General features: G+C 44.3%; 1 protein-coding gene and 1 long non-coding RNA gene across 14 annotated transcripts in view; one reads left to right on the top strand and one right to left on the bottom strand.

Annotated features, from left to right (window-relative positions):
- Positions 1-5800, bottom strand: part of DAB2 (DAB adaptor protein 2) — a 32730-nt gene extending 26930 nt beyond the window's left edge. The window contains exon 1 of one of the 4 annotated variants that reach the window (XR_009461154.1): positions 5646-5800. The gene's annotated coding sequence lies outside the window, so the exon portion shown is untranslated. The remainder of the gene's footprint in view (positions 1-5645) is intronic. The other 3 variants (XM_019496085.2, XM_019496084.2, XM_019496086.2) reach the window with 3 other exon arrangements.
- An 18983-nt stretch (positions 5801-24783) lies between these two features.
- Positions 24784-255205, top strand: LOC109285320 (uncharacterized). 10 transcript variants are annotated; one of them, XR_002093075.2, is made up of 9 exons: positions 45528-45743; positions 101133-101242; positions 104025-104196; positions 129395-129448; positions 129759-131585; positions 134744-134859; positions 135636-135761; positions 170545-170680; positions 253487-255205. It is a non-coding gene; the product is annotated as an uncharacterized LOC109285320 (long non-coding RNA). The 10 variants fall into 10 exon arrangements; XR_009461151.1 differs by lacking the exons at positions 170545-170680; positions 253487-255205 and adding exons at positions 109170-109340; positions 137135-139473 and having other exon boundaries at positions 129398-129448; XR_009461148.1 differs by lacking the exons at positions 170545-170680; positions 253487-255205 and adding exons at positions 109170-109340; positions 137135-139473.
- The last annotated feature ends 5473 nt before the right edge of the window (positions 255206-260678 follow it).

Raw genomic sequence — 260678 nt, 5'->3', positions numbered from 1 at the left:
TTGTTGGCTTCCACCAAAATCTAATTTTCACTTCAGAATTTAGAGCTGTGCTCAAAGCCAGTGTTGAGAGCACTGCCACCCAAAATATTGCTTAGAACAGTCAGCAACCTTCTCTGGACTGCAAGGTCCTGACCTAGCAAGATGGAGATGGGCAGGCACTATGACCCAGCCACTGCTGCCACTCAGTCTACCTCCTGCAAACAAAGAGAACACCCAGTACTGAAGCCCCCATGTGGGCCTGAGTGGCTCCATGGGCTGCCAATCCCCATCTTAAAAAGCTTAGTTTTTCCAGGGTTTTGTTCCCCCTATTATTTTGAAGTGCAGAAACAACCTCAACCAAGAGCTCATAGCTTTCATCCTTCCTCCTCAAGAAGGCCAAACCTACCCTCCCCTTACCAAGGGGTTAAGGCAACTTTCTGGGTACTGCAGTCTTTTGTCCAGGAAGAGTAGCTTGGCTGCTATCTATGCATTTTGTCCAATGGGCTAGGGACATAAAATTATACAGACTAGGATAAGCAGTTGGAAGCCAGTTGAAGTCTGCAATACAACAGAAGCTCAGTGCACATAAGCCTGGATGGATGTAGTATCAAAACTAAACTTAAACCATTTTCAAAAAGGCCGAAGCCAGTTTAACTGATTTAGGTTTCAATTGGTTTATTGAACTTCTGCCCCAGATCTAGCACCTCCTTCCAGCCCCCCCCCCCCCCAACTTCTAGCCTGCAGTTAGCCATTGACAAAAAAAAAAAAAAAAAAAAAAGTGTGAAGATGCTCACTTGATTATTCATTCAATCTACAGTTTAGACCAGCCTGCAAAAAGTTGAATCTCTTCAGCCTGTGGCTGTTTGTACTTAGCCATGAAGACTTTAGTTATCAAAGTTTCTCCAATACTTGTTTTTGTAGCCATACCAGAACTCCCTAGAGCTCCAAATATTTCCAAGTATTTTAGAAATGTGGTGCTAGTGTTTTGCCTGTCTGGCCTCAAAGTCAAGACCACGTATAGAAAGCTTACTAAATAGATTACAGCATTGTTATTGGCAGTATTATGGATTCAGATTAATTCATGGACCACAGATTTCTGCTAACCTTGATTACAGAGATGCCAATATCCAACCTTTGGCCATAGAACAGTGTCCTGCTTTCTGGGCACTGGCTTTAGAAGTTGCCGACTAGCAGCTTTCTAGTATTCCTGGACTAGAGAGAATTATTTAAGCATGAGCAGCAATTGCCATTTTGATTACTTGCTGGTCTTATTCAGAAAGCTTTCAGCTTACATGTATCCCTTGAGTAATGACTAGAGATGGATATATTCGTAACTTAATGGCACCACTGCCCCAGCCAAGGCAGAAGGACCAGAAGCATCATTCCCCCCCCCCCCCCATTCCTTCTTCTGCAACTCCTTTTCTCTACATATTAAGTCAAAGGCCAAAGATAACCAAAGGAACTAAATAGGTTATTTGAAATTGAACACTGTTTTGGTAGTGACCAACTAGTCAATATTTTAGATACCTGAAGTTACCTGTAACAGGTAATAGCAGTTATACCAAGTGGAACTGCACTATGACAAATTGAGTTCTTGACACCCCATCAAAGGCTCTAGTTTTAGTATTGACCAGGTCTCCTTTATTGCCTTTTACCCACATAAGTGTGAAGGTGGCAGGCCAACTGTTCTTTAGGAAAAAGGTATGGATTGCAGTCAGTGGCTAGTTCTCCTTAAAACCCTCTCCTCCTACAGGAACAGGCTAGATTTTTTCTGGCTGAAATCCCCATTTCTAGACACCCTAGAAAAAACAAAACAACCCCCCCAAAAAAAAAAAACAAAGGACTTCCTACTTTTAATGGTTGCCCTTTCAGGATTGTACCTGAAGCCAAGTAATCCCACCCCCAATCTCAAGGTGAAGCAGCTATTATGGTGCTACTAGATGGGAGTGCTGTATTGTCTTATTAATGTTTGATAAAACAGTTTATCTACCATACCAGTGTTGTTGCCTCAGTGGTTCCATTCATTCTGTCCTATAAAGGGAAAGGCTAGTTTTCCTTTGGTAAGTTGTTATGCAAAATGAATATCCCATAACAGCAAAGGGATGCTATTAAGTCTGCATGTCAATTACCTAGAACATGCAAAGTAAGTAGTAGTTAAAGTAGTTCAAGCTGAGCAGTCAGACTGCATGGGTTTTTAGCTTGATTCATGAGCTCAGATACTGAAGGGGCAGGGGGGTCAGTATACCAACTTACAAAAAAAAAAAAAAAAAAAAGAGTCATCTTCATCCTACAAGTCATTCAGCAAGTATTGTCTTATTGTGCAAGGATAAGACAAACTGGCAGACATGCAAGAAATTCAAATTCAAGGACAGTATCCTGTCCTTAACTGGCCTCTGGTGTTCCAAGTGCATTATGATTTAACATGACGTGCACCAACTACAAATCTTTGTTTTTTTGGGAAGGCGTGAAGGTCTACGCAGCATTTCAACGGATGCTTTTCAGCAAGGCACCACCTCAAAGTTACATTCTGAAGGGTAGAAGTTTAACATCAAGTCTGGAGATGGATTTCAAGTATGGGACTAAGTCAAATTAAGCATTAAACAAATGCCAGGGCTGTGTGCATGGGGTGGAGGGGAAGTGGGTAATTGCAGAAGCTTTCCATGCCACTTGGGTGGCATGTATTATGCCATATAGCACAACAGCAGATTGGTTTCTTTTCCTTGTCCTGAGGGGCATTTGAGGAAGCTTCAGGGTTGATTTGTGGCACTTCTGCCAAGAAGTTCAGCCCCTACTGGTCTAGAGGTATATTCTACCACTAAAACAAAAAACAAGCAAACAAACTAACTACACACTGCAAGAGACCCTGCTTTGACCTAAAGTAAGCAAGTGCTAAAGATATTTTTGCAAGGCCTTATAAACTCATGTACTGCAGAGAAGGAACCTAATGGGGCCATAAGCTCAGAAGGCCTTAGCATCCATCCCTGCAAGATGAATCAAACTTGTATATCAATCCAATTCATTGGAATTTAGAGGTTTAATGGAAAGTAAGTCTTGTTCTCCACTTCAGCACATGCCATCCCCCATCAGCCAGCTGCCAAGATCAGGCTAGAACAAGGCTATTCTGCCTCTTATCTGACACTTCAACGTTAGTACAAAGATGGCTTCCACTTAGCATAGCAGAGGAAGAGAAGTTGACAATTTCCAAGTCAACAAGCTCTTCCTCTATACAGAGATGGAGACCTGGATTTTGTACTGCATCTCCTTTTGGGGGGGGGGGGGGGGTTGGAATAAGGGGGAAGAAGAGAGGAGAAACAGTTGGCAAGAATACTAGCAGCTTCCCACACCAAGCAAGCTTGCTTTCACCGGCTGCCAGAACTTGCCAGTTACTGTGGCATCCAAGTGATAAGAGCTTAACTTGCTTCAGGTTCTTTCCATGCTAGCAGAGTGCCACTCAACTCACTGGTCATGCCCCCTAGAATGAAGGTATAAGGATTGCAGATAGCCTGCTGGGTTGATCAGGGTGCTCAAGCCTCTGAAGTATACAACCCAAAGAGGCAGGCAAGTGGCAACTATACTCGGTACAGCAGCATTGTTTTATACACCAGCCCATTCCCCCTCATAGTATAGCCTCCCACTACTTGGGAGCAACCTGCCCAGGTAGTGCCACAACTTGTCCCATCTTGCAGCCAAGTCCATTTACTTTAAAATTCCCCCACAGCCCAGGCTTAAGATGGCAGATTCCAAGCCCCCTACCCTACATTTAGGGTACACATTATATTAGCATATGCCCATCTTTAAAGTAATGCCCTCAGGACAAGTGCTCTTACCTCACATAGTAAGATCACACTATGTCCAAGGATCAGATACTGCAGTCTAGGACCCAATTAGGCTACTACCCTAAACTAAAGCTTCACTAATACATCTCTTCCTTTCTTCCAAGAGGCAGAACAACAAACACCCCACATCCTGGAATCAAAGATAGAATTTGCATAGCAAGTATATGGGCCCCATGCCCACTACATTTGATATTTCCTTATTACCATATCTTCCTGCTCCTATGAGGACTTAGGCCAAATAGTTAATGTTAAAAAAGTCACTTGCCAGAAAAGAATTTCTATTGTTATAATGTGACCCAGGTCCTTTCAGGGTGGTACTGTGCCCAGCTTTTCATGTCCCAATAGCTAAGCAGCAGTAGTACAGTCAGGGTTTAAGTTACACTTTGGCTCTCAAGCATCTGCCAAAAGTTGGCCTGCCCATCATAGTGTCCTAATAAATAAAAATAAATAAAGACTACCCCAGGTTAGAATTTGAGTCTTATAGAGGGGTATCGGGGGAGAAACTTAGCCACCCCAGCTCCCTTGTAATCCAAACCCCTGACTACAGTTGTGTTCGCCATCACCGCTCAACTACAAAAATGTAGCAACTGGTATCTGCAATCAAACTGGTGATCTGGAGGGCCTCTACAGTTCCACCTACTCTTCATATCACCATCTACTCCTTGGCTGAGGTCTCTAGCTGTAATCAATCTTTAAGAGTTAGGACTGTGCTCACATTGATCACCCATTTTTCCATTCAATTTAGCCTCCCACAAGAGTGAAGAGGCATTTCTTTTCTATGTCTGAAGTACTTTCCTATTTCAAGGACAGACTGATGGGGGGGGGGGGGGGGGGGGGGGGAGAAAAAACAACTTAGCCAAGTACTCAAGAAACACTTGGTATCTTGCAACATGTTTGACAATAAAGAACTATTTTGCATTGGGGTTTGCAAAATGCTAACTACTCAAATACCACATCTTTAAGTTTTAGACTAGATTTTGAACTAGGAAGTTCAGGAAGAATTCACCACTGGAGCATGCAGTCTTTTGGCCTAGAGACAAGAATTTCTCAGTGTCATTTTTCCAGCACATCCAATTCATCTGTGAAAATCAACTACCCTCTGCTCCATCCCAGCCTCACTGGGAGCTTCCAGCATTCATCAGGAGGCAAATAACCCTACAAACATAGGTTCTGGGGTAAGGACTGGCATTATTCTCCATCAAGAGGATGGCAGCAGCAGGCCCTGGCCCTTTGAACTCTGAGCATCTACCACCCAAGGAAGGGGGAGTCTTTCTTCCCTTATTAACCTAATCACTTCAGCTGCTGACATTTAGATTTTATCCAGTATCAGTACCCAGCCTTCCCTCCACCACCCGTGGGAGCTGGAGTACTATAGCAGAGAGGGCAGTACTGATGGCTTTTTATATAGAAAACACATACCCCCCCCCTCCCCCCCAAACAACTCGATGATCCTCCAGGGTCCCTTCCAGCCCGGATATCCATGAGAAACCCACCGCATTGATACTTCCATCCTTGATCATTCCCACCAGCTCCACAGCGCTCTTGGGGAAGAGCTGACTATTGTTTGCTTCTCCAAACAACCCTCCTGCCTATCTCGCCTTGCCCAGAGAGAGAGCTCCACACAAGGCACCCCCTCCGGAGGGCAGCGAGAGGAGCGCTCGGCAGCCCCGAGCCTCCCGCTCCCCTGCCGGCCCCGGCCCCGGCCCCGGTCCCGGTCCCGGTCCCAGCCCGCGGGCCCCGCCGCGCCGCGCCACGCCACGCCACGCCGGGGGCTCTTTGTTCGCGGCCCGCCCCGCGCCCGGCCCCGGGACTCACGGGCTAGATCCTCACCTCATGCACAACCCGGGGCTGTAGCTGACGAGCTCCCTACCCCCGCGGCCCAGCTTAAATAGGCGGCGCCCCTTCGCCGGCCGCCTCGTTAGCCACTCAGGGCGGGCGGCAGCGCTGGTTTCAATCAGCTGCTGGCAGCTGAGGACTAGCCCAGGAATGCGCCGGGATGTTTGTGCAGCTCGACTCGCTGGGCGACTCCCCCGCTGCCGGGGCTCCCGCCCCTAACCCTTTGCGCGCCGCGCCGCCCCTGCCCGGAGCCCAGGGCTGCGCGGGGGCGAGCTCGGACTCCTCCCGGGGGTGGGCTTGAACCCCACGGAAGCACCCGCCGGCTCGAGAGACCCTGTGAAGCCAGACGAGATGTGATCAGAAAAGGATCACATGAGACCCTCCCCGCGGTGGCTGCTTGAGGCCGGGGGTCTGGCACAGAAGTTGGGTGCTCCGGGCTCAACTCACTGGGCTCAGTTTGAGTGCACATCGGTCCAGAGCGCTCTTAGACTGGCTCCTGTCACATCCAGTCCCTATGAGGCACCCTGAACTTCTGTAGGGGTATGGGCTTGGTTTGCATTCCCATCACTTGGTGCGGATGATGTGTAAGGTCTGCACCCAGCTTGAGAGGGAACTGATGCCAAGTTAGCCCCCCTTAACCCGCGACTGCTGCGGGCTTACATGCTGCTGCCACGTTTGTGAGGTAACCTGTGAGGAAACCCCTCTGTGTTTGGACATCCGCATCTTGTAGGCAGCCCATCCCAAAGCATGGTTTGGTTCCCCGTGGGGTCCAAGCACCTCTGATCCCCTTTGAGGCTTCCAGTTATAACAACTAGTGATCAGTGGGTTACATCTCCCACGAACAGCCATAACCTTGCTGGCTGGGTGAAGAGGCTGCAGCTCGCCTAAAAACGAACATCATGGCCATTGTAGCTGTAGCATAAACACGGGGTTTAGTTGTACAAAGGTGGAGGAAGTGAGGATGCGGGGAGCCTGTGGAGAGCCGGAGTTTAAGCATGAGTGGAATCAGCCCTGAGCACACAAATATCCCATCACTTGATGGTTTTCAGACTAAAAAGTGGCCTAGGCCTGGAGCACTAAGGGTGCTTCAGGTCTCCTGATTTGGATGAATGAACACGCCTGTGGGAAGAATGATGCCTCTCACCTGTCTACCCTCTGCTTGATTGAAAATGGTACTCTCGGACCCAAAGCTCACCCTAAATCCATTCATTAAGGGAAAACTTTTGATGTGCCCAGTCTTCAAATGCATTCTACTCTGGTGTAGCAGTATTTGCCATAAATGCCACACTGCTCATTATACGTGCTTATTTACTGGCAAGATTCAACCTTACTCATGCTTTTTTGCTATTGCATTGGGATTAAAAATGTGGGTCTTTTTGTAAAGCACCTACTATTAAGAAACTAATCAGGACCAGGATAGCTTCTCAGTGATACTTCAGTGCTCTTAGCCATAGTTCCTCAGTGTATTTTTAAGCAGCATTTTCTAATACAAACTTGTGGGAGATAGTGTCTGTCACTCAAATCTTGAGAAGTAATAGAGTGACTTGTATAAAGCATGAGGCACGTGTCAGAGGGAGGATTAGACCTCATGGCCTTCTAAGCACACACCTTAGTTACAGTCCTCTAGGCTATACTTTTTAAACTACCAGCTCTTTCTGACAACAGTAATTTACTCTATTGACTCTAAGAAAAGGTAGCCAAACACTTCTTTCATCTGCCAAGCTATATAGATAGACCTTCAATAGCTCTATTAGTCTAGTTTTCATTCTTTACTACAGAAACATCAAAATGCCCTTTGCAATCCACTAGTACACAGGCCATTATTAATAAACTCATAGCAAAATTGCTATGTTTCAAAATACTTAATGAGTAACTGGAAAACCTGCAGCTTATATACATGTCTTAAATATCAAGGAGTCTACTAAGGTGTTTTTTTCTTTTCATTAACCTCTAAATAAAACTCTTGATGTTTCAGATTGTTGAGTTAAAAGCTGGAATTCAGGAATGTTACATTAAACATGTGTAATAGGATTGTTTTTTAAGCAAAGGAAAAATCTGGCAGAAATCCCCACAGGAATACAATTATTTTATCTATACTACACTGTAGGATTTCAAGAGCATGCTTGATGCTTTATGAAGAGCAAAAGTGTTTTTTTATTTTAATGTAGTAAAAAAAAAAGAAAGTGTGAAATCTACAATGCCTGATGCATTTTAAAACCAATTAAAAGAGTGAGCAGTATATGAATGCTGTGTTTTCCAGGATGGAGATTTTAAAAAATATTTGTTATATCTGATGTTACTGTTACTGGCATATGTTAGTGCCCTGCTCAAGGCTTTGTTATTTTTTAAATTTAACCCTTTGCTGTACAGAACAATGTCAGTCTCAGTGTTTCACAGATGCAAGTCATTTTTCAGCAGGTCTAAAATTATCTTGCTGTTGCAGCTGGAAAGTTTCACCACTGCTAGTTTTTCTGTTGATTTTCCAGACATGAACTCTATCTAAAGCACAATCATTTCTATTCAGTAGGATTTTGGTTTGGATATGAATGCAGCTAGCATGATTAAATAAAAACATTGAAGTGAAAAGTCTTTTGCAAAACATCAGTTTTAGTTTTAGAAACGTGGCGCTTTAAAAATGATATCAATAACAATTTGTGAAAAATCTGCTTGCAGAGAAACAAAGTGGTAGCTAATCCCGCTATGGCTTGCTCAAGAATGCATGGTTTATTATTAAAGTAATCTTTTAAGATTTTATTGGAATGTGCCTCCACAGCGGTGTTGCTGCCTTTGTGGGCTTTACTACGTGTGTGTCATCTCGTCCATAATTAAACTTTTCACCCACAGACCTAGGACATTTTTTTTAAACCTCCCACTTCGAATACTGGAGTTTCATTTGAACTTTAAATGCTGCCTTGGAATTTGCCATAAGGTAAACTGTCTGCTCCTGGAAGTTTCAGTACTCAGTTACAGATGTTACATTCATACAATACGTAGCTGACAGGTATAAAACCTGCACATTTTTCCATCTCATACACTGTCATAAATGCCACTGCCTTGCCAGTGGAAGTTTCACTGATGTTAAACTGAGAGACTCTGGAGTGTGACAAGAAATGTAGAGGGAGAATTTGTACTTCAACCTTTGGACTGCTTAGCAGAGTTCCTCATGTAACTTTGGCCTGCTGATCATTCCTTTTTATGAATACAGTTAGTTAAAAAATACCAACTTCATGTCTGAATTAATCAGCATCCTTCCTAAATAATTAAAAAAAACACTCCCTTTTTTATTTCTTTCAGGACACTTCATTGCTTGTGAAAAGTGCTGACTGTAATGTTCTGGAGAATGAAATCTACAATCTACAGAGCATATAAAGCAAAAATCCAATATATCCTGGCATTGAAATGGCCTGAATCATCAGTGAATCTCAAATCTGACCTGAAAATAGCACTTTTAGATTCAAGAACATGCTTCAGACTCTGCACATATTTAATCTGTTTGCTGAAATTGCTGACAAAGGTACCAGTCAGTGGTATCTGTAGTAACAGCTAATTCCAGTCCACTTGAAAGTAGACTGGGTTTACCTCCACATTATGTAAATCTGAGACAGTAATCCAATACTAGTGGCCAGAGCTGGATTTGTGAATAACAAATAAGGGCCAAATTTGGCTTTCATTTTTAAATGGTATATTCGGGGTCTTACTGATCCACTTACATAAGTAAAAATATAATTTGTCCCCAAGAGGAGGAAAGCTCTGTGCTGAAACCCATTATATTAGCCTTTTCTTCTTCCAGTCTCTGTTTCAGGTCCTTTTATTGGTTTGTGTCCCATGGTTTTTTAAGGTGGCTACACTGCGTCTACTCCAGCATGGGACACATGGAGTTGGCATGCTGTGTGTCACTGAGGCAGTCACTAGGGCAATCCAGAGGTAGAAGAAATATGCTTGTAATGAACTAGATTTAAAAAAATAGATTTGGTCTTTTAAAACAATCTGAATTGAGACAGACTTTAATCCAAAACTGAGATCCAGAAAAACCTCTGCTCAGTAGCCACCTAACCTTGCCAGGCATATGCAGTTCTGTCTTCTGTGAATGCCCAGAAATGCCTTGGTCTGAACAGCTAGGGGCCTGGTGCTTGCCTACCCCACATCAGCCTTCAAAAATGAGGTAGAGCCATGCCAGAGTTCCCTCTCTGGTAAGTGTGCTCTGAGCTTGCTTCCACTACAGCACCGAGGTCAATATAAGACACATCAGTCATGGCCACTTCTGTTCAAAAGCATAGCTGGCAGTGTTGCAACTGCCTTCCTCACTCCTTGTACATAATAACTTAGTGGTTAGCACACTTGCCCACAAAGTAGGTTTTAGGCCCTCCTCAGCCTGAGGGAAATTAAAACACACAGCTGTCTAACCACCAGACTATAGGCTATTCTTAAGTGGGGATGTTCTCCACCCTTTCTAGTGAAGCAGGGCCACTGAGTGGCGCAGAATGCAAGTTTAATAGCATGCAAGAAAGAGCATGAGTCTAGCTCATGCTGGAAGGATGCATTCCTTGCTTCTGGTCCATGTGCCAGGCCCTGTTTATATACTTTAAATTAACAGTCTATGCATAAAATCAAAAGTCATCCCCAAAAACTAGCCTGCTTTGGTAACATCCATTCTGTGTTCATATATTTTTATGCATAGGTACAGACACTTCCTCAGCTGGAACTTTGTGTGGTGCAAGCTGCCTATATAAACTCATCCCTTCTGGGCTGCTACATGTTAGGACATATTAATTTATTCCACTAAGGGCCAACCTTAGACTTTCAGGTGTGTGAAAACTATTCCAAGTGAAACATGGGTATATTCAAACAGTCATTTCTGTGCAAAATGTTCATACACATTTTTGATAAAACTGTTCAGGGTCCTGGCCCCTCACTTCCGACTAAATCAGGAGCAATGTGGCTCTGTGCAGTGACCAGTGAGTCTGGTTGGTTGTTTCAAAGTACTGCAATCCTGGTCCTCCCTTTCTGTTAATTGTATTTAACACATCATTTATAATTTGTATTCAGGGTCTCATAAAAGGGACAGATGACTTCTATTGTCTGTATTTTAGAGACAGGAAAACATCCGATCTCACATAGTGAATTCTCACTAGAACCAGATTAGAATGTAGGGTGCTTTTACATGTGTCTGGGGGAGGGGGAGCAGGGTGCTTTAATTATAGCAGCTCCGAGAGCCCCTCTAATTAAAGCTTTCACAGTGTCTTGTATATCAGTGTCCCTGTGCTTCAAAATGGTGATTGGGGTGCTTTATCTAAAGCTCATCAAACGAGCTTTACATAAAGTGCTCCCACTGCCAATTTAAATTGTGGGGACACTGATACACGAGACGTGGAGACTAGTGGAGTGCGATAATTACCATGCTCCAGCAGACTTGTTTAATCGAGCCTGCTCTGACATGCCATATTACAGTGCATTGGAACAGACTCTGCACTTGTGTACAAGCAACCAGATGTCTTTAATTCAGGCCCCAACAGAGCAGGGCATTCACCCTTTTATTTCATATGGACCTCTAAACAGAGAGAATGTCCTGATCTATCTCCTGCTCATGATAGCACTAATATCTCTGTGGTAAAAAGGGCAATCTCTTACATAGAAAACTAATATTAGGAAACAGCTTAACGGGCATGCCTGCACATGCATTTGTGCTGGCTTAAATGTATTGTGCACTAAGTTACTGCACAGTAAGCGGGAATAGGCCAGCATCTACACATGCAGGTGTTAAAGCTCATTAGCACTGTGTGTGGACTGATGTAGGACTAAAGTTAGTCCCATGTCAGTCCACACACAGTGCTACTGCTCAGTAAAAAATCTTGTGTAAATGTGATACCTGTATCATGCAGGTATCAAATTTATGCTGAAGTCAGTGTAAGTCTCCACATTTACTGTGCAGTATGCGTGTGCATGTGTAGATGCATGCCCATCCTGTGCAGCCATTTCAGTTACTGTGCAGTAAATGTGCACATGCCCAATGTGTCTTTTAAAGGTCTCTAATGTAATATATACTTTGAAAAAAATAAAATCTTAATTTATCTAGTCTTTATCTAGTCTTTGCTTTCCATCTCTGCTGCTCTTACTTCTACTAATATAAGGTCAACCCTTCATCAAGACTCATGCCAGAGGCTTCTTTCATTGACCAGCTTCAAATAGACCTGACCTGTTGTTTGAAGGAAGTCTGCTGCTTTCCCACAGCCCAGATCCAAGATGCAGCAAAGGAACTACTGAGACTCATCCAGCCCTCTGACTACTACCCTATGCTGCTCATCCATGTGGGTACCAATGATAGCACCAGGGGAGACCCTGAGCATATCAAAAGTGACTACAGGGCTCTGGGTGCAAAGGTGAGGAGGTCTGTGGCTCAGCTTGTGTTCTTATTGATCCTTCCAGTCAAAGGAAAGGGCCCAGCCAGGAGCAGGTGCATCCTGGAGATCAACACTGAGCTGTGCAGGAGGTATCGCCAGCAGTGATTTGACTCTTTGACCATGGGATGCTCTTCCAAGAAGAAGGACTGTTTGGAAGAGATGGGATCTACCTGATGCAGAGAGGAAAGAGCATCTTCGCAGACAGGCTTGCTACCTAGCGAGGAGGGCTTTAAACTAGGTTTGCCAGGGGATGGAGACCAAAGCCCTCAGGTAAGTGGGGTAGCAGGAGACCTGGAGGAAGAGCAAGCAGGAAACGGCAACAAAGGACATGTTCTCATATTTCCTACACATTTCTCATATTTCCCTGATACATCAGGGCAATTGATTGCCTTCTATGATGAGGTCACTGGCTCTGTGGATGCAGGGAGACCAGTGGCTGTGGTGTGCCTTGATTTTAGCTAGGCTTTTTATACGGTCTCTCACAACATTCTCACAGGCAAGCTAAGGAAGTGCAGGCTAGATGAATGGACTATAAGGTGGATAGAAAACTGGCAGGAGCATCAGTAATAATCAATGGCTTAATGCCTAGTTGGCAGCCAAGTGGAGTAGCCCAGGGGTTGGTCCTGGGGTCAGTTTTGTTCAATGTCTTCATCAGTGACCTGGAAGATGGCATAGAGTGCACCCTCAGCAAGTATGCAGATGACACCAAACTGGGGGGAGTAGTAGATATGCTGGAGGGTAGATCTAGGATTCAGTGTGACCTAGACAAATTGGGGGATTGGACCAAAAGAAATCTCATGAGGTTCAACACAGACAAGTGTAAAGTCCTGCACTTAGGGGATGGGAACAATCCCATTCACCAGTACAGGCTGGGGCTGACTGGCTGGGCAGCAGCTCTGAAGAAAAAGACCTGGGGGTTACAGTTGACAACTGAATATGAGCCAGCAGTGTGCTTTTGTTGCCAAGAAGGCTAATGGCATAGTCGGCTGCATTGTTAGGCGTGTTGCCAGTAGGTTCAGGGAAGTGATTATTCCCCTTTATTCAGTACTGGTGAGGTCACATCTGAAGTAGTGTGTTTAGTTTTGGGCCCCCCACTACAGAAAGAATGTGGAGAAATTGGATAGAGTCCAGCAGAGGGCAACAAAATGGTGAGAGGGCTGGAAGACATGACTTATGAGAAGAGGCTGAGGGAACTGGGCTTGTTTAGTCTGGAGAAGAAGACTGAGAGGGGATTTAATTGCAGCCTTCAACTACCTGAAGGGGGGTTCAGAAGTGAATGGAGCTAATCTGTTCTCAGTGGTGGCAAATGACTGAACAAGGAGCAACTGTCTCAAGTTTCAGCAAGGGAAGTTTTGGTTAGATATTAGGAAGAATTTTCTCACTAGGAGGACAGTTAAACACTGGAACAGGTTACCCAGAGGGGCGGAATCCCCATCCCTGGAGGTTTTTAAGACCCTGGTAGACAAAGCTTTGGTTGGGATGATCTAGTTGGGGATTGTCCTGCTTTGAGCAGGGGATTGGACTAGATGGCCTCCTGAGGTCCCTTCCAAGCCTAATTTTCTATGATTCTATGATGATACCTGGCAATTTGGTCTGAGGAATCATAGGCAATTGAGTGCCATGCTAGCCACTATCTTATGTGTAGCTGGCTATAGAAAGTGGAGCATGTAATTAAGCTAGCTCAATAGGCCCTTATAATTAGGTAGGCTTGGCAGGATTCAACTTTTATTGGTAAACATTGATAAATGTTGATTTCATCTTATACTCACAGACCAACCATTTCCATCATTAATAATCAAAATTTATAGAAAGGGGACTGAAGAAAAATGATAGCTAATGGGTCTGTGACAACAGGGGCTGTAGTCTTACAGAACTGTGCTGACTGTAGTTTGGATTGCAACTCCCAGAAACCCCAGGGAACTGGGAACAAAGCAGACGAGGGAGCTATGAGTAACTTATAGCACCTCTACTGCCTCTGCTGCTCAGCTGGTGGTAGTCCTACAGTAGTTATATCTGTTGTGGCAGGAGGTCACACTACTATAATAATAGTATACTGTCATTAATAAATTGCCTGTCCCTCACATCTCTAATTTTGTGCAATCCTGAAAATTTAAATCAATAAAAATCAAACCAAATGCTTTAAAGGAAACATAAATATTCTCCATCAAAATTATTAAAAAATAAAAATCGAATTCTGCCACTTATAATTAAGTGACCTTTTGCTATGAGATGCTGATGGAACTGGTAACACCAGCCCATTTAGTAGCTTTATCTCCTGTGGGAAGTTCTTCCTCCCTTTTTGTGTAGCTGCAGGCTTTATTGAAGGCAGCTAGTCTTGCTCCTTCCCCTTTTTTCTTCATATTTTGACCTAAATTAGTCACACATAAAGTCTGCTGGAAGGATGTGGAAGACTAACCTGTCCTCCATGACTTGACAGCTTTCCACAAGTAAGCAGAAGTGTGTGCCTACTACAACCTGAGAATTGCCGCACCGGGCCACAGCTGGGGGCCACTTTGTTTTTCTGACTCTAAAATCTGAAATCTGTAAAATAAATTAATAATCTTTTATTTACTGATTGACTTGTCCTTGCCACAACTGTAAGTTTCTATATTTTATGAAGTAAATATCTTGATTTCTTTTCATAGAAGAGGGCATAAAATGATGATCAGAACCAGGATTGCAACATGGACTTTCTGGCCTATATCCACAAGATTGTAAAACTTCAAATAAGATATTAATTCTTGTTAGTCTCAAATTCTCTTAGCTGCAAAGCACAGGGGAATGATAATACATTAAATTAATGTGTATTTTTCAACAATATTCAGAAGCCTCCATGAAGATATCCAGGCTCCAAGGTACTGGGATGTAATCGGACATACTCCCAATTTACTGTTTGTAGGAAAATTCTCAAAAGCATAAAATTTAAGATCCCAAAGGCCACATTTTAGTAGGTCACACATTTAACTTCATTTTATATTTGTATTACCTGTATGACTTGTCTTGGGTGCAGTGCGCTTTACTGGCATAGACACGTACCTGGGATTTATTTTAGGAGACCTTTGTTCTTAGAATGGCATTGACACTAACATTTGACTTCGCATAATTTTCTCTAAGAGGGAAATTGGGAAAGAGCCATGTTTTGAAATCTGACTAAATAAAGTTTGTAAAATATTAGTAAGACCAGTCAGTGGCAGGATATGACTCCTTCTCAGTTTGTGCTTATTCCTTTGGTCTTCCTGTTTTCTAAAGTTTTTCATAAAAATCTGTCTCTTGAAGCTCTCTGGAAGTTTGTTTCTTTGTTTTTTTTAAAGAAAAAGCTATTTTTAATAATTTCCCCCTAACCCCTCTAAAGGAGTGAAGATATTTGCTTTAATGTATTGTAAATAAATTACACAGTCATAAAAAGATGACAATTTAACAAATCTGATAATATGAACATCTTATCAGCTTTCCCCAGCTCTACTTTTCTAACAGTATGAAAGGTAAGGTGGCACTGTGTAAGGGTACATTGATGTTTTTACAAGGTGGGTTGCCCATGGAAAGTAATTTTCTCAGTATACTGAAGTCACAAAACTATTGCCTTACAGGACATATGCTCTAATCCCATAACAGAAATTGAAAATATGGAACAAATTCACTTATACAAATTGGGACATGGTAAATTTAATATGATTATTCATGTATGAGGAAAGGGAGACTGTTATATACCTCAGCTTATACTGGGATACCTAGGCTATAGATATTTTACAGTAACAAATATTCTCCAGAGTGTATTCCACTAAAAGCTCAGAGGATAGCTTCTTTTTCTCTAACTTGGCCTTGAGGTAAATACAAAATCTTGGGTAGACTTATTTACTGTTTAATAGCCACTGAATTCCTCAGAAAAAGGTTTGTTGGCAAGAAATCTCCTTTCACGTACTCCTCTCATTCTGGGTTGACAGACATTTTATTTCTAAAGAGAGCTCCAAGTTCTATTTCCTCCCTTTATTCAACACCATCTAAGCTGTTTTTGCTAGCTTTCTCTTTCTTTTTTCAGATCATCTTTGCCAAATAGACTAATATAGCAGAGAAAATACCCACATTAGACGGCATCAATAAAAATATCAGGATGAGTCTTCTTTTGAATTTTGTTTTCTCAGCGAATGTTTCTTTAAGAGTTACTATAGCAATGCAAGCTGCTCTTGAAACTGTAAACATTAATGATGACTTGGAAGTTGACACCCTGCAAAAACATTTCAGTCATTTGGAGCAAGGCTTCGAACAGCATTGCCATAATATGCAACCCCTACTGAGAACAGCGGGATTCAGAGGTTTTTTAGAAAATAGTCGACATGCAAGATAGCAAAACTGGAGCGCAGGGAAAATAATATACTCTAATTTTGCACAAACCAAAGTTCCTATTTCAGCAGATTCTGATGCCATTTTCCTTATATTTTGGGAGGTCTCTCAGGCCACTTTTAAAACACCAGCTGCCTGCCAAGTCCAAATTGACTCTATGTCTCCCTGGAACCAAGCACTTTTTTTTTTTGCCTTTTGCGAATGCAGTAAAAATACACTCTAAGTTATATGTGACCATGGTTAACATTTCTGGTGTAAGAAACACACAGACAAACCAACTGCCAAACCAACCAAATGTTCACTTGATACTTTAAGGGCAAAACTACCCTCATTCCAGAAATGGGAACTTTAAAATAGAAAAGGAAAATCACAGGTTAATGTCTCTGCCGTGCACTTTTACTGATTTATTATAACAAAGAAACAGTGCAGTGTTTGTTGAATGCGTCTATCTTCAGCTGCTATTCATCACTTAAATGTAAGGCATAAGCTAATTCTTTTACAATAATGTTGTTCACTTACATCAGTGTTTCATAGCCACAGAATATGCAACTCCTACAGAGCACAGCAGGAGTCAGAGTTTTTTTTTTTTTTTAAATAGCTTACATACTAGATAGCAAAACAGAGGTTAAAGGAAAATAGTTCCAGGACCACAACACTGCTTGATTCTTCTTTCCTACAGCTAACAAATAATATTGGTATTTACGTTTGTATTTTATGTTAAGATGTTAAGCTAAGATGAACTTAAAAGGCAATGTGGTCCAGTGGATAGGACACAAGCAGGGGCAGATCCCAGGGCGTGCAGTGGCACAGTCACTCCCCCACTTTTCACAGGGTGCTCAGTCAGTGGCAATGGTAGGTTTGAGCCCCTTCTTTCTACGCATCCACTGCATATCCCCTGCAGCCAGGGGTCCACCAGCCAGGAGCATCTGGTCAGAGTGCTGGGCAGGGCTGGAAGGGCGGTGTCACTGGGCGATCCCCTCCTTTCCCAGGGGAAGCACAGTGCAGGGAGAAGGAGCAGGGACTTAACCTTGCCAGTGCTGTGGATCCTGGCACCCTCTGCAGCCCTTCCCACCAGACCTCAGCTGGAGTCGGGGAGGGGTGGCCTTGGGGCTTCCCCCACTCCTGTCAACTGGAGAGAGCAGCAGCAGTGGGCTTCCAGGTGCTCCTGCTTCCTGCCCACCTCTGGGTGTTCCCCATGGTCCTTGAGCAGGCACTGAAGAGGAGATTTGGCCCGACTGCCCCTGTCCCTGACCAGGCCACTAGTCTGTGCTGCCACTTACAGAAGCCCCCAGGTAGAGCATCCCTAGATAGCAATGACAGCCAGCACACTCCCCTTTGTTATGCCCAAAGGTAATCCCAAGGGAATTCCTGCTAGGGAAGCTGTGATGGGAGGGGAGGTGCCTGCACTGGAGGGACGAGTTGTCCAAAGCTGTGAGGAACCATCTGATTTACTTCAGAGACTGCAAAAAAGGCTCGGACAGCAGCTGCCCCAGCACTGCCTACATGCAGGCGAACAGGGAGGGGGAGCTGCAACCTCCCCTGTTGCATGTCCTGCACTCCCTTTTCACATTCCTGGATCCACCTGTGGACTGGGACTCAGGAAACCTTGCTTTATTTTCTGACCAAATTAATGCTCATGGGCTAGATTCTGTTTCCCAGCTGACGCTCCTTTATGCCACCTGCAGTATAATGTAGAGGCCATTAATGTTCTGCACTGGGCCAGGGGGCACTTACTCCAATGCAGGCCCAGGTTAGATTTGCTGTAAGTGGCCTAGCCCATCCCCTCACAGGTTAAGGGGCACGCTGGAGGCAGTGCCGTGAGGGTTGCTGGGCAGGTGGTGGCAGAAGGCTATGTGCAGGGACTGGTCTAACTTGTGACAGGAACCATTTTAGCCTTCTGAGCTTCCCAGAATCTGAAGGCACAACCTGCCATACATGCCATAACCATGGCAACAGGCATAACCATGACATAACCAACACTTCCTGTGGAGATTTGGGATTGAAAATGTAAGGGATTTGGATTTTTATTTCTTTCCTGCCCATTTTCTTTCCTTTTTCTAGTGACAAAGTGACAAAGCAGAAGACAGGGAAGTCCATATACCAGATATAAACAATTAAAAAAAAAAAAAGACTTTGAAAATGACAGGTTATTTTTCACTGACGTTTTCAACCATTTCTCTTTATTTATTTGTACTACTGTATCATCTGGAAGTCATATATATGTATATATATATGTATATACAGGTTTCCCTCGCTTTATGCCAGTTCTGTATGCAAATTCACTCTTACGCAATGGCCCTTTTGATACCAAAAAACCATTATATGCGAAGTAAATTCACTCTTATGCGATCGGTGTGGTAGAAGCCTGCAGTCAGCTGCTTTGTGAGGTGCGTTGTGGGAGTGACGTGCACCAAAATATATTCTTGTGTGTGGATCTGTGCTCCTTGCTCGTTGTCTGTGACACGTGTTTCTGTAGTTGCCATCCCCATTATGGTAACATTCACCCCCACCCCGGGCTTGTGTGCACTGTCTGTTGTTGGTGAGTACCAAAAATGTCTTGTAAAAACATCGGAGAAATGGGCCTGAGGGTCAGTACCGTCGAGGTCTTGGAACAGATCCCTAGTTGTTACTTTGTAAAGTGGGTTGCTTTTATGCGAATTCGAGTTATGCACCATTTTCCAGGAACTCATGTGTAGCATAAAGAGAGGGAAACCTGTATATAGAAACAAAATAAGACAAAGTCCCTGGTCAAAACAGTTTGCAATCTATACTAGACTAGAGACAAAGCATGAGAGGGAACAAAGAGGCATAACTAATGTTGTAGGACTAGCACTTGTCTCATATGAGTGCCAGCCCAGTGTCCCATCCACCAGACCAGGGATGTCAAATTTACAGCCTGCAGGCTGTATCTGGCCACATCATATGGCCCACAGGGCTTGGAGAAGGGCCAGGAATTTGGGGTTGATGTAAGCAGGGATGGAGACTGCCACTAAAATTCAGGGTCTGGTGTTGGAGGTGAGGAGCAAGTGATAGCTTTGGTAACCGCCTTAGTCATCACCACCTCTTGCCCTCCTGCTGTTGCTCACCCTGCAACTGCATCCAGATCCAGGCTATGAGTCCCTTGGCCCAGAGGCCTATCTGGCGTAGAGGCAGGGTAAGTTTGGCACCACTGCCTTAGGTCAGAGAGTTCCTCAAGACAGATGCTTGACAGTTATAGTGTGTACATGGGAATTTAGGATGAGAGCTTTCTCTCATACTTTGGCTTTGCATTTACAGAAATAGGAAGCTAATATGAAACATAGCTGAAGGGATTATGGGATTTAGGAAGTTCTCCAGACACATGTTGATGTAATACTGTTTCTTATAGTCCTTTGAGAGGTTTCAGTGGCAAGGTTCTTGAGGGCTCTGTTGACTGACTAATATGGAAGAGGAAGGTTTTTTGGTGATATATTTTATTGGAACAGATATCCATTTTGGGGTAGGCTAGGTGAAGCAAATGGTCTCTTCTTCAGAGGTCCTCCTGCATGGTTGTGTTGCATATGTGGAGTCATGTGTTAGCGAAAGGGTGCAAATGATAAGTCCCCAGAGTTAACATTATGATTCTTGCACAAATGTAGGAAGCGGATTTCATTATGCATTCTGGTTTCTTTTTTCTCCATGTTGTGGATTTTTCCATTACAGAGAATTTTAATTGTTGTAGTAGGATTGAGGTGTTGTATCCATGATGGTGCAGGAAATATGAGAAGCGAAATGGAGAAGATATAGCTCATATCTACATCAGCTGATCACACTTCTGCCTGGTGGTATCAAGCATAAGCCAGTATGATCTCTGCCAAAATGAGATTCTCTCTGGCTTCCATTTTGAGAAACATTTTCCATTTCTACTTTTTTTTTTGGCAGGGACTGTACTCTAGCCTTTGCCTATTGTCATCTTCCTGTCTCTCCAACTCTCCCATGACTCTCCTTATTTCTCCCAGCTTCAGTGAGTGCATCCCTTTAAGTCCCTATGGGCTTATTGCTTTGTTATTCTCTCTAGTCCCTTCTGCCTCTCTCAGAACTGTTCTTTCTGTTTTCATAGATTCATAGATTCATAGATGTTAGGGTTGGAAGGGACCTCAATAGATCACTGAGTCCGACCCCCTGCATAGGCAGGAAAGAGTGCTGGGTCTAGATAACCCCAGCTAGATGCATATCCAACCTCCTCTTGAAGACCCCCAGGGTAGGGGAGAGCACCACCTCCCTTGGGACCCCGTTCCAGACCTTGGCCACTCGAACTGTGAAGAAGTTCTTCCTAATGTCTAGTCTAAATCTGCTCTCTGCTATCTTGTGGCCATTATTTCTTGTAACCCCTGGGGGCGCCTTGGTGAATAAAACCTCACCAATTCCCTTCTGTGCTCCCGTGATGAACTTATAGGCAGCCACAAGGTTGCCTCTCAACCGCCTCTTGCAGAGGCTGAAAAGGTCCAGGTTCTCTACTCTTTCCTCCTAGGGCTTGGTTTTCAAGTCCTTAACCATACGAGTGGCCCTTCTCTGGACCCTCTCCAGGTTATCCGCATCCCTCTTGAAGTGCGGTGCCCAGAATTGCACGCAGTACTCCAACTGCGGTCTGACCAGCACCCAATAGAGGGGAAGTATCACCTTCTTGGATCTATTCGTCATGCATCTGCTGATGCATGATAAAGTGCCATTAGCTTTTCCGATGGCTTCGTCACACTGCCGACTCATGTTCATCTTGGAGTCCACTAGGACTCCAAGATCCCTTTCCACTTCCGTGCCACCAAGCAGGTCATTTCCTAGGCTGTAGGTGTGCTGGACATTTTTCCTCCCTAGGTGCAGCACTTTGCATTTCTCCTTGTTGAATTGCATTCTGTTGTTTTTTGCCCACTTGTCCAACCTGTTCAGGTCTGCTTGCAGCTGTTCCCTGCCCTCCAGCATGTCTACTTCTCCCCACAGTTTTGTGTCATCCGCAAACTTGGACAGAATACACTTCACTCCCTTGTCCAAGTCGCTGATGAAGACATTGAAGAGTATCGGTCCAAGGACCGAGCCCTGCGGGACCCCACTGCCCACACCTTTCCAAGTTGAAACCGACCCATCCACCACGACTCTCTGGGTGCGACCCTCTAGCCAATTCGCCACCCACCGGACTGTGTAGTCATCCAAGTCACAGCCTCTTAACTTGTTCACCAGTATGGGGTGGGATACCGTATCGAAGGCCTTCCTGAAGTCTAAGTATACGACATCCACCCCTACTCCTGTGTCCAGGCATTTTGTAACCTGGTCATAAAAAGAGACTAGATTAGTCAGGCACGATCTGCCTGCTACGAACCCGTGCTGGTTTCCTGTCAGCATAATTTGTCCTGCCAGGCTCTCGCAAATGTGAGCCTTGATAATTTTTTCAAAGACTTTGCCAAGAATGGAGGTGAGACTGACTGGCCTATAGTTGCCCGTCCTCCTTCCTCCCCTTCTTGAAAATGGGGACCACATTGGCCCTTTTCCAGTCCTCCGGGACTTGGCCCGTGCGCCACGAGTGTTCAAATATTCCTGCCAGTGGCTGTGCAATGATGTCGGCCAGTGCCTTCAGTACCCTCGGACAGAACTCATCCGGGCCTGCTGACTTAAAGGCATCCAGTTCTTCCAAGTGACTCTGCACCATCTCAGGGTCTACGCATGGAAGTCTGGCACCTTGTTGCTGCCTCTCTACAATCCCAGTGAGAGACTTGTCTTGCCCCTCTTTTAGGAACACTGAGGCAAAGAACTCATTGGGGAGTTCAGCCTTGTCCCCCCTGTCCATCACCAATTGCTTCTGCCCATTTAGTAGGGGTCCTATTCCTCCCTGGGCCTTCCTTTTACTCCCTATATAACTAAAAACCAATTTCTTGTTATCCTTTACTTGGGATGCCATCCTCAGCTCCATGGTAGCTTTGGCCCGTCTAACTGCCTCCCTACAAGCGCGAGCAGAGGAGGTATACTCCTCTTTGGTGATCTCTCCCTGCTTTCACTTTTTATGTGCTCCCCTTTTGGCCCATAGGCTGCCCTGGATTTCTTTTCCCATTCCCCCTTCTTTGGCTTTTATATTTAAATCTCTCCTTCTAATTTGACAGCCTGCTTTCTGCATGTCCTTTCATAGCATCTCATGAAGTGAGCTGTTGCTCATGAAAGCTGATCTCTGATTCAGTTAATCTATAAAGTGCATCTCTACCCTCCCTTCTGCATTCCTCTCCCCTTATCACTTGATACAAAGTTGCCAAATATATGTTTGAACAGTTTTAGTATAGTTAAACACCAGGTTTGAAAAGCTTCCTGGGCCCCCAACTTTCTTCTGTAAGCTTTGAGATAGGGAGGCAAATGGCTGCAAATGGATGTCTTCCCAAAATTTTGAAAATACTGATCTTAACTTCTTTGTGCTTCAATATTCGCAAATATATAATAGAGAAAATTGATTTTCACTTTTTTTGTAAAGTGCCAAAGATGTGAATAAAAATTGCTGCATAAGTGTTGAGTTTTGGTATGTTCATGCTTTTTATTTTGGCTTTCCATTGCAATCTGCTCTGTGGTGCAGGTGGCATAGGATAGGGGATAGGAATGATTGAATATGACTTTCATACAAATAAGTTGCCAGAGTAAATAATAATATGGTACTACTATAATCAGGGAAGCTAAGCATTTTCTTTTCTTTAGGGGAGGTGTTTTGAATGAATGATCACCATCAGAAGAGATAAAAGACCACAAAAATACGTATTACAGACAGCATGTCTGATTATTTTGTCTATGTGGACACAAAGATAGTTTGTGACTCCAACTCACCAGCCTGGGCCATAACAGTCAGCCACACTCTGGTTCTGCTTTGCTTTTCTTGCAAAATGTATTCTCATAACACAATGAAATTATTAAATCATAAAGAAACAAAATCATGAATCAAGTGTCTCTTCTCCTTCCTAATCTTGGGGTAAGATGGACCCTAGGGCTTTTGTCACCCCAATCAACTTTCTGAAGCACCTTTCAATGCAGAACCTCCATAGACTCCCCCTGCTTCTCCATCATCAAGGTTTTACAGGGGTGGACAGTGTTATGTTGGGAACTGTGAGGGAGTTGTGAGGTGAGGGAATTGAATGAGCATGATTATGGATTGAACTCTATTTTGGTAGGGCCTAGAGACGCACAAAGGATTGGAGTGTCATCATGTTAGGTAATATAAAAACACTTAATATGAAAACCAATACCAATGTAACTTGATTTTTCATAGTGCTCTCAAACATCTCGAAACATGGAGACAAATTGTACAAGACAACAGAAAGTATGTGGTATGAATTACAGAAAACAATGGTGTATGAATGTTGTTCAGGCATAAAATAAAATATTCAGTCATCAGAAGGCCACCAGCAGAGGGAGAGAAAAATTAAGAGGTCCAGGTGAGGGCGAAAACCTAAATATTAAGGTGAAATATGAAAAGAGATCGAAAATGGATAAGGCAGAGTGATACGTGATGCCTATTGTAGGAGCTGTTGTAAAGAAAGTTCTCTTTCTTCCAGTGCAAAACATAAAGGACCAGTCTGGCCTATTATCAGTTTGCAGAATTCTTCAAAGCAGACATGCAGTCCAATGCATTTGCTATTTCAAAGGGACAAAGAGAGCTGCCTTCACATGCTCAGTCTTTAAATACCACTGCACTGATGTGCTCTGGGGTGAGGGCTTGAGAAAAAAAAAATCTCAAGTCTGGTTGAGAAAAAAAATCTCTGTCAAAAGCTGTAATGACTGCTGCATAATTGGAAGCCACTGAACTCATCAGACAGGTTTTCAAAAGTAGTTTTGGGTACTTAAAAGGCAGGATTGCCAGAAAGTGAGTCTCCGTGTTCTTTACTCACCCGTAGTTGCCTGAGAAGTGGAGACCCAAGAGCTTGTCTGTTGTTGGAGCACATATCAGTTTGCCATATAGTCTCTGAACTGTGCTTCTGGGCTGAACCTATCCCCCAGCCAAGAACTACACAGGGTAGTGGCAAAAAGTTGTACAGTAGATGCCTTTTTGAGCTCTGCTGCAGTTTCTAATCTGTTCTTCTTAAGAGTGTGACCCTGTTGAAGAGTATGGACAATTTGGCATATTCACAAAATGAAACACTCCTGTCAACATCCTGGTTCTGCTGACTTCAACAAGTGTTTTACTGTTAACTTAATTCATGCCAAGGTTTTACCTTGGTGTAACAGGGAACCCTAGTCCTGTCACCAGAAGACAGGTTGGCTCCTTTAAGGCCAGAACATTCTGGGCACAGAGTGCTGGTAAGGAGGGGGTTAAATGCTGAGCCTGGCCAGCGGGTCAGCTGACCAGAGAGGGCAGGTCAGGACTATATAAAAACCCTGGGCAGAGCAGCAGAGCAGCACATCCTAGAGCTCCATGGAGAGGCTTGGTGAGTGGTCCCAAGGCTGGAGGAGGGGAACTACAGAATCCTCCGGAGAGATGGCAGCAACCCCAGAAGAGAGACTGTAGCCGACAGTGGGGAGCCGAAGCACGAATCGTGCGTAAATGTAAGCTGGCATGCTGCCTCCTTTAATCAATCACATTTTTTTTTGGTGGCAGTTATTACCCATGGACAGGACTGTTCACATTTCTTTTTTGTTATTGAATAACACTGGTGGTTGGGGTGAGGTTATTTGGGGAAGGAGGATGCCTCATTTGGGACCCCATGACAGCGTGGGGACCTGGTGCCAGTGTGGGTGCAGGATTTGGGGTGCATTGACCCCGGCACCAGAAAAGGCTGAGTGTTAGGGGTACATAGGCCCTGGTGCCAGTGTGAGCGCAGGATTTTGGGGTACACTGACCCTGGCACCAGAAGGCATGATCTTAAATGGCTGGGGTGGTCTGGTGTACCTGAGGTGCAAACTTTTTTTTTTTTTTTTGGACTGAGACACTGTGAGTTCAAGGCCATTCCCAGAGTCAAACCCTGTTTGGTGGGTTTAGATGGGGAGGCCTAGCTAGAGAAAGACCGGGGTCAAGGCCTGTGGAGGTGAAAGACCCCATCATATGAAATACAATAGGCAGTCTCCGACTTACAAGAACATCAGCATAATAATTTCCATCAAGACGTGGCAGGAGAGTAGAGAGTGGGACATAAGAACCTTAAAGGGGACTCCAAGGGCGCCCCACGTAAGGCGCAGATTAACAGGGAAGATGGAGCTGGGGAGAGAAACCTGTTACATTTGCTTGCGTTTCTTTATTCCATACAAAGGATGGAATGCTATGGCACTTTCTGGGCTTTAATGGTAGTTTCCTACCTGTGGTCTAGCATATGTATGGCTATAAATGTGTGCCCATTCTGGATACATAAGTGGATGTAAGTCACGAAAATGTAGCCAGGCAGAAACCCATGATTAATGGGTGTTAAACTGGTGGAGGGGGTCCTTGCATGTTTTAGCATGAGTAGCTGAGTGATCAATGCACTGGTGTGCACAGCTAAAGAGCTGGGTTCTAGCTCCCCCTTAGCAAAAACAGGAAGGAATTTGTATTTCTTTGACTAAGCATAGTACATGGGTGTAGTTACATGATAAAATTAGCACACGATAACCCAAAGTAATGTTAGACAGCACTAAAGTTAGCACATGCTGTGAGCAGTGGCTCATTGAGGGTTAATGCTTCTCTAACACGCACAGTGCAGACCTGTGGCCAGTGAGCTGGTGAACAGGGGTGTGGCTAGGACCTGCCAAGTCTGCCTCATGGCTGCCTGGTTAATCAGCTTTCTAGTGTAGTATAGGTTCCAGAATCAGGCCCATGTCACCCTCCACCAGACTGGATCTGGCTCCTGCCAGCCCCCATGGGCCCAGAGTGGAATCAACTGGGCCTGCTCTACCCCTGTCAGGCCTGGCAGCACCTTGACCCCTGCCTCCCTGGGCTGCCTAACAGCTCTCTGGCCACCTGTCCCCCTTCTGCCTTCTCTCCTGCCCCCAGCTGTGGCAGATGACAGGACAAGGAGCAATGATCTCAAGTTGCAGCAAGGGAAGTTTAGGTTAAATATTAAGAAAAACTTTTTCACTAGGAAGGTAGTAAAACACTGGAACAGGCTACCCAGAGAGGCTGTGGAATTTCTATCCTCAGAGGTTTTTAAGACCTGGCTAGACAAAGCTTTGGCTAGGAAGATCTAGTTGGGACTGGTCCTGCTTTGAGCAGGAGTTTGGACTAGATGACCTCCTGAGGTCCCTTCCAACCCTAATTTTTATGATTCTATGATATTGGAAGACTGCAAATTACTGGTATTAACTTCATAGAGCAGACTGATGTTACTGGACCCAGGCTGCCTAACACCACGTGGTGATAACCTTTTCCTGAAAAGGATAATTTCTGAGATGCTCAGAGGCTTCTTACCTAGTCTTTTCCTGCTTTAACATATGTGTACTCGCATCTTAAGAGCACTTAACATGTTTGAAATGTAACATATAATAACACCCTATCATGCTATAGGACAGGTATTATCTAATGTCCCCTCCAACTGCTCTTTGGGCAGACAACAGAGGGAGCTATGTGCGGTCAGGAGAAAGGGAGCAAGCCAAACAGTGTGTGGCTTAGCACAGTCAGATGTCCCCTTCCCTGGAAGTACTGGACTCTAGCCTGAGCCCTTATTCCCAATATAACAGAAACTTACCCATTGTACTGCTCTCCACTTATCCAATGACTATAAAATTCAAGGGGCAGTGGCTCAGTTTGAAAAGGAGTTCTGGATAATGTTTAACCTGTGGTGTGGTAGTTTGAGCCCTCAGCCAAGGAGTCAGAATCCCTTTCTTCCATTGTCTAGCCCATATTGCCTGGCCTCATTCAGTGTTTCCCAAACTTTCCCAATCATTGTTCCTCAAAATTTCTGGTGGACACTATGCACCCTGACCATCAAAGTCCTATTGAACAGAGGATAAAAGTAGGTTAAATTAAAATATTCATTTGGAAAGCACTTGCTGTGTACCACAGCTGGGAAACCATTAACTCAGAAGGATATGCACAGACGTAGCACTGGATTCTAATAGGTACTCACTGGCTGTGTCTACACAAGACACTGACTGTGCAGTAGCATGTGACTACTGTGCAGAAGTGTCACATGGCAGGAAGCGTGATACGACACTACTGCACAGTAGTCATGAGCTACTGCACAGTCAAGAATCACAAAAAAGCTGTTCCTCAGTGCTACTGCACAGTAACTCTGGTTACTGAACAGCAGGGACCTGGGTTTTCCATTTCCCATGGGAAAACGAAGAAAAATGCGGATTTCTCCCTTCACCAAAGGAAAACATAGATTTCTCATTTAGCAGAGAAACCAACAGATTTTGCAGTTCTGCAGTGAGTCCTCTGCAGGCTGGCAGAGTTCCAGCCTACAGGGGGCTGGGAGGGAGCAGGAGGAGGGTGGTCAGGCAGGGGCGCCATGTGCATGTACTGTATATGCACATGGCTGCCAGGCAGCCTGGAGAACAGCTGCTGCAGGTAAGTGGTGGTGGGGGATTGAGGCCCCCAGAGGCAGGGAGGGAGTTGGGCAGGGCTGGGACTGTGGATGCTGCCCAGCCAGGCAGTGCATGGGGCTTGGGGCCCAGGGCCACAATGCGTGGCTGCAGGGCACTGGCAGGGAGTGGGATGGGGCTTTGGGAGGCTAGTCCGAAGGGCAGGGGGGCCTGGCTCCCCACTGCTGTGTGCATTCCTGGAGGTCAGGGAGGACCTGTGCCCCCCAGATTTGTGCATGGCATGGGGGCAGGCATAGTATGCCCACTATGGACTCGAGCTTCCACCCTGCTGCCCTCCCTGGGGCCTCTGCAGCCCAGTGGGTGTGACCTAGTGCTGCAAGGGAGTGCAGGGCAGCCTTGGCGAGGCACCCCCTGTGCTCACGGCAGCAGTGAGGGGAACAACCCCACGCCACTGACCCTGCTGCTGCTTTGTGTGCAGAGGGTATGTCACCAGGGCAGTGCACAGCTTGTAGTGGCAAGGAGATCACCATGTGGCCCTGCTCTGCCCTGCAGCATGAGGTCACACCTGCTGGGCTATGGAGGCCCCAGGGAGAGCATGAGGGCAGAAGCCCTAGCCCACAGCAGGCAGCCTGTACCCACCCCTGCTCTGCATACAGATCTGGGGGGCACAGGTCCCCTCTGCCCACCCAGGAGTATATGCAGTGCTGGGGTGGGGCCTCTCCCCCACTTGGCCACCCCGCAAGCCCGCAGCAGGCAGCCAGCAGGCAGCAGGGGGTAAGGCTGGGCTCCATTCCGCTGCAGCAGCCCCTGCCTGGCAGCTGGGGACCCTCTCCAGTAGGGCTGGGGGGAGCAAGGGGTTGTGGATCAGGGCGAGGGGCACCAGTAGGGTTGCGGGGGGGGGGGGGACTATGGGGGAAGTGAGGGGCACCAGCAGGGCTGGGGGACTGTTGTAAGAGAGTTGGGGACATGAGCAGGCCAGGGGGCTGTGGGGGGAAGGGGAGTGAGGGGAACCAGCAGGGCCAGGGTGAGTTCATAGAATCATAGAAGTAGGGTCAGAAGGGACCTTGTAGATCAAGTCTGACCCCCTGCCTGGGCAGGAGGAAAACTGGGCTCAAATGACCCCAGCCAGGTAGGCATCAAGCCTCTTCTTAAAGACCCCCAGGGTAGGAGCCAGCACCACTTCCCTTGGAAGTTGGTTCCAGATCCTAGCCGCCCTAACTGTGAAGTAGTTCTTACGGATGTCTAATCTAAACCTAGTCTCCAACAACTTGTGGCCGTTATTCCTTGTTATCTCGGGGGGTGCTAGGGGAAACAAGGTTGCCCCCAAACCCTTATGGTCCCCCCTAGTGAGTTTATAGATGGTCACCAGGTCCCCCCTGAGCCTTCTCTTGTGAAGGCTGAACAGGTTCAAGTCCTGTAGCCTCTCATTGTAGGGTTTGCCCTGCTGTCCCTGGATCATGCGGGTGGTCCTCCTCTGGACCCTCTCAATGTTGTCCACATCCCTTTTGAATTGGGGTGCCCAGAACTGGACACAGTACTCCAGCTGTGGCCTGACCAGTTGTGGGAGGGAGTGATGGGCTTTTCTTTTTCATCATGGATTTTGGTTTTTTTATCAGAGAATTTCCAAATTTGTTTTCATCTGGAAAACCAGGATTCTTGCTGAGCAGAATCCTGCACAGCACGACTGCACGGTCAGTGTTTTGTATAGACACAGCCAGTGCTTTCCTATTTGGCCCTGGGTGAGTCATTTAATCTATTTTACCTCTATGTGAATTGGAAAATGACAATATGTATGGAGGGCTGTGAGTATTGGTTGCCGTGCAAAGTATTATTTTTATTCAAGGAATATTTATAGTAAACAAAACAGAAGCAGTACATAAATCCTCTTTGACCCATCCATATGTGTGAATACACTTATATCTATCTATCTATCTATCTATCTATCTATCTATCTATCTATCTATCTATACACACACACACATATGTGTATGTGTATATATATATATATATATATATATATATACACATACACATATGTTGAGAGAGAGTGTGAGTGTATTGGGTCTTTTACATTTTCATTGAAGTGTATACGAAAGAGAGATCCCAAATGGTAAAGCAAAGGAGATCTACAAAGGAAGTTAATCATTGCCCAAGCCAATGCTCAGAGCAAATGTTAGTGCAGCAGAGGGCACTCAGCTAAGGGGCCAGAGCCCATTCCTTCTAGAGACAATGGAAAATCTCTCGTTATCTTTAGCAGGAGAAGGATTGTGCCCAAAATCTGGGTCTCCCTTTAGGTATTATACCTGATAGGTTTATTATTTTTTCCACTTACGAATCAGTTTCCTTAGTGACCAAAGGTGATTGTCTAATAGTTGTTATGTCTTTTTTTCTAAAGAAGTTAGATGTTCTCAATTCAATTCCTAGTGTCCAGGTATTCACACAGAAAAAAATGTTCACTCAAGTTATCACTAATTACTTTCTATTCTCATATAAGAAACCAAGGGATGACCATGGAGACAGACCTCTCCTGTATAAGGAGTCCCTGAAACCCAAAGATGAAGTATACTAGCAGAGTAAGCTGAGAGAACTCTCTGTGTATCTGCTCTACAGTTAAAGCAGTCTTTGTCATCTGCTACAGTCAATGTGGTACCATATGTGAACACTAAATCCAGAAAAAAAAAGTATTTTTGAAAGAGTATTCGAAAACTCTAGTTTTATTTGTTGCCTTCCCACATAACTGAGAGGTACACTGATACCATTCAAACTTTCCAAAAATAATTTCCAAGTTTTTGTCCAGTAAAAAATCTTGGAATCAAGGACTCAGCTTCTAAAAACAGAGGGTTTCTTTTTACTCAAATGGTTGGAGAAATCACAATAAAAGTTTACAGGGACTATAGATGGGGGTTTCCTGTATGCATATAGTCAATGCAGTGTCCAGACAGATGAACATGCAGAAAGAGAGATATGCATTAGTGCCTTGCTTAAGACTACATTGCAACATTTCATAGCTTCACTGCTGCAGAAACAGCCCAGAAATTAATCTTCACCAGCCCCTAACCCTGCCTTGATTTTCTTGCACTAGTGACAGGGTGGGGAGAGAAAATTACTTCATTTACTCAAGCCAGTAACTGTGGAGAGGGAATGGGGAGTGGAAACAGAGCCAGGACTCAGTCCTTTTCCCACCTTCTTAACTCCCATCCTGTTTACTTGCCTGAAGAAAGCAACCTGGCTCTCCCTCTAAAGCCCAGGTTGCTATATGCTGACTGCCAAACAAGTGGCATGGTTGGAACAGTGAGAGTCTAGCTTGTCTACATAGGCAGATAAAACTAGTAGCAGGTGGGCCCCTTATAGTTTGTAGAATAAAATAAGTCTCCAAATCTCAGAATCTGGTCTGCAGTTAGTTATACCCCAGTACTGTAAATATTTGTATATGTGGGTGATTTTAGACATGTGAATAACCATGCTGAGCTCAGTAGGGTGACTCACATGCTTCAAGTTTACATATCCACAAGAATTCCAGGATTGGGGCCACAGTTGATTATTTAGAAAAAAATCATGTCAAGGATAGCATATGTTTTAAGTTCAACATTAGGGCACAGTAATGCTGGGACTTGAGCATATGTATCTCCTGATTTATCAGGCCTATAAATTCTTGCCAGAAGGCTTGACTTAAATATAATTGATTATAGGGTGGATATTTTCAGTATTGTGCAATTCTCATTAGCATTGTTGTTTTTCTGTATAGCAAGTAATGGATTACCAACAGGAGGATATAACTTATGAAAAGATAGTAATGTAAATTAAGTTGCATTGTAGTGAGGTGATTAAATGGAGTGGATCTCAACAAATAATAGAAAAGAATTAATATAGGGGTAGAAAGTGATTTTAAAATAGCTAGTAGAATTAATATGAAGAATAATGATCTCAAATGGAAAAGTTATAGTTACATAATAGAAAAACAGTTCTTCATAGATATAATTAGTCATTGAAATAAAATGTCTGGTGAGATGAAGTAAATAAATCATGTTCATTTTAATTTCCTATATCCCTATATCAACCTGTATAACAACCTATATCCCTGATTTTTAATTTGGTATTTTATAGTAATCTGTTAACTAAGGACTATGTGCTAAATCCTTCATGTAGTCTCCTAGGGTGAGATTTTAATTTGATTGGTGATGAAAGTCCAATGTGTGTGATCAAAACAAAAACAAAATGAAAAAGTAATTGGAAATTCTGAATGGGAATCCTACTGAAATCTAGCATGATTTAATAACCAATAATTGCATTAATTGAAGAAACTGATTTTGTAAATAGGCTGCATATGGATATGAACTCATGTCTAACACAGCACTTTAGGATAAAAAGAAATAAGATGTCAATTAAAAGTGAATGGGATTTGTACTGAGTTGAAGTCTAAGCTGAAAAGATTTGCTAGTATAGTGATGTCAGGTAGGAGTATGAAAACACCTACACCTCCTAGTATCATAGCTATGTTGAAAACCCTTAACTGCCCTGTGTAGATTCAACTTATGGGTGTGTACACATGTACTAACTTTCTGACAGTTAAGTAAACTTAACTGTAAGAGCAGACACACATATGTGGAGCAGAGTAAATTTTAATATGGTGCAAGATAACATCTCTAAGGTCACAGTAGTTAAGATGACTTGACAGGGCTTCTGCAGGGAAGTGTTCACAAGATGGCTGCCATCATGTCAAGGAACTGTAGATACTACAATGTGGCTTAATTTATGTCTACTTAGTTTAGTCGACTTAGTTAAGTCACTTTATTTTAAGTCGACTTAGATGGGTGTATACTACCTATATTAGCAAATAAGTCCTTTTGCAGGTATAATTTATGTTGTTACAGGAGGTGGTGTAACTATCCCCTTACAAAGTCTTTGTGGTGTAGAATAGTCACCTTCTAAAAATCAAAGGCCTATAGTTAGGAGTGCGGCTAAACTAGCTAGTAACATGAGCCTGGAAAAAAAAGGAAAGACATGTTGGATTCTGGTAGCTCTATACTAACCATGTCACACAGAGGAAAAGATAGAACCATTTATTCTTCACAAGAGCTGTAGAGCAGTAATATTGCCGTGGCTATTTATCTCTGGTCTCTGATCCCTGAATGCAACCTGCACAAATAGCTGTGTGCAGAACTTCTATGTGCAAAGTTGAGGAACTTTTTGCCTAGGCTGTGGACCTTTGCAACAGTTTGTATTACAGTCACAAAGAGCACAGCAAAGTGCTGTGTTTTAGAACATGTGCTTGCTTTCTGCCTTTTGGAGCAGATCGGTTCGCCAGAGAGGTCACTTTTCCCAGCAGCCACAGTAGCTGTCTATGTTACCTTAGGTGGACCCCTGTGTAGTGCCATTGTTCAGTGAAAACTTTATATGTGGCCTACCTGCATATTACCCCATTTTCTGCAGTAAAACCACACTGTTACTGACAGTACTACTTGCTATGCTTGCCTGTGTGATTACACAGTGGTAGAAAACATTTGTGATTCATCTGCATGTACACATATGAGTACAAGTGCAGAATTACCTGTAATTAATAATAGGTAAGCACATTTCCAATTACAGGATGCAAGTCTACAAATGCAACTGTTCTTTATAGTATTGATAGCAGGCCTAAATTGAAGATAATACTGACTCATGCTCTTGAGGAAGACGTTGTAGGAAAGTAGCTAATACAGGTGACAACCCATACATTTAGTTATGGGCACATCTGAAATATTATCAAAGAATTATCTGTAGGTGGCATGTGAGTGAAATGATACCAGATGAGTGGACTTCAAAAACAAATGAGAGAAAATCCTGATGACATAAGCACTGAGAAAGATAAGAGCGGGTAAATTGCTGTGTATCATTTTGTCATCTATGGTTCTACTAAATAAAGGCTCAGCATCCAGTATGTGGTATATATGCAGAATGAATAATTCTGGGTTTGTCGTAAATCTGTATTCATTTTAATATTATGTGTCATTACTGGGCTGAACAATTTAGCTTTATTGCCAGTTGCCTGATGGGAAGATATAATATCTATTTTAAGAATAGTATATTTATTACTAAATGGTATTTTAAAAGTAGATAGGACTGCATAGTTCAGCTCTAAGAATGGGTGAAGACTCAAAGAAGTGGAATGTAAAGAGGGCAGAACGAGAGGCGAAAGGAATTCATGAAACTGGAAATAGGCCTGTTAAATATCTCTGGGTTAGGGTCAGAGGGGAGAGCAACAATGGTGATGTTGTGGTGGGGGTCTGCTATAAATAACCAGACTAGAAGGAAGAGGTAGATGAGGCTTTCTTTAGATAACTAGCAGGAGTTTCCAAGCCCTAGTTCTCATGGGGGACTTCAGTCACCCTGACAGCTACTGGGAGGGCAATACAGCAGCGCACAGGCAATCTAGGAAGTTTTTAGGGAGTGTTGGAGACAACTTCACAACTTTACAAGAAATAATGGCCATAAGCTAGCAGAGAGCAGATTTAGATTGGACATTAGGAAGAACTTCTTCACAGTTAGAGTGGCCAGGGTCTGGAACGGGCTCCCAAGGGAGGTGGTGCTCTCCCCTACCCTGGGGGTCTTCAAGAGGAGGTTAGATGAGCATCTAGCTGGGGTCATCTAGACCCAGCACTCTTTCCTGCTAATGCAGGGGGTTGGACTCGATGATCTATTGAGGTCCCTTCTGACACTAACATCTATGAATCTATGAACTTCCTGGTGCAAGTATTGGAGAGACCAACTAGAAGTCATGCTCTTCTTGCCCTGCTGCTCACAAACAGGGAAGAATTGGTGGGGGATGTAGAAGTGGATGGCAACTTGAGCTGCAGTGACCATGAGATGATCGAATTCAGGATCCTGACAAAAGGAAGAAAGGAGAGCAGTCGAGTATGGACCCTGGACTTCAGAAATGCAGACTTTGGGTGTTTTTTATATGTGTTCCAGGGGTGGGAGGGGTGTTCATTAATTCTTAAGTAGAACAGCTCTGAGAGCCGCTGTGATTCAAGCGCCCAGAGTGTCTTATGTATCAGCATCTCCACACTTCAAAATGGTGGTGGGGCTGCTTTATCTAAAGCTCATCGAATGAGCTTCAGTTAAAGTGCCACCACAACCATTTTAAAGTGTGGGGATGCTGATAGATGTGATGCAGAGGTTGGCTGGAAGCATGCTAACCAGCACACTCCAGCAGACTTGATTAATTGAGTTGGCTCCAATGTGCTGTAATTACAGTGCATGTGAGCAGCCTCCTAGCTCATGTACAGGCATCCTTTGACTTCAGGGAAGTGATGGGCAGGATCTCCTGGGAGGCTAGCTTGAAGGGGAAAGGAGTCCAGGAGAGCTGGTTGCATTTTAAAGAACCCGTACTGAGTGCACAGGAACAATTCATCTCGATGTACAGGAAGAATACAGCAAATATGACAGGTGACCCGCTTGACTTAGCAAAGAACTCTTCGGTGAACTTAAACACAAAAAAGGAAGCTTACAAGAAGTGGAAGCTTGGACAGATGACTAGGAAGGAGTATAAGAATATTGCTCGGGTATTCAGGGATGGAATCAGGAAGGCCAAAGCGTAATTGGAATTGCAGCTAGCAAGGGAAATGAAGGGTAACAAGAAGGGTTTCTATAATTATGTTAGCAACAAGAGGAAGGTCTGGGAAAGTGCGGGTTCCTTACTGAACGGGGAGGCAACCTAATGACAGATGATGAGGAAAAGGCTGACGAATTCAATGCCTTTTTAACCTCCAATTCCCATACTAATGCACCAGGCAGCACAGTTTTGGGAGAAGGTGAGCAGCCAGCAGTAGTGAAGAAGAGGCTAGGGTCTATTTAGAAAAGCCTGATGTGTATAAGTCCATGAGGTCAGATGCAATGCATCTGAGGGCATGGGCGACTGATGCTGCCTTAGTCAGTGACTGCCATCTGTGACCAGTCCTGCCAATGGGGGGCGGAGGGGAGTCTCCCTGTGGCCGATCCTGCTGACCAGGCCACCCCCTACATGTTGCCACTGTCTGAAGGTGCTCAGGGAGTTGGCTGATATGATTGCAGAGCCACTGGCCATTATCTCTGAAAACTCATGGCAATCAGGAGTGTTTCCAGATGATTGGAAAAGGGCAAATATAGTGTCCATCTTAAAGAAAAGGAAGAACCAGGGAACTACAAAATAGTCAGCTGTACCCGAGTTCCAGGAAAAATCACAGAGCAGGTCTTCAAGGACTCTACTTCTAAGCACTTGGAGATGAAGAAGATGATTAGGAACAGATAGCATGGATTCATCAAGAGCAAGTCATGCCTGACCAATCTGATTGCCTTCTATGATGAGACAACTGGCTCTGTAGATGCGGAGAAAGAAGTAGACATGACATACCTTGACTTTAGGAAGGTTTTGATATCGTTTCCAACAGCATTCTTGCAAGCAAGTTAAGGAAGTATGGGTTGGATGAATGGACAATAAAGCAGATAGAGAGCTGACTGGCTTATTGGGCTCAACGAGTAGTGATAAATGGCTTGAGATCTAGTTGGCAGCCAGTATCAAGTGGAGTGCCCCAGGGGTTCGTCCTGGGGCTGGTTTTGTTCAATAACTTCATTAATGATGTGGAAGATAGGATGGAGTGCATCCTCAGCCAGTTTGCAGATGACAACAAGCTGGGGGTAGTAGTAGATATGCTGGAGGGTAGATCTAGGATTCAGAGTGACCTAGACAAATTGAGGGATTGGGCCAAATTAAATTGTATGGGCTGGATACAGACATGCAGGCACACATGGTCTGTGGTGCCCCAAAGCTCTTTGCAGTGCCACAAACAGCATGTGTTGCATGTTAAACTTTGTGCATCACTGCTAATTTGCAGTGTTGGCACAAAATTTGCTATCGGGACTTCTTGGTAGCAAAAGAGAAGTACTGGAATGGGCTACTTAAAGAAGTGGTGGAATCTCCATCCTTGGAAGTTTTTAAGCCCCCACTCGACAAAGCCCTGACTGGAATGATCTAGTTGGGGCTGGTCCTGCTTTGAGCAGGGGGTTGAACTAAATGACCTTCTGAGGTCCCTTCCAAGCCTAATTTTCTATGACTGTATTATACTAATTATTTTCTCCAAGAAACAGATGAAGATTCAATTGCCAGGATGAAAATTCCTGTTTACAAAGATGTAGCATCTTCTCAGTATTTAAGAACATGCCTATCAGATTGCTTCCATGAAAATGATGACCAGAATGCTTATTTTTCAGATTTTTTACCACAGGAAAGTCTGGTACACTTCTGTGGTAAAATAATTAGAGGTGTTCGGATTTGGCTTGATAATTTAATTTTTAAGTATTGCCCTTACCAAGGCAAATGTGGTATTCTGCAATAGGAATAAAACTACCACAAGTCAGTGTTCTTTTTAATGGGGAACTGTGTATCCCTCATGGGTTTTGATATATACACTTTTGGGCAAGGAAAGTCCTAAATCCTAATCAGCAACTTACAATGCAGAATGGTGGCTTGAAGAGTCTATTTGAGTGTTACAGGGCACTTCTGCATGAACTCTGGGGTGGATGGGGCAGTGCTTTAATTAGAGCGTCTCTGAGAGGTGCTGTAATTAAATCACTGTCATGTCTCCTTGTATCAGTGTCTCCACACTTGAAGATGGCAACGGGTCTGCTTGAAATGAAGCTCATTTGATGAGTTTTAGCTCAAGTGCCCCCACTGCCATTTTTAAGCATGGGGACACTGATACACGAGACGCAGGAGGCTGCTGGACTGCTGCAATTGCCACACTCCAACAGATTCAATTAATTAAGTGTGCTCCAACATGCTGGAATTCCAGTGCATTGGAGCAGCCTGCGCACTTGTGTATAGGTGCCCATAAATGGCAAGATCAAAGCCTTAGAGAGAAAAGAAAGATGGGAAGAAAAAAACCTTGAGCTTGTGCCCTTCCTTTGCTTACTATGATCTATAAAGATGTCTGTAGTGGGATCCAGGCTGAAAGGCCACACCAGGGTAGGGCCTGGGTGCCTCACTCTCAATGGGTGTCTTATCCTCTGTTCTCTATATCCCTGGCACAACTTGATTTTAATACAAAGAATATCAGGAAGTGATACCTGACTGTATGGAGTTCATTGAATGGGCACAGCTCTCAGCATCTGGGCATCTTCTGTGGGGCTCCACCTTCCCTACACTCTACACTTTTCCATATCATAGAAGTAAGGTTGGAAGGGACCTTGTAGATCTTCAAGTCCGACCCCCTGCCTGGGCAGGAGGAAAACTGGGCTCAAATGACCCCAGCCAGGTAGGCATCAAGCCTCTTCTTAAAGACCCCCAGGGTAGGAGCCAGCACCACTTCCCTTGGAAGTTGGTTCCAGATCCTAGCTGCCCTAACTGTGAAGTAGTTCTTAGGGATGTCTAATCTAAACCTACTCTCCAACAACTTGTGGCCGTTATTCCTTGTTATCTCGGGGGGCGCTAGGGGAAACAAGGTCCCCCCTAGTGAGTTTATATGGTGACCAGGTCCCCCCTCAGCCTTCTCTTGTGAAGGCTGAACAGGTTCAGGTCCTGTAGCCTCTCATTGTAGGGTCTGCCCTGCTGCCCCCGGATCATGTGGGTGGCCCTCCTCTGGACCCTCTCAATGTTGTCCACATCCCTCTTGAAATGGGGTGCCCAGAACTGGACACAGTACTCTAGCTGTGGCCTGACCAGTGTCACGTAGAGGGGGAGGATCACCTCCTTGGACCTACTTGAGATGCACCTGTGGATGCACGATAAGGTCTGGTTAGCCCTGCCGACTGTGACCTCGCATTGTCGGCTCATGTTCATCTTGGAGTCAATGATGACTCCAAGAGCCCTTTCTGCCTCCGTGCTCTCAAGAAGGGAGTTTCCCATCTTATAAGTGTGCTGCCGGTTACTACTGCCCAAGTGCAGCACCCTGCACTTGTCAGTATTGAAACGCATCCTGTTTTTGTTAGTTCATCCCTGCAACCTATCCAGGTCTTTCTGCAGTCTTTCCCTCCCTACTAGCGTGCCCACCTCACCCCAAATTTTGGTATCATCAGCAAATTTGAACAGGTTGCTTTTCACCCCATCGTCCAAATCGCTGATAAAAAAATTGAACAGTGCGGGCCCAAGGACTGAGCCCTGGGGGACTCCACTGCCCACTTCCCCCAGGTCGAATATGACCCATCCACCACCACCCTCTGAGTACAACCCTTCAGCCAATTTGCAATCCATCTGACCATGTAGGCATCAATGCCATAGTCGCCTAGTTTTTTAATGAGGATGGGGTGGTCGACAGTGTCAAAGGCCTTGATGAAGTCCAGAAAGATTACATCCATGACAACACCTGCATCCAATGCTTTTGTGACCTGATCATAAAAGGCAATCAGGTTGGTCTGACATGAACTGCCCCTAATGAAACCATGTTGGTAGCCCTTGAGCATCATCCCTGATGCCAGCCTATCACAGATGTGCTCCTTGATGATCTTCTCAAAGAGTTTCCCCAGGATTGAGGTAAGAGTGACGGGTCTATAGTTGCCCGGGTCCTCCCTCCTCCCTTTTTTAAAGATGGGGACCACATTGGCTATCTTCCAATCATCTGGCACCTGGCCCGAGCACTACAAGAGCTCGTAAAGCTGTGCCAAGGGCCCTGCAATAACCCCTGCTAGCTCCCTCAACACCCTGGGGTGGAGAGCATCTGGACCTGCTGACTTGAACACATCCAGCCCCTCCAGAAGCACTCTAACCCGGTCCTCCTCAACCTTAGGTCTGGAGGCGTTCCCCTCAAGTCCGTCTTGAATCCCGGTGGGGGAGTTCTGGTTCCTGCACAAGAAAATGGAGGTGAAGAATTTGTTAAAGAGGTCTGCCTTCTCCTCTAGCGCAACCACCAGATTGCCCAGCATATCTTGCAGGGGGCCCACATTTCCCGGTGCCGCCTTCATCCTCCCTATATATTTGAAAAAGGACTTTTTATTATCTTTGATCTTGGACACTAGTCCTAGCTCTATGTCCACCTTAGCTTTCCTAACAGCCCCCCTACAGGCCCGAGCGGTGGAGGTATACTTTTCTTTGGAGATCGCCCCCCCTTTCCACCGGGTGTATGCCGCCTTTTTGGCAACCAGGCATTCCCAGACGTCCTTGGTGAGCCAGGGAGGCTTTTGTGCACTCTTGCCCCCCTTGCTTCTTGTTGGGATCGTCACCCCTTGGGCCCTGAGTATCATCTCCTTAAGGAACGACCACTCATGTTGGGCACTGAGTTCCCCTGCCCTCGAGAACCCCAGCGCCTCTCCCACCAATCTCAACTCGTTGAAGTTGGCCCTCTTGAAGTCTGGGGCTACCGCCTTGCTGCAGGCCCTTGTCACCCTGCACTGGATGATGAATTCCAGCAAGTGATGATCGCTATCATCCTGGTGGTCAAGGACCTGGAGCCCCCTTACCAGATCATTACCTGTGGCCAGGACCAGGTCCAACAGGGCATTTCCTCTGGTGGGACTGTGCACCTCCTGGGTTAAGTGGAGGTTAAGTGAAGGTTCTGTATCTCGGCCACAAACCTCCTGGAATGGTCTGACCTGGCTGACTGCTCCTCCCAGCAGATGTCCAGGTAATTTAGATCACCCATGACAACTACATCCCTTGCCTTAAGTGCCTCTGCAAGCTGTCCCGAAAATTCCCGAAAGCTGGCCCAAAATTTGGGTGTTCAGGTGATGGTCAAGACAGGTGCCTGGCCTTCCCAGGCTCCTGTTTTCAAGTGATGGAAGAAAAACCCCGAAGTAAGATGAAAAGAACAAAGCAGTCTGGGACTGATGTGAGCTGGCTGAGCCCTGTGACTCTAGTAAGGGTCTGCCACCAATGATACCTATCCCACGTAGAAATTAATGAAGCAATATAACATAACTAATCATCTCTATCACCTACTTATGGGCCTAGCTTCTCCTCAGGCAGCTGAGGCTCTTTGGGGTTCACCCCCAGTCTCAAGCCTAATTCACAGGGCAGGCCTGTAGAGAGCCAACCTCTGTGGGTAGTTTTGGGCCATATATACTATAAACCCCCATGAGGCCCTTGCAGGAACCTGGTATCCGGCATCTGCAGGGTGGTCAGGTTCCTGCCATGGGAACCAGGGTTGGGCTGATGTCTGATGAGACATCCTCTGCTCTGGTGGACCCAGTGCCTACACCAGTGCCACCTCCCCTCTGGGGCTGTCACTGCTCTGTAAGGGAAGTTTTGGGTTGGTCTGAGCCAGCTTGGACCCCTGAGTGTCCCCGCATGCCCTGCAGCTGCTGCCAGGTACTGAGAGCCCCTGTGGGGCTCATTATTGGCTACAACTCCAGCCTCTCAGTTCTAGGTGGTGCAGGGTATGCCAGTGGCTTATTCTCCATTTCATCCAGGCTCTGGGTCTAGGTGTAGCCTAGCTTTCAGCCGTGCCCAGGAGATGGGCGCACAGGGAGTGCATCTCCCGCTGCTTCCCTGCCCTGACTGGGGGGCAAGCAAGCAGGGGGCATGAAGCCTGTCTGTGGGCTCATTGCCCACTGCTGGGACAGCTTGGGTTGCCACATACTGCGGAGTTCCCTGGCTGTCATTGCTTTGGTGAGTGCAGGGCTGGGCCAAGTCCCTGCTACAATGTCCCGAAGATTTTTGTTTTGTTTTATTTTTATCTATCTTTTCCCTTATGGTTTTTGATGATGGGGAACTTAGGGGATGTCACTTGAGGAGACTCTCTGGTATGACTGGAGGGCTGCTGAAGTTAGGCTGTCACAAGAACCAAAATACTGGAAGCCTGTAATTGAGAGAGGGCAGGATTTTTAGTTAGGTAACTTAAAATACTTACACAATTTAATTCCTCCTTCAAGTACAGTATGAATCAAACCTAAGTATTACTGGGCACGTTTACATGTACATTAATGCACTGTAATTATGGCACATTAAGTTTAGTACTTGTAATAACAGGTACTAACTTAATGTGCCCTAATCGGCGCTACTGCGCAGTAGCACCAGCACATGTTTTTTATGTGACATTAATGTGTGATAGACTAATTCTACTGAATGCCAGTGCATTAGCATGGCTTTTGCTGTGACACACTAATACACAGTAGAATTAGTCTACTGCTTTTCTAGTGTCTTGTGTAGATGTGTCCACTGAGTAGAACCTCCAGTAGAATCAGACCAAAGAGCAGAGTAGTCATTTCTATTTCTGAAAAGAAAACAAGAAAAAGTGAAAACAAATCAGTCAAAACACAGCCAATCTGTCTTTGCTTATAGAAGAGGTGCACAAATGATGTAAGCCCAATTTCTTAAATCCAATGCAGTCATTTTTCATTGCTATTTACAAAGTGTAGAAATAAAGTGAAAGATCTGTAGAAAGATTAAGTCAATTGTTAACCTCAGGTGCAACTGTGGAATCCTTGCAGTTTTGTTAGTGTAACATAGAATCACAGAAAGTTACGGTTGGAAGGGACCACGATGAAGTTCAAAGAGAAGGACCTAAAAGATTGCTGGGACCAAGCACATTTATAGCACCAGTTTAAAGTCAGTCAATGTAAAAACCTCACAGGAGTTGAAATGAGATCACAGTTACTCAAATCAGAGAGCAAACTACTGAATGTTAAGCAAACTGTTAATGATGAATGAGCCCAGCTACAAAACTTAACCTTTGGGGCAGAATGGCATGCTTTATTGTTTTGAGGAGGAACAAAGTACAGCTTGGCAAAATGCACAAATGAAAAGCATATTTTTACTTCATGAATATCTCAGGGCTAGATAATGGACCAAATAACAAGCATACTGAGCCTGGAAGAACTGTTCACTTTTCATGCAACCAGGTTAAGGTTTTAACCTTGGATAGTCTGGAGGATGCCTTGATATACTTGCAGCTGAAACATCCTAAAACAAAATCATGGGAGTTAAGCAAAACACCTATAAAAAATCCAAACTAGCTGGAAATAGGGCATTCAGAAGTGAAAGGTCAATGCATCAATTCTCTTGCAACAAAATGCATAATGCAAAAATCGTGGGTTATAATGTGAGATGTCACTCTACTCACAGCCTGTAAACCTTCTTGCACAAGCAGCATGTTTCTGCTAGTCTCCCTTATGTTTGTGTGGTTTCAAGCACTGGAGTACTTAAGTTTTTCCCAAAGTCTACAAAGCAAGGGCCAAAGTGTCCCTCAGAATTCATTTGTTCTTCCCACTTCTGGGGATGTTCTGCTTGGCACACGTGTTTATTTTTTCTTTCCTTTTCCACTGTCTGAAATCTGATTATCATGATGAAGGTTTTCAATGAGGAGTGTTTTGTCATGTCTTTATAGTGATGAGATTCCTAATTAGTCTGACCTGTATTCATTTTTCTCTTGATTCTTTTAACCAAGAATGATTTGTCTCAGACACACATTCATCTGTGATGTTGTAATAAGTGTGCACCCCCCACCAATATTTATATATTTATTTGTTGTGCGGTAATATGGCTGTTCTATCACTTGTGGATTCCTCTGCTGGCAACACACCCAAAATAGGAAATGGATATAACGTGTGAAGTGGGTCACTGCCCTAACACAAATGTTAATTACACATGTGCAGAAATGCAGGGTTGGGAATGGAAAGGGAGGAATTTACTGAACTAATCCAAGAATAGCTTGCCCAGCATCAGAGGAAGATGATAACATGAGACAGATTTTTCACATTTCCTTATCTGCTACTGTGCAAAAATAACTGTGTATGATATCCCATTATGTACTGACCCCAAAAATCTGGAGGCTCTTGAGGGAGGGGGCAGGTCAGGAAAAAAGATTTCCATTCATTCTTTTTTCACAAGGTATCTGGATTGTAGATATTGGCTTAGAAACCTATGTAATGTGCACAAAAAGCCTTAGGCTTTTATTCAATTAAATGTTATTTTCTGAGAAAGTAAAGGTGGCATGGATAATTATACCATGAAACAGTTATGTGAAAGGTACAATCATTCTGTTGAAAGTTTCATAATACAAACATTGAAAAACAAATGAGGTAGGGTAGTGTTTGGTAAGTATACCAATGAGTTAAGTTTTTAGCTGAGTTATACACTCCAAATCACCATAGGCACCAAATCTCAGGTAGAGGTTAGATTCATAGAGGAGCTTTTATAATAAGGAGATTTCAAGTTTATTTTCTCATATGAAGAAGTAACCATTGACAGATACAGTACATTGGACTTAATGATGGACTATTGGTTTGTCACCAGGTCAGAATGTATGCTCCTGTTTTGCAAACATTTTAATCCTATTTCTCTAAATCCTTATGCTTTCGCTTCTTTATTATTTTATTTTTAAGCAGGATGCAACGTTATACATTTTCTGTATTCAGAACAAAACACAAGCAAACAAATAAAAAAAGGCTTGGAAACCACAGTAGAGTGGTTTACAGCCAACACTATGATCCATAAAAATTGGCCTAAAGACTCTTTCTTTCTGCTTTCAGTGCCATGGAATTTAAAGGAAATAGCTGAATGGCAGCTGCAAATAATTATCAAACTTTTAATGGGACTCTGAAATGTTATAAATTTGATCTGTTGCTTCAGAAGTGCTGATCTTTTTATTTATTTTTTTTTATTCTTCAGCTCTTCTATGTAAATCTTGTGTGCCTGGTGCAATTCAAAGACCAAATTCACACTTCAACTTTCCTGTTACTCTCAAAGTTTTCAGAAAATGATTGTGCAGTTAGATTTTGTCTTGTGGGGAGGGGGAAGATTCCTTTGTATTAGGGGTTTTCAACCTTTTTGGATCATCGTACTCCTGGCTGCTGGATGCAGAGCAGTATACCCCCAGCAGCCAGATGCGGAGCTGGGGGAGGTGCGGGGGGGCGGGGGGGTGGCGTGCGGCCAAATGTAGAGTGGCGGCAGCCGCCATGTGTGAGATCCTCCTCCCCCTCTGCCCCCCAATCCAGCCAGGCAGGTGGCACCTGCGCGGCAATGCGGGATCATGCGTGGTGGCGCTCCATCCCCGCCTACCCACATGTACCCCCTAGGGCCTTCTCAAGTACCCCCAGGGGTATGTGTACCTCTGGTTGACAACCCCTGCTTTATATGTTTTAGTGTTTACTCTCTAGAGCATATTTCCTATTTTTTCCCTTTTGCTTCAGTGAGCAGCATTTCAAAACAGTGGAAACTGGCTGCTGGAGAGCAAGGGAATTTAGCTTTGTACTTTCAAGTAGGAAAATTTATTTTCTGACCTGCAACACAGTCCTTTCCAATTGAAATAAACAGATGGAGAAATATTGTCCTTATGACCTTTCCTGATTATTAAACTAGGAAATATAAGGGTTTGAGTGAATTTACAAAATTGTTCGCTGAAATAATTTAACCTCTTTATAATGATATATGAAACCTACAAGTAGGGAGACTGATCAGGGAATAACCTATCAAAATCAAATATAAAGATACCAAATAAACTGATGGCAAAGGAGATATAACTGTTCTGGTGAACATGAACAGTGGTGGTTTGATTCCTAATAGTACCATTAATGACTTTGTGTAAGAGAGGAGAGTAACTTGCTGCATTCCAGACATGTCTGTAAATATTACACCAGTCTATTTATTACCGAGTGGCCTAAAGTCACATAGACTATTGAAGGTCAGCAATTATAGAGATGCCTAGTCTCTTGTTAACTATTTGTTTTTCTTTCATTGCTACAGTAAAACAATAACTTGGACTACTGATTAAACCACACTCTGTATAAGTCTGATATACCAGAAATGACCACATCACTAGGGATAGTGAATTGCAAAATGTAGGATGATTATAGAACAGGGGGTGGAAAAAAATATGGCAGCAGTTTAGCAGCTGCTTTCTCTCTCATCTCTCAGGCTTTCTTAAAGAGCTGGACTGAAAATCTCTTGAACTGCTTCCTTTAAGCTCAGTTGTCCTAAATCCTTTCTTTCTCAGAAGGAAGGAAAGCTGCATCCCTGATAGCTGGTATGCAATGAAGGGACCAGAAGGTATGTCACATTATGTTGAGTTTTGTCTCCCAGAATATATCAAAAGTATTTTTGCTATCACTCACAAGCAGTCTGGGGAGGGGAGAAAAAACCCCAAGAATCTATTCATTTGACTGTCTTCAACATCCTGCCGATTTTGAACTTGGTTGTATGTGGCTCTTAACTGAGAAACCAAGATGCAGAATTACAAAGAAGTGAAAAGGTAAATCTCAAGACTTTCAAAATATTTTGTAGTGATGTAGTGATTATATAAGGTGCCTCTTTGGCTGATGAATACAATTAGATTTGCCAACTGTCCATATATTTATGGACACTATAAAAAACAAGGCTAAAAACACCTGTCTGTAAAATCCATATGAAAAGATGCAGACATCCATTAAACCCCCCCCAAACCGAGCAATAGGACCTTGACTGAAGCTATGTCATTTGAAAGAAGCTTGAGGCAGTGTTGAAGGACAGACAAAGCAGAACAGTCCAAACTGGTATTTGAGCAGGAACATAGCACCCTGTATGGAGTTCATTTCAGGGCTTTGTGGTTCACAGAAGTCTCTAGCTCCCTCTACCCACCTCAGCTCTTAGCAGCTGCTGCTGCATCCTGTCTCCAGTGCTGGGTCACAGGTAGGCAGACAGTAGTTTTTGTCTGGGGGTCTGTGCCAGGCCAGAGAAGCAGGGCTAAGGCTTGGGGAGTGGGGGTATATGTGTGTGGGGAGGGGGGTGCAGCATGATACAGGATGGTGCTCAGGGGTATCAGGGTGTGGGAGTGAGTAGGGGACTCCTGTGGGGTGGGGAAGCATTTTTTAAAACCACTGCTATAGTCAAGTAGAGTTGCCAACATAAGAAATATTTTTTACTGACAATGGGCAAACTTCTTACTGACAACCAAATATTTTTATTATGGTGCTTTTAAACCTCCAAATTTGAACCTGTCCTTGCCCAGGGTCTGGTCTACAATTACATTATGTAAAATATATGTCAGTAAAAACATATGTCAATAGCAAACTTTGGTTGTAAATCAAAATTGGCAGGTTGCCAATAAAAAAAGGTTGTCTTGGGTTGGCAACCCTGGACAATGTAAGTTTTACCCACTGTGTGCCTCAGCACTGAACTAGAAAGAGGTTAGGTCTGGAAGTTTCAGCATCTGCTGAGACAGCCAACATCGGGTTCAATAAATTGTGGGATGTGAAATCAGGCCTTACAGTTTCAGGAAGCATAGGTCTTTATCCCCTGAGCAAAGAACAACCTTAGCAGGCAGCAGTAGACTAGCAGCTAGAAACAACACACTACAAATAGTCAGAAATCTTTTGATACCATTTTTTTTTCTTTTTAATAACAAAATATTGATTTGGCAAAGCCAGAACTTTTTGGAGAAATGAACTGGTTTCCATGAAACTTTAGGCTACAAGGCTGCTGGAGTACAGGAGCCAATTTTTGGCCAAACCATCTAAGAGAGTGAGACAAACCCTTGAAGAGCCAGTATCAAGAGAGGAGACCCAGGTTCAAGTTACTTGAATTTTTTTCATTCCAGGAGAGTACCCTAACTTCAGGGACTTTCTATAATAGGTTGCATGTTTGTCTATACAAAGCGTAGCATCTCTAAGAACAGTGGCTGACTCTATAGTTTACTGATATTGGCATAATGCATCAAGCCTCAGCAGGCAGAAGGTTCAACTAGATGACGTCTCAAGGTCCTTTCCAGCCTTATTTCTCTATAACTGTAAATTGGGCAAGCAGATTCTTGAATCTGGGTCTTGCACATCTCATGCAAATCTTTAAACCAGGGCTATGCAACTTCACTGTGGCCAGGGGCCACAGGCAGTGCCAGTATGCAAATCTAGTGCTGTACATCGCATAGCGTCTCTCTAGGATTCCCTCCACCTTGTGGGATGTACTGGTGGCACACGGACCTCTGTCCCCCACAATGATGTGTGGATTGTCTCCCACCACTGTGTGGTGTACAGACACCTGGACTACCACATGGTAGAAGGACAAGTGGTTGCCAGTGCCACATGTTCAGTACTCACAAGCCATGAGCATCCTACAGTCCACATGCTGGCCCCTCATGGGCTGTGTTTGTCCTGTGGGCCATCAGTTGGATTGCCCTGCCTTAAAACAGTGAGGTATTGGACATTATGAGGTCTTGTAAGTTTTCTATCTAGTTTTAAGTCCACTGCAGAACAAAAGCAGAGGGCAAAACCTTAAAATCTTTTCATGAATAATTTCTGGCCATTTCTACAGCACAAACCAACCAGCCAAATGTGTGAACCTACAGAACAGGGTTGTCCAGCCTTTAAGTGGCTCAGAGCCACAGGCCCCTTAGCCACATAACAAGAGGGCTCCTGACCCCCAGGCTGCATGCTGTGTGGGTCACATGCCAGGGCCTGCTATTCCCCACAACACACTGCATGGCTTCTGATGTATCATTGAGCTCTCTTCCGACTACTGTATCACGTAGGCCCCTGCCATGCAAGCTGCTTTTTTATGCCGAGCCTGGCTCCTGATGTGTCATGCAAGCTCCTGACATGCCATGTGGCCCTGATGTGTGAATGTTCAGGCATCCTTTGTGTGCAGATGTGACATGCAATACAGTCCTGCTGCATGGGCCCTCCACCAGCGTGAGTCATAGTGCACCAGCTCACATGCCACATGGGATCCTTGGGCCCCCTTAACCTTCCAGCTGTGGACTCAGTCAGATCCATGGGTTACACTAATCTGCCCCACCCCATCGGGGGAGAAAGGCAACAGAAGCTGGGGGAGGTAGGGGCAGCCCAGGGACTCCAGTGGCAGCAAAAACTGAAGAGGGCAGTGGTGCCTGGAGCAGGAGCCACAGTTCAACCCCTCAGAGGCTACACAAAGCATGCAGGTTGCCAGGTGGATAGCCCTGCTATAGAAAATAGATTGAGAGCACCATATGTATGCCCTCAATGTATGCCATCATGAAAGCATCGGATAGATAGTAAATGGAAACACACATGTGAAAGGCTGTCCTACCAATCACCTAAACCCATTGAGTTTCCTTTGTGTAACAAGAGAACAAAACTGCTTTTAAGAAACTGAAACTTGGCTATTATACTTAAAAAAATAACTTGAAATAGAGTTGCCTCAGATTTGGGAATAAGAAATCCAAGTTATAATTTTCAGGGGGATTGATTCATCTGGATAATTTTTTTAACCTGGAATACTTTCATTGCTAGTAGTAATTCTAATAAATTAGCTGGGAAGTTGCTATCTTCAAGGACACCGCCATCTGCAAAGAGACTGTGCTGATGGCATTGCAAGCTTGAGAGAACTTTGGTTATTTCTTGAACAGCGAGATGCACAAACAAAACTGATTTGAAAGTATTTATGTTCTACTTAATTTGAAGTGTGTTTGGAGGTATTTCTTTACCTGACATTCCCATAGTCTTAGAAGGAATTATTAAAAAAAAAAACCAAGCATTTTTAATGATTGGTATTAAAAACATGAGTGGTCTAGCTCTGTTTAGTTTAATGGGATCTTGCTGATTTATGGTAGGAACATCTGACCCTAAGAGTTTTCATACAAATGAGGTCTCAAACTAGTGCAATGCCATGGATTTGGTAATTACTTTCTGAACATTTACAAGGAAATGGTTAAATTACAAGCGGACATTTTCAAAGGTTTATTAAAGATTTTTCTCATTATGGAACTTTCCTCATCAACAATCCCTACATCTTTAGTCATTAAAAACTGACATTAGACTTGTCAGCCTAAGTAACCAGGCCTCAGTCTAGAAGCCAGGTCAGGCCTAAAAGGGACCCCTTCTTTTACTAATTACCATGGAAGAAGTGTGCAACCCATCACTACATAAACTCATATGACAAACTGGGTAGTTTACTGGCCATCAACCTGTATGCATGAATGGCTTATATGTGTGGCAGTGTGTGCAGAGTGGTGGATTTTAGGTGGATTTGATGTACTGAAAACATATCTCACTACTTTTGTTCCAAACAGCCAACAAGAATGCAAGAGGATGTTCAAAGAAGAGAATCTAACTTAATTATAAAAAAGGTTTTAGGATTATTGACTAGCATGCAAAAGTCTCTTTTCAGACAGAATAGTCTGCTTATGATGAGTCTGTTTGGCCTCTTTGATCTATAGTCCCTTCCAGAAAACTGGGATTGTGCATATCCGTGTTGCCCCGAGACAAGGCTGAGCTGAGCCATGAGGGCTAAATCAGAGCTAGATTTGGCAAACCTTGAGTCATGTGAGTAAACTATACTCCCGCTACCTATGTGAATTAAACTAAATCATCAAGTGCTGGTGGGATTCAGACTGTTATAAGTGGATGCCATTCAACAGTACCAGCACTTCTATGATAAAACGTGTTAAACTCGGCATTACTTGTGTGGCCTAAGAGAATGTTGTTACAGGATTACTGTCTCCTGCTTTGAATATAAACTTGTCAGCCTTTCCCCAACATATATTTTCCATACATGCCACAGTTTTGCCTGATCTGCATTCATGTAGCAGCAGGAGCCTATTATCATGGAATAAATAACAAATACATCCCCTAAACATTTTCTTTTAATTATAGTTCACAGAGTGTGGGTGTCACTTCCAACAAGTTATGTGACAAAACTTTTAAAGAAAAGAACAAGAGAAAACTAAAAGCCCTTTTTATTTCTTCCATGCACAGGCATAAGAAATGTTTTGAATTATGGATTTTTTTTTTTTTTCAAAATATGTATTTGTTTTTCTCACATATAGAGCAAGGAATAATGAGCAAGGAATAATAGATTTGGGGCTTGACTTGATTTATACCAAGGACACTTTTTACCACTTTGACAGTGGAAAGAGGCATAAATTGCATTTGCACTCATTATAGGGCTTCTTTGACCTACAGTAATGGCATTAAAAGGCCTTAGGCCTGGTCTTTACACAGGTATTGCAGCAGTTTGCCTAACTTAAAATACTTTCTGAATCAGTTGTTTCACCTCTGAGGTAGATATGTACAATGGCTTTAGGGTTGCTACGCTAAACTGATTTTAGCTACTGTGAAACAATTTATTCATGTTTCCCTACAAAGGAATGGCATCATCTTCACTTGATTGGTTTGGAAATGGATTTAATTTGGTAGGTATAATTTTTACTCACTCTAAATTGAATTCAACCCAGAATGTAGAAAAGCAAACTAAATGGAGGCAATATGTTACTTGGCTGGTCTAATGGCTAAAGAAAATACCTAGGAGTCAGCATCTCTGGTTTATAGTCCATGCTGTGTTTTTGTTTTGTCACTGATGGGATTCAACCCACTTTTCCTATTTCCAGGAATGTGCCCTAACCACCAAGCTGGAGGCTATTTAGGGTGGGGTGTGATAAATTCTAATCCTTCTTGTGGAAGCTATTTCACTTTGCATAGAATTATTAGACATATGTATCTGGGAGGGCAAAAGAGTGAGAGAGAGAGCAAGTACGGCTCTCTCTCTTTTAGTGGTTAAGGCACTTGGGCATTTGATAGATGTGCAGCTCCCTGCTGTAATTCATGGCACTTTACAGAAAGTGCCATGAGTTAGAGTGACCTCCCCAATCCAACAGACATTTGCTGTTGGGTTTGGGGTGGGGAGGGGGTAGAGGATTGAGCTCCACTTTGGAGCCAATCCAGAAAGAGCTGCCTGTTTGTAGCCTTCCTCCGCTAGCCCCACCCCTCTCCCCCAGCTCCGGTGCTGTCTGCAGGATGGGAAGAGGGGGAAGAGAGGGAAACAAGCTCCAGGCTGGGGTTTGCCCAGCCTTAGGTGGAGGGTAGGCTGGCAGTTTGGAGCCATTAGATACCTACATTCAGGAATTGAAGAATCTAAATCCTTTAGTGCATTGGTGCTGAACCTCCAACCCACAGGCCAGATCTGGCCCTCAGGGCTTCCCATGGATCTAGAAATTTGGTGGTGGGGAGTTGGTTGCAATTGATGCTGGTTCTGCAGAATTTCTAGGCCCTGTGGTCAGATGCCATGGCCCCATGTACCAGATCAGACCAGTGTACAGAGCCAGGGCAGTGGGCCTGATCTGGCATGTGGGGCCAGAGCCAGAGCATGATCCAGTGCATGCAGGGCCAGAGCTGGGGCAGGGCAGCAGGCCTGATCTGCCATGCATGGAGCCCAGTGCAGTGCATGTGGGCCAGGGGGGGTGGACCTGGTCTACCATGCAGGGCTAGGGCCAGGGCTAGGGCCAGGGCCAGGGCCAGGGCCAGGGCCAGGGCCAGGGCTAGGTCCTGATATGGGGATGTATAGGGCCAGGACCAAGGTGGTGGGTCTGATCTAGTGTGTGGTGCTTGGGCCACGCACTGGATTGTACCAGTGAGATGTCCCCATGCTGGACTGGGCCCAAAGGTGAATCCCATGCATTGGATCCAGCCCACAGACTGACCCTAAACCACTTGTCTTGCTCACAGCCCAGAAAGGTTGGCCACAACTGCTTTAGCAGATCTAGTCCTTAGCCCTTTTGAGCCCAGCTTTCAGCAAATTCAGCTACCTTTGAGGTTTGTTGTGCGTAATCCTTTTGAAATACCAGGTTTCAGTTTATCCATTTGTAAAAAAGAAATGTTATATTATGTTATATGCCCAAGTAGTGGCAGTGATTTATTACATTAGGTAAGGTTTATTTTGGATAGGAGCAATGGAAGGGCAAGTGTTTAGGTTTGTATTGTGGGCATTCTCTTTGTCTGCAGATAATCAAGATAATCATCCTGTTCAACTGAAATGCCTCATAAATTGAAAGCTATTTTACCAATGAAAAAACCCTAAGTTTACTTCAGTGCATAGTTCAGTGCTATTCTCCATTCCAAGTTCTTTCCTAGCCAGATATAGTACAGAGTTACTCTGGAACTGGCTGCAAAGTTTCTAAAAGTATTAAAGAATAAATGTTGAACAGTATATGATGTAGCTCATTCTTTTCAGTTCAGACTGTCTTTACAAGAACTCTATTTATTTACTTTGGGATGGAGTCTATGGCCCTTAATTGAAGCACATTCCCACTGAAAATAAAAGGGCAGCTGGAAGTCAGCTTGAAATATTTCAGTCCTATTGTCCTGTTAGGAAGAATGACCATTTCATTTAAGGATACATGGAAGCATGTACCAAACTGGCAAAGTCTTTATTTACAATACATGCTATTCCAACTCTAGATCTAAAGGCACTTCTTCAGTATCACTTACTATTTTACATGCATACTTGTCAGAAGCAGTTTTTCCTGATTCAGCTAAAAGAGACAAGGGAGCAGCTCATCTAACAATGAGCAGACCAGTAAACAACTCGTTTACATTGGAAAGCTTCTATTTCCAGAAAAATGCCTTAAGGGAGCTGTTCCAAGAGAAAATGTATTCTTCCAAAAGGAAACGGCAAAAGCATCCTGTCTTTCTCTGCAGTTCAGCAGTACTCAGTGCCAACACCAACATCATATACTTTCAAAGATGTATTTTTCTTATTTTACACTCTGCATTTTGAGGTTACATCAGGCGAGTCAGCTTGGTATCAAAGTCCCCCATACACGTGGGTGATATGAATTTGGACAGTTGTTCTTTCTCGTTTATGCTTGGAAAAGCAATTGTGAAATCTTTTATCTATCTAGCTATCCATATTCCATCTAAGGAAGAGGACATGATAAACCATTTTTTTTCTTTTTCAGGAATTAGGGATAACCCCATGACATTCTGAATGTTCGAGTGGTCAGAGTTAGAAATCATTTACAAAAGTGCTTGCTATTATCTGAGACGTGACAATAAAATGCTTCTTCCATGTTTGTGTTTTGTTATGTTTGAAACATCTTTTGAAACACACTTAAAAACCAGTGTGGATTTATCTTTGATGTTGCAAGAATCCTCCTGCACTTTGCATTTGAACCTGATGTATAATGCTGGATGGGAAATCCTTGACCTGCAAGTGTTGTGAGGACATCCAGTGTGTTTGTGATTTTTTTGTTTGTTTGTTCTGTGAAATCAGGTTTTAGTTAAATGAAGCAGTTTATTATTAGACTATGGAAACAAAGGATTTTGTACTAAGAGGGACTGTCATAAAAATGAAGGACTTTATCAACCACTGGACATGTCTACACATCTATTAATGTGCCTTTTCTAATCCACATTAAATTTAGTACTTCCAGTGTGAGGTACTAAATTAATGCACAGTAGGCTGTACTAATGAGCAGTAGCGCATTTACATGCTTTTTTAGTGACACTTAATGTGCAGTAGACTATTTTACTGTGAATTGGCATAATGTCATGGTTTTTTTTATGTGATGCTTTAATGCTCAGTAAAATAGTGTACTGTGCATTAAAGCACATGTGTAGATGTACCCACTGTTACTTTACTTTTATGCTGGCTTGACTTCATTCACCAGTATACAATTGGAATAATGCAGTAGTGATTCAGACTAGACCTTCATACAAAATCAGGATGAACCTATATTGTATGCCAGAAAAAAATCTGACCAATGACTGTGTGATAACGTAGTGAGGAAATAGGGACTAAATTGTGAACCTCTTTGTGATAGGGCTAGCTTTGCCATGGGGTAGCAGCATGCTGTGGCTATTTAGCCTGCCCCCAGTCCAGCTCTTCCATACCACCATCTGGTATCTCACCTGCTATGCCTTGATGGAATAACTAATCCTTCAGGAGGTGTCCTGAGCCTTGGAGCAGTATTTTTCCCTTTGGGCCACCTGGCTACACCTTTAGGTTTTGTCTAAACCTCAGTACCTTTGGTCTTTGCCTACTTACTCTGGCTGCCACCTTCAGCTGTAGGCCCCTTTATTCAGCAGCAGCAGCTGCTCAGTTGGGGTTTTAAGTCCCACAGTGTAAGTTCTGGAGCCCGCCCTGGCCCTCTGGCCTCAAAGGGTGTCATTACATATGCTCCAGGGTGGAGTGGGGTGGGGGAAAACTTTAATTAGAGCAGTTCCAAGAGCTGTTCTAATTAAAGTGCCAGTAGCATCACATGTATTCAGCATCCTGCACTTCAAAATGGTGGCGGGAGTGCTTTAACTAAAAGTCATTTGAAGCACCCCTGCCACCAGGGGTGGCTGACAAAGCAAACCAAGCATGCATCTATCAGCACATCACAAATAAGACTAAGGATGTCATCCCCCCGCTTTACTCGGTCTGAGTGAGGCCACAGCTGGACACAACTGGATGCAACTGTATTCAGTTCTTGGCACCACACGTAGGAAGGTTGTGGAGAGGCTTGAGAGAGTCCAAAGGAGGGCTACATATATTGTTAGAAGTATGGAGAGAAGGCTATGTGACAAGAGGCTGAGAGACATGGGGCTGTTCAGCCTGGAAAAGAGAAAACCCAGAGGGGACTTGGTGGCAGCCTATAAATATATAAAGGGTGCATATCAGGGATTGGGAGAATGTCTGTTCACTAGGGCTCCCCAGGGGAAGACTAGGACTAATGGTCATAAATTGCAAGAAGACCACTTTAGATTAGACATACTTGACACAAGAGGTCTATGGGCCAACTAGGGGAGAAGCACTGCTCGATCTGATTCTGGCCAAAGGGGATGATCTGGTGAGTGATCTGAGGAGCGAGGGCAAGCTTGGTGACAGCAACCATAATCTGATTACTTTCTCTGTCCAACGCAGGGTGGGAAAATCCCTCAGCACAACAGAAATCCTGAACTTTGGGAAGGCTGACTTCCACAAAGTCAGGAGACCAGTCAGCCAGGCACTAAGGGGCCATGGCCCCCTAGGAAGTGGAGTCCATGAGGAATGGTTGTTCCTAACAAACTCAATCCTCAAAGCGCAAGGGAAGTCCATCCCATCCCATAGGAAATGCAGTCAGAGGGCAGGGAATCCCCCTTGGCTCAATAGGGAACTTCTGGATGTCCTGAAACAAAAAAGAGAAGCCTACACTAGATGGAAAAACTGGAATCATTACCAAGGAGGACTACTCAGCACTAGCTCATACCTGTAGGCAGCAGTCCAGACAAGCCAAGGCAGCAACTGAACTCAGGCTAGCCTCTGGAATCAAGGATAACAAAAAGTCATTTTTCAGATATGTGGGAAGTTGGAGGAAGAACAAAAGCAACATTGGCCCCTGCGACATCATATCGGGCAGCTGACATCTGATGCCCAAGAAAAGGCCCATCTCCTAAATGATTACTTTGTGTCAGTTTTCCACCCGCCCAAAGTGGTCACGCTGTCAGATAGGATACAAAGCATCCAGGGCTTGGGAGGTGGGCCCACAATTGACGTAGATCACCTTGAGAGGCTTGACATCCATAAGTCCATGGTCCTGGACAGATTATACCCAAGAGTCTTAAAAGAGCTGTCGGACAGCATAGCGTGCCCTATGGCCAAGATATTTGAAAGCTTGTGGTGCTTGAGTGATGTACTGGAAGACTGGAAAAGAGCCAACGTGGTCCCAATCTTCAAGAAAGGGAGGAAGGAAGATCCAGGGAATTACAGACATATCAGTCTGATGTCCATCCCTGGAAAGATCTTGGAGAAAATTGTCAAGGGATCCATCTGCAACAGGCTAAGGGAAGGCAACCTACTGAATGCCAGCCAACATGGTTTTATTACTGAAAGATTTTGCCTGATCAACCTCATCTCCTTCTGTGGTCAGGTGATGCTTTGCCTGGACAAGGGAAATGAGGTTGATGTTATTTATCTGGATTTCAAGAAGACCTTTGACTTGGTCTCCCATGATGTCCTCATGACCAAGCTGGGGAACTGTGGCCTCGACCGTCTCACAGTCTGATGGCTGGGAAACTGGTTCCGGGTTCGGACCCAAAGGGTATTAGTTGATGGGAACAAATCAATGTGACGCAAGGTTACCAGTGGAGTCCCCCAGGGCTCAGTGCTCAGGCCGGTACTCTTCAATATCTTCATTAATGATCTGGATTCGGGTATCAGATGCGGACTGGCAAAGTTCGCAGGTGACACTAAACTATGGGGGAAGATGGTCATGCTGGAGGACAGGCTGGGGAGACAGGCTGACCTGGACACGCTTGCAAAGTGGGTGGACCAAAACCTGATGACATTCAATGTAGAGAAATGCAGGGTACTACACCTTGGGAGAAAAAAACAGCATCATATTTATAGGCTTGGTGGTACTATGCTCGCTAGCACTGCAACCAGAAGAGACTTAGGGGTCTTGGTTGACCACAAGATGAACATGAGCCACCAATGCGATGCCATGGCTGGCAAAGCTACCAAACTCTGGCATGCATCCACAGATGCATCTCAAGCAAAAGCAGGGATGTTATCCTTCCACTTTACTCAGTCTTAGTGAGGCTGCAGCTGGAGTACTGCATCCAGTTTTCGGTCCTTCACTTCAGGAGGGTTGTGGATAAGCTCAAGAGAGTCCAGAGATGAGCCATCCATATGATCAATTGGCAAGAGAGCAAGCCTTATGAGAAGAGGCTGAGGGACATGGGACTCTTCAGCCTGGCGAAAAGAAGGCTCATGGGGGATTTGGTGGCTGCCTATAAGAGGGGTGCATCAGGATCTGGGAGAACAGTCGTTTACTAGGGCTTCCCAAGGGATAACTAGGTCTAACAGCCACAAACTTCTAGAAGGCCAGTTCAGACTCAATATAAGCAAAAACTCAGCCCTGGCCTGTCCCACAGTGCTGGGGGACTGCAGACCCAGCTGCATGACACCTGCCAGGTGGTGGGCTGGGTCAGGGCCAGGGCTACTTTCATCTCAGTGGTGCTTGTGTCCCCTGGCTCATCCTGGATGTGCCAAGGAGGCTGGGCAGGCCCAGCTGCAGGCCCCGGGCAGACACAGAGGGAACCTACCCTTGCCTTGTGGGGGGCCTCCAATTTTCTGTTTACCCCGGGCCCCAATAAATCTTAATCCACAACTACTCTGAGCCACACCTTGTGCTGCTGCTACTTGTCCCCAGGCAAACAAATGTTCCCACATGTCTGGATGCACCCAATGGTGATATTTCAAGATAGATTTTTTCCTTAGGACCAAAAAAAGGTAAAGTTACTTTTACTGAGGATAATTCCACTCACACCAGTTTCAAGCTGGGAGACTACACTGACTCTGGTAGAATTACTCCTGGTATATGCCAATGTAAATGAAAGCATAGTCAAGGAATTTGATTGACCTCAGGTTTTGCTGTTCATCAGAGTTCACTTTCCCTCCAGGAAAATACTGACTTTAATTTTACCTTCTTTTAATATTTACATCTCAGATCAATAAATCTTGATGTATAATTCTCTCCGTAAATTCTGCTTAGTGTCACATATTCTATATCCTTATTGCCAAGAGTAAATTCAAAATCACCCTATTGATACCCTGTGGTAAGATAGCTTTCAATGAGATAAACAAATATCTGTAGAGCTTATTGACTCTTGCAGTAAATGTCTATGATAACATCCGTATTACTTTGGAAATGGCTTTTTTTAGTCAGTGTCTGTTTTACCAGAATTGGCAGGACATGGTGGACAGATAGATAATCTAGGACTGTTCTGCCCTGATTTGAGGATTGTCAGAAATGAGAGACGTAGCTGATGTCTGAATATTTTTCTGTATCATAGCTATGAATTTTGGGCAAACCCCCACAGTTTGCTAAGCCCTATTCAGAAGTACAGTTCATGTCTCAAACCACTGACAGACTAAGATTCTAATACTTAGCTCTAATACTCTGTTTTATAAATAATACTTGCATATACACATTATTTCATTTATATGAGCAGCCCCATTCAACCAACATCCAGGTTTTCTTTGTGCTATCATCAGTACAAACAATAGGAGTACAAAGAGATCGCTGTCCCAGAGCACTTAGCCTAAGTTTGTGAGAAAACAAAACTGTTGAATGAAACAGAGTGATAAGTAAGTGGATAAAATTGTAAATGTAACAGGGAATTGGACTGGGAGTTGCATATAAAAGTAAATGTAAACTAACTGTTTAAGTCCTCTCTGCTTTAACTACTGATCTCCTTTGAAATATGCTTACTATTAAATAAGCAATGGGTCCAAGAAACCTCACTAGATTTTGTCTCTTTTTGCCTTTTTATAAAGGCCCTCTGTTCAGTAATTAGCAGACAGTAAAGAAGAAACTGTCCACATCAAATGTACTTTAACTTATTCAATATGTCAACATAGGCTGAAAATCTATTTCCCTTTGTGTGTCTATGTGGCAGCACTCTAGGTGTGTGGGAGATATTTTTGGCACTTACATTCTACTTCCCCTGCAGCATGGAGGTGTGAGCCTGTGTTTAGTAAAGCTACACACTGGCAGGGCAGGAAGGTGGCTATGTCTGTACACCCTTTCGGGATCTACCCATGCATCTAACATAATGGACAAGGATTTCTTACAGTAATATCTTTTATTGGACCAACTCTGTAGTTGGGATAAAGTTAGACAAGCTTTCAAATGCAAGGCATTCTTCCTCAGGCCTGAGTCATGCATGTAAGTCAGAAAAATGTAGCTGACCAGAAACTAGCAGGTGATAGACAGTGACAGCCCTGCCATGTTTTAGCCCCAGTAGCTGAGCAGTTAGGATGCTTACAAAGGAAGCCAAAGACCCCTGTTGTAGCTCTCCCAACCTTGCCCAGAGAAGGTTTAAACTTGCTTCCCTTTGACCTCCCAGCACACTGCTCTAGCCATCATATAGCAGGTTAGGCTGTATGTTCCTTTCCAGTGCTCCTTTTGAAGCTGGTTTCCTGAACCAGCCAAATGTGGGGCCAGAAGAAAAACATGCTGTAGGGTGGCCAGTGAGATGACTGCTGTTCTGGAAGGGAGGGAGCTTGGGGTTTTAGCCAGTCTCTTTGCTCCCAATGGGCCAAAAAACCTATGCACTCATTTGTCTGTTTTATCCAATGACTATTAAATACACATGACAGTGGCTCTGCTTCAAAAAGAGCAACATAAATGAAGTTCTTTAGCACCAGGTGGCTGAATTGGAGACAAATTCTTATTGCATTTCATTTACCAGATGAGTGAAAGGATCCTGTTTGTTTGGATTGCCCGAGAATTAAAATATTTTTGGCCATGTACACGATATCAATTCAGAAAATATTGGTATTAATAGTTAGGGTATACAGGTTAGGTTGATTCCCTGTATTACAGATGAAAAGATTTTGTCTCCCTCTGTGTTTTATAAATATTATTTTGGAGAAATGGCAGACAATTTCCTGAGATTCCTGTTTAAGACAAACCACGTACTCATTGTTGGTACCTAGTATAATCTGCATATCCCTAACAGGTACATAGTTAGTAAGATATGGGATGACCTGATAGTGAAGGAAAACTGAAAAACAATAAGAACTTCCAGTGCTATCCAATAAGACCTATTATACAGTAGGTGTGTCTACACATGCAATTATTGGTTACTGCACAGTAAAATAAGGTACAGTAGGATATGTCTGGGAGCATGTCTACACGTGCACCCTTTTGGAACCAGATTTACACCCAACAGGAACAGCCCAATCTAAATGCACAGATCCAAAATATGGAATGACTGGCTGCAGTACTACAGGAAAAGGACCTGGGTATTATAGGAGATCAGAAGCTGAATAAGCTGAATAAGAGCCAGGAGGAGTATAATACTATATTGCAAAAAAAGCTAATGACATAAAATTATTTATTTATAGGAATATCACCTACAAGTCAGGAGAAGGGATTCTTCCATACACTTAGCTCTGGTAACGTTTTCTCTGGAATATTGTGCCCAATTCTGGCCACTGAACTTTAGGAAATGTGTAGATAAATTGGAGAGTCCAAAGGAGAGCAATAAAGCATTACGTGAGGAAAGATTGGAAGAGTTATTTAGTTGGGGTTATTAGTCTGGAGAAAAGAGGACTAAAGAAGGATCTGAAAAGTCTCAAATACAAATAAATGTTGCTATAAATAGGTCAATGGTCAATTGTTTTAGCGCCCACAGTGGGAAGGATCAGAAGTAATGAGTTTACCTTGCAGTAAGGGAGACTTAGATTATATACTAGGAAGAGTTTTCTAGTTGCAAATCATCTGGCCAGGAGACAGAATCTATATCAGAGTACTGCTTTATTTAGGACCCTCAAGAGTCATTTATCTTATCATTTTTGGACATTAGGTTTTTCTGATTCTTTATGCATACATGTGCCCATAGGCAGATTAACACACAGGCCAGCTGGGCCTGGGCCCAGGGTCCACTGCCAAACAGGGGCTGCTGGATGCCTGGAGAGTGGGCATGGGGGGAGAGGAGGCAGCTCGGCGTGGACGACACCATTGGCTGGGCTGGGCCAGGCATATGTCACAGGGTGGGCTGTGGCTGCAACTGCTGAGTACCAGACAGGGTATGAGGTCTGACCATGCTGGAGCCCTGGGAGCAGCTGGAGCAGGGAGCAGAGCTGGGCACATCCAGGTCCTGGCCCAGCCTGGCTGCAGTCCTGTGCATTTGCTGGGCAGTGCTGCAGCCAGACTGAGTCATGGTGGGGCAAGGGGCTGCCCCTGGAGCTTGGTCCGCGTTGCATGTGTCTGGTGGGCAGCAGCTCCACATACCCAGCACTGTCCAGTTGCGGGATAATGTTGTTCATGGTCCTGTGTGACCACTCCCAGACTCTTGCTCCAGCACAAAGCTGAGTGTGGGGGCAGCTGCAGCTGCGGCTCCTGCCCTGGACCTGCGGGGCAGCGTTGGCTGTTGCTCTCACTGTGCTGGCTGGGGATGGAGCCCATGGCTGCAGGGCAGGGCACAGGTTGGGGGAGGGGCCGTGCAGAGGGCCCCAATAAACCTTAATCTGCTTCTGTATGTGCCTCAGTTTACTATCTGATCTGCAGAATCACCATAATTAAAAGTGTACTAGTATTCAACTACAGCAGAATAGAACACTACAGATACCGCAGAGCTTTAGCCTAGAGCAACTTGTGTTGTTTTGGCATGCTTTTTAGTTGGGGCAGATTAATAGGATATATTCTTAGACTCATGAACAAGGGGAGCCTAAGGAGTTTGAAAATAATTGAAAGAGTCCCAAATGAGGGGCGGTTTGCTCTCCAGCGAAGAGTAAAACTAAAATTCACGGACTTTCATGCCTTTATATGGGTTATTCCCATGCAGAGGATAATGAGACCCTCGTAAGCATTATTATTATTACTCACTAGCACTCACAAGTCTAGGGAAAATACTTTAAATATTTAAAGGGGAATAAGTGGTGCTATGGCACTAAAAAAATATTAGAATTTTATAAAGTATTCTTGTTTTTTTCATCTCCACAAAACTATGTGAATACATAAACCAAGCAGGCTTCTTATTGGAGTGATTAAGTAATTGTCATTGGAACTAAATATATGTCTGCTTCCACTAGTATAGCAGGTGAACTCCAGTAGGGAGGTCCAGTAACGAGTATGCATCTTTAGACTCCAAAAGTAGAGCAGCATTATTAGATTCATTTTACTGGTGGGGAAACTGGAGTTCAGAAAGGACAAGTGTCTTGCCCAAAACCTCAGATTAAGTCTTTAACAGAGTTTCCTCATTACCAGGTCTTTCAGTACCTTAGTACTAGAATAACCACTCTGCCTCATTCCAGCCAGTAATTGAAGGATCAAACTTTATTTTCTAAGTTCTTTGACTGGCTTCCCTAACATTTTAAAATTATGAGAGCCCAGATGCCAGTGAGCTGGGTCCCAAAAGCCTCTTTCACCAACAAGTTTGTGAAAAATAGTTTGAAATGGAAGCAGACTCTTGCCTTTGGATAATATGAAAAGCAGCCAAGGTTTTCTTACAGCAGGCCAGTATAGGTACAGCTGTTAAAAATAATACAAGGTTTGTTTTGCTAAGTATTTAAACAGGGATTCCTTCCAGTCAACAGGAGGAAGAACACTGCCCATGGGGCCCATCATGCCAGTCTTCCAAAGACATTCCTTGTGATTTTTCTTCAGCAGTCAGCTGAATGTGCTTGAACAACATTACATGAAGTGAGCTGATAAATGCAACTATCCTGGAAGGCTCCTGGCTGTATCACAGAATCCTTTCAAGGCCATGAAAAGGCCTTTTGAGAAAATTATTTTTAATATTCTAAAGTAGTAGGGGAGGCAGGTGATTGGTACTATTAACTACCTTTAACTGAGGCAGGCGTTTGTCCCTTAACTGCTCAATTAGACACACTGGAGAAAGTTAAAAGATGTCATGAAAACTACAGTGACTGTCCCACAGTCAAGAAGTGGCTGCAGAGGTACATGTAAAAGTGTTATATGTCTAGAATATGAGTCTGGACGCAGTGTTGCTTATTTGAATATCTATGAACTTGATCGGGACTGCCTACGGATTTTATTCAAGTATAAACTGAGTTCAGTGAAGCTAATGTAGTGCAGCAGAACAAAATAAATCCTTGTGAATATTTTTTAAGGATGTGGGGCTCGATTGTTTCTTTCTGAGCCTAATCAACATGTTCATTTTTTACAGAGCACTCACTTTTAACTTATATGGAGTTAATCCTGAGTTAAGTGCTGATTCAGCAGATACTTAAGGATTTGTCTAGCTTCAAACCCTTGGCTATTCCTATTGACTTCAGTGTTTAATGCTTTGCTGAATTAGGGCTTTCCACTGACCTAATTGAATCTTTGAGGATGATATCATATCAGGGGTAAAGAATAGAAAAATACTAGTCCTTCCTCTTTATGCTTTTGCAGACCATTGTGAAAGTATTGTTTGTCTCTTTGCCCAGGTGTTGACACGCTGGCCAGCTCTCAGTTATTACATGAAACTTATCCAGTTATTGAACTGCTTTCACTCTTTGGGCAGCGGCCAGGAAATGAAAGTGTCTCACCTTTTTTCTCCTGTCTGCATGACAACACATTCAACTCCAGAGTCTATTTTCACTATCACCAAAGGTAGAAACTCTGTCTCCCAGGTCTTATGAGGCTACTGGATAATTTCTCAGAAATTTTAACCCTACAGTACTGATATTTTTATAGGAATATGAAAAAAATTCCTTTGACTTTAATGGGAGAATGTGGCAGGCCTGCATCCTACTTACTGTGCTGCTGGCATCAAGGTAGGGAGCTCACTGGCTGCATCAGGGGGAAGAGAGAAAGAGGGAGCACCCACTATGCCTCTGGAAGCTCTCCCCACAGCTGGCACTGACCCAGTGCAATCATACGGAGACCAGCTTCTGGGTAGCATGGCAGCTCAGACCATGGCTGGGACACCCCCCGACCTGAGCAATTACATACCAGCATCAGGGAAGCCAGAGACCCATCCTGGGGTAGGGTGCCCCAGTAAGTTGGACAATGCCACACATGACTAGATGCCTGGGAAAGAGAACCCAGGTATCAGTGTGGGAGCAGCCACAGATGGACAAAAGGGACCAGACCTAACCATGACTTCACCCATGTGGGACTTTGCCAGCAGGTACACCCAGGGCAGCCAGGGTGGGATGAAGGCAGCCCAGGTGGTATCAGTGGGACCCACAGAAGGAAAGAACCCGCCTGAGAGCTCAGAGGAGCTGTCTACCACATTTGAATGGTTCCAGACTCAAAAATCCCTGGCTGGCCAGTATCAGGATCCTAAGGGTCACATGCACATGAGGAGACACCCCATGGGATGCTATAAGACATGGCCAGGTGCCAAGTGACCCGAGGCATTGTATTGCCACCGTGAGATCATTGGGATTATGTTCCAATGATCTCATAGCAGCCATACAAAGCTCACCACACATAGGTGGGAGTGCTAAGAAGAGGCACCAGATGCAGTGAACATCATTGCCCTGTTCGCTTGGGTCACTCAAATGATTTCAGTTCATATTTTATAACATTGCTAGGATTTTTCAGTCTGAGACCAGGGCAATGGTCCTGTCAAGAGCCATGAAGGCAGCCCTTCTGGGGGCACAGATGCTGCCTGCAGCACACTCAGGTCCTACCAAGACCAAACCAAATCACTTGGGTCTAAAGGGGTGGGGTGCAGGGGAGGAGGAGCTCCACAGAAGAAGTATGAGTCAAGTCACCCAGGATCATAGAGAAACACTGAACAACATCTTCTGGTGAAACCTCAGGTAACATCAAGTCACGGCAGGTGAGCAGACCGTGGTATGTCATGCTTAGGCAGGCAGGGCATGCTGGCAGCAGCACTGCGAGCATGGGCCAGCTAGGAAAAGTTTTAAGCATAAAGTTTCTTTGTCTTCTGTTTCATTATTTGAACTGTTGCAGACAGGAGTATGCTTCCAATACCCTGTTATTTTTTCTAAATACATACATATCATAGCCCTAGGATATCATCTTTAAAACCCCTTCTTAATAGAATCAGCCCCTGCTGCTGTCTTAAATGATTATTGAATAACAGCAATGGTGGAACTGGGATGTCTGTTCCTTTCATCTTCATCCTTCCCTTAGGGAATCATTATAATACCAAGTCCCAGAAGTCTTGTAGTCATGTCAGCAAAACTAAAGACCTTGCATCTGCTGTTGCTGCTCTGCTGGCAATATAAATCCATTCCGTGTTGTTTGCCAATGGAGGAGTGGGCTGAGAGATATTAGTGACTCAGAATCAGGGGGTGGGTTAAATGGCGGAAGTGGTAAGGGAATGAGAATGATGACTGTGGCTGAAGCACTGGGTCTGTTATGGAAGTGAATGTTATTAAGCTATAATTAATGTCAGTGGGGTAGAATTGGACAATATTCCCCTTCTTTGCAGATTATGAGTTTTTTCCAGAGCCCCAGAATCCTGCAGAATTTCAGTATCAATGTCTGCAATACATCTGCACATGGCAATGTATGTCTCCAAAACAAACAAAAGAGGAGTCAAGGCTGGGAGAGAGAGGGTGGATAAAACAAGATGGGTGAGAGAACTAAATATCATTGCCAATTTTTAATAAAACTCAGTGGCTGGCTTTGATTTATGAGTCCCAGGGCACTTACTAGGTAAGTGCAGCATACTAAAGAGGTTGTAACTATTACCGAAGAAATACGGTGCTGGATGGTTAAGTGGTAAATATAAACTCAAGCCACTATGACATCAATAGCTCTATTTTTGTCACTGCTGGATCATATGTCAACATGTCATGTTTTGTTGGAATTAGAGGTGAGGGGCATTCAAGATAGAGAGAGAGAAACCTTTGAATATGTTGGGGGTCTTGCCCAACAGATCTGGGATCCAAATTTGAATTAAGATGAAATGAAAGCCCTGCCTAGCCACAGCATTGTTATGCAATGTAGCTTTTGGAACACGGACATCATCATATCGTAATACAAAACTGGTAGAGTCTCTGCACAGATAACTACCAGTCTGAGTCTCCCTCCTGTGTTCTGGAATCCTGAGCCCACTGATTTTCCTGGTTGGATGCATCCTCAGTTTGTAAAGCTTCTTTCTGGACTCCTGGGTTCTGAAATGAGTTCCTGTGCAGGGGCTTTTCTTGGTTGATGTCGCAGAATGATTGTGCATTTGGCACTGATGACCAGGGATCCTGGTTTTCTCTGATAAAGAAAAAATCCCCAGTTTTTGGTTTAAAAAAAGTAACCCAAAATCCACATTTTTCCTTGATTAAAATGAAACACCACTATATGTATATCTATATATTAGTGGTGCTTCATTTTAATCATGGGGAAATGTGAATTTTGTGTTATTTTTCAAATCCATAAATTGGGGATTTTTTATCAGAGAAAACCAGGATCCCTGCTGATGATTTGGCTTACTTCCTGTCTGGGTTGCTATGTTGCTGTGTCTTGACGAGTGTGTATTTGTAACCTGAAACTAGGGATATTAGGTTGGCCTCAGGCAGTGCTTTTTTGGGATAGGTTCAGTACTTTTCTTACTGATAGGAAACTATTTTTTGCTGCATTCTGATCTCCTTTCATTCTTGCAGCAGGATTTATATTCTACAAACCCTTCAGAGTGATAGACTGGAAAGCTGCCTGATGCTGAGAGCACAATCTTAGGGTTAGCCACTATTCTGATTAGGGGAGGCATGGACTCCATGGGTGCATCCAGATGAGCGTGCACATGCATCTTGCAGCATCTCAAAGCTCTTTGAGACACTGCAAGAGGCACGTGTGGGAATGAGAAAACCTGCAAATATCTAGGGGTCAAAAAAACCTGTGGCGGAAAAAAGTGGGGCAGGTTATAGCCAGGCAACAGCCCCCGCTGCCAGACTGCTGCAGTGGGTAAAGGGTGCAGGGAACTATCAGGGCTGCTTCAGCAGTCCAGCTGGCACAAGGGGTAGTGTCCCCAGGTATCAATTGGCTGGGCCTCAGAAGCTCCTGAGAGCGAGTACCCCTGAGCTATTTGACAGGGGCCAGGACAAGGCAGCTTATTATATGGGCAGGGACAGCACAGGTGCTGGCCCCAGGCTCTAGCTCCCTGTGGTGGCAGATCCAAGAGGAGCCAGGCAGGGTTATTTTGCCCCAAGTGGCACAATTTGTCCCACACCAAAGTGCATGTCCGGGCACATGCGCTAAGGCAAAAAGCCCTGGCTCAAATTTGCACCGCTTCTATTTGAGCTGCTGCAAGCACACATACTTGCATGTGTGGATGCGCCCCATGGAATACTATAACATAGTAAGGGATAATCACAGGGGCTATAGCCACCCCAACATGGGCTTCAGCCTCCCTACAGGGGTTACAGCCCCTCCACAGGGGCTACAGCCCCCCAACAGGGGCCATAGACCCCACACAGGGGCCAATTGGCCCGTGTAGGGGCTACCACCCCCCCTGCAGGGCCCACATGCCCCACCCCTGCTTACTCCCCCAGCCCCCTGGATTGCTGTCCTGCCCAGCCACATCCCCCTCTAGCTCCTGCATCCCCCCACATGGCTGCTTCACACAGCCCCACCCTCAACCCACTCCCCCAGACCCTGCAATGGATGCCCTGCCCAGCCCCATCCCCTGCTTGCACCTCTAGCCCCCAATGGCTACCCCCCCACAGCCTCTGGCACTTAAAAAAAAAAAGAACACCTCTACTCACCGCAGTAGCAGGGACCGTGGGGGCTCTGGGGCCTCCTAGCAGAGTCGCCCCACACAGCATGGGCAGCAGGGGGCAGTGTGGCCCAGGTTGGGGCTGCTGGGGGTGTCACCTGGCCCCATGCTTTGCGGGGGGGAGGGGGGGGGCTTGCTCCAGTGACCCTGACAGCATCTGCTACTGCCAGTGAGTACAGGCTTTTTGGAGTTTTTTTACTTGCCAGGATGCTGGAGCCTGGAGGGGCAGTGATGGGGTGGCTTGGGGGGGCAGGTGGGGAATGGGGCTGGACAGGGCAGGGATTGCGGGGACTGAGGGGGCTGGGTGGGGCAGTGATCGAGGGGGCTGGGGGAGTGGGTGGAGCCAGCTGGGATCCCCCTCATGGTCCCCTCCCCCCTCCTCCAACCCCTTACTTACTGGCACTGGAGTTCAGGTCCAGCTCCTAAATGGGCAGGCAGCGTGCTTCAGCGCTAGGGCAAGGGCCAGCCATAGAGATGCTCTGGCTGCTACCAGAGTGTCTCTGTGGTGAACCCAGCCTTCGGTTGCCTCCCTGCTTTTTTTTTCTGCATTTTTTTTTTGACCCCATATCCAGGGGTCTAACATTTTCTCATTCCTGCACATGCCTCTTGCAGCATCTCAAAGGGCTTTGAGATGCTGTAAGATGCACATGCGTGTTCATCTGGATGCGCCCCATGTCACTGGGTAGCTCCAGAAGGGATTGTGCAACAGCATGGTACAAATTCCGCCCTGCAGAGTGCCTCATTTGTTCTGGTGAACACTAGGTAGTGCATCGAGGGAATCAGTTCTGGTCTGTCCCTTGTCCTGAGTGAGGGAGTAAAGCCTCCCAGCTGAGAACATGAATGCTGCTTGTTCTACCTTCAGCCACACCTGAACCCAGCAGAGCAGATAGCTCAGAGGAGTTTTGAAGGTGCACCTTGGTGCTGTTTTCAGAGGGTAAAGTCACACATTACACATAGACCATTCTAAGGACATTTAAAGAGTGAGCATCCATATGTTAAAGCTCATTAACTCATTGCTAAGTACCCTCTGAGCATCTCAAAGTTACACCACTTCAGTTGTGGGTTAACTCTGAGCCATGCTACCTTGCTCATGTTAGGGTGACTTCAATCTGCTCCAGAGATAAAATGAACAATTTGTAGCCCTCCAGCATCCCAGAATGCACCGCTTTCAGCCCTCCTCTCACCCAGAGCAGGGTAGAATGCAGGTATCCTGGCTCCTACCCACATGCCTTCTTGCTAGCCTTCTAAGGGCAAGTCAGAGCTGTACGGGCAAGAAACAGTATTAACCCTTAATGTACAACCGCTCACAGCACGTTCTAACTTACCATTGCTTAACATTCTACATATTTAGTAAGGCCTGAGTGTAATGTGTAACTTTACCCAGCAATAGACTGCCTGAGGGTGGCTCTGAAGCACCTACATTCCTTTACACCCACAGTAAGGTCATAGACAAAGGACTTGAACTTGAGCAGCTGTGGTTAACAAACTAACTCAGACAAATCAAACAAAGTTCAAACAACTGGCCTTTGCATGTGAACCTTAATGGGGTAAGGTCACCCTTTTACTAGATGCTGCAACATCACCTAGCCACAGCTGTAATTTACTAGCCAAATGGCTGGAAGAACCATGTCACTTTTTTTCCAAGTTCCCAATTTAAGATTTAGGGCTATGACATCTGCATGGATGCTTCCATTCAGATATTAAAATGTGTCTCTGGACCATCCTGTTTTATCACTTCCATGACCATTCTAGCCATGTCTCCCTTGTATAAGCACCCTTGTAAGACATAGGTGTGCAAGGTACCTTGCACTTCAGTTTTCTGCCCTGGAAAAAATAGGCTCCTGTTGCAACATATTTGTCTACACACCCACTGTGTGCACCTCTTCTATTACTGAGATGATTTCTAGGCCAAATAAGCCAAAGAAACAACTATATTGAATAGCTGCTTTGATAGGTTGATGCTGCTAGGCAGTAATATATGTATAGTTTTCCTCAGTGACCTGATCACTTGATAGTTCTCTTTCCCTTCTTACTGCTGATTAAGCAAAAACACTTAGAGCTGCCAGCAAGAGGAAGCCACCTTTATTTACATTAAATGTTCACCAAGTGAACGCCCTGATAAACTAGCCCATGAAGGACACAGATCCTGTTTGGTTTCTCTTACATGTCCATGTGTTGTGTGAAGGACATATACCAACCATTAACTATGAAAGCTGATCTCTCTGGACAAAAGTGGACTTTTTAAAAACTGACTCAGTTCAAATAATTGCTAATTCAGGCAGCTCTCTGTCTTTCAACAACAGGAATTGAGGAAGCTTAGCCTGGTACTTTTGAAGCAGGTGGGGTTTTTTTAAAACTCTTAATACAAGTAGTAGGAATAATAACAAATGTATGACAAAGTATCTGATGGAGCTTAATGTCCAGACCAGCAAAGGCATTTGATAAAGGAATGGCAGACAGAGAAGTGGTATAATTAAACCTAGCTATGAATGGTGTCACTGTAATATAGCAAACACTTTACCCTCACCCTATCACCACAAGGTGTGCCTCAGCATTAGGACTGTGCAAAGCTTCAGTCCCTGATTTGATTTGGTGGAGATTTGGCCCCATTCTGTGGCTGATTCTCCAAATCTGAATCGAATCAGAGGACCCTTTAATTTCTCTGAATCGATTTGGAATGATTCAGAGATATGGACATGGACACAGCTTTAAATGTTTTTTCTACAAACCTCTAGGTAGCAGGGGCTCATGAGTGCTGTGATGCTGGGGTGCATGGAGTGTCCCACAGAAGCATGGGGGGCTCCGCAGCGTGCTTGGCAGCAGACCCAGAAGTGGACTAGAAGCACTTCTGGTCCGCTTCTGGGTCCAATGGGGAGCACGCAGGGGAACCCCCGTGCCTCCTGGGTCTGGGGGGTGCATCTGGGGTCCCCCTGATTGCCGAGCCAGGGGAGTGCGGGGCACCCCCAGCATGCTCCCTGATGGACCTGGAAGTGGACCGGAAGTACTACTTCTGGTCCACTTCTGGGTTCACCACCGAACACATGTAGGGCCCCCCCACCCACTCTTGTGGGATGCTCCATGCACCCCAGCATTGCAGCAATCATGAGTTGCACCTGTTACCTCAAGGCATGTAGAAAAAACTTTTAAAGCTGTGTCTATGTCCGAATCACTGATTCTCCAAATCAGCATCGAATCTTCAGATTCGGCTGAATCAAATCAGGGACAGTGGTCCGAATCAACGAATTGAAGCACTGTCCCTAATTCGGGCTGAATCCTAATTGAACAGGGCTTACTTCAAATACCTCTACTAAGCATATTTTCTCTCCGCTACATTACTCCATAGAAGCACTGTGTTAACATCAGAATGTTTTCTTTCAATCCTGCGTATGTTTTTATAAAAATATCAGTAACCTCCTTTTCTCCCTATAAAATGTTTGTATTATACTAGGTGCCCAGATTCTTAGCCTCTACTGTGCACAACCTTGTGGAAGGGGCAAAGAGGTTTGGCCTCTTGATCAGGAACTGCTTCAACTCCAAACCCAGTCATGATCAGAAAAGCCTAAAGGCTGCACCAATTTATGGATCCATAGGGCCAACCAACTATGGAGCCATAAAGCCAGGGATTGCAGAAGGAACATCATACTTTCTTGCCAGCCCCTAAAGAGGTGCTGTGTATTATTTCTAAGGACTTTCCGATGTAGCAGTAATTTCTGACTGGGGAGATCTGCAAATCTGTGGGCCCTTTGTAAAGTGAGATCACTTTTTAAAAATTGGATGGCTTTAATCATTCAATCCCTTTAAAAGTGAAACATCAGCCAAAACTATATGCAGTGGTTTGAAAATCAAGGGTTCTCTATACACTGTCTATTTGCATGAACCCTAAGAAAGAAAGAAATCAGTCTTTTCTCCATTTTAGATGAGGTTTACATTAGTTTGGTCTTCTATCCAAACAGCCAGTGTGCCAAAGGAGCCTCCAAAAGATTACTGCACACATGTGAGTACACAGTAGGGCTAAAAATAGGTGATAGCTTCTGCCCTTTGGTTACTTCTCTTTGTTTTGAAAAGCAAATCAATAGCATAGTCTATGGGTACCTAGGCTACAGTCCTCTTACATTCCTCTCCTTCCTGTATCTTAATTTTTTGCTGAATTTCAGTCGATAGTTGTATGTTTCAGGGTTTATTAGAAAGCATTACATAGGATTAAACCCCTGGGCTACTATACTATGTAAATCTCTTTTAAGTAGGTGTTAATAATAGTCTCTAGTCAACTTTCAAGGGGAGAGTACTGTTTGGTTTCTCAGGAAAACAAACATTTAATGCATACAGAAAATACAGTAAATAGTAGAAGACTTTTTAAATAGGTTTCTGAATGCTATGAATAAGCTTTAAAAAAAGCTATTGGCCCATGAATTTACTGGTATTCCTCATACACCCTTGTCCAGTTTGTTGTTTTGTACTTGCATATGTATGGTTTTGATACCACATTTATACTTCTGTATTTTGCCACCTAATCTTGACTATAATGTACAATGTGAGCATAATATCTGGTATATGTCACTTTGGATTCTTCTGAGCTTGGGTATATCAGCAGTATCTCCATCCTTTCCAAATACTTCAAACCCTTTCTGCAAATAGCCAGCATCACTCCGCATCTTGGGTTAATAGTTGACTACTTATGAAACAGAGATCTGTAGATTACATCCAAAGCAATACAGGAATTAGCATTAACATATAAAGTATCCATTTCCAGAACCCCTATGAGCCTCTCAATGTTGAAGATACTGGTTACATCTACATGTGCATTAATGCGCCTTTTCTAATGTGCATTAAATTTATTACCTTCAATGTGAAGTACTACATTACTGCACGTTACACTGTAGGGTCACCCATAGCGGTAGCGTAGTGGTAAGGTTAAAAGAGGTACCAGATGAAGAGCAATCCAACATAATGTAAAGGGCCAAAGAGTGGAACAGGTGGATGAAGAAGACATACTTCTCAATGGCTGTGAAGGTGGATGAAGGCTGCAGTGGAAGAGTAACCCCTGTCATCTTGCATCTCTTTGCCACTGGACACAGGTTTCTCCTCCACCAAGATCCATGTGGTTGCTAATGTGCAATGGCCTCCTCATGTAAAACAAGTCACGTGCACTAGATCCACTATCTACTACAATAATCAATCATTTACAACACTTTACTTGACCCATGGAAGTGATCATCCTCTAGTATGAGGGATAGCTGCAGCTGACAAATTCCGTAGGCTGTGTAGTCTCCATAGATGACATACGCTTCCCACTCAGTTCTCCTACTAAGTCCATATAATATTGTGGGCAAAACACTTTCTTCATAGGTCTTACCTAATAAGTGGAGCTGAAATGGTACTGTTTTATCCTTGAAGCGGCACAGGTGTGGGAACTCAGTCCTTACAGAAGACAAATTTGTTGGCCCTGAGTTGTCAAGGTTAGGTAGACATCACCTTCTCATCTGCACTCTGCTTGGGTCAGTTCTTGGAGGTGTGTGACCTTTCAGAGGGCTTTTCCATGTTACAAACTTCCTATGCAGCCTTGGAAGTGGATTCTGAGCATGTCCACTATTTCTGGATCTTGTGGGGCCCTTCTGTCCCTGCCATCCCCGCTACCTGTTTTGAGAGAATATTCCAACTAAAATCTAAGTTTTTCCTCCCCACTTCTTCCGTATTTCTGTTTGGGCTAAAGTCAAATGCTGCAGAATAAAAGCATGTAGGTTACACATTCAGTACAACTATGTTAGTTCAAGACATTTCCTACTGCTACTAAACAAATACATCATAATACTGTTCTTTTCATGGATAAAGTGGGCTATATTTAACTTCAAGAGAGCTGCATCATGGGGCTACAGACTTTCACTCTCTATCATTTAAGTTGATCTCTTCTTTCCCAAATCAGTCAGGTGTCCTGCTGGTCCAGTCTCTGCTTGCCTCTAAAGAAAGGAAATAATAGAATGACACTGGCTTGCCAGCATATTTGTTCTGAGGTTATGACTCATATAAATGAACAAATCCCTATTAAAGAAATTGGACAGGAAAGCAAAACAAGGAATAAAGTGTTTTACAATATCTGGACATGTTCTTAACCAAATAGAAATGTACTAGGACATTTTCTTTCCAATCCCTGATGCACAGAATGTGTATAGTTTAATTACAGGCATACCATATTCACTATGTTTCTCCTAAGTATTCCACTGTTCTAGGAATTAATCTGCTTACAGCTGTAAAAAAAAAAGGCACTTCACTTCAAACTTGACATTCATCCGCACCAAGCCCAGCACATGCCCAGAAGAAGCATCGTGTTAATTGGACCCGGCTCACCCAAAGTCTGTATAGATCGGACGCTTCAGCAGGGCTTTTTTGGTGCTTTTATCTAACACCTGCTTAAATCATTTTTAGACAAAAGTGCCAAAACGTCCCACTAAAGCACACAATCTATACAGATGCTGTGGAGTCTGGTCAAACTAATATGCTGCTCCAGTAAAGCACCATTTTTTTCCAAGTCTGTCAGTGGCCTAAGTGCCTAATTCTGCATTGTGTTGATCTTCCCATTAGGTTTCACTGGGCATATGTAAATCTTTCTGAACTCCATGGGTGTCAGGGTACCCAACCTTTAAGTGTTTTTTGTACCTTAGAAGATGGCATCCTACATTCCTGCCTTAGATGAAATGTTTAGGCTGCTTTGCTGTTTTTTTCATGCTTTCTTTCCTTCAGTCTGCTTAGGTGTCGATTCAATTCCCACACACACGTTACGTGCAAATGACCAAATCAACAAAGAAATGTTCAAATTTCAAACATGTTTTAGTGCAGCACAAATTGTTTTCTTTCTTTCTTACTTTCTTTCTTGCTAGTTAGTGCAGCGTTAGGTAGGTCACTCTGGCTACAGTCCCAGAATTTAACAGTGGGGGCCTTGTGAAATGCTAAACGATGTGTATAACAGTATTCAGGCACTCCGTGAGCCAATCCATCAAAACATTTGCTGCTTTGAAAATGTGGTCTTCAAAAAAAAAAAAAGAAAAAGAAAACCATATGGAACTTATTAGTGTATTTGGTGGAGTTCAGGCAGCAGAGCCCAAGATAAACATAAAAACATTTGAGGACACAATCTTACCTTAAGGTAACAAGGCTTCTAAAACTTCTTTTGCAACCAAAAATACATGTACAAAATATGTGAGAGAAACATCACAAATATAGAGGCTTATCTTGCAACATACAGTCTCCAAACTTTATATAAAGAGTTACAGTACTTGTGAAAAGACCTTCACAATGGTTGGTACCTCTGACCCTTTTCTTCAGGCTTCCCTTTGTGTAGTCCATTGATCTTTGTGGTGTAAGTGAAAGTTATTTGTAGGAGGCCTGATGTGGGATTTTACTGCAGTGGGTTTCTGCACCTCTAGAGTATTGATAGTGAGGAACAATCAGTTTTCTTGGAGATGGAAAAGACATTGCTGCAGAAGCAAGGAACAAATAAACTGCAGTTATCTAGCACCTGCTTGTACCTTCTTCCAACTAATTCCCATCTCACATCTATCCCTGGGGACACAGAGCAATGTATCTTTTCTGCAGACTTAAGAAGAAAAGTAAGGAATGTGTATGGGAAGCTGCAAATGAACTGAATTATGGCTTTGGCAGAAGGCCTGAGCCAGGGATAGCACAGGGTTGTGCTGCTCCAAGAGCAGACCAAGGGCCAGAATATGACTCTGAGTCATGCTTCAGACTCCGAGGGGTGGAGAGATGGAATGCGTACCAGCCCTGTATCTGGCTCTTCCTCCCCTTCTGGCTGAGCGTAAAGCTGTCAGGCCCTGTGGCAACTGCGAGTCCAAGGATAGCCAGCACAAGGGAATAAAGAGCCCTGTGTGGGCACACCAAGTAACCTTAATCTGCCTCTTTTCTTATTATTCCTTTGGAAAAACATAAGACCAAATTGGTTCTGGAAGGAATATGAACTGTAAAGGAATTTGACTTATTTTACCAGTCACTTAAAAAGCAGCAACATCTAAAGTGACTCTTCCTTATACCACTGCAATTCCTTTGTAGTGGGACTGCCAGAGTGAGACAGAAATGGGGCCTGGAACAATTAGGTCTAAAAGTTGATTGCTTCTTCCTTTATTCATAACTAAGTATATTGCAGTATTCCTAATAAGTCTATTGAGTGCATAGAGTGAGTGTTGTTAATGTAGGTTATCCCAAATAATAATGCTATAAGTCATCTTACAAGCTGTTGTTAGCAACTTTTTAGTGTTGGAAGAAATGCTACATTGTTGTGACTCGGTAATGCAGTGCTTGTTTGAGAAATCAGCAGAAATTTGGAGTAAGTCATGGGACAAAATTGCTTCTTCAGATCGGAGCACTTGTATGTAACCAGAGATTGCTGCAAAAGAAGACATCTCAGTTGTGTGTATTACCTGTTTCTGTGCCAGAACTGGTACATATGTGTAAATAAATTAAATTACACTTAGGATATACTCAGACATGATGTCACTTATTTCTCCCACATGAGGAAATCAGTCTGCAAGACCTCAGAATTCTGTCACAGACAGCTGGGAGTGGGAAGATGGCATTGGGAGATGGAGTAATAGTATTTGCCTTATTATTTTGTCAAAGGGGAAAGTAGTTTCAAAACTCCATTCATGGAGTATATTCAAATTTACATGACTGGTTTGCTGCGAATCCCCTTCAAGTCAGTGGTTTTTAGTGTTAACTTTAATCACTGAAGATTTAGGTCAATGTTGAACTTCCTTTAGAAATTTCACGCACAGTTCTCAATGTATGTGGCCACCAGGCAGGAGGGGTTTGATACAGGTAAGTATTTTGCTCTTAAAACTCCAAGACCCACAAAGAGCAGTGTAGACACCTGGCTCTGGCTTTCTGGATACTGCAGACTGGACGCTCTCTCCATGCTGTTCCTGGCTGTTCTCGCTGGGAACACAACATACCAAAGCGTTTTGCTGCTGTTGATTCCTTACATGTGTCTATTTCTCCTCTTACCTTGAAGTGCGTGAGGCAGAACATGTGGAGGAGACGTGACTATTGATAGTCATTAACTCCCACCAGGTTTGCTGGCTGTGCTTTTCCTGGGGTTAGTGGGTGGTATGTCATGTAGAACAGCTGCTGTCTTTGGATTCCTCTTCCTCTCTGATCTAAGACATCCCTCCTCCAACATGAGGAACCCCAGCCTGTGTAGTGGTCCCAGGAATGAGGTCTCACTGAAAGGTAAATCACACAAGATTGGCTCTGTTTCTTTTTTGTAGCTTCAAGAACTATGCAACTCCTTTTGCTCCCCCCACCGTATGGCAGAACGGAGCATGTGGCCTAGGTCACGGCTTTGTGATTATTGTTGTTTTTTTGTTAAACTAACTGTAGGCTTGTGTTATGGAGGCTTCAACTAACACATGTCAAGTTATAGTTTCTTTTTCTATCTTTATGAAGCCTTTAAATTGAAATGGGCTTTCTTCAGCCTTGCTGGTTTGGTATTTAAAATTCAGTCCTGGAGTAACAAAATCAATGCAGCATTTGAGACTGGAATCTCTCTGGTCAATTCTCTGTTGTGGTTTATATCCATTGAGCCATTAAGCTTTGCTTTGCTCAAGTTATTTTATTTACATAATTGTAATTTATTTTACTTCGGTAATCTGCAATCAGTTCCTAAGGGATTTGTGCCTGGAAAAATTAGAAGAATGAGCCATGTAAGTCCATGAGAGAGGTTATAAAATAAACATTATACCACATGTGGGGTAACTTTTTTTACTGCAAGTGGCTGCTCTCGCTTTCTGGCATTTACACACACAGCCATCTGTTTGAGGGCTGTTTGAAGGGGCTGGTTTCCAGCATTTATGTAACTAGCCAGTTAAAAGGAAATGACATAACTTTGTTTCCTGAAGAATATTAGAAATGCCAAAACTGGAAAAATATTAACAATAAATAGAAAATGTATTTTTAGATGTCATTTTCCTTTTGCAGTAGGTTACTTTTCCATATCGGTCTGATTCTTATTTCACTATAGTGTTAAACCCAGGAAACTCCATTCATGTCACTGGCATTATACACAAACTATAAATGAGAGTGGAACCTGCGCCACTGCCAGACAAGCGTTTCTTGTATCAAAATGAATAAGGCAGGCGGAACTGACCTCAAAGAACAGTAAAACCCTATTATAGGTGTTGTTGCAAGTGCCTCCAAGTTGGTGAGTTCCCTAAAACGTATTGTCATACAACCCAGAAACACAGTAACTTCATAAATTAAAAAGGTAAAGCACCAGTGTATTCAAATGGCCAGTAACTTACAACTCCATTCATATGAATTAAACCTAATCATTTTAGTTCAAACCTATATTATGACTTGGTAGAATCACAGAATTATAGAGAAGTAGTACTGGAAGGGACCTTCAGAGGTCATCTAGACCACCCCCCTGCCTGAGACAGGATCATCCCTATCCAAACAATCCCATACAAACCATCATCTAAACTCTTTGTAAAGCTACTCTCAGCCCTGACAACAGCATAGACGAAACACCCCAGCATAGACCTAACGCTCTAAAAAGAAGATTTATTTTATTAGGATCACATGAAGTCTGTGTTTAGGTGTATTTTGCGATACTTGTTCTTAGTCCCAACCAAGCTCGAAAGGTTCCCAGTGGTGATTTCAGTTGAGTTATGCCTATACATGAGGAGGGTTTCCTCAGATTACTCATTTGCTTCTTAAGTTTTGAACTTTCATGTCAGGTACCAGCTACGCTCCTACTTTTCCCTTAGCTTTTTTGCCTATCTTGTCAAAGGAAATAATTTATAGAAAAAAATTAAGGACAATGAGAGCATCCAATCAGAATTGATTTGATTCAGTAAATTTCTACAGAATAGCAATGTCATTTTCATATTTATGAGGGATTTTTGGCTGGAATTTGTATTTAATTTTCTACAGTTCAAAAACAATATAAAAAGGGCAAAATATGCCTCCAAGCAGCAAATTGTATTGGAGGTTTTGCCATATTGATGTATTGCTTTGTATTAATTGCTCTATCTTGCTTAGAGGTTTGTTCAGATGCCCAAATCTTTATAAATGATTATTTTAATAGGGGTAGGCATATTGCAGGTTTAAGCATTTATTCTTATGAGTGACTCTCTCCTTTGGTCAGTAGAGTAACTAGGGATGGGCAAGTGGGGCACCAGTCCTGGATTCTGATTTAGAGAAGGATTAAATAATAGCAGAGTCCTCTGCTGCTAGTCTGGCTGCCTTCCCCACAGACTCAGCCACTGCTACTTCCCTGGCTCTTGCCACCTAGGATTAAAAAATGGCTTATTTCTCTGCCCATGTGAGCTGTTGATTATTTAGATGCCAGAAAATCTGGTAAGTAAAATGCTTGTTGCTTTGCTTATGACTTTCTGCTGGGATTATTGATACAACATTTTCATTCATCAAGAAGGTTTTCGCTGCTTTCTTTTCAAGAGTTTTATTGTACAGGGAAACCTTTTTATACAGCAAACCAAACACTGCCATCAAGCTGATTTAGATAAATGGAGAAAGGGGCTTGCTAATGGTGACCTGCAAGAGCTTAGGTAATCCATGCAAGAGTTTAGGTAATCCATGCAGTGTTCTACATATGCATTACTTTTTATTCCTCATAGGCCTGGTGATCCTCTTTAGAAAATGTTGAAACCTGAGAAGCAATCTCCTGCATTTTCAAATAGTTTTGAACCAAGATACTGCTGCCAAAGGGAAAAAAGCTCACCTGTTATTAATTTGCAATACTGCACTGCTGCTACTACTCCAGGTTCTTTTGTACAGAAAGGTTCTTTTAGAATAATGATAGGGAAGCCTCAAGGAGGAAGAGTAAGGCAACAGCAAAAATGTGGCACTTGACTCATTTACATTCTGAAAATAGTAGAGGCTCTCTTTGTCTGTACCATGCTTGGCCCCTTTATGAAGGGATGAGAATTAAGACACATTTTTAGTAGCTTACACGGTATGGATATCAGTCTACTGGGGACCAGGGCCCAGATTTATGAACATCTTCACATAAATCTCACTTTCTTCCATGGAACTGAAATACGTGATTAAAGTGTGTGCATATGTGCTTTCTAGAGTGTGACTACCTTTCTGAAATGAGGGCCTTACTAATATCTCCTAATATGCCACTGAATCGACAGGAATAGTAATGATAGGCATCACTAACCTGGCCAAAATTCAGATGAATGCACTTAAAGTGAAAGGTTGCATATCCATTGGCTAGACCTAACATAAACATGTAATCAATACTTCAGGGTTTGCAGAATTGTACACTAATCATGGGGTGGGCATTAAAGCAAATTTATCTGTATTTTCATAAGTTAGGTGTATTTTTGGCTAGGGACAGGCATTAGAAAAGCCTGAACCTGAATTGATTCTATCTTTGCAGGTTAGTCTAACCTACCTAGGTTGAACCAGTTTGCATGTCCACAGACATTTCCTCTGGACTAGGAAATGCTAGCAAATGCCTGCAGTGGCTCAGGCTAGAAGTTGGGGGAGCCCTAGAGCAGCCCTCCCTCCCTTCTACAGTGTTGAGCTGATGTGGGGCATGGCCAGGCCCCAGCAGGACACTCTGATTAGGGAGGGGTTTAAACCCCCACCCTGGCCTGTACAGTCCCAGACTTTTCCCCACTCACTGCTCAAGGGGCAGGAGTATTGCCAGCCCCTGGCTAGCACTCTGAGGCAAAGGGGAAGGGGGGAGTGCATGAATCTATTGATGATACTGAGCTTTTCAATCCCTCTCTCCCTGCTTCTTTATAATGTTTGCAAACCTGACAGGCAAGGGAGTCAGCAAGGAGCTGATAATACAGCATTTAGCAGCCCATCAAGTAAACAAAAGCCTCTCTCATTAGTTCAAGCTCTTCTTAAATAACTTTTTCTAAGGAAGGAATGAAGGAACATTACCAGCTGACCTGTTGATTAGCTCCAAAAAGCCCTAAGTGGACACTGTTCTGTCTGCCTTTGTCTAGCCCCAGGGCAATTGGAGACACATGTGCACCTCTCTGCATTAGCTAGCACAGTGGTTCTCAAACTTTTTTCTACCAGGAGCCAGTTGAAAACTTCAGTGGCCAGTCTCAACCCAGTGTCCCTCACTCCCAACCTGCTGCCCCCTACCCCAAGGCCTCAGCCCCCTTGTGTGAGGTACAGGGGTGGTGGTTTGTGGGGCATGGGGGGTGGGGCAAGCAACCCCTTGCAGGCTAGAACTTTGCCAACCTGCAACAGAAAAATCAAAGTTTTCCACATTTTTTGCCTTTAAAGGAGAATCTATTTTTAAAGTTTGTTTGTGACCCTTTGGATATATTCTTGTGACCCACTTTTGGGTCATGACCCATGGGTTGAAAATGCCAGTCTATGGGCCTGGTGTCCATGCTGTGGGAGATGGGAGGGAGGAGGGTGAAATCCCTGCTTGAGCAATGAGTGGAGGGGGGGGGGGTGGAAACCAGGCAGGCCCTGCTGTGTCTTCAGTCTCCTCCAGAGCTCTGGCTAGGGAGCAGAGGCATGGGACCAGCCCTGCTTTTTGGGGCAGAGAGCACAGCCTAGCCGAGGCTGGGATGCGGGGGGACTTTGATTTAACTTAAACTCTGGTTTAACTGAAACCAGGAAGGGGTCTGGGACAGACACTGCATAAACTGGTTTGACCCAAATCGGTTAAGTCTGATACTATATTTAACCAGGTTTATCTTAAAAAATGGTTTCCAGCCATTTTGAAACTGGTTTATGTGCACTGAACTTATGTTCTGTTACAGGTTTAAACCAGTTTCTGATCACTTAAACTCAGGGCCTGTCCAAGGGTAATTGGCACCTTAGGCAAACTATGTACCTTGGCGCCCCCACCACTTCCAATATATAGGTAAATAAGAAGTCTAGAATGAGCTTTTACAGCTTGGTGGGGAGAGCAGCCCAGAGACTAGCCCCTGCAGTCCCAGCGCTGGCTCTGGCTTCGGCCCCGGCCCTGCAGAGTGAGTGCGCTGGGCAGGAGCGAGGGGCACCAGTGGCCTGGGGGCAGGGGCTGCAGGCAAGGAGTAAGGGCCACTAGCAGGGCTGGGTCCAGGGTCGGTCCAAGGTGGAGCCATAGCCAGCTGGGGCTGTTATTTAGAATGATGTTCCTGTTATTTTGTTCTGCATATAATTTTGACTCCCCCCCACAAATTTTGGCAGCCTAGGTGACTGCCTAGTTTGCTTAATGGTTGGACTGGCCCTGCTTAAACTGGTTTATGTATATTGTCTGTCCCTAACTGTTATGAAATGTAACCAGCCCCTTGAGCCATTCAGCCTTTAATAGTGAAATCATAATGGATCATGTGGAATGCCCATAAATGTGGATTCTGGTTTGACTAACCCCCCCAAAAGTAAGGTTTGGCCAAACACAAGTTTCTCTTGCTTGTTTCTTAGGTGAAAAATGTTTGTGGTTCTGCCTAGTAGCCTGAGCAACACAGGCATAATATCTGAATAAAAAATTAAGACCTTTTTAATGTCTTCATTCCAATTGATACCAACTAATGACTTCCAGATATCTTTCCTTTCTACTTTGTTCATGCCTGATTAAGATCCCTATTTTGAGTTAACTAATCATCACAGTCCGACAGGACAAGGTCCAAAAGATCTTCAGTTGCTGTAATTATCTGGCCACTCAATAACTATAGGAATACACACATGTACACACACACACACACACACACATGGATTCACATACCACATGCACCATTTCCCCAGAAAATGATTCTTCCATAATTAGGGTGCATGTGTTAATTGGAAAAGCTGATTTGTCTGTCCAAAATGGAAGCACCCCACTTCGATTCCTTTTCCACCCAAAGTTTAAAACCAAATGTCTGGCAGCCCCAGTGACATTTCTATTCAGACAGCTGAAGAAGTCAAATGACTTAATGGCTTATTTTTCTTCATTTTACAGTGTGAACAACTGTCTCTCCTTTTTATTGTCTTGACATTTTATTAATCAACCAAACCTTTCCTTTGACAATTTTGCTGTCTGCTAGCTATTCCTAGCCTCTCTTTTCCTATTTCACCATCCTACAGACTGTTATTAGCAGATTTCAAAATTGGTGATCTGCCCATGAAAACCAGTTACAGTTTGAGCATCTGGATAAGCAGGAAAGGGAGAGTGAGCAAGTTGAAGATTAGGCTCTGTCTCTGGTCTATGCAGCTATGATTCTGAAAAATCTTTTCTTCTTCATTCTGCCTTCCTAAAGACAAGATTCATGTTTTATTTAGGGACATGTGGTATGTGAGAAAATACAGTGTGTGAGTGTGTTACACTGCACACACACACACACACATGCTCACTCAGTCAAATTATGTGCTGCTATAAGATAATAAAAATAGTTTTTTAATTAAAAATTTGGGGAGTGAAAAAGTAAGCTAGACACTTTATGTGTAGCATTTGTGTTTTTTTCAGATTTCTTAAAAGCCCAATTTATGTTAGAATTCATCAAACAAAAGCAAGAAAAAGTCATTTATAAATGAACTGTTTATTCATTGGTATTTAAATATATATAAATCAATTTGTAGGTAATATAATAAATAATAGTCCCAACAGAAAATTCAGTTAAATTATTAGGAGAATTCATCCCACATCAATTATGCACACAGCTTGGGGTTGTCCCTCCTTCTTATCTGTGATCAATTGTGACCCCTTTGTTTAATATAAGAGGTCCTGCTTGTCCTGTGAGCTGGTGCCTCTACTCTAAATGTTTCCTGTTTTGTTTTTTTCTTTTTTACTTTACCCCTTTTGTGGAGTGTTCATCCTCTGGACTTTGGCACGAGGGTTTCCCTGTGTCTTCTTTTGGGTCTTTCATCTTTGGGCATCTGGACATGGGCTTCTAAGCAGAATTTTCTGCTCCCTTGTCCTGCACCATCAGATGGCCGGGGAGCCAGCATGACTGCTTACTCTGCTCCCTGCTGCAGAGAGTGATGCAGGCATATTGCCCACTCTCCCCCAGCTAACCGATGGCCCTGGTCTTTTAAGCTCCAGTAGTGGGTGTGGGTTTGTAACATCACAACCTGCCTGCTTCTTAATCCTCAGTGTGGATGTACTCACAAACAGTGGCATCAATGCTGTGCATTGCTCCACTTGCTCCAGCTTCATGCCTCTTGGTAAAAACTGGCCCTTTTCAGCCCCTGCCAGGCAAAACAATTAGGTGGTTGGTGCTTCTGCTGAACTGCCTAGCTCCACATCACCACAGGGGCTATACATGAGTTTTGTTGCGTAGTGACAATACCCTAATCCAAAATTAGCAAGAGTGAGAGACGAAGAGACCTTATGCTTCCTCCCTTCCCACCCCTCCCCTGACCAAGTGTGTCATAAATCTGAAAGGTTACCTGCATTGAAATGCATTATCCAGTATAACTGTATTATGACTAACCAACAGGAGCATCACTGGGGAGGGTGGGGCTGGTGCTCGGGGAAGCCTCCCCAGACACTGACTTCGGTAAAATGGTGCAGAAATATCTACCGCCACCACTACAGCTGGCAACTGAGTGTGCTGCTATCGCCAGCAGCACAGCAGCTGGGAGTACCTGGTGTGCTGACACCAGCCAGGGCACAGAATTGTCCTGTTATGCCTCTGCTAACCAATGCCAATTTTTGACTTTTTGAAGACAGTAGGACAAAATTGGATGCCCTAATTTTTGGCTGATTGATGGGCTTGCTTTTCAATGTTCAGTTTCAGTGTTTCAGTGTTTCAGTGCGCATAGCATGTTAGTTGAAATTGGTGGGGGCTGATGGTTCTTGGCATCTATAACACCAAATATTGAAGCACCCACTTAACAAAATCCTGGCTCATAGTTACCATTTCTGCCTGGGGAGGCGTGGTACCATGGCTCACTGGCCTTGAGCAGGATTTTCATCCTGATGGAAGTGCCAACATATTGGCAACATTTTCATTCCAGTTCTGAACAAAACTGAGCCATTTTAAAACTTGCTGTGGAAAGGAACTTCCAGACGTTTTTTACTGAGAAAAAATGGAAACACTTATGTTCTAAACAGCAGTATCCCCCAGTGTCTAAGAGACTTGTTATACTTCCTTTAGTTCCCTAAGATGTCCCCTAAGAAGACCAGGAGCCCTGGAAGTCTTGAGAACTCTGGCTGAGACCCAACATTTTGGCAGAAGTTAATTGAAACTGACCCATTTCCACAAAACATTTCGGTTTTGACAAACTGGTATTTTCAAACAATATTCTGTTTCCTCAGAATATTCCCAACTGGCTCTAACAGGGATAATGGCTATTTCAAAGCATGATGAAGTAAGCTGCTGCTTATGAAACTTGTGCATCTTTGATTTCTTTAATCTATAAAGTGCAAATCTACTCTGCCTTCTTCTTGACTTCAGACTAACATAGCTGACTACCCTTCTCTGCGAGATTAAAAAAAAAACAGGATTCCAAAGTACAGTTGGATATTTGTCCCCAAATTAGTAGCCTGTTCTGAGAGAGCTAAACATTCATGGAATTCCTACCAGGTAATCTCTGCTTGCTACTGTGCCTCTCCTCTCAATCTGAGCAGAGCCCAGGTTCACCTGAGGTAACTGTGCAAAGTGGGGGTAGTGATTCCATATGATTTGATATTCAAAATAGAGCAAAATGCATTTATAGAGCAACTATAAATGTAGCTTTATTTAATAGTAGCTGTAAAGAAATGGTATGGTAAATGGATGGGTATCTAAAGCTGGGTGGATCAAGGTAATTCATATAGGATTTAAATATTTTGAACAAACACAAACAAATATGAAATACTTAGTGCAAGGACTTGATGTCCTCAAGGAGACTTTAAAGTAGTCTGCCTAGTTGGCTGTGCCATTAGTGGGGACTCTGGAAACCCTTCAACTCTTTGTCCTAAGATGTGTGGCAGTCTGTCCTGAAGCATGGGCCCTGAAAGCACTAAGGTCTCTGACTCTGAAACATGGAAGGCTGCGCTTGTCATGTAGACTGCAAACCAGGACAATAGAGGAGGAGCTCCAAGCCTGGGCTCTCAGAACTCCCATGCTTCTCAGCTGCATGTGAGTCCGCCAAGGGGATTACTGAAGATCCTGGAAACCTGAGACAGGCGTATGAGTGTCAGGAAACCAGGCAGATTTCAAAACCAGCCTTCTTGCAGGGTTTCTTCAAAACCCTGAGTGGGTGCATCCGGATGAATGGGAACATGCAACTTCTGTGGCACTGCACACTGTATGCACTGCACATGCAGGTGCTCCCTGTATTACTAATTTGCAACATGGAGGTTTTTTGACACTGAGAGATCCCGGTGTCAAAAAACACCTCCCAAAAGTGGGGCAATGCGCATGGTGGCAGAGCACACCTCCCAAACCCGGAGCCTGGCCAGCTGGAACCTTGCTTTGGCTGCTGATCAGGCTCCTTGCTACCGGATCGCCATGGCTGCCACCGCAGGAGGCCCCCAGGACCCAGGTAAGGCTGCTGGGGCCAGCCCAGGTGCTGGCTCCAGCCTACCTCAGGGCAACATGCTGCATGCCAGGGCATGTATATGGCATTGCCCAGGGACAAGGAGCACTGACACATATTGTGCTGCTGCTGTTTGTCCCAGGGGAAATACATGTTCCCACTCATGGAAACATGCCCACTGAGCTCAACTGAAAACAGTAAAAACTGAACTGTTTTTATTCAACACGTAAGTACATTTCAGCAACAAATAAGGCTCATTGAAAAAAAAATCAGATCGATGATTATCTTTCTCCTTCATCTCCTGTTCTCTGTTTCTCTGAGCCTTTCAGAACAGGGTGGGATATAAATCTTACTTACTATTAGTAGTAATTTAATGGCCATTTGGGTAAAGATAACAGAGGATAAAGTAATAAAGGATAGAGAGTGAAGGGCTCCAGGATCCTGTGGGTAAGAAATTCAGAAAACATTAAAAAAATCTTCCCAAGATCTATAAGCAGTCAGCTTAAAATTTTCTTAAAATAGGTACATTCTTACTCAACAGATTTGCTCTTATCATGACTAATTTTATCTGTTAATTGTATTTGCTGGCAAAACATTTCCTTGCATTTTACTCAGCTTTGTAGCCAATGCTGTTGAGAGATGAATGCTATCCTTTCTTGTGCAACATCTAGAAACTCGTTTCTTTAATTCTACTTGGAGGACCAAGCCATTTCACCTTTGCAAAATCATTGAAGGCAATTAAATTCCATTGAAAGACAGTAGCCTTGCATGGGTACTATTTACAGCATATTTTTTAAACAGACTCTCTGATGATGTGTAAGAGCTGAATGTAATGAGTGGTCCCTAATCTTGTTACAGGGAGAATATAGGAGAGAGAGGGAGGAAGAGAGTTGTGCCTCTGAGGCAAGATAGCTCAGGCCAGAGCTACTGCCCTTGCAGAGCTACAAAAGCTGAACCGCTGGGAGTGGTGGGGAGAGTTCCTGTGGGCTACATGCAGTTGGTAAAACTGGATCCCATAACCTGTGAGTGTGTAGGGCCAGAGCTGGGTGAAGCTCAGCTGTGGTTAGACAGGCCCAGTAAGAGGCCAAGATAGAAAAACATTTATATGAATAGGGACCTACTTAATTTATGATTTCATGGATTTTGCTGAAACTGCAAAATCTGCAATTGTCCATGAAATCAACTTAACAAAAAAATGTAATAAAAATAAAATGCTGGCTCCCAGCCAGAGCCTGCGGTGCTTGCTGCCTCACAGCCCACCTGGTAGGGGAAGGCGCTGGCTGGTGGGGCAGCACAAAGGCAGTCAGCAGCCAAGATGGCAACTGCTCCCTTGTCCCTCCTGTCTGGTGCCTCTCTGCCAATCAGTGGCGAGGAGCGGGGCTGCTGGGAAATGCCTGTGAAATTGGCTCTTCATGCTGTGATTATGCTGCAAAAATTCCTTTGCTTGGCTGCAAAGTATGTAGGTCCCTATATATGAGGAATGAATTGATTGAGAGGCAACTTGGTAACAGGAGCCTAAGCTGAGAGGCACAGGGAAGCTATGAGGGGAGCTGGGAAGCCGCAACAAGGAGACCCCACAGGAGTGCCACAGTGACCACTGCCAGCTGACAGGCCCTGTGGACTGATGAGCTACTTGGACTATTTGAGGCAGGCAGGCCCCTAGGACTGGGTGCCTTCCCTTCCTTGCATCACAAACCCCCGCCCTTTCTGGGCTCTCATGGTATCCTGACTTCGTGAACATCCATTCCATTCATCCAAACAGTCTAAAGGGCTTGATTACCTAAATCAATCCCACCAGCCAGTAATTAAACCCTTTAGACTATCTGGATGGATGGAATGGACATTCACAAAGACAGGATACCATGAGAGCCCCGAAAGGGGAGGACTTGTGATGCAAGTAAGGAAAGGCACCCTTTGACCAGATTTGGCTGGTGAATGAATCAGGTAGGAGGGGGCTGATCTCTAAGGAGAGCAGGTAGCTCTTGTGCCTCTGAGGAGCCTACTACAGTGAAAAATCAAGTTTCATTCTGATGTCTCTGGTGAAAATTGTAGTTAGAAAAATATTCTCTTCTTTTGTAAACTAAGCAAGTTTGATCATGACATATTTGAGATACAATGGAGGTGGGACCTGTGATTACAGAATTGCTTAGGACTGAATTACATTTCAGGTATTCCATAGCAACCCTTGTCTGCATACTGTATATGGCTTTGTTAATATAGAATTGAAATTGGTTTGCAGAGATATGATGCTGGGAGTTTATTCATTTGGTGCCATAGTTTACTGACATCTGCCAATATAGTCACTGCTGGCAGAAGCTTTAGCGATACTAACTTACATGATCAGTCCATTAGCAAGCCCTCTGTCCTTCCACGAAAAATAGCCTTAAATGTTTGTGTAAACTATTTTTACTTTAATTACACTGCCAGGGTAATATAAAGGGGCCTTAGTTTGAATTGATTCTGGCCCACACATTTTAGTCCTCACAACTAGCTTTTATAATTTACATGCGCAGGGTAAGCTTTGCTTCTTCTCCACTGGGCATTTCCGAATGTTTGGTGGAGTAATATGAGTTCCGGGTTCTCCTATCACTCTCATGCCCTGAGATTGTTAAGTGCTTGTGCACTAAGCTCCTGGGCTTCGTAATGCAGCACAGGGGAGTATTCCTATGTAGATTTTCCAAAACAGGAAGTGATATTTCAAGTAATTACAGATTTACAGTGAATACGTGGCGGATCCTTCTGCATTGTCCTGGCTTTCCTGTCTCAGCCTGAAGGAAGTGGCCAGAGTGATGGGGGAGGAAAGTTGCACTTTTCTGACTATATATTATATGACTTAGTGCAAGAGTGATGAAAACACATTCAAGCCTTTGCCAAAATCTCACTAGAAATATTTGACATCTCACCTACTTCAACAAGCAGGAGTTAAAGGTTAAATCACACACAACCCATGCACTTGGGAAAAGGATGTTTATGTCATCACCTTTTTTGTGTGTATGTACTAAAATAACAGTGCATCCACAGTCAAATAAGGTCCTAGACTTAGGAAAATTAAATTTCAGCCATATGCAGCTATTCATGAATTGTTAGATTCATAGAGAAAATCTATTCAGTATGTTTACATTTTCAGATCTAACTGATGATGTCTTGTTCTGCTCCTTACGGCATGCATATATTTAAACATAGTGGTCAAAGGGAGCCATGCTTGTGAAGGGTGGATATCCTCCTTACTTACCAACATGTGGACAGTGGTGATCATAAACATTTCTGGCTTTTCTTGCAACAGTATTTCATGGCATCTATATTGCTGCAGGATTATATCATCACCAACCACTGTTTTCTTTTTTGCTCTTTGCTCTTATGTGGTTCCTGGCAGTAGCATTGGCCTTTGGATTTAGTAGTAGCCTGGTCTGGACTGATGCTTCATAGGCTTCTGTTGAGTCAAGGAACTACTATCAAGTTAAATGTGCCAACTCTTAAAGAAGGCTCCATATATAACAGCGGAAATGATACTTGGACCAGGCCTGTCTCTCCTGTACTTGCTAAGTGCCAAGTCTACTGCAGATATCTCTACAATGTGCATAGTAATAATATCTTAGTGAACATATTTCAGGAAGTAGTGATTCTCCTGTCGATTTTTCTTCTCTTTTTTACTGAGCAACTAGAATAAATGCTGGGAAAGAATTCGAGCTTCAACCTGGGTTACAAGATGCCTTTTTCTCTCCTGGATCAATGCCTGCACATTGTCAGAAGTATAACAGGCAGATCTATGCCCTGGGTAGCAGCAGTACATGGGACAGGAATGGCTGCCAGCTGCAGTGGCATGGCCAGGCCAGCAGCAGCTATTATATTTGAATGTCCCCTTTCCCCTAAATTGGCACCTGGACCTGCTGCCCCAGTCACCCTCCTCTTCTCCCTTAATTAACATTGCTGCATATTGTATGTTGCTACAAGTTTCATCCTGCGGACCTGGCTGACCTGTCACAAGGAGCTCAAATTGCCATTTGCTGTAAAATAAAGATCAAAATTCAAAAAAATAAAGACAAATATTAATTCTCTGCTAATCTGTTCTGTTCATTGATGGATGCTACACGTGAGAAATGATGCATCAGTACTTGATAAATTACAGTGCTTGATACCCCACATTAGCCAAGTTCTAACATGAATGTAAGCTCGGTGCTGGCAGGAGAAGAATGCCTTTTGGAAACTTTCCTTTAGGAACAGTTAAATCTGCCAACTGCACCTGCAGAAAACAAAATAAAGTAGAACAATACGGCAATTAGTGCTGTAGTCCAGTCATGTATTCTTTGATTCTGCTGTGGTATTAACCATGGTTCAGTGTTCCAGGAGACTGGAGGTTATCAAAGTTTATTCAGTAGCGTATATATCAGACAATGTACGTTGAAGCCTACAACTTGTGCCAGAAGTCATTATTTATAAAAACTAAAGATTCTGAAAGTTATTTTAGGAGGCTTGGTTATTCTATTTTTAGACAGTCTTTATTTGTTGCCTGTGTAGTGTTCCTTATTTCATTTAAAAATATATGGCATCCTAATAACTCTCCCTCTCTTATGTTTAAGCAATTCTGATTAAAAATGGGCCTGAATCATAAAATTCAGATCCAGAGTCAGATCTACATCTGAATACAAGGAAGGTATTCAGATGATGAAGCTCTCTGGTTCAGGCAGTTTTTCAGACAGGGTGAATCAGGAAGCGTGGTTTCAGATCTGTATCCCAGTCCTTCATTTTTGTCATCACTCCCTACCATTTTGCACTCAGCTGGCATGTCCAGATAAGCACTCACATGTTTTTCCCCAGAGACAAATAGCAGTGATACATAGTTGTCCCCAGAGAGTGCCCGTGCAAGTGCGCTCTGGTGTATGGCATGTTGCCTAGGGTGGGGGAGGGGAGGTTGGGACCAGCAACTGGGCTGACCCCAACAGCCTTATTAGGGTCCTGGGGTTCTCCCAGGTGCTCCCTGGGGCTTCAGCAGTGGTGATCCAACAGCAGGGAGCCTGGCCAGCATCTGGAATCAGGCTGTGTGCCCATGGTTGCCCTAGTGCTGCTGCTTTCCCTGCCACAGCAGTGCAGGAAGAAAAAATTTAAGTAACCGTTCAATAATTAGATTTCATACATAGAAAATAATAACAAATTTATCATTTTCTTTGTATAGATTCTAAATTTTAAGGAGTTGTCTTAAATTCAAAGTCATCTTGGATTTGGGTAAATATGTTAAGAGTAATTCTATGGTACATTTCAGGTGACATTACTAAATCTCTCAAGAAGCTGATGATGTCTGTAGAATACCTTTTGGAGACTTCAAGCTTCATTATAGAATTCTGAATGAAGCTCTATCAAGGGGATATATATTAAATGCTTAAACTCCATAGGCTACACAGAGTGTAAAACATTAACCAAAATGTTTCCAGGCAAGTTCCCCAAACAGCTGCAGCTATTTAAAAATTGTTGGGGTTTTTTTAAAGTTTTAGTATATATATATATCTCACTTATCACCTCAGAATGATTTCCTTAACATGCCTCATTGTGACTTCATGATAAGTGTGAATTTTCTTACTTGTTTAATGCTGTCACAATGCAATTTAATAATGTTACTCCATGTATGTATTAATGCACTCATGAATATTATGTCTCATGTTAAAACTTGAAGCCCTTGCTTAGAACACCCTGAGCTGCTTTTAAGAAAAACTCTGACTTGACATTTAAGAGCTGCTTTTCATATCCTTGTGACAAAAGTGTGCAGTGACACCTAGTTATTATTCTTACCTCACATGCTCAATACAAGTATTATTTTGATGGGATTCTGGCTGAATTTTATAAGCATGGTCATCAACTGTTCTATCCCTTGAACTGTGACCTTAAACAACCAGTCTTTTTCCTTCCTCTTGGGACTCATGTGATTGCATTCTCAGCAAATCATTTTTCCTGGATCCCTTTTAGAGTTATTTCCTACATAGGAAAACCATCCTGTTATCTCACTCTAAAAGCTTACTAATGAGTCTTTTCATATTTTTTGTTAAAACAAAAAATTCAAGTGTCTTCCTCTTCGTTTTTAATCTGAGAGTCCATTTGTTTTAAAAGCAGTGAGAGAGGATCAGCAGTGCAAGCTTTTCTCACAGAGTAGAAATTTAGTTGTGGAACATGAGATGGCAAAAGAGCAAATCAAATTAATTCAGGGAAAAAAAGGAAGAAGCGAAGAATGTGCCACTGGCATTTTTCATTCTAGTTTAAAGAAACCACAGTTTACAGTAGTCATAGAAAACCATTCCAGTGTTACACATGACAGCCCTCAATAGCGAATTACAGTAAGGAACATTTTTTTTCAAAACAGCTCATGTCCCTTTGTTTGTACAAACCATTACGCTGTAAGACTTGATATGCTTTCATGCACTCTCATCTTTGCCTCACTCTGAGCAGTGGCCAAAGTGGCATGTACTTTGTAGAGCAAACTAAACACCGTATAAGCCATGGCATGAGTTCGCTGGTTGTAACATTTGTTCTAATGACTGGTAAGAATTTTTGGCCACATTTTTTATCAAAGTTACTTTTATGAATAGTTTATAATAAAATATATAAGTATTATAAGCCTGTTATAAATAGAAGTACTGTGTGTTGTATTCTTGTAAATGCAGCTTTATATAATATATAAGGTTATAAGCTGTAGGTAAAAGCAATCTATTGACCTGTTGGCCTTTATAACAGTTGATTAATCATTTATTAAAACATATATGTTATTACTTTTTAGAAAGTTGCCTATGCATTTATCCTAATTATACAGAATGGCTATTTCTTCTTCATCAGGATTTTCATTAACACATTTCTAGATAAAGGTGGTTATTCAGGTTAGTCTAAAGTTAAGCAGAAGGCATGGTAGTGTGGCACCTTAGGGCATTTTGACACATGTTCCAGGGGTGGGGGGTGGCAGGCGTGGCTGGTGAACTCAGACTGATGGGGCGGTGGAGCATCCCACAGGAGCAGGGGTGGGGGGGAGGTTTGCAGCCAGCTGGAGGGGGGTGGTGGTGTTTGTAGCTGGCCGGGCACTCCAGCCAGTAGCATGGCGGCTGCAAACCCCCCTGCTTCTGGCTGGCTCCAACTCCCCACTCTCCACCCTGCTGCTGGCTGGCTGCAATCCCCCCCTCCCCTGCTCCCATGGGATGCTCTACCACCCCACCAGTCTGAGTCTGAGTTCACCAACAGCGCCTTGCGGGTGGCACTTTAATCACAGTGGCTCTAAGGACCACTCTAATTGAAGCACCCACAGCATCTTCTGTATCAGTGTCCCCATGCTTCAAAATGGCAGTTGGGGTGCTTTAACTATAGCTTGTCAAACGAGCTTTAGTTAAAGCCCCCCTCCCCCCAATTTGAAGCATGGGGATGGTGATATACGAGACACAAAGGCTGCTGGAATGTGCTAATTAGCATGTTCTAGTAGACAGGATTGAGTGTGTTACAGCACATTGGAGCAGCCTCCCCGCGTGTCTACAGGCACCCTTATAGACTAACTCATTCAGAAAGGTATGAACAGTCTTAGGACCTTGTTGTTTGGTAATTTTGGGTGGCTCCAAGAGCTCTTAATCCCTGGACCGTCTGCACATTAACACTTCAAAGTGGCTTTAAGCACTCATCATTTGGCTCAAAGTTATGCCACTCTGGGGTAGAATTACCTCTGATCCTCACTACCCAGCTCCCGTTCCATTAAAGTGTGGCACACTCCCTACAATTGTGCCCAAATTGAAGTCCTCCAGTATCCCAGGATCTCTCATACCCCTTCTGATAAAGCAGGGATAGCTGCTATCTGATTAAGTAGGCCATAGCCTAAGAAAGGTCATACCTCTCCAAATGAGTTAATCTATAAGGTGCCACATTGCCCTGACTTGTATGTTTTTAGATAACTGCTATAATCACACTAACTACATTGGTGCCCGTTGTACTTTGTATTTCTTTCATGTCTCATTTAAAGTGAATTCAGATACCACACAATCCAATTTGCTTCACAAATACAAGAATTATAACATAAGAACATAAGACTTGGCCCTGAGCTTGCTCCCTGTTACACTGTCCCTTTTTGAACCCACCTATGCTATCTGTCTCCATCACCTCAGATAGCAATGAATTCCATCAGTTTAATTACATGTTGTGGTTTAAAAAAAAAAAAGTACTACCTTTTGTTAGTTTAAAACTTGTCACCTACTAATTACAGCTGGTGACCCCTACTAGTGTCAGTATTTTGACTGGGTGACACACAGGTCCCTGTTCACTCAATTCAGTAATTCCCTTTATGATTTTATAAACTTGTATTGTATTCCTTCCCCCCCACCCTGCTTTTTCCTTTCTAAACTGAAGAGTCCTAGCCTGTGAAGATTGTGAGCAAATCCTCATAGCAACCTTGTAAGATAGGGGTTTACATTTTATGCCCAGAGAAAGAAAGTAACCTGTTCATGGTCACAGGAAAGGTTGGAGGCACAGGAAGAAAAAGAATCTAGGACTTAGAGCTGTAGTTCTGTACATCAGTGTATTGCTTTTTCCTAAGCTGTTAGCAGATAATATTAGCTATGCCAAGATACTTTTCAATAGCTATCTCTTTTTAATACAACCTTATCTTTTGGTGTTCAGAGGATCCTGAATCATTTCTACCCTCAGAAGTGCAAAAGCATTAAGCTAAATTCTGGTCTTTGCTATCCTGATTTAAATCCAGAGTTGCTCTGTATATAAATCAGTATACATGGATCAGAATTTGTATAATATCACCTCCTTAAGTTCTGCTTGTTTTCTATGCTGGTGTCAGCTTGTATAGTTACCTTTCAAACCTGTCTCTCTGTGAGTGGTGGTCTCAATGACACTGGGATTCCTCAAAGTTCACAGAATTCAGTTTGCTCGGAGGATCATTAGGTTCCCTGGTGCAAAGCAGGATGGTTGGTGCAATGTGAATGCTGATCCATTGCCAGCTACCTTCTCTGTGGACTGGTGTTACTGACTTTGTTTCCATAACCCTGGAAACACTTTGTCTTATTAACATACCAGATAATTTTTGTACACCTTGATATGGCCTGTTTAACACTAGTTATGTTACAATGCATATGCTTACACAGATGTATATTAAAGCCTGTGTGACCTTTAATTATTTTTGAGTCAACTCTTAATACATTTGAATAGCAGAGAGCCTGACTTAAAACAACTGTCTAGCCCGGGGGTGTCCAACCTTTTTGAATGTGGGGCTGGATCATGAACTTTTTATCACTCAGTGGGCCAGCGAGCCATAGTCGAACACCCTCTGTCCTGGGCCAGAGAGACCCTGCCTGTGTAGCTCTACTGCACCTGCCAGTTACTGCAAGGTTCATGGTAGCTGCTGGTGGGCAGGGGCAGGAGGGACCCATTCTGCACCCAGCCAGCTACTGGCCCAGAGACTGAAGAGGAGAAATAAATAGCTCCACATCTCCATCTCCTGAGCAGCGCAGCCCCATGAGCCGACACTGCCTGAGGGGGGCTGGAGCGAGGCAGTTGTTGCACCACAGCCCCTCACCTGCCCGTCTGCATGGCCCTGCTCACTGTGGTGCCTGGTCGCCCATGCATGCAGCCCCAGCAGCCTCAGCGCTGTGAGCCCGGAGCGTGGGGTTGGGCAGACACCGGCTCCCGCCGCCTTGCCCCGCAGCGGTCATGCCAGGACCCCGCCTGCTGAGGCCCCCCAGTGCTGGCTTCCCACCTGCTAGTGGGGAGGGGAGGAGGCTGGCCAGGTTGGCACCAGCCAGCAGAAGTGGCAGCGGAGCCATGTGCCACTCGGGACTGACCGGTGCAGGCAGGGGGAAAATGCAGCTGAGTCACTGCTGCTCCGGCCAGGCTCATCCCATCCTGAGCAGCACATGGCTCCACTGTCTCTTCTGCTGGCCAGTGCAGACTCGGCCAGTCTCCTCCTGTCCCCAGCAGCTTGTGGGAAGCCAGCTTCAGCCGGATGGGACGGACTCAGCCGGGTCAGCATGGGCCGGAAAAGTGGCGTGCAGCTGAAGTCGCCTTCTCATGTGCTGCTGGGGATGGGGGGAGGCTGGCTGTGTCTGCACCAGCCAGCAGAGGTGGCGGTGGAGTCATGTGCCACTCGGGACTGACCGGCGCAGGTAGGGGGAAAGTGCAGCCGAGCCCCTGCTGCTCCGGCTGGGCTCATCCTGTCCCGAGAGGCACGGCTACTCCTCTTCCCACACATACCGCGTCGGCAACATCAAGCTGACGCGGTGCTTGTGGGAACCTTGTTCCGTCCCCAGCCCTTCAGCAGCCATTAGGAAGCTGCTGAGGTGCTGGGGAAGAGACAAGGGATGGGAATGAAAGTAAACTTTCGTTTCCCGTCGCAGCACCTCGGGCCTCAGAAAATGCCTTGGCGGGCCGTATGTTGGACAAGCCTGGTCTGGCCTGGTCCAAATTGCAGTCTGAGAAGTTTTCATTGGTTGTTGCTGAAAGGGTTGTTCTGTGACCAGCTGCAGGTATATTGTATATATGCAACTTGGAGTTCTTCATTTCTGAATTTCTCTCTCAGAAACCACTGATGGGGAAAGATCCCTTAAGGAAGCTATTTTTAAAAAGCTGTCTTGAAGAGTCCACAAAGAACTTGCTACTCTTATACATTCCTCACATGGATAATTGTTTCTTATGTTACCAACTATCTTACTGCCCCCACTCCCACAAGATGCTGAAGCATTTTTCCAAATTCTAAAATAGACAACTGAATGTTGCTGCTGCATATACATTTCACTCATTCATTTTAGCCATCCCTTTTAATTTGTCTGAGCGTCTACAGAAAATTAAGAGGACAAAAACTGAAGTAGATTTGCCTTGTCAAATCTTCATGACAGAAACAATGTTGATATAATGATATGCTGACTTTGACTGCTACAGAGATCAGAGTCAGCAAAAAAAGTTCATCAGCTACTATAATGTTCTGATTCAGTGCATGTAATTGTCTCCTTCTAGTGGCTAGACCTGAGTAATCAAAATAGCTAACTACTAATGGCTAGTTCTCCTTTAACTCAAGTAGTAGACTTCTGTGGTTTTAGTGTTGAAGGTCCTAGGTCTGAGGGGTGACCATGATGCTTGTACACTTTGCTAGTGTGGTCTATAATTTACATGCCATACACGCAGAGCGGTTCACCAAGGTTCTCTGTTAACTATCCATATGTGTAACAAGAAACTTCTCATGTGAAGTGAACTTGGTGATATTTGCTATATTTTTTTTTTATAGTTGTGGTAAAAGAGGGAAAAAATACTTTTCACTTTAGATCTCCTTTTGTCTTTTTCTGTTGAGTTGAAAAGTCACACCTAGCATAATACATACCTCAGGTAGGTATTTGTTGACTGTGGTCAAGCTGCCTGTTTATTAGAACAAGTTGCAAAATGTCCCACCTGTCCCCACACCCAGGAGCTTTTACTTTATTTGACATAATTATTTTTGGCATAAATTTAAAAAAATGAAAGGATTTGGAAAGACTGCTCTAATAACTCCTAAAAGGTCTTGATCAAGAAGCAAGTGCCTTCCACAGATCAGGCTTTCTGGTCAGATTTCATCTTGTGTGATGCACCACAGAGTCTCTCATGTGAGTACATGACCAAGTTGGAAAACAGTTGGATGGAAAGTTACGAACCATAATCTTCTCTTAGACAAACTAAATAGACTGAGTGTCTTTACTCTCTTATTTTAATGCTCTGAATCATTCGTGTAACTTTTTTTTTGCCATGTTTACATTTTTCATTCTTTTCTTTAAAAATAGACAAGCAAACAAAACCGACTATTTCAATAAGAATTCCAGTAATTCCACACACACACAGGTGCCTGCCTATGAGTACATTCTGCCAATATGGCTGAAGATTGACTTTGCCCACATAGTAGAAGTGCTCTGGGCTATGCATAGCTTATGGCCTGGTGGTTAGAACACTTTGCTGGGTGAACCTGGGTCATCTTCCCATATTTAACCCAATAACCTATTGTTTGGCTCTGCAGGATGTGCATGGCACAGATCGACCTGGCTTTGGTGCTGGTGGTAGCGGGGTGAATATAATTACAATATAATTATCATATTTGCCTAATCAGTTGCTAACTATCGATCAACCGATTAATTGTAATATTATAATATGCCTAATGCATTTAAATAAGGTTTGAGTGGGATGCTGGTACACTTTGAGAATTTATAGAACGGTGCCTTGAGTTTAAAATGGTTGAGAACTTGCTTGAGATTTAACGTATCCTTAATGTCAACTGCCCTTCCCACAGTCCTTCTGCTCTTTCTTCCTTAAGTAAAAGGTAAAATCAGTAATGTTTTTACATTTTAGTCATGTGAATCATACTATTGTGTTTGAGTAATGTGAGCAACATCAAATATATTTTCATAAATGTAATATGCCTAATTGCCTGTGCACCAAATCTTCTAATGCTGGTAAATAAGAAACTGAAGACCTTTTTCTGTTCCATCCCTGAATAATCATATCATCATGGAAAAATGTCTAAAAGGGACCACAAGAGGTCATCTAGTTGACCCAGTGCTCTAGGCAGGATCATCCCTGCATAAACCCTGCCTCAGTTCTTCACATTCAAGCTACCTTGAGCCTGGATTTTGCATATGAGCGTATGCATTGGGTTTATCCCCCTTTCACTTTGCTGGGAAACCCTTAGTTTAAAGACTGTTTGGCAACTCAGAAGGGAGATGGGTTTCCCTTTCAGTAAGATGGAGGTGGTCCAAAATATACGCATTCTCCTCTCCCCATAGAAAGCATCCCAATGTTCCATAAAACTACAACTTAAACTATGCTTTTCTTTTAGTGTTTTACAATATCTTCTCTTATGCATGGAAGAGAGATACTATATGACTAACTGATCCTTTCTTCTCCTTTGGCTTTATTCTGAAAGTGTTTGATCTGTACAATGCCTTGTGAGGTGGTCATTCATGGCAATGGATACCTTACAGTCCTTGGGATCCTTGTTCCACTTTAACTCTTGCTTCAAGCCTTCACCTTCTTTATTGACAGGAGTTAAATGTTACCACTTCATGGGAAGTTAGTTGTAAGCTTTTTCCATGGGATGTTGAAAGAAACAACATGGAAGGACCTATGGTCCCGAGTTTTTCTCTGGATCCTCAGACTTTACACAACTAATTCTCTCTGGGCCCATCTCCATGAGACATTTACTGCAGAGTTGCTTGATTAGCTCTTCAGTAAAACTTTACCATCCACACATGTGGTGCTATTAGGAAGGAGTAAACTAATTAACTCTACTGTAGGATAGTACTGCCAAACACAAGTACTATCCTATAATGAAGTTATATACTCCACTGCAATGCATGTGTAGATACTGATGAGACTGGCTGGGGCATGAGTATGCAGCTCTAATATATTAGCTTATATTATCTAACTGAACTTAATAGTTATACAAATAAAATATCAACACTAGCAAAATCCCAAATAGGAAGGCACCATGTAACTGAAACAGATCAGAACTTCTAAAATTAAATGAAAAATAGGCAAAACTGATTTTAGTTAGAGAAAATTGCAGTGGAGCAGAAAAAAAATCAAAATTGATCTCTCAGCCAATTCAGCCATGCAAGGCCTAAATGAAGTGGTCTCTTCATTTAGAAGCTGGATTCTAGCCTCAGTTATGTCATTTAAGAGCTGTGTGACTGATTTGTATCACCTCTGGGGGCCTCTGTTCATCTCTCTTTTATTTGTATACTGTATCCTGTTTATATTAAGAGCTCGCTCTCCGTTTGTGTACAGCATTTAGAACAATGAGGCCCTCAAACTTCACTGAAGTTTTTGGGTGCTATTGTATAGAAATAATGGTCTCTATCTCCCAAGTGGTAGAATATGTCAAGACTTTCCAGGTCAGCTTCCCACTGGAAGAGAGAATTGAGACAGACTGGGCATATCTACATGTGTTATTAATGTGCTGTAAGCTTACAAGGTTCTTTGGGTAAATTCAATATCTTTTTATTAGACTAATACAAATAGTTGGAAAAATTCTTCTTTGCAAGCTGTGAAAGGACAGAAAAGCCTACAAATGTCACTCTATCAACCTACTGGATACAAAAAATCATGGACTAATTATAGACATTGGATTTATGATACATTATAATCTGCCTAACATCGGACTCCCCATGCAACCTCTCTACTATTTAGCAGCTATTCTGCACCCACGCCCCCCCCCCCCCCCAGCACCTGTCTCTTACCCATTGACTACCTCAATTTACATTTTTACTGACTGGTTTTCTCGCATGCATATTGGCTCTTCTGGCTTCTTTACTATTCCATCCAGGAAGAGGACAGATCAACTGCAGATGCTTCTTCAGCTTGATGAAGGGTATTGGTAACTGGACGTTTGTAAAGAAGAATTTTTCCAACTATTTGAGTTGGTCTAATAAAAGATCTCAAATTTACCCAAAGAATCTTGTCTGCCTATGTCCTTAGACCAAAACAGCTACAACCTATACCTGTGTAAGATTACTGCATTGTAAAATAATGTGCAGTAAGCTTTCCCTGGGAGCATGTGTAACATATGCCCACTGGGAGCAAATTTGTTCCCGAAGGGAGCAGTTCAGTGCAGGGCTACTCCTGCCCTGCTCTTCCCCACCACCCCACAGCAGCCAGGGGGAGCTCTGGGCTGGCAGGGGGCACTGAGGTTAGGCCTGGGCTCTGGGGGGTGTGGGGGACCTGTCCTGCCTCTAGAGCAGCTGCCTCCTGGCCTTGCAACCTGATCTGCTGATTGCGGGGGGTGGGGCTGGGTGGCAGTTCTCCCACTCCCTGCTGCCTGGGCTGACTCAAAGCTATTTGCTCCCTGTCAGCTGTCTACACGTGCTACTGCATGGCTAATCTAATACCTGTATCTATAGGTAGTAGCCAACCACACGGTAGACTAATCTACTGTGCAGTAAATGCAGTGCATTTGTAGATGGTGATGCTTTACTGCACAGATTAGTCTACCATGCAGTAAGTTGTTTCATGTAGATGCGCCCATTGGATGTATTTAGTGCAATCTCTTTATACTATATATATAATATATTCCTGGCACAAAAGGCATGCAGGAGTTCCCTTCTTGTAGATCTCCATTCAAATGTTAATGTTCACTTTCCAGGAAAGTACTTTGCTTCAAGAAAGGACTGTGGTAGTAATGATCAAGATGATGCTTGCCACAAACTTTCTAAAAAACCACCATTCACAAGACCATAGCAGTTTCTTCTGAAAGTAAGTACTTGGACATTTGCCAAGAAAAAATAACTTGTAAGGGTGAAGTTATACATTACATTTAACATTCCACAGATGTAGTATAGTCTAAGTCGCTTTAAAATTAGAATGTGCTGCAAGTAGTGGCACATTAAGTGTTAATACTATAGGGTTAATGTTGTTTCTTGCATTTATAATTCTGACTTGACACTAAAGGGCTGGTGAGCAGAGGTGTGGCAAGGAGTCAGGACACCTGGGGCACTTATACAGGTATGTTTTAGTTCTTGGATGCGCTGGAGATACGCTGATTCAGAGCAGACTTGATTGAGTCTGCTCCACATGGGAGCTGATGTACACTGCACTTTCCTGCGTGCGGTTGTATAAATGGTGAAATGCATGTCAGTACTGAGAAAATGGTGGCAGTGCACTGCGTGTTTAAACTAAAGCACCTCTGAGGTGTGTTAGTTCAGAAGTGCACTGCTCCCATTTTCTTTACGCTTTTCTTGATGCACATTTTGCTGCTTATACAACTGCAAGTGTCACAGCTCTGGGAGGTTTTCATGTAGTGCTTGAATGTTTAAAAATACCCCTGGGCTGTATCCCTGCTTTGACTTGGGGAATGCGGGGCTGAGAGGTGGAAGTGGTACATCCTGGGTTGCAGGAGGGTTGCACATTGCTGCTTTTATCTCTGTGGAGCAGACTGAAGTTACCCTAGCATGAGCTGGGTAGCATGGCCCAGAGCTAACACTTGTTTCAAGTGGCATAATTTTGAGATTTTCAGAGTGCACTTAGCACAAGCTAATGATATTTAATCATAGAAAATTAGGGTTACAAGAGACCTCAGGAGCTCATCTCGTCCAACTCCCTGCTCAAAGCAGGATCATCCCAGCCAAAGCTTTGTCCAGCCAAGTCTTAAAAATTTCCAAGGACAGAGATTCCTCTACCTCTCTGGGTAACCTGTTTCAGTGTTTTACTACTCTCCTAGTGGGAAAATTCCTCATAATATCTAACCTAAGCTTCCCTTGCTGCAATTTGAGACAGTTGCTCCTTGTTCTGTCATTTGCTACCACTGAGAACAGTTTAGCTCTATCCTCTTTTTGAATCCCCCTCCGGGTAGTTGAAGACTGCTAATAAATCCCCTCTCATCTTGTTTCCTCTAGACTAAATAAGCCCAATTCTCTCAGCCTCTCCTCAGAAGTCATGTGTCCCAGCTGTCTCACCATTTTTTGTTGTCTTTTGCTGGACTCTCCCCAATATAGCCACTTTCTTTCTGTAGTGGGTATCCCAAAACTGAACCCAGTACTCCTCAGCGCTGAATAGAGGGGAATAGTCACTTCCCTTTGACCTGCTGGCAACACTCCTGCCAATATAGCTTGGTATGCTGCTGGTAGCTTTCTTGGCAACAAGGACACACACTGTTGGCTTATTCACCTTATTGTCCACTGTAACCCCTTGGTCCTTTTCTGCAGAGCGCCCAGCCAGTCCGCCCCCAGCCTGACTGATGCATGGGATTATTCTGTCCTAAATTCAGGAGTTTGCACTTGTTCTTGTTGAACCTTATGGCTTAATCTTCCAATTTGTCTAGGTCATTTTGGATCCTAGCCCTACTCTCCAGCATATTTACTACTGCTCCCAGCTTGTCATTTGCAAACTTGCTGAGGGTGCTCTCTATGTCATCTTCTAGGTCATTGATGAAACCACTGAATAAAACAGATCCTGGGACTGACCCCTGGGGCACTCCACTTGATAACAGCTGCCAACTAGACATCAATCCATTGGTTATTCCCCTCTGAGCTCAAGGCTCCAGTCAGTTTTCTATCCACCATACACTCCATTCATCCAGCCCGTACTTCCTTAGCTTGCCTGTGAGAATGTTGTGGGAGACCATATGAAAAGCCTTGTTAAAAGCAAGGTAGACCACATCCACTGGTTTCCCTGCACCCACATAGCCAGTCATCTCATGATAGAAGGCAACCAGGTTGGTCAGGCATGACTTGCCCTTGGTGAATCCATACTATCTGTTCCTAATCGCCACCTTTTCCTCCAAGTTCATAGAAATGGATTCCTTAAGGATCTGCTCCATAATTTTTCCAGGGACTGAGGTGAAGCTGACTGGTCTGTAGTTCCCTGGATCCTCCTTTTCCCCTTTCTTAAATATGGGCACCATGTTTGCCCTTTTTCAGTCACCCAGGACCTCTCCTGAGAGCCATGAGTTTTCAAAGATGATGACCCACAGCTCTTCAATCACATCACATCAAATAGTCCTTAACCTGTTCTTTTGCCCCTGTTGGCTGTTCACCTCCTCCCCAGACTGTGCTGCCAGGCACAGTAGTCTGGGATCTGACTTTGCCTTTGAAGATTGAGGTGAAAAAGGCATTGAGTACTTTAGCCTTCTTTTGTCACTAGGTTGCCTTCCCCATTCAGTTAGGGGCCCATGCAGTAATGTATACACACTCATTTTTAAATGCCCTTAGTGTGGTCTAAGTGTAATATATAACTTCACCCTAACACTGTGTACAAAAGTGCTCTCTGACCTCTTACTATACCTTTAGCACTGCTCATTCTGTTGCCTGCTCTCTCAATCTCAGGAAAAGGCCCCAAACTGCATGCTGTGGAATGATCTTGGACTTGTCTTAACTTCAGTGGGGTTAAATAGGATATTCATTAGGGCCACATTTAGCCTACTCTACTAAGCAAATCAAAAGCTTGGATGTAGCTGTTGCTTACCCCAGTGATTAACTGTCTCATTGTCAATGCAGTATTTTCTATACTTAAAAATAACTGAGCATAATTTGTTTTTCAGACACTAATCCACAGATATCCATGGCAGGCTAAGAGGTTAAGAGACGCATCTAGAGAACTGGAAAAAATTATGAACAAGTCCTTTGTCTTGACCCTCAGTGTACTATTTGGATTCTTTATTATAGCATTCACCTGGAACAAGGAACTGCAGCTTCTCTCCTGGATACGGTCAGGTAGTAATAGGCATTCAGAAGTCATGGGTGGATGGCATATGTGAACTGGAGCCAACTGACAAGGATATCATAGTAGCAGAGAGAAAAATATCCCTTATTGCTGACAGATTGATAAAATAGGGATTAATAATATTCTTTTCCCATATGACTTTCAGGAAAAATGCAACTTAGAGGTAGCCACCTGGCCTGATCAGCCATGTGCCAAACTTCCTGCCTATTTAATTTATATTTTCAAAGCCTGTTCTAAACCAGATACAATGATCAGAGCTCAAACAATGGAGCAAACTAGAGCAGGAGAAAAGCTTCCATCTGCATAGGAACCTGAGGGAGGATGCAGACTGCTGATATTCCTGGGAAACCTGATGTGCCAATAGTTTATCAACTCCTGGACAGTAATAAGTTATTTTAATTACTTCTCTGCTGTAGTGCACGTTTCTTTTGTGCCTTACATTTTTAATTATTATGGAAGAATTTGATGCTTCCCTAGCAATGAGGTTCCATATACTGTCATTCCTTTGAGGTGAGGGTGCCAAGACTGGACACACCAAGTGGAAGTCTGAAGGAGCAGTGGTTGTGACCATCATGGTATTGCCACCTTCACACATTCCCTAGCCTCTCAGTCGGTATGTCTACATGTGCCCTTGACTGTGCAGTTATTATTATGGAGTCATTTACTACTTGCTTTAGTAGTAGCAAGTACTAAATGACTGTGTAGTAACCACCATTATTGCACTATCCTGGTTGCTCATGGGTCATTTCTGACCCTACTGCACAGTAGCAACAAGCTATTGTGCAGTAGTATCAGCATCACAGTGTGTGCCTGTCGATGCTATGTCACTGGAGCAACAAGCTACGTCATAGATCTACGTCTTGTGTAGATGCACCCAGTGTTGATAAGCCAACCTTATAAGACCACCTGCTTTACTTAGCTGCTTCTGCTAGTCTATAAACTTACCCTGTAGCCTCAGCAGATGTAATCAGAACTTAATTATGAAAGAACTGTGCTGTCTTGGGTTTGGAGCAGGGGACAGGTAGACATGTAGGACTTACGTGGATCTAGGGAGACTCTATGGAGCAGGAGGAATGATCCAGGTAAGGGTATCCCTGTTTTTCCTGATGGAAAATAATCAGTGAGAACTCACTTTTTTTTTTCTTTTTTTCCAGCCCTCTCAGTAAGTTTTCCTTATGTAGGGAATGATTTAGAACATTGTGAATATTATTTAGATGCATTACAGTTGTTGCTTTGGATGGAAAGCCCAAATTCTCCTTGGTAAGAGAGTCCCTTACACTTTATGCAGTTGTTCATATTTGGAGCAATGTGTATAAAGCTGACCTGTTTGAAAGGCTTCCTTTCAATTTCTTTTTTTTTTTCCATCTCTCTTTTTAAAGTTTTGTTTTCTGCTTTGTTTTCCCATCTGATTTAATATCCCCGTTACTTAGATGTACCTGTTTGTAGGAACATGAACTATTCTTTAACAAGACCTCTTTCTTTTAGTCTGAACAAACAATTCCTAGGAATATTTTGATTTCAGATCTACCCTTTAATTTAGTTGAATAATGGTTGCATTTGACCAAAAATAAACTAGGCTATGATAAGCCAAAACTTTATATGCTTCACTGGATTTAATTGAGCTCTGTTCTTCCTCTATATGACTATTATTGAAACAGAGATCACATGAGACCTGTTTTTTCCTCGGTCTTTGTTCTTTATAAGGAATCACTAGGCACAAACAGCGATGAATAGGGTATTTAAAAACTGGGTACAAGATTCTCATACCTTTATTCATGCTAAATATTTAAAGTCCATGATTATCCCTATTTAAATCAATGGGATTGCTTGGAGTACCATAGTGGTAAAGTTAAATAAAGGTATCAGAACAGGGCCCAATGACCTTATTCAGGTAAGGTGCATGCATCTTGGAGAAAGAAATAAAACACAAATCCCTGAAAGCAAGTACCCAAGGTCTCTTTCTAGCCCTGTATTAGATTATCTGTATGATCTGGGGATAATTACTTAGGTCCAAATTTACAGACATGGCTTTTGATCTCAGTTGCATCAGTCTTCAGGTGCCTGCCTGCAAGAAAGGTTTATGGAATCAGGCACTAATTCTTTAGGTGATAATTGGATAGAAGCCTAATGGAGACAAGAACCTCATTACTACTAGGTAGCCAAAATATAAAGACAAAACGTCTGCATGAATGTAACAAGGCCAAATGCTATGTGTCACGTGTGATCAGACCACCTCCAAAAAGCTGATGGACCTCCCCAACTCTCCTGTCAGGTCTAACCTAGGAAAGCAATATTTTTTTGTTGCAACATTTGCAGCAACCTTAAGGAACTTCAAACCTGAATGGTGAGTTTGCTTTGGTTTTAGAGGATTCTGCGTTTAAAGGGAATTAAGAGGAGATTAAATTTCTTTGTTAATCGGTTGGTTGAACTTTGTCCCTTTTACTTTGATGCCAAAGCAGTCAGCAAGACTTCCATTTTGGCTTAAATAATGTACTTTGTGTTTAGGTTTCACTAGGTCAGATGTTAGTTTTACATATAATTCAGTTATATTGTTTCATAATGTTAGTAAATATATTTATTTTAGTAAGCTGCTTATTTTTTTTGGAATATTAGCTGTTTGCAAATCAAGCATTATTGTATTCAATTGTTCAATGTAGACACAAGTGAGTACTCTGAGGTGGGGTGACTGGTACATGGGATTGTTCCATCCTAAGTGCAGGACTTTGCACTTGCCCTTGTTGACCCTCATGAGATTCTTTTTGGTACAATCCTCCAATGTGACACTCTGAATCCTAGCCCTACTCTCCTCCAGCTTGGTGTCATCTGCAAACTTGCTGAGGTTGCACTCTGTGGCAACTCCCATGTTGTGTGGCAGTGCACCTTTGGATGCTTGCCACTTTAATGGCTGGAGCAGCCAGCTGGCAGATGCCTGATTAAGGTGGCCATTTTCAAACAAAGGCCAGGCAGATAGTCAACAGTGAGCAGCCTGTTGCTACTTTGGCTACACTACCTGGCTGAGCAACTGCTTGGAACACCTTGAAGGTAAGGGTAGGAGCTATGGGGATGGAAGGAGGCTTCTGGTCCTGGGCATGACCTGAAACTGCACCCTGCTGGGGTAGGAAGGCCTGGAGGGACTGCCTGTGGTGGAGCAGTATCATTCAAATGCTAGGACCACAAAGCTCCGCAGTGAAAGGTGAGGGGAGCCTTAAAAACTCAGCCCCAACAACCGCATGGGTAACCCTGTAGTAGGGCCCAAGAAGGCAGACCCATATAAGAGACTAGGCTAGCTACTCAGGAGCCAGTCTTGAGGCACCCTCAAATAATCAATGCTGGGGCCAGGACCAGAAGGGTCAAAAGGGCCAGAGCACCCACTGTGAGGGATGCCTAGAGCCAGGGGGCCTGGGGTTCTGACTGGCCTAGAGGCAAGGCCAGGGCCTGTGTGGCCAAAGGTCCCAGAGAGGGGGCCAGAGTGGGAGGGATCTTGGCAGCCCAGAATGAGGGTGGAGTAGGCCACCTGATTAGGAGGGATCTAGTTGCGGTCCAGACTAAAATGTTATGGGGCCCAGTGTGGAGCCAGAACTGTTAAGACCTTATGATGCCATCTGTGAGGAATGGGCCATGGTATAGGGAAGGTGCGGAGCCATGGCTAGTGCCCCTCTGGCATCTGGGCATAGAATGGGCAGCCTGGCACATTTTACCACCAGTTACAGAAACAGCAAAATAACGGCAGGCGAGACTAGGTGGACTGCCCTATGCAGACAGGTGGGTTTGGGGTTGAGCTTGAGACCTGGCCTCAAGCTTGCCCCCTGTCACATCCACTGGTTTCCCCTTATCCACAGAACCAGTTATCTCATCATCAGTCAGGTTGGTCAGGTATGACTTGCCCTTGGTGAATCCATGCTGACTGTTCCTAATCACCTTCTTTACCTCCAAATGGTTCGAGATGAATTTCTTGAGGATCTTCTCTATGATTTTTCCAGGGACTGAGAAGAACCTGACTGGTCTGTTGTTCCCTGGATCCTCCGCATTGGGATTTAATCCTCAAATAAAGCTCAGAGAGGGATTTGGAGAAAGAAAATGAAATGAGAGCAACAGTTTATTAAAATCTTTTATGCAGATTAATAACATGCATTAAATGTGCACAGAGGCACAAGGATATCATTGTTGTGTTTGTCAAAGATATACTACATTGCTGTCAGGTATCTGTATAAAATCCATGTAGATGCACCTATGTGCAAGCTAAACTTGAGTCTTGCCTTCTACATGAAGAATGCTCTCTCTAATTCCGTTCTGGTCTATCTGCTTAAGGAATGGTGGATGCAGAGGAAAGGGACATAACAGGATCTCTTTAAGGAAACAAAAGGTGGCAGGCAAATAAGCTGGAGAATGGAGTCCAGGTGGTAATCATATTGCTATCTTCTGCACAGGATAAAAGCTAGTTGATTTTCACCTTCAGGGAGAAAAGGGATTCCAGGGAGAATAGGGAAACTTAAGGGCTTGCTGGTGAAGGGCTCAGGGGAAGAGTGGGGAGCTCTATGCCAAGACATTCTTCCTGCATCCCTGGTAGATGGCCAGAGGGCTTAAGCTTTCAGGTGCTGCTAGGAAAAATCAGAAAAAAACACCTCAGCAGAGAGAGGATTAAGATCTTTGCATCAAAGGTTGTGCACCAGTCAGGAAGCTAGAGGAGGCTACTTTGCTAGCCCTTAGAAAGGGAACAGTATCATTAAATACTTCTATTAGAAAAATCTGGTAGGAAACTGAGAGGCAGAACCATGCTGTGCTGTGAGGGAATGTGTTCTGGTATGGCACTGGGTTGTTAACAGAAAATGCCAATTAAATTACTTTCTTGCTATTTACATGGCATGAAAAAATGTCATTAATATGTGCAATACAAAAACACCCCTTCAACAAAATGAATGTTTTCTGTTGGGCATGACACACCACATTAATGGTGTAATTCCAGCTACAGATGTGATGCCCATTTCTACATGTATGGAACAGTACTCGAAGCAGTCCTCATTAGACTGAAGACACCTCTTGGAAAATGCCAGCTCCTAGTTTCACTTGATTTTCAACTGAGAAAAATAATGGAGCAATTCTTCTATTGCAAAGAACTCAGAAAGACCCCCAACAGGTCAGAATACTTTTAACATTCTGAATTCCGTTTAGAAGTCTCTTGATTTATCTTGTGAACCATGTTTGAATGCCAACAGTGCTAGCATTGTCTGGCACTCCGGAATACCCTTAAAAGAATCTCATAGCACCCCAGGGTGTTGCAGTACCCTGGTGGAGAATCACTGGTACGGAGTGTCAATATAAGCAAAGTATTTATTATCTGTGACTGTATGACCAAAAGCTTTTAAGACTTCTTATACTTTTAAAGCTCAGCAATCTCATCCTCCATTGAATTCATTGGGATATGAGAGCACTGTACTGGTCAGGACCCAACTCAGTTGTCACCAAAGACATAAGATTATGAAGCAGCTAGCCAGTGAAAAAATCTTGGCAAATCAATAATTAATGGTTTGGGGAACTTATTTATACCTCATACATCCAGTTATTTTATTAACTTAAGATACAACTCTAGTCCTCAGGGTTACTAAATTGGCCATTCATTGACAGGATCAGGACACCTGTTACACACCTTGTCTGGAAGCAGCCATGGAGCTGTTAATAGGCAATGGATTTGCCTTTGCAACACCACAGCTGTGCTTTGAAGATTGGCCATATGCATCACCAAGTGCTGGTACTTCCAGGCTGTGTGCAGAGTGGGAGATCAGGGAGCGGGGACATTAAGGGAATGGAGACGTTTAAAGGGACATTTTTATCTAGGAGGTTTTTTGACTGCTGAATTTGAGCATGCTAAGGAGTACTTGATGCAGCAGTAGAGAACCTCATGTGTGCAGGAGAAGAGGTGGGTTTGGTGACTCTACAAGAACTGCTTAAAGCACAAATTCTGAGTTGCAAGGAAATACTGTTGGGCCAAGATTTTGCATGAAGGCTTGGGGATTTCTTTTGTTGTTGGTATGAAGAAATGTTTGAAGAAACACCAAGAATGTGGAGTTAACATTTTGCTCTTCCATGTAGAATACTTAGCATCTGCATACACATAGAACCGTTTTTTTTTTTTTAAACGGGACAGCATGAATAGTGTTAGTACTATTAACAGTAATTATATTTACTCTGCCATTGCTAATTGCTGTGCATATCATAGTTATCAAAGTGCACCACCTAGGGGTTTAATTTGATACAGTAAGATGCTACATTGCAAATAATTTCACTGCTTGTAGCTAAAACCTAATTACAAACTAACTTCAGCTGGAAAATATGACTCCAGAAAGTCAAATGAAATCCCCAGGAAAGGACAGTGGGCCAAACTTTGCTTTATTCTGTGGTTAGTCATTTACAAGCCTATTTGCCAAGTAGCAAAGCTGCAGGTTAGAGCTGGAAATAAGGTGGTAATACGCTACAGTGAAGACTAGTTATCAATGCTCAGGTAGAAGACACCTGAGTGGGTTTTGGTTTGCTGCCTGTGTGGCAGGGATGGAAAAGTTTCAAGTTAAGATCAGTTTGGATTATTGTATGAATAAGCAGACTATCTTGAGCCAGCACAATTAAACAAGTTTGACAAGAACAGACTCTCATGAACTATTTTGAATTTTTCCTCCTTGTATTTCCTAGAAATACCTGCAGAACAGTTTGTTCAGAACTGTAAAATGCATTAAAGAAATTGAGAGAAACTCCCTTAGGACCTAAGAACCATCATAAAACTTACCACCTTCTACTCTAAGTGCAAAGTGTAATACTTCATTCTGTCTTCCCACATAAAAATACTTGAGGGAAGATTCCCTACTAAAACAAAATGCTGCATCGTACACCAAATTGTCCCCTGGAAGAGAAGCTTAAAGTGGGAATGAACTGTATGTGCAAGATGTTAGTCATGTTGCTTAACTCATGACTGAAGGGTATTCAGTCAGATGCACAGTGGTGAAGCTGATGTCAGAACTTCCATAGAAAATAATTCCCCCACTTGGAAACACATGCACACATGCAGATGCAAAGACAGATGCTAGAATATTTCAGAACCTGAAACTAAATGTAGAGGCTTTAAGGATTGTGGGTAGACAGCCTCTCTAGGGACACACACGCCTCAATTCCTATCCTTGCTGTGCATTCATTTTCCTGACAAACTCTTATCAACTATTTGCCTTCAGGATCTTCCTGTGCTCTGTTAATCTCTGTGAACCCCGATGTTTAGGGGAATATCCGCAGCTCCGTTCCACCCCTACACTGTGGCCTAAGCCTCACAGATGGCATCCCAGGAAGCTAAACTCAGCCATTCCCTTTGCCCATTAGCTGTGGTCCCCTCTCTGTGATCTTTGGCTCCCCAACAGACCCCGGCCCCATCTCAGGCCGGTTGGGACCCTGAGCTTCTTTGCTCTGTGGGCATCCCTCACAGTGGGCCCCTGACCCTTTTGACCCCTCTCTGGGTCCTGGCCCCAGCATGGACCGGTCGGGTACCTTGGGTCAGGTCTAAGCTGCTTGCCTCCAAGGTGTTCCTGGCAGAATTCAATAGAGAGGTGTTTCTTCTCTGCTGGCTGATCATGAGCTGCCCTCAGCTCGGGGAACTGGGCCTTAAAATGGCCACCCTCATCAAGCATCTGCCCCTCCCTGGCCCAGTCCTTAAAGTGGTAGATGCTACCAGTGCCCTGCCACAATGTTCTTTTCACCTGTTCGTCTTTTCCTCTTCTGCCTGTTGATGAGCTGTTTCAAAGCATTGAGGTTCCTCCCAAAGAGCATTTCTCCAGTTTGGTCGGTCCTGAGCAAGGGTTTCCCAAATGTTGATGTCTATGTTACACCTCTTCATATTTGCCTTCAAGGTGTCTTTCAAGTGCGTTATTTGCCCTCTGCTACTTCACTGACCTTCTTTCAGCTGTGAGAAAAAGATTCTCTTTGGAAGGCAGGAGTCGGACATGTGAGCACCATGACCTGTCCAGCGAAGTTGGTTTTGGATGATCCTCTATTCCTCAGTGCTGTTGGAATGTGCTTTGGCCAAGACGCTGATGTTTGTGTATCTATCCTCACAAGATCCTTTGGATTAGCTGGGAAGGCACCGGTGGTGGTACTTTTCCAAGGTCTTAAGATGTCTTCTCTACGTGGTCCACATTTCTGAGCCATACAGCAGAGTTGGAATGACAATAGCTTGATAAAACAAAAGCTTCGTTTCAGCAAGGATGTCATGATTTAAGAAGACTCTCTTACTCGGATGTCCAAAGGCTGCACTTTCACATTTCAAAGTGGTGTTGTATTTCCACTTCAGTGTCTGCCTTTGAAAGATGGCTTCCAAGATGGGTGAAGTGATCCATGTTCTCCAGCAATTCTCCATTGATTTGAAGGGGGGCGGGGTGGTTCTCCATTTGGAGAAGGTTGGTAAAGAACTTGCATTCTCCTGATGTTTAGAGTTAGGCCAATACTCTAGTAGACTTATGAGAATACATTAAAAATAGTTTGGAGGTCCATTTCAGATGAGCAATGACAGCATTGTCATGCACATACTGTAGTTCCATTATGGATGTTGTCGTGGTCTTTGTTTTCAACTTGAGTCTGTTGAGGTTGAAGTCTTCCATCCTTCCTATACACAATTTCAAATCGAGGTGGGAGCTTTCTGTCAACCAGGTGCCTTATGGTGGAGATGAAGATGGAAAATAAAGTTGGAGCAGTGACGCAACCTTGCTTCACTCTAGTTTTCATCTCAAGTGGTTCTGTTTGATTCCCATTGCTGAGAACTCTTGCTGACATGTTGTCGTGGAGAAGTCAGAACACTGATGAACTTGTTTGGGCAGCCAATTTTGGACAAGATTTTCTACAGGGCTTTGTAGTTTACAAAATCGAATACTTTAGAGAGGTTGATTTTTTTTTTTTTTTTTGCTCATGACACTTCTGGATTTGATGTACTATAAAGATCATATCCGCAGTTCCTCAAGATGTCCAGAAAGCAGTTTCAGACCAAGTTTCTTCTGCAAGTGGGAGAAGGCGGTTAGCAAGGATATGGGCAATGACTTTCCCAGCAGTGGCCAACAAAGAGATGCCTTGGTAGTTTCCACTGGAGTCATTGGTGCAACTTGCCAGGAAGACTGGTGGGGCCATGGTCACTTGACCAGGAGTTGGCAGGGCTGGGATGGAATATAAGTGAGGGCCTGAGCCAGATCACTCGGTTTGGCCCAGGAGGCTGAAGGTGAAGGAGCACTGTTGCAGGAATGCTGGTAGGGAAGCATGGCTGAAGATAAGCTGGAAAGCCTGGGAGATGTTGAAGCCTTGCTAGCAGAGAGAATAAGACCTCAGGCAAGAAAAGGTATGGTACGCAGCTGGTAGGCTGAGAGTTTGTTGTAGATAGAGGGCATATGCTTTTCATTAGAGTGAAATCCAGAGGACTAGAGCCATTGGTCTCTGGGGAGGAGGAGGCCCTGATTCAGGGTGCTTGGGGACCTGGTGTTGGAGACAGATTCTTCATTATGCATCTGAGGGGGGTTAATCCTCTAATAATCTATCCCAGTAAAAGGGGATGGTCTCCTAATACCTGTAACCCAAATCTGCAGCCTGGCTTTGGCTAGCAAATGGACAAGTTTCTCTCACCAACCACGGTTTTGCCAGCCATGGTTTTGAACATCCGTGCTTAATATTCTACATACCATTTTGGCTACCATGGTACACAGTTTTGAGTAACCCCAGTTTTCCATGGCCACGCATCAGCCCACCACGTACCATTTTTCCCATAAGCCTTTTGTCTTGCCAACCATGGGAACTTTCAGAAACCTAACCCCAGCAGTTGGTGAGGGGAATCTGTAATCACAGTCTTCAGTCAGAATTGAACAGCATAAAGATATGTTATTAACAACTAACAGGAACTGATAAACATAGTACCACACACGCACGGAAACCTGTAATGAATGTATGTATGCAAGCAAGCTTACAGAGGGAAAACAAATACCAACAAGGAACAAAAGGGAAATAGAGATCAAATATATCCTGTCTCTCTCCCCCTTATGTAGCAAGAAACCCTTTTGTCTGCCCCCCTCTCAAATGTGAAGCTCCTCCATATGGCAGAAGCCCCTCTTTTAGTATTTGCCCCCTTTTGGGGATGCTTTCTCTTTTCTACCTTTTCTTCCTTCCTTTCTTTTTCTTTTATCATATCATTATTATTTCTATATAAGGTATATTTGTAGTGAAAATAGAGCTTGTAGATGCTTTTACAAATGTACTTTAAGTTTAAAAGTTAGTTGTATCGTGTAACAATGTTAGCAAGAGCAGGAATCTCTGTATGGAGCAGGTCCCTGAATGAATCATGGTTGATCGTGTAACGCAGTAGCTAATCTGGATAAGTATGTTAATGAGTGGCAATTAACACTTACAAAATCAGAGACCAAGGAGAAGAAAGAATCAATAAAGAGCCAGGAATTCCTGGAAACTTCATTGTTAAAGGTACAGAAGCCCCCGTTTGCACTAATAAATGCTGGAAACAGACCCTTGGGGCTGAAATACTCCCTGATCAACCACTTCCAGAGCTCTGTTCATCATGGCAGTGAATCGATCAAAATTCATCAACGGACTCCTGAGACTGCATGTACAAGCAGATGTGACCCCTGGGGCTGACAGCTGCCATCCAGCAGCTACCAAGAGGGACATCCCTCAAGGTCAATGACCCCTGGATTGGGTAAGCCCAAGAACTGGGAGTCACCAAGTCTGCCAGAGAAGGATAAAAGGCAGCAAAGAATGACACCCCCCCCCCCCATGGTGCCCTCTTTGACCTGACCAGTACACTGCCTGTCCAGCCAGAAGGACCAGCCGGTGCCTCCCTTCTGCAGCAATGTCATACTGAAAGAAGCCTCGACTGGCCATCAACAGTGGACTCCAGCACTTGCGGCTAGGTATATGTTGACACCAGTGCTTAGCGTTCAGAGCTAGCTACTGTGTGAGTGTGTGAGTGGATCAGCACCAAGTTTATGGTCTGACTTTTGCATCCGTCCAGTAAACTAGAATTTTATGATGATCTTGTGAGTTGGTGCTTTGTAGCCAACACTTACTTGCAGTAACTTTGCAGCCACAGTTTAACTTCAAGCAAACTCACTCAATACTGGAGTGAGGTACCCTGTTTCACTCTCCCACCTCCCTCCAGGAATTCTTTTCTTACTCAGGGACTCAATTGCTCAAATTAGGGGTGGGGTAATATGTTACCCTCATTTGCTTTCCTTCGACTGTGCTATAGTCTTGGTCATCTGGGCAGGGTTCTGGGTCAGGCGGCACCTGGGGAGTCTTGCTCCACACCTAGAGGAAAACTCTCTTCTCAGAGCTCCACACCAAACACCGTTGACTCAGACACAGACAGATTCAGGCATCAGCAGTCATAAACCTTACATGAGCACACAATAATGAACAATTGAACTCCCACAATATCAGACACCAACTGAGCCCAACTCTCTTACCCATGCATCAATCTTGCAAAATCCCACTCGCACACCAAACCTTTTTATACACTCCAAATCACACCACTTCTACAAACCAATCAAATACTCTGGGGCTGGCTACATCAATCATTTTCCTATCCAATCCATTCAGGAGATGCTCTTGTTGCTCAAAACTGTGGATACATACTTATCACAGAGGGTCATTTATATACTTTTGGCACCAACATTGCTCCTAACTGAACTCTACTGAACGTGCTCAAGACTAGAAGAAGGGGTCATGGTTCAGGAATTCAATGTTTTTAGAGCTCTCCTGACCCAACCTTTACTGAGCATGCATGACTTTAACTAACTTACTTAACTTATGAAAACTTAACTTACAACAAATTGCTAGCTAGTAGACCTGTGCGAAGCAGCAAGTATTTGGTTTGGATTTGGACTTGGCAGATTTGGAGGGACAATAATTCAATTCAGTGATTTGACTCACTATCCTGATTCAATTCAGCTGATTTGGACCGGGAGATTTGGCACCAATTTGGAGATTTAGCCATGGACTATACAGGCAGCAGTCCTTGATGACGCTGGACATAGCTGTCTCCAGCTGGTAAGTCTGTTGTGGTGGGTAGAGGGGCAGGTAGATCAATGCCCCTACAGTGAGGGAGGGATTGGGGCTGGGGCTTGGATAAGCTGCCCAGCCAGGATGGGGGGAGGGGGGAGATGGCACAGGACTCGAGGAGGGGGCTCCCACCACTGTGTGCCACCAGTCCAGGAGCTGTTCTTCCAGTGGCCCTCACTGCTGGTCTGGGAGGGTGTGGGAGTAGGCATGTGACCCCAGATCTGGGTGGGCAGGCTGGGCTAGATTGCGTGGGGTGGGCTGTGGCTCTAGGAAGCTAGCCTCAGCTGCTCACTGGCAGGCTATGCTCCATGGAGCGGGTGCAGCCAAGGCTGTGCTCTGGGCAGCTAGCCCCAGCCACTGCCTGGAGCGCAGCCCTGGCTCTGCCCTCCCCTCAGAGCACAGTGGAGCAGGGGCTATTGGGGGGCTGTGGCCACCCTAAAATTCCCCATAGCCTCTCCTGCTGGCCCTCCCCTGATCTAGGTGCACGCACCCACTCCCCTTCCCTGCCACTGCTCACCCAGCTGGGGCAAAGCTGGCTTGTCCGGGAGGAGTGGGGAGGCTGGAGTGGCTTCTGCCGCTGTGTGCTGCTTGTCTGAAGCAGCGCAGCGGCACTGTCCCGTGTCTCCCTGCCCCAGCCTTCCACCACCCATCTGGAGCACAACCCAGGCCAGTCCACTCTGTAGATCTGGGGGTGCATGCTTGCTCCCTTGCCGGTGAGAGCCACTGGAGGAGTGAGAGCCACCAGAAGAGCATCTCCTGGACCAGCAGCATGCAACGGGAGCACAGTGGTGAGAGCCCTCCTCCCCAAATCCTGCATCCTCCTGCCGCGGCTTGGCAGCTTGTCCCAGCCCCAGCCACAATCCCTCCCTCACTGTGGGGGCTTTGATCTGCCCTCCCCATGGCTGAATCTCCGAATTCATTTGGACGCTTCAGAAATTATTCAAACCTTTTAATGGGTTGCCTGATTCTCCTCTGCTGAATCTCCTCTGAATTGAATTGGCTACTGAAGCTTTGCACAACCCTACTAGCTAGGCCAGGGACACTGCAGCTGGTGACCTAACCTAGGGATGTTGGAGAACCCCAGGGAACATACCTGGGTGGAAGAAGAAACCTACCTACAATTGACCAGAGCAGCTGGTTGAGCTGCAGGAGACTGAGGCTGATGGGAGCCCCTTTACAGACTGTGAATTCAGGTGGTCTGGGTCTAGCTTTTCTGGGCTCTTAAAGGTGCAGAATCTAGATGATGGCTGGTGTAGCAAGTTACAATCTTCAGGGGTGTCTGCAAACCTCCTGGAGACTAAAAATTATAGTTTCTTTTTACCCTGCTCACTCTCTAGGGCTAGTCACCCCTTCAGTTGTCTGCCATGCCTTTCTGCATTTTATGCTTATAAACAGGAGGCTGCCCAAGGACATCCCATACCTGATCTCCTTTTAATGATGACCAATTCCTATTGTCCTTGCCCTAATGACCACAAGGTGCTTACAGTCATTGCCTGCATGGCTCCTTTCTATGTCTACACCACACCCCAAGCCTCACAGGTGTTATCACTCTCAGCTGAGAGAATATACAGGGAAAACAACCCTTTCTCTGGGCTCTTAGACCCCTGGGCACTCAGCCTTTTCTCTCTCTCGGCCCTTGCATCTTCTGATCCCACTCCCAGTCCCACGTGGACTTTGGGCTCATAGATACTTTGATCCCCTTCTCTCTCTGGGTCCCTCCAAGTGCTTTTATATCGGGGTGTGCTCTCTGAGCCTTCCTTCTCCTTAATGCTACAGAATTCTGAACCCCCTGACCTGGCTCAAACTTGACCCTCTTGGGCTACCATGTTCTGGCATAGCCTGGCTGTGGCCCCTTCTGGACCTTTTAGCCCTTCCTGGGCCTTGGCCTCACCTCAGGCTAGTTGAGAGCTCAGGATCCCCTTGGCTTGACTTGTGGGCTCTGTCTCTGGCTGTGGCCTCTCCTGGGCCCTGGCCCTGCTTCAGCCAGCTGAGATTTAAGGCTCCCCTTGGCCCAACTTGCCCTCCTGGACTCTGTCTCCAGCAGTGGCCCTCCTGGCCCTGCAACCTTCTCTGGTTCCAGTCCTAAATCCATGCTCACTTGCCTGCCTGCACAACTCTGTCTTTGCCCCAGTGCTACTCCCCTGTTCCTCAGGGTTGCTTATCCCAGCATGTCAAGAGCCCAGCTGCTGTCCTGTTGCCTGGAGCTCCTTCCTTTTGTGGCTCTCAAGGCCAGGAGCAAAAGTCATCTTGCTAGCCTTCCTGACCTACTGCTGGCTCAACTGAAAAGCTTCCCTGGCCTACTGCTGGCTCAACTCAGGGCCTGGGTTTATACCCTGTCTAAGCCCAGCCCCTTCCTTGGCCTGTCCACATTTGCAGTCTGTCTAATGGTGTTCTTTCAGCAGCCTCCAGGATCTTGCTGTCTGTTCTGTTCATAGTCTGGATTTATCTCCCAGCTAAACCCAGTCCTTCTTGGCCTCTAAGATGGGCTTATCTCCCAGCTAAGCCCAGTCAGTTCCCTGTCTGATGAGGCTCTTCTTGTCCCTCTCACCACTTGTAGGCTGCTGTGGGGGTCAGGATCAGATGCACTAAGTGCACTGCCACAACTGGCTATAGGACTGGAACTGTGGGCCCACTAGATTGGTCAACTGATTCACAGATTGAGATGGAGACTATGGACCAAGGGCCCCACAGAAGGTTAATTGGCAACACCTGTGGGGCATAGGCATGGAGGTTGGAGATGCAAAACAGACCCCTAAGGTCCTGTGTTGCCAGTGCATTAATTGGTGGTGAGATAGCAATTGTCTGGGAGACTGGGCAGCTTCCTGTTCTCCAGTGTACAATATGAACAAGGTGTGGCAGGAAAGCAGGCAGAGGAGTGACCAGGAGTCTCAGGGAGAGCATTAGACAGCCACCAAGGGGCACTACTGTGAATCCTGGAATCTAGGCCAGTTACAGCCAGGTACAGACAGTACACTTTTACTAGTATAAATGATTGGAAACCAGTCTATACCTGTAACAGAACACAGGTTCAGCACATACAGACTGGTGTTTGGGAGGCTGTTCCAAAAACATCACTCCTCTGATGGTTAGAAACCACCTTTTGATCTCTCAGGCTAATTTGTTTTTTCATGGCCATTTCTTCTTCTTCCCTATTAGTTACTTAAGATAAGGAGCATTCTTCCTCCCTGGTATTTACTGCCCTTCATGTAGCCCTTCTCTGCCTTCAACTTATAATTCTAAACAAGTCAGATTTTTCTGGTTTACCCTTACAAGACTCTCCATTGCCCTAAACATCCAAGTATGCCTTCAGTAGCATGTGTTCCAGTTTAAAATGAGCTTTCTTAAACTTTCTTAATAGGATTATATGCGTTATTTCAGATGAAATTTTACCAGGAACTTGAACAGTGGCATGAACCCTTGCTTACCTGGAAATACTTAGATGCATGCATCCTAGGACTGCATTTCTCTTTATCATGACATCATCATATTGGTAGCTTATAATCATTCTGTGGTTGACCAGTGAATCTGCATACTGTTACTCCACCACCTCTGTCATTCTAACAAATGAGTCTCCAAATTTTAACAAAATGTTTGTTTAATTTCTAAATTCATGACTTGAACTTTGTATTATATCCCACCTCATTTCTGTTGTTCCAGTCTTCAAGATAGGATATTCCAGGCTCTCCCTGTGTTGATTATACCACCTTTGTGTCATTTCATTTAGCTAGAGTTGTCAGCTGCCAATAAATGTATTGACTGTCAAGGAAAAAAAAATCAGGCTAAAAGTCCGTAAAAACACTAAGCAGCCACAGCTACATTGTTCTGACAGACAGAACACAGCAGTGCCATCTGGTGTCTGAGCAGGAGTGCAGTTCCCTGCAGGGACTGTTCTCTCAGCCATATGCTGGTGCTGGTACTACTGCGTCTCCAGCTGGCTGTAATACTGCCAGGTCCCAGATAGGCTTTTCTGGGGATCCATGCTGGGACAAAGGGATCAAGGCTGGCAGAGGTAAATATGAGGGGTTGGCTGGGGGGGGGGGTGCAGCATGGTATAGTTGGGGGCATCAGGGAGTGAGATGTAAATTGGCAACCCCTGGGGGGGGGGGGGGGCATATAATGTAAAACCATTGCCAACCCAAGAATTTTTTTAATGAAAATATTTTACTGACATCCAAACTAGTTGGTGTTAAACACAGAAACCCAGCCTTTCTAACTGGGATCTGGCAGCAGGGCCGTGCCTCGTAGAGTTGCATTATATAAAAGATATACCAGTATAAACATGTCATTAAAACAGTTTGGCTGTGAGTAAAAGGCTTGTAGATTGTCAGTATTTCTTTTTCTTGGGTTGGCAACCATGCACTGAGTATACTACTCCGTTTGGGTAAATGACACTGTTGACTTTAAGATTGACCTTTGAGGAGTTTACACCTCTAATCTGATCATTCTTCTGATAGGTCTCCCTTCTAACCATTTTCTTATCCATAATTCTTGTATCAGTCTCCATCTTCAACTGTACTATTAATTCCCTATATGGCAGTGTATCAAATACTTTAGTTCGGATGGATTAAATCTACCACATTCTTCTTGTCTAGCAAATTAGCTATTTTATGGGAGAAAAGTTTCAGATTAATCTGACTTGATCTGTTTTTAGTAAACCTCTTGTTGAATGTTGTCTTGTCTTCTATTTACTTCTGGGTTTTTAACTTTTTTCCTTTCTTTGAAAAAATGTTATAACACCTTATGTCCTTTTTTGATTTAATATGGGCATTCTGCTTATGTAAGACATGATGTCACTGGTAGGTGTTGCAAGCCTTTGGCCTTCTCTTGCTGGGCGCCTTGCCCCCAAGCGATGTCAGGGTAAGGCTTAAGCTGGGTGCCATGACTTCAAAGTTTTTTGTTGGGGAGGCAGTTCCCTTCAGGTGGCCCCCAAGGATGAAGACGCCTCAATCCCTATTCTTTCTTTGCAGGACTCCAAACCTCCCCTTTACCCCACCCTTATCACTTCCATAGCCCAGAGGAACACTACGTTCTGCAGGCCTCCCCTTGGATGATTTTTCCTCTTTGCCCAGCTCACCCACTTCAGAATAGTTTGGGCCTTCCTGGTCAGTTCACCCTTCACTGTAGCTGGTTCCTTGACTTCAGGCCAGCTACAGCATATAAGCCTGCCCTGTCATTGAGGTAGTTAGGGCTTCTGATGAACTCAACTGAAACCATCATTCAGACCTCTGCCGAAGGGCCCCCTGGGATCTCGTCTCCCAGTGCCCCTTTTATAGCTCAAAGAAATAAAGAAAACTGAAGGAAAGGATGAGAGACCCATTTGTCCCTGTGCCCTGGGTGACTATGGGGGCGGGCCGCTGTCCCGTGCCCCACCCTGGTCCGGCTCCTCAGTTTGGCCAGCTTGGGCCCCCAGCTGACCTGGAGTCACTCCCCATCTTCCCTGTCTTGGAAGGGTGCGTGGTTCCCATGCCGGGTTGTTTGTGCCTCCTCGTCGTGCCCCTCGTGTGGGGTAACTGCTCCCTGCTGGTTCCTCCCACCACCATACCTTGATTCTCTGAAGAGGCTGTGGTGTTGTTCCTAGGAGATGCCTGTCTCCCCTGGTTAGAGTTTCCTCCCTGCTGTGTCAGAGCCCCCTGCTCTCCCTCTCTTGCCTTTAGCTGGGCAATCTTCCTCCTCACCGCCGGTGTCTCCAGGTCAGCGTCATCTTCTCCTGCCTCTGGTGTCTCTGGGTCAGCATCCTTTTCTCCTGCCGCCAGCGTCTCCCCAGCTATTTTCCCAGCTGCTATTTGAGCAGCCCACGGTTTTTGAAGGCTGCACCCATGTCCCTTGCTGATCCACAGCTGCAGGCAGCTCTGGAACCGCAGGGCCAATGTCTGCAATTCCTCCCAGCTGCCGCTCATCAGGATCCCCGTGGTAAGTACTGGGGCGCGTGGGGTGGGGGTCCAGGAATACTTAGAGGGGCTTTCACTGCCCCTCTCACACATGGATTCAGAAAGTAATCTTTTGCTTTGGAGAGTGGCCAGCATGTGACTGGAATCGAAATTCAGACTCTCAATATACTCAATACATATAAGTCGCTCCTCACAGAGATGGCCTGCACATGTGCTTTCAATGGAACAACATCTGGCATTATATGTTGGTGACTTCAGTTCTCATTATACTTTATGGAAATATTCCACAAACTATGAAAATGGCATTCAGCTGATGGACTGCATTACAGCTAATGGACATGAGTTCATCCATGGTGAAAAACTTAAGAGCATTATTCTATTCAGCACAATGGAAACAATCTTGTAGTCCTGACCTCTGTTTTATCTCTATAGATGATAACAATACCCCTTTACTGGCTGCAGAAGAAATACTTAATATTTTCTTAATAGCCAGCATTGTCTTATTATAACTGAAATTAGTATTACTATCCTGGTTACTAATAGCCATCCCCTCTCATGCTGGAATACTGATCAAGATGATTGGACAACCTTATGTAATATTATAAAAACTGATGTCAATCAGATTCTGACAATCCCCCCAAATATTTTAGATTTATCAAATTAGTTTTCTTTGCAGTTGATATAGTTATCCCGGAGATTAGTGGGGAATCATTATTGATTATTCTAATTGATTACACTAATTATACTCGGAGCATAAATTTTGGAGTCCACCTTGACTGTAATCTCATCAATAGGCATCCTTTACAAATAATTAAGAATAAACTCACCACATGTAATAACATCATCTCAAAACTGGATGGTACGAGTTGGAGAAGTGATGCTGAAGTTCTTGGAACATCAGTGCTGGCCCTTGTTTATTCAGTGCCTGAGTATTGTGCCCCAGTTTGGGGCAAGAGTGCCCAAATCAGCCTGATTGACTCTCAGATGAATGAAACAGTAAGACTCATAAAAGGTATTTGCAGATCTTCTCTTGTTTCTTGACTGTCTGTTCTATCTCATATTCCCTTCTTCTAATATTCAAAGTAAAAAAGCTACTTCAAGTCTACAAAAACTGCTTACATTCAATTCACTACCATTTTTTGAGGAACTTAATGAGCCCCCTAGGCCAAGGCTTAAGATGAGAAGGCCGTTTTGGAGTATGGGGAAAAAACTGGATGACAAACTTTTACATCAAGGAAAAATAGATCCAGCAATGGAACTCATTTGACATAATAAATTTCTTATCATGGACCACACACCTAAATCTCCTGGCTTTACTTTACCAAGGTGGAGCTGGAGAACACTGAACAGGGTTTGTAATGGACAAGGTGTGTGTAACTACAAACTACACAAATGGAATTTTATGTGAGTGTGTGGTGAAATCCAAGCTATAGCACATGTTGGGGAGGAATATCCTGTGTATCATTTTAACAGTTGCACTGAAGACCTGCACCAGGCTACTGATGATACCTTGCAATGGGTATCAAATCTGTCACTAAAGTGCTGTTATCTATAGGTTGTTTATAGCTTGTTCTGTCATTCAATTGCTGTATTCTATGCAAATAAACTTTTATTTATTCATTTAGTTATGTTCAACCAAGTGAGGCCTGCTATCTGGTGTCAAAAGTTATGCAGAAATTTAATTTTTAATTTTTCTAGCCATCTCAAAAGTTCTTGAAAGTTGCATAAATTTTGCGTACCAAATGTTTGATTTAGGAAGTTTTGTGCTGTGCTGTGCTGTGCTAGTAGTGCAATACTTTCCAGTGCAATGCTCAGGCAAGTTTGGCTTTGTTAAGATTTGCAGGTGTCTGCATAGCAGAACCAAGAGTATGAGACCAAATGAGTGAGGAATAAACACCACAGACTAAATGGACAGGGAGGATGAGGATGGTGCTTCAGATTTTCCCTTTGCTACGTTTTGAATAGATTCCTCTAATGATTTTATTTGGGACTGAAACTGTGCTGCTTTTTGATTCCACTAGATGGTACCATAGTTTTTGAAAACTTTTGACAGTAACAGTTCATGCTGTAGTTTTAGTTGAGTTGTACACTCGCTCTTAATAAAAATGTAATGAATAAATAATGTCTTGGACCCTGAAGAGTAAGTGTTTTGGGGAACAAATGGGCATGTGAAGTTTATTGCGCAGTAGACTAATTAGCTGCACAGTAAACGTCTCAGTGTCCACATGTACACCCCTATTAGGCTGGAGTAAACTAATTTATCCTGCAGCAGGATAGTACTTGTAAATACAAATACTGTCCTGCTGTGGAGTTGTTTTACTCCACAGCAGTGCAAGTGTAGAGGCTGCCAGGCTGGCTGTGCCATGAGGGCACTTCAGTGCAGGAGCTGCCTGCTGGTTAGCCCCATGTTGAAGCACTCCTGTGCCCCAGCCAGTCCTTTTGCAGCATGCTGAAGCAGCCACAGGCTAGCAGGCTGACCCCGTGGGCCCCCTGCCAGAAGGGCTGCTGTGACCCAGTTCAGTGTGCTGTGATCCCAGGTACACATGAAGACATGGTGCTCAGGAGCAATGAGATCTGGAGTTTATTGATGTACATTTAATAGGCAAATGTAGACATGCCCAGTGAAGAAGAAATGCAAAACTCTAGAATTCTTGGTTCAGAGATGATACCTTTTATTAAACCAATTAAGAAATTGCAAAAAAATATTATCTTTTTCTGAAGCTTCCAGGCGCACACGCACGTGCACACACATGCACACACTTCCTCAGGCTCAGGGTAAATTAAAGATGGCAAAAAGGCTCCATAGGTAGAAAATAAACTTAATTTTTGCACAGAGGCAGCTGAAGGTGAAAGTCTGTTCCTCTGTGTGTGTCTCTGTAAGTTACTCTTTGATGTGCAGATAAGGCAGGATTCTTTCCCGGGAGGTGTCAGATGACTGAAAGGCAGGCAGGTGTAGAAATCTTTCTTGTTGTTCAGCAATGAAGTCTAAATCCAAAATTGTCTAAAATGTGGCCTCTTTCATGTTTCAGGGATATATTTGGTAGCCATGTTGGGAGAGAAATTATCTTTTTTTGCAAGCTTTCAATGGGGATTTTTTACCATCATTTTCCTGTGTGCAAAAATGAAGTTTATTTTCTACCCATGGGGACTTTTTACCATCTTTAATTCTCCCTGAGCCCGAGGAAAGGTGTGTGTTCCTGAAAGCTTGCAGAAAAAGATAATATTTTTGTGATTTTTTTTTTTTAGTTGGTCTAATAAAAGTTATATCTGAACCAACCATTTTCAAGTTTTACATTTCTCTTTCTCAGATCGCCATGGCTACCAAAGGCATGCCTAGTGGGTATTTTGAATTAATTATATACCAACCCCTGAAGACTTGACATATGTTTATATTATGCTCTGAGTATAAAATCCTATTAAATTCAGTGAGAGTTGGCCACTGGGGCTGTATGAAATTTTTCTGGCTGTTTTGTTTCAACACTGTTTTGACTTGCTTTGAACTCGAAACAGCAAAATCAAAATGAAATGAAAGGCTTCAAAACAGCCTTGAAACAAAATGAGGGCAGTTGAAACAATTCAAATGTTTTTAAACGTTTCAAGTTTTGAAGGTGGTCTTGCTTGCAGCTAAAGAGAAACTAAGGAGAGGGAGGGGGAAGAGCAGGAAAGGACTGCTGTCATATTGACTGTGTAGCTGGCCAGTGACTGTGATCCTTTTCTGAGGTCCCTTCCACTCCCAGTGCTCTGGGGGAGGGGTGGAAAAACAGCATAAAAAGCATTGTTTGAACTGAGCTTTCTCTGTGTCTTCACACTTACAAGTGACACAAGCTTTGCTCTGAACAGTTTGAGATGCAGTTTCCGAGAAAACCCTACACCTATCTCCTTGAAAGCTGGCAGGCTTTGTGGCCTCAGCAGGGGCTACCATCCCTGCAGTTTTCACCCCTCTGTGCCTTTAACACATACACGTGACATGAGTTTTGCTTTCAAGACTTCAAGGTCCAGTTTCCCAGAAATCCCTGCACCTATCTCCCTGAACCTTGACAGGCTTTTTGGCCCCAGAAGGCAATACCATCCCTGCAAGTGTCCTCCACATCAGGAAAGAAATGACTAAGTTATAGGCAGCTTCATGCTTCCCCATTATAGCCTATGAGCAAAACGTCAAAACAGCGTGGAAACAGTGAAACAGTTTCAATGAGATGAAATGGAACAGTGGTTTTGAAATGAAACTAAACACTGTCATTGTGAAATGGAAGGTGAAATGAAACGGTGTTGTTTCGCACAGCCCTATTGGCCGCTAACTTCAGTCAGGCCAAGATCTCACCCAAGAATAGTTCCATTGAAATGGGTGGTGCCGCTGTCAATATATGAAATTAAGCATATGCAAATGTTTGCAGGTTTAAACCCAAATATTGATCTATCTTTCTGAAGCTTTAAATCAAACAAAGCATCTATAAAACCTTTATCCATAACTAAAAGCTTCTGTTCCGTTCTGAGGACAAACATGGGAACTCCCCAAAAGCACACATCACTGTTAAAGAAACAACTCTTAGGACACTGAAAAAGCTAAACGTTGTCTTGTTCATGATAACACATCTTTCTGACTGGTGCTTACTGATAATACTACATTCGCTAGTGAAGAATGGTTGCCTAAGAAAACACACGTGCAAAGAGCTTGTGATTGTGGAATGAGAAATGGGAATTACTGAACTGCTCCTTAAGTTCCAGAATTTACCGTGATCCCATTGTTTGGTTTTCTGGGTTTGATCCTTGTAAGCGGTTTTATGAATGAAACTGTATGCACGCAAAAAGTAAGTCTAGTTGCAGAATCAGTCTAGAATAGTCAACTGATCCAGGAGAAGTGGTTCAGTAAGCTTCCATGCTAGAAGTTTGGGAGAAGGGTGAACTTGAATGGAATTTGATCCACTATTGCAATTATTTGGGGTTGGCATAATAACCTTAATGATTTTGGGCATATGTAATGTTCCTTTTCCAAAACAAACTGCTTCAAAATACTCTTCCTTACCTTATTAGGAGCTAAAGTCTCTGCCATATTTCTTATTTTAAAATCAATATAGTTTTGAGTTTGATGCATAATATAGGAAGTACTTCTTTTAGGATTACATAAAAAATGACTAGACACAGAGACCGAACACATGCACTGTGTAGATAGATTAAATGAGGGAAATAGCATCCTGAAAATACTTTTTTTTCTTGTTTGATAACATTACTTATCAGCCTTCAGTCAATACCTCTCTCTTTCTTCATACAATTTCCCATTGCTTTTGCAATCTGAACTTCACAAATATGACTTTTTCATAATAGCATTTATTTTAAAATATAACGTGTTCCTCCACCAGTAGTGTACACTGCACTTTGTTTTACACCACCTGCTAGCTAAATGCTAGTTTTTTTGTTTCTTCTGAAATGAGGCAAATCTTAGGTTCTATATAAATACTCCAAATAACTACCCAGTATTCTCCCATTCAAACAGAATTCAAACATGCTTGGAGGGTTTGAGCCTACATCATTCAGCCTTGAATGGAAGTAGGATCAATTCCTAATTATCTGTATGAGACATGCTTGTACAGTATCCCTGCCGTGTTCAGACTGTCCAAAGACTTTTCTTCACAGTTTGTCTCTTCAATATGTCTAAAATTAATAATGACCATGTTGATCTGTTGAAAAAATACGTGTTGCCTTTCTTTGTTACACATTCTTGTCTGTTGATTGGATTTAAATTATGTTGGAGTGGGACTATATTTCATTCTGGATACAGAGTGCTTATCATAATGGAGCCTTCAGGCACTACTGTAATGCATGTAATAAGTTAATAAAATAGATGTTGTAAAGAATATTTGGGGAAGAAAGGACATGAAACTGTGAGCAGAATTGGACTGTGTGGCTACAGAGCAACAGTTTTTGAGGCAGTGGGGAGACATACTGTCCATCCCTATACAATTCAGTCAGCCCCAATAGTGAGTTGTAGAGTTTAACAGTGTGAGTTTATTTGGGTATGAATAGGAGTCATTCTAAAGCACTGAGAGTCTAAGGCCCTGGCATATGTTATACTTAGATGTGATTAACCAGTTAATCACATCTTCAGTAGTAACCTGTCAGCAAATTCATGTAATTAATGGTGTGATAGATAAATAAACTATAGAATGATTACACAATATATGCAACGTCATTTTATGGCTGGTTCCCATCATGCCTTACATTAACATGTTGTCAGTGCATTCCTGGGCTGGGAGCATGAAGCAGCTGACTGGTGCTCCTAGCTGCAGGTGCACTGGCTACCCACATGGCTTGCTGATTGCCAGTGTAGGGGGAGCCTGGGATCATGATTCCAGGGTCCCTCTGAATAGGCAATAGGGTATGGTAAGATCTAATCCCTGAACCCACAATTTCACCTCGTGCTATGCACATGTGGTATGACAGGAGGTGTGATTGCTAGGATTGGGGATTTGATCCTATCATACCTCTAACTGAATGGATGTTAGCAGACTAAGGGCATAACTAAACATATGCCCTTAACCTGGGTTAGCCCACCTCAATGAGCTAAGCCACTTTAGCCTATTGTAGAGCTTGGGGTTGAACTTGGGCTTCTATCCAGAGTTTAAAAACCCATGATGCTGCATCTTCACTGCTGTTATAACTCAAGTTAGGTAACTCATGATGATTTTTGGTGGTGTAGAGAGAGCCTGAGTTGTAGTGAGACTTGATGTAACAAGCAGTATTTCTGCATTTTCCATCATTAGTTTATGAAAGACCGGACTTAGTGACTTTACCTCTGTTAAAGGCTTCTGGGACAGGTGGGGATTCCATACATGTATCTATACTCAATCTGTACTCCTTCCTATGTTGCCATGTAACCATCTATACTCGATTGTGGCAGAAGATGGACATGCCATTACATGTCTTGCCTAATTTATTGGGACTGGGCAAAAAACAAACTAGATATACATAACCAGGAAAAAAATTATAGATAGCCATATGTAACCATATTTTTTGTGATTAAATGTAACTATCTTAAAATAACATATTACCAGAAATTTACATTGTTTTTATGATTTAATAATTTACAAGGCTAGAAAAGGTAAAATTTCTGTTACATGGGAAAAATTGCCAGTAACGGCATTTCAGTTTCATGGGAAAATAATCTTGTGTTTAACCCTGTTTTCTCTGCCTTGAGATTTACAAGATGCACTTTATCTCTGTCTGATTTTAGCAGGAATTATAGATGAAAGACAGACTCTTGCAAATGATTTAAGTTGTCTCTGGAGTATCCTTTGTTTAGATATAGAGCTGTTTTAAAAAGATGATGTATGAAATTTTGCAGAACAAATGAACGTTTTATCAAATTTCTTCTTGTTCAAATAGCTCTTAGTAAATAATTTTTTCATGTAGTATTCAGCTTCTTTATGTTACTGAAACTGATCTGTGTTGAAAAGAAGCCTTTGCTTAATCAGTCCATTGATTAGAACGGCACATGATATATTAAATTTACGTTGCCCCAGTTAAGATGCTGAAAAGATGTATAATAGTGTATCTAATTTATTTTGTATTATGATTCTTTGACTTATCTGATCCAGCTCACACCTGCAGCCCAGATCCATCCTCTGCATCCAGTTTCTGCATTGTCCAATTAAGCACCAGGTCCCAGCATTGTAAAGTCCTCCAGAGTGGGAGGATGTACTTTCCATGGCAATCTGCTAACTCCAACTACAAGAGGGTCTATTGCTGTTGCCCCAAAGTGGGCAATGTTTGTCAGGAACGGATATGATGAGGGCAAGCGAAGCATGTTCTGATTCAGCACAGCTCCTATGCACAACTTATCCATGTCACAACCCTGCTTGGAAACTCCCAAGACTGATGTTTGTGCCTCCTCCACCAGATGCTAGATGAATCTGAGCAGACTGAAGTGTTGTCTCTTTACTTGGCATCTCATTACATTTTTGGGGCACAGACTGTCTGTGTGTAATCCCTTTACAGAAATGTACGTTTAAGTCTAGCTGCCCAGGACCACCATTTGGGTGCTTGTGGTTAAGTTCATGACCCAACAAAGTCCATCCCCTCTAGGACGGAAAGTGATAGTAACAGTGTTGTTACTCATCACCTTGGGATAGAAGGGGAAGAAGAGATTTGTTTCTACCTGAAATTAGAGAGAAACAAAATAAAATTGTCGTACTTGGAATCTGGCCAGAAATTGGTACCAAGTCCCCAGTCCTTCTTTCTCACAAGTTCAGTGTATATGTGTTGCACAGAAATAAAGCTTCATGTCAGCAATTAATTACTGGTGGGACAAGGAATTGAAAAAAGACTTGAACTGACCTCAGATACAGCTTCCTTATTCATCTCAGCTGTTTTCAGATTTTGCATTGTAGTCTAACTGGACTAAGCACAGCAAGTTGTTAGTCACGCAAATCAAAAAATATTCAGGTTTTTTCTTCTTTTACAGGCTTTCTAGTTGTGGCAGATGGATTTTGAATTTAAGAGAGTATGGAAAAGTTAAGAACTTTAATCAGTAAGAGAAGTGCCTGTGATCAAGAAAGTTTGAGCCTTGATCAGGATCTACAATGACCAAATTTCAGCCATGACAGGTTGTTAACAAACCTGTTTGGCCTAACATTAGTTATCAGTCAAATATCTTGTTTCTATAGGCAGACATGTTCTTTGGGTAAATCTGATATCTTTTATTCTGTTTCTATAAACACTTGCTCTGTTTCTATAAACGCTTGCTCAATGGTGCAATAATTCAGTGGTTTGTCATGCACCTATTCATCTTCCTGGACTTGTTAATGTTTATGGAACCGTTCACTTTCAACTGGCTTATAAATTTATTTTCCAGTCTCCCCAAAAGATAAAACTTGAGAGAAATTTCATTTGGTTCTTATCATAACCCAATGATTTTTAGTGCCTCGGCACATTGGAATTTTCCTGCCACATGGAGCTTTCTTTGCACGGTGGATTTCTCAGCTGCAAAGAGAAAACCCGGTGCAAAGAGTTCCCGCCACACACATGCAAATTCGTACCCCATTATTGGCTGATTCTAAATTATTCCTATGTGGTGGCTAGCAATTGGCTCGCTAGCCGTATAAAAGGTCAGAGCAGTTTCCGCCCAAGCTGGAGGACTCCACAACCATCTCGTGGGGAACTCTGAGCGCGCTATGGAGCCTAGCAAACTCCGCGTGTGTCTTGGAGGAGGACAGAGAGGCCTGATCAGCTCTTAGCCACTCCCGGTCATAGTGTAAATTTGATGTATCCCCCGTGTGAAGCGCTCGTGGAGTTGTATATCGACGACTCATCTCGGTTCGGCGCGTTTCGGAAGAGATCTCATTTGTGTTTGTTTGTGTGCAACTGCAACTCAACTCAACTGCAACTCAAGCAAGTTTCCTTCCTGCACTGTGACCATTGGCAGTGTAAGTAAAGCTTTCTTTATAAAACCAATACGCTTCCGTGCCTAACTCTACTCCGTCGTGGAAAAACCCCACCTGATGGTCTAGGCTACGGGCCTCAGACCGACCCTCGGTCCCGACAGTTCTAAAGATTTATTTTTGTTTAGTTAGAACTTCTGCTGTCTTGACCTTCAAATGAAATGCTTACCTTGATGGTCATGTTTTCCCATTGTGAATAATGTAGAAAAAAAATTAATATGTTAGTTAATTATCCTCTTCAGTGTCAAGTATCTCTCACCTCCTTTCCCATCCAGAATTGACTTTATTTCATGACCACGAAAGGTGGAAAAAGTGAAACTAGTTTAGTATAAAAACTAGATATTTATACTAGTTACTACAATACTAGATAAAATGGACAGTTTGAATATAGTATATCTCTCTATTATAATGCAAACATTTATTGTCAATACATTTACAGAGGGTACTGATATGAGTAACCACAAGTCCTCATAGCAACTGCTGTTTTAAGTCTGCTTCATCCACTGGTTTCAATTGCTTGTAAGTTTGTCAGGCTTTTAACTGTTCAGAGGGAAATCTGGTCTCTGCCTCAAGTTGAATAATTTTGAAAGTTCTAATGAAAAGACCTCTAGGGCTAAGGACAGAAGTTGCACGTAAACCAGTTTAAGTGATAAGAAACTGGTTTAAACCTGTAACAGAACAGATGTTCAGTGCACATAAACTAGTTTCAAAATGGCCACAACTGGTTTAAGAAAAATTTGGTTCAGTGTAGTATCAGACTTAACTGATTGAGGTTAAATTGGTTTATGGAACTTCTGATCCAGATCCCTTCCTAGTTTAAGTTAAATCGAAGTCTCTCAGCATCCCAGAATGCTTTTCATCCCTGGGTTGGGCTGTGCTGTCTGCTCCAGAGAGCAGGGCTGTCCCTGCCCCTCTGCATTTTAGCAAGAGATGGGGTGGTGGTGTGGCCAGACGCTGGCCATCATGGCTCCCTGAGGCAAAGTGGGCAGGGAGGGGGTTTATCCATCAGGGGATCCCATCCAGGGTCTGCCTGGCCAGGGGCGAGCAGCAGAGGCAGTGGCTGGGGTTGGAAGACCCCAGCTGTGGTCCCCCAGTGGGAGAGGGGACAGAGAGGGAAATAAATCCCTCCCTGCCCCTTTCACTTTAGGGCACCATGCCAGCTGGTGTCTGGCCATGCCCCCACCCCAGAGCAGGGAGGGATCCTGACAGAGGCTGCTGTGCCCTGGCCAGGCAGACCCCGATTGGGGTCTTGGGGGGGACAGGGGAGGGAGATGGGAATAAAGCACTTCCTCTCCCTACCCCTTTGCCTTAGAGGGGCATGCCAGGCTGGCATCAGGTTAGAGGCCAGGACCTGGTCCCACTCTTTCACCTTCCTCCCCCAAATCCTGGCAAGGGCTGCTTCCCCCCTTCCCCTCCAGGCACACCCCAGCTGGGGTCCCTGCAGGCCAGGGTTGGGGTTTAAACCCCTTCCCAATCATACTCAGGCCTACAGGGGGCTGGCTGCCCCCCTTCCCTCAGCTCAGCTTCCCCTGGCCCAGCTATGGAGGAAGGGTAGGGAGGGCTCACTCTAGCACCCCTCAGCTTCTGGCTTAGGCCACTGCAGGCATGTGGCTGCATTTCCAGAATCAAAAGTGAATGTCTATTCACTTGCTTCTCGGTTCAATCTACGCAGGTTAGACTAACCTGCAAAGATTGAATCAATTTAGACTTGGGCTTTTTGAATGTCTGTACTTAGCCTAGTTGGTGATGGTTGTTGTTTGTTCTTTTTTTAAGAGAGAAATAGGTAGTTTTCCCAATGCTAATGATTTTTATCAGAAGAACTGTAGCACTTTATAGAACCAGATAAGAATAGATCTTACTCTGATTATGTTTAGTTTAAGGGAGGAATGCATGTTTGGTCAACTAACAGAAGACCGAGTGTCTCATTTTCACTGTTTCAGCATGTAACACGCCCCTCCCTGCACTCCCAGTGCTTGGTCTGCAGAGGTCAACAATCTATTTGAGAGAGCAACCAGTGCAGTTACTATTGATCTCAAGTGGTGAGGGTATATGCTGAACTGCTGAATATCTTGGGTTCAAAGAATGCAGATTGTCAACCCTGGAGGCCCACTGATCTGCATTTACCCAAATCCAAGACAATATAAAATCTAAGATGACTTCCCCCAATAACTGGATTCCAGACATGGACAATTATAAATCTGTCATAATTTTCCACATCTAGAATCTAATATTGGGTGGCATGGTTGTCTTAAATTCATCCTCCCCACTGATGTGGTGGGAAAGCAGCAGCAGGGGAGCAAGCAATGAGGGAGCAGGTGGTGGGGAGGCAAGTGGTGTGGCTTGACCCCTGCTGCTTTCCCTCTCCTACTTATTCCCCCCTGCCTGCCCCCTCATTTGTTTCTGTGCATGCCCCACCTTTTGCTTCCTGCTCCAGCCTTCTGCTGCTGTTTCCAGCTGATCTGCCCCACAGCTGCTCCTGACCTGCACTTGCTCTTGCTGCATGGAGCAGCTGTATAAGGCATCTGGCTCAGGTGGGAGTAATGTGAGTGGTGTGCAGGTTCCTCCTTCCCTGTCTGGCTGTCCTTTCCCTCCACCCCGCTTCTGACCAGGAGTAAGCTGGAAGGAGGAGTCTGCGCATCTACCTCAGCTGCTTTGTCCAATGTGGTGTAGGAGCAGGTGAGGAGCAGCTCTGGGGATCCTCCCATGCCTATATCAGCTGGGAGTTGGACTGCTCCAACTGGGAGCTATGGGGAGTGGCTGTGCAGGGAGTTCAGCTCTTCTTGGGAACAACAACAACGGCATGCAGATTCATCCTTCCAGCATCTGCTCCCTGCCAGCCAGGGAAATGGGGGAGAGGAGCTGGGCAGGGACCAGATACCGGAAGCTGTCTCTGACCAACCTGGGCTATCAAAACTGCCTCTCCCCACAGCTCCCAGCTTGGGTGGTCTGATACTTGATTCTAAGACAGCACTTTGTTTTCTCCATGATGAATGGGAGGGGGAGGGGGAGGAGGAGAGAGGGAGCTTGTCCTGGAATTGAATAAATACGGTACTTGACTGTTAGGATAGGCAACCTGAATTGTGTCCTCTTACATGCAGAAAGTTAATTTTTATTACATAATTGCAAACTACTTTTTCCACAAGGCCCTGATTTGATTCAGTGCATCAGATGGGTGGTGCTTATGGAAAAAAATCAAAGGTGCATCGGGAAAGATACCATCATTTCTAGACTTCTTCCTCATTACTGAAGGAATTGGAAGGTGAGTGGTGAATGAAACAGGTGAGTGAAGGCAGAGAAAGGATTGTCTTCTACTTTAAAATAGTGGGCCTTGACCTTCAAAACCTGAGTTCTACTTATGGTTTTTTTTATACCATCTTCACTTTTATACCTGAGCTTCTACCAAGTATGCCTTAATTGATGTGATGAGCATCTTGTTCTTTCTCTTGTCCTCTTCAGAGGGAGAATTATGAGTAGGATAAGGTAGACTGAGTTTTGGTAGGGTTTTGCTTCTGGGTTCTGGTTATGTATGTGTATGTATGTTGATCAATAAGTATATCTGACAGGGCAGGTCAAAGAGTGCCTTTTGCATTTGGAGCAGAAATTGGTGAGCTTTGGGGATTCTGCTAGTTATGGGAGTGCCACATTTTTGGACTAGCCATAAAATAGCTCTCACTCCCACACAGAACAACTTGACCCATATAAGAGAGTATTTGGCACAGGTCCTGCATGGTACTGGCCAGGTAAGTTATAAACATAAATTTATGCATGCTTGTGGCACTATCAGTGTTTCAATCAGAGGAAAGTGCATGTGGAAATGAATCATTTATTATTCAGTGCAGGGTTTGGAAACAGCAATAAATAAGGCCTAGAGTCATACATTAATGGGCAAATAAATATTTGACATGTTTTAGTCATAGAGTACCATTCATACTTTAGAATGAATACAAGTCCTGTGGAAAGAAAAAAGCCTGGGTGTAATTTTGACTCCACTAAAGTTGTAAAAGCAATTTTAATGCTTGTTTTCTTATCTACTAGGTTCTTGATTGCAAAGATCACTTCTCACTTCTGGGTTGGAAGGTGTCACCCTCAGTCTACAAACCACTTGCTGTAGGTCAGGATACAAAGTGAAGAAAAGCCTATTCAAAGGAAAAATGAAGTTTAGTAAGTAGAAGGTTATTAATTTATCAGAGTTAGCAAGGTTACTAGAGCTAACAACTCCGCTTCTGTGAAAATTTCTATGGGACTTTTGTTGAACTTGAATAGGGAGGAATCTGGCTTCTCATCTTATTTGAAACATTGCACCACCACCACCAGCCTGGTGTGTCCTGCATTCCATTTCTCTAGTGTACACTAACCTGTCTACATCAGGGGTTGGCAATCTATGGCCCATGGGCTAGATCTGGCCTACAGAGCCTGTGGACCCAGTTCATAGAGTTGTGACTTTGGCAGTGGCAAGCTGTCTCTGCTCCATGTCACAGTCAGCTGCCGGGGGCTTTGGTGAATGGGGAGCTTTGCCTGTGTCTTGACACAGTTAGGTAATAGGCATCCCATGCCCTGCTGCAACTGAGAAATGGGGAGAAGGGGTGGTGGCACATGGGTCCTAGTGCCTTCCTTCCATCAACCTGAGACGGGTCATTCTAGCTTCTGTACTGGAAAACCTGAATCTCCCAGTACTGGAAAATATTTAATGCTTCCAGTGAAGTCATGGGCTGTGACTTACAGTCGCAAAGTGAGGGGCAAACTTCCAGTTAGCTGGGGACCATACCATGGAGGGCTTTAACTATCAGGAGAGATTTTGAATTTAGGTTTTCTTTGTATCCAGAGTCAATGCAGGGAACAGAGCTCAGTGACAGAATGAGTAACAGAAATCATAACATTTGATTGCTTTTGTTTTTTCGGACTGTAATGTGATTTTAATGAGGCTTCATTGTATTTTGTTTTTTCAGTTTGCCTGGTTATATAATAGAGAAAACAGAATAAAGGACAGTAGTTTCATCACTGCCTCTCTTGTGTTTCCGGGCACTATCCTTGTGTTATGGAGTCCCTTCTTGGGAGGGGTGTGGGAGAGCATTGCTTGCTGCCCTGGTATGGTCTCTGAGAGTACCCCTTGAAGCCAGGACAGGTATAGGTTTTAGAGCAAGGGAGAAGCCTGAGCTCCTTCCTACTCTGAGACCCCAGCTTTTTGGTCTCTTGCCTTCCCTATTTCTCTGTGGTCTTGAGTCAAGGACCAAGCATCTAGCTCTACTTCTGAGAGAGGAACTTCACCTCATCTTGAGGTGACTCAGTGCAACCCTCAGTTCTAAGCAGCTGAGCCAATGGTCTCCTTGGTAAAGGCAGAAGGTGTATAAACTCTTAAGGTAGCTAAACTCCAGGGTTATGTGACAGAGTGGGGAATTTTGAGGACTTAAATTTCAGGTGTGGGTACCTAACTACCACTGTAGCCCCAAACTCCTTCTGAGGATGGACTGTTATTGTCAATCGTTGTGGGTGTATAATTGTTCCTGTCTCTCATCCTCGCCACCTCTCTCTAACAGGCCAAGAGTCAATGCTGTGTCTTGGTCTTGGACTTGGGACTGGCCTTGATAACCACCGGTTTCCAACAAGACAGAACTGATATAAAGTGGGATCTTAATGTGACTCTTTATATTGCCTTTGTGTTTCTTAAACATAGTATATACCAATACTATAGTATTACACTATGCTATGAAAATATCTGACAAATACTTAAAAATGCAGGGGTTTAAGTCTAAAGGCTATTAAAAGAGTACTAATTTTGCCCATTATTTTTTTTCAATATTGTTCTCTGAACCATTGAAGCCTGAGAAAGTGTTTTTATTTGTATGGTTAACATCATTCTGTATCCAAAGAGCACGGCAATATTTTCAAATAAAAAAATCTGTGGGAACCTTATTAGAAAAAACTTCAGGGCTACACAGGACTCTGGTCAGTGTTCTTTGACAAAATTAAAAAAATAAAAAGTAGGTTCCAAAAAACTTGAAAAAGCAGCAGTATTGAACCAAAAGGGGATTGTCAGGTGATTATTTAACTGTAAAAGAAGGAAATATAGTATGGAATTAACAAGAACCTGGTTAGACAGAAAGTAATACATTTTTCACCAACATATTAAAATAAAAAGCAGCTTTGTTTCTTTAACAGAACATTACATTTATTTGGAAGGGAAAACATACTTTTCTCTAAACATTTCCATAGTCCAAATACTGACTCTGTGGTATGACAATCCTGTAGAAAGACAGACTTCCAGAAGGGGAGATTTTATCTCATAACTGTACTTTCTTTTAGGATTTTCTGCCCTAACTCAAGCTGTAATAGAGAGGAATTAAGTCGTGAAAGATACTGAGAGACTCACTTTGGCAGAGAGGTCATGATGCCTTGAGTTAGAGGAGTTATTTGTAGACATGGGTAAATCTTATTTTAGTGAATAGTTTACTTACAACAAATGTAGTTTCAGACACTATTCATGACTTTAGATGCAGCTTAGCAAATACTTTTGGCTAATAAAAAGAATGACAACAAAATTTAGAAAAGTTGGAACAACGTGTTTGTTTTAATAGTGGGACTTGGCCCATGTGCTCAAAACTACCAAAGATCACCACCCAGGCCCCGGTGCACCCTGTACCCCAGTGGTTCCCTGGAGAGATAGGATACCTGAATTCATATCCCCTTTCTGCCCAATTTGAAACGTATCCCACTTTTCAAACTCCTAACCACTGGACTATAAACAAGCACTCTGCACCTCCTTTCTTTCTGCACTGGGTTTGTGAATGGTGTTATTACAGTCTCCCTGTAAATGTAATTATTTCATTTTGTTCAACTGCAAATTAACTATTTGTAATTTTCCAAAATGTTTGGAGAAAATAAGTGTTTTTTTCTTTTGCTTCCTTTTCTTTTCCTTCCATCTCTGAAAACAGAGAAAAATCAGTTATTCACACAGCTTTACATAGCCTCACTTCTAACTTTGTCTGCCTTGTTTACCATGGATCATATCCTGACTGGATCCCTATACCGTGTAGAGATATGTCTGAATAATAATTGTAATTTAAACATATAATTACATTGGTTTATCCATGGGGTTTCTTGGAAAAAAAGAGCAAAAAATCCATCTTCCTTCCTTCCTGGGAGCACATTCCTTTATTCTGTATATGATTATAAATGGCTAATGGACAAGGACAATGTTTAAGGTTAATGTTTTATACTTAATGTGAATAGGTTTTTAGGAAAGGTCATGACAATCTAAACTAGGAGGTGAACCTACAGAAAATTAGCTAAGTCATATAATAAATTAATGTTGTTTTTCAGGGTGTTCACAAGCAATTGTGACATCACAATACAAATGTATCATTCTCATGGACAATTTCAAGGTGAAGGAAACAAAAACATTAAACAGAAATGTATCTGTAGGCTCAATTTATCTTGGAGTAAATATCAAAGTGAAAATATATATTATGTGTCAAATGCAGTTGAAGACCTCAATAAATGTGTGTGTGAAGTGTTTTGAAAAAAGTTAAATTATAAACAAAATAAGGTCATCAATAGGTAATAGAAAGCCATCATGTTCGAAACGATACAAAACCAAACAAAAATCAACATGCCAAATACCAGTCTGTGTCATAAGAGCACTTACGGGATTTTCTAGCTATTGACTGGAAAGCACTGAACAAGTCTCTTCTCAGACATTCCTAACTTCCCCGTGTAATTAGTCAAATTCTACTCTCCGCTGTTATACCCAATGGGACTTTATGGTGTAATGGAAGCAGAATTTGGCAGTACATATTAGCAACGTCAATAACACTAAACCTATAAGAGTTGTGTGTCAGTTTGCAATATAATTTATAATAAAGGTTCTGTCAGCTGTGTATTCTGGCACTGGTTGCGTGATTTGGGCTTACTTACACCCTAATCATTACCAGGGGAAGGAAGGAAGTTTTCAAAATATGTCCCGGCACCTCAGCAGGACATCCAAACAAGTTACTGAGAGACTCAGAGGAGTATTTAGTCACCCGAATTCCCATTTTAGTCTCCTGCACTTTGATTCTATCAGGCAAATGCAGGACATAATTGACCTATTAAGCTACTCCTGATTGAAGTGTTTGTTTCTCTTCCTTCTATCCACAATTGAAATAGCTTGTGACATGTCTTTCTCCAGGTTTACTTGTTGATGTGGGGTAGGTTTCTATTTCCAACTCTGCATTTAGCATGCCCTTAGGCTTTCTTAATAGCATTAATCTGGTGTGAGCAGTACGATTTCTGTATGGTTAAGATGTAATTGGCCAACTCACCCTACATATTTGACTGGCTAAATAAATTAAATAGGGATTTAATATGTAACCATTACAGTCTATGTGGCTCCAGTGTCCTCCTAGCAGCAGGAAGTTAGCTTTGTGAATCAGTGTTCTAACCATAAAGTAGGGCGGATTTGTTACAATGCTAATCTCAAATACTTTTGACATGATATAAATGACACAAAGTTAGGGCTTCTATTTTTTTGTTGTGCCTTTACCAGCCCAATCTAATGGCAGCTGAAGTCCAATAAGAGTCTTTCCCCTGGCATCAGTGTAATTTAGGTTTTTAGGAAAGGTCATGACAATCGTAGTTTAGGGTGTCTTACGGCTCTGTCTTACTCTACAAACTCCTAATGTCAAGGTATCCTACTGTAACACATTAACCTTCACACATTTTTACTTTTTCCAAAGACAAACTCCCTACCTTTGTGAATAAGTCTCACATACACAATTCCCATAGATTCAGTAACATCTACACAGTTTAATCATGCTTTAATAAAAAACTTTAATGATGAATGCCTTCAAAAATGTAAATCAGACACACACATGATATAGTGAAATGGCTTGACTTTATTTCCATACATGCTGCCTAATTCTAATAGACTATTACCTGAGTGGCAGGTGTAATGGAACTTGCTAGTGGCATTAGAAATTAATGAAGTTGCTGCGGAAGTTTGGCTAGCTTATGATAACAATTGCTATTTAACTGTCAGGATATCAGCGGAAACAGTGGGTAAAGAGAAAGCAAACCCTTCATAATTACTTCATCTGGAGAGGCAGCTCAAGTTGTGGTTTTATGTTCTGTTGCTATTTAAGCTACAGTAAAGTTAATGCCAAGGAAGTGGGTAAGTATGTGTGTGCCCACCTGGACTGGCTCAGTGTGGAACATGGTGGGAATTCTGCCTGTTCACAAGATTTGTTTTGGTGGAAGATGCTGGATTCATCTAATTGGTTTCAGAAAGGTCTGTCATAATGAGCTGGCTCATACATAGAACTATCCCATCCAGATCAAGGGAGGGGAGGTGGAGTAGTATTTTACAAACATGGCTTCCCTCTGATGTATTAATTCTCAAGCACATTTTATTTGAGATGTTCCTAGCAACATATTTATTTGAAGAAATAGAACATTTTTCTTTGACTTCCAGTGCTGTCATCAACTATGAATTTTCCCCATTTTGGCATTGATAGATGTTACGAGAACCAAAGCTACAGTCAAGGCTCACATGCCATCTGGGCTATAGCTTTGAAGTAATCATGAGTTGTGCATTTTCTCTAGTACTTGTTGGAATTGTATGGTACTTACTGGCTTTATAAAAGCCAGTAGGTTGAAAGGGGTTCTAATCCTCAAAGGGAACTTACAAAACACCTTTCGTAGATGAGCCTATGAGCTTCACTTCATAAATCCACCGGATACAAAAAATCATGGACTCAATGTAGACTTTATCTTTCTAATTTCCAGCTATTTCCTTTTTTTTTTTTTTTTTTTTTACAGACAGCCTCTTTTCCACCGTGAATTACTACCACTGTAGAGTCTCTCTTACTCACATTTGGCTTTTTTCCCCTCTTCTTTTTTCAGCCCTCCCTCCCTTGCTTTCCCTTTTTGTTTTCCTAATTTCTACCTATTTGCTTTCTCATTGACATCCTGTCACGCTTTTGACTCTGCCCATTCCTTGGAGTCTCAGAAAAGCAGACACTTCTTATGCCTGAAGAAGGGTAATTGTGCCCAAAAAATTACTAAGAATTTTTTTACAGCTACTCAGTTGGTCTAATGAAAGATACCACATCTACTCAAAGTACCTTGCCTCCCAGTAGGTTGAAATGCACCCTATGCATCTATCAGGCTCCATTTGAGCCCCCATATATGAAATTCTTGCACCAAGATTCTCCTTACAGTTTATTCTTAATTCAGGAAATGAGGTCATGCCTTTTAATCCTTAGGTGTCCTCATATCTGTGTGGTCCTCCACAGGCGTTAAAACAAAGGCATCTGTAAGGCTAGCCTATGTGAACTTGGTAAGGCTCAGTCAGACTCCTGCCCTGTGGCTTTTATTAAATGTGGATGATCCAGTTACAAGTAATCAAGGTCAGCCAGTTCCCAGCTCCTTCCTTCTGAGGCTGCTTTTAAGGAACTGCTCCAACATCTAAGCCTTGTTGCACAACCTACTGGTCTATGGTCTCTGAGCTGCTCCTTTCCTAGCAATGTCTCTGGCTTTCCTGCTTTCTGACTCTGCTTTTGGTTTGTTCCTGGACATTGGCTTTGGATTTCTCAGTAGATCTGCTTCCAGGTTCTTGACTCTGGTTTGGCTGTGTTCTTGGACCTCACCCTGTGCATTGTACCTTGGGTTTGGTAACTGAGCTCCTGATTCATGGATCTTAACCTTGGCTTGGTATTTGACTCCTGACTCATGGCTTTTGATCCTACCCCTGCAATTCCTGGTTCCACTCCTGGCTCTATCCCCTAGGCTGGCCAGCCTAGTGGACTGTGACAGCATCCATATGAATAACACAGTCCATCTCTGCCCCAACTCCTTAAGGCTAGAGACAGACATTCAGAAAGCCTGAGCCTGAATTGATTCAATCTTTGCAGGTTAGTCTAACCTGCCTAGGTTGAACTGGTTTGCAACTGCATAGTCATTCCCTCTGGACTGAGGAAATGCAGGCATATGCCTGCAGTGGCTCAGACTAGAAGCTGGGGGGCATTAGAGCAGCTCTCCCTTCTCTTCCAGGGTGCTGACCTGATGGGGGCATGGCCCCAGAAGGATGATCTGATTAGGGAGGGGTGTAAACCCCAACCCTGACTGCACCATCCTAGGCTTTTCCCCGCTCACTGCTGTAGGGGCAAGAGTGTTGCCAGACCTCAGACCCTGGCTAGCACTCTGAGGCAAAACGGGGGTGTGCAGTGCATGCATCTGTTGATGATACTAAGCTTTTCAGTCACCCTCTCCCTGCTTCTTTATACTGTATGCAAACCTGACAGGGGAGGGAGCCAGAAGGGGGATGATTACACAGCACTTATCAACCTATCAACAAAACAAAAGCCTCTCACATTAGTTCAAGCTTTTCTTAAACAGTTTTTTTTCTGAGGAATTACCAGCTGACCTGTTGATGAGCTCTAAAAAGTCCTAAGTGGATGCTGTTCTGTCTGCCTGTCCCCGTGAAATTAGACACACACACACACACACACACACCTTTCAGCATACCACATGGGGCTGGGGGTGCATGCTTCATAGATTTCATAGATTTCATAGACATTAGGGCTGGAAGGAACCTCGGAAGATCATCGAGTCCAGCCCCCCGCTCAAAGGGCAGGAAGTCAGCTGGGGTCATAGGATCCCAGCAAGATAAGCATCCAGTTTCATCTTGAAGGTGTTCAATGAAGGCGCTTGAACAACCTCCGGTGGCAGGCTGTTCCAGACCTTGGGGGCTCGGACAGTAAAGAAATTCTTCCTTATGTCCAGCCTGAAACGATCTTGTAGTAGTTTGTGACCATTCGACCTCGTCATCCCTTGGGGCGCTCTGGTGAACAAACGTTCCCCCAGATACTGGTGGTCACCCCTGATAAACTTGTAGGTGGCCATCAGATCACCCCTGAGCCTGCGCTTTTCCAGGCTAAAGAGCCCCAGGGCTTTCAGCCTGTCATCGTAGGGTCTTCTTCCCTGACCTCTGATCATGCACGTGGCTCTTCTCTGGACTCTCTCAAGCTTCTCCACATCCTTTTTGAATTGTGGAGCCCAAAACTGGACGCAGTACTCCAGCTGCGGCCTCGCTAAGGCCGAGTACAGGGGGAGAATGACGTCCCGGGATTTGCTTGAGAAGCATCTATGGATGCAAGCCAGTGTTTTGGTCGCTTTACTAGCCGCAGCATCGCATTGCAGGCTCATGTTCATCTTGTGGTCAATGATGACCCCCAAGTCTCTTTCTTCCATAGTGCTAGCCAACATAGCACTGCCGAGCCTATAACGATGCTGCGGGTTTTTTTTCCCAAGGTGGAGAACCTTGCATTTATCGGCGTTGAACACCATCAGATTCTCATCCGCCCACTTGCTGAGCCTGTCCAGGTCAGCCTGGATCATCCGCCTGTCTTCTGGTGTGGATGCTTTGCCCCAAAGTTTGGTGTCATCTGCGAACTTGGCCAGTCCGCTTCTGACTCCAGTGTCCACATCATTAATGAAGATGTTGAACAGTATGGGTCCAAGGACAGAGCCCTGGGGGACCCCACTGGTCACAGGACACCACGATGAATGACTTCCATCAATTACTACCCTCTGGGTCCGAGCCCGGAGCCAATTTTCCAGCCAGTGGATCGTGGAGGACCCAAGGCGACAATTGGCCAGTTTCTCCAAGAGGCGATCATGGGACACCAGATCGAAGGCTTTTTTGAAGTCAAGATATATGACATCAATCTCATCTCCCTTGTCCAGGTGATAGGTCACCTGGTCGTAGAAGGAAATGAGATTGGTCAAGCAAGACCTACCCGCAACAAACCCGTGCTGGCTATCCCTTAAGATGTTGGCGTCGGCCAGTCCATTAAGGATGGCCTCCTTAATAAACTTTTCTAATATCTTCCCTGGGATAGAAGTCAGGCTAATGGGCCTATAGTTAGTCGGATCCACTTTCCTCCCTTTCTTGAAGATAGGCACCACATTGGCCTTCTTCCAGTCTTCGGGCACTACACCAGAGCGCCAAGAGTTTTCAAAGATCCGCGCTAGAGGCTGGGCTATGATGCTCACCAGCTCCTTGAGTACCCTGGGGTGAAGATTGTCAGGGCCGGCTGACTTGAAGGTATCCAGCTTCTCAAGATGTTACTTCATGAAGTCAGCATTAATGGAGGGCAGGGGATCACCCTCACCTGGACTTCCCGGCCCTGTAGCGCGCATGGGCGTCTCATGGGGCTGATGAAAGACTGACGCAAAGTACCTATTTAATAGGTTGGCTTTTTCCTGGGCGTCAGTTGTCAGTTGCCCCATCTGGTTCAGCAGGGGTCCAACGTTGCCCCTGCTTTTCCTCCAGCTCTCCACATATCTGAAAAAGGACTTTTTATTGTACTTGATGCTCAAAGCTAGCTGGAGTTCAGTTGCAGCCTTGGCTTTCCTGGTCAGCTCCCTACAGGACCGGACCAGTGCAGAATAATCCTCCTTGGAGGTGACTCCCATCCTCCATCCTTTGTAGGCCTTTCTTTTTAGCCTCAGGAGGTCTGCTAGGTCCCTGGAGAGCCAGGGGGGCTGCTGTGCCCTCTTGCTGCCTTTCCTCCGAGATGGAATAGACTTAGTTTGTGCATTGAGGATCGCTCCCTTGAGGAGCAACCACTCTTCTTGAACTCCCCTCTCCCTGTGGTCACAGTCCCTTAGGGCCTCACTGACAAGCCTCCTGAGCTTGTCAAAGTCGGCTTTCCTGAAGTCAAGGACTTCCGTGTTGCTGACTGACTTGCCAGCTTTTCGGCGGATGGTGAAGGTGATTAGCTCGTGGTCGCTGTCACCCAGCTTCCCATCGATCACTAGGTCGCCGACTAGGTCATCCCCAGTAGCCAGTACCAGGTCGAGCAGCGCTTTGCCTCTCGTTGGCCCATAGACATCTTGAGTCAGGTAGAGGTCATCCACGCATGAGAGGAAGCTCTGCGACCGCTCAGATTTTGCTGAGCGATCCTCCCACGAGATGTCTGGGTAATTGAAGTCACCCATGACAACCATGGTCCTGGAGCAAGCTGCCTCAGCCAGTTCCTGGGCAAACTCCTGGTCAAGCTCAGGACTTTGGGTGGGAGGTCTGTAATAGACTCCCACCATTGTGTCCCCTGTGCCGTGTTCCCCACGGATTTTAACCCAGAGGGTCTCCAGCCGTCCACCCTGGTCGCCAATATTGGCTTGCAGGGACGCGTAGCTTTCCTTAACATAGAGAGCTACACCCCCGCCCCTTTTCTCTACACGATCCCTCCTGTACAGGGTATAGCCATCTATCCCCGTGGTCCAGTCATGGGTGGAGTCCCACCAGGTCTCCGTTATCCCTATGACATCGTAATTGTTTGCACTGAGCAGGAGGATGAGCTCCTCCTGCTTATTCCCCAAGCTCCTGGCATTAGTGTACAGGCAGGCAAGTGCCCCCTGGGGGGCTCCTTCCTTGCCCACAGATTTTACCAGGGCTGGGGCTGGGGTGGGCTCCCTTGAGTGCCGTGATCCGCTGGCTTTGCAAGGATTGCTCAGTGGGCCAGCAGTGGCGGTAGTCCCCCTGTCCCCCAACGGGCTTAGTTTAAAGCCCAGTGGAGCAGGTCAGCCAGTCTGGCTGAGAAGAGCCTCCTCCCTAGGGGAGAGAGGTGGAGACCATCTCTTCCCAGCAGCTCGCTGCCTCTCTTTCCAAAGAGCGGGCTGTGGTCATGAAAGCCAAAGCCTTCCTGACGACACCAGCGCTGCAGTCTTTGGTTGACCACATAGATCCTCCTGTCCCTTCTCAGCCCATAGCCTGAGACTGGGAGGATCGATGAGAACACCACCTGTGCCCCCAGACCCTTAAGCCCCGCTCCCAAATCCCTGTAGCGCCTCATGACCTGGCTGGGAGTGCTCCGAGCCGTGTCATTGGTGCCCACATGAATAAGGAGCATGGGATAGTGGTCTGTGGGTTTGAGGAGCTCCCTGGGGGGCTGGGTGAAGTAGGGGCCTGGGCGGGGCTTGACCTGACCCGGCTCCACTCAGCCGGCTCCTCCCACACACACACTAAGGGGTTAGCCCCCTCTCTCCATGGGCCCCGCTTACCCCGGCTGTGCTGGGGGTCGGCGGGGGGCTCCGCGGCTGCTGGAGGGTTTCTGGGGGGCTTCGGGGGAGCAGGGGCGCAGCGAGCTATCACCCGCGCGTCTCTCTCCGCTTCTGAGCCTAACATGCTGTGGGAGAAGAGTGAATCCCTACTTGAGCAGCAAGGAAGGGGGGGGGGGGTGCTCTCTAGAGAACAGCACAGCTAGCCCAGGGCTGCAGTTTCAGCCATTTTGAAACTGTTTTATGTGCACTGAACTTACGTTTTGTTACAGGTTTAAACCAGTTTCTGATCAGTTAAACTGGTTGATGTGTAACTTCTATCCCTAGCCTAAGAGTGTAGCACTGTGCATTCTTAGAAGTGTGCTGGGATAGCCACCTGGGCTGACACCATCCCTTTCAAAAGAATTCCCCAGAGCAGGGGGAACTCCAGGGGAAAGCTTGTATGATTTGATGCCAGTAAAACAGGAACCATCACTTTCCCTGTTCTTATTTGTGTTCTAAAAGTAGGAAAATAATGTGTTGCCATTCCAAACAGAGCAAAGTGAATACTGCCTTGACTGTTTCCATCACCCTCTCCCACCACTGTTGCTTACCCCCCATATTGCTTGTGGAGCAACATTCATTCACAGCAATTAATAGAAGTAAGCAAACCAGCCAAGTACAAGTCTGGGGAGCTATCTGGTGCCTTATTATTCCTAGTTAATCTTAATAACTACAAACAACATTTTTGCTGTTATATCTACCCCTTTTCTAATATGAGAGCCTCTATTGCTTTATATCTATGCACACACTGACTCCTAAACAGTTTTTGGGAAACTTGTGATCCATGGTTGTGAAAAACTGCAGGGGAAAGTTAGGAGAAACATCTGGGTTGAAATGCGCTAGAAAACTCTTCCTCTTTAGGCAACAGTCTGAAAGAAGCTCACTTCTTCCATCTAACATAAATGTTTTCCAAGAAATCAGAGGAGCAGGACAGCTTTCAAACAGATGTGGAGCTTTTATGCATAAATAAAAATTAAGTGTTTCCATTGTGTAGGTCCAAATTGTTTGTATATTTATTTCTGACTGCTTTTAACAAGTCATATTGAAAAGGACTGCTGTTTATAGATTTTGCAAGGCTACAGAATAGGCTAACATAGGAGGACAGTAAATCTCATACAATCAAGTATTGTTTAAGACACATGCTTCCTTTTAGGCTTTGGAGTATCCTATATCTGTTTACTCAAAATATTTCTGTAATTCTTGCTCCATATCTCAAGGATAATGAATGATTTGTGCTTAAATATTCTAGTTAGGAGGAAATTCATCTCTTTCTCTGTACTTCCAGTTCCAAGGGCACACCTAGACAAGAGCACTTGTTCATTTTCCCAGGGACAAATATCAGTGACACATAATTGTGCCACTGCTGCTTGTACCCTGGGGAATGCCCACGCATCCATGCTCTGGCATGCAGCAAGTTGCCCTGGGTGGGAGGCTGAGGCCAGCACCTGGTTGGCCCTACCAGCTCAGGTTTTTTTGACACTGGGATTCCCCCAGTGTCAAATCCTCCCCTTGCCCACCTGCAAATTAGCAGCCTGGGGAATGTCTGCAGGTGTGGTATGTGCAGTGCTGCAGACAGGTCTATGGCACCACATGTACGCTTGTCTGGATGTGCCTCAAGTGTTCAAAATCTTGAGTCAGGCCTCTCACAGGCCTTAAAAATCACATGACTTAAAAAACAATTCTAGGTTTTTTGAGCCTGTAGTGTGCCTTCTGGTCATGAGGGTGAGAAACCAGATTCATTTAAAGCAAATACTGAGAGTTTCACAATTCCATGACTCTGGGAGCAGTGACTTTGAGACAAAAATCTGATACAGTCAGAATTGGCACCGTTGTAGTGCAGAGCCCCATTCAAGGTTTTTTGTGCCTTCTGTATAGGCTACCTGTACAGAAGTGCTCTGTACATGTTTTACAGCACTATAATTTAGAGCACTTTTTATAGCACTATAAACTTACAGCACTCTTAAACATGACAGAAGTATAGTGTTTGGTTGGGGCAACCTCTGAGCCTCCCTGCACTTTTCAGGATAGGAGGCAGAGTATGCTCTGCAGCCTCCTGGGGCTTCTCCACTGGTCAGAAATTTGACCAGTATACAGAAATTGCTTAAAGCACTGTAGGTTGCTAAAGTGCTGTAAAACACAGCACTTCAAATTTAATGCCTCATTTAACAAGGTTAATTTAAAGCACTGTACCATTTTAAAGTGTTGTAAAGCTATGTACTTCTGTTAAGTCAAGGCCATAAAGCACTTTGTGGTGGAAAAAAAGCAAGTTCTGTACATATCCGGATCTTGAGCACTAGTATGTAATACATAATCAAACCAAATGTGAAGCTTTCATTTTCTTTTGTTTTAGTCTGTGGGACCCATGCAGAGTACTCCTGTGTATAGCTGCTGGGATACCAAACCCTGATTCAAGATCCAACACATTTTCCACAGTGCATGAAGAGCTGGGAATTAGGACTATGGAAATGCTCCTTCCTGCCAGCACAGACCATGAAATCATACCCCTCCTCATGCTCCTTGTGCTCTAAAGACAGTGCATGATGCCAGTGATACTTAGTACCAACTGTGCATCAGTCAGAGAGAGAACATTGATGTTGACAGGCAGGGAAAGGAATCTCAACAAAATGACTATCTTCCCTATGAAGTGTGTCTCCAAAGGAAAGCCAAAACTTCTCCTCTGTTCCTCCAAATTGATGATGACTCATAAGGATCTCAACTTGCTGCTAATTAGGGACTTATTTAGACTCTGAAAAAATGATGTAGCTGAAAAGCATTCTTAACTTTTTTAACATGTTCACTTACAGGACAGATGTTTCTGTTAAGATATGTTGGGCATGTCCCATTTTGAGTCCTCTGACCTAACCTTTGCAGCTCTAGCAGCTTTTCTTTCCTTTTTTCCTGCCTTCATTTTTCTCAGCTCACTTGCTGACACTGCTGTGATGCTCAGAGCCCAGCTGGAGTCAGGGATGTATTGCAGTGGGGGGCCATGTTAGCAGAGCTTAGCTTAAAGTGAAAGCCATGCTTAGCTAGACTGGTCCACTGCTGCTGGGCTAGGGACAGACATTCAAAAAGCCTGAGCCTGAATTGATTTAATCTTTGTAGGTTAGTCTAACCTGACTAGGCTGAACTGGTTTGGAACTGAACAGATATCCTCTCTGGACTTCTCAGCTAGAAGCTGGGGGATGCTAGAGCAGCCCTCCTTCCCTTCTGCAGGGAGTTGAGCTGAGGCCCTGGCAGGACTCTCTCATAAGGGATGTCTGCCTGCATGGTCCCAGGCATAGGCGACTGGTAGAGGGAGCACGGGGGTTCACATGCCCCCCTGATGGGACTGGTGCCCCCCAACGGCCGACACTGATGCTGTCGGTAGGGCAGGTGGCCCCCCCGACAAGGCAGCTGCTATTGGCAGCTTCTGCGGGTGTCTTTCCAGATTCAGGAGGCACCAGTCACTCATGGTCCTAGGCTTTTCCCCACTGGCTGCTCAACGGGTGAGAGTGTTGGTCATGGCTCTTTCCGAGGAAAGAGATCTCCTACAGGGCTCTGAGAGGCCTCTGCATGGCTGGATTGCTCTGTAGCTGGCCTGATTCTGTTTGTTTGGATAGGTTGTATTTGCACTGGCCCTGTACAGAGGAATTGTGCCCCAGCTGGGTTGGCCCCATGTGACTGGGTCAGATTCCTGCTGTGCCAGCCCTACACAGAGGTACTGGGCTCTGGATAGGCCAGCACCATGCACAGAATCAGGCCTGGGGACCAGATCCAGCCTGAGGTGTGAGAAGTGTGCCACCAATTTTAGTCCAGAAAAAAGTGTTTCCTAGATATCAAAAGTTTGGGAAACACTATTCTACAGAAAGCACATCAGTATCTCCCTGGATGACTCGGCCATAGGTTGCTATTTCTTATGGAACCAGGAATCTTTTCATGGATGTCACGTAAGACTTCAGAATGCACTTCATATCCTTATGGTTTAGATTTCACACTGGGTTTCTTTTGTGCACAGGGGGAGGACCTCTGCCAGGTTTTGAGGCTTCTTTTTAGTGCTTGGAATCCTGATCAAAGACTGCAGACAATCAAATGTTTCTAAAGAAGCTGTAAAGGCTCCCCCCACCTACAACAGGAATCCAGATTGGCAACATGATAGAGCCGCATGACTGCTTTAAGAGCTTTGGTTACTTACAAAACACATTTTCACTGAATCAGGATTCTCTTACTGGACCAGGCAGGGTGATTTATAGTGGTTGAGCTTCTCTGGATCTAATCAGAACTTATGGTTTCTGCATGTGTGTGAAACAGTTTTTTCTCAAGTTGTAGTATATATTGTCCTGGTTTCCACCCACCCCAAAGACAAAGCATAGAACACATCATTCATGCTGTTTGAAAAAAGCAAGATGCCTTCAAATTCAGCAATCATTTTGTATCTCTTAATCTCAGTTTGCACTTTCAAAGCTATCTTTACAAGGGCAGTTTCAAATCTTCCATACATTAAAACAACAATAACTCCAACAACAAAGACATTTTTCTTTACATTATCTAGTCCTGCAAATCATAGGTAGAATACTGTTACTTTGCAGGCCTAAAGGCCAGCTCTATCCCATAAATAAAGATATGTCTACACTGCAATCAGAGGTGTGACTGCAAAATATATGCATATACCTAAGCTAGCTGCAGCATACAGGTACCAGGTACTGATAGCGGTGAAGCTGTGATCTACGCAGTATCCTGTGCGTCATTTAGTACCCCACATTATAGCCCACACTACTATGATTCATGGTTGTAGGTACCTAGCTAGCTAGACTAAAGCTAGTGTGGATATTTCTTCACAGGCAACAATCACACATACTAAATTAGCCTATTTGATATCCAATAACATGCATCTTTTGCCATCAGCAGTTCTGCCAGCAGACAGAAGCCACCCCAGGGAAGCACCCAGAGCACATTCACATCCATATAGCTTTTGGCAGCTCTAAACAGGTTCTGTTCTGTTGCTCCACTCAGCAGCTGTGCTTTCAGAGGGCACAGCCAGCAGAAGGTTTTGCAAATGCTCAGGAGACACTCAACTGCCTTTTAGATTTAGCCTGTTGGTAGATCTGCAAATTTTTTCAAATGAAAAAATTATCCTTGAAGCTAGGAAAAGATTAAATATGTTACCTCATAAGAACCCAAAGTTCAGTATTTATCTTCAGTTCTCTAACCCTTGGCGGTTTATAGAATCTTGTAGGCAATATTAGTAATTACATTTAATAGATACAAAAGCTCTTTTGTAAAGGCCATGACTCAGTGGGCCAAATATATTGGTAACATGAGCAGACAGAACTCCATTGCAGTTAATGAACTTGTTGCTTATGAATTTGGCTCAGTTTCTAGGTAGTAAATAAATAATTAATCATACTTAGCTGTTGGCCTGATAAAAGATATTGCATTTATAGAGGAAGTAAAAGCAGTAGTTCATCTGGCTCAAAGCTACTGTGCCATGCCTATAATATAACAATTTTCTAAGACAGAACACTGAAGAAATTGTTTTTATTTTATTTGACCAATCTCACATTTTAAATAGATGTCCACTTTGAAGTCCCGTTTGCTGTATATAGCACCAGCTGTGTGTTTTAACAAGTTAAGGGAATGACAGATACCACTGTAACAATTAAAAGTATTGATAATCCCTACTCATACGAAGCTTTTGGTTGAAGTCAATGGAATTATAGAATTGGACCCTGTGATACATAACTTGATGAACTTCATATTTAAGCCTGTTTCTCAGATGTGTGCTTGACTTTTAAGTTAGTGTGTGAGACTAACAAAAATTATCAGAAACTTGGAACACTCTTACACACTAGGGCTGTGACCAGATGAGCATGAACATTTGGTTCCCTGGGGACAACTAGCAGTGGCACACCTTGTGCCGCTACTAATTGTCCCCAGGGAACACTGTGCCATGTGTGCTTTGGCATGTGGCAGGTTACCCCGGGTAGGATAGGGGAGGCTGGGCTGGCCCCAGCAGCCCTACCTGGTGTCCTGGGGGCCTCTGGATATCCAGGGATCAACCCTCCCACCCCTGCACTGCGCTGCTTCCTTGCAGTGTGGAGAGCAACTGAACATGTCATTTGTGGCCCTGCAGGCATGTCTGTGGCATCACATATGGCACGGCCACGCTCATCTGGATGCAGCCTAGGAGAGTAGTGGATCTAATTACCCAAGCTATGAAGCAACCGTGTTGGGGACATTATGCTGGATAGGCCTTTTTGGATGTTCCAAAAAGTGTATGGGAAACAGTTTCTGGGCCCCAGGAGACTTCACTCCTGGGATTTGAAGAGGGGGAAAAAGCTATTAAGAAACATGGTTCACTCAGTTAAGCAATAAGGCAAGCAAGCTGAGAAACCCATAGAGAAGATGTGAAGTTTCTTAATGCTGCACTGCAGTGGTTTGCTCTACAGTCAAAAGATATGATTGCAGCATGTGTAGGCCTACTTGAGCTAGCTTTAATGGTGAACATAAGGCAGCATCAACTTGGGCACAGGCCATGCAAGACCACCAGGGATGCTGTGTACTTACACAACTAGCCCATACTGAAAGCTATGCCACTGCATTTTTAATGAAGTGATTGAGCAAGGTAGAATAATTTGCATACACCTGTATGCAATGCAGTCAAACCTTTGGTTGTAGTAGAAATATAGCCATAGATTGACATGGAAGAGGGCCCCAGTTTTCTAGGAAAATGCAAAAACATTGCAACACTTCAGTTATTCAGTCACTTCCTAGTAGGAGCCTTACTAGCAGATTGAGGAAAATGATTATTCTCCTCTATTCAGCACTGGTGATAACACATCTGGAGTACTGTGTCCAGTTTCGGGCTCCCCACTACAAAAAGGATGCGGACAAGTTGGAGAGAGTCCAGCTGAGGACAACAAAAGTGGTTAGGGCGCTGGGGCACATGACTTATGAGAAGAAGCTGTGGGAACTGAGCTTATTTAGTTTACAGAAGAGAAGACTGAGGGTGGATTTGATAGCAGCTTTTAACTACCTGAAGGGGGGTTCCAAAGAGGATTGAGTTAGACAGTTCTCAGCGGTGGTAGATGACAGAGCAAGGAGCAGTGGTCTCAAGTTGCAGCAAGGGAGGTTTAAGTTGGATCTTAGGAAAAACTTTCTCATTAGAAGGGTGGTGAAGCCCTGAAATGGGTTGTCTAGAGAGGTGGTAGAATCTCCATTTTTGGAGGTTTTTAAGATTTAGTTGGGGCTGGTCCTGCTTTGAGCAGGGGGTTGGACTAGATGGCCACCCATGAGTGGGTCCCTTCCAACGCTAATTTTCTATGATTCTGTTCCATGCAACTGCCTCAAAGAAAATGGAGCAAACCAGTTAAGTTGCACTTACTCTGGTATAAGATCATGTAGATAAGTGGTGACTGTAGTGAGAAATTCACATCCTCATTTACCTCACAGTAATTGGTTTGCATGTCTATATCCTTAGCTTGTAGTAAAGCATAAGATTAGATAAAACTAAACTGCTTTTAATGTTTCTTGTAAAAACTGTTTTCCCTCTTGTTTTGTTCCAATGGCTCCACTCCAAGGAGTGGGGCAGGGGCAGGGGGGGACGGAGCTTTGAGCTGCATGCACCCCGGGAGATCATGGGGGGCATGTGCCCATGGTTCTGAACACGGGGCGGGGTGGGCTGCACTTGCGGGCTGGGGCCAGGCTGTTCCAGTGGAGGCTGGGTCGTGCTGTGCTTGGGCTGGGTGGTGGTGGTGGTGGCACTGGGAGCAGGGCTGTGAAGGGCTGCAGCCACCCAAAAATTTGCTGTAGGCCTCCCTAACCCCTCTCCCAGTGCTGCTGTCACCTGCCCCAAGTGTAGCACGGGCCAGCCTCCACCAGGAACAGCCTGGAACTGCCTCCTAGCCCCAGGATGCAATAGCAGCCTGCCTTCCCCTGTGCAGATCCCCAGCATATGGCTTCCATGCCACCCGGGCGGGGGGGGGGGGGGGGCTGGGAGGCAGTGCTGGGCTGTTACCAGTGGAGGCTGGGCCGTGCTGCACTCAGGGCAATTGGTGGTGGGACTGGGAGGAAGGTTGGGGGAGCTACAGTGAATTTTTGGGTGTCTGCAGCCCCCCATAGTCCACTCCCAGTGCCACTGCCTGGCCCGAGCACAGTGTGGCCCACTAGGAACAGCCCATCCCCAGCCCACAGCTGCAGCCTGCCCCACCCCACCCCATGGGTAGATCTGGGGTCATATGCCCGCTGTGTTCTCCCAGGATGCATGCCCCACCTCCCCACACCCTCCAGATGAGCTGCTTGCAGCTCTGTCCCTGCCTCACTCCCTCCCTTACTGCCACTGAGATCAAGGCCCCAGCGGTGAGGGCTAGCGCTGGGGTCTCGATCTGCCCCCCATGTCCCTTTCCCTTCCCTCTGCCCCTTCCCTCACAGACTTACCTGCTGGGGGGCATGCTGCCACATAATTTTTCCTCCTTCTGCCTCAATCTGCCCCCCCCTTCCCTCCCCACAGACTTACCTGCTGGGGGGTGGGGGGGTGCAGTGTATGGTAGATCTTGGGTTGCTTTTAAATTTCAAAAGTGATCTCCTACTTAAAGAGGTTGGAGACCACTGGTCTATAGAGAAGCCTCCTATAAAAGGAGGCTGCAACTCTCTCTGTAGCCCTGATAGTCCTTGTGATGCGCGTTTGGTTACCTATAAAAACATCTCTCAGTAGTTTGCTTTTGTATTCATTCATAGTTTAGCACTAAGCAATTTATGTTCCCTTTCTTGCAGATGTCAAAGAAGCCTATCCATTTACCTAGTCTAAGTTTAAAGTGATTGCGCTAAGCCCAGCTGTGGGAGTCCTGGAGAAACTCTGGGGGTGGCAGACCCAAACAGCTAGAATAAATTAGTTGTCCTACTGAAATTTGTGTTGACATTACCTAGTTAGAAGACATTTTTCCCTCACTCATAGTCAGCATAAAAGATAGTAAAATGGCATTTTCTCAGTAACCTTGTCTACTATTTTAGACAGAATGCACTATCTTGTGCGTTAAATTCATCCTTGAAGTTAACTTTTATTGATTTTGGAATACAACTGCTTCTCTGTTAAAAATGGTCATATTCTGCTGTACCAGAATATGTTGGAATTAGATTACATGGCTGATTTCTTTGCTCACTTTTGGTTTGTCAAAAAGGTTCTGCCAGATTACCATTGACCTGATATTTGCATATAGCACCTGCCATCTGATACCAATAGATGGATCTGCATTATTGTGCTATGATCAAGTTCAGGCTGTTTGCCCTTGTATCTAAAGCTTTACTTCACTCAACCCAACACAAGGTCTTTCAGCTGGTGAAAACAGTCATACTTCTATTAACATTAGATTTACACTAATTTTTTCCCCTTTGGGAACTGATTTCTTGTCTTTTCTTCTTCCCTTCCCTCCTCTCAGACCACTCCTTGCTATCCTTGACAATAATCGTGGTTCATTCTGCTCTGTTTCTCACTCCTGCTTCTGTCCTTTCTTCTGGCTGTCTCCTAGCCCTGGAATTGCCCACATATATGTATTTAAAAATGATTTCCAAACTCCCAACTGGACTGCACCTCTTGCAGTTTGACCAGGAAGTCCTATTGTGTATTACAGTGGCTTTGTAAGAGGGAAGATATAGTCTGGTTAGAAGATCTGCCCAAAGAAGAGAATGAGTCTGGTTAGTGTCTTACATAGCAACCACTACAATTCCCACAAAGCAGCGGAATAGAAATGACTAGAATATGAACGAATGAATTTTCTGAATAGAAATATTTTCTTTATTGTAGAAAGAACAATAGAAATGTTTTCTTTACTGTGTTACTGAGCTGTAACAGTCAAATATTCTTTGAAAAGAAAAATAATTTTTTCTGGCCAACTCTATTGTGTAAAACAAAAAACAGAAAACAACCAACCATCCCCACCCCCCAAAAACCTCCCAGCAAACCCCAGACTTCACAGGTATTTTGCCCAATGGTAAACAATTCTTTCCTAACAAGAAATACAATCTGAATCCCTTTCATGTGTTGTTTTCTATCCCTCTATTCTTGTCATCCAGTCTATTTTTTTCCTTACCCTGCCGGTCATTTAAAATCTGACAGGGACAAACTGTACTACAATCTCATTGGAAATACAGTCCGATGAATCATTCTGTTCCTCACCGCATTCTTGTCTCTAAATACACTTGTCAAAGACCAGAAGCTACTGCATTCAAGAATGTGGTTGCAGACTGGTCTGTTCGTAGGCATCAGAGAATCGCATTGAGCTGGGAGAGTGTTTCTTTAGCATGAAGAACAACAGCCTGTCCTTCCCTGTGGCTTCCCCGGTTGAGGGGAAATCAGTAGCACTGGATATTCAGGGAAAGAACTGAAATGTGACTACTAACCCTGACTATCTGAGGTTATTACAGAATAAAGAGAGAGAATTTGTCACAAAAGTGGCCAGCGCTGGAGACCAAGCATCTCTGTAGCCATTGTTTAGAGGGTGAGGCAGGCTGCAAAAGAGTCAGGCCAGGAGAAGTACCTTGCAAGTAAGTAAGAAAATCCTTCACGTGTTTCTCCAGAGTGTGGTGCTCTGATCCCAGCTAAAGCAGCATGCTCCTCTTGCAACAGCTTTGTTGCCTGGGGGCTCTGGAAAATTCCTGCTTCGCTACTCAGCCTCACCTGGAGACACACCCCAGCTTGGGGGGGGTGCTGCAGGCAAGGAATGGGATGTACTCATGTGGAAACAACTTTAAACACTTTCTTAACGGGAATGTGGAAAGACGCCAGAGAGGAGAACTGCCCGCTTATCAAAGTTAAAATCAGATAACTGGAGTCAAGATGCGGAGATGTTCTGACTGGTTTGTTGGCCAGGTGAGTGGGGCTGTGGGGACGGACGCTGTTCAGCAGCGCCCACTGTTGCTGTGCTGGTTGTACAGCAGGGATTTTAGCAAGTTAATAAGAAACCCCCTCAAAGTCCCACAAAACACTATAGTAAGCCACTGGGGAACAATAACCGCCTGGCTAGTGTGTGTGTGTGTGTGTGTGTGTGTGTGTGTGTTGGGGGGCAGAAAAATTCAAAATACTGTGTAGTCCACACTAAAAAGAGAAGCACCTACCTTTGAATGCAAAAATTACTGGTAAGACTTCCGTTGACATGGGTGTACCTTTTTTCCATCAAGATATACTACATGCCTTTCCTGAGTTACTCAGTAATCTTAGTACTCTCCTTCATGGTATTCCCTTCTTCCCAGTCCCCTTTCCTGCCTGACTTTCACTTGTTGTTATACCAAATTTATGCCAGAGGCCCCCGAGGGCAGACTTTATGTCCTCATTTATGCTTGAGAGATGCTGGTATGTTTAAGTGCTTAATTTTTTAAAAGGTAGATTAAAAACAATGCAATTATTATTAGCAAGTTGGGTTTTTTTTAAATGCAGCCTGTAGCTATCTAAAGTGACGTTGTTTCCTCAAGTTACAATAGACATCTACATTCGAAGTCTCTGGAATGTTTTAAAAGCTGCTGGAAACTTCCTTGGCATTCTTTTAGACATTAAACAAAGCCGGATTTTCAGAAGGCTTGGACACCTGTTGAACACACAAAAAGGCTTTCACCTCATCTTAGAACCTGTAAGGATTTGTTACCCGGCCTTTTCTTTGGAAGTTCACTGCCTACAACTGCACTTCTTGTTGAGACATACGTTACACCAATTGCACACTGACAATTCATTATGTTACAACCCTTCTCTTTTCCCACATTGCCAAGGGGTCAAGCCACTTTGCACCAAAGTGGATGGAAAACCTCTCATGGACTGGGTCAAAGAATAACTTACACTTCAGCCATGTAGACTGCAAACATGATTCCTCATGTATCCAGCAGGACTTAGCTGTGTCCCCATTGTGAGATGACGTAGTGATGTAGAAAGTCATACAAACTTCTCAGACTTCTTTTAACAGTTCATCAGATTTATTCCCTTTTCCATGCTAAAAAAAATTATTTTTTAGCCAGCTGAAACTGCTTGTGTTACATGGCAATGCTAGAACATGACTTTAGACCTTAAGCAATGGGTGATATGACTCATATTGCTGATTATTTTAGGTCTGAAGTTGTGTTTTGTTGCAGTATAATGAAGATGACTCAATGCGTTGAATCCACATAGAGTATTAAAGAAGATAAACTTTTACCCTCCAGGAAGTTTTCTTTAATTTATTCTTAGATCTTAGTTTAGCTGCATAGGATGACTGGGAATTTGACTGAAATTGAGGGGCAGTGCATTTAGTTAAGTGTATTTCTTTAAAAAGCAAGCCAAAGCAGATACCCAAAATGTCTGTCCCAAGTTCTTGGCAGTACTTTTTATTGTCCTACTTGAAAAATCACAGTAAGCTAATCCTGACAGTGTCCCCAGAATACTAATATGTCCTGCAGCAAAACATGATTATAATATGCAAATTTATAACTACATTTCACCTTATCCTGTCCCTTTAAATGGGCCATAGACCCTTTCACTCTCTTCCAGGAAGGGGAAATAGAAAGTAATTTTAAGGTACAGACAGTATTTTAATTTGAAGTTTTTGGTATTTATTTTATATAGTCATTGATTTGGAGCTCTTTGGGATGGGGAATTATTTTGGGGATTGGGAATTAATTTTTGCAATTATTTAATAGGGCTAGATCAGGAAAACATCTACACTTCTCTATTGACTTCAGGCAGTGCTAATTTTAAGCAGATGCTTAAATACTTTACCTGGTGGAGGTGGCCTTAAATCACAGTTCAAAAAACATATACCAGAATACTCTGCTGAATCAAGCCAAAACTATTTTCTAGTAACGATAAAGGCCATGTATACACGTGCTCCAGAAGTGTGGGGAGCAGGAGGGGTCAAGGGAAAGGAAGCTTTAATTTAAGCACCTAGAGCATCATGTATCTTAGTGTCCCTGTGCTGAAAAATGGTGGCAGGGGCACTTTAACTAAAGCTCGTTAAACAAGCTTTAGTTAAAGTGCCCCCACCACCATTTTTCTGCACAGAGACACTGATACACATAATGCTGGATTCTGCTAGAGCATGGTAATTACCAGCTAGGATCCCATGGTTGAGAACACTGGCTGACAAGTACACACCAAGTGTCATGAGTTATTATTTGCAGAATGCATCCAGCCTGTTATTAGCTACGAGTTTAGCTTCTACAGCGCGGGGGTGGGTGGGGGGGGTGTTAAAAATAATGTTTCTATCCTTTTTCTTAGGTTCCTCTGATTCAGTATCAGACTAATCCTGGTCCCACTGAAGTCAATGGGAACTTTGCCACTGACGTCACCCACAGCAGAGTTTGGCTGTGTCCACTTCTTGCTCTGGGACGGTGTATTTTTCTATTTGCTGGTCAATAAGAATTCTTTTCTGATCACACCGAAGACCTCCCTCAAACCTCCAAATCATTATAGTAAATATCTCCATTTAAACCAAGCTAAGTAGCTAGGTGAAAATAATGTGTAAAGTGGGGCACATCCAAGCAGTAGTCCTTATAGGCTTGTGATAGTTTCTCTATGACTCCACCTCAATGGAAAGTTAGCAGAACTCTTACTGGAACTGTTCTTCAATAAAATAGTGACAAGTTATACAAATCTCTGCTGCAATTTATTTGCAATTTTTTTCCTTAATTTGAAACTCCTTTTTCCCAGAAATGTCAGTTCTCTTATTTTATCAACCCTAGGTATGTGCTGTAAGGCACAGTGACTCCTTAACTTTAATATTCCAGCGATCTCTCACTGCTCTTCTTACCCTGGTTACTGTCAAATGCTTCTCTCACACACCAACAGGTGCCTTTTCCCCAAGCACAACTGCCTCCATTTGTCACATTCCCAGGGCCATATTTCCCATAAGAAGGCCCACTCCCTTTATCTCCATTCTAACCCCTATTCTGCCATCCTTTGGGGGTCATTGTTTTCCTAGGTTCTCTTCAGACATGTATTAAAATTCTCCATTTTTTTCCTTCAGGAGAAAAGACAAATGTGCTGGATCCGCTGTAGTTAGTGCAGTTAGTACACCCCCAGCTAAGAAATAAGCATATTCACCTTATTAGGAGTCTGTAACCTGTTTCCACTGCAGTAAGAAAGTTTGAGTCATAAGAAATCAGAAACAGTGCTCCAGCTGACATGTCTAACAACCTCTCTCTGATGGTATAGCCAGTGATATTTACTTTGATGCCACCAGACTGAGGAAACTATAGAAATAATAACTAGTTTATATCAGGTGCAGTAAAATATTGATAATAAGGACAACCAAAAACAAACTGATCTCTCTCAAACCCATATGGGAAGATACATGCAATGCAATATTATTAGTATTGGTGTAAGTGGAACAGAACTATGAAGTCTAGTCATGGAGCAGAACCTCATTGCATTAGAACAAAAACCACTCCACCCCGAAGAGATTACAATCAAAGAATAAGACAAGAGACAGCAAGTGAATATAGACAGACAAGGGAGTACAAGGAGACAATGAGATATTACTTAACATGCCGAAGAGTTCTTACCACATCATCAGCCTAGCAAGGGTTTTGTATTATGGAAAATGAGGGCGCGTCCAGACGAGCCCGCACATGCCTCTTGCTGCATCTCAAAGCAGTTTGAGACGCAGCAAGAAGCACACTGGGAACAAAAAAAGGTTCCCTGCACTGCATATTTGCAGCATGGCAATGTTCCCTCTAAGGAGCAGCAGTCCGTGAGTGTGCTGCCTCAGTCCGTGAGCACACTGCTTCGGTCCGGCGTGGGACACTTACCAAAGGGGGGCTGAGGGCTGGGGGCCAGAGGCTGGGGTCTGAGGCTAGGGACCGGAGGCTGGAGCTGGGGCTGGAGACTAGCGCTGGGGGCCAGAGGCTGGATCTGGAGCTGGGAGCTGGGGGCCAGGGTCTCAAGCCAGGGGCCGCTGGCTGGAGGCTGGGGTCAGGGGCTGGGGCCAGAGGCTGGGAGCCAGGGGCCAGGGGCTGAAGCCAGGGGTCGTTGGCTGGAGGCTGGGGCTGGGGGCCAGGGCCTGGGAGCTGGGGGCTGGGGCTGGGGCTGGGGGCCAGGGCCTGGGAGCTGGAGGCTGGGGCTGGAGCCTGGTGCGGGCTCCGTTGGCTCTGGGGAAGTGCTCCGCTCCCCCGTATCAGGGCCAGGGAGTGGAGCACTTCCCCAGAGCCGGCAGAGCCCGCGCCAGCCCCCCGTGCCTTGCCTCACCTGGGGGAGGAGCTGCTGCCTGCTCCGAGTGAGGCTCCCAAAGCTTCTCACAGCCCTAGAGGGAAGCTGTGATGGAGAGGACTTGGATGGTCTGTATGTGAAAGCTACATGAGGAGAAAGGAAAGAAGAACAGGATGAAAAAGCCGTGAAAAGACAGGAAGAAAGAATAATGAGGGGTTGGAAATGGCAAGAACAACCCAAGAAAACGTCCCAAACAGCTCCCACTGGCTGGTGATTGTGAGAGGAAACAGCTGCAGAGACAATGTCAGACAAAAGGATTCTGGATTTTGTGACAGCCAACAGCTATAAAAGAGGTTGTGGATAGAGCTAGTCTGGAATTTTCCAATGAAAGCATTTTGTCAGAAAATGGTGATTTATCAAAACAAAACATGAGACCTTTCCAGCTTTGGAAAAAAATCATGAGACATTTCCAGCAATTTTGTTAAAACTTTCACTAGGAATTGGTTTCTCAGGTCCAGAATAGAATTTGTGTATAAAACCACAGAACAAGAGAAATCCCAAAGCCTGGCCGTTAGGACATCTATCTATATGGTAAAAATCCCAGCTTTTCAGGTTCCTTCTCTGCTCAAAGTGGGAACTTAACCTCAGTTTCCGTCTTGCGGCTATAGTCAGCTCGCTCTCTCATTAAAACTTTCAAAAGGTCTCAAATTTTTTCATTAAAGTGCAGAAGAAACAGGATTATTTTATGGAGAGATGAGTTGTGGTATGATCATTTCCTGCCAGCACTGCTGTCTAGGTTTCTATTCAGGCACCAACACCCCCCCCCCCCCAACCAACCAAACAAACAAAAAAAGAGCATTCTCTTTACTGGGAGCTAGGGGTAGAGGGTATCAGCTTGTTCCATTTTTAGAAGCTGGGCACAATGTGCCCTAATAGTGTGTATCTTCTCCTTTGGGCAGCTGTGTATTATGGTCCTCTGAATTAGATATGACACTGTGTGGTCAAAGTGTTGAGATACCTGTAGCATCTAACTGGGTTTGATGGCTGATGTATAGCCTTCTAGCAGAAAAATATTTATTGATATTAGACCACGTCTTTGTTTTACCATCTTGTCCTTCACCAGGGCAAATTCTTTGCTCAAAATTTTCAGGAGCTACAGCTTTTATATCTCCCAGACATATAGGGACACAAAGATATCTCTGTCAAAAATACAAAAAGATATAAACTTTGCCAGAACAAGAAGAATTAATATGAGAGTTTGATCCATCCTATTATGTATTTATTTTTCCTTCACTGTTGAAAAACTGTGCAGCGTTCCCCATTTGTGCCATGGCTCTGTTATTCATTTCTCTAAATTTTATAGCATGATCCTTCAAAAAAATTAAAACAATACTTGGTCCAAACGTTCTAACCAATGTTTATATTAAATTAACTGGCCTATAAAATTCCCAACAGAAATACCCACATTTAGCATGGTGACCTACCAACCCACACACCACTTCTTTGGAATTCTGTCAAAGAAGGGAATAAAGAAGTTGTGAATAGAGCTAGTCTGGAATGGTGATTTATCAAAACAACAAAAAAAATCATGAGACCTTTCGAAACCTTCCAGACCTTCCCACGAGACCTTTACGAGAAACAATGGGCACAAACTGATTGTAGATCGCTTCAGACTGGACATAAGGAAAAACTGCTTTACAAGTTGAGTGCCGATGGTCTGGAACAGACTCCCCCCAGGTACAGTCACCCACCCTGGCGATCTTCAAAAAGTGTCTTGACATCCACCTTGCTGGGGTCATCTCACCCCAGCAGTCTTTCCTGCCCAAGTGCAGGGGGTCTGGACCCGATGATCTTGTAAGGCCCTTTCCAGCCCCTAACATCTATGAAGCTATGAATATCAGTTTAAGGAAATTTCAAGGGCATTTGAGAGCAGAGTTGTTTCCCCACACACCATAGAGAAGCAACACAACCATTCCATGGCTAAGTTAAGAGCCTTGGGACTGCAATAGTATCCACAGTCCTGCTCAGGGTCTTAATATAGTTTCAGTTCACTGCTTCAGCCTACACCTAAGGCTAAGTACAGACATTTGGGGGTGCTAGGGGGAGGTTAAATTGAGGCAAAATGGCTGCCCAATATAGGTAAGTCAGGATTGGGAGCCTAGCAGCAGGTTGGAAGCCAGCAGGCTTGAGGGGGACTGGGGGTCCACTGGGGGACGGGGAGCAGACACGACCTGTGGCTGGGGTGGGGTGATAAAAGCAGCTGTACCTGGAGCAGCTTCTGGGATAGAGGTTGATGGGGCTGGGGAAGAAGCGTGAAAAGAGCAGCTTTTAGAGCTGGAGCCAGTAGCTGGGTTTTCCCAGCCCTGAGGCTTCAAAGGAAGTGTATAGAACATTCATCCACCAGTTTGACCTAAATCAAGTAAGTCTGATACTACATAGATCCAGGTTTATCTTAAATGGGGTTCTGCAATTTTTAGACCAGTTTGCGTGCATGGAACAACAGTTACAGGTTGCGACTCATTGCCCATCACTGAGACTGGGCCTGTAAGTGTAAGGGTGGCACCAGGATGAGCCAAATTTAAACCAGGCAGCCATTTTGAACCTGATTTAGCCTCCCCAAACATCTGTACTTTTTAAAACTGAACCCTGTAGATGCATAGAGCCCCTTGACACTATGGTTTACTGGTGAAGCTGGCTCCTGTGCATGCTGGCCCCCAGATAGAGGAACCACATTGATCTTGCTGCAGTGTGATAGCAAACCAAACATCCCGGAAAGGTAAATATTGCACTGAAATGACCTGTTGGGATTCCCCTCCTTTTAAAATCCCTGCTTTAAAGTTAAATCTTAGTGTAATGGGGTTTGACTTCAGGGGAGGCCATGATCCTCCTGAAGCCCTTATTTAGTTTGTGCCTCTTTGGGTACTTCCCCTTACTCTTCACCTGCCAAACCTTGATGAAATGCTACTTTCAGAAAAAGGGAAGCTGCCCCAGGGCTTCCCAAGTCAGATCTCCTTTTATGAACACAGGTGTCCATGCTCATTGCCTTAAGGGCTTATTTTGTGGCTCTGACTGCCCCTTACAACACACCCAAGTCTCAGATTATGCTCATTCCTGCTGACACACCCCTCCTGGGCTACAGGCTCTCAGCCCGTCTTTATACCCTGGGGCTACAGGTTCCTTGGCCTCCAGCTGTGACCCCTGGTCTTTAGCCCATCTCTCTGGGTCCTGGCTCCACTCCTAGGGTAGTAAGACTCCTGGCCTCCCCTGGCCCCATGAGTCTCCAGCTGTGGCCCTCTTTGGCCTTCCACCCATCTCTGGGCCCTGGCCCCACTCCTGGGCTAGTGAGACCCTCAGGCTCCCTGGCCCCTCCTGGGCTTTCTGGCCTGGCTGACACTTGTCCCTTCCTGGGCTATATGCCTCCAACCTCTCTGGCCCTCTCTCCTTTCTGGGCTATCTGGGACCTCCTTTCCTCCCCTTAGCCCCTTCCACAAACCACCAAAATTACTTCCCCAGCTCAGACGTGACCCAGAAGCCCTGCTGCTAACAAGCTCTTCTCTCATGGCTAGACTGCCCAACCAGCTCAGGCCCTGGACTTATATGCTTCAAACCTGGCCCCCTGCAGTTGACTCTAACTGACCCCTGCAGCCTGCTTCTCACACTGTCTGCCTTCGCTTACAGTGACAGGTGTGCCAAGTAGCCTGTCACACCTGGGCTGTGACTGGAATACTTTTGTGACTGTCCCTCCGATCACAAGATCCCGGTATATTCTGTTCATCGAGACGCTTTATAAATACAACAGGGTTGTATTTATTCCAAGGAACTTAGGGCTAAATCCACAAAGGGACTTGGGTGAGGTGAGGTTGAGTATTAAGATACAGTCTCTTAGGTACTCTGTCTGTGAATCTTGTGTTGCTTTCTGTCCAATGTCAGTGTTTCAAAAGAGGGGTGGATGCACTCTTCTGCGAGGTAAGAGATATAGTTTTGAAACCAGTCAGGCTGAAGAAGGCACTGAACCCAGATCTTCAACTTCCTAGTAAGCATTTTAACCATTAGGCTATGATATAAGAGATGACTATGCATGGCTCATTCTACGGTCAGTTTTCAGCTCAGGTGGCTAGTATGCTTTGTGCTGAACTCAGTGTTGTTTGTGTGAATTAGGCATGCTCTGAGCACACCTATTGGATCAGGCCTTTTAGCAAATGTCGGCCCAGGGATGCCTAATCTGTGAAGTTCAAGATGACATAGGTGAGTGATAAGGTGCCAAGGCGTGGTGGCACAGAATTTTAGGCTCCTAAAATCGTAGATGCCTCTGTTCTCCAAGGCCGTGTCTGCATGATAAATGTGCTCAAACATTCTGTGTTGTCTCCTTAATCCAGAAACAGTCTACCTATATGATGAGGCACTTTGGGGCAGACTAATTAGCTCTGCTACTAATCAGAACCCACAGTCCCTTGCAGGCACAGCCCTGCAGTTTAAGAGACAGCATGGCATACAAGACGTACATGGCATGTGAGGCATCTCAAATGAAAGGCATCAGCAGACCTGATGACAAATGCCTTGCGTTTAAAAGTTTGTCTGACTTCATTCCAACTAATAACAAGTATCATCTCTGAACCAAGAGTTCTAGAGTTCTGCATTTCTTTTTGTCACAGACCAACACGGCTACTAAATACATCCCTTTATTTTGACTATGGTTTTGGTCAAATAAGATAATCATTCACAAAGATCCTTGCCCAACTCAATTCCTGGACCATAATGCTATAACATCACTTCAAGAGTACTTGGAGAAACTGGTAGAGCAGCTTTCTTACCTACCACTGTACCTACCATGTGCAGAAACCATTTCTACAATAGTTGAAACTCCAGGTCCCTTCACAGACAGTAATTATAGATGTTTTTTCCAGCTGTGGCTCTGTGATCTAGACTTGACACTTGCCTCTTTAACAGTGGACAGAAAGGGCCAGCTCACTTCAGATAAGCCATGGAACAGATGAGAGATGATGAAAACATTAGCTTGCAACAAGACTCCATTTCATATCCGCATCATTACTAATGACCTATTATTCCCTCTTCAGTCTGTTTCCAAACAGTTCAAAAAACACAGGGGAACTGTCTACTAAGGTCATCATTCTGAAATAACTCTTCTAAATAATAAGCACAGCCTGCTGTCCCCCACTCTCAATCAGCTGCTTGATATAAAGCCTCCCCTTCAGAAAAAGTTGGGCAGCTAAATGGTTTACAAATTAATTTTCTGGTAGTCTGAGGGAAAGAGTGAAATCCAGATTTGCCGCCAATTATGTTTTTGCCAGCTAATGATCCTGGGGAAGCAATTATGCTCAATTCTGAGATGATTACTATAGAAAGGAATTAAGCAATTGTTTCTGTTGAAAAGCAGAATTCTTTTCGTATTTGGAAACATGTAGAAACCTGACCACCTCACTGAAAACCTGACCCCAAGGAGGTTTGTCACTGTCTTCAGAGCAGCCAGGATTTCACTTCTGGTTTCAGAAAATTTTACAGACACAATTTAAAATTGAAGCTAAGGATGAGCTGATGTTATAATGAACACTGGGAACAGCCACACAGCAACTATAGGTTTTGGTTTTTGGAATGGCTTTTTAATGGTGATCTGTAATGTATTTAGATTTGTTTCTTTTCCCAGGGAGAGAGGGGGGGAGGGGAGTGGGGGAGAGACTGTTAAAAGATGCTCTTAAAAACATGCATATGCATACATCACCACATTTTATTAGAGAGCTGAGGCAAACAATAACTCATACAGCTCTCTCCAGTATGGTCTGTGCTTCAAATTATATGACTCAAATTTTCTCCACTAGTCTAGCATGCTGAGGCACTGGAGAGTATTTAAATATCCAGTCAATCTGAAAACATAACCACATTGGTAAGCATAATTTACTATTAGCATTGCCACATTCAACTGACTATACTTGTGTCGTAGAGCACCTTGGTCTACAAGTACTTAAAGTGTTTGCCACTTTAAGGGCTTTGAGTAGATAGCACCCTCTGGCATCAGGGCAGTTATGGGCAGCCTCCTGCTTATTAAATTAAATTGTTCATCAAGTCATGGCAGGTGAGACTGGGCAGGCCCTAGACAGATGGGTGGGCCGATGTTGAGACCCGGCCCTGGGCCAGCCCCTGTCACTACATGTAATAAGAAATAGACTGCTTCATCTTTGGACCCACAAATATATTTGGAATCCAGCTCAGCCCTTAGCCAGCACCAGGAAGTGGTGTAAGAGCATAAAACATGAAGATAATGTTTTTGGTCAAGTGTACAAAAGTCCCGTAAATTGCTGTGTGCCTCATTTGATCAATGTTGCTATGTAGAATAGAGGCAGTTTGCACAGATCTGTTCAGATCTCCAGCCACAAATTAAAAAAGTAATACAGATAGGCTAAGGGGGCAAACACAAATCATATTCAGTCACATCATAGATTAATGGTTACCTAACTAGACTCCTGTTTGTCCACCTGAAAACCTATTAGTTCTTCTGGATTTGTGTGGTAAACTGCTAGCCACATAGCTCAGCAAGTGGGATTTCTTGTCAAGAGATCTGTGCTCTGTTCTTGGTTGTACTACTGAACATCCATATGAGCTGGGTGTTGTTGAGCCCAATAATTTAACAAGATGCAAAAGGAGGCTGGATAAATTTGTGGAGGACAGATCCATCAGTGGGTGGTAAGCATGATGGCTAAGGGGACAGCCACAAAATTAAGACTTCCTATGCTTCTAAATACTGGAAGCTGGAGGAAAAGAACCAATGGATAGTTCAGCCTAGATATGTCCTGCTTAAATAGCCACTCATCACTATATCTGAATACCTAGCAAAATAGAGAGAATAATTTTATTTGCTTATATATAAAGTTCTCTCTCAAAACTTTGACCTCTTATAAATCTTATCTATCTTTATCTTGGATGAGTTTCTTTCTATTCATCAATATTACAGGCAACTGCAGTTTATACGTTATGCAATTTATAAATATAATTTATGTTTTATCATGGCTCTTATGTTTCCCTCTGAGAACCCAACGTATTAACATAACTGAAAGGAGCTTGTTCATTGTTCTACTGTGAATAGATTAAGCACTGTTACAGCTTCTTGCCAGTGTTACCCTCTGCATATCTAAGAGGTAATTTTGTCTGGACATGTTTACTTTAAATACACATCATAATAAAATTTTAATGACAAAAAATGTATCTCAGCTAAGATCCTTGTGGCTTTTTTTCTTGGTGGAATAAGAGGCCAAAACAATGGATCATCTTGCTCTTAGCTGAAGTCTAGCTATGCATGGAAATACATTTACAACCACTCTAATCCAGAGACTGGAAATATTTGTTGATAGATACATGACAATCAGTAACAGAAATCCCACCAATTTCATTTTGCTCTGTTGCTTAATTTTTTCTGTGGTTGAATTAATTCTCATGACAATGAGCTAGAGCCAGGTATTGCTCAAGGAGTTACTTTATGTGCTTCAGATGCAGATTTGCAAATTAAACCTCAGTCTTGGCCTGAGGCTCTTCTTTAGGGGAAAAAAAAGGAATGTAACTGATATACTAAAATCTTTCTGTTGATACTTTTCAAAGCAGCCTTGAGGATATAGTGCTGCCAAATGAGCCACACCTGACACGAATACCTGTAAATTTCCAAATACCACATAGTAGCTGTGAGAAGACAGCAGAACCTCACTACACTGGGGATCAAGAGCCCTGTAGTATAAGCCCTCACTCTGGTATTTTTCTGCCACATGACCTTGTAAGGAAAAAAGGTTCTTTTTATCTGGTTTGCTGCTGGTCACCTCACTAAGTAGAGCAGGAGAGGTGTTTTGTACAGCTGGGCATAATAAGCAACATGGAGGAAGGCACAACAGTAAAAAAAGGGAGGGGTGAACAGAAAGGCTTAGACAGAGCAAGCAGGGAGAGGAGGAGAGAGAAATACAGTCCTTACAAGCCCATCTCTTTTCAGCAAAGTGCTTGAATTTGTGCTTAATATTGGTGTTATTTGGGTTGAAGATGGTGCTTTACTTGCTTGAAACCAAAAGCTGAGAGAGAAATGTACAGAGTCCTGAAAGTGTGGCAGTTTGAATGATAAATAAACTGCTGTATTCCTCCTCGCCTCTCACATCTTCTCTTTCAAGCTCCTGGCTAAAAACCTGTGATAAAATACTGTCCCTTCTTTCTGCACTCCATATTGAATTCAGTGGCAGACATCCCATTCTTTTTAGTGGGATGAAGGTTTCACTCCCAGATTATTTCAATTTTGAATACTCTCAAGGGTTAGGAGCTGCTTGCATAGAATTCTTAAAAATTCAAAGGTATTTTTCGAACCTTTTTAGCTATCAGCTGTGCCAGCTTCCTTTTCTGTTCATTTGGGCTAGACAGCTTCTCTAGACTCTTTTCCTAGGCTCATCTTTATTTGGCCTTCAGTCATTTTTTTTTTTTAATTCCATACTTGTTGAAATTGTGCCCAAAGATTACTTTGGGCATCTTGTTGTGGAACAGTTCCCTTCAAGCTGCACTAAGGGTGAGCTCGGGTCAGCAAGGGCCTGCAAACTTGAATATTCAAATATTTAAAGTAGAAGCTGCTGGTGGGTTTCACGGTTATTGGTGTATTTTAGCATTCTCAATAGCTAAGAGCTACAACCTGGAGGTAGCCAGACTTGTAAATGTTACTGCATATATCTAAAATGTCTCTTCCTGTTTGGCCTTCAGCTCTTGATCCAGATGTTGTAACAGCAGATGAATCCAGGGCATCTGTATACTGTTGTTGAGACAATGTTGAGGCTGTGGAAAAGAAGTCATGCAAAGTTGGAAAAGTGAATGGAGCACACTTCCTACTGGGTTGAAGGTATGCAAATATATATTTTTATATTTTATCTTTTTTTATCAGGACATTTAGTGCACTGGATGAGATGTGTAACATTTCTGGAGGTGCAGGTGTAAGATCTAGGAATGGTGATGGTTCTGTTGTGGGGTGTAGTTATTGTGGGGATGGTGGAGATGTGTTGGTAGGTTTTACATTTCTTATCCTGGCATGATCTGGATCCATTCAGTGTGATTTGGGCCATAGGAAGTTTGCTTCTGGTGATGAGGTTAGCAAGGTTTAGTGCTTGTTTAAAGGGTAGGGTGGGTGGTTCTGGAAAGATCTCTTTCAGAATTGGGTCCAAGAAGAAGGGTGTTTGTGCCTGAAATTTTGCAAAGTACAATTTTTCCAAGTATTTAGTCGGTCTAATAAAAGATATCACATTTACCCAAAGAATCTTGTCTGCCTATGTCCTTGGACCAACATAACTACAACCAAGAACCCTCAAGCATCATTATAGTTATTAAAAAAAAAAAAAAGGTGGGGCTCAAGAGGGAGGAAACAGACTTTAAAAGAACTAATGGGATACTGCATTCAGATAATTGCAAAGGTAACCTGGGGTCACAGTATTAATGTTCTTTAGGTCCCCCTGTTCAATAAAATGGCACAATCAGTAAGATAAGTTTATGTGACTGGCAAAATATAAATTGCTTTTGTACCTGAACAACATGAGCAGCAGATGTGTTCTGTGAGCATTAAGATCACTCAGCAGGGAAACCAGTCTATTGTAAAGGAAAAAAAAAAAGGTCTATGGCCATAACAAAAGGAGAAAGACTAACATAGCAGTAGTCTAGAAGTTATAATATGTCTTTACACAATGTTCAGTCATTTAACAAAAGGCTAGTAGTGTACAAGACCCCTTGTTGACACAATTTACCTCAGCAGAGAACAGCCATTACTTAGAGTACAAAAGCACAATATGCACTATATGTGCTGTACACACTATGAATAAATAAAATGCTTGCACAAAGCTGTCTTCCACCTCTTCTGGTTATGATTTTCTAGGAGAAAAGCCAAGCAATACTAATAACATAAATCAAGGTGCTTAAGTAACTTGAAATACAAAAACAAGCATGGAAGGTGTTCTTTCCCATCTTGTAGACTGAGTTCCCAAAAGAGGTCCTTGCAATAAAATCCATAGTTAGAACTGATAAGTATCCTCTGGATCAGTGATGCCTAGTGATGAAGTATTCTATTCATACTAATGTTGTTATTTGACTATTTGCAGTTGGTAACAAACACTGGAAACATGTGGAAAGGTACTCACAATCTTTCTACAATCATCAAGGTGTGTCTCTGCTACTAGTAAAAAGTCTAGTCATTGCTTCATCTCTGTTGGTTTTTAACTGTCTGATTTCTGCCATAGGCCCAAGTAAACTGAAATGATTTTCCACAAAACTTTCCTAGCATAGTTCTGAAATGACCTACTAGTACCACTGCATATACTTTCATGAAGTATGTTCTTTTATGCCTGTGATATATTTATAGTTTTGACTCTTGTTGTCCATTTTCCAATGTATCCATAAGATCTATAAATTGCTCTGTGTTATTAATAAAATAATGAACAACTATTTATTAAGTTGAGATTGACATTTATGTTTGATAGCTAGGTCCTTTCCCACTTGAGGCCTAATAACATAACTAGACAAAGCTGTTATTTTTAAAGTAGAAAATATTCACCAGGACATTCAGGTTATCTTCCAGTCTTTTCAAAATATGAACTATGAAGCTATGGGAAGAATGGTCTTAGTCAAAGGCACCTTACTGCTTCATAGCAACATTGGGAAGAATAATGAGTCTGAGTGCAGAATTTGAACATATTAGTCCACGCATGTATTTTTGAAAGTCCCAAACCTGAAATACTCCAACATTTTGTACATGTGCATATCTCATAAAGGAAGACAGTGATGTCCAAAAGTTAGCTAAGGACATGTGTGGAATAATTATGGGAAGGAGCTGCTTAAGAGTAGATATGATAGTGGTCTACATATTTGAAGGACTGCCATAAAGAAGGAGAGAGAGAGCAGGTTGTGGACTAGTGGCTTAAAGTTTGAGCAAAATAGTTTTAGATTAAAAATCCAGAAAGCTTCTTCATTGTTAGAACAGTAAGGCAGTAGAATACACGGTCTATGGACGTTGTGGAATCTCTGTCACTGGAGGTGTTCGAGAAGAAGTTGGATAAGCATTCATCAGGGATGATGTAGAAGTAGCTGTGCCTTTGCTCTACTGTGTATGTTTCCTATGCTTCTTGGCTTTGCTTGGTTTTCGCAAGGGGACAGGAATGAAAATTTCCCCCTCCTGCTGCTACATGTATCAGGGCAGGGGATGGGGAGGGGGGGGGGGGACGAGAGAGTGGGGTTTGTCTTTCTCAGAAGCATTGGGTGTTCGCTGAAGTGAAAGCTAGGGACTTTGACTGGGGTATACCAGTGCTTCTTCTGGGACTTAAACTCAGAAGTTCCTAATTAGAAGGTCTTGCCCCTCTGCTCAGGGTCAAACCAATTGCCATATATGGGATCATACAGGAATTTTACCTCATGGTCAAGTTGGTACCAATTGTCAGGGGGTTTGTCTTTGTCTGTAGCAGGGAATGTAGCAATCTTCCTTGGATCTCTGGAGAACATTTTAACAACCCTTGCAGCAGCAGGACATTGGCTACTGTGGTAGCCCTGCTTTACTTGTGGCAGTTTAGGGTGTTATGTCATGTGGCTGTGTCAGGGTTGACTGTGTGGTTTTGCTAATAGGCTAGACAATGGATTTGTGTAGACTGCTTTAGATAGAGATGATCCTGCCTCAAGCAGGGAGGTTGAACTAGATGAACTGTAAATCTAGGGACAGACATTCAAAAAGCCGGAGCCTGAATTGATTCAATCTTTGCAGGTTAGTCTAACCTGCCTAGGTTGAACTGGTTTGCAATCATACAGACATCCTCTCTGGACTGAAGAAATGCAGGCACGTGCTTGCAGTGCCTGAGGCTACAAGCTGGGGGGTGCTAGAGAGAACCCTCCCTCCCCTTTCATAGTGCTGAGCTGTGGGGTGGGGTAGGGGGTGTATGGCCAGGCCCCAGCAGGATGCTCTGATTAGAGAGGGGTGTAAACCCCACCCCAGATCTGCACCATCCCAGGCTTTTCCCTGCTTGCTGCTCAAGTGGTAGGAGTGTTGCCAGACCCCAGCCCCTGGCTAGCACTCTGAGGCAAAAGGGGTGTGTGTAGTGCATGCATCTGTTGATGATGCTGAGCTTTTCAAACTCCTTCTCCCTGCTTCTTCATACTGTCTGCAAACCTGACAGGGCTGCAAACTAACAAAGGCTGATAACACAGAGTTTATCAGCCCGTCAACAAAACAAAAGCCTCTTTCATTAGTTCATGCTCTTTTTAAACAACTGTTTCCAGGGAAGGAATGGAGGGACATTACCAGCTAACCTGTTGATAAGCTCCAAAAAGCCCTAAGCGGACACTGTTCTATCTCGCTGTCCCAGTGAAACTGGAGACACACACACACACACACACACACACACACACACACACACACACCCTCTCAGCATTAACTAGGATACCACATGCCTAGGATCTGTGGGGCTGGGGTCCATGCTGTGGGGGATGGGATGGAGGGAGGAGGGGATCTCTGCTTGAGCAGTGAGTGGTGGGGGTGGTGGGGCAGGAGGAATCTGGGCAGACCTTGTAGTGCCTGCCATCTGCTCCAGAGGTCTGGCTAGGGAGGAGAGGCATGGGGCAAGTCATAGTTTCATAGTTAGTAGGGTCAGAAGGGACCTGAGCAGATCATCAAGTCCAACCCCCTGCCACGGGCAGGAAAGAATGCTGGGGTCAAATGACCCCGGCAAGGTGATTATCTAGCCTCCTTTTGAAGACCCCCAGGGTAGGAGCAAGCATCATTTCCCTTGGAAATTGGTTCCAGATCCTAGCCACCCTGACTGTGAAGTAGTGCTTCCTGATGTCCAGCCTGAGCCTACTCGCAGTCAACTTATGGCCGTTATTCCTAGTTATTCCTGGTAGTGCTCGGGGGAACAGGGTCTCTCCTATTCCCTGCTGGTCCCCCTTGGTAAGTTTATAGATAGCCACCAGATCTCCTCTCAGCCTTCTCTTGTGGAAGCTGAACAGGTTCAGGTCCTGTAGCCTCCCCTCATAGGGCCTGCCCTGCTCCCCCCTGATCACATGATTGGCCCTCCTTTGGACCCTCTCAATGCTGTACACATCCCTCCTGAAATGCGGTGCCCAGAACTGGATGCAGTACTCCAACTGTGGCCTGACCAATGTTGCATAGAGGGGAAGGATCACCTCCTTGGACCTGCTCATGATGCATCTGTGGATGCATGACAAGGTGCGGTTGGCTTTACTGACCACGTTCTCACATTGGCGGCCCATGTTCATCTTGGAATCAATAATGACTCCAAGATCCTTTTCTGCCTCTGTGCTGATGAGAAGGGAGTTCCCCAGCCTGTAGGTATGCTGCTGGTTCTTCCTCCCCAGGTGCAGTACCTTGCACTAGTCAGTACTGAAACCCACTCTATTTTCATCCGCCCATCCTTATAACCTGTCCAAATCTAGTTGTAGCCTGTCCCTCCCTTCTAACGTGCCCACTTCTCCCCACATCTTAGTGTTATCCGGAAACTTGAACAAGGTACTTTTCACTCCCTCATCCAAGTCACTGATGAAGATGTTGAACAGTGCAGACCCAAAGACTGAGCCCTGAGGAACCCCACTGCCCACATCCCTCCAGGTCAAAAATGACCTGTCCTGGAGGGTGCTGCCCTCCAGCCAATTTGTGACCCATCTGACTGTGTAGGCATTGATGCCATAGTCGCCTAATTTTTTGATGAGAATGTGGTGAGAGACAGTGTTGAAGGCCTTCTTAAAGACCAGTAAGACTACATCCACCATGACACCCGCATCCAAGGATTTTGTAACCTGGTTGTAGAAGGCCACCAGGTTGGTCTGACAGGACCTGCCTCTAATGAGCCCATGTTGGTTGCCCCTAAGCATAATTTCCCCTGCTGGTCCCTCACAGATGTGTTTTTGGATAATTTTCTCAAAAAGCTTCCCCAGGACCGAGGTAAGACTAACGGGCTTATAGTTTCCTGGGTCCTCCTTCCTCCCTTTTTTGAAAATGGGGACCACATTGGCCCTTTCCCAATCCTCTGGCACCTCACCAGAACACCACGAGTGCTTGTAGAGCTGTTCCAGGGGACCCTCAATGGCCTTTGCCAATTCCTTCAGCACCCTTGGGTGGTGATCATCTGGACCTGCTGATTTGAAGATATCCAGTCCCACCAGAAGTTCCCTGACCAGGTCCTCTCTGACCCTGGGCCTGGCTGTGCCTCTCCTGAGTTTGTCTGGGATCCCAGTGGGGTGGGGGATATCCCGGTCCCTGCTCAGAAATATGGAGGCAAAGAATTTGTGAAAGAGGTCAGCTTTATCATCTAGTGCAACCACCAGATTGCCAAGCGTGTCCTCCAGGGGCCCCATGTTACCCAGTGCGTTCTTTTTACTCCCTATGTATTTTAAAAAAGGACTTCTTGTTGTCTTTGATCTGGGTCGCTAGTCTCAGTTCTGTCTCTGCCTTAGCCTTCCTAACAGCCCCCCTATAGTCTTGAGCACTGGAGGTATAATCCTCCTTCATGATGGCCTCTCCCTTCCATTGGGTGTATGCCTCCATTTTAGTTTTCAGGTGATCCTGAATGCCTTTGAGCCATAGGGCCTTTTGAGCACTCTTGCCCCCTTTGACTCGTGTTGGGACTGTCAACCTTTGGGCTCAGGGGATTGTCTCCTTAAGGAATGACCACTCATCTTGGACTCCCAACACCCTTCCCCTCCATGACCTCAGTGCCTCCCTGACTAATCTCCTTAACTCATTGAAATCAGCCCTCCTGAAGTCAAGGGCTGCTGCCTTGCTGCAGGCCTTTGACACCTTGCGCTGGATGGTGAATTCCAGTGGGTGATGATTGGTATTGCCCAAGTGGTTGAGAACCTGCAGTCCCCTCACCAGGTCATTGCCTGTGGCCAGGACCAGGTCTAACAAGGCATTCCCCCTGGTGAGACTGTGTGCCTACTGGGTTAGGTGGAGGTCCTGTATTGGCTAGGAACCTACGTGAGTGATCAGACCTAGCTGACTGCTCCTCCCAGCAGAAGTCCAGGTAGTTTAGGTCACCCATGATGGCCATGTCCCTTGACTTAACTGCCTCTGTGAGCTGACCTGAGAATTCCTGGTCCAGCTCTTCCCCCTGGTTGGGTGGTCTGTAATAGACACCCACCATTAAGTCCCTTTCCCCCTTACCCCCTTGTATTCTAACCCAGAGCACTTCAGTCTGCCCCTCCTCTGACCCCATGCTGTTTGTTGAGGACTCTTTGACATAGAGCACCACACACCCACCTTTCCTCCCCATTCTATCCCACCTGTACAGTTTATAGCCCTTGATGTTTACTGCCCAGTCATGGGTTGAATCCCACCATATTTCAGTGAGCCCCACTATGTCCAGGTTTGTGTTAGCTAGCAGGAAGGCAAGTTCCTTCTGCTTGTTCCCCATAATATGAGCATTAGTGTAGAGGCATTTAAGGCCTCCTGTAGGTGTATACACTGCTCCCCTGATCCCAGAACTATCCGGACCCCAGCTACTTACCTGGGTACTTCTTGTGTTCATCACCTCTCTTGGCTGGGAAGCGTCGTCATTTCCCCCTGTGGCACCATCCCCTGGCAAAGCTAGTTTAAAGCACGCCGTATGAGATCAGTCAACCTGGAAGAAAAGACACGCTTGCCTTTAGGGAAGAGGTGAAGCCCATCCCACCCGAGCATGCTCCCTGCGCAAAAAAAGTAGGTTGTTGTCAAGGAACCCGAGACCTGCCTGGTAGCAGTAGTCTGTTCTCCGGAGCAGACGGCTTAGCCCAGCCCAGGGCTGCAAAGCATCTGGGATGCTGAGGGACTCTAGTTTAACTTAAACCAGGAAGGGGTCTGGGACAGACATTGCATAAACTGGTTTGACCCAAATCAGTTAAGTCTGATACTACATTCAACCAGGTTTATCTTAAACCAGTTTCAGCCATTTTGAAACTGGTTTATGGGCACAGAACTTATGTTCTGTTACAGGTTTAAACCAATTTCTGATCACTTAAATTGGTTTATGTGTAATATCAGTCCCTAGCCTAAAGGGCCCTTCTAGCCATACATTTCTGTGATTCTATAACAAGGAGAAAAACACCTGTACGCTAAAATGTCAAGTGTTACCTTTGGCACGTCATAGAATCATAGAAGTAGGGTCAGAAGGGACCTTGTAGATCTTCAAATCCGACCCCCTGCCTGGGCAGGAGGAAAACTGGGCTCAAGTGATCCCAGCCAGGCATTGAGCTGCTTCTTAAAGACCCCCAGGGTAGGAGCCAGTACCACTTCCCTTGGAAGTTGGTTCCAGATCCTAGCCACCCTAACTGTGAAGTAGTTCCTATGGATGTCTAATTTAAACCTACTCTCCAACAACTTGCGGCTGTTATTCCTTGTTATCCCGGGGTGCACTGGGGGAAAAAAGGTCTCCCCCAAACCCTTCTGGTCCCCCCCTAGTGAGTTTATAGATGGTCACCAGGTCCCCCCTCAGCCTTCTCTTGTGGAGGATGAACAGGTTCAGGTCCCGTAGCCTGTCATTGTAGGGTCTGCCCTGCTGTCCCCAGATCATGTGGGTGGCCCTCCTCTGGACCCTCTCAATATTGTCCACATCCCTCTTGAAGTGGGGCGCCCAGAACTGGACACAGTACTCCAGCTGCGGCCTGACCAGTGTCGTATAGAGGGGGAGGATCACCTCCTTGGCCCTACTTGAGATGCACCTGTGGATGCACGATAGAGTCCGGTTAGCCCTGCCGACCATGACCTTGCATTGTTGGCCCATGTTCATCTTGGAGTCAGTGATGACTCCTGTCATAAATAAGTCCCCAACAGAGTTAAATGCTCCTGCCACAATGGGCTGAGCGAGCTGTTTTACCCCCCCCTTTTTTTTTGTTTGGGCCACCTGATATGGGCGTACCCTATGTCATATTTCCGAGTACTTCGGTGGAAGGTTCTAGAAGTTAGCACCTAATGCTAGGTCTTTATAATAGTAAGGAGAAGTTCCGCCTTGTTATGTAAATATGTGCAACATTATTGGCCGGATGTAAATTATTCTATAAAGATGGTTAGGTATTGGCCCGCTAGCCATATATAAGGTTACCCAGTTTCCACCCAAGGCGGAGACCTCTGTGACGACCTCTGAGCTCGTTGCCCGGAGATCTGAGAGATCACCTTTAGCGGTTCATTGAGAGACTGATCATCTTTCAGCGTCTCCCCGTCGCCGAAAAATATCTGACGTACCCTATCCCGATTGCTAGCTCATTGCGTTGCGAACTCGTCCATTCCTCCGTTCGATTGTCGTTCTTGTTACCTGTTGAGTTATTTGTATTCTACGTTCGCCTCGTTTTCTGTAACAAGCAAGCTTCATTCACCTACGCAAAAAACATCTAAGGGCGTAAGTAAAATCTCTTTGAAACCATTAAGCTGTCCTGCCTCTCCATCCACACGCCTGCCCAACCGATCCCGTTTCGCTTAACAAACCCCAATTTTAGGCCCGGCTGGTCCGGCTCCCAGGACAACTCCAAGATCCCTTTCTGCCTCCGTGCTCTCAAGAAGGGAGTTTCCCATCTTATAAGTGTGTTGCCGCTTACTACTGCCCAAGTACAGCACCCTGCACTTGTCCGTATTGAAACGCATTCTGTTTTTGTCAGCCCACCCTTGCAACCTATCCAGGTCTTGCTACAGTCTTTCCCTCCCTACTAGCGTGCCCACCTCACCCCAAATTTTGGTATCATCAGCAAATTTGAACAGGTTGCTTTTCACCCCATCATCCAAATCGCTGATAAAGAAATTGAACAGTGCGGGCCCAAGGACCAAGCCCTGGGGGACTCCGCTGCCCACTTTCCCCCAGGTCGAATATGACCCATCCACCACCACCCTCTGAGTATGACCCTTCAGCCAATTAGCAATCCATCTGACCGTGTAGGCATCGATGCCACAGTTGCCTAGTTTTTTAATGAGGATGGAGTGGGAGACAGTGTCAAAGGCCTTGCTGAAGTCCAGAAAGACTACATCCACGGCAACACCTGCATCCAATGCTTTTGTGACCTGATCATAAAAGGCAATCAGGTTGGTGTGACATGTCCTGCCCCTAATGAAAACGTGCTGGTTGCCCCTGAGCATCATCCCCGATGCTGGCCCATCACAGATGTGCTCCTTGATGAGTTTCCCCAGGATTGAGGTAAGACTGATGGGCCTATAGTTGCCCGGGTCCTCCCTCCTCCCTTTCTTAAAGATGGGGACCACATTGGCTATCTTCCAATTATCTGGCACCTGGCCCGAGCACCACGAGCGCTCATAAAGCCATGCCAAGGGCCCAGCAATAACCCCTGCTAGCTCCCTCAACACCCTGGGGTGGAGAGCATCTGGACCTGCTGACTTGAACACGTCCAGTCCCTCCAGAAGCACTCTAACCTGGTCCTCCTCAACCTTAGGTCTTGAGGCGTTCCCCTCGAGTCCATCTTGAAACACGGTGGGGGAGTCCCTGCACATGAAAACGGATGTGCACTTAATGTCTTACTAAAGTTTTTACTTTAAAAGCTAATGAATGATAAATAACTACACATCTCTGCAAGCTGCAGAGAAAGATCTTAGAATCTCTACCCTCCTTTCCCACCCCCCAGACATAGCTGTGGTCAAACTGAAAGGTAAGCAGAGAGTCTGCTCCTGACCAGCTTCCTACTGGAGGCAGTCAGACCAGCAACTACAGGGTTTCTTTACATTCAAAAGCCAAACACATTTTTCATCCCTTCTAATTTAGTCAGTCCAGTTTTGTATCCCTCTTATTCAAGTCCCTGTGAAATAGAAGAATAATTGCTACCAGCTTTGATTATGTAGATGGGGAGAACCACAAACAACTGGTTGGAAAATTTAGCATTTTAGCTTTGTGTTTATTTGCCTGGCCTAATGCTTCTTTAATTCTGAAAGAAGTCGAAGCCTTGTGATTACTGCAGTGGTTCTCAGCATTGTTAGACTCAAGGCACCCCTCAGAAAGTGCCAACTCTTAGCTTTCACTTATTTTTCTGATTATGAAAAAATAATAGAGCAATCCTGTTGTTGCAAAAACCTTATTTTGACCTGTTTGTGTCTTTGAGTTTTGGACACTATTTGAAATCTCTGGGTTTGCCTTGTGAATTACGTGTAAGCATTTGCACACCTGACAGTGCTAACAAAGTGTGGAACCCCATGACATCCTTAACAGCATCTTGTAGCACCCAAGTGTGCTGTGGCATGCTGGTTAAGCATTATTGCACTGCTGCAAGGAAATAGAATGGAATGTTTTTAGGAAATGAGAAAAGTTGTCGAGGGGTGGGGTGCATAAGAAGGGAGACAGATGGTCAGACTCTCTCAGATGCCTGCAGCAGTACTTCTTTGGCTTCTACTTATCAGGCTTCCCTTCTGGCAGTAAGTGTGTGTTAATGCTCATTAAGGCCAACCCGCACAATTCACAAAAGCAGTAGCAGCACCTTACTGCAGAGAGAGATCGAAAGATATGTTGCACTCCAGTGAATTTTGCAGTGGGAAGGTTAGTGTATAAGTTATTATAGTGTATGTGGAAGATCTTTTTCAAAATGCATTTTCTAACCACTAGACCACACAATCACCAACCACAAAACCACAGAGATATTTCTGCAATAAATAACTGAACTCTGAGTTCCAAACCCCGTTGTTCATACAGTGCTAGTAACTTTGCTGTTTTTTTCACATTTCATGCAAGAATTTAGCAACCTGTAGGTATTGACTGGATTTTATGATTAACTATATCAACCAAAAACATAGAGTTGTCTCTTCCCTTTCTCCATGCATAGGCATGTGTGCACATTATTGGCTGGGGTCCTGGTTCTTACAGCATATTCTTTCAACTTCTATTGGAATTGTTTTCATTCCTTCTTCTGCCACTGTGGCCCATTCTTAATTAGTTAGATAGCACGACATTGATGAAATAAGTTTTTCACAGGATCACACCAAAGGTATAAATTTAAGATCCTGCTATTGGCAGAAGCTCATGATAGTTGATGTGATAGTTGAAGTTAAGAGGAAGGAGGTAAAGATGTTCACAAAGGGTGTGTAAAACCATTACATTTAGATCACCCTGACCAAGTGTAATGTGAACGTAATGTGTGTAACAGCAGGAGGAACCAGGGGGCAGTCGGCAGAGCTGTGCTATTAAATTTGGACTGCAACTCCCAGAAACCCCCAGGGGCTGGCAGACAAGGGAAATAGAAAGAGGAAGCTTGAGACTGGAGTAAGGGGAAGAGAGAGCAACAAGCACATGGAAATTAGTCAGTCCTATGCAGAGGAGTGTACAGAGAGCTGGAAATCTCATTGGCTGATTGCTGGAACTAGCAAAGCCTAGCCACTTGCCACAGACCAGGGCTGTACAGTTTCAACCTCCCTCCCTGACTAGTCTATTTTTACCCACTCCCCAGTGCCCCAACTACCCTCCATGGATGGGTCAGATTCTCCCCACCCCAGAATAGCCAGCTTCCCACTGTCGATTCACCAGCCCCCTGGATCCTGTCACCCCCTGACTAATTTACCTCCAGCTACCTGCGCAAACTTACTTTGAGTTGCCTAAACTTAAGCCACCTAACCTGAGTTGTCATTTGAACACTTGTTCACACCCAAAGCATTTTCACCATGGTATACAGTAATAAGTTTGTGTGCAAGAAGTAGATTTCTCTGTTGTCTACAGATATTAGTGTATGACCAGAGGTATGAGATGCCTCGTGAATGAATGGATACCCTTTGTAGACCTTACACAATTAGGTCCGGACATTTGGAAGTCTAACAATAGAATTGTTTCTAAAGTAGGTATAGGAAAGTAGCACTGTGATTTCCACCTCCACCCTCCCCACCTTTCCCTTCTCACTGTTATGTTGAATGCTGGTGAAAAACAGTGAACAGCTCCAGGTAGCTAGTCTTCAATACTAAAAATCATTGGAAGGGGAGAGGGCGGGAAATGGACTATTTTCTCTTTCTGTCTGCTTCATCTGATTTCCTGCCTGGGGCAGGGGGTCAGACTGGATGATCTATTAGGTCTCTTCTGACCCTAGAACTGTATGGAATCTATTGAACAACTTAAGAAAACAGGGGCCTGCAGATGAAGAATACTCATACATTTCTATGTTTGTTCCACACATCTAAAGGCAGAGTGTGCAATCTTTAAAACCTAATTTTTCTTTATTTATAGATGTAATACGTTCTGTTGTTTGAAATTTAACTGGAGAATTCAGGGATTTGTGACTTGATGCTATGAAGAAGCAATAATATTCATGCAGTTTAAGAGCACTGAAGTTTTAGGATGTTACACTGGGAAAGCTGATTAGCTTCACAATACAAGCTCTGAAGCTGCTGACATGCACCATATTTGTAGTGTACAAAGTCTGTAGCAGTACAAAACATGGATTGCCCTAGGGTTTGTAGCCCTGACATAAATATGCCAAACTGCCACAAAGGCATGCCAGCCAGTCAAAACATGATAGGGGAATGCTCCTTAGCCCCACCTGTCCCAAGGAGAGTCTGTCACTGAGTGGGATTGGCTCACTGACAGGCCACTATGGTAACAGCTGATGTGGCTGCCCCTGGAGACCTGCAAAGGCAAGATTTGGGGGAGGAGATCCCCAATCAGTCCCTGCCACTTCCATTTGCATGCAGCCCTTTTGCCTGGAAACACAGGTGTGGGGCTGCCGCCAGGTAAATTCCCACAGGGCTTCTTGTGGTTGGGTGAGCTATCGGGGAGCTAGCCACTATTCCTCCCTTCCCGTCTTGGAGTGCTCTGGGATACTGGGAGATAGGAATACCTGTCCACATGTTAAATTTGTCATGGAAATCTTTCCTGCAACATAGAAGCTGCTGTTTTAAACCAATGTTTTTGGTCACAGATTGGCCATTTTTTAGTATGACACAAAGCTTGATTGTGTGGCTGCAGGCTTTTTGTTGCATGCAAACAACAGATAAAAACTGAGAATTTAATGTAATGTCTATCAGGCATTGCCTATTGTGAGAACTGAGATTTACTTTGCCTTCAATGTTCAGTTTTATCCTTCGCTACCTTTATTTTGTTTAAAAGAAAGGGCCAGACTCCTGGAGCCCTTTGTTCATGTGCAGCTGTCCAGCCCTGCCATAAGAGCAGCTAGTGTGAATGATGCTGAACAGGAGGTAGAACTAATGGACACAGTTGCAAAATGTAAAACATGATGAATATAAGAACAGACCGAGACTGAAGGAATAATTTGCAGGGAAGTATGCTTTCCGTTTATTCAGTTGATGTTTCAGGTGTTCAGTAATGGTGGAGTAGGGAGAAAAGGCCTGTGCAGTACAAAATGTACGGTGCTGGAGGCAAGTAATTATAGATTTTTCTGTAAAATGTCTGATGGGACATCTTTGTTATCCCTTCTTAGAGTGCTAGATGCCAGCTTCTGTGCTCTGGTTTTGAAAGGAGAATATGTTTTTTTAAAAAGGTACTGCTATTGAAATGTTTGTTTAGAGATGCTTTGTCAAGGAAACAAGCTCAAACATGTGTGTGTAAAAATGTGCACATATGCCTACACACACATGTACGCATGCACATGCATACATCATTCCAGCACATCATTTTGGGAAACTGGAACCAATGATTTGGATGCCTAGATGTGTAGTTAGGAGCTAAAACTACCTATTACATTAGCGTTGGATTCTATTCCACTTACTACAAATCTAAATATGGTCCTTTTCCTTTCTAGGTGCTAGAGGTGGTGTTATCACCTAGATTGGAGGTCTTCAAGAGGAGGCTAGATAAAACAGCAGCTTCTATGTTGCAGGAAATATTTCCATGACAAATTTAACATGTGAACAGATATTCCTGTCTCCCAGTATCCCAGAGCATTCCCCAAGATGGGAGGCGAGGAATAGTGGCTAGCTCCCTGATTTAGGTTAGATATTAGGAAGAAATTTTTCACAGTAAGGGTGGCCAGGATCTGGAACGGGCTTCCAAGAGAGGTGGTGCTGTCGTCTAGCTTGGAGGTTTTCAAGAGGAGGCTAGATAGTCACCTGGCTGGGGTCATCTGACCTCGGTCCTCTTTCCTGTTGGGCAGGGGGTCGGACACGATGATCCATTGTGGTCCCTTCTGACTCTACAGTATATGAATCTATGAATCTTTCCATTTAAGTCCCTGAAAAGTTAACGTTTATTTTTATAACACACCTTCATCTTAACCTGAAAACAAAGTCACAAAAAGCAATGGGTAGCAGGCGGAGGAAGGTCTAACCACCTTTAGTGTTAGTAGTTTTTCAGGGACTCAAGCAGGAGGGAATAGGTTTCTAATAGGCAAAATAGGATCTGACCCTTGGTCTTTCCTAGGAGTGCATTTGCTCAGGAAAGCTATGGATGGAACTTGAAAACACTGCATCTGCAATTGCTTCCCTGCCCAGCTTTGCTGCTGGGGTGGGAGGACAGCAAAGAGGGGAGCCTGAACCAGCAGTGAACAACCCGCATCCGTCTCCCCCATGGGCTCCACTCTGACTGTGCCACCTGTTGGGAAGGGAGAGCCGGGCTCCAAGCTCTGCTCCACCACAGCAGCCATTGCCCCCTGTGGTGCTGTGGTTTTGGGGCTTGAGTGCTGCTATGGGGCAGCAGGGGGCCAAGGACCTAGATTCCTGGGCCTGAGGGGCCCCCTCCAGCAGAGTTATGGGGGTGGGATCTGTGGGTGGGGAGTGAGGGGCACCAGCAAGGTTGGGGGGCTGTGGGTGAGGAGTGAGGGGCCTGGACCGGCATTCTGGTGAGTGAAGGGGGTAGGGAGAACTCTAATTTTTCCATGATAAAAAACCCCAAATCAAATGCCACAATGTATAAGTACTTAGAATTTATTTTATTATAGCGATTGAATTTATTTTATTATAGTGATTGAGGCAGTGGTAGGCTTCGAGATTGCTTTAAATTTGTAAATATAGTAATAAAAATTGCGTTTGACTGATATATGTATATCTATCTATATCTATATCTTGATATATATTGATTTATATTGATATATATCAATTATTATATTAAAAATTGCAAATTCTCCGATTAAAAAACCCAAAGTCTGACCTTAAAGTGGAATGCCACTAATAATATATATTAGTGGCATTCCACTTTAAGGTCAGACTTTGGGTTTTTTAATCGGAGAATTTGCAATTTTTAAACAGAGAAAACCAGGATCCCTGAGTATATTGTGTAGTGCAGTTTTTTAAAGAGAATGTGATGTGATTGACAATAATGAGGAATTAAGGTTAAATATCTTACAAAAGTCTAAATATAATATTTGGGCAGTTTATGTTTTAATAACCAGCCTTGAAGTCTCATTGAATAATGTATTCAAACATGTTTGATGACATTTTCTATCAAATCATTTTGACTTGCATTGTTTTCCAGTCCTAATTCTCTAGCAGAATCAGTTGAGTCTTGCATCAACATTTCAGTTTTGTTTTTTTCCAAGCTAACCACCATGTTTCCATCTAGATGATTTATTTACTCTCTGCTAATTTGGGGCATATTTAAAATCAATCAGCCTTTTGGAATTTCCTGACGTTCCAAAATGTATTTAAAAAGTAGTGAGCCAAAGATCTTCCAGCTGTTTTTTAGGATTCTAGAATGAAAAATTATCTAATTCTGATTATTTTAAAATGTTTAGCCTTAGTAGATCTTGTTTAACATTCTTTTTGGCTACTAAAGGGTTGGAAAACTCTGTACTACCTTCAGGTTATGAGATGATATCATCCCAATTCTGTCAAAGTGCAGAATAGGGATATTTATTAAACTACCTTGCCTTTTGTATGTCATGACTACTAGGTGGGGATGGTAAAATAATTAATGTAACCATACCATTGCTAACATTTCAGTAGTTCCTACAGTACTGGAAAAGAGTTCCTCCTTATTGGCCTTATGTCATGGTTTCCCCAGTGGACCATGTTTTGATTAGAAGCCAGACCAAGAGATCAAGGGTAGCTTTTAGATTGGATGAGTCCTGGCTCCCGAAACTACAAATCCTGCCTTTTGGTCTCAAACACTCTCCTCTTCCCACCATCCTCCTGGTTATCTATGGCGCTTCCTCAGAGAGAGAGACCCTCTAGTTTGTCTCCTTTACTTCTTCAAAGTGAAAAGGAGCATGCCCAAGGTCCAAGCAGTGAAGTGGTCAGCTCTTTAGCACATTTATTGGACAACAGCAGTAGGCAGAGACCTTGCACCCTGCTGCCCAAGCAGTCTCTATGCCCCAAAACTACCCTAGATATTCTCTTTACAGCTGCCCAAGCTGCCCTCTTGCTGCATATCTCATCCCCTGGTAGTCTTTGGGTATCTCCCCTTTCAGAATCTTCTTTGGATTGTAATGTCCTTACTTTCAACCCTCCCTGCACCAGAGACAGCAGGGTGTCTCTTCATCTATTTGTTTTGAAGTCTTTTTGATGTGCTAACATAGGGCAATTATCTATTTGCTGCTTGCTGGCTCAGTACTCCCAGTAGAGTGTGTAGACCAATCTCTCAGCTCTGACTTCAAATACTAGTAGTTCCTTCATTCTCCCATGTGCAATCTAGTCGGGGAAACAGGCATGTAACATTATTACAACATGCACACATCTAGACCAGGAATATTAAAACAAAACCATAGTCTGTAACACTTTTGTCCTTTCCGCCATGATATTGTTCCCTCAAAATATGTATTTTTGTTTTTCTTTAGCTTCCTTCATCAATTTTCTATACTTTAAAGATTTTATTTAAATGTTGATTGCTCTCTCTTCCCCTCCACCCTTTTCCTGTTTTTTATTTCTTTTTCTATTTCTATTTGTTGCCTTTGCTTGCTATTAAACCCAGACAGATGCTTGGACAATGTTGCCTTCTTTTTAAATGTAGATATCGAAACTCTATAATATCCACTGAATGCTTTAAAAAAATCACAATTTCGCATATCTATTTCTGTCTACATTTTTCCACTCAAGGTCATACTCCATTCTTTATTTATTGTGTAATGCTACTTTGAGTCTGGTCTTTAACAAGATTTCCATTACTCTTGATGAGTTTTCTTTCCCAAAGAGTGTGCCAAATGACAACATTTGCATCCAGACTTTGATCAAAACTTTTCCAAAATTTTGTTGTTTTCTGATCTGTTTTTTGTTTGTTTGTTTGTTTGTTTGTTTTGACTCATTTATAAATTTGGAAGCAGATGCATAATTTGGGTTCAAATATGAATGCAGATGTCACCACAATTTAGGTAGGTTCATTTATGGTATTATAATAATGGCCCATAGGATAATGCTGGAAAGGTGTAACCCTGCAAATCACTCTACAAACTGCTAGTTTCTGACGATCCCTGTGGACATTGTGTTTGGTTGCCTGTTAGTGTTAAACACAGTATTACTATACTACATATAGGGACTTCAATACTTGCTGCCCTGTCTCTTCATTTACGTTTACAGAAGAACCACAAAAGTAAGTCTGGTGTTATGATTTCAATGTATTACTAAATGTTTGGAATGTCCAGTTTAAAAACTGAGCTGTCTTTTCAGCCATTTTCAGTGGACTGATGTTATGCATGGCTGTAGAAGAGCTGGCTGCTGACATTACAAACTCTTTTCCTTTAAAGTGTTCATATCTGCTCCAAGTATTTGACCTATTGATTCACAAATAGGCCATCTAATATACGTCTAGGTAACACAGTTATATAACCTAATACTTACTTTTCCTGCTCTGGGTTTAACTGTCCAAGACTCATGCTACCAGGATCAAAGACCTGAAGACCTGTCAATGTTCCTCAATTCCTGCTGATTAACTTCTGGCAGGGCATGAGTATATTAGGCAGCATTTCCTGATGCAGGATGGGTAGCACTCCACATTTTCAGTTTTTAATTAAAAAATAAAAAAATCCGGGAATTTTTCAGGGTTTCTCTTTGAAACATTAAAACCAGGATGAAATCAGGATAAAAGGAAAAAAGAAAAGGAAAAAATCAGTTTAAATTGGGGAAAAGTCAGTGTTGAGGGAGGGAGAGAGTAAGGCTGGGACTAGAGAAGGGGAGGGGGGAGGGGCATGGCTCAGCCTGTTGGCTGCTTCTGGGGCTGCAGCGGGGAGTAAAGTGGGGGGAGCTGTCAGTGGGTGTGGGGCGGGGGGGCAGCTCTTGCTGCTGTGTGCTCCCCAGGAGGGCTGTAGGCTGGGGTCCTGTGCCAGGCTCTTCCCAGGGAGCAGCGGCAGGAAGCACAAGGCACCCCCCCCCACACACATTCCACATGCGGCTGCCACAACCACCCCCCTCACGTCCGACCGGAAACCTGTGCCTCCGGTAACTGGCCCAGTAGCACTTTTAGCTTACCAGCACCACCTGTTTTTCAATTCAAATCCCAGCTAACTGGCACAAGTTGGGAATGGGTCATTCTAAACTGAATGACTTAAAAAAAAATAAATCAGGGAGTTTATCAGTGAAAAATTGGTAAAAACTGAGAATGTAGAACACTAAGGATGGGGAGTAGCTTGACATTTTCCACTTTGGCTTAACCCTCACCTAATTATTTCAGGATTTTTGTCTGAAGCGTGCAAAGAACTTTGGAGTCCATAAGTATCTTTGCTTTCACAATGGCCAGAACTCTTTGCTCATTATTATAAAATGGAAAAAATAATTTAAAAAAATGACAATTATGGCTGAAATTTAAGGATATGAGAAACGGGGCACATCTACATGTGAAATTCATTCAGAGTTTATTGCTTCCAGGTGTACCGTTTGAATGTGTGCCTGGATCTGCAGCAGGTTGAGCCAGGTCAGAGCAGCCCCAACTGGCAGCGGGCTCCTGGGGTCAGCCTGCCAGTCTGGGGCTCTTCCTCCCCCCCCATGGCTCAGCATGCTGTGGAAGGGTTGGCTGGGGTGTGCCCTTGTGCCCCAGACAGTTGTCAGGGTGCACACATGCACTTGTAACCTGGGTGGTACTCCAAGAGGTACCCCCTCTCCAATTGAAGGCATCAAAGCGGTGTACAAGCACTGTGGGAGGTGTAGGGACTTTCCTCCCCCTATAGAGCAGAGCCAGACCACCAATGGGGACTTAACTATATACCTTTTAATGAGAGAACAGTACTGGGAACATGACCAGTATAAACCAGGGGGTATAGGGGACACTACAACGCCCCGAGGGGGCAGGGTTCAACAAAGGTTATACACTTACAATCATAGACATATTCATCCAGTTGACAAAAGACAGGGTTAACCAAAATATAAAACACAAACAGCAGAACAAACAATACTGGCTGGTGAAATACAAAAGGCACAAAATACAAAATGTCAAATGACAAGGAATATAGGGCCTAGGTAGTTGCAGGGGGAGAAAGGGGAAAACACAATGGCCCCTTTCCACTGCAACAAGGATTTCTCCCTGTTAGTTTGCTCACTCCAGCTGGGACTTGAACTTATATCTCCCACATGGTAGGCAGAAACTTGACCACACAGCCACCAGTGCTGGTATTTTGTCAAGCTGCTAGGGGTCTTGACCTTCCTGGAGCGCTGGCCTCATGTCAGGCTGCCTGGCCTCTGATTAGAGGAGCTGGAAGCAGAGGTGGGAACCTCTCAGGTTGCTGCTCAGATCCTTGCTGGAGCTGGGGAGCCTCTCCTGCTGGCTGCAGCCTTTCGTAGGGGATCCTGCAGCCCAGTGGGTAGCCTCTCCTACTGGCTGCACGCCGCGCTGCTGAGGGCCCCAGTGCTGCCTGCAGGTCCGACTCCTTCAGGCTCTTCTGAGGCAACTGCTCCCACCCCAGTGGCCCAGCTCTTTGCCAGCTCTTTGAAACTCCTTCCTTGTGGTCCCTCACTGGTCTCCCCTGAGTCAGCTGTGCTGCCCTTTTTATCCACCTCCAGGTGAACCAAAGGGCCAATCAGGGGACATGGAGTGTGAGTCTCTGGGGCCTGATTGGTGAGGAAAGGGAATCCCAAGTCCTCCAATCATCTTTTACCCCTTCAAAACCCCTGGGCTAAGTCACTACCAGCTAGCCCATCACACACTGCTGCAGAGTAAAAAAACCCTGCATCAGGATAGTACTTGTATTTACAAGTACTATGCTGCTGCAAAGTTAATTAGTTTACTCCAGCCTAATTGCCCTGCATGTGTAGATGCCGAGGCATTTACTGTGGAGCTAACTCCGGAGTAAATGTCTCGTGTAGATGTGCCCACAGAGAATTTGATCACATGGGTCTAACCTGATTTACGGTATAAGGGTCAAGAAACATTTGATAACTTTTTGGGGAAATGTAACTTTTTCTTTCCTGGAAAAAATTACTCAGAGTGGAATGATGATGTGTTTTTTCTGGCCAACAAATTTGATGAACAAAATAAATAAAGTAATAAAGGAAGGATCATAACAGTTATTCTGACTTAGTTGTCTTATCTGCAGAGGGATTTAGCTAGCTTAACTCCTCTGTTCTGTTTCCTTAGGACAAGTCTTGCCAAAGAGCTGGCCATGGAGTTTTCCCTATAGATGTGTGGAGGTCAAATATGGAAGTGGTACGGCCCATGAATTCTGCAGTCTGGAATGTGTTCTTCCATAATGATTCTTGTAGTGTTTCACAAGTTTCAGCACTGGTGTCTGCAGATCAAGAGTACCTTTGAGCTAAAAAAAATAGATGCAATATGCTGTCTATTTTACAATTTCGCCGTTGCCCTCTGATTCTTGGTAGACTGCCAGTGGCGGGAAGTCTGGATTTCCCTGCCTTAGCAGGTACTGGAACAGTTTTCTTTGTGTGGATGGGAAGCTCTGAAAGTCTTCTGACTCAGTCAGGTTCCATGCAACTAAACTTAAACTCAGCAGGAGCCACAAGGTTTAACAGAGAAAATCCTCTCTGAGATTTCAGGTTGATTCATAGTTTTGTTGTGTCTGAAGCAGTAGAAAAGAAAACATACTCAGAGTCTACATCCTCTATTCCTTTTGGAAAGTTTACTTATTTAAACACCAAAGCAAAATACACAGTCTGTATGCTCTTTTAGTTTCTTAAAACTTAAAGAAATCAAATGTTAACTTCCAGGTAGCAAGTTCCTGTCTTTCAGGAAGTAACTTGGGCCTATTATAAGATGGGTCTAACTGAGCACTGGTAGATCTGACTGTGTATCTGCTCACAACAGGAAAAACAAGGCGCCCTCTAGATATCATATTCTCAGGCAAGTTCACTTAAGCCTGCAAACTTAGTTCAGAACTGTAGCTGGGTCATGGTTCCAATCACTGAGCCAAGAGGAATAGTCTGCCCCTGTACCTCAGGCCATGGAAAGGTGTTCGTCTGTGGTGCTAAGAATTTCTAAAGAACATGTCATGTCAAAAAATTTTCTGGGAAGCAAGCATACAGAAGATATTCAAGAGCCTGGTCATCTGGAGCACTGCACAGCAGGGTGAGTGCCTTAAATACCTGTATATCACAGCTGGGAGGCATTGTGCATGCATTCCAGTGTGCTTTGCTGGGGCCTGCATCCCTTGAGGTCCCTGAAGCTGGCTGACCACAGAATTAGCTGGTCTCCTGGGTAACCTCTTTCCTTCATGACAGGCGCACAATAGCGTGGGTCTCCCTTTTTGTTTCCACTCCCAAAGGCTTGACAGTAAACTTCCTAGCTCAAAATGGATTTCTGTTGTTCATCCCCTGCAGCTCATGATACAGATGAGTCTTTTTTGGACTTGGTTTTGGAAAGTTATGAGGATAAAATGGAAAACAACTTTAGTCTAAAGCAATTCAATTTCATATAAATGGAGGGGGACAAACAAAGTAAGTCTATAGTTAAGGGATTTTTGTTATATTTCCAAAGGATAAATTTGACAAACTAATAAAAGGAATGAGGTTGTCTGGAAAGAAGAGTTCAGAGAGATGGGTGCAGAGAAGACTCGGAATGTGCGTGCTCTCCTCCTGCTGGAACGGTCACAGACTGCCACTGCTTCCTCTTGAGAGCTTGTTCAGCTCTTGTGTAGGTGCATGGCCATGAGGACACAAGTGAATCTTTGACCTTGTCATCCCTGGAGAGGCAGTGTAGGAGATGTCCCTTGCTATCCAGGAGGAGCTACCATTGTGATTCACCTGCCTCATCAATCTGTGGGAGGTTGGTAGTGGGGGAGGGCTGTGATGTAGCCTTCACTTCAGGAGTGGAGGCTGCAGCAATTTCTTTTGCCGTGGCCATTGCCTTTAACATTATAGCAGCCAGACTCCACATCAAGCACATGTGGATCTCCCAGCTGTGCTCCTGCCCCACAGAGTTCCAACATTGCTTCTGCTTCAGGAGAAGTAACAAGGACTCTCCACTTCACCTACAGCCTTTGCATTTGTCTCTTGTAAAAGAAAACATCTGGACTCACTCAAGGTCAACCAACCATGCATTCTTACTTGGTGCCTTTCATTTCTGTAGTGACTTCTTGGTTTCTGTATGGTAGTGGTTACCACATTTGCTTCCCCAAAAGGTCCCTGGTTCAAAACTTGGCAGAAACAGTCCCCTGCTGCTGTTTCTCTAGAGCTTGGCTTGTTAAAAATACCAGAGATACTATGCTAATTTAGAAGAAACTTACATTTCTGGCATGGCAGGAACATCCAGCTGGTAGACTCTTGCCCTGTCCACCAAAGACAAGGTTAAGCAGTGCAGAGCAGTGTGCCTGTGGCTGCTTGCAGCTGTTGGGTGGGGGGGAAAAAATGTTGCTTTACTTTAAACTCAATGTGCTCTTGTGTCTACCTCAGCACATGCTCAGAAGAGGCAACATGTTAGTTACACCTGGCATTCCCAACATCTGAGAGATCGGGCACTTCAGTGGGGCTTTCTTGGCACTTTTATCTAATAGCTGATTGAATCAGCTTTAGCTAAAAGTGCCAAATAGCCCTGCTGAAGCACCCAATCTAGACAGACTATGGAGCCAGGTAGAAGTAATGAACCGTTTTTTTCCAGTAAAGCATTTCCAGTAAAGCACCCTCCCCCCTATCTGTTAGAGCCCACTGTGGCAGTCTGTGAGCCTGGCCCTGCTTCCCCATGTCTTGGCCGGGTACAGCCGACCGAGGGAAACGCTGGTTAATTAAAAGAACGTCAGGCGGGCTGGTGGATGGAGAGGCGAGACAGTGTATTGGTTGCAAAAATAGTTTTTACTTACGCCGCTGGTGGCCGCGACGCAGGCTGTAAAGGCTGCTTTCGTAGTTGCAACGAGTTGCTCCAACTGGCAAGAAACCGAGCCAGTGAGTCCACAGACGAACTGGGCATGCAGGGGAAAGGGTACGTCGGGGATAAGCGCTCGGCGACGGGGAGGAAAAATCGGTAGTTGATCAGGCTACTGATTCGCTCTGCCACGAGTCAGGAATTCTTTAAAGTCACTCTGCAGCGTGCTCAAAGTTCTCCGACTTGGGCGGAAGTCGCGCGGATTTTTATACGGCTAGCAAGCCAATTACTAGTCGTTAAGTAGGAATAATTTAGAATCAGCCAATAATGGGGTGCGAATTTACATACAAATGGAGGGAACCTTTTTGCACCAGGGTTTCCTCTCTGCAGCAGAAAATTCCACCGTGCAAAGAAGCTCCGATGTGGCGGGAAAATTCCACTGTGCCGAGGCACTAAAAATCATTGGGTTATGACACCCCGGTGCAGTAGAATTTGGCTTGAGTCACAGAGTCCCTGGAGTCATGGGTTGCGGGGAGAGGGAAGGAGGGGGATGAGAAGTACAGCTGGAGGACTGAGGCACACCCTATGGCACTTCACATAACTGGAGGGATTTTGTGTGGCTATGGCAATTGTTGTACTGCTGAGAAGTTGCTGTTGTAAAGAGCTAAAACTTCTTCATGGAACTACCATGTTTTTCCTACAAAACCCCCCACCACTTGAATACCTGTATGCTCACTTTGAGTGCCACAAAAAGAGCATATTTCTTAATAACAGCAACACCTCTCCTTGGCCTCACTTTTCTTATTGTCACGTGAACTGAAAGACCCATCAGCACCCTGTCACCTACTTTCCTGATTACTACATATTTGTCTTTAACTCTTAGCATATAGTCATTTTGTGCACTCTTTTATCCATTCCCCATAATACTACACATTCAAGAATAATACTTCAGGATCTACAGAGTAACAACACTGGCCTAAAATTTGAGACTTGTAAAACAATTATTTTGGAGCTGTCTTTATCCATCATTTGACCTATGTCATCAAACATCATGTTTTCAAGCCTTTTTGCTATAGCCATTAGCTGAGTTAAGGTGTAGAGACGTGAGCAATTTACCAAAGGGCTCGGGACTTGACTGTGTATTAACTGCCATAGTAACTGTATGATTACTCTGTGTTTAATTAGAAGCTAAAATGTGGCTTCTTAGCTCTCTTTCACTGATGACTAGGAAGCATGGTTTAGCTTCCACTTAACATGTAGTAAGAGTTCAGCAAAACTACTCCAGCTTTAACCCTGCTTCATTCAGGGTCAAAGCTGGGGTGCTATAACTCACTTGTATCGATACAGAATCATATTCATGTACCAATGACAGAGTAACAGTCCTGAGCAGCACCTCCCTCTCTCATTTTGAAACAAGTACTATTTGTCTGTACCCCTAGGAACAGATGTTACCATTTGTCCCATGACAAGTTGTGTCCGTGTTTGTCCCAGAAGAGAAAAGTCGCAGGATTGGCATGTGCATGCATCGCCCTTTCAAGTAGGGGTTAGTGAGCGGCTGAATGCACTGCTGCTTTTCTGCCATTGAGTCAGTGGTGCAATCCCAGGACCATACTTCACAATGTCCCAGGACAAATTGTTAGCACAATATGGGAGGGGGGTGTTGTTTTGTTTTGCTTTTTAATGTCTGCAAGCAGCCACATTTAGTATTAGAGACATAAGTTTGAATTTGGATTTTGGTGTACACTTTTACTTCTCTGCATACAAAGAAGGGAAGCTGGTAGTCAAGCAATTCTATAAGGGTGAACTTAAGGAAACTGGGGTATGGTGCTTGAGGTATTTAGTTTCAATACTGAACTTCTGAGAATTAAAAAGGTTTTTCAGATCTGGTATTGTAGCCACAGATAAGTCCCTACAATATTAACTTGAACAGCAATATCATTATAATGTGGCTTTTATTAAGCCTCTTGAAAATGGCCTTCCATATTAGCAAAAGTAACAACTTGATTATACCAAACATGCCCATAATAACACAGAGGGAAGGAAATCAGAACAAATCTTTGAAAATAAGTTTTCATGGGGTGTGCTGTGGCTTTGAATTTCTTTAGATCAAAGTGTGCCCATCCCTTCCAAGAAGAACACTCCAGAAATGGGCTTAATTGTTAGTTCTAGGCACAAAAGTCTACAGGCATGGAAATTATATATAATGTGCTATTGTCTTAGCAGGCTCAGGGTTGGATGTAAATCCCAATTTAAAGAACTCTGCCAATTCCTTTTTTTTTTTTTTTATTTGGCTTCCCAGGGATTCAAAAAGAGTAAAAGAGAAGTCAAATTTTGATGTTAAAATCTGTTCACTCTTATGAAAGAAAATTTACTTTTGCAGAAATGAACAGTTTACTTCTCTACAGATAAACTTCATCCCAAAGGGCTTTAGAAGTGCTGTTTTATTAGGAAATGTATATGTTTGGTCAGGCTATGTAAACAGCAAATAGCTGTAATGCTTCAGCTTTCAGTGAGACTTTATTTTTCCCCTTTGTCTTCCTCTCTGATACTTGGATTCTTATGCTGAGGTAGAAAAGCCCTTTTGAAAACCTAGCTTCCATGAACAGATGTTAGGTGAGGAAATTAATCACTGTGCTTTGGAGATACTATACAGAGCCCCTGCCACGTGTCTGGCATATTGACCTGTGTGAAGTTGGAGAACATGGCTGAATGAGTGAGCAATGTAATTATATGTTTGTGGGGGCTTTTTTCCTTTAGGGGTCGTCTGAGTAGAAGGAGAAAGGGATAAACATGACAGCCTTTTGAGGCTCGGTTCCTTCCTTTCTAATCTGTCTAGCTCAATTTTTTGACCTTACACCATTACAGTAATGTTTAGCTATTCTTGGATACCTTCTCAGAAATCTGATTTTTTTTTTTCTTAGCCCCAAAAACAGAACTACTAAAGAAACATTCACATTTCATATCTTAGATTCCAGAATCCCATCTCTCCCTAGTAAAGCATCTACATCAAGCTGTATGCCCCTGGAGAGATGTAGGAATGTTTCTCTCCCACCCCTTCCCCATGGTCTTCGTTAGCTCTTCTGGGTTTCTGGAAGATGTGTATCAGTCCCAGTCAGATGAACAAAAACTGGTCACAAGTTTTAGAAGCCACTTACACAGCACACATGCTGTGGGAGAGGAACAGTGGAAAAAGCCATGGTCATACCCAGTTCATTCTTCCTTTGAGCACCCAGTCTCTGCCGCTGTGGCTAAGTACAGACATTCAGAGAATTAGGGGGAGATTAAATCCATTCAAAATGACTGCCCAATATCAGGTAAATCAGGATGGGAAGGTTAGTGGGGGTGTTGGGGGAATTGGAAGTCTGCCAGGGGATTTGGGGGGGGAGGGGTGGAGTATCCCATAGGTGAGCTAGGAGGCAAGCATGACCCGGGGGTAGGATGGAGCGGCATGCATGACCTGCGGTTGGGGTGAGCAGACCTGGCATGACTTGGGGATGGCGTGGGGGACCAGAGCAACTCATGGGTGGGATAGGGAGGCAGACATGATGCATGGGGTAGGGTATGGGGGCCAAGCATGATGCGTGGGTGGATTAGAGGAGACAGGCATGACTTGTGAATGGGGTGGGAGGGCAGACCCAACCCACAGGAGTGTCTGGTGGGATCAGGGATTTTCACAGGGGCCATGCAAGGCTTTGGGGGTGGGGATCATGGGCTACTTGTAGCCCCCCAAACCAACCCCAGAGAACTTATACCCCATCCCTCCTGCCTTTCCCACACCGGAAATTACTTGTTCAGGTCCAGCAGCAGTGAATGTTGATAAAAGTAGCTGCACCTGGAGTGGCTTGTGGGATGGGGGTTGAAAGGGCTGGCTGGTCAAGGGGTGGGAGCAAGGGGCTAGGAGGGGTTCAAAAGAGCAGCCCTGGCACTGGGGCTAGTGGCTGGGTTTTCCTAGCCAAGGAGGTGCATGAGGAAAATATATATGTTTCATGCACCAGTTTCACTTAAATCGAATAAGTCTGATACTACATAGATCCAGCTTTATCTTAAACTGGATTCTGTGACTTTTTTAGACTAGTTTGTATGCATGCAACTTGTGTTCAGTTACAGGTTTAGACTGATTGCCAGTCACTGAGACTGGGTCTTTATGTGTAAGATTGGTAGCGGGATGAGCTAAATTTAAATTTTGAACCTGATTTTACCTCCTGAATGTCTGTACTTAGGCTGTATGACACAGGATACTGTGCAAGGTGGAACCAGTAAATGGCATGTCTGCTGTTCTAATATGCAGATGATGCTATGTACATCTTCCATGAAGACAAGCTCCCCATCAACTTACCTGTATAGTATTTGCAAAGTGCCTTGAAAATCCACCTGCAGTGCTAAGTACATGATGATTATAATGGATGGAACCTGTGGCAATTCTCTACTTCAAAGAGAACAGCCAGATAAGATATCTTTGTATTTGTATTGTTGTGCTAGTTGGTGATTTTTAATAGCTTGTTTTTCTGGCTTGATTACCTGTAAATTTCAAAACATTCTATAGCTTAGGACCAAGAATGTAAATTCAACTAATATAGTACTTACAATTTAATAGATTTTTGCCCTTTGTTTGTAATTTAGGACACCTTGACTTTTTTTTTCCTAACATGGATGCAAATATATTTTCAGTGGCTGTAGACAGATGTAATTTTCAGCCTCGGAACTGTTTCAGGAGTCCAGAAAGGGGAGGAAATTCTTACCATTCAGTCCTCCAGGCCCCTGCTGGCCTGAAGTGTGACTGCTCCAAACTTGAGCTAGTATTAGCATCAATCAACATTTGTACAGCTCACAGTATGTATAAGATATAACAAGGCCCTAATTCCAACTTTTATAGTACTGCAAAGATCAGCCAGATGATGCATTTAATGGTTCTTCAATGACATCAGAGCCCAAATATAGGTGAGTACATGTACTATATAGTAGCCTGGGTACACCCAGGGGGTGTGCCCTGTCTTCTGATAACAGTGATGGTGGTCAGGCAGGGTGCTGAGCAAGGGGTCAGCTACTAGAGTGGCTTCCTCCACTCTCTATAGAGCTAGACCGAAACCAACTACTTAACTATGTACAATTTACTACAAGAATAAATACAGACACTTAATATAAAACGTAGAATATTTACAAGGCTTAACATATAATACTATATATAATATTCCACAATTCACATAAAATACCAAATATGAACCAAATAACTTACAAACTATACAACACAATTAATACATAGGGATACCAAAACCAATATACACATTGAGGCATTACAACACAAATCATATATCCCCCCTTAAAGAATACCTCTAGCTATATAGCCCTTAACACAATGACAACCTCAAAATAGGGAGTGCACTCAGCACCTCCCCAAGGGGTTTCCCTGAAGCCCGTCCTGTTTAGGGCCCTAGGACATATACATGCCCCTACTGCAATGGAGGGTGGAGGCGGCAGACCCTCCTCATCCGTGTCAGTCTCCCCTGCAGGACCCACTTCCCCAGTAACTCACGCTTCCTCTCTGGAGAAGTCAAGGCTCATACCCTGGTGGCTGATTCCACAAGAGCCTCTCCCCAGCGGTGCCTTTGGCTCTTCTCGATGGCCTGGCACCCCACACTGGGCAGCCCAGTGCCCTCTCTCTCTTGCGGGAGCCAAGCCCTTGCAGGCTCCAACTCCCCAGTCTCACACTGGGGGTTCTCCCCTTTCCCAGGCCCTGCTCTGGGCACTGGGGCTCTTTTAGTTAAAGTTGGAGCCGTACTGCGGGGCTCTGGTCACTCGGCCTAGGGCCAGGGTTGTGAGCAGCCATGAGCTGCTTCCAAAGTGACTTCTCTGTACTCTGACCCATGCACTATGTGGAACCCAAGCAGCCTCAAGCCGTTCCCAGGGCCAGCTCCCTGTGCACCAACCTGTGTACCACTGAAGCTCAGGTAGGGTCCCATGGATGGCTGTCTCTGGAGCCCCTATCTCCTTGCTGTCCCTCGTTGTCTCTCCCCAGCCTGCTGAGCACACTCCCCTTTTATACTGTTCAGGGGTTCCACCCCCGAAGTTCTCTGGACCTGGCTGGTGCAGTTCTGATTCAGGTCCAGCTGCTCCTTGCCCCCTCCCTTTGGAAAAGGGTGTGGTATTACTTCTCTTTGCTGTCTGTGGATTGGTGGATGAGCTCCACCAGTCAAACAGCAGACCCTCAAGTCTGGGACTCTACCCAAGCCCTGAATAAGGTAAGCCTGCTACACTATTCTTTGGCCTTATAGCTTCTTCTTATGTAGGGATAGGAGCATGTGGACATCAAGGAATAGGATGGCTCCGTGCACAAACCTGTGATATATCTGTCTCCTTGTAAAACCCTCCAGCACTTTCTGGTTTCATGGTGTCAGGTAAATTCCAGGCCAGTTTGCTTTTTAAATTACCTCAGCTCCAAGCCTCACAGATAAATTTGTCTCCGAACATATCATAGGAATTATATATATATTTTATTTTATCTTCAGTGTGTTTATTAAGTCTCTCTCCTCACCCCCCCCAAAATAAAACAAGCCTTTTAACAATAGGTTACCAGCATTATTTATGCACTAGGAAGCAACACTTAAAATGGAAAATGGGGTATGGATGCAAGTGATATTTGTTTTAAGATGAAAAATTAAACAATAAAAATTGTTAAAAAAAGAAATGGTGCTTTATTTTAAAAGAACTGAGTGTCTGCAGCTCCCAAGGGCTTTCATGGAATCTTACTCTCTTTGTGGGAATCTTGCCCTTGAAAATCAGGAGGTCGATGGGCTAAATAGGGTTGGAGTGTTGTAGCTGTGGTAGTCTAGGAGATGCATGCGAGCAAGGGATATTTGCAATATCTTTTATTGAACTAAATATATAGTTAAGAGAGATGTCAGACAAACATTCAGACACTGAAGTAGGGCTTAAAAGTTAGTTCAGTAAAAGATATTGCCAAAACCCTTGATCAAAGATAATATTTACAAAGTTTAAATCTTAATTTTATTACCTATGTTAGTACCACTGAAGATGCTGAACTTTTAGAGCATTTATAGACATGCTCCAGGAGGCGGGGTGGGGGGTGGAATTTAATTGGAGCAGCTCCAAGAGCCATTCTAATTAAAGCACCCAAAGTGCCATGAGTATCAGCATCTCTGTGCTGAAAAATAGCGGGGAGAGTACTTTTAACTAAAGCTTGTCAAACAAGCTTTAGTTAAAGCTCCCCCCTCCTCCGCCACCATTTTCCAGCACATTCACATGTGATGTTGGAGTCTGTTGGAGTGAGGTAATTACCACGCTCCAGCAGACTCAATTAATTACAGCACGTCAGAGCAGCCTCACTGCATGTATATAGGCACCCTTGGGTTCTTAGGAACAGTCTTATGATAATGAATGGCAATGATATAATCATGATAGTAATGGTATCAATTCCATCTACCATATTTACTCAAATACAAAATGAATTTTTTCCCCCCAGTTGGCATGGGGGGAAAAAAGCCCTCCATTTTATAACTACATACAAGAAAATCTCACTAGATACATTGTCTGTCATTAAACTCCCAAAGGCAGCATGTGCTTAGCAATGAAAACTAACTGTGAAGTTGATTAAATACAGCCAATGCTGAGCATGACTATAAAACACATGGCCTATACTATGTGAACATGCTGATGAGAACCTTTTATTTATTTATTTATTTATAAATATATATATAAAAGGTATACATCTTTTTCCAAATATATATATTTGGAGAAAAGTTTGTGTTCCAGGTCCCAGATCAGTTCTGAATACTTTTGATTGAGCAAAACTCAGTTGTTCAAACACCACATGTGGTGCTGCAACCAGCAAGCATCCTCCACCCCAGACTTTTCAGCCTGGGGTTTCAGATGCTTTCAAATCCATCAACAGGCATCGTACATGCAGACCCAGGCCCAGAGGCTTGGGGTTTGGATGCCCCTGAGTCTCACTTGCCTTCAGCCAATGGCCACAGGAGCAAACTAGGGAGGAGTCTCCCATTCCCATAAAGTAGGTATGTAGCTGAGCTCCTCCTACTGGAAGCTGGACACTGGAAAGCTAATTAGAAGACTCATAGGGCATCCTGTCCATAGTGCATTTGGACAGGGGTGCATCTTCCTCTACACAGTGCCACTTAAATCCATCTCAGCTTGAGTACCAGACCACTGCAGCAACAACACTTGATCTTAGCCCACAAGAAGCTGAGAAGCAATTTATACTTAATCTGAGCTGAAAGACCAAGAAGTGATGAGAACTTATCTTTTCTTTAAAAAAAAAAAAAAAAATTGTGTTCCAAGTCAAATCAGCCAAATCAAGTCTAAATCTGTGAATCAGTCTAGAACCATAAGTTGCCCTACAACTGGCAAACATCCTCTACCCCCACCAGGGACTTCAGATATTTCCAAAGTCTTTTGGCAGACATCTTATGTGCAGGCCCAAGTTTCTCCTGCCCTCAGCTACATGGCTGCAGGGGTAAGCTAGGGAGGAGCCTCCTATTTCCATAAAGTGGACTTTAAGCCCCAACATCTCAGTATGTACTTAACTATGCCAGAAGAACAGCTATCCCTGGGAACGCTTAAGGAAAACTGCCTTCCTACCACAAGGATAGGTTAGTATAGCCCACTTGAATAAAATGCATGGTAGTGCCTGTTAAGTGCAGTCCTCCTCGCTGCTAACTCTTTTTCAAGGCATGGTTAGCCACTACACTGCATGCATTTTTACTTCCTCTTCACTCCCACAGCTGAGCTATACTTTTCTTTCCCATTTCTAATTATTCCTGTTTCTTCAGCATCCTTAAATGCCTGGCAAACATCACAAAATGAGGAACCTAACAGTTCATCCAGAATTTCTCTTTCACCTGTTTTCCCAGCTTGGTGTATATAATTAGGGTGTTCCTGCCCTCCATGAGGTGATGCCAGATCAGGCTGCCCTGTGCCTTATCATGGCGGGGGGAAGCAGTAATTAGCAAATGGATCCTTTGTGGGTGGGGGGAGGGATCTGGAGTATACAAACATTGAGCAGTGCTGAGCTGTGGGGTTACCAGGGCTTGAAATGCTGTTGACTCTTGTGGGGCCCAGCCCAGTGAACTATGTGCTAAATCATAAACCTTTGCCTTTGAACTAGTGCCATGCATAGCTTATACTACATGTAAGTAGCTGCCAAAGTGCTGCTCAAAAGTGTGTTTATGGAGCATCTGTGCTAAACCTTGCACCAGTTTAAAAAAAAAGGTAACATCAATTCTGGATTAACTAAGTGCGTAGGTACTATATGCAAATAATTACACCTGTGTTTAATTTTAATGCTGTCAAATTTGTTCCTCAATTCCATGTGCTCAGGAAGAGTACAGTCCGATGGTAAGGAGAGGGGGAAGGGGCTGTCAGAGGAAAAAGTTAGGGGGAATCAGAGAGCAAAGGGCTACATAGGTCTGTGTGAAGCGGCTAGTATTCACTTTGGATTCGGATTCGGCCAATTGTGGGGGACAGTGATTCGATTAATTGATTCAAATTGCTGTCCTGAATCAATTTGGCCAAATCTGATTTGGAAATTCAACTGCTGCTGAATCTCTGAATCAGCCAGGCCCGGCTGCCCCAACTCCCAGCACTTGTTAAAAAAAAAAAAAAAAAAAAGCCCCAACTCAACAGGTGCTGCTGGGCAGGAGGGTGATCCCTGCTGCCCCACCACTGTCCCATGCTGCGTGGTGGGCTCTTTACAAGCCCCTCCTCCCCCCTCCCCCCACTGCCCCAGTCCCTCCTAGTGGCTGCCCGGCCTGCTGCAGCTCCGGCCCTTTAAGAAAAAAAAAACCACAAGAAAAACCCCAGACTCACCATTCCTGCTGGTGGGGGATGATCCCTGCTGCCCTCTGCTGCCCCATGCCATGTGGTGGGCTCTGCATGAGCCCCCTGAAGCCCCAAGGCTGCTACAGGAGTGGTGAGTTCTGGGGCACCCGTGGGGGGGCTGAGGGAGCAGGCAGCATATGGGGGCTGGCAGGGGTCCCCCCCTGCCCTGGCCCTAGTACTTACCAGCTCAGAGTCGGCTGCAGCTCCCAAATCATTGAAGCTCTCTGAATCTTTTCTGAAGATTCGGAGAGCTTCAAGTTGATTTGGACCTTTTAATAGGTCTCCTGATTCAAAATCAGATTTGGAGATTCATAGTTTCTAGGGTTGTGAAAAGATCATCAAGTCCGACCCCTGCCCTGAACAGGAATGAGTGCGGAGATCATAATACCCCAGCCAGATATCTATCTAACCTCCTCTTGAAGACCCCCAAGGTAGGGGATAGCACCACCTCCCTTGGGAGCCCATTTGAGAGCCTGGCAGCCCTAACCGTACAGTAATGACTCCTGATATCCATCCTGAACCTGCTCTCAATCAATTTGTGGCCGTTATTTCTTATTATCCCAGGTGGTGCCAGGGAGAACAGAGCCTCACCTGTTTTCCTCTGGTCCCTCCTGGTGAGTTTACAGATGGCCACCAGGTCCCCTCTCAGTCTTCTCTTGTGGAGGCTGAATAGATTCAGGCTCTTTAGTCTATTTTCATAGGTCCTGGCCTGCTTCCCACTGACCATGTGAGTGGCCCTCCTCTGGACTCTCTCAAGGTTAGCCACTTCCTTCTTGAAGTGCAGCACCCAGAATTGGATGCAGTACTCCAACTGCGGCCTGACCAACGCCACATAGAGGGGAAGGATCACCTCCCTGGACCAGCTTGTGATGCATCTGTACATGCATGACAAGGTGCGGTTAGCCTTACTGACTGCTTCCTCGCATTGGCAGCTCATGTCTATCCTGGAGTCAACAAAGACTCCAAGATCCGTTTCAGCCACTGTGTTGTTGAGAAGAGTGTTCCCCAGCCTATAGGTGTGTTGCTGGTTCCTTCTACCTAGATGCAGCACCTTGCACTTGTCTGCGTTGAATTCCATTCTGTTCTCATCCACCCACCTCTGTAGCCTGTCCAGATCTAGTTGGATTCTGTTCCTCCCCTCCAGTGCGTCCACTTCTCCCCACATCTTTGTGTCATCAATGAATTTGGACAGTGTCCTTTCCACGCCCACCTCCAAGTCGCTGCTAAAGATGTTGAATAGCGCAGGCCAGAGGACTGGGCCCTGGGGAACTCCACTGCCCACATCCCTCCAGGTCAAAAATGACCTGTCTGCCACCACCTTCTGGGTGTGACCATCGAGCCAACTTGCCACCCATATGACTATGTAGGCATCAATGCTGCAGTCACCTGGATTTTTTTTAATGAGAATGGGGTGAATCTCCAAATCGGGGTGAAACTCCTCCGAATCGAATCACTACCCAAAGCCTCACACAACTCTACTACTTGATGCCTCAGATTTATTTTCCTTTCTGTAGCAGTGGGAGGGGGATGAATTTGAGGCAAAGCTCCAATAATTGGATTCTATACCTGGAAAATCATATCAAATTTACAATTTTTCCATAAATAGAATTTAATTATGGGGGGGGGGTATCTTACTATCAGGGTCATCTTCTATTGGAGTAAATGTGGTCATTTGGCACAGTAAGCAGAGGCCCCGTAGCGTGTTGGTGTCAGTCAAAAGACTGTCTTTGGGTCAGAACACAAACAAGAATAGGAGACTAAATGGCCATAGTGTGGGCTGGTGCACAGAGAACTGGACAGGGATTTGGTAAACTTACTGAGTGACTTTAGACAAGTCACTTCAGTTCTGCCTCACTTTCCCTATTTTATAAGTGGAGGTAATGATACTAACCTCCACTGTATAGCCTTATTCATTAAAAGCGTGGTAAGAGCTAGGTGATATACTTTATTTTAGAGATGTGCTTTCCCAGGTGCTACCTGATGGTTCCATCATTATAGTATTTACCAGAATCCAAAACAACGCTGAATTTAAGATAACACCTCAATAGTCTGTACACATAAAACTTATAGATTTGTTATAATTTTCCATATACAAAAGTCTAATTGTTGGAGAATCATCTTGAATTTGGGGCAAGAGGAAGAGAGGAGAGCAAAGTCCTACTGGTTTTTGCTCTGTACACAGCAAAGGTGGCTGCTGCTGCTGTCACTGCTTAAGGCATCAGCACCCAATGGTGTGGGCTCCCTGGATGCTGCCCCTGGTGCCCTGTTTATTTCCTCCCCCCCCCCTCCCCCCCCCCAAATATGATAGTGGGCTCAGGCTGTACTTGCTCTGGCAAAGACTCCATGCAGAGGCAGGAGAGCAAGACTCCTATGGGGGCTGGGGAGAAAACACCATTCCTTTCACCCCTGCCCCCACCAATATGCAGCAGGTGGGGGGCTGTGCCTGCCTGCCATGGCAAAGACTCGTATGGGGCATGGCAGCAGAAGCGCAGTGGCGGTAAGCGGGGAGCTCCTGCAGATACCACCTAGTGCTGTCAGAGGTGGGGGCAGGTGGGTGGGGTGGCAAGCGCAGACCAAGGGTCAACAACCACCTGCAGCTGCCGCTGGCGTCATTGGCAGTGGCCAGCGGGGATCGCGGACTGCCTGCAGATGCTGCCGGCAGTGCTGGCTGCGCGGTGGTGAGCAGCAACTGCCCGCAGGCATCGCCAGCTGTGTCGGAGGCACCTTTTTGTACGGGGTGCACTGCCATGCTCAGGGGGTGCATGTGCACCTGCGTGAACCCCCTACGCATCGCCTCTGCCTTCAATAGAGAGTGTGCCAAACAATAACTACCAGGAAAATAAAAACAATGCAATGCAAAACTCCCTGTGGAGTGGAGGTTATTTTTCCCTTCATATAATATTTATTTTTCATTCAGTCTTCTTTTTTTTAAATGGGCCTTTATGCCAGATAGTCATGAGTAACTGAACTCAAACCATTGGACTGCTGCTGCAACACAGCTGCAAATACTAGCAACAGAACCCTTTCCAATGCCTGGGAAGGTGCTGCATAATGAACTTGTTTCAGTAGCTGAGTAAAGTTGTTCATGTATATATGCATTTTAAAATTCAGCTTCTGGCAGATCTACTTAACTGCGTGTATGATAGTGGAGCAACAAGTCACAGAACTGCATTCTGTACATTCAGCTGTGTACAGTGGATTTTGTTGTGTTTACAAACATATCATTTTGTTGTTGTGTCTTTATTTGTCTTTTAATTCTGAAGCTACTGGTTGGAAATCTGACCAGATTTGTGAATTGCTGTAGGAAATTCACAAGCAGAAAAATATGGGCTGTATTCAAGTTGTATCCACTTGTGGATTGAACCTGTGCTGCTTGGTGGCTATCCAGTTTCTTGTTTCTTATCACTCAGAAAAATCAGCTCTTTTCTCCTGATTTCAGTTATTTCCTATTCTGTCCCTTCATATTATTCCCTTAACAATCCCCTCCCTCCCCCAGTTTTTTCCTTCTCCTTTAAACAATTTTCTTAGCATAGCTTGCTTGTTTTACTGCCAACCATTCCATTATGGCTAAGCTCTTTCCACATGAAATGATCAAAATGGTGATGTCCCTAGCAGATTTCTTATAGTCTCTGGCATTTTTCTTGGTGAGTCATTTGGGTTGAGTGGCAAATTTCAAATCCACATTTGTTTGGTCTTTTATTTGTTCATGCAATTTATGTGCTGCCTTGCCCAAGGAAGGTTCAGGACACTTTACAGTAAGAGAACAGAACTACTTAAAAGGGCAACTAGATGTCAAAATAAACAGAGACCCACTAAACACCTGGGCCTAGCTTTATTTGCTACATGCCTACCCAGATAGGAAGGTCTTGCTGTACTTCTGAATGATGTCTGGGCTTGGGATCAGGATGACCTGGGCCTGGCACCTCTTGGAACTGACTTGGGCACCTCTGGGCTGAGAGACAATCTAAGTTAAACCATTAAAATTAAACAAAATATAGAATAACTCAATACAACTGTCAAATCAAGGTCATATACAAAAAACAGCAATTGAATCTCAATATTGGATTGTAAATAAATCTTCACATTAGTTAAATCATTGGATTAACACTAATACAGTTAATTCTTAGAAATGTTTGGAAGGAGGTGGTTATAAGCCCCCAATAAATAATTGGACGGAACTTACATCTATAATTCTATCATTCATCCTTGGTTTTGACCAGTTACTGTAATCTTCTCTTTTGAAAGTGGACTAGAAGCCAAACAGTGTTATTTTGAAAGTTTGTTGTTAGAAGAATGCTTAAAGCAGGGGTATGAGACTTATCAGGCCCCATGGATCAGATGAGGATATGGAACTGGTCAGCAAGCCAGGTTGGGTCCAAATATCAGCTCTACACATTGGCCAATCTTGTGTGAGCACCATATGCAATGTTTGCCCCAGACTCTCCCCATGTGTTGCATTCAGCACCTGTCCTGGACCATTCCACACACCAAATGCAGTGTACACCTTGGACCGGCCCCACGCATTGCAAGAAGAACAGGCACGAACTCCATCCTTGTGCACCAAATGCACTGAATGTCAGACTAGCCCTGGACACTGAATGTAATGCATGGCGTTGAAGTCAGCTCATACTGCATGCAGCATGTGGGTGCAGTCTAGGATGCACCATATGCAGCATATGGGTTCAGTCCAAAATGCACAGGCAGAACCGTGGGCTGGATGATGGGCTGGATTTTTGCCATTCCTGCTTTAAATCAATCAGTCCAGGCAAAACCCATTTAAGAAATATTTTGATTTTCTTTGCATGAGGTCTATATTCCTCTATAAACTCTTTTGTTCACATTTATATTTATTATCTAGTTTCATTCCTTACCACTTGATTTTTTTTTCTTCCTCTTGATTCTTCTTTTCCATGTCTTCTCTTCACTCTATGGTTAAGTACAGACAGTCAAAAAGCCTGAGGCTGAATCGATTCAATCTTTGCAGGTTACTCTAAACTGTGTAGATTAAACCGATAAGCAAGTGAACAGACATTCAATTTTGATTCCGGAAATGCAGCCACATGCCTGCACTAGCCCAGGGCAGAAGCAACGTGGGGCGAGGCACTAGAGCATGCCTCCCTGCTGGGCTGGAGCACAGCTTGGGCCAAGGCTAGCCCACCCACCCTGTAAGGGGCAGTTTGTGGGGAAGGTGCAATGCATCCTGGGATGGTGAGGAACTGTGAGTTAACTTGAATCTGGGACAGAAGTTCAATAAACCAATTTAACCTAAATCAGTTACGTCTGTCACTACATCCATTCAGGTTTATCTGAAACTGCTTTCAAAATGGATGAAATCAGTTTATTTGCACTGAAAGTCTGTTGTGTTACAGACTTGAACTGACTTCTGATCACTTTTACTTGTTTGTGTGTAATTTCTGTTCCTAGCCTGCATGGCTACATTTATCTGATGTTTAAACAGTACATTTTCTTCTTTAGCTTTGTTGTTGCACACTATCACTTTTAAGGAGAAAGCAGTTGCTCTCTCCAATAGAAACAACTTTAAAAATCTTGTCATCTTTTTACTCGTGGTTAATAGATCTCAACAGTAAGTCAAGGGCCCCAGGATCATGCCCTAAATAGAAAATGATAAGAATTCATGCTTTTAGGCTTGTTTGTCAAATAACTTTCACATGCATTAAATTTGCTTGAAATATAGACAGGCTTGGCAGGCCTGGTTTTTTTGTGCCCTACATTCATATTTAACACTTACCAAGTGTAAAAAAGAGAAAACATTTATCTAACATTTGTTGCTAATAAAATCTATTTTTGCAGTGAATTCTGCTGGGACAGACTTGGACAGTGATCCTCAGGATTGTCACGTGCAACCTCATAGCAACGAACTGTTGTTGTAAACAGTGGCTCCTTATTGTTGTCTGTGAAAACAAGAGGAAAAGTAGCTAGCATTTCCTCTTATGGCAGGGTATCAAACTCATCTGACCCCACTTGCTGTGTGCAGCATGCATGCTGGCTCCTGCCCATAGATCCAGGGCATGCTGAATCCAAGGCCAGTCTGAATTGGCCTTAAGGACCAGCCCCATGAATTAGATCCTGCACACAGGGCCGGTCTGGCTTGGGATTTTCATTTAGCAGGTGCCCTCAACCAGCCACATGTGCTGCATGCAATACACATATACACATGCCAGATCCAGCCCCATGCGCCAGGTTCAGCACATGCCAGTCTGGTTCTGTGCCAGGTCCAGCATGTGCTGCATATGATGCGTGTGCCTCATCCAAGACTCAGAGGAAGTGTTATGGACCAGATGATAGGGCTTTGTGGGATGGATCCTGTGTTTAAAAAAAAAAAAAAAAAAAAAAAAGTAGGAAAACCTCTTCTGAGTTCACAGAAAGGGGAAACTCACTGACACAGCTGGAGCCAACAACTATGAACAACCGGGGGCTGCTGCGGTTTGTCAGTAGCTGTTCCATCAAGCTCGGCCCTTCCTACGGCAGTGTGGGTATTTCTGGCTCACTGTCAGGAAAAAGAGAGACAGATGCAGACAGGGAGCGGGGAACACCAAGATGTTGGCAAAGAAGTTCAACATTGCGGAGAGCCAGTGGAGCCAAGCTTTGGGAGCCCAGAGGGGCTTCATTAGTTTGAAACACTTCTGAGAAGGCTACAGCAGCAGCTACATCAAGGAACACTGGCAGGGAGATGTGCTGAAGGAAAGGGCCATCAGGGGAACTGGCAGTGCCCCATGCAGTTTTGGGTTTGCTTTTGCTTTTTTTCTTTTCTTTTTTTATTTAGAGACCAGGAGGCTGGGTTCTAGCCTCAGGAAAGGGGAGACAGAGGGTTCACTGCCAGCTGCATCAAGCTGGTGGGGGTACAGGCTTCACGGTCACTAGGAGTGGAGTTGAGGAGGCAGGGGGACAAGCCAACCGCACCTGGGGAGGTGGCAGGTTCTGTTAAGCCCTTGATGAACAGGTGCCAAGGTTTCTAAGGCAGGGAAGCACCCAAGCTGTGGGCAAGAGGGGGTCTAGAATTCCTTTTATTTTCTTTGTGAGGGTCAGCCACCTGGGCAAGGCTCGCAGCCCTGAGGACTGACTGGTCTCCTGGCTGGTAGGCTCAGTTTGCAGAAGAAAGGACTCTACGGGCTGCAACTTACCTGAGCTTAAGTTGTACACCATTTATTATCTGTGGCTCTAATGGCAACTGACTGATCAGAGGGCCAGCTTAGTTATGGTCCCTTTAATTCATGCCTGAGATTTCATAGATTTCACAGACATTAGGGCTGGAAGGGACCTCGGAAGATCATCGAGTCCAGCCCCCTGCCCCAAGGACAGGAAGTCGGCAGGGATCACAGGATCCCAGAAAGATAAATGCCCAATTGACTCTTAAAGGAGTCCAAAGTAGGTGCTTGCACCACCTGTCTGTTCCAGGTCTTGGGGGCTCGGACTGTTAAGTTCTTATGTCCAGTCCGAAATGGTCTTGGAGAAGTTTGTGACCATTTGACCTTATCATCCCTTGGGGTGCTCTGGTGAACAGGCGCTCCCCCAGATCCTGATGTACACCTTTATATACTTATAGGCAGGCACCAGGCCCCCCCTGAGCCTGTGCTTTTCCAGGCTGAAGAGTCCCATAGCTCTCAGCCTCTTATCATAAGGTTGATTTTCCTGACCTCTGATCATGCATATGGCTCTTCGCTGGACTCTCTCAAGCTTCTCCACATCCTTTTTGAATTGTGGAGCCCAAAACTGGATGCAGTACTCCAGCTGTGGCCTCACCAAGGCTAAATACAATGGGAGAATGGTGTCCTAGGATTTGCTTGAGAAACATCTATGAATGCAAGCCAGAGTTTTGCTCACTTTACTAGCCACAGCATCACATTGCAGGCTCATGTTCATCTTGTGGTCAGTCCTGACCTCCAAGTCCCTCTTGTCTGTAGTGCTAGCCAGTGTAGCACTGCCGAGCCTATAGACATGCTGCAGGTTTTTCCTCCCAAGGTGGAGAACCTTGCATTTTTTTGGTGTTAAACACCATCAGGTTCTCATCTGCCCATTTCCTGAGCCTGTCAAGGTCAGCCTGGATTGCTCCCCTGTCCTCAGGTGTGGATGCTTTACCCCAAAGTTTGGTATCATTGGCGAACTTGGCCAGTCCGCTTCTGACTCCAATGTCCACATTGTTAATGAAGAGGTTGAACAAAATAGGTCCAAGGACAGAGCCTTGAGGGACCCCACTGGTCACAGGGCACTATGACGATTGACTTCCATCAACCACCACCCTCTGGGTCCAACCATGGAGCCAATTTCCCAGCCAGCATATCATGGTGGATCCAAGGCCGCAGTTAGCCAGTTTTCCCAAGAGATGATCATGGGATACCAGATTGAAGGTTTTTTTTAAATCAAGATATATGACATCAATCTCTTCCCACTTGTCCAGGTGACAGGTCACCTGGTCATAAAAGGACATGAGATTGGCCAAGCACGACCACAACAAACCCATGCTGGCTATCCCTCAGGATGTTGCCATCAACCAGTCCATTAAGAATGGCCTCTTTGATAATCTTTTCTAAGACCTTCCCCAGGATAGAGGTCAGGCTGATGGGCCTGTAGTTTGCTGTATCCACTTTCCTCCCTTTCTTGAAGATAGGCACCGCATTGGCCTTCTTCCAATAATTGGGCACTTCATCAGAACACCAGGAGTTCTCAAAGATCCATGCCAGGGGCTGAGCTATGATGCTTGCCAGCTCCTTGAGTACCCTGGGGTGTAAATTGTCAGGGCCGGCTAACTTGAAGGTGTCCAGCCTTTCCAGGTGTTCCTTCACGAGGTCAGCATTGATGGAGGGCAAGGAATCACCCTCACCCAGGCGTCCCTGTCCCATAATGGGCAGGGGCATCCCTTGGGACTTGTGAAAGACCAACGCAAGGTACCCAGTTACTAAGTTGGCTTTTTCCTGGGTGTCAGTCATCAGTTGTCCCTTCTAGTTTAGCAGGGGCCCAATATTGCCATTGCTTTTCCTCCATACCTAAAAAAGGACTTTTTTATTGTCCTTGATGCTTGTAGCCAGTTGGAGTTCCATCGCAGCCTTGGCTTTCCTGGTTTGCTCCCTGCAGGTCCGGACCAGCGTGGAATATTCCTCCTTGGAGGTGGATCCAGTCCTCCATCCTTTGTAGGTCTTTCTTTTTAGATGCAGGAGGTCTGCTCCTTGTTGAGCCAAGGAGGCTGCTGTGCCCTTTTGGTGCCTTTCTTCCAAGATGGAATAGCCTTAGCTTGTGCATCTAGAATTGCACCCTTGAGGAGCAACCACTCTTCCTGGACTCCCCTCCCCTTGGGGTTGTGATCCCTTGGGGCCTCACTGACAAGTCTCCTAAGTTTGTCAAAATCAGCTCTCCTGAAGTCAAAGATCTCTGTACTGAGATGCATGTGGATTTGTAGGAGCCAAGAACAAAAGACAATTGTCCATTGGGAACTGAGGGCTCAAAGGACATGCTACCAACAAGGTGTGCTTGGACTGGGTGTAGGGGAAGCTGGAGTCCTGAAGAAGATCTGGACCCACCTCACATGTAGCAGAAGTAGACCATCTCATGACTAAGACAAGTTCAACACCAAGAACTGGCAGGTGAATCAGGTTATCTTACATGTGAAAATTGCTTGGGAGTAGTAGCGTAGTGTGGCAGAGCACAAGTTGTTCCTGCCACTTTAAAAGGTTTCAGGCAGGCTCTGAGCAGCTGGTAGGTGCAGTCTGGCCCAATTAGGTGGTCACGTGACCAAAAGAAGGCCTCACTGGATTGGAGGAGGGCTGGGCAGCCTCAGCATAAACCCAGACCCTAGGAGCTAAGCTGGCAGTTGCATCTAGGGAGCTAGGGGAACAACATCACTCAGCCTGCAGCTCCCAGAATACCCGGAGGTCAGGGTAGGAACTATGGGGATGGAGGAGTTTCCTGGTCCTGGGTAAGACCTAAAACTATATCCTGCTAGGGTTGGATGGTGTGGTGGGGCTGCCTGTGGCAGGACAGTCTCCAGGAAATGCCACACCTGTGGCTCCCCAGTGAAAGGCAAGGATTGGGCACCATAAAGCCTTAGCTTCTGCTGCCTTGTTGGTACCCTGTGGAAGGAAAAGGCTAGGGGAGCACATCCCAACAAAAGCACAGGGCCCAGGTCCACTAAGTAGGGCCTGAGGCAGGGTGCAGGCCCATAGAGTTGGGTCTTGAGGCAGGGCTAAGGTCCACTAAGAGTGACCTGAGGCCCAAGGGCCCCAGTAAGGGGGTGGAGTTGTGGCCCCAGTGAGGAGGGCGGAGAGGCCAAGACACAGTTGAGGACACCTGAGGCCCCGTTTGGGCCAGAGGCCAAGTGTGGCTCAGCTAAGAGGCTGGAGGAATTGGAACTGAATTTGGATGTCACCTGTGAGGATTAATAACATTTTAACTCATGCAGGTGATGTTTTAAAAAAATAAAACTACGTATTGGGTATTAAAGAATAATAGAACTGTTACAAAAATAAAGATAGGGACTCAAACTTTAAATATATGAGGTGAGGCCTGACTTTCAACTGTGCTTGTCAGCACAGTATCTCAACATATACTATCTCAAGTATCAATTCTTGTGTAAGGAATTTTGCCACTGAGATAAGACAGCAGAATTGGACCCTGAGCATTAAATGGCCAATTTCTGTTCATCTAGTAAGAATAGAAACTTCATTTCTCTGACATTTATATTTACCCCATTATTATGAAGCAAGAACATAAAAACAAAGTCAGAATTTATACTATGTAAAGTAGATGCATTCTGTTTTTATAAAAATAGAAATTAATTTCCATCTACTGCTCTTTTAAAATCATAAAAAACAATTTTATTACTATGACCTCTGGTCTTGGATCATTTTGCTTTCCCTCTGTAATTGATGTGTTTCTAAAAACATGTCTTAAAAAAAAATTTATTGCCGAAAATAAATTTCTGATTCAGTCACTTTTTCTTATTGGACTTTGCCATTATCTTTGGTGTGTTTGCCGTACTCGATTCTCTAGAAACATACTATCTCATGTCCAAGATCAGGAAAAGGGGAGAAATCTGGATAACATATGCATAAAAGTAATGCATATGAACGACTACACTTAGGGAAATGAACCAACATTCTCTTAATCTTTTTTGCTCATAAATTTAGTACAGATGAAGAATGTTTGAGAACTGTGAAGCATTTCAGTGGCTTTAGGCTTTAGTTTTGTTTTATTTTCAGTACTGTATTTTTTCCCCCTAAACTAATTACTCCTGACAGGGATATGGGCACTTATTTATTCAGAAGATGAGCAGAGTACAGAGCCATCTCAAAACTTCTGTGCATTACTGTAAGTATAAAACACATGCAGTTATGTGCACCCATATCAGTGAAGTTATATTTAATTTGTTTAAAGAACTTAGCTTTCTTTCCATTTCCAAATATGTTGTGACATTATGTCAGGGGTAACATTTCATCCCTACTTTCAACACCAGCAACCCATCCTGACACCAATTTCACTTTGCTGAGGAGTAGGTTGGTTACTTTGTGGACAGCAATTTAGTGATGGGGGCTAGGGACAGACATTCAAAAAGCCTGAAACTGAATTGATTCTATCTTTCCAGGTTAGTCTAACCTGGCTAGGCTAAACCAGTTTGTAAGTGGACAGCCATTCTCACTGGACTGAGGAAATTCAGGCCCACGGGTGCAGTGGCTCAGGCTAGAAACCGGGGGGTGCTAGAGCAGCCCTCCCTTCCCTTATCTAAGGCTGAACTGAGGGGGGGGGGGGGGTGGCCATGCAGGACATTCTGATTAGGGTGGTCTGCCTGCACCATCCCAGGCTTTTCCTTGCTCACTGCTCAAGGGGCAGGAGTGTTGCCAGACCCCTGCTAGCACTCTGAGGCAAGGAGGGTGGGATGTGCAATAAATGCATCTATTGATGATACAGAGCTTTTCAGTCTCCCTCCCTACTTCTTTATACTATCTGCGGCAAATTAACAGGTGAGCAAGCCAGCAGGGCCCTGATAACAGTGTTTATCACTCCATCAGCAAAACAATAGCCTCTCTCCATTAGTTCAAACTCTGCTTAAACAGCTTATCAGCTGACCTGTTGATTAGCTCCAAAAAGGCCTAATCGGTCACTGTTTTGTCTGGCTGTCCCAGTGAGATTGGAGACAAAGACACACAGACACCTCTCGGCATTAGCTAGCATACCACATGCCTAGGGTCCATGGGGCTGGGGTCCGTGCTGTAGGAGATGAGTGGGAGGGACGGGGGGGATTCCTGCTTGAGCAGCAAGCAGTGAGGAGGGTGTAGTGCAGGGGAAAGCCAGGCAGACCCTGCTGTACCTGCAGTCTCTGCCACAGTTGTAGCCAGGGAGCAAAGGGCAGGGGCCAGCTCTGCTGTGAATCAGACAGCCTTGCCCAGCCCTCGCATGCCAGGATGCTGGGGAAGTCTGGTTTATCTTAAACCAGGATGGGGTCTGGGACAGACATTATATAAACCAGTTTGACCCAAATCAGTTAAGTCTGATACTACATTCAACCAAGTTTACCTCAAGCTGGTTTCAGTCATTTTCAAACTGGTTTATGTGCACTGAACATCTGTTCTCTTCCAGGTTTAAACCAGTTTATGATCACTTAAACCAGTTTATGTGTAATGTCTGTCCCTAGCCTGGGAGTCTGAGTCTATTCTAAAACCGTACTCAGTTCTCAGGCGCCAAGCAGCGACACCAACCTGGCTAGAAACTCAGACTGCGACTTCCTTTACCTATGAGCTTGCAACCACAAAATTAACAGCAGCACAGAAGGTCTCTCTAGCACCGGGTATGTGCTTCCACACTTAATATTCCAATATCTTCCATGGGACCCATGGGGTAATACTGTCAATGTAACAGGTAGTAATATTATCGGAAAAAATTCAAAAGCATATAACTTCCATGGTGTCATTTAATGAGTGACAAGATAGGATAGTTTTATGCCATCATAAGAATTAAATATACTGAGTTCACTTTGAACAGAAATGTACCATCAGTGTCTTCAAAATGTCAGTTCTTCTGTAAAACAATAACAAGTTTAATGTTTACCCCACGTGTTGTCAGACAGAACCAGTGCACACAACTCCCTCAGAATTACTGCTGTGTGTGAACATGACAAATATCTGTAGTATGGAACACAAAACTGTTTACATGCCATGCTAAAATTGTCTATAATAGTTTTAAGTATAAAATCAGTCTTGGAGCTAGCTCTCTTTCTTTCTCTCTCTCTTCTGTGTGATTTTTAAGAAAACCAAAACCCAGTTGCTGTAACTGTAAAGATTCCCTTCCTGAGTCATTAGCAAGGTTTAAAATGTAGACTTCTGCATTCCCAAAAATGATGTCTCCTACTTGAGATCAAGAATTAGACCAGCTTGCGGTTTGACAGCTATTGCCTAAGTTTCAGTAGAATGTTGGAGATGAGGAATCCTAGGCTTTGTTCCTGGAGAATGTATTCCTAATGATTATACGTTGGCTGCAGATAGAACTGGCAACCCCTTCAATGTGGTACAGACAATGTGGAGGTGGGGAGGAGGTGGTAGGTAGGTAGTCTGCTTGAATAGAGACAGGACTTCCATTTCTAGTTTTGTGTGCCGTGGTATACACTTGACTTTTTAATTAAAAAAAAAAAAAAGAGTGAGTGAGTAGGGGTGGTGAATAGTACTTGCTTTACTCCTAAGAGTGGTAGAAGATACTGCTCAGTAGTAAAGGCTCTGAAGTGTATAGAAATATAAAAGATTAAATGGCATTTTTTGTGATAACGTGAGTTGTTGGGTATGTATAGGGATTGTGGCGGAGCACCAGTGTGGTGCTCACCACAGAGTGTAGGCTGCACCAAGCTGGAGGAGCACCTGTATGGAAGGCAGCCTATAGACACCCCAAGGAATCAGTTTTAGGGGGGAGGTGTGTGGCAGAGCACCAGTGGGGTGCTTGCCACTTTATGACTATCACAGGCTCTGGGGAGCCTGCTTTCCAGAGCAGCAGCGAAAAGTCTTCACTGCTAAACATTGTAAGGGTGAAGATGGGTATCAGAGCACTTTAAGTGTTCTGCCACTTTTAAGAACTGGATTAGGCGGCAGGCAAGTGTGGCCCAGTCCTGACAACCGGCCATCTTAAGCCCCAGGCCAGCAGGGCTGGGGGCAGCAGTTTGTTGTCAGACACCGAGGAAGCAACATCTCCTGGAGAAGATGCTGCTCTGAGAACAACTAGGAGGTAAGGGCAGGAGCTTATGGGGATGGCTTGGAGGCTCCTGCTAGCATGGGGGACCTGTGTTAGGTCCAGGTAAGCCTTTGGGCACCTGAGGTCACAGGAGTGCTGGAGGCCAATTTGGAGTGCAGCAGAGGAGGACCTCTGAGGAGAACAGGGACTGAGCTATCAGCTCTTAGATGGAGAGCAGCTGGTAGAGTTACCCCGCTACAAGACCAGGGGCAGAGTCAGCACAGCATTTTGTGAGCCACCCAGTGCTTGCTCAGATGAGGGTAGCTGGAGATGCCCAAAAGGCTGCATGCTTGCTGGCCAGGGAGTGAAGAGTAGCAAACCTGAGGACCCTCCATGTGAGGGCAGGGTGAATGTGGTCCCTGGGAGAGAAGGGGTGGTACGAGTGAGGCCTAGGAAGGGTGGGATGAAAGAGACAATATGAGAGCTGCTGGTGAGTGAGAGGTCTCTGTGAAAGGGAGGTGGTATGAGTGTGGCCCTAGCAGGGCAGAGTGAAAGAGACTCAATACTGTGACAAGTTGGGCCTGGCCTCTGGCCAGAGCTTAGGACAGCTCTGAGCAACATCTGCAAGGCATGGGACACCTTAAGGGGTGGTAGGAGCATGTACTTTTGGCCCTTAGATATCAGGGCCCTTGGAGGGCAGCCTCCTGCCTAATTACCAACTAATTAATTAACAGCAAGGCATGGCAGGAGAGAGGTGGGTGGCATGCCCAGAAGCAGTGGGAGACCAGCATTTTGGCTGGTTGGGGACCTCCCACATTGCCACAGGGATAAACAGATGACATTGTAGCCTGTGATATAGAGAAGTTAAACTAGATGACATGATGGCTGTTTTTGGCTTAAAATGTGTTAAACTAGAACTCCTGATGTTTCTCAGTACCTTAAGGAAGCAGGAGCTTGTATGCATGGTACGATTGTATGATTGTTTTTGCAGGACAGTAGAACAGGCACACAAAGCAGATGAAATGTACAATGCCCATTTAAAATCTAGTACATGTGCAAGCTGGGCACAGGTAAACTGAGTTTAAATTGGTCCATAGCAGCTTGCCTGAGTCTGCAGAAAAAGACTGCCCCAGTGGAACTGCTGTTTGCATTTGTTCAGAAACACAGCACGGGGGAAACTGATCAAAACCTTGTTTCCCTAGAAGCACTTCATACATTAACCTCAAGGAAACTGTCAGGAATCAGCTCAGAGGGGGCTTGAGACTGACTCCCTGTGTGAATTCTACTCTCTGTGATCTGTGGGCCTCAGGCCATTTTTCATATTTTCAACTCAGTCTAATAAGCAGACTTAAAGAAGCCATGCATGCTTTACCACTGCAGTGGAGTCAGACATTTGGAGTGTTGTCCTTGATTATCTCACAGAAGACTGGATTGCAATAAGCCAACGTGTTGTGGTATGGCATGTGTGGCCATGCTATCAGATTCAGTCAGTAGATCTGTTCCTCGTCTTCATGTACTATTAAACAACGTTAACAAGACATTTATATTTTGCATGTTGTGTATTGCCAACACACCATAAAAGTGAATATATTAATATAGTGTTCTAAAGACAATCTTAATAGTAAACAAGGAAGTGATTCGCACAGCTCATAAAGTTTAGAGTTAACATAGCTAACGTGGAGCTAGCAATATAAATACTTTACTCTGAAATAAATCTGTAGAACTGGGTTTGCAGCAGTAGCCACTGGCAAGTAGGAAGAGGTCTTTTTTTGGACTCACCAAATGTCTTTGGTCCTGGGTATGATCGTAAACTGCAACTGACTGAAGGCCTTGTGGCAACATGGTGGGGCTAATTGTGGTGGGGTAGCACCTATAAAATACCTCAATATTGCAACCTCCAGAGTAACGTAAATTTAGGGTGCCTCAAAGCCCTAGCCCCACGGCTGTGTGTGTATTCCTTGGTTGGAAAAAGACTTAGAGGTATCACCCTTACAGAAATATACCCTTGTCTTATTCGATCTGGAAGGAACATCTGGCACTGGGTTTAGCTCAACATGAAGTGGTTTTGATCCAGAGGATGGAAGCAAAGCAAGAAAGCAGCATGCTGTAAACTTGGACTCCAACTCAGAAAACATATGGACCTGTGAAACTTGTAACAAGATGTCAAATTGGACTCGTCAACCACAAATTAATTCATCAAGCACCTGACTAGACCTCTTACGTGTATACCATGATCCAGAGGATCGACGGTTACCTACAAATGTCCTTGCATATGTTATTCAAGTACTATTCATTCACATAAGCACAGACTGTAAAACAAGTTGGGTAGGAGCATTAATTTGTTAGAATATTTGACAAAATGGGAGGTGACGCTTCTTCACACCATGCTGCTAAACCTGGGGCTTTGTAACACTCCATGAGCGAAAGGTAAATATCATACCTGGAAAGCCTTCTCCAGCTAATTTTAAGGTTTTAATCAGTACACTTAGTTTTCTCTGTGTTATCAAACTATACATGTGATATGTTGCAGCTCCATTTTTGTAATCTGACATGCCCACTCTCTGCTTCACAGAGGTGTTATACCCATTTCCAAAGTGTGTGCTTGACATTTTCCATTTGTTCTCAATTTGGGGGCGTTGTCAGACGTTTGGTTCAGGTGGATTATATGATGTGTAGTTTCATTTGCTGTTGTCTATATTTAGGGGTAAACAAGACATCTATGGGGGTACTCAGGAGAAATTATTTAATAGATTTAAGTTGCATTATAATAATACTTGGCGTTTAAGCGATTAAAATATAAAAAGTATGCTAGTAGGGGTACGTGGGCAGCTGGTAAATCTGGAAGGGGCATGCTATAAGAAAAAGTTTGAGAACCGCTGGTCTATGTTATATAATGTTTCACCTTCTCAGCTTACTGGTACTTGTCTTTAACTCAATTTCCTATTGTTCTTAGGTCAATTTACTAGGCTTGATCTTGTATTATTGTATATGGGAGCAAAAAAACCCAACAAAATCAACAAAAACAATATTTTGATGAGCCTTACATAAATTGGTTTTAATCCCTGTTTGAGGTTTATTTTCATAGGCAGTATAGCTTCAGGGCTTCAGTCTCTAGGAGGGATTAATATTGAACTTGAACACAAGTCAAATGTGGTTGTTGCTCATTAAGCACATTTGGGATGATACTTTTGTTAGGTTTAATAGTCAATTTTCTGTTTATATTTGTATCAGTGGCAGTGATCTTCCATTAGGGCGAACCATAAATCTACTTTTTATAGCATTCATGAAAGGGATTCAAAGTTTTGAAAAAAGAATGCCTTGGAAAATCCTTAAAGAGACAGTTTTGCACAAAGTAATATGGCAAGTTCAATTTTTATTTGTAATTTGCATTTTTCCATCCTGAGAAGAGAGATGTATGAGCCAGAGCCTAAGCTGGTGTAAATAGAAGTAGCTCCATTGGTTTAATTAGATATAGTTCCTCATCGGGAGATGTGGCCTTTTCAAGTACATTGTCCTTGGGGCACTATGTAGACCCCAGTCATAGTGCATATTTAGGGTGATCATATGTTCCGGTTTGGCCAAAACCGTTCAGGATTCCAGTCCTGACCCAGGCCTGTCCCAGTCCTGGGCCTGGAGTCCAGGAAGGAGGCAGAGTGGCGAGGTGCTCCAGGCAGGGAGGCAGGCAGGCACTGCTGCTGCTGTGTGGGAGCAAGGTGGGATAATGTATGGTCATCCTAAGATGCTATATCCGAGGTCCCTACATTCTTTGGTCCTACACTGTCGCATCAGTGCCTGCCTGCCTGCCTGGCATACCATGCCTCTATGCCTCCCTGCTTGACTCTGGCCTGGGACTTTTGACCAACTGGCCGGGACTGGCCTACTGAATGCAGGACTGTCAGGGCCAAACTGGGACATATGGTCACTCTATGCATATATGCTGTTGTGTACAAAATGGAGTCATAGCAGAGTGCACTCCTGGAGACTAGTTAGTAATTGGAGATCACTATAGAGAATGCTTTCAGATTGCACATTTGGGTAAATACATGCAAAGCTTGCTGTTTCTACCACAGCCCATCTTCCTTTTTCCTCAGCTAACCAGATCTTACTCGCAACTTTATAGCCTTTTTGTTTGTTGCCAGTTCAATCTTCTTGTGGAAAAGACTGCCTTTTACTTGGTGGTTCTATAGTACCCCATTCAGTATAACCCTAATCATGATTAGGATTTCTGTATGCTAATGAATAGCAGACATTGTCCATCTAGCTGGCTCGAATCATCCTGTTGCCAAGTCAAGAATATAGCCAATATTTTTTTATTACTAAGGTTAATTTCACTAACATAAGTGATATTGCAAACAGTGCAAATGGCAGCAGAACCTTCCTAGTGAGTGAGTGATAGGATTAATTAATGAATCCTAAAATAACTGTAGGGTCAGTTACTCAAATCTAAGTAAAGTCTATACCCAGTATGTCCTGGGACTATAGAAACCCTTCATTTCTAAAAGTTTAGGATTCCCCTGTTGATTTTTCCCTAACTAAAGAGAAATAGTCTTCCAAGTCCAACTCTTATTTTACTGAGAGTTTCATGTACTTGTACTTTTATGATATGCAAGCTTTTGAAGTCATATGATTATGTAGACAATGAAGAGTTAGGATTCTTAAATAAATAAGGCTTGAGCCTTTTATACTTGTGGAAAATATACCTCAAGTATTCACAATCCAAAAACAAATACAAGAAACTTAAATGCATTTTTTAAAAATGTCTCATAATTTTGGGCATCCTGATGCAGGATTTTTCAATATGTCCAGTTAACAAAACAGAAAGATTGAAGCACATTAGTGAACAAATAATTTCTGTGTTTTGTTTTGAGAACCAGCTGCTTAACACTGGAGTGATTTGTGATTAGCATGAATGATTTTCTTGTAATGTTAATACAATTTTTAATAGAAGGCAGAAAAGAGATTTAAAAAATGACAGAAACAAAATAAAACTTGAGATTTTTGCTTGAGGTGCAGACTTTTCTTCTTCAATAGCACCCACACTTTTTCCTTTGCCACAAACATATGCTTTAATGCTTTGTTCCCTTAGTAAATATAATTTACCTGGTATTCTTGAGTTTATTGTTAACAACCCAAACCCCCACCATTTCCCCATTTATCAATGACAGTAAATGACTTTGATGAATCTAAAGTGCTTATACTTCACCACAAGTAGTGATATAATCTGACTTATAGGATTTCTCTCTTATGTTTTCATTTATTTCTAAGTAATGCTATGAATACCTGTTTTGCGTCTCATTTTTCCTATTCAGTAACACTTTGCCAAACCTTGCAAAATGATTAAGGTTGACGTGAACAGATAGGGAAATGTCAGCCTGATGAAGGGTGTCTGTACCTGAAAGCTTGCAAAGAAGAATTTTTCTAACTATTTGAGTTGGTCAAAATATTGGTTACTATGTTAATCAGTATCTTCTGTTTCTATTCAGAATAACAGTTGAGTAGTTCACAAACATTTTTAGTTGTTCAAAACAATTTTCTTTGAGATATACCATGAACATGAGAACAATGTAAGAACCTAGATACCGTTGTGGTGGAACAGTAAAGAATACAGATTTAATTATTGTTTTCTTAGGTTTTAGTTTTAATTACTATGGGACATGCAATGTGTTTCAGAAACAACCAAAAAAACAATATGCTTTTTTCAGAAAAGATGGTCCAGGTGTAGATTCTAAAAGGTAGTGATAGCAGTGGGTGTTCGTACACCCAGGAATTAGATTCCCATCTCTAGGTCTTAAATTGATAATAGAAAGATGGGTCCCTGAGTTTTCTGTATGAGTAGGATTTAATTTCACAATATCAGCACAGTATTTGGGAGATACCTAAGCCAGAGCATAGAAAGAGTACATCTGAAGTCTTGCTTCTCTCTAGCATTGGGGCTTAACTCCGGACTGCTGGCAGGGATTCTGGGAGGCTTGGATTTTCAGCTCAGAAACCCTCCCCTAGGTGCTGTGTCCTAGTAACCCCTCCATATATGGATGACTGGCTCATTCTTGAAGATGTGGAGGTGGTGGTACTGCAGGCAAGGTAAAATACCTGCTTATGGGCAGGATAAGTTAACCCATGCTCAACTCCATATTTATTTGTTTTACTCAGATTGCATTAGGTAGACCTACCTTAAGGCCCAGATTCTCATAGTTGATTAGGCATCTAATTCCTTTTAGATAGCTGGGACTAATGAACTTTCTTGTGGTTACAGGAGTCTGTACCATATCAGTGAAGTGAACCCAGACTACACAAATCCGAGAGAAGTGCCCTAAGCATTGAATCAATATACTTCTCTCTTTAATGTCTCATGCTAAACTCTCCTATATTTCTGGAGGAAACAGTTTATGTCCTTTTGGATGGAGCAAGAAGGCAACCTCCAAAAATGTAATTTATACATTTATACACATTCTTTTTTTTCCTGTGACACATCGGAGATCTGTTTCTTTGGAGCAGACTTGATTAATTGAGTCTGCTCCACATACGAACTAAGGTGAACAGTGCTGCAATGTGTGCAATTGTGTAAGTGGTGAAATGTGCGTCAGTGCACAGAAAATGGCAGTGGTGCACTTTTGAATTAAAGGGTGTTTTAGTTCAAATGCATGCCACCACCATTTTCTCAGTGCTGACACACATTTTGCCACTTATACCACTGCAAGTGTCACAGCGCTCAGCGCTGTGCAGCTCTTACATGTATAAAAATGCCCATTACAATTAGAATAGAGCTTTAGGAAATGCTTGGAGAAGTCCTCTCAGTTTACCATAATACAAAAGGATGAATAATCAATATTGGATCAAACAGCATGTTCCAACATATTCAGTGTCCTTTTATTTTTATTGCTAAAAGTGCTGACCTCTAGCCAAAGCACTTTTTAAAATCTGATGATGAAGGTCCAGATTAATTTCTTGTATAAATCTATATTGGGACTATATTGGATGAAAGCCAAATACCAACATTTTCTTTTGTTCATGTATGTGTTAAAATCAGGATAAGCATCAAGGTGAGACAAGTCACTATTCTTCTGATCTTGTCTGCATATTGTCAATTAATCTTCGAGACTTCTGTTCCCCGCCCAAATCCATAAGACATTAAGGGCCTTTTCACATTTATTAGGGGACAGAGGAGACAGGTAAAAATAGCCTAAATGTCTCACAGCAGTGAGTCCAACACATCCGGACTACCTTTTATATTTTATTAAATATTTTCTAAAGTGGGGTCACAGTCAGGAAGTATAAACCAATGAAATAAAAAACTTTTATAGTGTTTACTCATTCATCTGTTGAACTGTACCTTATGATTTGAAGGCAATGAATCAAAATTCTGTAGTTGTCTGACAAACAACTAACGTGTGTGGGTGTGCGTATAGCAGCATATCATATAATGTGATGGGAGGTAAAGACAACGTGTACAATATACTTTTAACATTCACAAACAGATGGTGAAACAAAGGACATTGTTGAGCAGTTACGTTACTTTGATGTTAGAAACAATACAAATATGACTCTACTAGCTTATTGCAACCATCCTCATAATACTGATGATGTTATATTTAGAGACTGACAAACCCTCCTGTGTCTTTGAATACAATGAAAATCATTACTTTTTCGTTCCCAACAAGCACATTCATAAATATTTCACATGAATATCCGGATCTGAAGCCCACATTAGCTTAGCCACTGCAATTAGGAAAAAGAGTTACCTGGTTACTGAACTATCTAAAAAAAACCTTGATTGTTGAGGCCTGAACAACACAGCAACACTAGTGCATGTGTTTATGATTTGTGTTTTTCCACAAACATGACCTATAATCCAGGTAAAACGGGATGAACAGCAAATGGATCCTGGTATATTATATAGGCACTGACACTGAACAATTTTTTCAGGCTATCAGGTTGACCAGAATCTCTTCTGCCATTGCTCTTTCTGAACAAACTTACTCCAGGGACCCACAAGAGAAAGGAAATAGTCATTTAAGAGTAATTCTTCAGTTAATAAACATTGCTTGGAGGTCGTGCCCACAATGTATCTCATACTGTGCTCCTTAGAGGATACAGAGTGGGTGTGTCAACTGCTCAGTAATTTATTGCACAGTAAGTTACTTCACAGTAAGCTGTTATTAGGCCAGCATCTACACGTGCAGCCTTTAAAGCTCAGTAACGATGTGTGTGGACTGACTTGAGACTCAAGTTAGTCCCAAGCCAGTCCACCCACACAGTGCTACTGCTCAGTAAGGCACCTATACATGAGTTACTTCATAGTAACTAATTGGGCATAAATTTGATACCTGCATAATGCAAAATTAGCATAAGTTGCTATACTTAATGCAAAATACAGGTGTGCACATGTAGACGCATGCCTGCACTATATAGTAATTTTTGGTTACTGGCAGTAACCCCTAAAGTGCATGTATAGATGCACCCACTGTGTCCTAAAAAGAAAATCAGCATAACCAAAATGAAAGGACTATAGGTAAGGAACTCAGAGTAAAAAGAGATTCTTGTAGAAATGTGTAATTCTAATGGCCTGTCAAACATCTTCAAATGGTAACACACATTATATTCAGCTATTGGGATGCTAACAGTTCATGCCATAAAAATATCCTTTTATACAAAATGTTATTAAAAGCCTTTTGGTTTCTTTTATTTTTCCTCATGTTTTATATGACTGTGTATATTCTAATGCAATAAATTCAGAGGCAGATAATTTTAAGAACATTCTTAACTTGCAATTTTGTAAGTTACTGTAAGATTGTCAGATTTCAGGCTATGGGGTTTTTGTAGGGTTTTTTTTTTTTGTCGTATATAGATTAGCCAAGAAAAAATAAATATTGTACTTCATGAATTAGTGTTCTGGAGCAGTCTAACAACTATCATGAGCTAAATTAGTAATTCAGAGCAGATAGGAAATATTACTTTGTACCATGTACTGCGAGTCCTATGTCTCAATGTATTCCAGGTCGTATATTTGCTTAATGTAAATAGACCATCCTGTTCCAACCAGAATACTCTAGCATTCAAGTAATAAGATTATATCACTTTTCCCCTGTCATATCTCGATGTTTCTCTGAATGTGATAGTGGTATTCTGGCTTCAAGAACTCCCCTCAGCCTGTTCTGTCATTCTTCTTTGCCCTCTAGATATACTTTCCTGTCTAATTTCTTGAGTCGTAGTCTGCTTTCTGACACACGAACTCCTATCTTTTTCTCAAAAGGACATAACACTTTCACTTTTACTGTCCTATGATATACATTCTCTTCCTCATGTTTCCTTATACATTGCAAGTTCCCTGAGTTACAGCTTCTCTTTAAACACCATTGCAAAAAAACCCTCCCTTTCTCTTTCTCTTGTAGTCGAGCCTCTTAAATAGTTTGATGCTATTTATATGAAGGAGGTTATATGAATGCATTAACAGTTGAGAATAGGAACAAGCCTCTTTCATTAACTAGATATCTGACCTTTTTGCTTTTCCAGCACAAGCAGTTCCTATGGTTGACTGGGGAGATTAGAGTGTATAATTTAGCCTGTGCAGTTCCCAGGGCATTTTTTTTAGACCAAATCTTTCAAACCAACTGTTTACGCATAAGACAAAACACAAAAATATTGCTTAAGCTGGAGTATGTAGCATTTAAGCGGTCACTCTGTTACCCACTGACATTGCATCTGCCAACATAAATTAAACCTAAGAAGTTTACTCTGACCTTCTTTCTAAGGCTAAGGTTGGTGATAAAAGTATATTTCTAACTGTCCAAATCTTACTAAAGCACTAAAAAGTTATGTGAATGGCTTTATTCCCCCTGCCTACTGAAACTATGAGGAGAAGATAATGGCAGCAGGCAAAGTAGGTTTTCAAAATTAATCTTTCTATTGTATGATTATTGATCTATATAATTTTGATTTATATAACATGGAACAAGCCAAAGATAACCACTTACCAGCTCAGCAAAGCATTGCAGAGGGTAATAATAATAACCCACTATTAAGAGACATTTGGAAACTGCCAGAATTAAGGTTTCCTGTGGAATTTTTAATTTGACCACCTAGGCTACATTCAGATGAGAGTGGGCATTTGGTTCCCTGGGGACAAGTAGCAGTGGTGCACCTTGTCCCTGGGGAATTCCTGTTCTACTTGTACTTTGGCATGCAGCAAGTTACTCCAGGGGTAGTAGGGGAGGCTGGGGTCAGCACAGTGCTGGCCCCAGCAGCCTTACCTGGCATCCTGGGGGGCCTCCCAGGGCTGCAGCTGTGGATATCAGGGGGTAAAAAAAAAAAAATACAGAAACCACCCCCTGAGAAGCGCACACATGGGCAGCGCTCCCTTACAGTGCAAAGAACACCTGACTGTGCAGAATGTGGCACTGCAAATGTGCTTGTGGAGCCATATACCACCCAGCTGTGCTTGACTGGATGTGCCTCTAGTGTGTATGTATTGTGGTGGTGTTTTGTTTTGTTTCTTTGAAGAACCCTGCCTCATTCAGTGCACAAGAAGGTTAACAGTTACTTAGGCTAGGGACAGACATTCAAAAAGCCTGAGACTGAATTGATTCAATCTTTGCAGGTTAGTCTAACCTGGCTAGGCTAAATCAGTTGTAACCCAGACAGACATCCCAGAAATTCAGGCACATGCCTGCAGTGGGTCAGGCTAGAAGCCGGTGGGTGCCAGAGCAGCCCTCCCTTCCCTTGTACAGAGCTGAACTGAGGTGGACGTGGCCAGGCCCTGGCAGGATACTGAAGTTCAAGCTGTGGAAATGGCTGACAGTGCTTGAGAAGCAGAAGTTTCCACAGAAGTTATGTTGGAGATCCTGCAGGGGGAAGGGGTCAGCAATCACAGATACAAACAAAGGAAGTGATTTGAGGATTACATGATGTATTGTCCAGATGGGAGAGTGCTTTGCATGTGGGACATGTATGAAGAGTTTTTTCCAGTGAGAATTGTGGCTTGAATACTTACTCTATGCAGGATATGGAGATTTTCCATAGAAGTCTGTGCACTGCACAAAACCTGCAAGAGATTAAAAGAAAGGAGGTCCTCAGGGGTTATATATACCTCAGGGGTACTACCTTCTCATGTATGCTTCTGCTGTTGCAGCTTGTAACCAGCATGTTAAGTACCTTAATGCAAAATGTGGCTTGTTTTGCTATGTTAGAGCATGATGGTATACTGATTAGTATAACTGGGTGGGCAGTGGATAGGGAACAATGGTAGCAAGTCAGTCACTGAAGATATTTGACATGAAGGGTAATATTTAAAGGGATATACAGGTGCAACTCCCCAGTTGAATCCAGGGACACCACACCCACTTTAGTCAGAGTTGAACTGCATGATATCCAGCAAAGAAGGAGCTCCCTGTTGTAAAACTTGTATTGCAAGGAGAACATTTTCAAATACACTGATAAGAATCTCACCAAAAACCAAAACTGAAATAAACAAAAAAACCAAACAAACCAACCCCCAGGCCTCCTTCCAAATTTTTCATCAGGAAGTTTCTCACCAGCTTTACTCCTTAAGACACTTCAGTTCCTAGTTCTCAGTGTTTACACACCACTGCACAGAGCTACACACAAACGCTTGCTCTGATCTTGTATATCACGGGTGGCCAATCTATGGCACATGACACAAGTGGTATAAGCAGCCCATGTGTGTGCATATGGTAGATGTAGCAGGTACAGCAAGAAGCAGAAAGCAAAGCAGCAGATTAGGCAGAGAAGGGGATCAAAGTGGTGCTTAGGGTTGTGTGTCTACATGTGCAATTACGGCACCTGAATAAACTGTGGTGCTTATTGCTCCCAGATATGCCATTTGAATGTGTGCCTAGGAGCAATTAACTCTGAAGCATTAATTTCCAGAGTTTATTCAGGCTATCATGTGGGCCCCCAGGGGTTAGCCTGACAGCCCAGGGCTGCAATCCCTGGCTCTGTGTGCTGTGAAGGGGTTTGCTGGAGCATGAGAGTGCTTCAGTATGGAGCTAGTCAGCAGGCTGCCCCTGCACTGAAGCACCCTTGTGCCCCAGCCAGCCAGGCAGTGTCTACACGTGTGCTGCTGCAGAGTTTTTTACACTGTGGCAGGATTTTGCTTGTATTTACAAGTACTATTCTGCTGCAGAGTAAATTAGTTTACTCCAGCCTAATAGGGGTGCACATGTAGACACCAAGATGTTTGTTGCACAGCTAATTAGTCAACCAAAAGTCTCCTGTAGACATGCCCAGAGAAGATGTGGGGCTAATCGATGGCACTCCTACCAAAAAAGACTGGCACCCACTGTTGTATATACTGCATGCAGAGGGTGCTGCTGCCATGATTACTACTTTCATGAATATTCAACTTCTCATGTCTTAACAAAAAAAACTTGCGTCATGTCTATCAGTGTTTTCTCAGTACTGGCGGATGCTACGAGAACTCAAGAGTACACTATGTTATGCTATGCTGTTAATTACTACTACCTGGGGATAAAAGATCAAAAGAATGAAAGGATGCCAAGATCAAAGGCATGGTGGGGTTAGGGGAGGAGGAAGAAGAGCAGAGACATTCTTGCTGTAATCAAATTGTATATAACATATTTCAAATGTTACATACAATTATTTTTCTGAGAAAATAAATATAGACAGGTATGCTCTGGTTAGTATGCTCTGGTTGGTATGTTCATACTCGCATGCAATGGTCCTTAATTTCTTCCTATCAAAGACCTTGAGAAATTGGCTCAGACATAAACAAATAGTATGCACAGATGAAAACCATTTGGGGCCACTGGATATGATTCAGCATGAGTCAGCAGGCCTGGGAACTGCGAATGATTTGTGGTGGCCATTGGAAGAAAGGCCCTATGATATGCATAAACCTTAAGTATTCCTGTAATTTTAGTTGTCTGTGGTTTGCTGTGTGAAAAATCTTCAGAAATATGACATAACACAGGGAACGTGTTTCGGCATAGGGAATACTGTACAGAACTAGAATGCAGTGAACGGTGCTCTCTCTTTGTTAGAAAATGACAGGGTAAATCTTTCCAGGAATTCAAGCTGGGAAAATTTTTCAGTGTACACACTTTCCCCACCCACATTCAGCAGACCTCCATGTAACAAACTACAATTCTGAAATGTCATCCAGTCAGATGGATACAAGACAATTGAGATTGACATGATTTTTATAGTTAAATGTTAACAGAATGGCCGCTCACCTCCATGGGCTAAACCGGAGGCAGAATCAATCTACATTACATGATTTTCTAACCAAAGCAGCATTGGTTAGTTCGGTAGTAAACAGAACATGGGGTACTAAGGCCAGCAGGTCGGGGTGGGGGGTGGGGTGGCACCTGCATGCTTTCCTGCAGGCCATACAGGCTCCCTGGGCTGCTGGAGACTGCAGAGCACAGCCAAGTGCCCAGACCATCTCTGATTGGGCATGGGTGAGCATGCCCATCTCCCCCTGCCTTGTCATCTGTCACCTGCAGGCAGGCAGCACGAGGGTGGGAAAGAGGGACATGGAGGCTTCTATGTTGCTGCACAAACCCCATCATGAAGCCCCCCATGATGTATAGGCAGACCTGTCACTGAGCCCAGGAGAAACCCCTGTGAGCAGGTGCAGCCCCATGGAGCCTGACTTAGGCTCCTGTACACCCACCCGGGGACCCCCATGCCCCTGTAAGTGGGCACAGCCCCACAGACCCTGACTGGACTGCTGAGCGTGGGAGAGCATTCCCTTCTTCCCCTTCTGCATCATTTGTCAGAGCAACAGGCATCAATCAGCTGCAGGGAGGCAGCATGGGGTGGGAAATGCTCGCCCATGTAGGAGCTAGGGTCGGGCTCTGTGGGGTTGTGCCTGTTTATGGGAGTTCTTCTGGGCTTAGTGTCGGGTCAGTGTGTACATCGTGGGGTGCTTCATGATGGGGTTCATGCAGGGCCACAGATGTCTCCCTTCCCTCCCCCGCTTCCCTACCCTTTGCTGGCTGCCTGCCTGCAGCTGGCCGGAGGCAGGAGATGGCGCTGCAAAAGGAGTCCAAGCTGGAAAGGGTCTATGCTGACCTGGCTGTGTGAGAGCTCGGGTTGGGGATTGCTGGCCACTTGGCCAAAGCAGCCAAGAATGGGGTGAATGGTGGCACACCTCCCTGCAAAGTGGGGGGAGGGGTTAGTGGGAGACTGCCAAGGAGCCTGGGATTCTGTCAGACAACAACCTAACTTGAATCGATCAGGGAACTGGTACTGAAGTGCGATGCATCGGTCCTAAATCTATCAAATTTGAGTACACGTTGATACACAACTATCTTAGACCAGGTTCCATCCTTTTCAGACCAGTCTGTGTGTACTGACCTTCTGTTCTGTTATGGGTTTAGAAAGTTTCCAGTCACTTAGACTGGTAAGAGTATGATGTCTGTACCTGGCCATGATGCATGGTCTTTAACTTTAGAGTTTGTCTCTTTAATATCAGTTGACCGCTTGTAGAATAAAGTATTACTTAACCTAAGTCAGGGTGGCAGAATAAAATGAATAATCAAGCAGTTGCGGGTTCAGATTAGGAGTATTTTAGAAACTTTTTGTTCAAAGGCAATTACTGATGTTTGTATGAACTATGCCTAGATATGTAATGGACTGGTCTGTTATGACTGAGCATTTGAATTACTAATGCACTGAAAGAATGTATCTTGAAAGCATTCACTACAACATCTATTCTTTGAAAGAGAAGTGGATGATACATTGTGGTTTGTTGTATGTGCTGCAATACACCTGGCAAGTTTCCCACTGATGGCAGCAAAAATATGGAACGGTACATTGATGTTTCTAGTTCATTTACAGAGTCTAAAGGAAAACTGCTATTGGGATATAAAATCACTAATATATTAGAGCTTGGGGATTCTGGAATTGCTTGAAACTCCTTCAGGCCCATTTAGCCCTTAGATTACTATTAGATCTGTAGTAATTTGTTTATCAGAGCAGCCATCAACTGCCAGAAAAAATCTCTCCAAAATGAGCTCAAGAATTATCACTGTCTATCTTTCTGGGTTTATTCTTCATCATGAGGCTGAATATGACTGTAATGAGGGTACCTAAAATTAGGTGACAGTGCAAATTATTTCCTAGTTATAGGAAGACCCAAGCTTATTGTTTGTATATTTCTGTACTTTCATTCAGTGTTTGTAAGGTGATTCCAGGCCAGACAACAGACAGAGGACAGGACTGAGTAACGGGATACACTAGTTCTGGGAACAGCCCAACAAGCAATAGATTTTTCCAATCAGTGACTGCAAGTGAACATTTTTTATTTGGATAAATCCTATATGAAATGTATTACTTGGAAATTGGATTATTTAATACTTTTCTTTCTTTCAAGCCAATTTTGCAATAAAAAAACCTAGCTTCAAAATAAAAACACAAAACATTTCATTTAAAAGCTACCAAATTTTCCATATAATTTTGGCAAAATTATTTGCTGACAGGAATTTTACTTTTTTAACCAAAGAAATATTGCCTACCCCTTGAGCTGAGTGAACCCAGTTGTGAGAAACAGGACTTGCTTCTACCCTTTTCTGTCAAATTCCAATGGAACACGAGCTGAAATCTTTCTTAAAATTAACAAAAGTACTGTTGAGTGTTAAAACAACAAATAATATTGACTTTGATTTCTGGTTTTCGTGGACTTATTTATGCCTGATTTTTAAATTATCACTCAGACTGAGATGTTCTAACTCACATAAATAGTCTGATTAAGCTAAGAGGAATTCCTATACAGGTTCTATTTGACATAAGCAAGGATTCCAGTATCGGTAACTTTAATTTTCCTACATTATAAAACCAGAAAGGATCACTGTGATCATCTACTTTGACCTTTTTATATTAGGATTTCCCTGAACTTGTTTTTATTTGCATTGGCTCGTGTCTTAGAAGAAAATATTCAGCCTTGATTTAGAGGCACATTTATCAAGAAGTACCCACCTGCTTGCTACAAACCTCAGACAGCAAAACCTGCATTGATGAACAATTCCCAACCCACCTGACCATGGACCTCCCTAATTTACCAAAAAAAGGAAAGAAAAAAAGAGAGCGATAGAGAAATCTCATATCTCAGCCCCTGTGGGAAAGTCTGGGAAAGCAGAGTTGGCAGTGTGCCAGACACTCTCGGACTCTGCTCTCCATCAGCTTTGTGCAGAGGGAAGAGTTCCAAGACACAAAATACTATTTTTTATATACTTTCTTTTGGGAAACTGGTTTCAATTTCCAGGAACAATCCTACTATTTTTCTGGCTCCTAAGATCTCCATTAATTTTTCATAGTATGGGTCTCTCTTTCATGTAAAATGTAAGATTTCCCTTGCCTTCCCTAGGACATTGCATTCTCCCCTTTTCTCTGTCACAGTTGTCCTAAAACATATTGAAAAACTATTTTCTTGTGGATAGTCCTTGGAGCAGGAGATTGAGGTTAAATAAAGAAAGGGCCAAATTAAAAGTCATTGCAGGACCATTGGCTAAGGTATTTGAAGACTTGTGGAGCTCAGGAGAGGTCCCAGAAGACCAGAAAAGTGTCAATGTGGTGCCAGTCTTTAAGAAGGGGGTAGGAGGTGGAATATCCAGGAAACTATAGGTCGGTCAGTTTGACCTTGATACTGGGTAACATTTTGGAAAAAAATATCAAGAAGTCCATTTGTAAGAGACTGGCAGAAGGCATGATGCTGAAGGATAGCCAGGATGGTTTAATTGCAGGCAGGTCATGTCTGACCAACCTTGTCTCCTTCTGTGATCAAGTAACGAATTGCTTAGATGTGGGAAACACGGTTGATGTCATATACTTAGATTTTTAAAAAGGCCTTCGATAAGGTCTTCAAAACACTCTCATAAAAAAACAAACTGGTGGATTGTGGGCTGGCAGAGTCCATGATCAGGTGGGTTGGGAATTGGCTTAGAAGTCAAACCCAGAAAGTGTTAGTGGATGGGTCAGTATCATCTTGGTTGGAGGTGGCCAGTGGTGTCCCACAGGGTTCGGTTTTTGGTCCCATGCTGTTCAACATCTTTATCAATGATAAAGGATGAGGATGTGGAAAACATTCTGGCCAAGTCTACAGACAAAACTAAGTTATGGGGAAAAGTGGTCAAGCTAAGGGATAGATTGCAAATTGAAGCAGATCTGGACAAGCTGGAAAGGTGGGAAGAGCAGAACTGGATGAAGTTCAATATGGATACATGCAGAGTGCTTCATCTGGGAAGAAGTAACCAGCAAAATGAATATAGGTCAGGAGGAGATGTTCTATTAGAGGATGATTTCAGGTTGGTTGTAACGAAGTCTTTCTTTATGGTAAGGGTGACCAGAGTCTGGAATAGACTTCCCAAGGAGATGGTGCAGTCCCCAACCTTGGAAACCTTCAAGAGGAGACTGGACAGACGCATTGCTGGGATCATTTAATCTTAGCAGTATTCCTGCCCAGAGCAGGGGGGTTGGACTCGATGATCTTTCAAGATCCTTTCCAGCCCTTGATTTCTATGATTCTGTGATTATGCCCTTACATGCTATGCAGACCCATCCAGGCCATAATCCTTGATAATATCTCTCCCTCTCACATGTCTTGACCCAACACTTAGGACCCTTTGTTTGAGACTTTGGGCAAATCACCTCACCCCTGTCTGTCTCATTTTCCAATTCCATAAAACAAGGATAATGTTCCTTAGCTTCCTCTGTAAACTCCTTTAAGGGCTATAGATAAAATCTCTATAATAAAGTGTGTTATTGTTGTCCTCTTCTCCTAAGGGACCATCACCATTAAAAACATGGTTTCTTCTAAAATGTGTAATGCTGTCTTGGCCACTTTTCTATACCATTTCTATAGCCAAGGAGGTGGGTCAAAGAGGAATGTAAATTGTTTAGGTTATAGAAGCTCAGTGCTTTTCAACAGAAATTTTTAATTCATTTCTTGGGAAATAAAGTCCTGATAGTTTTTGTACCTTTGACTTAGATTCTAAGATTCCTTTACATTCAAATGTATGACCTCTTCAGTCTGCTAGAGTTCACTAACCAGTTTCCATAATTTTCCATAGATTTTTAAAAAAAAATTAAATATAAAGTCTATAATAAAGTTTAAAAAATCAATTTGAACTATGTTTGTTTTAAACTAGATCAACATGTGATCATTTGTTTTATGATTATTTTCTGAAATGTTCTTTTATAAAACCATACCAAAACTAAATCTAAAATAGTATTAACATTTGTTGACTTGGTGATTCTTTTTAGGCTACCTTGTCATAGAAGAAGTGCCTAACCTCTATTTATGCCATTTGTTCTCTAGTCTATACTTAAGAAGTTAGTTTCCTAAAGTGATGCAAAGCCTAGTCGTCTCTGTCTAGTAATATCAAAGAATTCTATAGCCATATCCAAACTCAACCCAGGGGGTCCTCTTCACATTACCCTAGCAGAACCTAACTTACAGTTCTTTCCTAAAGGAGTTTTGGAGCTGCATAATGATGACAATTGCACTGGATTAGACAGGGTAATAACTCTAAGACCTATAAACCCTCATGGCCTATCTTTACTTTCTTTTGTGTGTAGATAGATTGTTCCATTACTGTCTAGTACAAGAATGTTTTCAACTTCCTCTGATTCTTCTATTGTTATGTACTGTTAGAAGTAGGATGAAGGGAAGGCTAGACCACTGGGTCTGAGCTGAGGTTGCAATTACTGTTTGTAAATGGAAGAGGGAAAGGCCTCAGGCTATTGCTGAAGACAAACAAGGCCCAGATTTGATTTCCTTCTAGGGCTCTCAAATCATCCATCATGGAATTATCCTCTTACTTTAAATGTGTTCATTAAGAGGAATGTAAAAATGGCTTCAAATTTCCTGTGCTCCTTGAACTCCTCTGGGCTCACTGAAGTGATCTCTTCCCATCCGTCTTTGAGGGCACATCCCTTATGTTGTTATCAACAACCTCCTCACTGCTATTCATTATATTGTCCATGACTACCATCAGTGACTTCATTATAGAATAAAAACATTTCTGATATACATATCATCTGGCAGATTTCCCTTTTCCAATGACCCTGTCAAATGTTCTCTCAGCTGACCCTTACTTGTGACATCAATAAATAGTACTTTGCAAGTAACAACTTTATCATCTATGAAAATTTATGTAGTTCTGTATGTTTGCCACCACCTAAAAATAAACTGCACTGTTTTTTCCTTGAAAAAAAAGAACCAAGGTCAGAATGTTGTCTTGTTAGTATAACGTGACATACAGTCAGTGATGGCATTCTTTATTTATGCCCAGGCATGTGAGAAATACCAACAAAAGTCATTTGACAGGATACAGAATTGACACAAGAGTTCAAAGAGTTTTGCTGAAAATGTTAATGAAATGCTGGGGCAAGGGTTTCTTAGGATGATATCTTTTATTGGACCAACTATTTAGGTGGGGTAAAATTAGACAAGCTTTCAAATGCAAGACATTCTTCAGCAGGTCTTTGATCATAGGAACCAGGCACAACAGTATCATTCTTACAGTATCAATGAAATGTTAAGCAGTTGTGTGATGGTTGCAGCTTCAGCTTGTTTGCTGATCTTGTTTACAACTGAGCTTACTGTAACTGTAGTTACCTTTTGTCTGTTGTTTGACATGAAAGTCCTTACCCTTCATGGCAGAAGCCGAGTGCAGTGCAGCTATTTATGTATAGAGAGATGCCAGTTACATACAGTCAGGTTCTGCTGCTTCCATAGGGCAGATTCATGTTATAGCAAACTTCAAAAAAAGGGCACATATAAATAATAAAATGTTCCTTGGGCATTTTTCCCCCAGATCCTTGGCACCGTTTGTAGACATGTCTATTTTAGGGACAGATTGTGCCACTAAAGCATAGATTTATGTTGAGGAAAGTGTAAAGTTTTCCAGCCTTGGGGAGCTGTGGGAAGGACATGAGGAACTCACCTGTTGCACTAAATCTCTTAGGATACTGGTGACCTGCAAGTACCAACTGGGCCCCTCCCTACCAGTTCCTAACTTCTTCATAGCCGGGTAGTACCTGTGCTGACATTCCTCTGCCACTTCTTTTAAAAAGTACATCTCAAGACTGTTTTCACGTATCCAATTTCAAGTATTCATCAGCCACTGAGACACTTGAGCAAAATTGGAGAATGTTCTTTTCTTACTCGGTTGTATAATCTTGTTGATAATACCATCACTGGTTACTGTAAAAATGATGATTTTCCCTCATACCAAGAATCCTAAAGTAGGTTGAGGCACAGTAGGTAGGAGCAGATGAACTCATTAAATAAAAGTTATGTGGCAGATGATTATAAGCAATTGAGAAGAAGATGGGATCATAAGATTATAGGAAAGTAGGGCTGCATAGGACCTCATGAGGTCACCTAGTCCAGACTCCTGCTCACAGTAGGTTCACCCCTGACTAAACCATTCCAGTCAAGTCTCTGTTTAACTTGCTCTCAAAAATTTCTGAGGGTGGAGATTCCACACGACTTCTTTCAGTAGCTGGGTCCAAAGTTTAACCACCCAAACCTCTTTTTAATCTCCAACCAAAATTTCCTGTGGTGGTTTGAGGCCACTGCTAGTAATCCTATCCGCTACAGCTACAGAGAAAAGGCTATCTCCAACCTTCTGTTATATGAAGACTGTTATCAATCCCCAATTAGCCTTCTCTTCTCCATACAAAATAGTTTTAGCTTTCAGTCTTGCATCATAAGTCTGGCTTCTCAAGCCTTTAACCATCATTTTGTTGCTCTCCTCATTTTTGCCCATTTTTAATAAAACCAAAGGATGTCTTTACATGTGCTCCAGGGATTTGGGGGCGGGGTTGGGGACAGGCACTTTAATTAGATCATTTCTTGGGAGCCAGCCTAATTAAAGTGCCCACAGTGCCTTGTGAATTTTAAAAAGTACATCTCAAGACTTGTTGGCATCTTGTTCAACAAGCTTCAGTTAAAGTGGCCCCATCACCATTTTGAAGCATGGGGAAACTGAATATGAGAGACATGGAGGCTGCTGAAGTGTGCTAATTAGCACCACACTTGATAAATTGATTCTGCTCCAATGTGCTGTAATTACAACGCATTGGAGCAGGCATCCCGTGCATCTACAGTGAGAGACTGTGGGTATTGCAGCCTATGACGTAGATGGTTTGCCATGTCTCATGACTGAATAGTCCAGTTGGAGATTTGCATGATCTGTGGCAGTGGCTACAAGTATATCTGTCATGATTGGGTGGTTTGGAAGCTGCTTGTTTCCTATGGACTCTTTTCTCTTCAAGCAGCTGGAGTCAGCTCCTGTAATGACCAAATTGCATATCAAGAGACTTTAATACTCCCATGGTGACAGTGATGCCACTTGTTCTGGTCACCTGCCAGGGTTCCCTATTGGTCAGGATCAATTCCAAATGCCTTCACATCTCACTTGCATGCGTCTTTGTAGCGAAGCTTGGGAGATCCTGTTGTTCTTGTTCCCTCCAATAGTTCCCCACATAGCGTATCTTTGGGTATATGTCCATCTTCCAATCTGCTCAGATGGCCTAGCCAGCACAGTCATCTGTTTGAGTAGGGTTATCACACTTGGTAAATTTGCTCTTTGAAGAACGCATGGGTAACTTTATCTTGCCAATTGATATTGAGCATGCAGCATAAGCAGTGCAGGTAGAAGCTGTTTAATCTTTTCTCTTGATATGCATAAGTTGTCCATGTTTCCCTACCATACATGAAAGTGCTGAGTACACAAGCTTTGTACACTTGTGCTTTGGTTTTGATGGTAAGCTTTGAGCTGTTCCATGCTCTTTTAGTTAGGCTTCCACCACCTTCAGCAGACTTTCTGATGTGAGCATTAAGTTCTTCATCCAGTTAAGAAATCTGTGACTAGCAGAGTTACAGATGGAGGCATAGTATTTAAAATATTTTGGATCCAAAATCCTAATACTGATATTAATTTATTACTAAATGGAAATGATAGAACTGTCAGTATTAATTTAGAAAAAAGTATAAACCTTGTATACATATTTCTGTTCTGTATTTTGGAAGTAGTCAGATGTATTTATATCAGGTAAAATGTTATATCAAGAACTAAGGCAGATACTAAGGAGAAGCTACTAAAGCTAGTAGCTTTTAAATAAATTGTTCCAAGTAATTTTCATCAAAGATTTGTTGTAAAACAGCTCACCAAAGAGTTTCATGGGCCATTAATGTTGAGGTTTTAGAAAATATTGGAACTTGCAAGTTCCAGAGGACTGGAAAAAAGTAATGTGCCAGCATCCTCAGCTCAGCTCTGGCCTTTGCCCGGGGCAGAGCAAAAGACTGGGGTTGAGGCTGGCCCCCAAGAGGATCCCTTGAGACTGCAGCCACCAGTACAGGTGGGACGGACTCCTCCTCCATCTCTGGAGAGCCCTCCTTCTGTGCAGTCACTGCCATCAACCAGCCCACAGGCCCCTGAAGTGAGGAGACTGCCTCCTGGGCCCACATGGCATCCTGGAGGTGAAGGATCTCCTCCACCTTCCTCATTTCTTTCATTAATTGGCTGAACCCAGGAGGGTTGTTTTTTCAACCAGTCAGATTCAGATCTCTAATGAGGGTCAGACTGTATTGGGCCCTTATTTGAACCTGGCAAAGGTCCACGTCACCTGGACTAATGGCACCCTGCACCACCACTCTCTGCATGAGTGACTGGTGCCTCCTGAATCTGGGGGGGGGGCACCTGCAGAAGCCTCCGAGAGTGGCGGCCCTGTCAGGGGGGGCACCAGCCTTGCCAATAGTGTTGGTGTCAGCTGTCGGGGGGGAGGGGGCACCGGCCCCATCAGGGGGGACATGTGCACCCCCTACCAGTTGCCTATGACTCTCTGCAACACCTGCTCTAAACGTAGCAGATCCGAGGACACAGCCTCACTTTGGTGTTGAAACGTGCTAAGGAGTTCATCATATGCTCCCCAGCCTTGGGTTGGTTGTCCAAATACATCCTGCAATCTCTGCAGGTGTTGTTGTGTGGTATTACTGGGGTTTTGGAGTTTAGCAGTCCTGATGACCCCCAAAGCAGGCTGTCTTAGCACATCAAGGAGCCAGCAATGTTTTTCTTCATCTGGTATTTCCCAAGTCATTAAAGTCTCCTGTATATGGGCGATCCAAGATTTGAATCCTTCTTCTCCCATGTGGACTAGGAGACTGCGCGAGAAAGTCCACAGTCTTTTAAACGCAGCTTGGTTATTGGACGTATTGGCCAACTCCTTGAGGAACTGCTGCAATGTTGCTACCCATTCAGAAGCGGCACTGGGGGATCCTGTTGCCCTTCCTGGCCCTGAGGATCCTTGCCCCCCATTTTTCCCAGAAGGCTGTGGGTTGTTGTACTCTGACATATTTCCTCTTCTGATCCTCTATAGAGATACACAGCACTTAGCACTGCTCAGTTACCCACTGACAAGCCCCCAAAATGTAGCCTGGGCATATACAGGGTATGTACCCCCCACTTCTCTGAATTGAAGAGGAGTGTCAGCAGGCAGAGGTGCTGTGGGAGGGAACTGTCAACTGCACACAGTTTCCCCTCAGTTCCCTATTGGGTTAGGCCAGGGCTGAACTGCTTAACTATATACAGGTTTTCATAGATTGTAGAGTTGGAAGGGACCCAATGGATCATCGTGTCTGGCCCCCTGCCCCTGGCAGGAAAGAGGACTGAAGTCAGATGACCCCAGCCTTTATTTTATTAATTAATAAAATAAAGTTACACACACACACACCTACAGATAAGTGATCACTTATTCAGTGATACAGGACTATATTATATACATGACTTATACCTCCTATAGAGCTTTAACCCACACAGGTAAGTGACAGATCTGGAACCAGTATGTATAAGCAAACACAGGAAAATACAGCACATCAACAGGGATAAATGGAATTAACTATTTACAGTCCATGAAAGAACAGAGTCATGTATACAGTGGAAATCAAAAATACAAATCAAATACACTTGTATTTGTATAACAGTGAAACCTTAACTGACAAAATATACAGTGCAAATGACAAAATATGAGGCACCCACTCACCCTTCCAGGTGTTGAAGGTGCCACTATGCTAGGGTCTCCCCATCCAACGAGGGGAAGCCTGGCTGCAGCTCTGCCAGGGGAAAATGGGCTGATGCTCCCGAGTGTCGGGTTGCAGACCCAAGCTGCCTCAAGCAACTTCCAGGGTCTGAGCTCCATGCACCAATCCGTACACCACTCTCTGGTCCTCTGCCAGGGGGTATTCAACAATGACAGGAAGTTGAAAATGGACAAACTGAGACTAAAAGTAATGTGCAATTTTTTAACTGGCTAGGAAAATTGTAATTAGAGCAAATTTACCATTATTACCACAGATTCTCCACTGCTGAAAATTTTAACATCAGGAAAAGATATTTTTTACCAAAGAGATGCTGTAGTTGCAACAGGTATTTGCTCAGGGAAGTCCTATTGCCTGTAGTGAGCAGGAGACCAAAGAAGATAATCACAGTGATCCCTGTTGGTATTATAATTTATGAATTGAGGCACTGGAATGAGAGAGATTTTTCAATAGACTTATTTTCAAATCACTTAAATTCTCTTTGCCTCAGTCCCTCATTTGTAGACTGAGGATAATACCCATTTCCTACTCTTAGTCTATCCTTAGTCTGCAATTTCTATTTAGATTGTAATTTTTTGGAGCAAAAGTTGTATACTATGTGTGTGTAAAGTACACAATAAGCTTATCTTGGTTAGGACCTATAGATACCACCAGACCAGAAGAAAATAAATAATCTTGACAATAACTTATAAATATTTAGTGATGTCTATGGCACCCTCAACTTGTGAGGTTTTGTCATTGTATTTTTAAGGTCTTATTTTTATAGTGAATATGGAATAAAAAATAGGATTATTCTCAAAACATCAGTACATTAAATTCTTTATTACTTTATCAATCACTTTTCACGTGATAATCTTAAACCAGGAAGAAATATGTAATTTATAAATGGAATTGGGGCAAGTAGATATGTTAAAGCACTTATTAATTACCTACCTCATGAAACCATGGCAAAATGATTTTGATTCAGATCACCATCTTTAATTAAAATGAACCTTACAGTCTGGGCTAACTTTTAACCAATGGATGTCACTGTTGTTCTGTAACATGCCTGAAACAGTATTCAGCTGACAGGGGAAAAAAGTTTGTCTGTTTTAAAGACAGATTTTTGAGAATGAAAGTCAGAGTTACTATATTCCAGCTGTACATGGAATTGCATTTATATGTTAGGAAGTGAGTTCAGAATATTGCAACATACTAGAAAAGAAGATGCATGTAACTTGTTAAAAAAAAAGCCTATTTGCTTTCAGATAAAAATTGCATTAGTTTTACCCAACCCTTCTGTTTATATATAAATTATAGTACTAGTATAGAAAAGTGTAGGGTAACCAGGAAAGAGAAGAAGCAGAAAAGAAGAAGAGAGGTTCTTTTGTGACCTTGTCACGGCGGGGTCCTCGGAGGGCCGTGATCTCCTTGAGGCCCTCTCACCGTGCTACTCCGGCCCGAGGGCACCCTCCATTCTCGCCCGCCACGTCTTGATGGAATATATGTAATAGGGAGGCTGCCTTGTGTTACCTCGGGCCTGTCCGCTCCTGGACCCCTCGTGGGTCTCCCCGTATAATGGGCGCTACCCAAGCGCCCTAGCCTTATGGGCTATGCGTGGTTCCTACCAGCCCCTAATACCACGCCCCAAGCCTCGCAGATGTAAAGGACGTTGTTTGGTCTATACGCCCGCTTCCCGGGCCTCCTCTCTAATGTGGCCCACTCTGGGCTCCCTCTCTCGTGCCCAGCCTCTTGCTGGGACTCCCATCTAGCCCACTCTGGGCCTCCCCTGCCGGTGTGGTTCCGCTCCGGGACTCTCCAGGGGGCCTCCGGTCCTATGGGCCAACCGCACGGACACCCTCTCTGACTCTGGCTCCCTGCGCTGCTACTCCCTGTCTTCTCAGGGGCAACCGCAGCGCCCTGCCTTGGTCTGAGGGGGATTGCCGCACTAGCCTGCGGCCGGGCTCGCTATGCCCGTGCGCCCACACTAGGCTACTCAATAATACACAAGGGCGTTCCCCCTCTCTGGGGGGCTCGCCACGCCCACACTGGGCTACTCAATAACGTACAAGGGCGTTCCCCCTCTCTGGGGGCTCGCCGCACCCACGCTGGGCTACTCAATAAAACACAATGGCGTTCCCCCTCTCTGGGGGCTCGCCGCGCCCACACTGGGCTACTCAGTATGGCCCCGCTCTCTAGGGCTGCTCAGTATGGCGCTCCCCCCTTCTCTGGGGCTCGCTGTGCCCACACTGGGCTACTCAGTAATACCGCCCCTTTCCTGGGGCCGGGGGGCTATGTTCCCCCCACACGCAATCCGGGGTCTCGGTCCCTGTCCGCAACCTACGGGTTGCGCCCGCGACCCACTGGCCGCGCTCCTCGCCGCCAGCTGCTCGGGCAGTGGCGTGCGAGCTGCGCCTTTGGGGTCTATGTCCCCCCACACGCAATCCGGGGTCTCGGTCCCCGTCCGCAACCTACGGGTTGCGCCCGCGACCCACTGGCCGCGCTCCTCGCCGCCAGCTGCTCGCGCAGTGGCGTGCGAGCTGCGCCTTCCCTGGCGCTATACAGGGGCTATGTTCCCCCACACGCAATCCGGGGTCTAGGTCCCCATCTGTAACCTACAGGTTGCGCCCGTGACCTACTGGCCGCGCTCCTCGCCGCCAGTTGCTCACGCGCTGGCGTGCGAGTAATTGAGGGTAATGCGCCCTCTTGGCGCTAGGGCACCCCACACTCTCTGGGGTCCCTATAGTTGAGGCCTCCTCCAACCCCTACAGCCTCACCCAAGCCTCTGGGTGTAATAACACAAACACAAAGCAAAACCACAAGCCCCTAGGCTGTAACATAACCACAAGCCACATGGCCATAACTCATTATCATAGCTCAAGCCTCCAGGGCTATCATGAGCTGTACTTGTGACTTAGGCTCCTTCCCATATCTCAGCCGAGGGAGCTCCTGCCTCCCAGGCTGCTGGCAGAGAACTGCCAGCCTGGCCTCAGCCCTGAGCTTTATAAGGGCCCGGCCCTGCCCCCTACAGGCAGCTGGCTCCGCTTGGTTGCTCCGGCAACCCGCAGCTGCGCTCATTACCTGAGCCAGCCTCGGCTGGGCTCGTTATGTCAGGCCAGGGCGCGCTCACTCGCTCCCTGGCAGTTTCTCCACTCTAGGAGCAGGGGTACCGAGGTGCCCTGCGACAGACCTAATGAAGAATGTCTTGCATTGTTTAACTTCATTCCAATCATGCAGTTGATCCAATAAAAGACATCACCCCTGCAAAAAATCCTTGCTTCTTAGATAAATTAAATTAATTAAAATCAGCAAATCCCAATGGCACTTACCCTGTAGTATCTAAGGAACCATTTCAAGCAATCTCTGAACCATTAGTGGTTATCTTCAAGAAGGATAAGAATCATCTCAGAGGACTGGAAATGGATAACAGTACCTATGAGAAGGTGGGTCCACCACTGGTCAAAAAATGGTCTCAAAGGCTGCATCTACATGAGAGCACATGTGCATTTTGCAGCACCTTAAAAGCGTTTGAGGTGCTGCAAGATACACCCTGTGCATATAATTTAGTTCTCCACCCTGCAGATTTAGATACTGAGAAATCATGGTATAAAAAAAAAAAAACAAGTGCTCACAAAAAAGCAGGGTGGCACATGTGGCAGCAGAATGCAGCCCCCAAAACCAGAGCCTGGCCAGCCAGAGCCTGATCTGGCTGTCAGCCAGGCTCCATGTGCCTAGATCTCTGCCACTAGAGCCCCGGGACGCCCCCAGGACCCCAGGTAAGGATTCTGGTGCCTGCCCAGGTGCAGGCCCCAGGCTCCTCTACCCTTTCTGGAGCATTTCTACCTGTGCTAACCTGCACCCCCATGTGTAGGGGCATGCAGTGGGGGAAAAAGCAGAAACACATATTTGTGGTGTTGTTTTTCCCCCCTGTAGTAATTGCATACACTTGCTCATGGGGAGGCAGCCAAAGAGAGCAGGCAAGAAGGACCAGACATTCCTCTGAGAGAGGGAATGCTGGGTTTTTGTCTCTGCTTTCCAGAGCTGTTTCTGCCTTTAGATTACCATCATTGCCTTAAAAAAACAGAAGGAGAGATGAGAGAAAATAAAGAGAGTAGAGGACTCTCCCCACCCAGCAGCCACTTAAGCACTAGGCTACAGGGGTAACATTGTTTTGTTTGTTCTTCTTGGCTGCCGAGTGGCCAAGCTTCACCGAGGAGATGTTAGGGAGTGGAGAAGAGTACCCCCTTATTCTATAGTCTGGGGGTTATGGCACTCTTCTGGGATATGAGAGTTCAAATACTTCTGCCCAGAGTGAATGCACTAACCACTAGGCTATTGGGCAAACAGATTGTGGCTGAAATTAGTGCTGTTGATGGGAACTGGTCACATTTTTGTCCATCTAATGACTAGAGCCATTCCCAAGTGATAGGTAGAGTTTTTTAGGTACTTTCTAAGAATATTTTGAATTGCAGAGGAACCTAGACAGGTCTGAGTCTTACAAGTAGCTGTGTCTGGTCATATCTGAGTCTGAGTAGAGATGCTGAATTAATATATGGACAATTTGAATCTAGCCCCCATGTACATTGCAGTATGGAATAATAAGAAATTAAGCTAATTTACAGGGGGGGAAATGTTAGTTATTTAGAAAAGCTTCTTAACAATAAACCTAGCTAAACATCAGAAGAAAGCATCCATCGTGGCTGCAGTATCCCTTTTACTGGAGGTTTTTAGAACAGCTTAGAGTAGGCAAACCTCTGCTGAGTGATTGCCTAAGTATATTTATCCTGTCTCAGAGCAGGAGGAAGAGTAAATGAGCTCTGGATCTCCCTTCTAGCCCCACAGTTACATGATTATTATGATTATTTCAATTGTATTTTCTATCCAAAAATATCCCGCAATATTTTATAGCTGTTTTCAGTTACAAGGGGATGATACAAATGTGTTAAAATAGATTATTTTCATGATAGCACAAGTATTTAAATATGTTAAAATATTCTGTTTCTTGTAATTGATTTAGGCCCCAAATTGTACAGACATTTTCGTTCTGTTTGTCCTCGCTTCCCAACATATTGTTAATCTATTGGGTTCCTGTTCCTGTACTGCAGCCTTTGTCACTGAACTTTTTCCTTTCATCCATCATCCTATGGCATTCAGTCACTTTCCTTCTTTCAGTGATGCTGAAGCATGCCAATTTACTAAGCTCAGAGCACAAACAACTCCCATTGAGTCACCATGAACAAGGAACCTCCTAATGAGTCTGGTTAGGTTACATTCTTAGCTGGTATAAAACAGTGTTGCTCAGTTCATTTCAATACAACAGAGTTAATTTATATTAGAGATAATATGGTCCCTTGTCTGCATTTGTCCATTAAAATGTAACCTATAGCATGCATAGACTCAATCACGCTGCACCCATTTATATTAGCTCCTTGTAGAGCTTTGGACCAGATTTTGAGTCTGGATAGTGGATCTTGGGTAAACTTTGTACCAATGCAGTGGAGAATCACTGAGTTAGAATCTAAATTCGTAAAAGATGGGGGAATAGCGGGGAGGCTTGAGGCTAAATATATTGAGAATCACTGGTGTAGCTGGTGCCTGGTAAGGGCAGTAGGGGCAGGCACTGACCCTGCTGTACTCTGCTCTTTCCACTGTCCTCCTCTTCCCCACCTCTGGTCTATACTTTCGGGGTCAGTGGAGGCTCCCACTACTGAGACTGACCTTGTGGGAACTCATATATTGGTTACTGTTTCCACAGCTCCTCCTGCCAGCCATGGAGTTGGGGAAGAGAGGAGGGCATAAGCTGGGCTGCAAAGTGTGGCTCTGTTTGCATGTCTGCCCACAGCAGAGCATGCTGAGAGTGTAGGGATAGCTGGCACAGGGGCTGCTTGCAGGTGAGGGAGGGTAAGGGTGTGTAGCTGCAGCAGAAGTCCTCAGACAGGTAGCACAGGTACTGCTGGAGTACCTGGGGCAGGTGCTGATGGGGAAGGAGAGCATTTGTCCCCTCACACAGGGGCTGGGTGATGCAGCATCCTTAAAAGGATTTCACAAGGTCCTGGTTGAAAATCCCTGTCGTATAGGGTAGCATCTTCTCTTGTGCTCTAAGATCCTTCTATACCTAATTTTAAGTAGAGGAAAAATGACAGGATTTTTCTGGACTGCACATTGAACAGTCATTTGACTACCTTCCTTAGCACAGAGTCCCTTACAATCATATCTTGGCACTAGTCCAGTATTGGTCTAGAACACAGAAACTGGTTACTTGCACTGCTTGAAATCACCATCTTCTCCAGCATGTTCCCTAGAAACCTTCTTCTAAGTGCTGTCCCAGCCAGAAACTGATGTGATTACAAGCAGTTTTTTACAATCACGAGGCATCGTAAATGCAATAAATGCAGTACATGATACAATGATGAGACATCATAAAGAGTTCTTATGTAAATGGTTTATTGGGGTAAAGGGAACTTTTAGCCAAATTAGATTCCTAGAAGACTGATTTCAGCTGATGATTTCATGGCACACAATTTCTGCATAACTAAAAAGATGCACCTCACACCTGCATACTTGGTAAAGCAGGGTGAACATATAGAATATTTCTGTATGTCTGCAGAAAAGGATGACAGCATCACCTGTATTTTAAACAGAACCAGTTTTCAAACACAGTGGATTGTACAAGTAGTTAACTGTTTGTATCCACAGCAGACATGACAAGAAGTAATAGACTTAGATAGAAATAGCATATAATTTCAGTTAAATAGTAAGAAGATATTTCTAATAGTGAGGGTGTTTAAACATTGGAGTAAATTACGACAAAAGGTTTTGCAATATCTGGCACTGGAAGTCCTTAATTGGAAGTTAGACAAACTTGTTTGGGGTAGTTTAGATGGAGATAATTGCTAGGGCTGTGCAAAACGGCACCATTCCATTTCACCTTGTGGTTCGACGGTTCAAGGGAACAATGTTTTGTCTCGAATATCATTTTGAGTTGAAACAGCTGTTCCATTCCATTTCATCGAAACAGAAAGGCTATTTTGACAATTTTGAGTTTTGCGGGGGCTGGAAGACAGCCCAGCTGGGCTGCTTTCCTGCCCCCAGCCCCCACTAGATCGTGCCAGGGGCAGGAGGCAGCCCAGCTGGGCCACTTCCTGGTGCCCTGTGCTAGATCGCACCGGGGGTGGGAGGCAGCCCAGCAATCTAGTCCAACAATCTAGCACAGCCAGTTGGGCTGCCTCCCGGCCCTGGTGTATTCTAGCACCTGGGACGGGGAAGCAGCCCTGCTGGGCTGCCTCCTGGCCCCAGCAGGATCTAGTGCAGGGCACCGGGACTGAAAAGGACTCAAGAGGTCATCTAATCCAGTCTCTAGCTCAAGGCATTTATTAGGGGTGTACGAAATTTCACTGGTCATTTTGTTCTGACATTGTTTTGACCAATTTCAAGGTTCAAACAGCAAAATCAGAGTGAAACAAAGGCCGTTGAAATAGTCTCGAATCAAAACGAGGCTGGTCAAAACATTTTGAAATGCTTTTGCACTGCTTTAATGGTGTTGATGTTTGCATGCGTCAGTGTATTGCACATTAATTCCTGCTGCTTTTGGAAATTCAGCAGTGTAATGCACCTTAAATGACTTAGGGTGCAGCAAACTAAAAATCCTCCTTTGAGGAGTTTTAGTTTGCTGCCCCTACAGCCACGGAGTGAAACACCAGGCTCTGTACACCTCCACAGCTCTGCAGGAAGCCCTTAGGGCAGCCTGGCAGTAGCCCAGGGAAGCAGGCTCCACCCAAGAAAAATGACTAGCCTGATTCCCCACCCCCCCACGCCAGCCTGTCTGCCTGAGCTGTGCAGAGGCTCAGTGCTTCCCTCCGTGGCTGTGGTGCACCCTGGGACTGCCTGAGCTAGGTGCCTGCAGGTGGGTGCCACCGGGGGGGGGCACTGCTGTCACAGAGGGAAACCCCTGCCCAGGGACTGCTCTCCCACCCCTCCCAGCCCAGGTACTGGCAGCTTGCTCTCCCCTCCCCGCCAGAGGGGCAGGTAAGTCAGTGGGGTGTGTGCATGACACGGGAATTTAATCAGCCCTAAATTAAACCCACCACTTCAATTTAGGGCCCCTGTTTCATCTACACATGCCCTAAAACTATAGTGTAATTTTGGAGATATTTCTTAATGGTTTTTATCAGATGGTCAAAGCAGGAAGCTGTCATCCACCTTAAAATAATTTTAATATTTTTTAAATGTAATGTTAAGCTAAATCATAAAATATGTTCACTGTATGCTCCCTGAAGGAAGATGCATCTCATCTGTAATTAGGGCCCCTCTACATGGGCAGGTAAAGGTGCAATGGGAGCACCACAGTTGACAGTTTCCCCCACTGCAAGCCCTGTAGCCCAAGACAGTGCCTCTGCTGTAAGCTTTGCAGTTGAGGAGGTTTGCAGTGCAGGGAGCCTTCTACCAGCTGCAAATCCCACAGCTGACAGTGCTACCAACACTGTGAGCCTTGTCATTTGATGGGGCTGCCAGCCTTGGGGGAGCACTTGGCCACACATTCAATTAATGGTGAACAAGCAAGACAGTAATTACACATTTTTTGTGGAATAACTTCGTAGCTCATTGTTTAGCTAATGGGATGAGATGGCATTTGGGGCTAATGGGATGCAAACATTTCTACTTCTAGAATTATTTTAGAACATGCTTGCCACATCTCTACTTTTGACTCTTCAGTCCTAGAATGACTTCTCTTATGAATTACAACCTTGTGATATAAGAGAGGTGGGTGTCTGCCTGGCTATGAAAGTTAAAATTGCTTTTAAAAGTGGAATTAGTCACACTTAGCTCTTCCTCTCAGGGGGAGCTGCAGTAGACAGATCTGAGGGGAATGCCTGAGACCATGAGCGTATTGGTATTGGGCCTCTAAGGTGATTTATGTTAAAACTGTTTCAGCTTGTAGAGACTATGAAGTAGGAATACTGTCCTTTACTGAGGTGCTCCCTAGTACAGTCCAGAAGTAGCATCTGGTGGCTAGGTGGTGACCTGGATTCCTGGTGAAAAGAGAGCAAATCTCTTAGAAGCAGGAACAAAGGAAATGAATGATTTTATGAAAGTTCTATTACTATGTCCTTTCTGATTGCAAAAGTAAATTATGTTTCCTTTAGGGAAAACAGGATGAAGTTTTTTGGGGGTTTCTTTAGGAGGGGGTGGTTAATATCACTGTCATTCACTGCACTGTTATTAGAAGAGGGCAACCTATTTCAGATGAGTAATTATGTAAGATTCCCTCTTTTTCTAATTTTTTCTAAAATCCCATGCCAACTTGATAATGGGCCCTATAGGTAAAGAAACACTGTAGGACACTGAGACAGAAATTCCAACATACTGTATTTAGCCAAGTAGAGTAAAAAGTTTTTAATTTCTCTGTAGGGCTGAATTTTCAAGCACATTCTTTTTTGTAGACATGCACAGAGCTGATTGGGGAAAACTTAAACTCCAATACTTTTATTTGCAGTACTCTACTTAGAGTACTGCGTTGCTTACTGGAATGGTTTAAGAAAAAGGACTGACGTATGGAGTGAATGATGATGTGTGCAGTGATGTTCCCTTCACTTCTGTTGCCTGACTAATTCAGAGATGCATCTTCCTCTCAGCAGCATATAGTGACTTTATGATTTGAAAAGAGATTAAGATTTTTAACATGGATGGCATTCAATATCTTGGGCTGAGTCCAGAAGTGGAAATAAGATTTAAGCCGTAAATCACAGTTTGACAATGAGCTTCCAGTTGCTGTTAACAAGCCGAAAAACATTCAACAGTGGCTAATTCAATCACACACTGGTTGGTTCATTGCTCTTTGTTTACTGCGTTCACGATCAAGAGGACACGGTAAGATTTTTTTTTTTTTATTAGAATTTTTCTTCCTCCCACATTCCCTTTTTCTTACATTCTTTCTTACTTTTCTTACTCTTTCTTACTCTTTGCCCACACTTTGCTCCATTGTCTGTCCTGTTGTTTTTGCTGGCTCTTCCATCTGCCATTCTTTTGCAAGCTGTGTGACACGCAGTCTCAGTTTTATGTTCATTTGAGTGGAACTTCTGAACCAATGACATAGGGAGTAGACTCAGATTCAAACAAATGAGTTTGCCTACCGATTGTAGTGACAACAAGGTTTTACCATCTGCCATGAAATATGGAATCCCACTTCAGCTTAAGCAGAAGGCATTTACTGAAGAAAATAATGCTGGAGAAAAACCAGCTTCTAACACAACTTAATTTCCAGCTTTAGCTTCCAGGTTTCCTGTAGGCTCCATGTTGTCTGGGCTTATATATAGGGCACAGAAATACTGTGTGGCTGAATACTATACTACAAGCTACATATTAAAACATCTATGGCTATTTACAGTCTGTATATATTTAATTACTAGTCTGTCTCTTTTCTATTGAGCTAACAAAATTATAACTGACAGCCTGTTTAGTTCTTTCTTCAGAGAGGACAGCGTTCTGAACTGTTCTCTTGCCATAAAAATGGTTTCTCCAGAACAGTTAAGTGAGCATATTGAAAGATGTTGGTTCATCTTTGTAGTAAGCTAACACTTCTGGTCTTTGCGTTGTGTCTGTTTCAAAGAGGACTTCATATACAGTCCTTTACTTTTGAGCAAAATAATATTAAAAAAAAAGATTATGGAATTTAAGTGGACTCAGTCACACATGCTGATTTAAACTGAGGTTTCAAGGATGTATTTGGCTTATAAGATGTAGCAATCTAAAAATGAATGGTTCAAGAGAAAGAAATGGGGACAGATTATTTCCAGGAATTTCCCCTGCAAGACCTACAAACTGATGTGATTATCTGTTCCTTGGAAAATGCTTGGAATCAACTACATGAGATATTGAAATTTCAGTCAGGCAGAAAACTCCTTCCAAATGCCTGGAACCATGCCTACTGAAAACCCCATTTCTGGATGAGCAGTGGCATGTTCAGCACCTCAGACCTAGTCCAAAAGTAGAAATGTGTATGCTGTAAATCACAGCTTGATGATGAGTCAAGGCCCAGATATGAATGTCTACTAGATCATTGTGAGAGCTCTTTTCAAAAGCCCAGAAAAGCTATCCTGTCTCATTGTATAAGCTTTGTATTTATACCATATTCCTTTGCCACAGAACCTGATTAGTTAACAAATATGTCAAGCCAGTGCAGTTCACCAGTTTTTCTTGTTCACACCCTTCTATTCCAAGCAGTCAAATAATTTTTTGTTCTCAGCAAAACCTATTAGTTAAAGTGAATTCTTTCCCACATCTTGCATCATATTGTGAGGGCTGACAGATCCATTGTCACTCTCCTTTCTTGTAGGACATTTGTACTGACAGGCTAACAGCTGAGGTGCTTTGTCCCATGCTACCTCAAATAACACAGTTATTACTGACAGCCTTAATGTTCTGGAGGTGCAAAATTGTCAGTACCAGCAGATTTTGTTTCTGAATAGAGTAAGGCCAGGTACAGATGTTCAAAAAGCACAAGGTGGAAGCAATCTAAGTTTTGTGCTTTACTCCCTAGGTTTCCAGAAGAGCCCCAGAGTGAGCATCCACCATCATGACATGCCTCAGGGTCCTGGCCTGCCTGCACCCCACCATGGCATCCCAATGCCTGTGCCTATGCAGGGAGACCCAGGATCTGAAGCAAGTCCTGCTTGTCAGCCAATATGACTCTCGCCAGAGGCTGTGAGACACCATGCACACCCACCTGGAACTGATGCAGCAGGGGATTGCCATGGCATGCGTCTTCATGCCCATGTGCCAGCAGTTGACCATCCCATATAGGGCCACCCTGCACCCACCAAGCATCCTGGACTAGGCTATTGACTTCTATGTGTCCTACAAGGAAGAGGCCATGGTCACTAGGGTTCTCCAAACAGTTGAGCACTGGTACTGGGCCAATGCCACAAGCAGTGACTGGTGAGAGTGGATTGTCTTGGGCTCCTGGGAAGACAAACGGTAGGTCCAGACCTTCCATATGTGCTTGGCCAACTTCATGGACATCATTGCCCAGGTGGCCCCATACATCTCATGCCAGGATGTTGGCATGTGGCCACCCCTCATTCCAGAGAAGTAGGTGGCCATCGCTGTCTTGAAGTTGGCCACCCCCAGCAGTTACTATTGCATTGCCAGCCAGTTTGGCATGGACAAGACCACAACCAGAGAAGCCATCTGGGAGGTGTGCCTGGTCATCCAGAATGTCCTAGCCAAATGCATCATCTGCCTTGTCAACCCACAGGTGGTGGTCTTCTGCTGCAAGGGCTTCCCCAACTGTGTGGGGGCTATGGACAGCACCCACAGCCCCATCCTCTGCCAGGTCCAGTTCACCCAGGCATTCATCCACCACAAGGGCTAATTCTCCATTGTCCTGCAGGGTGTTGTTTACCACTCGGGACACATCTCTCGCTGGGCGGACAGCACCAATGATACTTACATCTTCTACAACAACCCAGTCTCTGGGTTGACAGAGAATGGCTGCTATGCTCTCAGGGTCCCAGATTTTGTCTTTGGCATCATCACCCACCCTGTTATCATGAGGAAAATGGTTTCCCCCCTCCTGCCCTGGATAATGAAGCCCTATGGAGGGTAGTTGGATCACTGGAAGCAGTACTTCAGCTACTGCCTAAGCAGATGCCGCATGACCGTAGAGTGCACCTTTGGGCACCTTAAGGTGCAATGATGGGCTCCCAGTGCACACTTTGAGGTGGACGAGGAAAACTTCCTGTGGTTCATCACCAGTGCATGTGTCCTCCACAACATCTATGAGACCAGGGGGAAAGCCTTCTGCTTAGGCTGAGCCAAGGAGGCACAGGACACATACTAGTCATGGCAGCATGAGCATATGGGGCAGGGATAGGAGAGAGGGGAAGCCCTCTGCTGATGATGGGGACACTAGCCCTGCACAATGGCCGGCAATCTGGATCTGCAAAGCCCTGTCTAACTACCTGCTCACCCTCAAGGATCAGGAGCCCTCCCTGGATGAGTAGGGCCGGAGTGCTTTGAGTGCCCATGCCCTGGCACTGGGCCATGGGTCTCCTGCTCTGGGCTCCTCTGGCCCTGCAACCCAGGCAACAATGCCCACAAGCCAGGCTGCTTGCACACCATTCCTCTTTCCCACCCCCCAGGGACACACACCAGGGTAGAGGGGAAGGCAACATGAGGAAAAGACATGCCTGAGTTTTAAAAAAATGTTGCAGGTGCCAAACTTTTTGTGCATGGAATTCAAACCTGTTGAACATTGCCCGTGTCTCATCTTGGTCCTTCCTCCTAATTAACACAAACCAAGCAAATCTTTGGAAGGGACAGGGGAGGGTGGTGTTGAGAAAAGGATGAAAGAACCTGGAAGGGGTGGTTAGGATGGGGAGGGATTGAGGTAGAAGGAATGCTGCAGGGGCTGAACTCAAGAAACACAAAACCCTGGAGGGGATTCATGGGTTATGGGGGCTTTTCACCTGGCATGCTATGCCCCAAACTTGGGATTGAAGACCAGGGACTTCTCCATGTAGGAGCTGGATGGGCGGGTGATCCAAGACCCACTGTCTACTTGACAGGGCTGCTGGGTGGGGGTGGGGGCAGGAGGTGGCTGCTGGATTTAGGGAGAAGGCTGTGGGGCAAGGGGTATCGCCACAGCAGGCACTATGGACTCCTGGCTCTCCCTTATGGCACATCTAGTCCCACGGCCCCTGACCCCAGAGCCCATTCTCTTCCTTTGAGGACCCTGGACCCATGTCCCCTGGCCATGCCTAGGGCCCATGTCATGCAGCATTCCAAAGCCCAGGGACTGCCTATCCCCACCAAAGTTGGACCACTTCTCTCCTGACCTGGGGAGGAGGGAAGCCACAGGGTACAGCAGGGAGCATTCCTTGCCAGCCAGCTTCTAGGAGTACCTTCAGTAGGACTCCTGTTCATGTTGTCCCTGAGAGGAATCCCTTGAGTGGGACATGGCAGCCCCTCCCAGCACTCCCAGCCAGGAGAACTACCAGCTGTCTGTGGGAGGCAGCACTGGTACCAGTCACGGGTGTCATAGATGGATGCAAAGCAATCCAGGACCCTGTCCATAAACTCCCAATCCTGCTGCTGTGACTCTCTCAGCTCTGCAGTAGCATAAATTGCCTCCTACAAACAGTGGGTGGCCATCTCGACCCCCTCCCCATTCCTGTGCATTGGCAGCCTGGGTGTAGGCATCCCCGCCCTGAGCATGTCCCTCTTCTACATCTTGTCTCTCCTCATGCCAGTCACACAGCTCTTGGGACCAGGAGTCAGTAGTGCACACCTGGAGCTCAGAGGCAGCAACCAAGGCCTGCAGCATCTCCTCCTTGCTTCTTCAATGCTTCCTCTGAACAGCTGTCATGTGCTCTGCTGCTGTGTGGGGCCCTGGCCTTGGACCAGCATTGCCTCTACCATGCACTGTACTCTCTTGCACAGGTGGTGTCTCTGCAGAAAGACAGAGGAGACACAGAGCCTTTGTGAGAGGTTGCAACTTTTACTGATAAAAATGAAGTATAGAGGGAAATGTCTCAGACCCTCTCATCACTCGCCTGGGCAGTCATGCAGAAACACCTAGGGAGCTATGGTGAATCTCATCTGGACCTTTCCCCAACCCAGGGCTGGGAGCCATGTATCTGGTCTCCACACAACACAGCAGAGACCATGGTCCTGGCTGTGCTGCTGATGGGAAGCAGGCCCTTCAGAAGGGTAGAGATGGGTTAATGGGAAGGGAGGCCCAGATCCTTCTTCAGGCACTGCAATAGGCACCTGCTTCACTCCCTCAGAGGGTCCAGGGACCCTGGATCCCACAGGGACTTAGACCATCCCTGGAGTGGGCAGGGCCTGACTACTCTGGGGAATACCAGTGGAAGTCTTTTTCCCTTCCTTCCCTTTCAGAAGAGACATTTCAGTGCTGGGTTCCTGCAGGAACAAAACCCAGGTCCTGACATTGTCCTGATGAGCCCTGGCTAGGACAGCAAAGTTCTTACACTGCCCTCTCTTCTGTGCTTCCCTTCCAGGAGAGACGGTTTGGCACTGTGTCACTGCTACACTGGGTCTCTGCTTCTAGCATTTCCCTGGTGAAAGTCAGCTGGGTCCAGAGGAATGAGTTCTCCACTACTCCTGGGGGAGCCCCAGCCAATGTGCCATGCTCATGCTGAAGGACATGGTTCCCCAGGAGGTGCTGGAGGGGAGCAATCTGCTATGATGGCACACCAGGGAAGCCGGGATTGCCATTCAATGAAAGAATACTACTTGGGTGCTACCTGTGGCTCCATTATGATGAGCTGACACTCCCAGAAGAGTTCACAATTGCCACTGTTATTGACATGCTGCTGAGCCCATGACCTGGCCACGGGGGTGGTTCCCCAGGCCCCAGCCGCCTCAGAAGTATCCTGCTATTCACTGCCCTTGGCTTTACAGCACTACTCTCCTACTATGAATACTCTGGATGGGAGGAGTGAGGAGAGGGATAGATTTGCTTTCAGGGGTTGGGGGGGGGGGAAGTTCAGGACTTGGATAGGGCTGTGACTGTGGGAAGGTGGGTGGGAGTTGCCTTAAGGAGTGGGTACAGTGACTACCTGTGTTGTAAGACTTGGAGTTGCCTGGCACCCAAGGACTTTCCCCAGGGAGAGGATCATAGAGGAGGCGGGAAAGTGCTGGAGTGCTACTTGCCAGCCTCTCCAGGTGCACAACTTGGGAGTCACTCTGGAGGTGGGACCAGATAGGCCTGAGAGAATGGTTCCCACATGGGACTCCTGCCATCACATCTGTGCCTCTCTTGGACTGGGAGAGAGGGAGGGAGGGAAGGAGGGAAGGAAAAATTGGAGTTCACACTGGGAAATGTTTCTTTTTCCTGCTGTACTGTTACTTTGGTGGCCATCATAGATAGCTTTGTGTTATGTCCTGTCCCTGACCTCGGGGATCTCTCTGACACCCAGGCCTGTGGTGCTGCCAACTAGAGAAGGACACTGAGTATCTGCATTTACACCTGTTTTTTACACTATGCCTGCAGAGCTCAATACATTCTTTTAGTATCTTTCCACGAGGTAGTGAGGGGAGAGAGAGCTGGTTCAGCACCACTGCTGTGGCCAGCTGCAGTGAGGTTTCACTTCTCCCAGGAGCTGAGCATGGCCCTGAGAGACAGGGCAGGGAGGTGTGAATGAGGCAGATTTATGTTCCCATAGAATGGCAGATGGGCTTCTAACCACCCAAAGCCAAGCTGGGGAGAGGCCCTTGTGCCTCTGCTGCACTCTGTGATGGGATATGGGGGGCGGGGGGGGGGGAGAGGGGGAGGAGGTCCCTGGTTTACTCACTGCTGAAAAACACAAACCTCTTGAGCATTTAGTGACCTGGAGCCCTGTGCTTTGAGCGGTCTGGCCAGGAAGATTCACCCTCGCCCCATGCCCCTCCATTCCTGGTCTCATGCCCTCCCCCCCATCTCTTCTGGGCTTCTCAGCCACAATGGCCTGTGAAGCCCCACTACCTCTTCCTTCCCCTGCCTCCCTTTCTCCAGGGGCTCCACATTTCCCCAGGTCCTGGACCCAGGGGAAGCTCGCACACTGGGCATCCCAGAGCCAATGGTGGCAAACCAGGGGGCCACAGCTGCTGCTGCCATGGTGCAGCCCCAGTGGGCGAGCCCAGAGCCAGCGCGGGGCCCAGGTTGGCAGCAGGGACGGGGTACGAGCTGGTGCTGAGCACAGGAAAAGTGGCCCCTCACCCGCCCTGTGGCCAGCACCCCATACTGCAGCCGCTAGCAGCCTGCATCGGGTCGCCTGTGCCTGCTCAGGACAGCCCCATGTGGGTGGCAAGCAGCTGCAGCAGGGAGCGCCAGCCACGCGGTGGGTGAGGGGCTGCTTTTCCCCTCGCTCAGCACCAGCTCGTTCCCTGCTGCAGAGCAGGGGGTCAAAGCTGCACACTGCCCCCCGCCTGTACCACGGGGCTGGGGGGCACTGGGAGTGCGCGGGTGCATGGGGCCCACACCTGTGTCCTGGGGCCAGTACCAGTAGGGCCCAGAGCAGGGAAGCAGGAGTACAGGGTCCCAGTCAGCAGGGGCTCTATGGAGCTGGGCCCCCCCGCTGAGCTCCCCGCTCTCCCTACTGGTGCAGCCCAGCCTGGCTCCACAGACCCCTGCCAACCTGCACCCTGCTCTGGGCCCTGCCCGCACTGGCCCTGAGGCATTGGTCCCAAGACATCGGGACACTGGTCCCAAGATGGTGACCAGGGGGCGAGGCTCCTGTCAAGGGGCTGGGCAACCCATGTGGCTCTCAACAGCTTGCCAAAACTGGGTAAGCGGCCCTCTGTCTGAAATAATTGCCCGCCCCAATCTACCTGCTGTGAATCCATGCTGGTTGCCCTGCTGCATTATTTTTCCCACTGAACTCCCACAAATATGATCCTTCATAATTTTTTCAAAGACCTTTCCAAGGATGGAGGTGAGACTGACTGGCATATAATTACTAAGATCCTCCTTCCTCCCCTTCTTGAAAATAGGGACCACACTGGTCCTTTTCCAGTCCTCTGGGACCTGACCCAAGCACCACAAGTGCTCAAACAGCTGTGCCAGTGGTTCTGCTATGACATAGACCACTTCCTTCAGTACTCTCAGATGCAGCTCATCTGGGCCTGCTGACTTAAACACATCCAATCTATCCACGTGACTCTAAACTAAGTCAGTGTCAACAGTTGGTGGGCTGCTGTTCCTCTGATGCCCATCCAAGAACACTTATCTTGACCCCTGTTCGAGAACAGTGAGGCAAAAAACTCATTGAATAGCTCAGCCTTGTCCCCCCTGTGTATTATGAATTGCTCCTTTTTCTTCAGTATGGCTCCTATGCTGCCCTGCATCTGCCTTTTACTCCCTACATACCTAAAAAAATAGTTTTTCTTGTCTTTAATTTGTGTTGCCAGACTCAGCTCTGTAGGTGCTTTGGCCTTTCTAATTGCCGCCCTGGAAGTGCAGGCTAAGTAGGTATACTTCTCCTTGGTAGCTTCCCCCTGCTTCCACCACCAATATGCCTTCATTTTTGCCCTTAGACTCCCCTGGATTTCCCTGTTTAGCCAAGGAAGTTTTTTGGCTCCTTTCCCCCATTTCCCTTGTACTGGGATCATCTCCCTCTGTGCCTGAAAGATCACTTCCTTTAGGAACAACCATTCTTCCTGGACTCTCATCTCACTGATACTCCTATCCTGCAGTGCATCATTGGACTCCTAAGCATACTGAAGTTAGCCTTCCTAAAGTCGAGCACTTCTACCCTACTAGTTATCTTACCCACCCTATGCCGTATGGTGAATTCAATTGATTGGTGGTCACTGTCCCCAAGGTGACCACGAATCTGCAGCTCCCCTACCAGGTCATCCCCCATAGCCAACACCAAGTCCAGTAAGGCATTCCCCCTGCTGGGACCGTATACCTCCTGCATTAGGTGAAGGTCCTGCACGCAGGTTAAGAACCTACGTGAACAGTTGGATTTGGCTGACTGTTCCTCCCAGCAGATGTCAAAGTAGTTTAGGTCCCCCCATGATAACCACATCCCTAGACTGTATGGCCTCTGAGAATGCCTCAAGAATTCCAAGTCTAGCTCTTCCTCTAGATGTGGTGGTCTGTAGCAGACTCCCTCCACCAAGTCCCTTTCCCCTGGACCTCCATGTATCCTCAACTTTCTCCTCCTCTGATCTCATTTTGATTAGGGTAAATGTATAATGCTTCTTTACATAGAGAGCAACCT

This window comes from Alligator mississippiensis, chromosome 3, assembly GCF_030867095.1.
Source record: "Alligator mississippiensis isolate rAllMis1 chromosome 3, rAllMis1, whole genome shotgun sequence".
Lineage (NCBI taxonomy): Eukaryota > Metazoa > Chordata > Crocodylia > Alligatoridae > Alligator > Alligator mississippiensis.
This window is presented reverse-complemented; position numbering and strand designations above follow the sequence as displayed.